Source organism: Dermacentor variabilis, chromosome 1 (assembly GCF_050947875.1).
Source record: "Dermacentor variabilis isolate Ectoservices chromosome 1, ASM5094787v1, whole genome shotgun sequence".
Lineage (NCBI taxonomy): Eukaryota > Metazoa > Arthropoda > Arachnida > Ixodida > Ixodidae > Dermacentor > Dermacentor variabilis.
In genome coordinates this window covers 231,042,803-231,321,566 of record NC_134568.1, presented here as the reverse complement: position 1 = coordinate 231,321,566, position 278,764 = coordinate 231,042,803, and the positions used below count along the sequence as shown (strand labels likewise).

The 278,764-nt window shown below is 45.7% G+C and overlaps 1 protein-coding gene, 1 long non-coding RNA gene and 1 other non-coding gene across 3 annotated transcripts; 1 reads left to right on the top strand and 2 right to left on the bottom strand.

Moving 5' to 3' along the window:
• Positions 1-42,254: 42,254 nt before the first annotated feature.
• On the bottom strand, positions 42,255-237,282 carry LOC142558914 (uncharacterized). The gene is made up of 18 exons (XM_075670811.1): positions 234,709-237,282; positions 209,004-209,052; positions 125,909-126,058; positions 115,971-116,128; positions 115,396-115,514; positions 106,263-106,469; positions 105,896-106,164; positions 101,174-101,388; positions 99,695-99,995; positions 92,291-92,367; positions 88,342-88,393; positions 85,440-85,697; positions 75,941-76,039; positions 65,484-65,615; positions 63,587-63,691; positions 56,736-56,933; positions 55,595-55,698; positions 42,255-42,632 (listed from the first exon to the last, which is right to left on the bottom strand). Exons 1-18 carry the CDS (start codon positions 236,545-236,547, stop codon positions 42,537-42,539), a joined length of 4,428 nt encoding a protein of 1,475 aa, XP_075526926.1. The 5' UTR covers positions 236,548-237,282; the 3' UTR covers positions 42,255-42,536.
• LOC142558930 (uncharacterized) lies at positions 193,355-201,292 on the top strand. The gene is made up of 3 exons (XR_012823097.1): positions 193,355-193,445; positions 193,559-193,696; positions 200,675-201,292. It is a non-coding gene; the product is annotated as an uncharacterized LOC142558930 (long non-coding RNA).
• A 276-nt stretch (positions 237,283-237,558) lies between the features above and the next one.
• On the bottom strand, positions 237,559-237,629 carry TRNAG-CCC (transfer RNA glycine (anticodon CCC)). Its single transcript has one exon. It is a non-coding gene; the product is annotated as a tRNA-Gly (tRNA).
• Between the last annotated feature and the right edge of the window lie 41,135 nt (positions 237,630-278,764).

Below are 278,764 nucleotides of genomic sequence, written 5' to 3'. Positions count from 1 at the left end.
TTTTGCAAAGTAAAGAAGAATTAACAGTCCCGAACCAGGGATAAGAATAATGCTCAGAAATTATCAGAAATAATTATCTTGCGTGAACATTGCAAGAAAATTATTATCTGTCGTTAAAGCAGACTTGAAGTGGTCATTGAAAGCTGTACAGACCGCAGAGTCATCACTCAGAAAGTTTCCATTAAATGAAAACGAAGTGTTTGGGCATGAACTCGGATTGTGTCGTTGTCTTGTAGCATAGCCTTCGGAGTAAGTGATAATATGTAATGTTATAATATCGTTTTACTAGCTGGTAGAAGAACTTTAGCCGACAAATTCGATTTCTATTGATAATTGAAGGTAATCCACTTCGCTTAATGAGTTCAGTAACTGACGTACGAGCGTACGTCAGTAATTATAAATATGTCGCACTACCTTTTTTTTGTATCCTTTCCAGTTTGTTGATGTTTGTGTACGGGTCCCAAATGGGTACTGCATACTCAAATTGATATGATAAATTTAAAGTGCTTTACTTGTAACCACGTCTATGGGCTTTGCACCGTCATGAAAGAGGAGTGGCTTCTTCTGAGTTATGTGCATAAAGACGGTTTCTTTTTTTCAAAATCAATAGTCATCTGCCGCTTCTCACAGCACGATACGATTTCTTGGAGGTTCTCATTTAACCTGACTTGATCCTCAATTGAACTAACTGTGTCATAAATCACGCAGTCGTCCGCATATAGCTTAATATTAACATTAATGTAAGTAATGATGCCATTTATAAAAATCAGAAACAACGGAGGCCCAAGAACAGACCCCTGGGAAATACCAGAATCAACACCAACTCGATTTGAGGAAGAGCTGTTTAGGGAAACATACCGATAGCGGTTCGAAAGGTAAACTCTAATCCATGCTAGCAGTTTGTGATTTGTTGTTACAAAACCTAATTTATGTAGTAGTTTATTGTGAGAGACTTTCTCAAATGCCTTACTAAAACACATGTATAACGTCTGTTTTTTTTTCCTTTGTTCTTCCTGAGACGCTATGAAATCATGCGTAATTCCAATTAATTTTGTGCCAGTTGCGTAACCTCCTCTAAAGCCGTGTTGAGCGTTTGGTAGCACTTTAGGTTGTTCAAGAAAATCAACTATATGTTTATAAATTATGTGCTCGAAAATTTTACAAGAATTAGGTGTTAATGAAATGGAACATTTGATTTGTCACCGGATTTGTGCAATGGTTTAATTCTGGCAATACACAATACTAGAGCTCAGTAAACTTTTCACTCACTCACTCACTCACTCACTCACTCACTCACTCACTCACTCACTCACTCACTCACTCACTCACTCACTCACTCACTCACTCACTCACTCACTCACTCACTCACTCACTCACTCACTCACTCACTCACTCACTCACCATCTTTTAGAGACTTATTAAACAATGCAAACAAGCACGTAGGACACCATTCTGCATACATTTTTAACAAGCATTTGGGGTATCATTCGGGCCGGGAGATTTTTTAACACCTAGCTTTAGCAAAAGGTTCAGAATGCCGTGCTCAGAAATTTCCACATCCGGCATGCGTGGTAAGGACATATTGAACATTAGAAGATTATCTGTCGTAGAAACAGATGATTTGAAGTGGTTATCGAAAGCTGTACAAACCGTAGGGTCATCACTCAGAAAGTGGCCATTAAATGAAAACGAAGTGTTAGGGCATGAACTCGGCTTAATAGACCTCCAGAATTTGTATTTCTTTTATTTTTCAGTCTTCTAAGGTTGCGTTGTAGCTGCAGTGTTTCTCGAGTAATCCAAGCGTTGACATACCTGTAGATTTTTTTAGTCGTTGCCACAAAGCCTACTATACATTCCTGAATAATATTTTTGTATAGATAGCCATAGGTCATGTATACAAGTGCTATCTATAAAATAAGAATCCAGCCAATCAATGACTAATTCATCGTCGGCGCGTTTAAAGTTTGGGAACTGACTATTTTTAATGCGCTGATCATCAGTTAGGAGATGTTCAGAAACATCAGCTAAGGCTTCGTGATCAGATATACCAGGTGTGACGTAACACAAGACGGTTTTTCACAGTACCACTCACGAGAAACAGATCTAAGCTTGAAATGGCGTTCTGAAGTCTGGTGGGTTCAGATACAACCTGTAACAAATCGAAATTAAAAACAACGTGACATTTGATTTGTGACCGGTTTGTGCAATGGTTTCATTCTGACAATTTGGGCTGCTGAGCACGAGGTCGCGGGATCGAATCCCGGCCACGGCGGCCGCATTTCGATGGGGGCGAAATGCGAAAACACCCGTGTGCTTAGATTTAGGTGCACGTTAAAGAACCCCAGGTGGTCAAAATTTCCGGAGTCCTCCACTACGGCGTGCCTCATAATCAGAAAGTGGTTTTGGCACGTAAAACCCCAAATATTATTATTATTATTCTGACAATACACCATGTTTCAGAGACTTACTAAACAACACAAACAAGCACTTCGGACACCATTCTACGAATGACATTTTAATGTCATTCATATCTGAGGACTGCGTGGAGAAAGTGTTCCAATTTATATTCGTCAAATTAAAATCGTCAGCTAAAATTGATATATTGTGACGTGGTAGTGACGGTTGAGGACACAGCAAGAAAACTGTGAATGGCGAAACTAACTTTATTGGGCGAACCTGTGCCCAGAAAAACAGGCTGCACTCAAAGAACGGCGACAACGGCGAACACAGTCGGCGATCGTCGAAAATCTGATCAGCAGTCAAGCGCGTCGGCTTTTACAGATCAGTCGTCGAATGTGCCAGAGTAATCGCTGGGACCCGCGTGCCTTCCACAAAGTTCTACGCCATTCGCGTCGCGCATGCATGCAATCAGATTATACAAGGTTCGGCGACAACAGACAGCGGATAAAAGCATCGATAACATTCTAGAAACTTCCGATACATGTAGAGCGTCCTGCGCTGAGCGATAACATTGCTTAGACGGTAAAAGCGCTCACCCGTAAAAGATAAACGAGTTCACATGTCAATATCGTCGGGCTTTATATGAGAGATCATGTAATTCTCAAGATTTTCGAGGACAGAGGAGTTTTTGCATGCAGTACAAAAAATTCTTTCAATGTCTGAAGTGTCGGGCATTCAACACACCTTAAATAGAATAGCAACCCCGTAAGGTTCCGTAAAGATCGAGACTTCTATCTCGATCTTTACGGAAGCACATGTAATTTTTTGAAACGAATTCGCTTATATATCCTTGCATAGCCAAGACTCTGTGAGCACAGCAATTTCTGGTTCATGAGTAAGAAACAAAGCTTCAAGCTGCACTGCGTTATCTACTACGCTACGGCAATTATTGTTTAAAATAGATAGTTTCTGGATATTTGCTTTGTTTTGGGGGGCCATTTGTTACCTTTAGAAATTCTACATCGCTTGCCCTTGGCCTCGTCCCAACCATACAAAACGCCGCCCACGCTGAGCTTGTCAAATACAAGCTTGACTCTGCAAAAAAATTACGAACTTGAAAACCGTGGTTTTCTCTTGTGTTGCACTTTTATACAGTGTTTTTCTCCACTTTCCCTAACATTGGCAAAAAAATCCTCTGAAACTGAAGACCCCTTAAGCTTGACACACGCCTTCAGTATAGAACTGTCTTCACGAAAGTCACAGAAGGACATTTAGTTGCTTGTTTAGTCTATGGCATCGTTCTATGCCGTTAATTGTTACTCCTAGTTTTTTTTTTTTTTTTTAGCAACAAGTCATCTTTGATGGCACTGGTAAGGCTTTCAAAGGTGCCCTCTCCAATGCCACAAATTTATCCTGCTACGGTTTTCAAGTTCGTCATTTTATTTTTGCAAAGTAAGATTAAGCATGGTTTTTTCAAGCTGAGCCACTTAATTTTATTTCATCGACTTCCTTTTTAGTGACAGTAAGGGGCTAGCTGATGGTCTAAACTTCCAAAACGCTCGTTCAAATTTATTATATCGCTTTCGATTTCTCCTTGCTTAGTTAAAATATTTTTGATTGATACGGTCATGTCTGTCTGTCCTAAAAGTAAATGCGTCAGCATTTCCTGTCAAGAGGCTAACTTTGAAGGCGCAAGTATTTGTCACAAAATTTCGAGCAATCAATGCGCGCGGCAGCAGCAGCAACAACCGGTTATCGCTTCTATAATAACCAGTAGGCAAGTATTTACTGGCCTGTACGATAAAGCAGAAAGGGCTTAGCATCGCACTAGACGCGCCAGATGCGCTGCTGCCATGCACACTGATCGTCGCCTGCGGCACTGGTCTTCTTATAGTGTCAGGCTTGTCCACGTGATCAGCTGTTCCTGAGGAAGGAGCATGCGCCGATGCTAGTATGGGTGGTGAGATGACTTCACGGAAAGTGCATAAAGTCGTGCTGGATGATGATCATGGCGCTGCCGCCGTAAAGTTGTTCGAAGGTCCATTTTGCTGTTGCGAAGCCGGACGGCACTGGCTGCGGGTACAACCACATAGCCACCACCTGTACTATCGTGAGCAATATTAGCGGGAACACTGGAACGCGTGGCAAATAGCCTGGAAACCGAGTTGGAGCGGTACGCGGATGGCGCTGTCGAAAACAGAGGGGAAAGGGGGACGCTTTTCCGCTAACTGTTGGCGGGCTCCCACTGCGCCTGCGTTCGTCGAAAGCGGCAGCTTATGGCATTTAACTGGCCTACGGTAGCCGATAAGACTGTTACATCCACAGTAACTTAGGCACTCATTTTTTTCTTTCATTCAGTCTTTTTTTTTTTAGAGCGCAGCTCAAGGACGCCCGTTCCTGCGTTTAGCGTAAGGTATTTTCGGATCTACCTAATAGGACCTGATGTATATCTTGTGGAGCGCATCGTGTCATGCGTTCCAGACAGACGGACAGATTTCCCAATGAAGCAGCTCTGGAAAGTTTACGCTTCTAGACAGTGCTGCTATTGGCCACGATTCGGTGCACAAAGTTATCAGTAACCGCAATATCAAACATCTTTATCAATGTGCGCTGGCAATGCGAAGTTCCACACTTGGTATAAAGAGACGCATGGTGGGAGTGCCAACGGTTATTAGAACAGCGTCCTCCTTTCCACTTTGTTTCCCACGGCGGCCGCCACGTATCGCCCATAGTAGGGTTCGAGGCTATCTGACACGCGCCCTTGTGCTCCCGCTCATATTGCTCACGATAGTACGTTAAAGCAGATAGGGTTTAATAATAATAATATTTGGGGTTTTACGTGCCAAAACCACTTTCTGATTATGAGGCACGCCGTAGTGGAGGACTCCGGAAATTTCGACCACCTGGGGTTCTTTAACGTGCACCTAAATCTAAGCACACGGGTGTTTTCGCATTTCGCCCCCATCGAAATGCGGCCACCGTGGCCGGGATTCGATCCCGCGACCTCGTGCTCAGCAGCCCAACACCATAGCCACTGAGCAACCACGGCGGGTAGATAGGGTTTAGCATCGTGCTAGATGCGCCAGATGTGCTGCTGCCGTGCACAATCTGTGCGTGCGTGCGTGCTGTAATAGTTGAGGAGGACTTTGAGATGAAACACTTGGGAGGTTTATTTACATTATTTACAGTGAGCGTATATTAACAGTCTTAAAAGTCATTACGGGCCGGCAGCAACTCGGACGCTGCGGCCCGTGGCAAGAAGCTCAAAAGAGATGAATCAAGGAATGCTCTCGGAATGCTCTCCTGCTGCTCCCGGTCTGCGTCTTTTAAGCCCTTCGGTGTCTCGAAGACACGTCGCGTTCGGCCAATGGGCGAACCCGCTCAGATGACGCCATTTTCGGCCAATCGGCGAGCCCGCTCAAGTGTCGTCATTTTCGGCCAATGGTAGGCGCCCGTGCGATGGTGTCACACCCGGCGGAGAGGGTCGCTGCTTGGTCCACAATTGTCCGAGGGCTTACTTCTCCCTGCGGTCTTGCCTTGCTGACTTGCAATGCGCCGTCACAATAGGCGAATGGGGGCGACGCTGCCAGGTTTTCACGGTGCATTACAGCCGTCTTGCTTCGGGACCCACTTTACCTGCAACAGTGCCAGGCTCTCGCTTCACTTTCGGGAAGAGTCAAGCAGTGAATAGCTCCATCTGCGGCACACGAAGTGGGGGCCGCCAACTTCTTTGCACGTGCCGCGCCTCAGGAATGTAGTATCCGTGCTTCTGCGCTCCTTAATTAGCTGTGGCGCGATTCCTTGTGGTCTGGTGAACTCGAAGTAGGCTCAGGAAACGGTCCCGTATCTAACAGCTCGTCCTCGCCCCGGAAGTTCGGAATGGCCGGTGAACTCAATTCTCTGGCCATGAGGAACGCTGAAAGAACCTGCAGAGCACTTGTGTCGAGCCTCGTTTAACGAACTTCGGGATCCTGGGCCCTGGAGAACATAGTCAAACAAACAAAACAACACAGCGCTGCACCACGTGTAAGCGCAGGCTCTTCACCCCTGACTCGCCAGGCTATTACTGAGTCAAAATGAACCCTGATCTTTTATTTCCCCAATTTTGACAAAGCAGTTCCAACCACCTTTCCAAACCGCTATCTCCCCGAATGCCGACAAGACCAGAGTGTCATTGTTGTAGCAAAACAATGGGTCGTTGCCGTTGCAAACAAACAATGAAAACAGCCGAACATAACTTAAGTGGCCTATTTTCGCGAACAGCCTGTTCTCACCCTAGCGCAGTGACGTACTTATCTCACGTACCGTTGCCACTGAACAGTTTGGTCAACTTCACAAGTACGCAAATATAATCGCGCTAGCTTTGTGGTCCCTATTCCGAACACGTGCTTACGTCGCACGCAAACGTTCCAACACGCTTACTCGGGTGTCTTTCTCTAGTCCATACAGGACACGTACCCTAAACGAACAATTAAGCTTGCGTGACTTACGCACTCCGCAGAACCCTTTTAAAAAATGCGTCTCCTAATTACTAGTTCTACGCATGCTCACTAAAGAAGTCAGAATACGGCTGCCCTCAACACACACGAGCAACCCAGTCATAAACCTTCTGCTTCCTTCCGTCCGCACAGGACACGCGCTAATGGACCTAAGAACGCTTCTCAGTGCAAATGATGGACTTACTGGAAACCTACGCGGTTAACCTCAGAAAATAAAAAAACGCATAAAAAGAAGAAGGTTAACTAATACACACGCGCGTTACGATAGGCCTCTCACCGATAACCTTGACCCTCAGGTTACTCACACACATAAAAAAAGAAAGCCTATGTACTCATTAATGAACACCTCGCGAGACTAAACTTCTACCTAAAATGCATCTTTCCAATCTCGGAGCTTCTCAAACGAAAACACAAACAAAGCTCATACCTTACATATTGAAAGAAATTCTTAGTCTCAAATCGCGAAAATTATACGATGCTCAAAAAATAAAACAAAACAGAACGTTTTACTTCTGAGGAAGCTCTCTTGGCCTCCCGTTCTAAATGCTTACGTCTGACTCATACTTTGAGCCGTACCCGAGGTGGTCGCGGTCCGAAAGCTACTCTGGCTACCGAGGAACAACAAAAGGGCTGACTCACTATCAGCTCCTCCAAGACGTTACAGTCTAATGCCAGTTTGCGTCCTGGCGCCCCGCTTTCATCACGAACTCGATTAACTGCGTCGCTACTCCCCACCTGGTCTCGTCTTGCCACCTTGCGCTTCTTTGTACTACACGCTGAGCTTCGAAAAGAACGACGGAACGACGAAGAATTTAACTGCCCCGTGCCCTTTGTCCGCGTCCGTGCAGAACATGCTTCTCGGTCCCCCTTTGACCGGTGGCTCGAACGTGTTTGATGTGTCAACATCGTCACCGACGACCGCATCTTTCTTTTTCTCGCGCCTGGCCTTTTTGCGACTGTCGCAGTCTCTGGCTGCGCTACATTAGTCACCGCATTCCTACCTTTACGGCGCTTCTTTCTGTGGCGCCTTTTCTTTGTGCTTGCTTTCATGCCGTCGTCTCGCGCCTCGTGCTGGCCGTTACACATCTCCTCGGCCCGGATCGGTCTCTTACCCCGCACAGTCTGAGTGATTAACTAGATCACCCCTCTCTTGGCTACCTAGACTGGCGGAGAGCCGCACCGATCCCTGAACAATGCAGTTGTTCTCTCTTGAGCTACGCAGCTCGCAATCCTGAGAACTACTCTCAACTGCATCGTCCAGCTCGCACATCACTTCGGCACGCAGATCTGACTCGACATGGGTGCTCGCGTCTGTCCGGTCAACAGTACCCTGTACCTCGCTAACGACCTCGATATCATGAGATGCGACGCACACGCGCGGTAACTGTGCCAATTTGTTCGCAGCTGGCCTAGCTGTCTCTACAGTCCTCTGTTGGCACAGCACCTCGTCGCTCTCACTCTGGCCTTTAACGGCCTCTGTTGCCACTAAGGCATCGTTAGCAGCTAGCCCTTTCCGTTCGCGTATGAATGGGCCGCTAATCTCACATGCACTACTTTTCTCGTCGGCTTTTTGTGAAAATCTGCCAGATACTTCCTCATTCTTTTGCTCTGTACTGCCTACAGAATTTTCAGACAGGCGTTGTCTTTGTTCCTTTAACTGCTAAAAATATTGTATCTGTTTTTCCAATGCTGCTATCTCTTTCTCGTGCTTTTGCTCACGCTCACGTTCTTGATACTCACGTTCACGTTCATTCTCGCGTTCTTGACGCTTACGCTCACTCTTACGTTCACGACGCGCACGCTCACGTTCACGACGCGCACGCTCCCGTGGTTCTTGTATCACCTCCCAAGCAATCTCAATGCTTTTATCATCATTGCCACTATCTTCAATCGCCTTTATGATAGCTGGCGTTTTCATCTGTTCGTCCGCCTCAACTCCCAAGTCGTCGCACACCAACAACAAGTCTAACCTCGTCAACCTTCTAAGATCCATGGCAGCTGCCCCGACTGGTGGTTAGAACTGTTTTCCTTAATTTGTGCAAATACGCAATGCAACAAATTCCTAATTCCTAGAACTATCAAAATGAACACGCAACATTTGAAGTCTGGCGAATCAAAAGGAAAGAAACCACGCGCTCACTTACGGTTGCAGCACCCTGCCATATGGTTCATTGGACCGCTGTTCCCGGTTCCTCAGGACTCCCTGGGTCGAAGGCTTGCTCTTCTTCGTTACTCCCAGTTCCCCAGGACTACTTTGGACGAAGGCTCTCTCTTCTTCGCTGTTCCAAGTTCCTCGGGACTCCTTTGGACGAAGGCTCCTTTTCGCTCTTCCGGGTTCCTCAGGATTTCTCTCGACGAAGGTTGATCCATAGCGCTGCCACCAGTTGTTGCATTTGGAGGCGATCCCACCGCTGGCAACCAGTTGTAGGAGTTGAGGAGGACTTTGAGATGAAACACTTGGGAGGTTTATTTACATTATTTACAGTGAGCGTATATTAACAGTCCTAAAAGTCATTACGGGCCGGCAGCAACTCGGACGCTGCGGCCCGTGGCAAGAAGCTCAAAAGAGATGAATCAAGGAATGCTCTCGGAATGCTCTCCTGCTGCTCCCGGTCTGCGTCTTTTAAGCCCTTCGGTGTCTCGAAGACACGTCACGTTCGGCCAATGGGCGAACCCGCTCAGATGACGCCATTTTCGGTTAATCGGCGAGCCCGCTCAAGTGTCGTCATTTTCGGCCAATGGTAGGCGCCCGTGCGATGGTGTCACATCCGACGGAGAGGGTCGCTGCTTGGTCCACAATTGTCCGAGGGCTTACTTCTCCCTGCGGTCTTGCCTTGCTGACTTGCAATGCGCCGTCACAATAGGCGGATGGGGGCGACGCTGCCAGGTTTTCACGGTGCATTACAGCCGTCTTGCTTCGGGACCCACTTTACCTGCAACAGTGCCAGGCTCTCGCTTCACTTTCGGGAAGAGTCAAGCAGTGAATAGCTCCATCTGCGGCATACCAAGTGGGGGCCGCCAACTTCTTTGCACGTGCCGCGCCTCAGGAATGTAGTATCCGTGCTTCTGCGCTCCTTAATTAGCTGTGGTGCGATTCGATGTGGTCTGGTGAACTCGAAGTAGGCTCAGGAAACGGTCCCGTATCTAACAGTGTGTGTGTGTGTGTGTGTGTGTGTGTGTGTGTGTGTGTGTGTGTGTGTGTGTGTGTGTGTGTGTGTGTGTGTGTGTGTGTGTGTGTGTGTGTGTGTGTGTGTGTGTGTGTGTGTGTGTGTGTGGGTGTTTAAGCGAGCTAGCTTGCGAGCATTTCGCCGCTTACACCTTCTCTTGGGGATGAATGAGATATAGAGGTTGTTTAAACCCATATTTAAATCTACGAGACAAGAACGAATGACATTGCATTTATAGCATTATTTCTTTCTAAAAGTGAAATCAATATAAAAAAATGAAAACGCAGTTCCCTTCCAGATACACATCGAAGCTGTGTATGTGGGCCCCTTAATGGCGAACTGCATCTCCTCCGCGGGTCGGTCCGGCACTGCACCATCTTCGGGATTTTGTTCTACACGCGGACACGATAGTGGGCAAAGTAGCCCTAAACGGCATCGCTGTAAAAAAGAAGAAAAAAAAAACCCGCCTCAGCCGTCAATATCGCCACCCCAGAACTCATCACGATGGCACCGTCCCCATCGGCACGGCTCCGTGAGCAGCTACCAAGCCAAGTTGCTTCCCTTGGCGGCAGCACACTGTCTTGATGCTAGCGACGCGCTAAATTTGCAGCATCATTGCGTCATGAATCGCTGCTGCGACCAAGCAAGCGGCACATGTTCACTGCTGTACTGACACCAAAACTTTAAACTGCTTGCCTTCGAAAAAACAGCGTGAATAAAAATCGAAAGCGGACTGGCCACAAGGAACATGCTCACGGGGCCATACTATTGATGACAGCATCACAGAAGGCTAGGTGAGGTCAGGTTGACTGACGGGCTAGTTGGTTCATTAGTTAGTTAGTTTGGGTTTAATGGCACAAAGGCAACTAAGGCCATGCTGCGCCAGTGAAAAGACAAGACAAAATAAAACGGAACGTTAGGGCAGGTGAACCTGCATTACATTATAGTTGGTGTAAATAACCAGTTTTTTTTCTAAAAAGTCGAAGAGGTTAGCAAATGGCACTAGGGGGTCATCTGCTAGTAATAGGGCAGGGTGTAATGGAATGTGCAAATTATACAGGCTGTGTAAAAACCTTCGTCTGAGTGTATCGATGTGTGGACATGTTATTAGGATGTTCATGACTGTAAGAGCTTCATTGCATTTTTCGCAAGTTGGCGGGTTTTCTTTTCGGAGAAGGAAATTGTGCGTCAGATCTGTGTGTCCAATTCGAAGTCGACACAAGATCACCTCGTAGAATCGTTGCTGGTGACTGCATGATTTCCACTCGCCAATTACAGGTTTAATTAGATGAAGCTTGTTGCTTGAACAATTGTCCCAATCGCTTTGCCATTTTGACGTCAAGGCCTTCCGAATCGCATTGACACTGTCTTTATATGGAAGTGCTGTATTTTGAATGTTTTTGTACGGTGCCATTGATGCGCATCTATCCGCTGCTTCGTTACCCGATATTCCAACTTGGCTTGGTACCCAGCAAAACCTAATTGATCTGCCATATTTGTTTGACGATAATGCGTTCAAAATATCGCCTAACAAGGGTTCACTTTGGGATTTCGTGTGTAGAGCCTTCAGTACGCTTAATGAATCTGTGTATATGACAGTGTTTTCAAGTTTGTCAGCAATGGTATTTTGAACTACCGTCCATATTGCGTACACTTCGGCTGTGTAGACAGAGGCATGCTGAGGTAATCGAATACATGTTTCCCAATTTTCTGTTATGGCCCCTACACCCACGTGTTTTTCCGTTTTAGAGCCATCAGTATAAAATTCTATGTAGTTTATATACTTGTCTTGAAGAGAGCGGAATTCTTGTATAATGTGTTGATGTGGTGTGTCTCTTTTCTTTAGATGTGTTAGTGTCCAATCACATAACGCTGTGAAATCACACCACGGGGGTAAACGTTCTGGCTTTCTGGCAACCTGGAGGACTTCCCGAGGGATGTCATAATCCCGACAGTATTCCTCGTATCGCAAGATAAGCGGCCTGATCAAGTTTGGTTTATTTGTGTAATGTAAGCGTGAGCTGCACTTTGTGACGATGTTGTAGCATATGTGTTGTGGTGAGGATCGGATTCTCAGTATGTAGGAAAAAGTTATTAGCGCTCTGCGATGCTGTAAAGGAGGTTCATTACATTCAACATGTAAGCTCTGTATAGGTGATGTTTTGTAAGCACCGCATGCCAGTCGTAGTCCTAGGTTATGGGCTGGATCAAGTCGTCGGACGTAAGATAGTCTGGCTGAACCATATGTAATGCTACCGTAGTCTAATATGCTACGCACCAAAGTGCGGTAGATGCGTAGTAGGCATTTACGGTCAGAACCCCATCGTTTCCGGGAGAGGATTTTTAAGATATTAAGTGCATTGTTCGCTTTGATTTTAATACTATTTATGTGCGCGAGAAAGTTCAATTTTTTATCAAGCAGAACACCCAGAAACTTATGTTCTTGTTTTACGGGTAGTGTGGCATCCTGTAGTTTAAGGATGGGATCTGGTTGTAAGCCTCTTTTTTGTGTAAAGACAACACTAATAGTTTTTTCACTTGAGAAGCGAAAGCCGTTTTCAGATGCCCACTGCGTTAGTTTGTTTAACGTAATTTGAATTTGTCGTTCGCAGGTTGCCATGTTCGATGCACGACATGCAATTTGTAGATCATCCACATATAATGAATGCATTACGGAGGATGGAATTGCATTATTGAGCGAGTTCATTTTCACGACAAACAATGTGCTTTATACGCATCCCTGAGGTACTCCGTTTTCTTGAATAAATACATGGGACAGCACCGTTCCTAAACGCACTTGGAATGTTCGATCGGGCATGAAATCAGCTAGACATTTCAGCATTCTGCCGCGGATTCCTAAATCCGCTAAGTCCCTTAAAATTCCAAACCTCCATGTTGTGTCGTACGCCTTTTCTATATCAAAGAAAACTGTGAGACAGTATTGTTTGTGTAGAAAGGCCGCACGTATCTCGTGTTCTAACCGAACTAGATGATCTGTTGTAGAGCAGCCTTTCTTGTACCCACACTGATGATTATCGAGCAGGTTCTCAGTTTCGAGGACGTATGTCAATCTGATGTTTATAATGGATTCATGGGACTTGGCAAGACAGCTTGTGAGTGCTATAGGTCGGTAGCTGGTAGCTGTTGTAGAATGCTTTCCAGCTGTCAAGAAAGTGATTATAATGGCTTTTTTCCACTCATTCGGCATTTTTCCTGTTTCCCAGATTATGTTGAAAAAGCGGAGCAATGTCTTAACTGCTCTTGGAGATAGGTGTGCAAGCATTGTGTAATGTACTCTGTCCGGACCTGGCGCTGTTTTTTTGCCAGTAGTGAGTACTCTGCTGATTTCCGGAAGTGTTATGGGGGCATTATATGTTCTCTCGGAACTTCCTGTTGTTGGAAGCTTTTGTTTTTCTGCTGATTGCTTATATTTTTGAAATTCAGTTGAATAGTTTATTGAGCTTGATATGTTATGGAAATGCTGCCCTAATATGTCTGCTTGTTCTTTTAAATTCGTTTGTGTACCTGGAGGTGAGAGTATGGGGATCGTATAAGAAGCATATGGGGATAAGGATAAGGATATAAGAATCGTATGGGGATCGTATAAGGAGCGTACTCGCTTCTGAACTTACGAAGCTGATCCCACATTCTTTTGGATGTTATTGAGCTATTGATGGAAGATACATACGTTTGCCAAGACTGCCTTTCGGCTTGCCTACGCGTGTACCTGGCTTTCGCCTTTGCTTTTTTGAAATACAGGAGGTTATCTTGTGTTGGGGGGGTATCGCCGAAAGATACCCAACGCTTTGTTTTGTGCTTTTTTAGTTTGAGTACATTCATTCGTCCACCAGGGTTTCAGTTTTTTCCTTAAGAAGCCGGAGGAATGCGGGATCGTCTCTTCTGCTGCAGCAAGTATGGAGGCAATAATCTTTTCATTCATTTCGTCTATCGTTTGATCGTCTGATATGTCATCCAGACTGGCCTTCTCCCTGAAGAGAGGCCAATCTGCTAGATGGAGTTTCCAACGGGGTGGTCTTAATGGCGCTGTAGGGAAAGGAGATGATGTTTTAATATTGCCGGGCATATGATCACTGCCATTGGGATTGTTAATAACACTCCATTTAAAATCGATCAAGAGAGTTGGAGTGCACAGCGCCAGGTCTAGACAGCTCATAGCTCCTGTGCTTGGGGAGCAGTAGGTTGCTGAACCAGCGTTTAAAAGGCACATTTCGTTTGTCAGGATAAAATCTTCAAGTGTTTGTCCCCTGGTGTCAGTTGTTTTGCTACCCCATAATATGTTATGAGCGTTAAAATCACATGTTATTAAAAAAGATTTCGGTAGCTGGTTTAAAATTAACTCCGAATCTCTTACAGTAAAATGCGAATGTGGTGGAATGTACATAGAACAAATGGTAATGGTTTTATGTGCTAAAACCGTGACAGCAACGGCTTCTAAGTGAGTATTAATGGCAACTTCTTTAGCTGCAATGCCGCTCTGTAGAACAATAGCTACACCACCCGAAAGCCGGTTCGCCTGAGTATGGTCGCGCCGTACAACAGTGAAGCCTTTTGAAATGTTTTTGTGCTTTTCGCATAAGTTTGTTTCCTGTAAGCACAAGGCCACAGGAGAGAAGTTACTTAAGATGTCTTTGATGTCACCTAAGTTGTGTAAAAGCCCTCTACAATTTCAATGGATAATAAAAGCCATCTTGAAATTGAAAGGTAAGGAATGGCACTACGGAAACAATAAGAGGTGAGATGTTAGGTGACATGGATTTAAAAAGGCTAATACAAATGAGCGATAACCTTTAGGTTATCGCTTTCTTATTTTGAGTAGTTATTGGGATTTTGTCCCTCTTACCGCGCTCTAGAGAGCGCTTGTCCTTCGGTGTCAATGACACCGGAGTTTTTGTGTCGACCTCCATCGCTCTCTCTGAGGCGCTGGAGGACCGAGAGTTTGGCGCCGAGACACGTGCCTCGGGCCTTGGAGTTCACTTGATCTTAGGGCCCTGCGGGACTGGTGTTTGCAGGGCCTTGGAAGAGGATGGAGCAGCGTCGGCTGCTTCCATCACGGGGGCGGGAGGAGTCACTGCGGCACCACTGCGCGTGGGCTCGGAGGACTCCGGAGGCCTCTGTGACGCTGCCCCCGACTGCGTCACATCGGCGTAACTTCTTCGCGGAAGATAGGATAGCCGCTTTCTGGCTTCAAAAAACGATATTTTTTCTTTCACAGTTAGTGCAATAACTTCCTTTTCCTTTTTCCAGCATGGACAAGACCGCGAGTAGGCTGGATGGTCTCCTTTGCAGTTAATACAATGTGGGGAAGAAGTGCAGTTTTCAGATTGATGATCGTTTGAGCTGCATTTAGCACAGGTTGTTTGGCCTCGGCATGCATGTGAAGCATGTCCAAACCTTTGGCACTTGAAACACCATCTTGGGTTTGGGATATATGGACTTACGTTTACTTTTACATAGCCTGCATCCAGAGAGGTAGGCATTTCGCTTGTTCCAAATGTAAGTATGACATGTTTTGTTGGGATCTCTTGGTCATTTCTGCGGATGACTATTCTTTGTACTTTTGTCACGTTTTGCTCCTGGAAACCCTCAAGGAGTTCCTCATCGCTCAGGCCAATGAAGTCTTCCTCTGATATCACAACCCGGCTTGTGTTCAGTGTTCTATGCGGTGAAATTGTCACTGTGGCGTCGCCAATACTGGTAAGTTCCGATAGCTTTTGCGCTTGATCTTTATCATTTAGCTCTAGGAGTAGGTCCCCGCTAGACATTTTTGAAGCTTTATATGTAGTTCCGATTTTGTCTTTGAGACACTTGGCCCCCAGAAAGGGAGATAGCTTTCTTACTGGTATGTTATTTTCACTGTGGACGACATAGTATTTGGGAAATGACGGGGCGTTGCTCCGAAAGGAGAACTGGAACGGTGCTTCGGTGCGGCATCTTTTCAGACGCCGATCATAGACAGAAGTTTGCGCCGCCATAAGAAAATTTGTTTGTTCGGCAACAGCGCCGACCGCCGACCACGGAGCCCAACGAGGGGACGTGGCAGAGCTTAAAGGTCCAAACACCCAGCATCGGCTCAACCCCCAGGATCCCCCTTTTCCCGGGCACGGCTAAGCCGCGCACGGCTACTCGCGGGAGGGGCCGACCCTCGTGTGCTCGGGTACGTGGTGACACCAAACGCCTGCTGACGCAGACGCCCCTGCGGGGGCTAGTTGGTTCATTATCACAGAAATAACAGCGCTTCAAGTTGTTAGCGCAGTGTGTGTGTGGTTCCTCCTTTGTGTCCTGTCTTGAAGCGCTCTTCTGTGACTTTACAGATGTTATTTTTCTGCGTCAGTTACGCTTTCCAAGAGCGTTTAATTGGAAAGTTTTAGTTCGCATACCTCTTTTATGTTTAATCAAGCATGTTTAATCAAGATATCTTCGCTCGGCTAGATAATCTCGAGGACGGGCTCCAAACTGCTCATTTATTTAGCCACCTAAGATCAATTACTGAAAATTCAATTTCCGTAGCGTTGTTAATGCCGTACACAACTTCTCAACTTATTCCGCAGCCAGAGGCTACCATATTGTGGTGCTGTAGGCAAGTGTGAAAGCTTGGACAGGTTTTCTTGGCGCAAATCAAGTTCTTGAGCTTAAGGACATGTGCCCAACCGTGCACTTCTGCCTTTATAACCGATTCTCCTACACTATACAAGAAGCACCTCAGCGCTACATCACACAAGGTGTGCAAGAATATTTTGCGCGCTCCCAATTAGATTTCTGAGCGTTGGTGGCATCAGGCTCAGTTTACTGGCATCATCAGGAATAAAAACAGTTGCCTGGGGAAAAGCAGTGGATACATTTTCGGTACTTTGTATATGGATCAGCGCGGACATCTACGGTAGAACGAAAAATACTGAAATATTAACATGAGGGTTTTGCTGCATATATTTTGGCTGTCTAATGTTAAGAGCTAAAGAAAAAATACTGTGATTTTGTGACAATTAATGCTGACATACGTGAATACGGGCTCCGACATAGTACCCGTGATCGAACTGGTCCCTGGACTACAGGGCTACATTGAACCACGAAATGCTGGTTTGATAAATACCAGTAATTGGAAAGTATTTAACTCTTGAATTTTTGGTATGTCGGCGCCACTATGCAGCCTTGGGAGCTCTTTTTATCACGAGCACTATGTTTCATCTAATATTCAAAGCAACTGTACACTACTTTCCTTGGGGGGGGGGGGGGGGGTTGAGCTTTCTTAAGCGTCTAACCACTGTTCCAAAGTTATTGGTTAGCTCAGGACGCGCCTGCATGTGTTTCTAATATCCAGTGTTTTGTCACGGATTCAATAGCGAAAGAGCGCTATCTTATCACATTGCGCGCGTGAAGAGAATACTGCCGTACATTCTCCATCACATTTGAGGACCCGAGATTGCGTTGCAATGTACGAGCATTCCAATCTGATGAACCGCCGCCTTGATCCGTAGATCAGATTCAGAGGAAGCACTACTTTGCGCGCAGTCACCATTGTGCCTTCAGTGTTATTTTCTTTTCCAGCGCAAGCTCGCCTTTATAATTTGTTGTATTCGTGACTCACTCTTTTGGAACTGCCTTGTTCTTCACATCACTACAACGTGACAGTATGGACGTGCTGCGTCTGAACTAGGACTTTCGTTGCGTGTGCGTTTACACATTTAACGTAACAATGTATTTTTCATAACTTACTTTTTTAATTTAGGAGGCTGTAAAAGACAGCAACCTTATATTAACAGGAGGTCTTAATAATACAGAATATTTAAATGCTTATTAGTCGTCTTTCACCTCATGGTAAGGAATTTCAATAAAGATATCATTATGATAATTAAAAGCCTATGCGCTTGACAACGTTTCATCAGAGTTCCCCCTTTGCAAGCTGATACCGACTCGATGGTGGTTCGTATCGTGGGCCCTAGACATATGTCCAACCGTCAAGCAAAGGGTTATTCCGAATGTTTCATTGCAGGAAGGCGTTTTCCCTTCTGCCTTTCACTCCCGTTCGCAAACATGCATAAGACGGAAGTGTTGCGTGAAGAGCGTCGTTAGTCCGAACCCACGAGCTACCGTAACTAATCTCGCCTGTATCGCTGTGATTCAAGCTTAAATAACACATGTGTATTTTAAATTGACGCATCACGAATCCGAAAAGAGCTGCCCGCGACCAGCCCAGCTAGGTTTCTTTCATTTCGTACTTCGTCCTAGCGACTAATAGTAGCTAACGGAGCAGAGTGCTTAGTGTGGAAGTGCCAGAGAAGGTGCTCTATATATACTGTCTCGTCACCCACCGAACATTGCACGCCGCGCTGCTGGCCATTTCTAGAAAACTGTATAGCGACCCCCAGTCATTTGCAACACAACATTGTTTCGCGATGGGAGAGTCCAGGTGAGAGACAGGGTGGTTATGGAGATGAAGACACGCTATTTTCTGCAGCACTTTATGAATGAATGAATGAATGTCTTCATTTATTGAGAAAAAGGAGGAGCAAACACCGGTGGATGCACGTCTAAGCACATTGGGAAAGGAGCGGGGGACAAAAAGAGGAAAAGCTGGAGTCCGGGTGGCTGGCGAAGTCGTAGTTTAGGGTCGAGAGAATATAAGCGAAAGTTGGTGAAACCGGTTGAATTGTAGTGTAGATGTCTGGTGTGGCGAGAAAATGATTGGAGTCACCGCCACGCATCCGTCCTTTGCGGTAGTATAAGCACCCGCCGTTCTTGACAATAAACGTTTACTGAAAACCAATCTTGGCAATTAATTATTCATCGGCCATACCTCGCCGCGTATTCATTAGTGGCAGGGTCTGTGGATTACGTCTGCGCTGTCGCGAGAAGTTACGACCATACAGTGACGCTTGCGGTTACGGTTGCCATGCTCGTCACTCTCCCTCTTGCGGGAATACTATAAACATGGGTTTACTACACAAGTTAGAGAACAGACAGTTTGTAACAGCGTTCCTCGCCTTACATACGCTCAACGTAAGCACCATTGCAGCATGTTACGGTGCGCGTCCCTTCAAGACAGAGACGCGAACGCAAACATAAGAACGCGTTAGAAGACAGGGTGCCAAACATATCCAAGCCAACACTATGTAACGGGGATGTTGCGAATATAGAAAGACTGTATTTACAATATATACACAAGCAGAGTCAGTGTACCTAAAAATGTCTGACCAGCAACAACACGCAGCAGCCAGCGTCTCGCGATCTTCTTCCTTCCTCTTCTTTTATCCGTCCGTAACAGGACCCCCGGGTGCTGAAGCGCCGTCTCGGCGCATGGTAGGCGAAGAATTGCGAACAAAGTATGGATTCATCCGCGAAACGTGCACGATGTCATCAGGCGTCGTACTTGAGAATGGATCAAAGCTTCTGGGAGAGGCCGACCCGACGACAAGGTGACCAAAGGAGCACCCAAGCACCTGGGGCGAACTTAACGCGATGGCACCGTTCATAACGCTCTTTTTGTATATGCTGCGAGGCTAATAAACGCGATCGGGCGACTTAACGTGCCATGCGAGCGCGATCGATGATTTCATGAGCGCACTCAGTTGCAATAAGTGGCACAGAAGGGAAGATGGTGTCAAACGGCACTGTGCGGTCGCGACCATACAAGATAAAAGGGTGAATACCGTGCGGTGTGATGTCGGGACTAGTTATACGCGAATGTCACGTAGGCCAGCGTGTCGTCCCAGTCGCGGTGATCGCCGGAGACGTACATAGACAGCATCTCTGTGAGTGTTCGGTTGAGATGTTCCGTAAGGCCATTCGTTTGTGGATGGTAGACGGTGGACATCTTGTGCTCTGTGACACCAGACCGGAGGAGTTCGTCGACAACCCGAGACAAGAACGAGCGGCCGTGATCTGTAAATAACTGTCGCACCGTGGTGGAGAATGACGTATTGGAGGAGAAAATCGGCGACTTCTGTTGTGCAACTAGTAGGCAACGCCTTTGTGATTGCGTAGCGTATCCCCCACCCCTCACCTCCGGGCCGATCGATGTCGACTCCAAACTGAAAGACCTCTCAGACCAATTCGAAAAAAAACTCAAAGGTACTGAGGTTCGGCTCGAAAGCAAATTCAATGCCCTCATATCTGACCTCACCACGAAAGTAGAGGTGCACATGGAACGCTGCATGGAATCTATACTCCAGAAAATGGCCGACCTCCTCGAAGCACGCCTCACACAGCTCCCCCCGCTCTCTACCCGCCTTCTCCCCACAGCACAACTAACCGCCATGGAACCCCACATCCCAATAGACGCGAGACTAACTCCTCTTATCCATCCCTCTACGCTCCAATATGGCGGGGGACGGGGCAACAATAACTCCCTTCACATCATAATCTGGAACTGCCGCGGCTTCCGGGGCAAGCGCGTGCCCTTGCAGCTTCTACTCCCTACACTTTCCCAACGTCCCAAGTCGTTCTTCTCCAAGATACCGCCAATCAGGCCACGCTCCCCACACACTCTGACACCACAAACAGACCAAGGGCGTCCACACTTGTGCATTGCCCTCTAACACACAAGACACATTTCATCACATCAGAGACGCCCCGCGTGATCACCGAATGATCACACGAGGTGATCACCGATCACCTCGTGTCTCGGAAAGTTTTTCGAGCATGTGGTATCAGCGAGGCTTACACAGCACATGACAGACATGACTTGTACCCTCACAGCATGGTGGGATTCTGCCCCCATTTGTCCACACAAGACGCCATGACCTAAATCACCCATGACATCTTCGATCCGCTCATTCCAAGCCACACCAAGGCAGTCCTGGATAAATCCAAAGCCTTTGATCGCGTCGAACATCACGCGATCATCACTGCACTCTCCCCACTGAATGTGGGCGCACGTACGTACACCTACCTTCAGGCATTTCTCACAGCACGCACGGCTGAGCTTCACTTCGGCCCGCTCACCTGCCCCACGTACTCTCTAAAAAGCGTAGGCACCGCGCAAGGCTCCGTCCTCTCACCTTTCTTACCTAATATCACTCTCATCCCCTTAGCACGACAATTGGCAACCGTTCCTCACCTGAAACATACTCTCAATGCTGACGACATTACGCTATGGACTACCCATGGCAGTGATGGCACCATACAGGACACCATCCAAGCAGCCACCGATCTGACCCAAAACTATGCAGTTAGCGTAGAACTTTCCCGTTCCCTTCTGCAGAAAAGTCCGAGCTGCTGTGCATTCGTCCCAAGAACCGCAACTCGCCCTGCTCCCCCATCGTCATCGAGCTGGACGGTAGACCGACACCAGATGTCGAAACCCTCAGGATACTTGGTATGCATATCCAGAGTGATGGGAAGCCCACGACTACACTGCGGAGACTCAAGCAGATAGTAGGGGCGATCTCGCACCTCATCCGCCGGATATCGGGCCACCACAAAGGCATGAGGGAGCGTGAATTATGCCGCCTTGCTCACGCCTTTGTACTCAGCCGTGTACTCTACTCCACCCCTTATCTCAAGCTTCTCGCCGTGAAACTGACGCCATGGACGCTCTCATTCGCCGGGCATACAAAGTCGCCCTCCACCTTCCCATAAATACACCTACCGACCGACTCTTACAATTAGGCCTCCACAACACAATCGGGGAAATTGTAGACGCGCACCGCCAAGCACAATACATTCGTCTCACACAAACCAACACTGGCCGGTACATCCTGCATTTTCTTGGAATCCGGATACCAGCCAACGATCCGACATTACGCCCCATATCAAAACCCTTACATCGCGAAGTGCTCATTAAGCGCTCCCCCGTTACATGCACCCCGACCACCACGATAAGCGCCGCAGAGCTCGAGCTACAGCACTCCACCGTTATTATGGCTCGGAACCGGACGCCGTATGGGTAGACGCAGCCTGCAAGGGTGATGAAGCAGTCGCTGCCGTGGTGGATCACACTCTCTCTCCGATCGGAACGCACACACTCCCCCCAGACACATCTGCCGAAGCTGCAGAGGAAGCCGCCATTGCCCTAGCTATCATCAACATAGAAGCGCGGTATGTTTTATCAGACTCCAAAACTGCAATCCTAAATTTCGCACGAGGCCAAGTCCACGTCCCTGCTTTTTGCATACTCGACTCGCCCGTTGCACCCCCTCCCCGTCATGTGGAGCTGATTTGGGTGCCCGCGCACTGCGGGAATGCTGGAAACGAGGCCGACAACCTCATAGCCCTAGGTTCTTTAAACTGGGCTCTTGCGGCCTCCGATCCGGGATTCACGAAGGAGCGCGCGCACACTTTCAACGAGCTGACGAATGCCTTCAAGGCGGCGCGTCAGCTGTACCCCGCACCGCACAAATCCCAACCCTTTGGCGCCAATTACAAACACACACTCTCCCATCTCTCACCACTTTCTCACTATCACCCACTTTTCCTCACATCAGCCTGTACTCTCTGTCCCGAACCTCGCGCTACTGCTCTCCACCTCCTTTCTCATTGCTCGGCGGATCCTCCCCCCTGGGGCCTAGAGCCCCTGAAGACCCGGGAGGACTGGGGGACCCTGCTGCGCTCTGGAGACCCGGTCGTGCAGACCATGACTACTGATCGGGCTGCCAGCGTTATGTACAGAAGTAACATAAACGCTTGAGTGCAGTGGATCGTGCGGGGGCTCGGGAGTCTGCGTGCCCCTAACTCCCCAGTCTGTACAATAATGTTTTTATGATGATGATGATGGTGTCGGCCCATATTGGCAGCGACATGACCTCGAAATATAACATCTTTATGCCATTTCTTAAATATCACTACTCGTGTAAATGAGCGTTCAAGTGGCTGATGATGAAGCTGTTGCTGCTTTAAAGTTAGGAATGAGCGTTTTTGGTTTAAATCTAAAAAACTATATATATATATATATATATATATATATATATATATATATATATATATATATATATATATATATACAACCGCCTATATATACAACCGCCTGGTTGTATATATATATATATATATACAACCGCCTAAAAGCACTGAAGAAACTAGGAATAGTCAAGAATCATATGTATGCGCTAAGAGACAAAGCCGGCAATATCATTACTAATATGGATAAGATAGTTCAAGTGGCTGAGGAGTTCTATAGAGATTTAAACAGTACCAGTGGCACTCACGACTATAATGGAAGAGGCAATAGTCTAGAGGAATTTGACATCCCACAAGTAACGCCGGAATAAGTAAAGAAAGCTTTGGGAGCTACGCAAAGGGGGAAGGTAGCTGTGGAGGATCAGGTTACAGCAGATTTGCTGAAGGATGGTGGGCAGATTGTTCTAGAAAAACTGGCCACCCTGTATACGCAATGCCTCATGACCTCGAGCGTACCGGAATCTTGGAAGAACGCCAGCATAATATTAATCCATAAGAAAGGGGACGCCAAAGAATTGAAAAATTATAGACCGATCAGCTTGTTCAACTTACCTCAGCAGGCATGCAGGCATTACGGAATCAGGGTGTAGACGAGCCGTATGTAAAAATACTGAAAGCTATCTATAGCGGCTCCACAGCAACCATAGTCCTCCATAAAGAAAGCAACAAAATCCCTATAAAGAAGGGCGTCAGGCAGGGAGATACAATCTCTCCAATGCTATTCACAGCGTGTTTACAGGAGGTATTCAGAGACCTGGATTGGGAATAATTGGGGATGAGAGTTAATGGAGAATACCTTAGTAACTTGTGATTCGCTGATGATATTACCTTGCTTAGTAACTCGGGGGACCAATTGCAATGCATGCTCACTGACCTAAACAGGCAAAATAGAAGGGTGGGTCTAAAAATTAGTCTGTAGAAAACTAAAGTAATGTTTAACAGTCTCGGAAAAGAACAGTAGTTTACGATAGGTAGTGAGGCACTGGAAGTGGTAAGGGAATACATCTACTTAAGGCAGGTAGTGACCGCGGATCCGGATCATGAGACTGAAATAATCAGAAGAATAAAAATGGGCTGGGGTGCGTTTGGCAGCCATTCTCAGATCATGAACAGCAGGTTTCCATTATCTCTCAAGAGAGAAGTGTATAACAACTGTGTCTTACCATTACTCACCTATGAGGCAGAAACCTGGAGGCTTACGAAAAGGGTTCTCCTTAAATTGAGGACGACGCAACGAGCTATGGAAAGAAGAATGATGGGTGTAACGTTAAGGGGGGAGGAGGAAGGGGGATAAGAAGAGGGCAGATTGGTTGAGGGAACAAACGCGCGTTACTGACATGTATAGTTGAAATCAAGAAAACGAAATGGGGGGGGGGGGGGGCATGGGCAGGGCATGTAATGAGGAGGGAACATAACCGATGGTCATACGGGTTACGGACTGGATTCCAAGAGAAGGGAAGCGTAGCAGGTGGCGGCAGAAAGTTAGGTGGGCGGATGAGATTAAGAAGTTTGCAGGGACAACATGGCCACGATTAGCACATGATCGGGGTAGTTGGAGAAGTATGGGCGTATGATCGGGGTACGCCCCTGCAGTGGGCATAACCAGGCGGATGATGATGATTATCCAATTGTTACAAACACCTGTCTACCCTACATATGAGGGATTGCAGCTAAAATAATCTCAATGAACAATGCCCATTCGACATGACTGCGAAATTGTTTGTGTGCATTACATAACATCCGTCAATACTGTTTCTGTGGTGTAGGCTTACTTCATAAAATGAGACTTCAAAATGCTCTCAGACGCTGCATTTGAAAGGTCATCCAATTTTTCCTTTGGATACTATGTGATCCTACCAGTGCCAATATTTGTATAGTGCCATTTTTTCTGTTGTGTACTTGTTATCTGTTTCTATGTGAAACCTGCGAGTGCACCCGAGATTTTTATATTTATATTGTTATATTTTCAGTTATCTGTTATATGATGTCAAACTGCACATGGGAGCCGAGGCCTGCAGCCCCGGCTTCCTCCTTTGCAACAAAAAGGAAAATAAGCTTCACTTCACTAATGATTCGAGAATTAAATATTGATTATATCTCTCTATTCTGTCTCTTCCTGTCTCCTTTTCATGTTCATTATTCACTCATTTGGTGTCATTCGTATGGTATTTCACGCGCAATTACGTCGACCTTGTTCACTTTAGCGCGGACACCTGGTTGACAATTTATTTTTTATTTTATCATTTTATAATTTTTCATTATTGTTATTATTATTTTTTTACCCTTTCTTACCGAGAGGTCACGTGGGCTGATCCCGGAGATTGTGCAGTTTATGATGCAATGTGGTTGATTTTCAAGTACATGGGCGCGAACAACGCCCGCGCCGTTGATTTTACCTACTCTGTGACTCATTCTTGCCTCTTGTGGGCACAATGGAACCTACCTTCCAGACACCATTGGCTCGCGCGAGCCTCGCTTAGTCCAAGCGAACTCGCTCCATTTCCCAGAAGTGTGCGGTACGGCGGCTTTGCCTCAACATGTCTATATCAACGGCGGTGCACGCGTTACAGGGGTATAGTGCAAGGTGGTCAATTTTCGACAACATTGGTGCTAATTACGCCCGCACCGTTAATTTTACCTACTCTGTGACTAATTATTGCTTCTTTTATTGTTGAGCCTTCCATTTTGATAACTTTTGCTACTTTCTATGATGCTGTGTAGGCGCGAAAGCGCTGTTTCTTCTGAAAGTGATTACAAGATACTCAAATAAGCCAAACCCGGGAAAAGTCAGCTAAGATCTTGCCTTCAAAACTGCCTTTGGAAGCCTCTCAGATGCCTTGTCTAGTCTGTCCGTGGACATCTGCGTCAGGTACTCAGAACACAATTTGCCGTTGTTTTAATTTAGTGCACGTGAGCTAAGAGATCGGCAACTCTGCAGCATTTAGTAGCAGCACTGCACTTGCATTTATTTGCGTCAAAGAAAGCGCAGCAACGCATAGTAGTTCCATCTGAGTCCTCACCATGGTTGCACAAAAGCGCATCCATTCCTTTCCCTTCCCCTTTTGTATTTCTAGAAATTATTCCGCCAGTAGCTGTTTTCTGCAAAACAGCTTGGCTTGGCTTTCTGTCTCATTCTAGCAAGGAAAGTGCTCCACAGAAGTTTCTGCTTTCTCTTGGCTCTCACGTTCAATTAAAGCATTTATGCTGTCATCTTCTAAGGTGGCAGGCTGTCTGAGTGCACAAACTCGAACTGACGCACTTCTTGAGCAAGATTTTGAAGATATTGCTTCTGACAAATAATTTCATTTTTCGTTTACGATATTTTATATCCTTCGGTCCGCCGTGTGGATGTGCCCTGCGCCGGACCGGACCGCGGCGGGCCGTGACGTCGCATTACGTGACCGATCGGCCCGCAGCTTTGGTCCGTCGTGTGGATCGGCCTTTAGCAGCGCGATGTTGTCTTACCGCGGACCTTCACACCCAAGGACGTTCCCCAGATGTTATGTATTTACGATGTCGTATGCTCCACTAATATACAGGAATTTCCAAGTGTAATAGTCTATTTTCTGCTCTAGCTATTTCTATGGACTGTGCGATGACAGATATGTTATCTTCTATGCGCCTTCCTATTCTAAAGCCGTTTTGCAGTTCTCCCATTATATCGTTATGTTCTGCCCGTGCTTGAAACTTCAGTTTTGTGGCTCGCATCCTGAACCTGTATACTAATGACTATATCGCTATAGGCTAGTGTGATGTGACGTGCATTCCATCTGCTTTTCCTCGTGGGGTCTCAAACGTGTTCTTGGGACAAACATACGACAACACAGTAGTACAGACGATCACAAGCGCATTTATTGCGCTTTTTATACCCTAATCTAGGCAGCCGAATTACTATCTATAGAACATGCCGATGGGCGTGCGACAAATCGAGGAAGTCCGACTCACCGCGCCCGGATAGCGAGCGAATATGTTCCCCCCACGCTCAACACCAAGGCCTAATCGTTCGCGTGTTCGGTCTCGCGAACGGTGGCGCGTTCGAACGAACGACCGTGTTCGTCCATTCCGGCGTATTGTTCCTACGCATTTCGCAAGGTACCGAGGCACTGGAAGTGGTAAGGGAATAAATCTACTTAGGGCAGGTAGTGACTACGGATCCGAATCATGAGACTGAAATAATCAGAATAAGAATGGGCTGGGGTGCATTTGGCAGGCATTCTCAGATCATGAACAGCAGTTTGCCATTATCCCTCAAGAGAAAAGTGTGTAATAGCTGTGTCTTACCAGTACTCACCTACGGGGCAGAAACCTGGAGGCTTACGAAAAGGGTTCTACTTAAATTGAGGACGACGCAACGAGCTATGGAAAGAAGAATGATGGGTGTAACGTTAAGGGATAAGAAAAGAGCAAATTGGGTGAGGGAACAAACGCGAGTTAATGACACCTTTCCCTGCAGTTACCTTGCAGCCTCCTTAGCAAATGCCCTTATAAACGTTCACCTGCGCCACAGCGTCTGCTGGGCGTCTACGTGGCGTTTGCTTGCTACCGCCATCATACCTGAGTGGGGTAGTGAATTAATTATGCAATGAACAATTAGGCTTTTATAACGTTCCGCGTCGTCAGCGCATCACTAATGCTAATGCTGTGGCGTCATCTGCTAACTAGAAATCAAACCAGTTTTACGTCTCGGTGCCATGTCTGTAGTCCTAGCAGCGTGAAAACAAACAGCCGATCTCAATAATTACAACAAAACATACCTAATGATTTGACCTCATCTTGAGATTGGACTTATCGATGACGGATTTAGCGGCTTGTTTCTTGCTGACAGGGCGGATAGCCAGTAACAAGCACAAATTTGGATCAAAGCAGGTGGTCGACGCTGTATGGGTGCGGTGATGTTGTTTGCCACGGTTAGAGACGAGACGGTCATGTGAGGGATCGCCCGACGTTTGTGCGCAGGCGCGAGTAAGAGCGGGCGCGAGAGAGATAATCTGGGGGCTATTGCCAACACCTCCTAGACAAGAAGGCCGGAGTGCTCGGCGAGTGACGTCACGGAGAAGAGGCCGGCGGCGCGCTTGGGGATACGGGTTGAATGAAGGGATCGCGGCTTGGTTCACTTAGCAGCAGTATGCTTCCATTGACTACTCCACACTTTTAGAGCGCAGCTCTTTGGCGTCCGTTCCTGGGTTTCGCGTCGTCGTCGGCGTTGTCGTCGGCGTTGTCGTCGGCCTCGTAACCAGCTCCGCCCCCCTTTCATCCCCCCAGCGCTAGCAGCGACCGACTGATACCGCTGGATGCCGCTGACGCCGCTAGAGAGTCAAGATAACGTGACTGCATAGAACACCGTCGCCGCCATGCAGAAAGAGTATCAGTCAAAGGCATCAGTCAGTCGCTGCTATCTCTTCCCTCCTCCCTTTATCGTGTTGTCCGCTTGCTGCGCGCGCTTCTGCCCCCATCGTTTGCCGCTGGGTGTACACGCCGCCCCCCTCCGCTTCCGCTTACTACTGGTTGCTCTCGACGGCGGCGATGAGCCTCCGCTTCGGCGGCGCGAACTGCAGGGTCTTCTCGGCGGCGGCGATGAGCTTCTGCTTCAGCCTCGCTTACTGCTGGTTGCTCTCGACGGCGGCAATGAGCCTCCGCTTCGGCGGCGCGAACGGCAGGGTCTTCTCGGCGGCGGCGCTTAGCCTCTGCTTCCCCCACGGCTGTGACAACCTCGCGAGGCACTTGTATAGATCTCGTCTTTGAGAATCAAGCATTGGTGTACCAAGTCGAACATATATCAGTCTATTTCTCCGACCACAAAGCTTCCTTCATGACTGTCAAGAACTGTTAGTGGAGTCTTTGTTAAAGGAATACGTGTGAAAAATAAAAAAAAATTCTGTGATAGCGCATACATGTGTTGCTCGATTTCTTTGCCTCAATCTATCCAAAAGGTGAAACAGCTTATTTGCTGCGCTCAAATTTCGCATTAGGAAGTAACGTAATCGTCGGTAATTTTTTCTTCAGTCGAAACTGCGGAATGAGCAGCAGACACCTTACAAAGCATTTATTTAGAGGCAAAGATACAAAACAGCTTTGTAAAACTTGTACAGGTATTGATGCCAGCAGCTTTTTCTAGCGTAGCGCTTTGTAGTCTTTGTAATGTACTTTTTTGTGAATTATTATTATTATTATTATTATTATTACACCCCATACTTCATACCTATTACTTCAAATAATTTGAATCCATAAAAATTTTTCCCTCTGTATTTTTGTACTTATGGTTCTTATGGCGCGGCAATGATGAATGTAACACACTCGATTAGCTTCACAATTGCGTATGAACAATACTATTGAGACACATGCACTTATTCCAATATAGATTATGCTTAAACGAATAATTTCGCTTTCGACGCCCTAATTACCGTAGTCCACTAACTTACAGCTCAAATAAGTTTAGAAATGCGATATAAAACATTCGTACAGCTACTTACAAGGACACAGCTGCCTTACTGCGCAGAGTTCCAGCTTTTTCTCTTCCTTGCCTTAGCATTGGCATCCAATATTTTGTTATTCATCTTGAAGCAGTAGTTCTTCAATAAAATATTCGTGCTACACCGCAAAAGGTGCCTTAACACAAATTCACATTTGTGTCCATCCTGAGGAATCATCACTTTCTGTAATGGCACTTTCTGTAATTGAGCAATTAACCTTTCCGTATTTTTCAAAAGTAACTACTTAAACAAGTTCTCGACATCTTACCCTGGAGTGCGGTAATACAATGAAGTCTGCACGTGGTAGCGCCATAATCCAGGCACTCTGGGCTTCTTCATCTTGCGGAAACTTGAAGACATGATTTTTCTGCCCCGATTTGTACATGCAATTGCTCCGGCAATTGGGCACGCAGCACTTATTAGGCATGTCTTGGCATGGCACTCCACATTCTGGGGCAATGAAGACTCGCTGTACACACAATCGCAAGCACAGCACAAGTGTTGAGACTACATGCACTGGTCACGTCTAGAAAAAAATGTGCGTTCGGAAGCATGCAACAGCATGGGCCAGCATGCCGGGACTTGTTTAACCTTGAAGCTATTCAAGGAGCGGCAGGGCTCCTGGAACTAATCGAATTGTTGTCGCCGCCGTCGTCCCCTCTGTCTTCTCTGAATAACCGGGGTTAACCATTGTATATCTTCCGCGCTTCATTTTCAACACAGGTTAGCCGCTCGTAGCTTCGTAGCACGCTGCATGGAACTTCTATGTAGGCCTCTTTTGCGTGACGTAGCTCAAGGGGAGAGGGTCAGCCAGAAGGCCTTAAGTTCTCTAGAGGGTGTTGCTTTTGCTCCTTGAATAAACTTTGCCTAGGCACTACGGAGGATGTTTCTTAGCGCATGTTGTATGCATTTGTCCCTAAGCGTGCCGGCATTGCGGAGTATAGGGTCGAGTTTGTTTACGCTCGGACGCTGGCTGCCGGCGGGTTGAAATAGGTGAAGCTGATGCCCCATTTGGCGACCGCTGTGTCGGCCAGACTGCCTCGCACCTGCGGCGCTCGTGCTAAGTCAGTCGTGCCGTATCATAGCTTTCTCGCGCCTTTCGGCGATGTACCTTGAAGATAACATCAGAGCTGTTTCCGTGGGAGCAGTAGGGACCGTAGTATAGAGGCCGGGCCGCATATATTTTAAAATCTAGAAGTCAGAGCGCCTTAGCAACAGCGGTTGAACGCAAGTGGCTGAAAGGCCGGCGGCGACACTCGACGCCCCTGCAACCGCTATGAGAATACGTCGCGCTACCCTAACACCTCTTACGCTAGACTAACCTAATCTAACGTTAACCTAAGCAAACGTGGCCGAGACGAAAAGACCAAAATCCGCACGGCGTAAATAACCGCTGTGAGAATACGCCGCGCCACCCTAACGCCTTTTACGTTAACCTAAGGTAACCTAAACCTAACGTAAACCTAAGCTAACCGAAACCTAACGTAAACCTAAGCTAACCTAACTTAACGTGGGCGAGACGCAAAGCCAATAAACCTCACGGCGTGACAACAGGCAGTGGCGTTCAACCGCGGTTGTTAAGGCGCTGTGTGTTTATTTCACTCAAAGGGGACCACTCAAAAATGCTCCTGAAAAGTCGCGGACAGCAGCATACGAAAAGCCTGCCAAGAGCGAAGATACTGCACCAGGAGAGCAGGCCAGGCCTCTACTACGGCCCCTACCACTTCCCCGGAAAAAAATCTGTGATTTTTTTTTTTTTGAAGATACAGTGCCTAAGGGGCAAGAGAAGTTTAATCCGGCATGAGTGACTCAGCACCAGCGCCGCAGGCGCGAGAAAGTCTGCCCGATGTACCTTCAGACACAGCGATCACTATATGGGGCGTCCGTGCCCACTGCCTCACCACGCGGGCAGCCAGCGTCGGAACGTAAACTCGACCCCACTCCGCAATGCCGGCATGCCTAGGGGACAAACGCATGCAACACGAGCACAGAAACTTCTCCCACGTAGTGCTTAGACAAAGACAGATATTCAAGGAGCGAAAGCCCCTAGATATTCTCTCTCGCACCCACTCGTACTCGCGCCTGCGCACAAACGTCGGGCGATCGCTCAAATGACCGTCTCGTCGGTTATAGTGGCTATTATGGTTACTGGTGGTAACTGCCGTATTAGTTCTTGGTATACGACGTGCATGCGCAAAGGTCCTAACATGTCACGTATCGATCATGTAGCTAGCAAAAAAACCCTAGCGTAGACAATAATCAGCCAGTTACGCCCGGAACTATACTGCTGCCCAAGGATATTGCCTGTGTATGCCTCGCACCTTCGGCAGTGCTGTGACCAGCTTATGAGATGGAGTATACCACAACCGACGCCGGCGCAAAGCCACGCGGCGAAGCCGGACTACAAGAGGCGCGAGATATGCGGGGAAAACAATATCAAGGGACGCGTGAAAGTCGAGCGTCCCGACACGTACCATTTATAAATTAGGTTCATATCCTGCTTTGTCGCCAAATACCTGGTATTTGTTTCTCCTGTGTGATTTTTTCCAGTGTCTTTTCTAGTGCGTCTTTGCTTTTTGCCACCAGTTCACTGATTAGCCTCAGCAGTATTCCATCTAGTCCTGTTGCCGTGCAGCTTGGTATTTTGTCTTCCGCATTTAGAGTGCAGCTCTTAAGCGCCCGTCCCTGCGGCGAGCGTCGGCGGTGTAAACGAGCTACCGAGCACAGCGAAAGATGAAACAGCGAACCCGGAGCGGGATATGAAAGACGCGCGCCGCGAACGGCGGAGGCCAATGAGAGCGGCCCCTACGTGCGCGCGGGAAACTGGTGTCATGCGAACCCGCCCAACCGCTCGATGCGTACTCGCAACTGGTCTCAACTGGACGGCTCATATCATACTATCGTCTGCTCGCGTCAGCTCTCGCTAACGCTTCTTTGGTTTGTTTCCATTCGTCTCGTTAGCGCTTGTTTCGATTTTCATGATTTGCGATTGTTTTGTAATCTGATTGCATGCGCGACGCAAATTGTGTAGTCCTTTCTGGAAGCCACGCGGCACCAGCGATTACACTGGAACCTTTAACGAGTCATGCATAAAAGCCGACGCGAGCTTGACTCGCAGATGGTCGGTGAATAGTTTCTTTCCAGTCGAGGTTGTTCTAAACCAATTTACTTTTTGCATCAGCCTCTTTACTATGCGGATCCTGGTCTGCATTTGGTTACGACTCGCTACTTCAATAAAAACAGTGTGGCGCGTGACTCACGTCTGGTATGTTTGGGCATGGCATATGGTGCTTGCCTGTCGACGTCAACTGCCACATCCTCATGTGTTTAGGCTCGTCCGAGAGAAAAAACTTCTGTCAAGCCACCGACAAGAGGATGCTCTCTCTGCAGTGATGTGATGTGGTGCCTGCAGACGGCAAATGCTACACATTGTAGGTGCGTTTCCTGTGGTGCAAAAGAATGCATATCTCTCCTCGGGGAAGAAAACCTCTCGCCCACCAGAGACGCCTTACCTGCCCGGAAAAAATGGGCGACCCATTGGCCACAGACAAAGTATCCAGTGAAAACACTTCGGCCCTAGGACATCCAAACCATGTCCCAACGACCGTGCACCGTTTCGGAGACAAGACGTTCGCAGGACGTCCAATTTCGAATTTCCTACCACGAACGTTCCAACAGCACCATACCCATGGGCGCCGCCATATTTGCTCATGTGACAGCGCCCGCCATTGAGCGCCTTCTGATCGGCGTTTGCTAGCTTGTTCACAATAGCCATGGCGACGGCAGGCATGGCTCAGACAGCCGCTATTTCGGTCACAACGGTGAACAGTGAGTGAGTAGACATGGCCAAAGCTGCAGAGGCAGTGTAAATATGCTTTTAATTTACCCATTCTGTCTCCCCTGCAATCTTAATAGCTACAGTGGGCAAACTTACCGCCTGAAGGCGACGAATGCATCATCCTGATGCTTGATATTACCCTTCATATTCCAGTCTTCACAGCGCTATATTTGTAGGGCTGTTATTGCCTTGCACCTACCATCGTCGATAACTGTATGTGCAACAACTTCGTTCGGGAACAGGCGTTTGTGCGTGTGCAGAAAATGCCCGTTTGCGACCTGCTCCCACCACGGTGGTTGGTTCCGACCGCGTAATTCTTGTCGCCAACGCTCATAAAATAACTCGGGAGTAGTTCGCTGATTACTCACAGCACAAACTGAAATGTATTCGCGTAGGCGTAGACAAAAATGTTGCAAGTGGCCGAGAGATCACTCGCCTGCTGTTTGATTCTCGATGCTGAAAAAAAAAAAGAATAAAAACCCCGCACTGCCCGTCTATTATTCCACGTTAACTTCGCCTTTGTGGAAAGCGAAGTTGCTCGAGTATGTCAGTCGCGCTTGCGTGGGGAGGACTTAGTGCTGACTTGCATGCTCATCGAAGTTCAAAATTCTGTGATATTTTGTACCAGCGGTGGCGGTAACGATTTGTCGTGCACGCCCTGCGGGAAGGCGGGCATGATAAATGGTCGTAAATACGGGCACTCCTTGTGCAGCTGAGGCGGATGAAGATCGCATATGTAAGGTCTCGTCCCACACATTCAAGTCTCAGTCGCAGTTCTTGACGTTGACGGCGAAGCAAGTCCCCCCCCCCTCCCTTTCTTCTGCTCTTCAGATTTTAAATAAATAGTACTAAGAGATGCCCGCCCTCCCGGCGGTACGTTGCTGGAGCGGCGCGGCTGATGCCTGCTTGCTCTCGATTCAGAATGCGTTCAATGACGATGCGCCTGTGGCGGCCACTGGTGCGCGGCGCGCGTACTGCTCGCTGTAAAAGGTCTATAGCAAACGCTATGCAAGTGCATAAGTTTCTTACGTTATAATGGCAGCGCAGATGGGACGGCGACACAGAGATGGAGATGCGCACCTACAGGACACGCGCCGAACTGCAGAATTGGAAAAGCCGTTTATGCTGCCCTTATAGTGAACATCAACCGACTCTCCCACATTAACGCCCTACTGCAATTAATTTCTTGTTCAATGGGCTCTTTTGTTTGTTGTTGCATCTGGGTCGCAAGCCCCAAGGGTAGCGTTGGCCTGGCGGCCTGGGGCACAACTGAAAGCATCCGAAGGTCCTGGCAAAGCATGAGTCGACTGCTAACAGAACAATTTGTTTATTCTAGCATCGCAAAAGAGCGGCCGGTCAGGTCGACCGAAGTGGAGAGAGGGGAGAGCACGTTACTCGACAGAAGAAATCGGAGCCTCTCTCTTGGTGTCCGGGGGCAGCTGCTTTTATACTCTCGGAGTCGAGGGCAAGAAGGAACGCCTCGTCAGAGGCGCACGTGACGGCGGGGCACGGACACGCTGAGAGACACGTTGAGACGAGTGTAGTGACTCATCCGCCGGGCCGGCGGCGATCAGACCTCCTCGCTTCACACTTGGGGAGCTCCTCTCCCCGGCTGCCGCGCTTTGACAAGCGTGGGCACCAACATGCACACACACACACACACGCACACACGAATACACGTGGCATTGAAACATGCCTGGACGCGCTTGGCGGGGAGGCGTTGCGGCAGCGCTGAACGGGCCAAAATGTCCGCCGCTTTGAATGAAGCCCCGGCGTCCGTTGCATACGCGCCGGCTATACCGCGCGTTGTAGGCGAAACGTAACATTGTCCAAACCTCGACCTTTCCAGTTGTGCAGTTCACCGCTTGTTCTGTGTGCTTCTCTTGTCTGTGCCTCCGTCCCATTTGCCCTGCCATTATAATGAACATAAACCAATTACCGACGATTACGATACTCCCTAATGTGAAATTTGAGCGCAGCTCTGTACGTGTTTTCACCTCGCGTGTCACTGTTTCGTGTTATGATTATATAGGCACACGGTTTATATTAGGAAGAGAACACTGTGACTAGCGTAGCTGGCGCGGACAATTTGTCTCGTGCTGCACATTGCAAACGGAGCGAAGTGTGGCGCGAGTGCCTCGCTAATCGGGAGATCGCGAGAGGCAGCGCGCGGGTGACTCAGGGGCGCGATTCACAGCAGCGGCCACAGACAGCCACCACTCATGCAGCGCTTCGTTTCCATACAGACGACGCGCGCTACTCTGGAGCCATATCGTAGCCATCGTCGCCGCACAGCCCGTCTTGAGCGACACTACGCTTTTCTTCTCACGCTTTCGTTTCACCAACGACGGGAGCGGCCCTTCGTCGCGGGGAAATCGTGCCACCATTGTCAACGGCGACAACACCCAAGGGAGCTTCACATCAAGTTTTACTCGTAGCCGCTCGTCATCGCCCCTTGCAGGAGCAATGAACCCCAATACACACGATGGTACGGACTGGCTTCAGCAGCTGATGCCGCGGGCGAGAGTAGCCCTCCCCACCTCACGCTATCCTGGCCCCCCGTCGGAAACGAAGATGAGATCGCCCACGCGGCTGCGGATGCCGTGGCCGCCGGCAACTCAACGCTCCTCCTCCGCTTTCCGCCTCTTCCTCCACTTTCCTCCTCACATTGTTTCGCGAGAGCTCTCTTCGCTCTCGCGGAGGCGAGAGGTTACTTTTTCACGCCCCCGCTGCGCTCCGCCTTCGCTCTTTCATCTTTCGCTCTGCTCGTTCGCTCGGTTACGCTGACGACGCAGGAATGGGCTCTAAAACAGCTTGCACCGACGAGGCTAGCTGCGCTATCCGCTTGCCAGAGATGGCGAGATGCTATTTTACGCAGGTGCTTTTTCGTGCAACTCCGATTCCCTTCTCAAACTGCTTGCATAGAAGAGTGCATAAAATAACTAATATGCTCCATTTTTCTTTGTTGAAGTGCATGTAGCGGAATATCTCAACTGATAACTAAATAATGAACACATTGGAATTATACTCTGTCAAACTGCAGCACTTACTTTTGCTCAAAGACAAACAAACTGCGCTAACACAGCGTGCAAACAAACGCACAAGCGGCGTGGAATCGGCGGAAAGAGCATGCGGTGAAAAAGCTGCCGATTTAGGAGCTTCCTAGTTACCTCACAAGACATAAGTATGGCAATGCGTTAAAGTTGCCGCTCCCGGCGCACGCAGATTATTTTCGTCTTACACCTGCTTATACCGTAGTGCAAATTCAACTGATTTCTTTTACTAAAACATTTCCGAAAACCGAGCGGCACGGCAGCTCATCACAGACAGCAGGAGCCCCCAGAAAGCGTGGCCGTTTGGAGCGGCGCGTTCACGACGGAGGCTCCCCATGCCGCGCGTGCCAACGCGTATGCACGCAGCGGCAGTAGAAATGGCGCCGGGTAAATTTTTTTTCGTTACGGCTGATTTTCGGTACTTTTAAGTTCGAACATTTTAATACTAGACGTAGTAGTCGCATTGTATACTGCGATGCATAAAATCGTACTCAGATCATTGGTATTCTGAGTGGATATGTATAGCAGTATTAATTGTTCGGACCATTTTTGACAATTCTTATGTGAAACTTCAAAGGAGCACATCAGGGAACATGAATAATTTGCTATTTTTAGTATAGGATAGGGATAACATTAATAAAGTGCCGGCAGACGACGGTTTAACGCGTCGTGACGCTGGCCAAGCGTCGACCCGGGGTTATAATCTATTCCGCACTAGCCCAGTTGGGCCCGTTTGTAGTGGGTCATGAGGCTTGTGCTTTTCGAGCGCACCCCGGGCCTGGTGGACGGCCCATAGTTGTGTGTCCTTGTCTGCAGACTGCAGTGCACCTTGAAGTTCGGGCGGGTAAGTCCTGGAGGTAGCTGCCGTCGGGAACCTGGCACAGTCCCACATGATGTGCCATTGGTCCGCCGGACCCGCTGCACAAACACCGCACAGCCCACTCGGATAGAGCTCTGGGTGAAGCACGTGCAGCATTGCGGGGGCGAGGAGCGACGCGGTCTGTATTTGCCTTAGGATTACGGCCTCCTTCCGACTGAGTGCCGGGTGGGGAGGCGGCATTGTCCGTCGAGCTAAGCGGTAACACTTGGTTACTTCGGCATAACTAGTCAATCTGCCCTTGGTTTCGAACCACCACACGGAACGGTCACTCTCGGGGGCGCGGAAAGTAAGCGCTCGCGCCGCCGAATGGGCCGTCTCGTTGTGGTTCGGTGAGGATGCACACTCGCCGGCGTGCGCCGGGAACCACTTGATACGGACGGTGCTGCCGCGGTCTTGAAGTTGGAGCTTGCCGATGATGGCGGCCGCAGGCGCGCATATTCGCCCCTTGGCAAAGCTGCGCACGGCATTCCTCGAGTCGCTGAGCACGGTGTGACACTCGACCTCGGTGATCGCCAGAGCGATGGCAACCTCCTCAGCGCCTGTGGCGTTCGTGCACCGCACGCTCGCTGCCGTTGTCTTGGTGCCGGTAGCCGCCGCAACGACCACTGCCGCGAAGCCTTCCCGCTTGTATTCCGCGGCGTCCACGTAGCGGGCGTGCGGGTCTTGGGCGTGTTGTTCGGTGAGGGCCTTGGCCCGCGCCTGCCGCCGTTCTTGGTTGTACTCTGGGTGCATGTTCTTCGGGATGGGGTCCACTTAAATGTGGGCCCGCGCCTCATCTGTGATCTCACACGGTTACCGGCTGGGAGCTTGGGGGTTGTAACCCAGGGACGTCAGTATACTGCGGCCCGTCTTGGTGGTAGAGGCGCTCGAATTGCGCGGTGAGCTGCGCCTCGGCTCTTTCTTCTAGGGTGCTATGGACGCCGAGCTGCAAGAGCCGAGCCGTACTCGTGGTCTCCATTAAACCCAGCGCCGTCTTGTAAGCCCGTCTGATCAGAGTGTTGATCTTGGTCCTGTCAGTGACGTGCCAGTTGAGGTAGGCCGCAACGTAGGCGATGTGACTGATCACGAACGACTGGACAAGGCGCACGAGACTGTCTTCACGCATGCCCGCCCGTCGTGTAGAGACTCGGTGTATGAACCGGATGGCGTCCATTGCCTTGGTGGTAAGCTTGTTGATGGTCTCGTCGTTGCGGCCGCTCTTGTTAAGCAGCAGGCCCAGCACCCTGATCTTGGGAACTTCGGGGATGCGTTGCCCCGATGCAGTCACAATCTTGATGTGGTCACACTCCCGAAGGGCAGCGCGCTTCCGTCCCGGTCGAAGCGGTGTGAGGACGGACAGCTCGGATTTGGCGGGCGAGCACGTTAGGCCTGTGCCGTAAAGCTTGGTGCTGCTCGATGGCGGTAACCGCCGCTTGCAGCTGTTGCTCGATGCTGGCGTCGGTGCCGCCGGCCGCCCACAGGGTAATGTCGTCGGCGTAGATCGTATGCCGGACGCCGGTCCCCGCTACTGCCCTCGCTACCCCGATCATGACGAGGTTAAAGAGCAACGGCGAGATGACCGAACCCTGCGGAGTACCCGTACTGCCCAGCTTGTGTTTGGGGAGCTTGAGGTCTCCGGCGTGCAGTTCCACCGTGCGGTTGGTCAATAAGTCTTGGATATAATTGTAGCTCGTTACCCCCTGTTGAGTCCTGATATTTGTGCTAATATGGCTGAGTGTTTGACTTTGTCGAATGCACTTTGTAAATAGAGACCCAGAATTACTTTACTGTCTTGCGTCTTGTTGTCGATGATTTCTTGTTTGAGTTGTAACATGGCATCTTGTGTGCTGAGTCTGCGCCGGAAGCCGATCATCGCGTCAGGATAGAGGCCTTCCTTCTCTAGGTGTTCCTGCCACCGGTTGGCGACCACGTGCTCCAGCACCTTGCCCACGCAGGACGTTAGCGAGCTATATAATATGAGCTATTTCTATCAACTGATAGCAAGCTAACTGGTATGAGGCCCGAAATTTGTCACAATTGAGACTATCTCTCAACAGTTCGCAAGTCAGCCTCAACTGTCCTGACATACTCTCAGTCTGCGCACGACGCCTCAGTGTTGTGTTTCACTGCTTTGAAGAGTTTATTTTGGTTTGGATGAGGGACACTTGCATCTTGGAATCAGCCAACACTTTGTTTTTTGAGCTCGAGCTCCTTCAAAACAGTGGCAGCACGCTTCCTTTACCGTTCATTCCTCAATGCGCAGGTCCCTTCTGCTCTCGTCCTCCTTCCACCGCTCGTTCACCCCACGGACCATTTGAAGCATCTTCTTGGTCAGTTGTACAGTCAACGTCAGATTTTGCGAACTCCCTAAGGGCCGCGAAAACGTCCGAAAAATCGGCCAGTTGGAAAAGAAAAAAAAAAAACGAATGCATGTCTTTTACTGCCCTTAAGGGCTCAAACCGCCACAGGCACATTAGAAAAGCTCTGAAGGCCTGTCGGTACACGTATTAGGCATATCGGTGCTTGTACTGTGACAGGAGATACCGGGTGCACGCGTGTATAATTAAGGAATACATACTGTGTCCCGTGACAATAGCCCCTTCTCACGCTTGTTATGCTTCACCGCAATACTTTGCATGAGCTTCAACAAGCAACATTTCTGTACAGAGGCGAAGCTGACTTTCGGGAACCGGCATTATGCAACGCATTGTGGTTTCCGAGCTTCGAAGCCAATCGCGAGGACCACAAAGGCAGAGGCGGCGAATTCTTTAAATGAAAAACGAAGCAGCTAGGCCTAGTGTTGCCGCAGTGGTGGCTACCATATATAGGTGGCTACTGCTGCCAGCGAATCTGCGTGCGAGAGCACCGGTTCGAGGCGGCGAGGTAATCAAAACAGCAGCGGTGGTGGCTTTGATTAATGCCGTTTCGGACCTGCGGTGACGACAAAAAGTCCGGAAAATCGGACGGCGAAAAGCTCTTGCGTCCCAAATTTCAGACGTTCTGATACATTGACTCTTTGGGGTGTTGGTGCCGCGAAGCCATCCGAATTATCGGGCATCCGGAAAGTCGGTTGTTGTCTGTACACACTGGCAACTCCTCCAGCCGACGACAGGGCGTCAAATACGATTCGTTAAGATTCCGGTCTGTTACTCGAACCAGCATTACCGCGACTTTCGTTCCCTTTTAATAAAATTACAACTAATTTCCCCCAATAGAAGCACAAGTTCCCCGAGTTTTTCCAAACTACTCAATATCTCTGAAAATCCCCGAGTCCTATTTGACATGCTCAGTGGTAGAAAAGACAAAAGGATCCCTTTTTTTCTTTTAGCAGCTGTTGTAGCAGGTATTTTGGCTTTTGTAGCAGGGCATTTTGGATGTGCAAATGACACAAGAACATTACAATGCAAGCTCTACATGATTTGAATAATTTTACAAAGCTATCCAGACAAAAGCTGTGGAAACTTACATTTTGAAATAATTATAAAACAAAGGTTATTAAAACATCATGCAATAAGTCACGAAGTTATGAAATGCACCATGTGGCAAACTGCAATAGCAAAATGATTGGAGGAAGAAGGTGGAATCTGATCCTGTATACAATATTGCAGTTCTACTTACTTCAGAGACTCCTAACTTGCAAGTGCTTCAGAAATATTCTTTTGGCCCTCTTTCAGCTTTGTCTCATGTCAGTATATGGATATCAGAGAAAAATGTTGCCTTCATCCCTCTGCAAATTATAAGTTCAGCAATACTCAGCATCTTTTCTAGCTGATTTGATTTCACTCTGGAGAGTCTCTTCATTTACATTTCTTTCTGCTCAGCATCTTTTCTTACCGATTTGAATTTATCCTGGAGATTCTCTTCAGTTGCCTTTTTTCCAGGTACATCAGGATTACCTAATTTTGTTTCAGTATTGCGCTTCTTACCAATCCCTCCACTTCTACTTGCTGCTGTTGTTGCTTGCAATAGCAACGTTTATAGCTCTGAGCAGTAAAGATTGCCGCTGAAAGCAACAACAGCTTATAGTGGCATTGTAGCACTTACGAGGCCAGGGACAACACACTCTGCTTTGTTGCTCTCATGACTCAAGATCAGAGGAAGATTCATAACCAGAAACGCTGAATCACCACCACACATGCAAAGCAGAAGTGCAAGTTCTGGTTTCAAAAAGACACAGTTTCACCAGAAAGGCAAAGCATCAATTGCGATAGCAAATTAGCAAAGTAAGGATAGCACTTTTATCAGTTGTATGAACTTGTGAACGTTTGCTTGCTAACTAAACAAGTGTGGTGTCAGTGTGCACCGCAAACGTGAACACATCATACTCGATGACCGTGGACACTCTCTGTCGGAATGATGGTATGAGCAAGTGTGGCAGCAGCAGCGAGCTAAGTGATCTTTGTGCTGTCTCTTGCTTCAACGCAAGCTGAGCGCCGAGAACACACAGCACGCACAAAGCTACAAGCCGTAGAGAACTATCCTCTGCCCCCACGCAGATCACTCTCAAGATATGGCCATGCAGCCACGGGCAGCTGCCATACGTAGTTGCAGCTGAAGTACAACGCCGCCCTAACTCCCTCTGCTCCCCCCGGTCCCTTGCAACATTGGGTGCCTCGCGCATGACGGAAGACTGTGCGCTTCCTCCCCGCTCCCCTACCTTTTCGCGGGCTAGATTAAGCCACCGATCATCGGCTCCCCTCGCACGCTTCCACTTGCACATACAGCGTAGGGTGCGCAGCAACGGTGTTATCGCCCTTGGACGACTTTATACGGGACACCATGGTGACGCCGACAGGAGAAATGTGTTTGGAGTATCCATATATTTGCTATCACAATAAAACAATGCTGACAGACACCTAGATCATGGTGGAATTTTTTGGCAAAATGAGGCTTTTGTAGCAGCTTACACAAATGTAGCAGCAATTCCACCTCTGCCCACTACTCCAAAGCCAGGAAAATGAATCATTGGAGTGTTAAATAACAGTTTTTATTACTGTAGCACTAGCAGTTTCAGTACTCCTTTACAAAAGCTAAAGAAAAATGAAGTCGGACCAAGTCGCAGCTGCAATCTTTTATTTCATAAATAACGGCTTAATAAAAAACGCTTTTTTTTTTTCAATGAAGGGAGCAGAGTGAGAGGAGAGTGAAGGAGAAAGAGAGAGAGAGAGAGCGAAAGAGAGAAGAGTTGGGGCTTAAAATGATGCCTGTATATGTTGTGCCATGGGTGGTTGTAAATCATAAATGTATATAACATGGGTAGTCCCCTTCATGGGGTGGAATGAGTCCCCCTGCTGAAATGCAGGGCAAAGGGGTAGGAAGAGAAGGCAGAGGGCGCCTACTATCGGACCAGCCTGAGGCACTTCTTGAGATTGTCGATGGTCACCTGTTGCTGTTGGCGCTCCTCGTCCAAACACTTCTTGCTCTGGTACAGCTCCTGCAGCAAGCATCATTGGCTACGATTAGTGACAGTGATAGCACTTGCACCAGCATGCCACATATCAACCTCTTGCATATCAACCTCTCTATCGTTACATGGAGCTTTTTCTTCTCCAGTATCATGATCTACTGACTCGGACTGCTAAAAAATTGTTGCAGTCACAAAATAATCGGAAACCTTTTATTCAATGACACCAGCCGGCTTCTCCTTTTTGGAAACCTGAGCAGCAACATGAGCGAGTCACTTTGTCTCCATTAATTTTCCTTAGCTGCACCAGTAAGGTTTCTAGAAATGTCAATGTTAAAGTTTCCTGCTGGAATAAGTTCTTCATTACTTCCATATTTTGTAAAAAGCCTGAAAGTTCACATAGGAAGCCTGAAATGTTACTATTGGGAGGCCCGTAAACAGCACAGACCAAAAAATCGGCATTACCCTTCCTTATGGACAACACAATATTCTCAGCTTTGGTAAAGGTAACTCGAATTTCTATGCACTACCAGCCTGTTATGAATACAAGGATGCCATTCCATTTATTTTGCCGTCGGCATAAAGGAACAGCTACGAAGCTCGGAATTGTGACTTTCAACATCAGAAATATTAATATCTGTTAAAATCAGGACATCTTGTTAGGATCGGCCTGCAGCCATTTCAGCCCGCTGCAGGTGCGTTGATCGATCCAGGGTGGTGGCGCCCTTTAGAGAACTGCGGACAACTGGCAGCCATGCGGCAAGGGTCAGCTCAGGGGAGTTCTCGAGGGGAGGTAATTGGCGGAACCTGCGAGACCACCTGGCTACAGGGACGCAGGACAATGGACACTACGACGACTGCGCTGCAAAGGTCGTCTGCCTGCGGAGGGGGCACTGAAACCTGTCGGTGCGTGTGTGTGTTTGTAAAACATCCCGCAGAGAGACGGCCTGTTTACAATAATGTTGAACGTTTTGCCTCACCTAGAGATCTAGGGAACACGAAGTGTTTAAAAACGGCGGTTTGTCGGCTGCTAGGTGTGCTCGTCGTCGTGCTCGTGCTCGTCAACGTACTCGTGAGCTGTGTGCTCGTTTGCTGTATGCTTTGTCTTGCGGGCTCCATTTGGGAGTCACGCTAGACTGTGTAAATGTATCCCATTTTCAAATGTAAATAATGTAAATAAACCCTGTTCGCCTAGTCCTGTCGCCCCAAGTTCCTCCGATCGTCTTACAAGCCCGACTCCAAATCTTACATCGGGTTGACAGCGGTGGGAACGACCTCCAAATCTAATAATCTGCCCTTTTAAGACTACTTGCCAGTGTATTGATCGACCTGTCAGGTGTGAGAAGCATTCGAACGGGCTTCCCCATGTCAACACAATTGCTCTTTTCTCCGAATCGACGCCACCTTGTTCACCACGAGCTCACACAAAAGGACAGAAGAAACTGAATGTCAAACCACGTTCCGCTCTTACGCGAGCTGACACCAAGGAAGGGCAAAAGGGAAAGACAGGCTCCAGGGGAAGACGACGACAGGGCCGCCAGTGGTTATTTAAGGCCGTGCTGGCTCATGTGTTAACAAGAACCGCTCGAGACTCAGATGAGAGTCGCAGCCATGTACCAATGAAGTGAATACAATCTTTTCTATTTCTTTTTTTTTCATCCTCACGATGTCCGGCTTTGTCGTCGTTTCTTGATTCCTGCAGTGAAGACCCACCTCACCCGGTCGAGATTATATCATCTGGTAAGCAGCCATGGGATACTCCACCCTTCGTCCTGGCTTCAGCAGAATGGTGAGCACTTGACTTTCCTTGCCAAGTTTTAGCTCGTGTGTTTTCTAAAACTGCAACTTAATTTCTGTACGTGCACGCTCCTGTTGAAAGCTTCCTCACGTCACAGCAGAGTAAGAAAGTCCTCGTTCGGGATTAACCATAGATTTAAGCAAATGGAAAAAGCCAGAGTTGTTACTATGTTCATGTAGTAATAACAACTTTGGGTTTTTCCTGGGAATTGAGCTGGGAATTGAGCTGGGAACTGAGGTCGGGAAAAGTCAGAGAAAGCCACAGCTTATTGAGGCAACTGAGAAGTACGGGGCTCTTGAAGACGAAATTTCAGAAGCATGAGAAGAGATTGAGAAACGAGCTGAGAAAGCTGAACAAAAAGCTGCAGGAGAAAGGCAAAGAGCTGCAGAGGAAAGGCAAAGAGTCGATCAAAAGGAAGCTGCAGAAAGAAAGGAACGAAAGGAACAGAGAGCTCACGAACTACAGCTAAGAGAACTGGACGTACAGTGGGATCTGGTAATGGAATCGGCAAATCACATCTCAATAAATGAGAGGCTCAGGGGAAGCAGGAGTAAAAATAAGGGATCTCATGCCGTCGTACAAGCTAAACAATGACATGGGATTGTTTCTCGTTACTTTTGAACGAACCTGCAAGCAAAGCGAGTTGGCACTAGAGAGTAGGCCACAACAGATTTACGAGGAACAAGTTCGTGTGTTCCTCCGGGCAAACGACACACCCGTGGCCAAACAGCGGGACATTTTCGTGGCCAGCTGTGGGACCCGCGTCTTCAGGCTCCTGCTCGACCTCCTCAAGCCAGCCACACCGCATGTTAAGACGCTGGGTGAGCTGCTCGCCATACTGCACTCGCATTTCAACCCAGCACCATCCATACTAAGGAGCATTTCCGCTTCAACCAGAGCCGCCGGGAAGGAGAGATCCTCAGGCAGTTCACTGCTGTGCTACGAGGGTTAGCGAGTGCCTGCGCTTTAAGGGACCAGCTGGACTTGCTGCTCCGGGACCGTTTCGTCTGCGGCATCAACAACCCCACCATGCAGACGCGGCTCCTAGAGCTTCCTGACCCCTCGATGGATGACGCCGTTAACGCAGCGCTGGCAATGGAAGCTTCCGCCAAGGATGCCGGCGAGATTGCCCGTGCAACTGGCTCACCGTCGGCGGAAGCGGCGGTCAACAAGTTGGCGACAAAGGGCAGTACCTGCGATCGCTGTGGTGGTGCCCACTCCCACTCACATTGCCAGTTCTCTCAAGCACAATGCTTCATGTGCGGGAAAACTGGGCACCTGGCACAGGTATGCCGAAGGGGGAGGAAGAACAGCAAACAGCAGCAGCAGCCTGGTTCAAACCCAGGTACCGCACAAGCCCACGGCTAGGGTAGCCGTTGCAAGGGTACGTGGCGGGGTCGTGTGGCAGCAGCCTCGAGTTCTTCCGCGGCCAGGCTCCACGTCGTGGCCGACGACCCGCCGATTTTCGACATGTGGCACACAGGCTTTGTTCCGTTGTCTGTGCTGCAGTACATGCTGATCGTCGAAGTCTACGGGCACCCCATTTCTATGGAGCTGGCATAGGGGCCAGCGAGTCAGTAATGGCGAGGAAACTCTTGAAGCGTACCTTCCCTGGCGTGTCCGTCGAGGCTTTGGGCGTGATGCTGCGCAGCTACTCCGGGCAGCTCTCCCAGGTCCAGGGTCAGGCCCAGGTCAGTGTTTGCTTTGGCGAGAGGGAGGCAACCCTTCCCCATTACTTAACCAAGGGGTCGTCGCCGACGCTGCTGGGCCGAAACTGGATTCATGCACTGGGCGTTCGCCTGCCAGAGTACCAGGAAGCCAGCCTGCATGTGGTGAAAGATGTCCCGCAGCCTCCTGACCGAATTCAAGTCCCTGTTCCAGCCAGAGGTGCGCACATTCGCCGGCACGACGGCTGGCATCCATGTACCTGAGGGAGCCCGGCCACGTTTTTTCAAGCCTCGCCCACTGCCGTTCGCCCTGAAGGAAGGGGTTACCCAGGTGCTACAATAGTTACAGTGAGAGGGCATCTTGGTGCCCGTCAAGACGCCTGAATGGGCCGCTCCTATTGTACCAGTCATCAAGCGAGACAGCAGTGTCAGCATCTGCGGGGACTTCAAGGTTACCATCAACCCCGTCACTACCATCGAGAAGTACCCGTTGCCCCAGATTGAAGATCTCTGGTCAGTGTTGTCCGGTAGACAGAAGTTTACCAAGCTTGACCTCAGAGATGCTTACCAGCAGCCGGTGCTCCAGGATGCCTCCCGGAAGTATGTCACAATATCGACAACTTTGGGGCTCTTCCAGTACACGCGCTTACTGTTTGGTGTGGCCTCAGCCCCAGCCACATTTCAGAGGGAGATGGACAGCCTCTTCAGGGGCATGAGGCACGTGGCGGTGTACTTCGACGACATTCTGGTTACTGGCAGCGACAACGGGGACCACCTGCAGAACCCGCACAACGTCCTGGCATGACTTCAGGACGCCGGTCTCAAGCTGGAAAAGTGCATTTTCCTGGCCCCCAGTGTTGAGTACTTGGGACGTGTCATTTCCCAGGCTGGCTTAGCCCCGGCTCCCGGCAAAGTTGATGCTGTGCTCAAGGCGCCTAAGCCCCAGAAGAAGAAGGAGCTTCAGAGCTACCCCGGCCTCATCAACTTGTACAGGAGTTTCCTGCCGAACCTGTCAGAGCATCTACAGCCGCTCCATCTGCTTCGAGATGGTCAACAATGAGTCTGGAAGAAGGAGCAGGACCGGGCCTTCCAGTGCAGCAAAGAGCTAATCACCAAGGCTTCGGTGTTGGTACACTTCGACCATTGCAGCGCTACGACAGGTCTTCGCCGCCCAGGGTTTGCCGGACATCATCGTGTCCGACAATAGTGCTGCTTTCGCCAGCACAGAGTACCTGCCCTGGCTGACGAAGAACGGAATCCGCCGCACCACCCTGCTTAAACGTTGCAGCCAAGCGGGTGGTGCAAACCATCAAGGACAAGCTCAAGAAGAGCCAGACTGGGGATTTCCAGACGCAGATTGCCTGGATACTGTTTCAGTAGCGGACCACGCCCCACAATGTCACTGGCCGTGCCCCCCGTGAGCTCCTGCTGGATCAGATGGTCAAGACACCCTTGGACATCTTGCATCCGACCTCCGATCCACAGTGCTCCTGAAGCAGCTGAAGCAGAAGCTGGCTGCTGACCGAGCGTGCCGTCCCGGGTCTTTGCCGAAGTCGGGAGCTCCAGTTTTCGCCAGGAACTTCCGTCCCGGACCACCCTGGTCCGCCAGACAGGTGGTGTGTCCAGCCAGCGCCTCATCGTTGCTTGCCCCCATGCCAGACGGGGCCATGTGGCACAGACACGCCGATCATGTTAGGCCTCGCCTCGGGACCTGGCCAGCACCCTCGACTGCCACTTCAGAGTTCCAGCCCGCAGGAGGACTAGTGGTAACTCCAGTCACTTCCAGCGGAGCACCGCCCACCTCAGAGGCGACAAGCGTTGCCAGTGGTGCGGCACCTGTGTCGAGCCCGTCACCACTCACAAGGCTGACCACTGCGGACTCTCTGGATGGAGCGAGGCTGTCTCATGCAGTACCCGGCATTGCCACATCCGGCCCGTCAACACCGGTGCCCAGGCGTAGTGCTCAGCCGTGGAGGCCGCCGGACCGGTACTCGCCTGGATAGCAGGCACCATCGACTTGGCTGGGACGGCGGCAGAGCCTTATGCTCTGAACATGGATGTTTGTTTCTTTTATTTAACAAACTGGGGGTAAGGGGGTGTAACAAGCACGTGACGCCCCCTCGGGCATAATCTTCATTGGCCCGCCAGGCTCGGTAGGCAACATTGGTCACCGCACCCAATAAACACCGACGAGCACAGCTGCTCGGCGATCAGTCATCGTTCATCACCACCACGCTGCGGAGCATCTGTCTAACGGAGCGTGCCTTGAGCCCACCCTCGTTCACGAACCCGGGCGGATTGTGACAGTACTGTGACAGGAGATGAGGGTGCACGCGTGTATAATTAAGGAATACATACTGTGTCCCATGACAATTGCCCCTTCCCACGCTTGTTATCCTTCACCACCTAACACTGCTGTATTAAGGCAAAGCTAACTTTCGAAGACTGGCATTGCGCAACGCGCTGTGCTCTCCAAGCTTCGACGCAATCGCGAGGATTACAAAGGCGGAGTTGGTGCCATTGCTGACAGCGGCGAATTCTTTCAATGAAAAACATAGCACCGCACGGCAAGAAGCTTAATAGCGAACGTAGAAGCAGCTAGGCCTAACGTTGCCGCAGTGGTGGCTACGGCTGCCAGTGGATCTGCATGCGAGAGTGCCGGTTCCAGGCAGCAAGATAATCAAAATGGCGGTGGTGGCTTTGATTAATGACATTTCAGACCAGCAGTCAGGGCATATACATCGACTATATGGAGTACATGGTGGTGCTGCAAAGCCGCGCGAATTATCGGGCATGTTCCAAAAATTGGGCGTCTGGAAAGTCGGTCGTTAACTACTCTGGCAATACTTCGTGCCGATGACACGGTGTCAATGACGATTCGTTGCAATTCCTCTGTTACTAGAGTCAGCATTAACACGACTTTCGTTCTCTTTCAATAAAGTTACAGCTAATATTCCCTGATAAAAGCACAAATTCCCCGAGTTTTCCCTGTTGGTAGACACCCTGTTGATACCACATATCCTTGTTTAAGAACTGCACCTAAAAATATGAGTCCATACACATGAAAACCCCGTTAATGCGAAGTCTTCCAGAATGTGAGATATACAGTTAAACCTTGACATAATGAAGTCAGTAAAATTGGCAATTTGCTTTGTTATATTGAAATACTATTGTATTTAAATTTAACGTTTCATGCAAATAAGTAGTCGCCGATGAATTTTTCTTGCACGAAAGGAGCCGCAAAATTCTCCTTAATTATCAGGCAATCAGAAAAAGCAAACTTGAATGAGAAAAAAACGTTACTTTGTTAAATTTCACAGTCAGTGACAAAAGATATCGTTCCATGCCCTGTCGATGATATCTTCACATCAGTGGTATGAAGCGAAGCCAGCCACGCTTTTGCGTCCATTCCGCCCCTACGGCTGACAATGGGACCATACCATCATGAAAAGCATCGGCAGTGGGGAGCGAATGCTTTGTCTACCTTTCGCTTCAACGCGTCTCCGAAACTTCAGATTATGAAACCTCAAGCACTGAACGTACGTGAAGACAGTGCACAATCTCAGCTTGCCCACTCTTTGCACATGTGTCAGACTACAGAGGATGCATGGGCTGCGCATGTGTTCAGCCACCCCGACAGCCATGCCCCCCCCCCCCCCCCCCCCCCCCAGTCACGGCCGCCCCGCTAGAAAAGCAGACGTGTACCAACCTGCCTCTGCTCCCTAATCCCTTTGTCTCGCCCTCCCCTCTCCCACCCTCACACCTGCTTTGCATTTTCGCGAGCGCGTTCCCCTATCCTGCTTTCCCTTGCTCGATGACAGCGCTCATCAAGCTGCCATCCTTCACGGCTAAACTTTGCACACTTTCACTCACCACACCTAAACCACAGCGTACAGGGCACAATAGGATCTTATTGCATTTGTAGTTCATACGGAACATGACGCTGCTCCACTTCAGCAGTCTGTCAGTGTGATTTCAGAGTGCGTTTGCAAGCAGCCTCATGTATTTCAACCTGATATGTCGCGCGCCTGGGCGACAAGGTGTCACAGCTAGGCATGCACCGTGGTAGCGGCGCATGCCTAGCTGTGGTACGTCTGTGGTACCACACCACAGACGTATTTGCTCCTCAAGTCGCTTGCCGCTCCAGATAAGCTGTACTTGAAGTCCCTGGAGAGCTTGTGCAAGCTGCTTTGTAAACACTTGGCCCCTGAACGGTCAGTCATAGGTGAGCGAGCGACGTTTCATCGCCGAGGGCAGAAGGAACACGAAACAATACCGCAGTACATGGCGGAGTTACGGGCAGTGGCGCAAACATGCAAGTTTGGCGCATTTTTTGACGAGTCGCTTCGAGACAGATTTGTGTGCAGTTTGCTCAGAGTCGACATTCAAAGACACTTGTTTTCGGAAGACAAGAATCTAACGTTTCAACAAGCCGTTGACCGTGCAACAGCTCTGGAAGCTGTGCTCGCTAATGCTACAGCTACTCATTCGAAGCCTGAAAGCATCGGGGTGCATCAGTTGCCGACCAGGGGAACAATGAAATGTTTGCACTGTAACTCAACTCACACTGCCAATGCGTGTCCGTACGTCAATGCGACAGAAAGGGCACATTCAGAAAGCCTGCCTAAGGCAGCAAGGAAAATTGCAGCCGAAGCGAAAGCGAACAGTACAGAATGTTCCGGTGTTACAACCGTCAGAACCACCCCTACAAAGTGTTGCAACGAAAGAGGTAGAGATAGGAGACCCCATCATGCTCAGCTTAATCGTTGAGGGTGTTCCCTTGCAGATGAAGCTCGATACGGGAGCCGCCGTTTCGGTAATGTCCCTGGGTCAGTTCCGCTCCCTTTTTCTGGCAGTACCTCTGACGCAAACTAAGTTGACGCTCAGGACTTATACGAGCGAACCTGTGAAGCCATGCGGTGTTTGTTTTCTTAGAGTTGAGCACAATGATCAGTGCCACCGCTTGCCGCTGTACGTGCTTCTTCAGAGCGGGCCAGTGCTGTTCGGGCGCAACTGGCTTCAGCAAGTGCGCGTCGATTGGAGCCAAGTTCACAGCCTGCAACAGCTACGGGGTGAGATATTACTAAGCGCTCAAGGACTTCCCGAGCTACAATCCTTGCTTGACCGCCATAAGGACCTCTTCAGGAACGAGCTAGGCACCATCCGAGGTGAGAAGGCGACCCTTGTTTCCAAAGATAGGAAGACGCCAAAATTTTTTAAAGCTCGAAGCGTTCCGTTTTCTCTAAAGAGTACTGTTGAGCAAGAGTAGACAAGAACAGATGGGAATATTGACACCGGTAACGATTAGCGAGTACGCCACTCCAGTGGTGCCGGTTTTGAAGCAGGACAGGTCAATAAGAGTATGCGGTGATTACAAGCTGACACTGAACCCCATACTAGACGTAGAACATTACCCGTTACCCAAGCACGACGAGCTGTTTGCAGCCCTTGTTGGCAGACAGCAATTTTCTAAAATTGTCTTAACAGGGCGTACCAGCAAACAGAAATGGATCGAGAGTCAAAACAGTACCTTACACTTAACACCCACAAGGGTCTTTACGCCGTGAATCATATGCCCTTTGGAATTGCTTCGACACCTGCAATATTCCAAAAAATAATGGATCTTTTCTTGAAGGGCCTCAACTTCGTGTTTTGCTACACTGACGATATGCTAATTACGGGTCGCTCAAAGGAAGAACACTCGCAGAACCACGACGCAGTTCTCAAAAGACTGTCAGAACGTGGAATTCGCGTCAAGCCATTTAAGTGCGAATTCTTTCGTGATGAGCTGACTTATCTGGGCAAGAATCAGATCAAGGTGTCTACCAAGTTGACATTTCCTAATTCCCTGAATTTTCCAGGTTTTCCCTCAGTGCCTTTGCAAACTTCCCAGAGCGACACAGGACTATGTTTTATGTCAAGACGGGTAACCATGTCGCCCGATGCTGTCACTCTCTAGCAAGCATCTGAAAAAATTAAAAAAAAAAACTACTTAATCCAGTTTGGATACTAAGGAGTAGCGTTTTATTCAAAAAGAGAATAGAAGGGAGGGATTAGTAAAATGCAATGCAAATAAAATGCCATTGAAAAAAATTGCAAATCAAGTCGGACATTCTCAAATACAAATAAAAAGGAGATGCATACAGAAGCAAGTATTTTTGAATATGAGCTATTTCTATCAACTGATAGCAAGCTCAGTGGTATGAGGCCCAAACTTTGTCATAATTGAGATTCTCTCACAACAGCTCGTAAGTCAACCTCGACTGTCCTGACATACTCTCAGCTTGCGTACGATGCCTCAGTGTTGTGCTTCCCTGCTATAAAGAATTTATTTTGGTTTGTATGGGACACCTGCATTTCGGCGTCAGCCAAAACTTTGTTTTTTGAGCTCAAGCTCCTTCAAAGCGGCCACAGCATGCTTCATTTACCGTTCATTCCTCAATGCGTAGGTCCTTTCTGTTCTTGTCCTCCTTCTGCCGTTCGTTTGCCCCACGGACAATTTGAAGCATCTTCTTGGTCTCTAGGGGCCGCGAAAACGTCAGAAAAATCGGCCAGTTGGAAAAAGAATGAATGCGTGTCTTTTACTGCCCTTAAGAGCTCAAACCGCCACAGGCACATTTGAAAAAGCTCTGCAGGTCTGTCGGTACACTTATTAGGCATATTGGTGCTCGTACTGTGACAGGAGATACCGGGTGCACGTGTGTACAATTAAGGAATACACACTGTGTCCCGTGGCGATTGCCCCTTCCCACGCTTGTAATGCTTCACCGCAATACTTTTGCGTATGCCTCACCAATTAACATTTCTGTACAGAGGCGAAGCTGACTTTCGGGAACCGGCGTTATGCAACGCACAGTGCTTTCCGAGCTTCAAAGCCAATTGCGAGGGCCACAAAGGCGGAGTCAATGCCATTGCTTACAGCGGAGAATCCTTTCAATGAAAAACACTGATATTGTTCGTGAAACTTGACGTGATGCTACTTTGCGTACTGTGAGGCATCATATACTGTCAGGCTGGCCGCGTAGTGTCCCGGATGAAATCAAACCGTTCCTTCATAGAAACTAGAACTCTCCATACATCGAGGATACACTATGCTGGGAATGCGCATACTTGTTCCTGAAAAATTCCGCACGGTCATTTTGGACGAGTTGCGCAAAGGTTATCCAGGTGTTGTTCGCACCAAAGAACTAGCAACGAGCGACGTTTGGTGGCCTACAATCGATAGTGACATAGAGCGTTTCACAGCGTCTTGTACCACTTGGCTCTAATCGCAATCTGCCGCCTAAAGCGCCCTTGCATCCTTGGCAACGTTTGCATGTCGATTTTGCTGGCCCGATAAATGGAGTGACGTACCTCGTGGTGGTTGATGCACATTCAAAATGGCCAGAAGTGTTTCCAATGCGGACAAACACCACTGAAGCAACCATTTCATGCCTACATGAACTGTTTTGCAGCTTTGGATTTCCCGAGACTTTAGTGTCTGACAACGGCACTCGGTTCACTTCTGCAGATTTCCAGGAGTACCTGCAGCGAGTAGGAACCAGACACGTGAGAACAGCTCCGTATCATCCCAGCAGCAACGGTCTAGCAGAACGTTTCGTCCAGACGCTGAAGGGTGCACTTTGGAAGTCCAGGTGACCCATATCACCGTCGGAGCTTGCAGACTTCCTCTTTTCATACCACAACACTCTGCAAGCGACTACTGTAGAGGCACCCTCTCTTTTGATGTTGGGGAGGCGCCTCAGGACTAGGCTAGACCTCGTCAGGCCCTCCGTTGAGGACCGGGTCGCCCGCAAACAGTTTCAGGACACCAGTTGCCACAGGCATCATGCAACTATGTTCAGCGAAGGAGACTTCGTGCGTGTCCGCAATTTTCATCGAGGACCAAGGTGGTTCAGTTCTACCGTTCTCGCCCACACCGGTCCAGTGTTGTATCGTGTTAGTGTTGTGACCCACCGGGGTGTGTGTGAGTGGGTTTGTCACCATAACCACATCGTACGTGCTCCGGCCTGTGACGACACGGTGATCACAGCCACCGACTTCCACGATGAAGACCACGTCACAGCTGGCACTAGCGCTAGCAGCCCCACCGAGCCTGTGGAACAGCCGTCGACACATAGGGAAGCCGCCGAACAGTGTCGCCGCAACCCACTACGTCAGCGCAGACCTCCCGACCGTTACGGCACCTAATCCTACTACGGGACATGATATGTTGCGCGCCTAGGCGACAAGGTGTCACAGCTAGGCATGCGCCGTGGTAGCGGCGCAAACGTCATCACTCTGTGGTTGTGCTTAAAAGCGCCGGCATTCAAGCTGGCGCGCACTTTCATTCCTGTAACATAGAACCGGGCAGTTTGCCCGCCGTTGTTAAGTTGATGGCTAAATAAAGCCGTATTGTTTTCACTCCACCGTTGCGCTGTCCTTCCGTCAGACACGACACAACCAATTGACTACATCCATCCACGGCAGTTTACATTTATTGCTTCAGTATTCCATCGCAGTGGCAGTGAAAATTCGTTACATTGAAATGGTGCGTAAACACACTTCGCTATATTGAGGTTCAAAATACATGGTGTTTTATGGACAAGAAGTTATAGTTGATACTTCTTATAAAGAGAATTTTGTTATGCTGAAGTTTTGCTATATCCAGAATTAACTGTAGTTATTTTTTACTTGTATATGGGCCACACTCAAGAAGTTCAAAGCTAAATTGAAGAAGTGTGGCCTAACACAAGAACGTAGGGTATAAAATTTTAATGGTTTTCACTGTTGGCAGCATTGAATGCAATAAAATTTTGCTTTCCAGCAAAACTTTTTTTTTTTGCTACTCCGATTGGTATTTGGATATTTTTGCAATCACTCTTTAAATAGGTCTGCAATTGTATTAAAGTTCCAATACAGCATGCTTAACCCCAATAGCAGCACTGAAGAGCACATGAGCAATCATTGTTACTGTCCAACATTAGGAAAAGGAAGGGCCAACCAATCGTTGACTTCAAAGAAGACAGAATCGATGTACACGGTGGTTCAAATGATTCAATCATTACATGTTGATTATATTTCTCTATTCTGTCTCTCTTTCGTGTTCATTATTCACTCATTTTATATCTTATTCGTATCATATTTCATGCGCAATTTCGTCGACCTTGTGCTCTTTAATCTAGACATTGATTGATCTTTTTATGTTTCGACCAAGAGGCCAGGCGGGCCAATCCTGGAGGTAGTGTCATCTATGGTACAATGTTGTAAATTTCTTACTGCACTGGGGATAGCCTGTACTGTTAATTTTATCTGCTCTACAACTGATTTTTGCTTGTCTCATTGAGGCCTACATTTTGATATATGTTGTGACTGGCAGTGATGCTCTGGAAGCACGAAAGGGCAGTTGTTTTTCTCGAATTCGTTACAAGGTAACCAGTTATGCAAAGCCTGTGGCAGTCAGCAAAGAAGACCCTGTCTTCAAAAAAGAAAAAAATGTGGCAGGCGACTGTGACGAAGCCTCTGCTGGAATTGCTGCAAAGACTTACTGCCATTCGAATGCGCAGCCGCTGGGCTTCCTCTTGAAGCTGCTGCTGCTCAGCACACAACTGCCGCTCTCTTTCAGTAAGTAGCACCCGTTCCATGTGGCGCTCTGCATTAAGGACCAGAGAGAGAATCATTACTATTTGCCGCCAGTGAATTCACATAAGAAATGTTATGAAAAAAAAAAAAAACTAAGTGACCACAGAATAGAGCACACATTATAATGATGATGAGAACACTGTAGAGAAATGAGTTGTTGTCTATTACAATCCATGCTATGCCCTGGAGCTTGTTTGAAGTTCGAAACACAAAAGGAAATGGGAAAAGAATTGAACATAGTGAAAGAAACAAAGCTAATATTTCGTACCGGAAGCTCAGTCAAAACTGGCTGAATCCGTGCCAGCCTGATGTAGCATCACAAACCAGGTGACTTTAGCTGTTAAAGTTCCAACAATTTCGGATAAGGAAGAAATGAACCAGGCAGGAGAGTTAATAAGTCAATGAACTGCAAAGCAGGCAGTCAGATAATTTTCCAGCATGTTTACAAAAACTCGTTGGGAAGGCAAACTGTAATGCTTGCGTTTATATGCAGCACATCTTCATAACATTATTTCCTTTATTCTATTAAGAAAATATGCTAACCTGCAGAAACTTCCACATAAAATATCACACAGAAGTGACAGTGAGTGTCCAACACCTTCATCATTTAAAACAGAAGGACAAATCCCATTTCGGAGCAAGTTCTATGAAATTTACGATTGGTACATAGAGAAAAAATAGTGCTCCTTTGGCATTTGACTTGTGAAGAATGCGAAGCATTCATGCTGCATCCATGCAAGTCCATCACTCAGTGCTCTGTATGTGCTATATTTTAATGCTCGTCATTGCACATGAACATCTTTCTCATCCCTAAAGCTTTTTTTTTTCTTCGCCTTTTTTTGTCCTATCTGCCACACCACTTTTACACCCTCTTTTGCACTCTTCTTGCGGCTGGAGTAGCAGCAATGTGCACAAAAAATGTTTGTGCCAGAAGTACTTGCCTTAAGAAAGTTCAGGATAATGGGCTGTTTTATGAAGGATATATAAATGACATTTGGAAGGAAATTTGCATGTTCTCATATAATGTAATGTAATGGGCAATCTCACCCTGGTTGTAACGTGAGTAAGACTCCATTATGGCTTCAACACCAGGCCACTGAAAGAGGGCTGGCAAGGGCTCAGCAGGGTCCACGCCGCCTTCTTCTCCAGGCTCCATTATCGCAGACTCTTGGACTGGGTTTAGTGCAGCTACTGGAGGTGCCCTTGTGTGGAATATCGAGTAACTCGGCCGATTACGGCGCTTCTCTGTTTCCCCAATAAAGGACAAAGGAGGTTGTTAGAGCATGATGTTTCAGTCTTGCAAGAGGCAACTCAAGACATATCAAAAGTCAGGACAGGTCACAATGAAGGCTTGGCACACGTTACAATGAAAAGAAGTAAAACATGAAAGTGTGTGTGTGTGTGTGTGCGCATGCGCACACATGTGGGTGGGTGTGTAACTAGGCTATTTTTAACAGGTAGTGCCATTCTTATCCTCGTTCAAATGCTCCCTAATGTTGGTGAATTTAAAATGAAATCTAAGCACTTGTCCTGTCTTGCCTTTCGAGCAGTTTCCCTCTAAGTTTACCTTTTAAGTTCTTAATTGTCAACAACAAATGCATGAAATGCTTATAAATCCAAGAAAGCAACCTACTGGTCCATGGCTTCATCTAACTAAGCGACAAACTGGAATAGCATTTCCTATGCCTCGTGTACAGTCCACTAAGGGCTTGCAACAATTTGTTAAGGGTGTAACATTTTGGAAGAATGGCCTTCTAGTTGAGAAAGTTCCTGTAGCTTAGAAGCTTACACACAAAGAAGTTTATCTGCTTATGATCAAGTTAAAGGGGCACTAAAGAAGAGTGTACGAGCTGGATCTGTTCACACTGCTTGTACTGCTTTGACCTGTAAGGATAAACTGAGACTGTCCACACCAAGAAAGCAATTATTGCTTACCTAAAGGTCATTGATTTTGTCACCGATATTGTTTAATTTTGCTTTGACAATTTTTCCAGATATTACAATAGACTCCCACAAAAAAGTAGACTCCAGTAGACTCAGTAGGCTACAGTAGGCTACAGTAGACTCCCATTAAAATGAACTTGAAGGGACTGTGAAAATCTGTTCATCTAATCAAAAGTTCACCTTAGCAGAGGTGACCAACAAAACTAAATATCCACTACAGTCGAACCCACTTATAAAGATATTCTAGTGCCACGAATTACATTGTTATAAACAATAATTGTTATAACCGGGTTGCATGAAAAAAAAAAATCAAAATGGGGGCATGGCGTAGCTGTTCCAAGAAAACTATAATGGCGGAGAGGCCAGTCCTCCCCACCATCTTCCTCCATCCGGCTTCTGATTGTGTTGACGACTCGTTTACCTGCCGTATTTACTTGAGTCTAGGCCGACCGCGATTCTAAGCCGACCCCCTAAAGTCAGAAGCAAAAAAAAATTTAGAAATATTACCTCGAATGTAGGTCGAACAAAAAAAGCAAGGACAGCGTTCACAAAATGCAAACACCATTTATTGAATCTGAATGTGCAGAGCTCATTCAACGTCGTCGTCGCTGCTAGACTTGTCACTGTGTTCCTTGTCACTGTCACCTTCAAACAGTGCACTATCTTCGGTACCGTCAAGCACATTAGATATGCTGAACTTTTTAAAGGCGCGCACGATCGAAGCACCTGGGATGTCGTCCCACGCTGCAGCTACCCAGTCCGCCAGCTGCGATAGCGATGCACGTTTGATGCGGCCCGTTGCCGTTAGCATGTGGTCTTTGTCAGTCAACCAGTCCGTGTAATACAGTGCAGTCCACTTATAACGATATCGAGAAAGACGAAAAATATGATCATTATAACCGATGATGGCCATATCTGGACTGCAGTTATTTAAAAAAATTTTTTTTTTTAAATTTAAAACGCAGAACATACCTTTGCAGCTCCGAACTCGAATTCGCTACTTGCTCTAAAGAATAGACGATTTAGAAAGTAGGCTGTGAAAAACAAACTTTATTTCTAGCGCCAATGACTGTGTCAAGGGTTAGGCACGCCGAAATAGTCCGAAATCTGCACTTGCTTTTACGGCAGCTTCAGCTTCACAACCGCGGTGTGCATGGATTCCAGCTGCTGCGCGAACACTGGCGGCAATCCTTTAGCATGTATAAAATCAATTAAGGAGTCGATCGACAACAGTGCACTTTGCGTGGACATCGAGGTCGGGGTCAAGGAGCCACTATCAATCTCCTTGTCACTGTCGCTGCTGCCGTCGCCAGCGTTGCACAACTTTGCCGTCTGTCGAGACAGCACATCTTCGGCGATCGCCTCGTCGGTGACCTCATTGCAGAACGAGGCAGCACTGTCTGCAGTCAAAAACTCTTCCATCGACGCACCACCTGTGTCACCAGTAGGAACGAGCTCCCAGAGCTCGGTTATGTCAGCGGCTTCCACTGTGTTGGTCTCAGTGGGTTGGGGAAGTTCGTTCTGACAAACAAAGCCCGCCTTTTTGAAGCAATTGTATATGGTTGACTGCTTTACTTCATCCCATGCACCATAAACGAAGCGCACGGCTTTCAAAAGGCTGATCTTCAGGTCAGGGGGCCCGTCTGCATGACCCGACATGCCAGGAGCTGCGCAGTCAATGGCTAAAATTAGCCACTCCACCATGCACCGCCGATACAGGACTTTATAAAGTTGGCGATCACGCCGGTGTCCAACGGCTGCAGGCCTGCCGTAGTATTCGGAGGCAGAAACATCAATTCGACAGACGTTAGCTTCGGGTTAACGCTGTGTGCGCCACAGTTGTCAAGTAGCAACACTACTTTTCTTCTTTGGCCTTCAATTATATTGTCTAACTCGAGCAGCCATTCTTCGAACAGGTCGCGGGTCATCCACGCCTTCTTATTGCTGCGATAGCGAACCGGGATGTGCTGATTCTTAAAGCACGTTGGCTTCTTTGATCGCCCGATCATGAAAGGCTTGAGACGATAGCTCCCGTCCATGCGAACGCACAGAAACACGGTCACCCTAAGTTTCAAGTGCTTCCCGCCAGGGCATCGACCTCCTTTAAGAGCGCGAGTCTTCGACGGCAACATTTGAAAAAACAGAGCAGTTTCGTCGCAATTATATATGTCCTTCTCCGCGTAGCGCTCCAGCACGCCGGGCAGCTTTGTCTGCAGCCACTGTTGCTTTGCCTGAGTGTCCAAAGACGCCGCTTCCTCTATCACGTTTTTGTAAACGATTCAGTGCCGCTCTTTAAAGCACTGAATCCAGCCTCCCCCGGGCTCAAAATTTGGGCGTCCCAAAAGAAAAGCGAAGCTTTTCGCTTTGGTGGCAAGTATTGGCCCACTAATAGGCACATTATGCGCGTGGGTTGTGATGAACCACTGGTAAAGCGCCTCTTTAACATCGGCGTACAAAGGGTCTCTAACCCTTTACCGCTGATCGCCATGGCCGCTGATAGCTCCTGCCTTCACAATCGCGGTGCTCCCCGTTTTCAAGATGGTTGATATCGTCGACTGGGCGAGCTCATACTTCTTCACGAGGGCGCTCACCTTGCAGCCGCGTCGAAAGTCCTGCAAAATATCCATCTTCGTGTCAAGCGACACAGCTTTGCACTTTGCCGGCGGCATCTTCGAAATGGGTTGTACCGTTGGTTGCACGCTGATTCGGTGGCGTCAGCCTGTTACGCTAGAGAGAGAGAGAGTGTGGGACGGGCACCACCGTGCCGCTTTGCTTGTCGCTTTTTTTTTTCTTTCTCTCTCTTTCGGAGCAACTGTGGCTGACGCGCATGAAGCAGCTAGTGCCATCTTGTGGCGCGCTGCGCCTACTCAGGTACTCTGGTGTGCGGGTGGGGCAGGACGCGCTGCATGGTAATGGCGGCAGATACGAACTTACGGAGGTAAACATCGCCTCGTCTCGGCATCGTTCGTTTCAGGGAACTAAGCAACGCAAATGTTACGATTATTTGGCACGGAAAACGTCGGCCAGACGGCAAAATTTTGATCGTTATATCCGATATGCAGTGAATAACCTATCGTTATAAATGTTTTTTTCCCCAATAGACCTAATGCATAAAATGACACACTCATGTCGACCCATCGTTATAACCAATATATCGTTATAAGTGGACTGCACTATATTTCCGTAGATGATCCTTGAAAGTTTTGTTGGTGCAGACATCAAGTGGCTGCAACTGGCCCGTTATGCCGCCCGGTATGACAGCGAGGTCCGTGTTCACTTGGGCGAGCGCAGCCTTCACGTTGTCGGTCAAGTAGCGCTGAAAATCGATCAGCTTTTCTTTGAAATCGCTTGGCAGCTTCTGGGTGATTGAAGTGCGACGTCGGAGGCTGAAGCCGAAGTGTTTCATGAATTTCTGACTGGCTTTGGAATCCTCTGGTGTTAGGCTTCGCTCCCTCGAAAGTTCCCTTCCTTTCACATGGAGCACTTCTCTTGTCACAGGAAGGGCAGCTTCTCTCTGCTTCCGAACAAAGTCGGCCGAAACTGTCTCCACTTCGTTGTGACGGCCTTTCTTTGGTCCACTAAATGCCATCCTCATTGCGGCGCATGCAAAAAGCTGCTGTCGTTCCCTCCAACGACAGACGTTTTTCTCGTCAATGCCGAAATCTCGCCCGGCTTGAAGGTTTGACGATGCCTCTGCGGCTATCACAACTTTTCGCTTGAAAGCGGCAATGTCGTGGCATCTCCTGCTTGGTGCCATCGCGATAACATCACGCCGCACACCGATATGGCCGACATGACACAGGTCAAAATGGCGACCTCACTTGTGTACGGTTGGCTACTGACACGGCTAGTAGCGGCTGCGATACTGACTTTTCGAGATGACGCTAGCTATGCACCATATTTAGCAGTTTCAATGAAAAACTGGTGTGTTTTTTTAAATCCTCGAATCTAAGCTGACCCTAGGGTTTGGAATATGATTATATGAAAAAAAAAAAAACTATCAGCCTAGATTCGAATAAATACGGTGTTTACTTTGCTTCCTGTACGCTCCGATCGTGTGTTATTAATAAACCACGGCTGTCGGTGTTCAAGGATGGCAGTGCCATAACAATTGCATAAAGGGGTCACGGGCGGCAAGTGACATACGAGCTACGTCAAACATAGCTTTCTTTGGTTGCCCCAAAAGGCACCTTTAAAAAATGTGGGAAGGTTGCTGCAGCAGCATCTCAGCTTGAGAAAGCCAGATGTTATCACCACAAGCATCTCGCCACGTACTTCCCACTGGCTTGCTCGAGAAAACCACATGTCCGTCAGCCTTGCTTGTTTTATGTGAACCTTGCTGACATCTATCTCCATTGCATCCAGGTGCTCCACATAGTAAAGCGGAAGGTCCCTCGCAAAAACAAGCCCATGAGGGACTGAATCATCTAATGGACCTCCTGCGGGGACAATGTTGAGGCAGCCTGCCCTACCGCATTAGCGTTGCCGTCGTGGCTGTCACTGTCGCTATCTGTTGCAAGCTCGTTTGCCACGATCACCTCATCGATTAGAAGCATTTTGTTTCCAAATCTACAGCAGTGCGTTTTCTTTTCACCGGTAACATCATGCATTGGCAATTATCAGTGAGCGAGTCAGCCATCTTCTGTTTCGGCAGCGAGTCAAACGATGCTGAGAAACAACGTGGCCAGGAATGACTTCAAAGCAACAAACAAAGACAAGCACAAGCGACTTAATTAATCCGTTAGTAGAATTGCGCAGAATGAGGGCCATAGCATAGAGAAAGACACTAGCCATAGAATAAAGGCCCAACTACGAGGGCCGAGTGAGCAATGTGGGAACAGCACTGGCAGCGTTGTCAGCACAGTTGGCGGGGACCATTCATGTTTTGGAGGGTGGTGCGGCGCAGAGCTATGCGCACAGCTCATTCATGTTTGGAAAGATGGAAGGGCGATAGGAGAGATGTGCACGAGGCTGGCGTGCATCTCTAATGGAGAGAAGTGCGCGGTGGCAGTTGGGGTGGCGGTGGGCGATCGTGCAGAGGCTCGCATTTCACTTTTTCTTTTTGCTTTTCAAGGATTTCGCATTTCATTACCTTTCGGCACGGGCACACAGCAGCCAGACTTCACTGTTATAACCGATAATGTGGCATGGGGACACTGTATTAAGCGGGTTATTTCTCCATATACAACATATAAAGGTTGATGGTGCAGCAACTTTTTATTGTTATAACCGATAATATATTGTTAAAACTGGTATCGTTATAAGTGGTTTTGACTGTATTTCTAGTGAACCCAAATATGAATCAGCAGCTGTATGCCAAGGCGGTCGCCAAAAGCCAGGTGGTTGCCCTAAGTCACTCATCAGCAAAGATATCTTTTATTTTACAGCGAAGCTGTATATATATGGCTAGGATCCTGAGATTCTATAGCGTCTATTGACAAAACTATCATCATCAATCGCTCATACCTCGGAAAGCAAGCAGGCTACAAGCACTCAGCAAAGTGAAGCGAGCAGTGCATACATTCTTTGTAATCATGCCTACAACACACAAAACAGCATATGTATCAATAAAGAACAAGCTCAAAACAAGTATCCAAACTACATATTTTATGATCAGGCACTCGTGATAGCAATGCGAAGCATGTAGCACTCCCCACATGTTTCCTGGTAAAGATTGCTGTTGCGCAAGCTGCTGCGGTGATGCCAGCTTGAGACATAGGGTGTGATGTCCCAAGCCTTTGGTATATAAAATTACCAGCCAAGCAACTTATTTCAATGTAGTTGCAGCACCGTTATGGGTGGCGGCGTGCTGTAAAAATTACCATTAATCTAAAGCCATAAAGCATTGCATACCCCCTCAGCAGTTGTAGTGGAGGTTTTCAACAGTGGAATCCATTTTCACAGGGCCAGGATGACGAGTTCTTTAGAGAATTAAAAAAAAAAAAGCCACTCACTGAGCTGGTGCAGGTGCTCCTGTTCTTGTTGCTGCTGGCTGTGCTGCAGCACCGATTCATGGAACTCATAGGCAAAGTCCCGGCCATACGGCTTGCCCTGGGAGGCTATAGAATGGTGGAGAAAAACAGAGATGACCTTCTTTTCAGCTAGCCCTACTGTATGCTTACATGTCTTGCATCACTTAGCTTAACACCGTTACACTTAGACTAAGTGACAGTGTTCATTTTTGCATCAAACTGCAAGCTTCGGTTGCCGACAAGCTGCTTAAACTTGTAAGGCCCGGATGAAGTGGTGTAAATGACACAGTCATAATAGAAGTCGAAAATGTCCTGTCTTACAATGAAAATATGTGGGAGTCAAAGTTTGACATTGTGGGCCGCACTTTGCACTGCTTGTCCTAAAGTTAATGTTCAAGCATAATGAGCCAACAAAGGTTCTGTGAAGGCATGCATGCCAACTGTGACATCGTGGTCCAATTTTGGTGCTACGGCAGTCATCAGTTATCCAGCAACGGTGCGACATAGCAGATTTGGTATGTGGGTCCACAAGTGATCAACTCGCAACAGGCACGAGTATCTATTCTTCACTAGTCTTGGTGAGCTTACTGGATGGCCTTAAGATTGCATGCAGGCAGACATCTCCAGATACGATCATACTGAACTTTTAAAACTTGATCTAAACTGCCACAGGTATTTGTTCAAGTTGCATGAATGACAAAGTGCGATGTCTTGGTGCACATCAGATTGCATGTTGGGCTTATGTAAACATGCAAGAATCATCAAATTTCAAGTACGTATTACCGCACCAAGGCACAAGACAGAACTCCATCACCTTTTTCTTTACCACTGACAAGTATAATTGTCACCGAAATTTGTACCAATATAACTGATGACAAATATGGTCTTCATAAGGCCATGTTTCTGGAAATCTCCGGGAAATTCAGTCATTTTTTGCGGTATAGAATGGGCTAATAAGCTTCCACGTGCCTAGCACTGCTAAAGGCAATATATAAAATATGTTTCATAAAAATTAATTTTCTCTATTGACTGATAATTTGTCTACACTTTTGCCTAGTTCTCCAGCCTTTAAAGCAATCATATATAAAATGATAATTAATCACTCTATGCAAATACTAAATGAAGCAAACAATGTCAAAATTTGTTTGCATGCTGTAGTCAACTTCTTTAATTTGACTAAATTTTATTTTCACCATGGTTCAAAAGTCTCAAAGAGCACCTAGACCCGTCCTTAAAATTGAATCAATTCTTAAGTGTGGCGAAAGTTGCAGTAATGCAATTCAAATGCACTACATTTAGCAGTGTTATATGATAATTCTTTAGTTTCCAGTGTGAGGAGCATTTGCAGCCATTCACCAGCCGGAAGCAAGCATTAATTTTTCATGTCACCTGAGATGAAGAAATGTCGGCTTTCAACCAAACTTCTGCACAAATATCCGAAACATTTCCAGTTAACTTGTAGCTTGTTTGATTATGCAGCAGTGTAATAGCCATTTTGACCTTTTGGCGATGACCTTGGCGCAGGCAAAAGGTTGATTTGGTACAGCGATATATACGCTTCTTACGATTAGGTGCTGCGTTCACACACTTCTTCGGCATGCGCTTGGCGCAATTTTCCACTCAAATGACGTTTTTGAGTAAGATGAAAGGGAGAAATGCTCTAGACACACTTTGGTACACAAATACTTGTCATTTTTCACAACTGCAGCGTGGCTTAGATGAGTGCTTTCAGGTAAAAAAAACATAATACAATAGCACTCTTAACACCTTAAAAAACACAGGGAGAAGGTTTCTTTCATAGAAGTAGCAAATGTGCTATATTTCTGGATGCACAAGACACAAAAAAGACTGCAAAAACAAGAATGCCAAATCATGTCACCTTGAATAGAAGGCGGCTTGCGGCTCGGTGATCCTTCAGCAGTTGCACAGACACCATTCTGGTGCGACTCCATGCTAGCAGCCAGCTGTCGCTTCAGCGCACGCCGCTGTAGGTACCCCGCTGATGTGATGGCTGGCAAAACACAAGATAAAAATGAGCACTGTGAGTCAAAAATAGACTTCGGTTTAGTGGCGACTGTGCATATTAGTTATAGAGACATGAAGAGAAAAATGATTTCTCGTGTACCAGTAACTTACTCTTCCACAATATCAAAACACCACTCTTGCTGCGAGGTGATGCTTGGAAAGCCAGAAAGAAATGAAAAACACAAAAGAAAGGTGGTGACTTCGCCTTAAAATTCCCTCATCAGCTCACCATGACATCATGGAATTTGACAGCATCTGCTAGGGCCCAGTTAATTCTTTAATGGTAAAGATTGACTACATTGTGTTCTAAAGGAGCCAAAGGCTGAATATGGAAAGTTTCACGAACATTTACTGAGCCAACATGGCAAAATATGAAAAAATACTTAGAAATCCGTGATGTCACACTGACGTACTGGCACTGGGGTTTCAGCGTGAAATTCAAAAATGAAGCTTTGAGCTTCATTTTCCCTTCTAATAATCAACCTATTATTGTGTAATTAATGACAACAGAGTTTTATAGGAATAATTTATCAGTCTAAATTGATTTATTGTTTTGCTTTTGTGTCTCTTTAAGATATCACATTTTTTTTCTCTCAAGCAATCATAGATGTGTTCGAATTGCCATAGACGTAATTATTCTCTTTCAATCTGTCTAAGGGCCTAACTTCATCTTCACCAACCCCTCCACCACCTATCTAGTACATTTATCCCAGCTTCCAGTTGGATACAGGTGATGTTGTGCTCGTTAACGGACGTCGACAACACTTGTCGTCAACTGATGTTCGGCCGTGTTTGAAGCATATACAGTCGCCGACCGTTTATTCGGACCTCACAGGGACTGCGGAAATGTCCGAATAAACAGGTGTCCGAAAAAGCAGATTAAGAAAAAAAAAAAATCCTTCATTTCCATGCACTTATTCAGGCTCAGCCGTAGGCTTGAAGAAATCGTGAATGCACAGTTCTACGCTGTTCCGTTTACACACAATCAGATGAGCCTGAATCTCGGAGAGCGTTGTACGGTCACTATAGGCAGCTGAAAGCACAGTCACTGCTTATACTATGATGAGCAATATGAAAGGGAACACAGGAACGCGTAGAAAACACCCTCAGACCCAGCTATGGGTGATGCGCAGCGGCTGCCGTCGGAAACAAAGTGGAAAGGGGGACGCTGTTTTAACAACTGTTCGCACTCTCGCCGCGCGTCTGCAAAGTGCAGAACTTCGCATCGCGAGCAGACAGTGATAACACTGCTATATATTATATTGCGTGACTGGTAACTTTATTGCGCCGAATCGTTACAAAAGGTAGCACTGTTCCTTACTTCGAGATTAATTTATGGTAAATCTGGTAAATCGGGAAAGAATGGGCTGTAAGGCTGAGTTCAAAATATGTTTATTGGCACTTGCCCAAATAAAATAAGCAAATGAAATAAGGCAACAGCATCATCTCAGCTTATGATCGTCATTTGTTTCGTTCGCTGGTGGCCTAATAACGCGTCATGCCACCGCCGACTTGAACGATGGCCTCCATCTTTGGGGCAGAGACGCGTAGAGAGCCTCGATGAATGCGGTATCACGCTGAAGGCACTTCCACTCATGTTCTGTTGCTTCCCATAGTGGGTCGGAGTTCGCGAATTCTACAGACCTCTTCGAAAGGTTCACTTTCATACGGCCCCAAACATGCTCTATAATGTTCATATCGGCACCCTTCGCATACCACTGAAGTTGCATTTCCCTCACTCTTCCAAAAGGCACACCATGTCTTTCGATGTGTGAACGAGAGACAAGTCCTGCTGGAAGAAATAACACCCATCCGGGTGCGGCCCGTTCAACACATAGGGGATCATCTGGTACTCGAGCAGAGTGCAATACGCAGCACTGGTGAACCACCCATCAATTCTCAGCAGTGGGCCTAGGCCTTCGTGGGAAATCGCCCCCCAGCTGTTCACAGAAACGCGTCCGCTGGCGGCCACCTCCTGGATTTTCTGCGGACTAAAGCGTGTGTTTTTGGTCTGCCACACTCTCTTTCGTTGGTCCAAGCGGCTCCAGAACGTGGACTCGGAGAAAACCACATGCTTCCACTCACTCTCACTTCAGCTGCGGTGTTAAGTAGAGAACCTCAGGTGAGCTGCTTTGTTGGCTGCGGTGAGCAGAAGTTTCTGTGCGGCGATGCGACTTTGCAGTCCTGCTTCTCTAAGCCTTCGTAGTACCATGCTGTCGCTCAAGTTGTCCAGGCCAAGAGCGCCGCGAACGTCCTTTGCACTTTGAAATGGTTTGTTGCCGACGGCAGCCACGATGCAAAGGTCCTGGTCGTTCATTCTTGATCGGGGCCGTCTGCGGTGCCGTGCATCGCTTATACGTCCTTCGTCTCGGTAAGCCTGGATAATCCGGTTGACCGTTTTCAATGGGCGGCCTGTCATGAGATCAATATTGCGCGGCGTATAACCTCTTTTAGACATTTCTATTATATCTTCCCGCTGTTTAAAGGGACACTAAAGGTTACCAGAAAGTCAAGTTAAAGTGATAAAGCAATGCTCTAGAACGTCTAAGGTCAATATATTCGCGAACAGAGCTTTAGTAACCGAGAAATTGAGGTAAATGCATGGCACGATTTGAGACCCCCCAGCAACATTCCGGTACTAGCCCGATGATGAAAGCACTCCTCATCATAATTTATGTCACTAGTACTCAACTACTCGCATTAAAAAGATCATTTCATTAGATTATAAGACGGAAGAAAATGCTACTTGTCTACTTCTATTCGATTCTAAGAAAAAATAACATTTTGACGTTACCCTTGAGTAGTATGGGTGATCGAAAGGTTTCGGTTTCGCTCGACTATGCGCGATCGACTTAGCGCCGCGCGCGCTTTGGAGTTTCAGTTGTTTCTTTATCGCGTCGTGCTGCGGTTGTCCTGCTGGCTCGCGAAACTTGCATTTGGAACAAGCAGCGAGAATGCCACGTCCATGTGATGTCGTGGGATGCGCGAACGGTCCGCGGAACTTGGCCAAGGGCAGTTGCAGCGGCGAACCCAACGTTACCTATTACTCTGTGCCAACGAATGAACCTCTCCGTTCGAAGTAGTTAAGTGCCGTACCTCTGCCACAGCGCGCTGGCAAAGAGCCGAAAAATCACGTAGTGTGCTCGCTGCACTTTCGTCCAGAGGATTACGAGTTCAATGCCGACTTACTGAAGTCGCGTGAAGTGCCTTTCAAAGCAGGCCGTCGTCGTAGTAGTACGCAATGACACCGGCAGCGCGAGCCCTCAACAGCAGGTCACGTTCATCAGTGCTTAAATCGCTGAACTCGAGCACAGCATCGCGAGCTAATGTGTCGTTTTCAGGGTCATCCATTGCAACGAGCGTTGAAGTTGGCGTCATAAAATAAAGAACCAGCTTATCGTCGTGCGCTTTCCCTTCCGCTAGCCACCATAGTTTCGCTTTCGCGCTGCTGTCGGCTCTGTCTTGGCTCTTTCTGGCCGCACGTTTGCGTTCTGTGCAGAAAAGCCGTAGCGCCGTCTGTGGGAGCCGTTTTACTCACCGACGGCGCAACGTCACTATGAGACCATGATGTCAATACTCCTCGATCGGAGGGCAGGTGATTTGAACTGCGCTAGAGGTACACGGACGCTTTAGAACGCATTTTCTCTTAAAATAAGTCTCTTCTTCGCACGAAACAAGCGTTTCGAGGTTTCTGGGATGGTATTTCAACAGTCCACGTTGACTTAATATTAACCTTTAGTGTCCCTTTAAGAGGCACTCGAGGCATCTTGAGGCTACAAAATCATAGTTGACTGCTCTGCGTGGGCCACTGCAGTGTGCTACGTGAATTTTTATGAACGAACTTGGTGGAACAAAGTCGCATGAGAGACAGTTTAGCACTGTTTTTATTTCTTATTTTTTTATTCTATTCGTCTGTCGTCATTGGTTCGAGCGCCGCCGCTGTTCGAGGTGCCACTGAAAACTGGGTGCGTCGATTCAAATAAAGAATTGGTTTGAAATACAGGGCAAGCTTGGTCTAAGAGTACTATCAAGCGGTTGCGCAAAGAAAAAAAAATGAATGAAAGAAAAGAAAATGAATTGGTGTAAGTCGCTGTGACGATTACCATCTTATCGGCTGTTGGACAATACCATATTATTGGCGAAATGACGTAAGCTGCTGCTTTGCAGAAATGCCAGCGTGGTGGGAGGGCCAACAGTTAGTGGAAGAGCGCCCTCCTTTCCCCCTTTGTTTTTCACAACGCCATGCGCGTATTGCTCCAAGTCTGTTTGCCACGCGTTCCTGTGTTCCCTTTCATATTACTCATGATAGTACACGCTCCACATGTGACGGCAGTGTAGCACATGCCGTGTCATCTTCCGACTGGTAGTCATCGTTCGGCAGTGCAGCAGAAACCTGACGAATGATCTCACCGTCGTCGAGTTCTGTGCAAGTCAGTACAGCAGTGTCAGCACCTGTGAAACTGTCAAATGAGATGGTGTCCGGAATCGCAATGCAACCACTGCGGAGGTCTTGGCAGAATATTTTCGGCGTCAATAGGGAGCACATCTGAAGGCGACAAATCCTATGCATTCAGGCAGCCGCTTGCCGGCATTCCCCAGCGCAGTCTGCGCGGGCACAGTCGGCGCAATTAGACACTTGACGCGATGTTTCCGTATGCCGCGTTGGATCACCGCAACCTCGACACAGCACACAAAGCAAATATCACCGCGCCGTCACGCCGACACCAGTCACACAAACGAAAAACATCGCCTCCTGTAGCGTCATGCACGAAGAAAGAAACAATGCAAAGAAACAAATCAGCTGCTGGATTGTCTTGACATGGCTTACTAAGCTGAGACCGGAGCTGCTCTAGCTATGAACCGGGTAGAAACGATGATGATGAGCGGGGATTTGCAGTAGCGCCACTTCGTGGGGCAGCAAGGACGCTCCGTCCAAAAAAAAAATGGCGTTCAGCAAATCGAACCATGCACCGGTCAGAGTCGGTGCATGAGTTGGCTCAAGGAGTGTCCGAAAAATCAGACATCCGAAATCAGAGAGGCTGCAAGGTGTCTGAACTTTCGGCAGTTGTTATACATTATAGTCTATGGGGAGAATGGCGGTGCTGCGAAGCAGACCGAATAATCAAGCATGTCCGAATTTTTGGAGTCCGAAAAATCAGTCGGCGACTGTAATTCGATATATCCGTGTTCGATATATCGAGGTTTGACTGTCTCTACTAAGTTAACATTTCCAAATTCCCTGAGTTTTCCAGGTTTTCGATGCGTGCCTTTGCAATATTCCCTGAGTGACTTGGAACTTTGTTTTATGTCAAGACGGGTTCCCTACATCATGTTGCCCAATGGTATCACCCTCTAGCAAGCATGATAGAAAATGAAAAACAATATAATCCAGTTTTAATAGTAAGGGGTAGTGTTTATGTTATTCAAAAAGAAAACCGAATGGAGGGGTTAGTAAAATGCACAGTGAATAAAATATCTTCAAAAGAAATAGTAAAACCCATTGCAAATCGAGTCGAACATTCTCAAATACGAATAAAAAAGATGCATACAGAATATTTTCGAATATGAGCTATTTCTATCAACTGATAGCAAGCTTAGTGGTATGACAGTAAAACACGCTGTGGGGCTAGTTGGTGCATAGCTTTCAATAGATTAAGCGCCAAAAATGACAGCACACAAGAAGAAATACAGACAGGACAAGGCGCTACTTGCAACTGTTTATTGAAATGACAGGTGGCTGATTATATAGCCACGAGGAGAGGAGAACGAAAAAAGAGGGACACTGAATATGTGTATGCGCACGTGTGAGAACACTGAAGATAAAGGGAATCACGCTTAATCTAAATATAAAACTTATCTAAAAACATGCCTTCATTCGTGTATATATTTAAAGACGGGGTACTGACACAGTTGTCCCCTCTTTTCTTAATCTCGTTGGCCTCCAACAATTCACGCGCAACAGAATCTTTACTTTTATACATGATTGTCGTATCATGAAGCCTCGCTTCACATACCCATTCATCCTCATTTCCGCAGGCCTTGCAATGAAGCGGCAAGTTAGAACCATATCCATTTTTCAATGAAAGCTTATGCTCCCGCAGGCGTTCATTAATACATCGGCCAGTTTGGCCGATATACTCTTTTCCACACTTCAGTGGAATGTGGTATACTACCCCTTCTTCACACTTAACAAAAGGGTTCGTATGTTTAATAGAACACCCTACTTTTTTAGAGTCATCCGGACCAATCAGGCGGCACAAAGTAGCAAGCTTTCGCGGCGCGGAAAAAACCACAGGAATTTTGTATTTCACGGCGACGTGTTTCAGATTATGCGCCACTTTATGAGAATATGGAATCACCACCGCTTTAGCTTTCTTTTCGACTGTTTGACCTTCTTCACTGCTTTTTCTTTTTTTTTTTCAGTTTTTTCAATAACGCCTCCGAAACTGCACTTAAAACCAAGCAAGGAAAGCCAGCCTTCCTCAACTTCAAAATCTGGTCGTCAAAGCTTGCTTGTGCCTTATGACAGCACGATTTTTTCAGCGTGGATTTTTTCATCCTCTCTGCCTCTCAACGGAGAGGCAGAGAGGATGGTGCGTACAATCAAGGACCTGTTTCGCAAGTCAAAGGATCCTCATTTGGCTCTGCTCAGCTATTGGGATACTCCAGGAGTTGATGGCTTTAGTCCAGCCCAGCTGTTGATGGGCCATCAACTCAGAACCAGAGTCCCAAAGCAAGACTCCCAGCTACGTCCCAACTGGCCGCCAACGAAAGACGTCGTCGCCAAGGATATGGCTCACAAGCAGAAGCAGGCCTACAACTACAACAGGCATCATGGAGCTCGAGACTTACCGCCACTCCAAACAGGTCAGCGTGTCTGGGTGCGACCTGATCAAGTGCAGGTTACGGTCCTCAGTCCGGGGCAAAGACCAAGAAGCTACATGGTTGAAATGGAGCGACGTGGCAGCCTACAGCGCAACTGGCGTCACCTAGTGCCTTTTGGGCCTACTGCCTCCTGAGAGGAACCACCACCACTGCAGCAAGTTCGCTGTCAGGAACCTCAGCCTGCCAACATCGTGGAATCAACGGTCCCCCTCAGACACTCTGTGCAACAGTCCCCTGCAGCCAGGGACCGCAGTGACGGTGTGACGCGAGCATGTTACGGCCGGCCTATTGTTCCGCCGTGCCGTTTGAACTTGGGAAACTTTTGACACGCTTGGCTTCCTGAGTCCCTCCCGTCTAACCTTCAATGCTTCAAGGGGGAGATGTAGAGGTCACCACAGTTCAGCCCTATTTGTTAGGCTGCCACAAGAGTGTGGCGGCCCTTGTGACCTGTGTGTGCGTCTACATATGTGCGGGCCCAATAAAGGAGGGTCATTCCCTTTTCGTCTAAGCAAGTGGCGGTAGGTGTCGGTCCGTCCCTGCATGGCCGTGCCCCGCGGCACTAACCACGCGACAGCAGTGAAGCAAAATTTTCACCAGTGATGGCAAGCAAAGAGGTTTCCGCATGCCAAAGTCGGGACGCTTTCCAGAGCTGAAGCCCAAGCTTGTGGCGTATGTCGCTGAAATGCGTGATCGGTCCCTGCCAGTGACGTGCGACATGGTCATGAGACAAGCCTGGATCTTCGCCTTTGAAGGACCTGCTCCGCCGTGAGTACGAGTGGCTGGTGACAGAAGACCGTGAACTAACGCCAACCGGACATTTCAAAAGAGCCTCCCTGACAACTCTGTGTGGTTGGGTGCTTTCGCCGTGGACTTATGTATGTATGCAAATGCGGAAATGACGGCGACATGCTTCGGGACCGTAGCAGAAATGATGATGGCAGCACTAGCGAGGAGGAGTAGTTCAGTGACCATGCCAGCTACTAATAAATTTTCGTTATGGAATGCGCCCGCGTGTATGCTCCTTTCTTTTTCCCCGTCACACGCGATATATGGGGGTCGACTTACAATCGTGTAAATACGGTACTTTAGTATAATGCTTGGCACAGTTAACTGCCTGGTTTTAAAGCAAAAAGTGCAAATTTGCCTGAGCTTATAGGTATGCGAGCTGCTGCCGCAACGGCACAAGCATAAACTTGCGTCGCCGCGTGCAGCCAGCTGCAGAAAGCAGTGTTTCAGGGAGGGCTGCCACCTGTTCTAGGAGCGGGAAACACATATTCAAAATAGCTCAAGGTCATTCGGGTGTCATCAATGGCTTCTTTCACAGTGATTGGCATCCTGCTGAGGCTATTTGCGACACGTGCAGTGCTGGACACAGTTATCTTAGATAACAGAGCACAGTTCATGTCCCTTGAAATGAAGAGTTTTCCGAGTGAAAACCTTATCCGTCAGGTTACATCGGCACCATTCCACCCCACCACGAATGGACAGGCTGACAGAATGGTGCGAACAACCAAAGAAGCCCGTCTTGAATTATCCATGGGAACTGGGAAAAGCCACTAGCTGATTTCATGTTACAGCAGCACATAACCCAGCACACAGTCACAGGTCGTTCGCCGGCCAAACTTTTGAGGCCGTCAGTTGTCAATTATGCTGGACTGGCTGCATCCGGACAGGGCTCCGGACAGGTCATCCTGGCTGACAGCACCTCAGCCCAACCTACAGACATTCCAACCAGAAGATATTGTTTTCACACCCAAGTATAGTCGGGGCCTGCCATGGATAGTAGCAGTTACCGTATTTACATGATTGCAAGTCGACCTTCTTTTTTTTTTAATTTGAAAATCTGAAGTGTGGGGGAGGGGGGGTCGACTTACAATCGAAACCAAAACATGGCGCTGCAAAAAAAGTGAGACCAACGAGATATCGGGGGTGCTGCAACGTAGTTACAATTTTATGTTTGCAATACGGCCCTACGCGTATTTTTTGCTATCCTGCGCGTTTGTTCGCTTTTCGGAAGGGTTTTTCAAAGTGTCTGAGTTTTACAGCACACGCAACACTAATGGGGGGTGTCGATAGTCAATGGAAGTGCTGCTGTTCCATTCGCAGTGGCACCCCCAGAATGGCGGCGCTTGCAGGGTTCGAAGTCGGGACGCTTTTCGGAGCTGTAGGCCAAGCTTGCAGGATACGTCACTGAAATGCGTGATCAGTCCCTGCCAGTGAAGTGCGACATCGTCATGAAACAAGCCTGGATCTTCGCCTTTTAAGGACCTGCTCCGCGTGAGCACAGCGAGTGGCTGGTGGCAGAAGACCACGAACTTACACCAACTGGACCTGTCAAAAGAGCCTCCCTGACGGCTGCGTTTGGTTGGGTGCATTCGGCATGGGCTGCTGTTCCACAAGATGTCGTAGTGCAGTCGTTTACCAAATGTGGAATTTCGCTGGATGACAACGCACTGTGGGACCGTAGCAGCGATGACGATGGCAGCACTAGTGAGGATGATGGCACAAGCCAAGACGAGTAGTCCAGTGACCATGCCAGCTACTGATAAATTTTTGTTATGGAATCCGCCCTCGAGTATGCTCTTCTCTTTTTTTTTTCCCCCCGTCACGCGATATGGGGGGGGGTCGACTTACATTCGAGTCGACTTACAGTCAGTCGTGTTAATACGGTATCTCGAGAGCCATGGGGCCGGTGTCATATGAGGCCGTGTTAGTGGTTGGTCGAGTACTTCGCCGCGATATAGACCAGCTCTGGCGTCAGATTGGCATGGCTACCACGACATCGGAACCAGCGATCGTGGAACGGCAACTAGAGAGTGAGCCTGCCAAGCTCCCCGCAATCACTGAGCAGAGCAGCAGAACTTCCAAAAACGGTGAAGCTGTACAGCAGCAACCTGCAGAAGTTCAACTTCCACACGCCGCGTCTGCATATCAACCTGTGGTAACCGAAGACATCCTGAAACCAGTCACGGTCGATCAGCCGTGCTTGCGTCATTTACAGCGAGTTCGTAATGTTCCGCAGAATTTGAGAGACTATGTTTTAGCAATAGCAGATTGTTAATAACGTTCTGTCTAAGGGGGGGGAAGGGTTGTTGTGTTTGCATGCTACAGCCACTTGCATTCCGTGACTGTAGTTGTATAATGTTGGCAACTTTGCAGGGCTCTGACGATGACGTCAGAACAGTGAATAAAAGAACAGCTGCAGCAGGCGGCTGTGCCTTCTTCAGTTGAATCGAACTATGTGTCAGAGTGTTGTCGCTTCCGCAATACATCAGCATTCAGAAATTGTACTTAGTTTTTCAAAGGCCCCTGGCTTTATTGGAAATTTGGTTATATACAGAAGACACAAGAGGCCCCAAATTAGACGATATGAACCACCTCAAACAAAAAGTATAACTTGCTATTGCAAGTAAATACAATGCATACCTGGCCTATGACTAGTGTTGCCGAGGCAGCTCTCCTTGCAGACTGCACCATTGCGTTGGGATCGCTCCATTACTATAGCACGCCAGATTGTTTCTCGATCTGGAACAAAAGACAAGGCATTTTCTTCAGAGGTTTTTTGAGAACTCTCATGTGAAACTTTAATGTGTACCTCAAAAAGCATGAATGAAAGTAATAATTTGTTATTTTTAATATAAGTAGTGAGATTAAAATAAAGAAATCTGAGACATAGAACCACATGCGCCTTCCTCCTAATTCCCACACTTCTCTAAGTTAGACCACACAAGAAAATTCATATGCAGATTGGGTGGCTTGAATATTAGCCATAGTGATGTTCATGCTATGCAGGAGAGCATTGGCTTCACATATGTGGCAAAGGACCTTTGGTGCAGGGAGCGATTGATTAGAAATGACTAAAAATGCTTAGTAATGACCAGTAATGACTAATAATGACTGAAATGACTTGTAATGACTACTAATGACTACAATATGACCAATATGTCTAATGCAGAATTGTAACGACTACAACTGATTAGAAATGACTAAAAATGCTTAGTAGTGAAGTGAAGTGAAGTTTATTCTTCTTTTCAAGGAAAAGAGGGGACCAGGACAAAAGGCGGTAAGGCTTGATGAGGCCCCGGTACCCATACAGTTGGCAGTAATAATATAAAGACAAAAAGAAATGTGCATAGAAGGCGCGACAAATATGTCAAAACAACGCTACAATGTGCACAGTGAAACTTAATTAGGGAAAAAGACAAACATGTGCAAGGCAATATGCAAGCACTCAAAGTCATACACGTACAAATACAATGCATACATGACTAGTGAATAAAGACACGAAAAAATTCAACCACAGTACTATTCCGCAATAAAGATAGATGGAGAGAAACATATGTATAAACAAACGGTAGATTAAATTTTTTTTACATTTGAATTTCGCCTTCAATCAAACGTCGTTTCATGTTTTTCTTGAACATACTTATAGATAAAAAGAAATCATCAGTAAAGGGAAATTTGTTGAGGGTGTTGGGTACTTGAAAATTTAGCTTTTGTCTACCATAATTCGTGCGCGTTCGCGGAACTCGTAGTTTTACCTCTCGAAGGTTGTAATTTATAGTACTGTCAGTAACAGAGTACAAATGGTTTCAATGAATGTATAGCAACAGCCCTAGATAATACACTTGGTCAGTTACACTTGGACAACAAACAAGGGTTGTGTATGTAATTTTTGTGGTGCGCCGTAATAGCCCTCAATAGCCCTCAAGGTTCTTTTTTGTAGCAGTAGTAGTTTATGGTAATTTGAAGACATAGTCGTACCCCATACAAGATTACAATATGACAGTTTTGAGAAAAACAGTGCGTTATATATTGACACCTTTAAAGGGACACTAAATGTTACTATGAAGTCAAGTTAAAGTAATAAAGCAATGCTCTAGAACGTCTAAGGCGTCAATATAATCGCAAACAGAGCTTTAGTAACCGAGAAATTGAGGTAAATGAATGACACGATTTGAGACCCCCCCAGCAACATTCCGGTACTAGCCCGATGATGAAGGCACTCCTCATCATAATTTATGTCACTAGTACTCAACTACTCGTATTAAGAAGATCATTTCATTAGGTTATAAGACAGAAGAAAATGCTACTTGCCTACTTCTGTTCGATTCTAAGAAAAAAAATTAAATTTTGATGTTACCCTTCAGTAGTATGGGTGGTCGAAAGGTTTCATTTTCACTCGACTATGGCGCGCGCGCTTTGGAGTTTCAGTTGTTTCATTATTGCATCGTGCTGCGCTGGTTTTGCTGGCTCGCGAAACTTGAATTTGGAACAAGCAGCGAGAATGCCACGTCCATGTGATGTCGTGGGATGCGCGAACGGTTCGCGGAACTTGGCCAAGGGCAGTTGCAGCGGCGAATCCAACGTTACTTATCACTGTGTGAAAACGAGTGAACCTCTCCGTTTGAAGTGGTTAAGTGCCATACCTCTGCCACATCACGTTGGCAAAGAGCCGAAAAATCGCATAGTGTGCTCGCTGCCCTTTCGTCCAGAGGATTACGAGTTCAACGCCGACTTACTGAAGTCGTGGGGAGTGCCTTTCAAAGCAATACTTTCCCGTAGTGCTGTTCCGTCGGCCTTGCCTGCATGCTCCGAAGCGCAAGAACAACTGCAGGTCGAAGACGGGGCGGTGAGTGCGGCATTTGGTTTTCACGAAGGAAAAGCTACAAATGTGCGAATATGTACAGCCATGACATACAGTTGCCGTCGTAGTAGTATGCAAGGACACCGGCAGCGCGAGCCCTCAGCAGCAGGTCACGTTCATCAGTGCTTAAATCGCTAAAGTCGAGCCCAGCATCGCTAGCCCATGTGTCGTTGTCAGGGTTGTCTATTGCAATGAGCGTCAAAGTTGGCGTCATAAAATAAAGAACCAGCTTATCGTCGCGCGCTTTCCCTTCCGCTAGCCACCATAGTTCCGCTTTCGCGCTGCTGTGGGCTCCGTCTTGGCTGTATGGATGTACGCAATCAAAGGCCTTGCGAAAATCTAATAGGCCAAGCGTATATTTTTTACAATCAATGCTAACTATTATTTTGTCTTTAACAACTAACAGCGCTTGTTTCGTGGACCTATTTTTTATAAACCCATACTGTGAATCAGCAATGACATTGTATTTATGCAGAAAATCGGCTATCCTAGCATTAATAACGCTTTCAAAAATTTTTGATAGAACAGGTAATACCGAAATAGGTCGGTAATTAGAGAGTTTATTTATGTCACTACCTTTATATATTGGAACCACTCGAGCCAATTTCATTCTCTCATTCTTTAAAGAGTAATGACCTGTAATGACTAATAATGACTAAAATGACTTGTAATGACTACTGATGACTATGATAAGACCAACATGTCTAACAACAGCTTGTAATGACTACAATTGATTACAAATGACTAAAAATGCTTAGTAGTGAGCAGTAATGACTAAAAGAAGATAAAGAAAAAGAGGTGAATGATAAGAAGAGGAAGAGTAGGCTTTCGCCATTCACCTCTTCAGAGGGATCTTAAAGGGAAGCTGAAACACTTTTCGAAAAAAAATGAGTTCTCTGCGGCATTCTACAGTTTTGAGTCCCCTGAACACGAATATCTGGTTCAAAAAGGGCGGAAACGAACGCAAGCGGCTGTTTTTTCAAGAAAATGCGCACTAGCGCCTCAGGGCATCGCGCGAACGCCGCTGTTGCCCGTGATTGGTCGGGGCCGCTGTGACGTCAATTGCGGCAGTCGCCGGTCGGCGCCGCCGCATGCCACCATTTCAGAGCGTAGCACGCCGTTCTGTTTTGGCTTCATAACTGAGTTGTAAGCATTATGGAACGTTCTCGCTGTCTCGGACAGCTTGTGTTTTCGCCGTACATGTTCGAACCAGCAGCCGATACGGAAAACGATGGTGGCAATGGTGGTAACGGCGGCAACGACGATGTTGAGTGTGCCAACAGCGAGAGCTATTTGTGCACCTTCTCGCGCGTTGGAAATCTTACCTGGTGCGTATGTTTTTTTTTTTTTTTTTCATGTAGCTGCACGTTCCAATGACGGGAGAAAAAATGCGCCAAAGTGTCACTGGGAACTTGCTGCTGGAAGAATGCCGAAGCACTAACTTCTCAATAGATTGTAAACACGGGTGCAATTTCGCGATGTCAAGCACTTTGCGGCTGCTTGTCTAAAGTCCCGTGGTTTTTTTAGTGTTGATACACAATCGCGAACATAAGTGCCGCGTTTCAAACCGCGCACATGCAGTGCTGCGAGGTACAGTCACGGAAGTTGCTTATCATGCACATCCAGAGATGACCAGAGGTATTATATGTGCAATATTCATACTATGGTTCGACGACTTTGCGATTGTGGCTCGATCAAGAATCGGTATGCGTGCTCCATGCTAGTGTTGACATAAAGATATTAGGCAGTTTTAGCACCGCCGTGTGGTAAACATGATAACTGCAACCGTACGTCGAATGTCACTAGGCAAGCCTATACTCCATTTCATACCTCAGGTGCAACGCTGTGGAAGCTACACACGAAGTCCGGTCACCAAAATTTATTACTGCGCGCGTTTCTGTCTATGCTTCGCAGCGTGCCAGCGGCGTTTGCTCGCGCGAGCATGCACGTGAACCTGCCGCGACGGGCAGCTTCACGAAAGAACATTTCACGAAAATCGCAAAAGAAAACAAACGTGAGCGGCAGCGGCAGATCTCTCGTAGCGTCATTCCGTAAAGCGCAGGACGGAAAGAGGCATGCCAGTACATGCCAGCACGCCGGTCCGGCAGCTCGGTCGCCGCGAATGACGTCACTCTCGCCGGTTCTCTCCTCTGGCAACCACCTCACCCGACGCTCCGGGAAGCGATGGGGGCATGTCCGCGGAGGTGATTTAGAAAGCGATTTCCGCCCCTTATATTAATAAAACGAAGAAAAAAAATTCGGAACCGTAAATTATTAGGTCTGTTCTTCCCAATGCCAGCAATTCATGGAAATTGAAAACCGTTTCAGCTTCCCTTTAAGAGACCCTGTAATTTTTTACTCATAGTAGCAAGCCCATTGCTCCTTTTTTACTGCATTATTTATGGCCTCGAAGCAATGGTTGTCATTTTGGGGAGCATGCACAAGCCTCCTCATACTTGACTATTGAGTTCAATCAGCTTTTCTGTACAAGCAAGCTGGTCTAGTCATGCGCCACTTTGCTGAGCGCTTTACAGTACTGTACAGTAGTGAACGAGGGCATTTGCACAGGCAGCGTTCAAAAAGTAAGAGATTATACTGCTAGTCAAGCTTCTGCCGAAGGTTGATCTGAAATCAATTGCGTGCTCTTGTGTGAGTGAAAACTCCACATGACGGGAAGGATTGCTTGCAATAAAGCTACACATTCAGTGTCAGAGCGCTGATGGTTAAAAGCAATCCGTGGTGGGAAAAAACAAAGTTGCACTTGAAATTAGTCGAATACAATCATCAAACCAACACGCAGTCTCGAGCATGACTGATGTTTGAGACATCATTAAAACAGAGTAAATGTCACAATGGTACTGAGCACGTGCTGGTGGGCGATTTGGTTATACATGATTACAACGAGGGCGCCAAATAACACAACGAACGAAGGAAGCACAAAAAAATAGCGCCTACGTGGTTGTCTCATGTCGCCTTCCTTCGTCCGTTGTTCTATTTGGCGCCTTCATTGTAGTCGGAATGGTAACCCAACAGAAGCTCCTGAGTCTTCACTGCTGAATGTCCTTTAAAAATAATGTTCCCAATCGACGAAAGTGCAAATTTTGTGTTGTTTGTTTGGGGAAGTGCTAAGCACTGGCAACTAGTTTCAACGATACTTCCTGTCGAAGTTTTATTTTTCCAGACTCCCCAATGTGCCAACTGTCAAATCTGATCAACAGTGAAGGTGAAGTCATTTTAAAAGGTGCATGGCATTGCTCATTAAAGAATGCAAATGGCGCTGTTTAACAATACATTAAGAAACTGTCAATCAAAGTGATTGATTTATTTGGGCCCCGTAAGGAAAGAGAGTCTCAGAGATCTGTGGTCGTTATTGACGAAGTTATTTAGACGAATTCATGCAATATAGAGTTCATTCTATTTTCGAATACAAAATTGGTTTTCCAATATATTATCTGGCTATTTTTCTGTGCTTCCTGTAGGTGGGAAAAGTAGGGTCGCTTGTGCGAGATTTGGGCTTCATACCAGGATTATGGGAGTATGTTTTAAATAAGTAATCGCAAATAGGCTCTAAAATTACTCTCTGTTAGCTTTAAACGAGAAGAAAGGGGGTTAGCAGAGGGACCCGATTTTTATTAGTAATATCATAAGAAGCCAACAAACACTGACACCAAGGACAACATAGGGGAAATTACTTGTGCTTAATAAATGAAATAAAGAAACGATAAATTAATGGCAATTAAAGTGGATGAAAAAACAACTTGCCGCAGGTGGGAACTGAACCCACAACCTTCGCATTTCGCGTGTGATGCTTTACCAATTGAGCTACCGTGGCGCCGTTTCCCCATCCACTTTCTTGGGTATTTATGCCTCCTAGTAGAACCCTGGGAGTGTTAGCCAGCGCCACCACTCACGGACCTTGGTGGCGGACGTGGAACGTCCTTTTTGCCACAGGCATCACGAGAACGTGATCTTCTTTGGGTGAAGGCAACTGGTCAATAAACCCACATATGCTACCTGAAGGCATCAATATAGCCGGATTCGAGACCCTCATTATGTAATAAACGAGAAGAAAGGAGATTTAACTTCAGCTGTCTGTGTTCCAGAAATTCTTTCAATTCTTCTCTGGTCAGTTGGGTTGCTCAATGCAATCAGCCCCCCAGTTGAAAGGATGCCAAACCTTCTTTTGTGGCCTCTGTTCAACCACAGTTTGACTATAGGAGTGGCCAAATCCACAACAGTGCATCAAGTGGATCTTGTTTTGGGGTACAGCAAGCAAATCTTGCTGCTGAGAGATAGCCAAATTTTAGGGTTTGCCCTGAATACAGTGAAACAACAGCTTGTTAGTTGTCAGCCCCTGATTTGCACAAAGCTTAGCCTTTGCCTGAGCACTGGTGAATGAGCTGGTGCCGATTCAGCCAGGGCTAGTGCTCGCTTGTTGTTGCACTAGGAAAGCTCACCGTCTGGGCAAAACTTGTGAATGAGAGTTCATCACAAGAGAGCATGAATGGAAAAATGAAACCGCTGCAGCTACCATGTTTGGATTAGAATCATTTTTCGCAGCCTTCTGGTTGGCAAAACATCTTGATCTTTTTGCATTATCAAAATAGAATGTTGAAACCTAGTCTTGCAATAATAAAAAAAAGTATATTTTTTTTATCCAATTTTTCAACCCGCATCTCCCCTTAAAGGAATGTGGATTCAATAATACTCATTTTGTTCTTACTGTCATGCAGTACAGCTCCTATTGCTATTAGATCCAGTGCGCACATTAATTGAAAGGCCGTGTTCATGTATGCCGGGATGGAGCTATAAAGACCCCTCAGCAAAACGTTCATGAAGGTTTTAAAAGGCTAGAAAAATTTGCAGTTTCTACCTCAGAAATTACAGAACTCTTGTCTTTGTGGCACATGATGTAAATTCAGTAAGGTGTGCAAATATAAAAAACGTTGAATACGTACTAATTGAATATGAATAACTTCAAATATTAAATCAAATATAGTGCCATTACTGGCCCACGTCCCTTTGGAGTAGCTTTTTAAGCTACCAAAAGTGCATTCCAGAGCAGGTTCATGAAAGTAATTGCAAACGGAGCTTTTAGAATAGGCAGGCCATGTGAAAGCAATAAGTAGTCGCTGGTTCACAGCATCAATCTAAATGTTAAAAACCACCACTTCATCATCCCTCACTATGGTCTGCAACAAAACAGTGGTGCCCAAAGATGTGTTAGAAAAGTACATAAATGGTTTAGAAAAGCATGAAAACAGCTGGACAGGCAGCAGGCACATTTTTGAAGTGTTTGAGCGAGATCTTGTTGCTAAATAAATATATCCGTTATCATGAAATACTCTGTAAAACAAAAAGAGATATTGGTTATACAGAAGAGGTTCGTGTAAGAGGCATAGTGTCCCCCCTTCACCTCCCTTAATGAAATTAAATGAAATTGGTCATTATTTTTCTTTCTTTCCTTGTCATATGATCGTCCCAACATCATCAACTCAAGATTACAGAAGTCTTTTAAAGATAAATTATCCATAATTTTGATAGAACTAATTTTAGCTATGCGGATAGTTGCTTGCATAGGTGGTTTATGTGCTTTGGCAGATGCAGTTTTGGCAAAAAAGTAGTCGGCATATAATAAATATTATTTTTTTTCATTTCACAATTTACACTACATGGTCACATTGAAAATTTGAGCGATAATATTAAAAACATTTCTTGGCCAATCCCCCCTATATGTGGGTATGTGCCATATCATGAAGATCATCATCATCAACATGCGGAAATCATCTCAGAGGTAGTTGGCGTTGGCACGATATAAATATACATGCAATCGTGGCCTAATGGTCAGAGCATCTGGCTGCTGAACTGGGGGCCAAAGTTCGATCTCGGCATCAAAGAAGCAATTAATTTTTAAAATTATTTTAGTGTGAGCTATTCGGCACGACAGCAGCAGCAGCCATCAGCCACAGTAAAAAAAGTCCAGGAGAGTTTGCAAAGAAAGCTCCACTTTAATAACTGTTCCGTATTTTTCTACATTTTATTCCGATAGCAATTAAATGGACACTCCAGGCGCATTTCTGCTGTTGCTGTCAGTGTCACCGCAAGGTTCAATATAAAGTACAAGGGCGATAAAATTGTAGCCACACGCCGTATGCTGCTGTATGTGCGAGTGAAAGCATCCGAGGGTGAGCCGGCGATCACGGCTCAATCTTGCGCACACAAGCAAGGAAAGCGAGGACAAAGCGTGCCGTCTTCCATCGCAAGCAAGGATCTTGGGGGAGGGTATGGAGAGGAGGAGGGGGTTCTACTCCGGGCAGCTCGGGCGTGCACGGGCGCCCGAGCCGCTGTATCTTGAAAGCCATCTGCGATGGAAACAGAGTCTGCCGCACACTGTGTTTTCGGGGCTTAGTTCATGCTGATGCGAGATGTAGCGCACAAAGGTGAACTCACTAGCTGCTGCTGCCATGCTTCCTCACTCCAGTGTTGTGACTGGGAGTTTTTGCGGTCATCAAGTGAGATCTGTTCACGTTTGCTTGCGCACGCATGATGCCATGCTTGTTAAATTTGTTAGTATGCCTATGTTTACAAGTTTATATGGTTGATAAAACTACTATCCTTACTTCGTATAGCTAGCTGTCCACTAATTTGCTATGGCAATCAATGTTTCGCCTGTCAGGCAAAACTGCATCTTTTATTTCCTCAAAGCCACACAGTGGACACATTGCAATTCCACCCATGCTTGTAGCCTTCAGTGTGAAAGTTGCCAGCTCAGTACATGCACTAATGGTAAAAGCACACATCTGCCTGCACTTTCCTCCGGCAAATTTGCTCCCTTAATTCTGAACTGCTGTAACCAACAACTTGAGACACAGGGAGATCAGCAGATGTGCTCTAGCTGCTTTAGGCTTCGGAGAAAAGCGGAACGAAAGAAATGCAGAATAATGATGACGAGGAGGGAAGGAGGGGATGCATATGCAAATTGCACAATGGCCATACTAAAGCCATTTGACCAGTCCTGTGGCATGAAAAATTTCCAATAGAGCTCTTATTGTCTGCTTTGCAGCTGTAACATCAAGCCATGGGCCCAAAACAGTATCCCTTGACAGTGGCTGCCAGCTGATGTTGGCTGAGATGTCACACAGTGTCCATTGCTCCGATCTGCATGCTGGGCAACCAGGCAACAGTTACAAAAAAAAAAGTGCACAGCCTTGGTGGCTACAACCAGAGCCATGGCTGTCAATACTAACACCACAGAAAGAAGAGAGATGTGCTCCTTGCCTTCATTGGTCCCAGTGGATGACAGCCCCAACAGAAGGAGGAACTGACGCTTAAGTTGCTGGTCCGGCTCCCGCATATTTTTGCGTGGTGACAGCTGATCAAACAGCCGCTGCTGCTGCTGCTGCAGCTGCTCACTGGATAGTGCTGGTGGCTCCTCTTGATCCACACACTTCAGAAGTGGGGGTGGTGTTGCACACAGTCGCTCCTCTCTCCCATAAAGACGTGTCCAATGCCGAATAAATTGTTCCAGTTCTAGTTCTAAAAAAGAAAGGTGATCGGGAACAACTAAACAACACTGCCATAACAAAGCATGTCAGAAGGATGTAATATATGACAGCAAAATACAAATACGTTTGTCTTCCTTATTTTTCCTAGCTTACATGATAATTTGACTCAAAGAAAGGCATTACCGGTTTCATTTACAAGAAGAAAAAGCTCAAGGCACAAGGGCAATGCTCCCCATATGCCCATCCAACATAGCGAAATCTGCAATGACTATAATGTAAAAGAAAATGAAATGCGTGCCTCATAATTTAAACAAAAATGGTTTCAGACAACACAAAAAGCTCTATCCTTGCACATGATCTCCAGCACTACAAATCAAATCAAATCAAATCAGCTTATTTCGACACAAGAGGAGAAAATACAACAGTCATAGCAGTGATGCTGTGGAGTGAAATCAAAAAGCCACCAAGGCTTCACAAAGGCTTTCACACCATTTCACAGCCTAAACTTCAACCAAAACAATAGAGCATGCAAAAATGGGTGACAGAGCCATGGTGCACAGCACAGACAAAAAAAGCAAGGCGTAAAGCCAGCTTGAAATGTGAAAGTACATGGTTAACAGATGTACAGCAACAATATCCGTAGAGGCAAAAAAGAGAGAGAGATCCTTTCAGGCACTGGAGAACCATGCATTCTGGCAATAGAATTTCATACTTCTACAATATAAATTTTAGCACAAAGAAAGAAATGAAGTACAGTGGAACTTTTATTACTTGTCCCTTTTATGAATACTACAACAGACGTCTTGTGATGAATAAGCAAGAGCAAAGCTGCCATGTTTGGAAAGTTTAGCCTTTCCTTTGACCTCCAACAAAAGTGCATTTAAAGGGACATTAAAAAGAAAAATAATTTGAGCTGCATTAGTGAATTACCATGCCACAATACCCAAAAAGACACTCTTACCCCAAGAAGATGCTTGGTAAGCTAGAAAAGGCACGAAAACAAAAGACGAGTGGCGATGCCGCATTGAAATTCCCGTACCAGCTCGCCATGACGGCGTGAATTTTGACTGTCTGCCTGGGCCTAGTTAAATTATTATCCAAAAAATGGACTACATTGTATTTTACGAGAGGCAAAGGCTGGACTTCGGAACTTTTAAGGAACTGCAACAGCTGAAATGTGAAAAAATACTCTGTAACTTGTGACATCAGACCGACATACCAGCCCCGGTGTTTTGGCGCAAAGTTAAAAAATGAAACTTTGACTTGTCATTTTCTCTTCTAATAACCTATTACCATGAAATCAATAAAGGTAGAGTTCTTTAAGAATACTTTATCAATCTAAACTAATTGAGTGTTTCACTTTGGTGTCCCTTTAAGATACGGAGTGCATGGCACTTAGAATTCAATAATTCACTTCATAAATTACCTCAATTAGTGACAGCTGAGTCTGGCATTACTCGGTGAGATTATGAAGCCATGACACGCATCAAAGTGTCCTTGAACTGCAGACACATCACTTTGTGTCCCCATAACATACGAGCTGTCCCAAGTACTATGCGTGTGCTGGTGCACTTTTAATGTTTTTTTTTTTTTCTGTATACAGTGCTACCTCAATGATGTGAACCTCTCTGGATGGTGCAAAGGTGCCTATCACCCAAATTTCGTATCACCCAAAACATAAAGACAGACAATTTAAGTGAGGAAGTGGCAGAAAAATGGTCAACCTGCTGAAAAAAATCTTTTTTTTCACAATCCTAAGACCTTTCTTTATATTATGACAAAATATTTAGAAGAAATACACAGCATAATTTGAGAAATTTGCACTTTTTCGTGTGTTGTCTTTGAAATTGGAAAGAAAATGAGGCTTCGGGAGGTGCTGTCGCACCGCTGATCACACGAGCGCGCCTTTCTGTTGACGCAGTGCCGCTATCTTGGTATCACCATAAACATGAGAGATTGATGATTGAGATAGTGGCAACGCCATATTTCTTCATGCAGAAATAAGAGCAACGAAAGTCAGAACGAAAAGGGAAAACTAGCTTCCAGATTCGTGACTGCAGTCACGTGGTGCACGGGGAGCACTCCTATTGGCTGAAGCGAATTTGAATCACTGGCGCGGTTCTTTCCCACACATTATGGCAGCAGCAAGCTACGCACTTTGCACGTTCCAAGGCTGACATTTCAAGACCTGCCTAGTTACCTGGAGTTGCTTTTGTTGCTGTGTCTTAGCTACTGCTGCCCGATAGTGATAAGGGTATGATTTGCCCAAGATAAGGAAATCTGTTTACTTTTCTTTGCAGTGGCAAAGCTACTTTGTATTGTGCGATCTGACAGGTGAAAAGGTAGATAAGTTTCAAATTGTCATCGGCAACCAATGACGACGGAAAGCGTGGAATACAGAGATATGGCTACCCATGCAAGCGAACGATGCTGATCTTGCTGATGTGGTAAGACTGTGTCATGTGTGATTGCAGTCTCCTGATAAAGTTGCAAGATGCCTGAAAACGGCTGAAAAGTTGCATGATACTGCCTAAAACAGCTTGGGGGCGAGGGTTGTATTCCTTTAGGATACCAATATATTTACACTGACCCATCAGAAACACTTTTAGGCGAAATTAGTTGAGCAACATAACTTGCAGCTTACAACAATCTTCCATCATTTAATTTAAACTTACCTCTTTTCTTCTGGTGACTTGTGAGCTCGAAATTGCTAAAAAACTGTAACTTCTGAAAATAATAATAATAATAAAGAAATCAGTCGCATTTCTAAACAACAGTAAACCATAAAAAAAATGCAAGGAATGGATTGTATACAAACAGTTCAAGCTACTCCAATATCCATGTAGTACAGACTTGATACACACTAGAATATATGCTAATGCAAAGAAATAATAGTTTCAGCCTGTCTGCATTTATGAAATATCAGGTCAAGAGAGACATAGATATGAGCAGCCAGGTTGGTGGTGCCATCTCGTGGTGTAGAGTGTAACCAGAGAGGACATGGAGGTATTATTTCAATGACCAATTGTAGTCTACTTAGCTTCTGATGTAAAGCATTGCCAGCAACATAACCATTAACAAGCAGCGCTTTTACAGGGCGTCTACCAAGTTGACATTCCCAAATTCCCTGAGTTTTCCAGGTTTTCCTTGAGTGCCTTTTCAATATTCCCTGAGTGACAGAGAACTTTGTTTTATGTCGACACGGGCTCCCTACATCATGTCGCCCAATGGCGTGACTCACTTAGTAAGCATGTTAGAAAATAAAAAAAAACAGCTGAATCCAATTTGAATAGTACGGGGTAGTGTTTATTTTATTCAAAAAGAAAACAGAAGGGAGGGGCTAGTAAAATGCACAGCGATTAAATATCTCCGAAAGAAATAGTAAAACCCATTGCAAATTGAGTCAAACATTCTCAAATACGAATTAAAAAGGGATGCATACAGAACATTTTCGAATATGAGCTATTTCTATGAACTGATAGCAAGCTAATTGGTATGAAGCCTGAACTTTATCACAAGTGAGATTCTCTCGTAACAGCTGGTAAGTCAACCTCAACTGTCCTGACATACTCTCAGTTCGTGCACAACGCCTCAGTGTTGCGTTTCACTGTTTTAAAGAGTTTTTTTGCTTAGATGAGGGACACCTGCATCTCGGTGTCAGCCAACATTGCTTTTACAGTGAAAGCTCCTTCAAAATAGCGGCGGCATGCTTCCTTTCCCGTTCATTTCTCAATGCGTATAGGTCCTTTGTCTTCTTGTTTTCCTTCGGCTGCGCGTTCGCCACACTGACTATTTGAAGCATCCTCTTCGACAGTTGTGCAGTTAGCGTCCGATTTTTCGGACTCCCTAGGGGCCGCGAAAACGTCCGAAAAAATGAATGCATGTCTTTTACAGCCCCTAAAGGCTCAAATCACCACAGGCATGCCCGAAAAAGCTCTGAAAGCCTGCCAGTGTAGTTATTAGGCATATCGGTGCTCGTGCTATGAAAGAATATGGAGGGTGCACGCGTGTATAATTAAGGAATACATACTGTGTCCCGTGACAGTTGCTCCTTCCCACACTTGTTATGCTTCCCAGCATAACATTACTGTAATGAGGTGAAGCTGACTTTCGGGAACTGGCATTATGCACCGTGCCGTGCTTTCCGAACTTCGAAGCCAATTGCGATGACCACAAAGGCGGTGTCGGTGCCATTGCTGACAGGGGCGAATTCTTTCAATGAAAAACACGGTACAGAATGGCAAGAAGCTTAATACCGAACCTCGAAGCAGCCACGCCTAGCACTGCCGTGATGGCGGCTACGGCTGCCAGTGAATCTGCATGCGAGTGTGCCGGTTCGAGGCGGCGAGGTTATCAAAATGGCGGCGGTTGTGGCTTTTATTAATGCCATTTCGGACCTGCGGTGACGGCAAAAAGACCGACAAATCGGATGGCAAAGGGTTCTTGCGTCCGAAAGTTCAGACGTTTTTATACATTGACCCTACGGGGTACGTATGGCGCCGCGAAGCCGTCCGAATTATCTGGCGTCCGGAAAGTCGTTCGTTGACTGTACTCTGGCAACTCCTCCAGCCGACTACGTGGCGTCAAAGACAATTCGTTACGACTGCTCTCTGTTACTCGGGACAGCATTACCGTAACTTTGGGTTCCCTTTCAATAAAATTACAGCTAATTTTCCCTGATGGAAGCACAAATTCCCCGAGTTTTCCCTGAGTTTTTCCAGACTACTGAAAATCCCCGAGAATATCCGGTTTTCTCGGCTGGTAGACACCCCGTTTTATCATTTTCGTTCGACAAGGGCCCTTCATGAAACAAAAAACCTTTTAGACTTGCACACAAAAATGGATACAGAAAAGGCACCCAGGTTCATAAATCAGGGTGTCTAGTAAATCTCATTGAACATATTCCGAGCCTTTTCCAGGTTTTGCATGACTTTTGCAGTGGAAAGGCAATGCCTTTGCGTACATTAAAGGGACACTAAAGGCAAATAGTAAGTCGACGTCGACTGTTGAAATACCATTCCAGGAACCTCGCAACGCTTGTTTCGTGCCAAGAAAAGACTAAGCTTATGAGAAAATTGTATCTGAAGGGTCTGAATACCTTTTTTGAAGTTCAAATTTCCCGCCACCCAACCGCGGGAGTGATGAGGTTGCATACACCATCACCACCCTTTGCTGCAGTCGGCGAGTAAAGCGGCGCTTGACAGACAGTGGCACTGAGCCAAGACAGAGTGCCGCATTTACTGCTGCAGCTTGTTTTTGGTCAAGTGCCTAGACCGTTCGGGTATCCCGCGATATCACATGGAAGTTGAATTCTCTGCTACTTGCAGTTTGTGAGAATTTCGCGAGCCAGCAAAACTAGCGCAGCACTACGCGATCTCGAAACTACTGAAACGCGAAAGCGTGGACAGCGCAGAATCGAGTGAAAATGAAACCTTTTGACCGCCCACGTTATTTTCAACGGTAATTTCAATTATTTCTTTTTTCTAAACATGAAATGAAACTGGACAAGTAGCATTTTATTTCATCTTATGATACGAGAATGTTTTTGCAATGAGTAGTTGAGTACTAGTGACAGAATTTAACTGAGGATTGCTTTCGTCATCGGGCAAGTGCTTAACGTCCCAAGAGAGTCTCTAACCATGTCCCGCATTTACCTCGATTTCTCGATTATTAAGGGCCTGTTCGCGATAATATTGCCGCCTTAGAGATTCTCGAGCACTAATCTATCACTTTAGTTTCACTTAGTATGTCCCTTTAGTGTCCCTTTAAAATTTGTATTCAGTGTAACATATCAGTTCATATTTCCTTTAACAGCAACCACATGTAAAAAAAGGGGGGGGTACGGGGGGGGGGGGTACAATTTGTTTTCGTTTTTTCTGAGTGGTGATGCTTTATTTTGACAAAAAGTGAATTATGCAGATAATATATATTTTTTTAATGCAAATGCCTTTCTGCATTTCATAGTAATCTTTAGGTCATGGGGAAATAAGTGGGAATGTGTTACTTCTATATAAAGTATGAGGGCTGGATCAATAACAAAAAATTTTAGAAAAGTTATGCCAGAGAGTTATCCCCTCATTCAGAAATGTGCCTTAACTTCAAGCCCATATGTGACTTGGACAAAATAATGCCTTGGCCACATTCACTCCAGGCATCATACAGATCAAATCATGCCTGTGCTTCAATTTGAGATTAATTTCTGAGTACGGCGGTAAGTGCAGTGTTCGGTGCATCAGCAACTTACTACACTTCATGCATATTGCAGTATTTTGCTTTAATACTTCACAGCAGTCGGAAGAAACTGCTAAGGATAATTTGCCATGCCTCTTTGCCTCCTTCTCCAACCCAAACAAAGCTACAATGTACCTGACATGGAAGCCTATGATTTCCTTTTATTTTTTAATTTCCGCAATGCATTACTCAGACTTTACAAAAGCATTGATAAAAAAAACTTCAGCACTGCTTCTTGCTCGCAAGACTTCACACATAGAGGAAGCTACTATTTACTAGTTAATATTCTCTTAATACACTCATAAAAGGGATGGCTGTCCTCAATTTCTAAAATGTTTAAAATCAGGTGTGGCGTGCTAAGACCAAATAGAAAAAGATGGAAGTCTCTCTCACTTTAGGGTTGAGATCAAGACACAACGGGGGACCTGACCAAATGACAGGCTTCTGCAGAGTGAGTTCCCAGTCATCATCTGCAAAAACAAGCATGAACTTTTCATCATGGCCTTTCACACAAAACTACAAAGAGATGTTGCACACGTTAACATAAAGTAGCTAAGTTAATAAAGTCACAATAAAGTACCTTCAGAACCTTATACATCACACCTGATAATTTCAACCTCAGCAAGCTAGCTGTTTTCTACTGTTCACATCAAGCACATATAACATTTCTAAATGGTGCTATAGAGCCCACAAAATAACAAGGTTCGTAGGACTTCTTGTGGAAAAAAAAACTTTCAAGGCAGTGACAAAATATTTTCAAGGATTAGAGCCGCCGATCCCTGGCAACTCGAAAACACCGTTTTCACTGCATTGTATGAAAACCGAATGAGCAAACAATTTTTTTTATTGCACATGAAACAAAAATGTGCTCGCTAATTATTTTCCCCATAATTACAGTAGCTTAATATAAACCACCACCAGCCACCACAAACTAGATGGCTTCCTACCACAAAGATGCTAATCATATCAGATTGGCTTGACTCTGCTTGCAAAACCTCGTAGATAAATACACAAATAAAAGCCAGTAAGCTTAACCAAAAGGCAACTTCAAGAACTTTTAAGCAATCCATGAAATGCAAGAGCTTTCAGGGCTATGAACAAGGCCATTTTACATTCAATGGTTTTTCAATGGTTTCAAGGGCCATTACAGAACCCTGGTACAATCAGTAAGCTTACACTACAAAAGAAAAGTACAAGCCGCACAAATAGTATGCTTGTAATTTCAAGTGCCAGCCACCAGATGTGTTCATCCTTTTTATTTTAATTGTGCAGCAGATTCCTTTTCAGGCAATTAAGGGGCCGCAGGAAAATAGTTACAGCAAATACGTTGCAAAACAGTACTTTCATGAATTCAAGTAGCGACAAAGGGTTTAAAGTAAGCGTTCTCCAGTAGTAGGTTGCCAAAGACATGGTCTGCTTAGTTTCTCATTTCTCGTAAAAGGAAAAGAGAGATCAAAAAAAGAAAACCATACTCTGCTCAGAGACTCAAATATAGATACGAACCTTGTTATAACGAAGTCGTATCCGACACGAAAATACCTTCATTATTGTATCAGCCATTGATAAGCGTTGATATTAGCAAAAAATTTCAATAAAGTCTACGCGAAAAAAGTGCAAGCATGATGCCTCCAACAGGCCAGCAAACAGTCTCCTGGAGATTTTTCATGGCTTGCTGTGTGGATACATGGCACGGAAACAACAATAAATTACACCTATGTGCTCTGCATCGTTGCATATTAGCAATAGTTCAATCACATGAGATCGGCATGTTGGTTTGCCAGCTGCTGTCCAACTAAGCCACATGCTCCAAATCAATGTTTTATTACAATTTGCTCTTAGTAGAGTCGCGGACCAACTCTTTCATGCACAGAGGAAACCGTGCATGGACCTGAACTTCGCTACTACTGCTGTCGGTCAAGCCAGTGCATATCTCACTCTCGACTGCTGATGAAGTCTTCTGGCGTGAACATATTAACAGGGAGCTTCCCGTGACAGTTCGTCATCAGCTGCTTCTCCGGTAGTTGGTAAATTTCCTCACAGCCATATTGCCTAGGCCATTGTGCCTAATCAGCACTGCTTGATCAGGAGTCAGCAACCGAAGTTGTGCTTTGCTGTTGAGTCAACATGTGAACTCTGTTCACAACAACCGTGTTTGCAGCACCACACACATGAATCATGTCAGAAAAATCTAGCAGCACACCATGTGGTATCTGAAATTTCAGCTGCCAATACACATTGGTTCTAGAGGTAGGTGGCAGTGCCAAAGGGAAGTCCGAATAATAGCACAGGTACGAAAAACAAGGCTCCTGAAAAATCAATCAGCAACTGTATTCAACATTAGTGCTACCATGGAACCAAAATACAAGAGTGTCTTGCAAAGAAATATTCAGTTTGCTAACCCAGATAATGTATCAGATTACAAGTTTTTGTTACAGCAGCAGAATATGCACTGAATTAAAGCATGACCAACCAAATTTTAAAATTTACTTCGTTATATCTGATTTGTTATATTGAAGTTCAATGACATTTTCTTTGAGTACAGGCACCATATCCAACTCTTCTCATTAGGGACTCGCAATGCCCCTAAATATAAGAAAATGTGGTACAGTCAAACCCACTTATAATGAGCCCAGATATAACAATCTCTCAGTTATAATGACAAAAGGATAGAAAGTTGGGCGAGTTCGTACGATAACATACTCTTGGATTGCAGCATGAAGTGACACACACACAGATTAGAAGAAGTCAGGACGAGCGCTACCTCTCAATGAAATCTTTCTTTACTGAAACTATCAACATATATACTGTAAAAACCCGCGTATAATATGAGGTTTTTCCCTATTGTTAGCATCCCAAATTTTCGCCTCGTACTATATGCGTATCCGAACAAAAATTTCAGTCAGAAATTTGGGCTAGAAGTTTCGGTTTCATTATTGCTGCGTGGCTATGGCTTGACTTCGTTATAGCTGCATGGCTACGGCTTGGCTTCCTTATTTCTGCGTGGCTACAGCTTGGTTTTGTTATGGCTGCGCGATTACAGCATCGTTTCTTTATTGTTCAGTGTGCACCTTGGCAGCACACGTGAAACCGTGCTTCGCAAAGTGCATCTTTTTTAATCCGCATTGAAGGACCAAGATGTCAGACCACGAAAACAGTACTGAGCTTCTTTCAAGAGAAAGGTCATTTTAGCTGCACAGGGTATTGGCAACAGTGCGGCTGGGAGGCAGTTTGGCATCAACGAGGGAAGCATTCGTGGATGGCGTCGCAGGGTGTCTACCAAGTTGACATTTCCAAATTCCCTTAATTTTCCAGGTTTTCCCTGAGTGTCCTTGCGAAATTCCCTGAGTGATGCAGAACATATTCTATGTCAAGACGAGCCGAAATCATATCGCCCGATGCTGTCTCTCTAGTAAGCGTATGAAAAAGATTTTAAAAAATGACTTAATCCAATTTGAATACTAAGGAGTAGTGTTTATGTTATTCAAAAAGAGAATAGAAGGGAGCAGTTAGTAAAATGCACAACATATAAAATGTCTTCGAAAAAAATTGCAAATCGAGTCAGACATTTTCAAATACGAATAAAAAAAGGGGATGCATACAAAAGCAAATATTTTCGAATATGAGCTATTTCTATCAACTGATAGCAAGCTCAGTGGTATGAGGCCGGAACTTTGTCACAATTGAGATTCTCTCTCAACAGCTCGTAAGTCAACCTAAACTGTCCTGACATACTCTCAGCCCTCGCACGACGCCTCAATGTTGAGTTTCACTGCTTTAAAGAGTTTATTTTGGTTTGGATGAGGGACACTTGCATCTCGGAATCAGCCAACACTTTGTTTTTTGAGCTCGAGCTCCTTCAAAACAGTGGCAGCATGCTTCCTTTACCGTTCATTCCTCAATGCGTAGGTCCCTTCTGCTCTCGTCCTTCTTCCACCGCTCGTTCACCTCACGGACCATTTGAAGCATCTTCTTGGTCAGTCGTACAGTCAACGTCTGATTTTTCTAACTTCCTAGGGGCCGCGAATACGTCCGAAAAATCGGCCAGTTGGAAAAAAACGAATGCATGTCTTTTACTGCCCTTAGGGCTCAAACCGCCACAGGCACATTAGAAAAAGCTCTGAAGGCCTGTCAGTACACGTATTAGGCATATCAGTGCTCTTATTGTAACAGGAAATACCGGGTGCACGCATGTATAATTAAGGAATACATACTGTGTCCCGTGGCGATAGTCCCTTCCCACGCTTGTTATGCTTCACTGCAACACTTTGCGTATGCTTCACCAAGTAACATTTCTGTATAGAGGCGACGCTGACTTTCGGGAACTGGCATTATGCAATTCATCATGCTTTCCAAGCTTTTAAGCCAATCGCGAGGACCGCAAAGGCCGAGTCCGTGCCATCGCTGACAGCAGTGAATTCTTTCAATAAAAACACGGCACCCAATGACAAGAAGCTTCATAGCGAACGTCGAAGCAGCTAGGCCTAGTGCTGCTGCAGTGGTGGCTGCAGTGGTGGCTGCAGCTGCCAGCGGAGCGGATCTGCATGTGAGAGAGCGCCGGTTTGAGGCGGTGATGTAATCAAAATGGCATCAGTGGTGGCTTTGATTACCCATTTGGGACCTGCAGTCACGGCAAAACGTCTGGAAAATCGGACGGCGAAGAGTTCTTGCGTCCGAAATTTCAGATGTTCTGATACATTGACTCTATGGGGTACGTGGTAGTGCCGCAAAGCCGTCCAAATTATCGGGAATCCGGGAAGTCAGTCGTTGACTGTGTGCTAGCAACTCCTCCAGCCGACGACAGGACATCAAAGACGATTCATTACGATTCCTGTCTGTTACTCAAGCCAGCACTACCGCGACTTTTGACCCTTTCAATAAAATTACAGCTAATTTTCCTTCATAGAGGCACAAATTCCCTGAGTTTTCCCCGAGTTTTTCCAGACTACTCAAAATCCCTGAGGATTCCCGTTTTTCCCTGTAGGTAGACACCCTGCCTTGACAGAAGGAAGCCCTTTTCACGTGCAGTGGAACGCGAAGGAGCTTTCGCGGCCCAAAGAGTGGGACATTCCCGCAAGTTGAACTCGCCCTGACGGAGTTCGTACGCCAACAGCGAGCTGCGCATATAGCTGTGAGTGTGGAGCTTATGCAGGCAAAAGCTAAGGAGCTTGCAAGAGAAAAAGGGCTATCGAGCTCTGCTTTCAAAGCGAGCAAGCACTGGATTTATCGCTACATGTGCCGTGCTGGACTTTCCTTACGCTGCCGAACTTCGATTTCGCAAAAGCTGCCCGAATCGTTTCAAGAGCTACTTGTGGCTTTCCAGTGCCACATTATTTCGCTGCGCAAGTCCAAGAACTTCCAGCTAGGGCAAATCGGCAATGCTGACCAAACGACAGTTTTTCTGGACATGCCATCGCCCCTCACCGTGCACGAAAAGGGCTCTAAATAATTTTATGTCTGGTCCACTGGCAACGAGAAAACACGAGTTACTGTCATGTTGTCATGCAGGGCAGACAGACGCAAGCTCCCGCCCTGTGTTGCCTTCAAGCACAAGACAGTGCCTAAAGGTGAGGAGCTGCCTTAAAATGTGGTCGTGGGATGCTATGATAAAGGCTGGATGAATGAGACTCTTGTGCTCGACTGGATAAAGTCCGTCTGGTGTAGGCGGCCCGGCGCACTGTTGTCGTTCCCGTCCATCCTCGTCCTGGAAGCATTTCGTTGCCATTTGGCCGACTGGCCAACTCAGTGAAGAGGCTGTTGCGCGAATCTGGCACTGAACTCGTTATCTTGGGTAGGACGACGTCTCAGCTGCAGCCTTTAAATGTTTGCGTGAACAAGCCATTCAAGGACGTGGTCAAGCGGTGTTACGCAGATTGGATGTGCTCAGGTGAGCCTGCAGTGACATCAACCAGGCGGCTGAAGCGGGCTTCACCAGCCACGCTATGCAAGTGGATTGTGGATACATGGGCCAGCATACAAGAGAACCTTGTGCGTCGCGCATTCAAGAAGTGTGGAGTCTCAAATGCGCTCAATGGCACAGAGGATGAGTACCTCTGGAAAGATATGTCGGAGAAGGAACTATCTGAAGAGAGCCCAGCTGAGGAAGACAGTGATTAAAGTGCGGAGTGCAATTTAGATAAATGTTTTTGTCGAGTTTTCCTAAAGCGTATTATACGCGGATAAAACTTTTTTTCCATTTCGCGTCCTAAAAATTTTACCTCGTACTATGTACAGGTTCGTATTATACGAGGGTTTTTACAGTATAAGTAATTGCAAATACCACAGCATACGAACATCACAAGGTCTAAGCACTATAAGATAAACATATCAAGAGCTAGGGAAGGCAAAAAAAACGAGCAACAAAAGGCACTACTTGAGATTAACACATGTGCTGAGAAGACAATGAAATTCGCTTTCTAACAGGGATATTGATGCGTGGCTAACAGAAGTGTCTCCTAATCTTTTAATGTGAAGTGCCTCAATTATTTCCCGTGCGGTTTGGCATTTATGTCTCGAAAGGAGTTTTGTGTTTCGAACAGAGGCTTACAACTGGTATTGAAACAATGCGACGATAGATGTGAAGTATTAGGGTTGTCAAGTGATTGTTTATGTTCTTTTAGTCTCATATTGATACACCTGCCGCTCTGTCCAATCTAAGCTTTCCCGTACTTGTGTGGAATCTGATAAACCTATACCTGTGTTACAAGGCACTAAAGGGGACACATGCCTAACGCCGCAATAATTTTTTCTTCTTCTGCCCCCCTGTTCAGTTTCCTATTTATCATAGGGCACATCATAGACAATTTGCAGGGGGCCGAGAAAACTGTATTGACGTCATATCTACTGGCCACGTTCCATAAACTGTGTGACAACCTATGTACATAGGGTACCACAGCAAACCTTTCTTCCTTTTTCTGTCTTTCTTGTTTCTTAGCAGCACTTTTTACCCATTTCAAAAGCGTTTCACAGGTTAGTGAGAACAAACCTATTATCCTGTTCATTTGTTATATATGTCAAGAGTTGCTATTGTTGCTGTCAATATCATGCAATCTGGTAACACTGCGGCTGCACCATGTCCACCACCACGTAATCTTGCAAAGGGTTGGCGTTTGCTACGCCATTATCAGAAGATTACGGTTCGTCGACGCTTCGCTCTACTGCCAGGTAGAATGCTTCGCTCTCGTGTGCAGACTATAGCCATGTCCCATGGGTAGTAAAATATATCACACGCTCTCAAACAAAACATGGTGGCTGCACTCGCAGTTTCGAAATGACAGGGGATCAGAACCAGGTGCCATTTTGTAAGAGCTATATGATGCCGCATTTCGTTCTTTAGATAAGACGTTTGTAACAGAAATTTGCTACTAGATATGGGAACACACTGGGAACAAAAATTACACTGAAAATGTGCATTTCGGATTAAAGTGCTGTAGAATCGTAACTGCCAGCCAGCTTCAGTGCCACTCATTTCTGGGTGTTTTCACGAGCAAGTCCATATATAACAAACTACTGATGTAATGACCACTTTTCGCAAAACTATCGAATTTGTTATAAATGGGTCCGGCTGTAAAACTAATTACACAACATCGACATCTTAGGAGGCCTATTCTTGGTCAGTCACTTTTGAGATCATTTTTAGTGCGCATCCACTGTATAAGCCAGCAGACGGGGTGTGCATACAGCCCCAATAAAGACCTCAGCTGCTCGACATAAACTGTGCCTTCAGCAACACAACTACTAATAAGTAAGACAAAAATGTTGCATCCTGAAACACAGACCCCCCAAACCTAAAATACAGACCTTCCTCAGAGTCACTTTCAGCTGAGCCTCTTGCCCGTGCTTCCTTCCTGCGCTGCTCAGCCATATCTAGCCGGCTCAGCACCACTGGGTGTTGCTCTACATGCCGGTGCTCCGATGTTGAGACATCAAGCCGAACAGGTGATTGCTGAACTGGAACAGGACTCGATGTGGAAGACGGTGGTGGAGACTGCGCTAGCGGAAGACTTGGCTTCAGAGAGGCTGCTGCTGGCTGCCGTATAGTGGCCGGGGCCATGGCAGATGTGAAAGACGCTGGCAGTGATTGAAAGTTCTCCTTTGTTACCTGTGTGTCACCCAAACAAACCATACCTTTAATAGAGAACACGGTACACAGCATCAGACCAAAACAACTAAAGAATCTTTGGACAAGCATGAATTGAATGCAGTCATTTAATTGACGAATGTAGCTTTATGTAAAAGTAATGACATGTTTTGCGATTCATGCAATAAGTACCTAAAGTACAAGAGCACAAGCATTATTTTTATGTATCGCTATAATAGGCGATTTCAAAAAACATAATTTAAAAAAGATTTAAAATTTTTAGATGGTGTGCAAGATGTCTGTCCATAGGAGGTTTCAATGAGATGCCGAACTGCTACAGTACCAATAATGTAACAGTGTTCATGAGTTCAGCCTTTGAAGGCCTGTCTGTAAAAAATCTCTTCCTCCCTAACTAGCAACACTTCACAAAGACTAATTGTTGCATGACATTTATGAGATATAAAATTAATAAATGGCAAATATAACAGACTAAGTTTATTTATACACACAAAGCCAAAAATAAAAGAACTACTGTATTCGCATGAATGCAACACAACCACGAAGAAAAGAGGGGGTACTTTTTTTAATGACCCGGAAAATAGTAAGAACAATACTGATTTATATAGAAACTACAGCCATGGATAGAATGTGTTAGTACAGTTCAATGTGTGATCCATTATGGAATTGTATGCTTTCGGGGGTGGTACCACATGGGGAAGCACTACAATAATGTATCAGCCATTGCAATATGCTAACAGGTTCCAGTGACATGCTGCCCTGAGAAGTCAGATGTGTGTGACAGCACAGCAGCATTTGCACGTATGACACCTCTCGAATATACAATGCATTTGTGGTCTGGGCCTTCAAACACTTCTGCACTGCCACACCCTATTCCCATTGTTCACTTTTCAGCTCCAATCCAACAAGCATCCTCCCGTGCATGTGCACCAGTATTCTCTCAAGATATGAAAAGGCTGGCTTTCCTGCGTAGCTTAATTATCCAGTGACTGAACTTTTTGCATAGTGAAGGATGGAATAGGAACAGAATCTTCTGTTATACAATGAGCATCGTTTCGAATATAATGCAAGGTACTTTCTTGAGGTGGTACTTTCATAAAATCACCTTACACTGTATTCATGCAAATATTATAATTGTCACACAGTAAACGTGGAAAATGAATGCAAAAATCTACTGATACCTGTAAGTGGTGGAGGGGTGGCACATCATTGGCCAGTGGCCGCCAGGGCTCTGCACTAGCCGGATGGCTGAGATGCTCTGAAAAGGACTGTTGAGAGACAAGGGGTCCTTGGGGTTGGGGAGGAGGCCCTGAATGGCTTGTAGCCAGGTTCAGGGGAGTCAGAAGAGATGGGGGGCTTCGCAACGGTTCATGGCCTCCTCCAGAATGAGATGAGCCTACAAAACGCAAAAAAAGGCATCTACTTAGCCCTTTTGTCATGCCAATACCTACGGTGTTCAGGATGGACACCTTCTCTGCACCAACAAAAATGCAATAGAATGCATAGAAAGCAGAAGCACAAAGTGCAAAGAGCTGGTTCTAGACAACAAAAAATTTTTTCGTTTTCAGCAGGCAATTCTGGTTACTGCTGACACATCAACTAAACGTGTGTTGACACAGTAAAGCCCACTAAACATATAGAGTTGTGCTTTGCTGGCTACTACATCAAATCTGTACTATCTAGGCCTAAACTCCGCAAACTCCCCGCTTCTTAACACTTACGCCTCCCCCCCCCCCCTTCCAGGTTCCCACGAAAAATGTATACATAGCGTTCTATTCGTGTCACTCTCTATTTGTATGACTCAAGAACAAGTAAAATCAGAATTGCACAAAAAATTTCACCAACAATTATGATACTCCCTAATGCAAAATTTGAGCGCAGCTCTATACCGTATCTACTCGCATAATGATCATACTTCTTTGTCAAAAAAATTGCCGCAAATTCAGGGGTGCGATCATTACGCAGGTTAAATTTTCCACGAAAAGAAAAAACATTTTTTCGATCCCGCAGTTGCTGCGGAGCAAGCCAAACACGCTGAATGGGATTTTTTTTTCTTTTCGCGAGTACATTACGCGCACTGAAACAGTTTTTTTCGTATCAGTAATGAATAATATCGTTAATATCGGCAAGTCTGTGGCAATAACATAGCCATGTCCACTTTGAGGGGACAGAAACAGAGATGGATGTGCTTAGCTGCCAGTGACATAGAAACACATGGCGGGTATGCTGCGGAAACTGCGGCACTTGTCTTCACTACTATCCTAATAGAGCATATTTCCGCTAAGGGTGGGTGAATATCTTAGCTATGCTACAACCGTCAACGTATGAATAGGGTGCACTTCTAACGTATCAGTGTAAACGTGGCTACTATCGTTTCCGCTCGCAATTTGTTGCATGCCCACGAGTGCAAACGAGAAGAATCGAAAGGCGCCTTTTTTGTTGTTGTTGACCACAACCATTAGAAAGCCTACAAATAATAAAGCCAAGGCAAGTTTGGTTGTAGCTTTTTTTTTTTCGTGGAAGTGTGAAAAGTTATAAAAGGAATAAAATGGGGCATCTGCTTAAGAATGTTTGGTGCATGCAGACCACTTGGTATGTCTTGAAGAGTAGTTCGCATAGCATTCGACAGCATTCGGCAGATGGTAAGCGCGATCACCATTAGCTAGACTAGACATATAGCTGCGGCAAATTCGGGGTGCGATCATTACATGGGAAAGAGAAAAAAAAATCACATTTTGACAACAAAATTCAGGGGTGTGATTATTACGCAAGTACGATCATTATGCGAGTAAATACAGTATGTGTTTTCATTTTGTGTGTCAATATTTTGTCTATTATAATTATATAGTTACACGGTTTATACTAGGAAGAGAAGGCTGTGAGTAGCGTGCTTTGTTTCCTTACAGACAATGCGCGCTACTCTGGTGCCATATCAAAGCTATCATCGACGCACAGCCCGTTTTGCGTGGCACTACGCTTTTCTTTTCGAGTTTTCATTCCACGAACGACGAGAGCAGCCCTTCGTCACGGGGAAATCGTGCTACCAGTGTCAGCGGCGAAACACCCAAGGGAGCATCAAATCGAGCTGCTTGCCATTGCCCCTTGCAGGAGCAGTGATACACGTCACACATGCTGGTACCGGAGAGTGACCTCAGCAGTGGACACCGCTGACGAGTGTAGCTCTCCCCACCTCACGCAAGCATGACCCCCCCCTTCCCTTGGAAGCGCAGATGAGATCGCCCACGTGGCGGTGGATGCCCTGGCCGCCAGCAACTCAACACATGCACAAGCTGTTCGCCCTCCGCTCCTCCTCCACTTTTTTCCTCGCACAGTCTTCTTTCGTCTACTGCTGCGCTCTGCATTCGCTTTCATCTTTCGCCTGTGGTCGTCTGCTCGGTTATGAGGTATAACGCTGCTAAGGCACAGCAATACTCAACACAGGAATGGGCGCTTAAGAGCTGCACTTGACAAAAGATGAAATTAGTTATTGTTTATTTCTCTTCAATATGTTCATGTAAAGATGTCTGAGTATCTGATATAGGTTTGCAGTGCCAAAGCTGATTGAACACTGAAGAATATCCATAGCATGTAAATTTGTAAATGTAAACCTGCTTGTAAAATTTACACCAATATTCACAAGTCAAATTCGTCCAATGCTTCCTATGCATTCTCTGGCTGTGCTATATGCTTGCTCTCTAATGGAAGCGCCCTAGCTCATAGCAAGGTTACTCGTGATGAATTCTGCCTATGGCAGAGAATGCTTCAGTGGCGAATGTCATTCAGCGTTCGAAATCCTGGCTGAGATGATGCGGCTCCTAAAAAATGGAGTCAAAGCATGTGAAATCCAACATGCTTGTTTGCATGTTTCCCTCCTTTATAATTTTTGTAACAAGATGTCATGCAAGACCCATCTGAAATCGGTGGAGATGGGAAACTACATGGCACACCCTTCCAGTAAAATTAGTAGAGGATGCAATACTGATCTGCATTCCACAGTGTACAAGGAACACAAAACTCATTGAATGTGTAATTTAAGCGCAGCTGTATACATGTTTTCATTTCACGATATATTGGCTGGTGCGGACAATCTGCCTCGTGCGGCATGATGCAAATGGAGTGAAGTGGGGTACAACTGCCTCGCTAAACGAGATATTGCGAGAAGAAGCGTGTGGGTGATGCGTGGGCGCAATTCACAGCAGCCGCCGCAGACAACCTCTGCTCATGCAGTGCTTCGTTTCCATACAGACGACGGGCACTACTCTGGCGCTATCTCGTAGCCATCGTCGCCGCAAAGCCCCTCACAGGGCACTATGCTTTTCTTCTCACGCTTTCGTCCCACCCTCCTCCTCGCACTCTCTTCACTCTCACTGCTTCTTTCATCCCCCGTTGTGCTCTGTGTTCGCTCTTATCTTTTGCTGTGCTAGTTCGCTCTGTTACGAGGTAGGTCGCCGAAATTCACCGCAAGAACAGGTGCCTAAGAGCTGCGCTCCAAAAGTTGAACCGGTATAATGAAGAGATTCTTTTCACTCTATTTCTATTCCGTTTACATCATCCACCACTTTTGATCAGCTAATCACTGTGATACGTAGGCGGAGTGCTGCTCGGACTACTCACGAAGCATGGAAAGGAAAAAATTGGAATAGATGTGGTACATTATCCTGGCTTAGGTTTCTTGGTATAGAGAGACACAGCCCAAAAGCTGCCGGAGTTAGAGCCCAATGAATGCAGATTTAGTGGGTAAACAATAGCATGCCCTGAAGCACAATGATCACATCTTACAGGCCAAGCCCTTCACAAAAACAACTGATTACTCGTGGCTGTTGAGCTAGGCTGATGACGTAGCACTTTGCCGAGCATGACAAGTCATGGAAGCAGAGGTCCAGTGCACAACACATAGAAGGCTCATGAAGAGCCTGCCTATTGTGTGAAAGTATTCATCAATTCAGAACTAATAAGTAAGGAACAGTCCCACAGGGCAGTCACCGAGAGAACAATCAGGGCTCGGTCTGATGTCATAAGCTAACACATGTGAGCCATGCCTGCAAGGCAGAAACATTCTTCAAGCGACAAAGAAGATTGGCTATCATGCATACCACAGAACACTTTATTGGTCAGCACTGCTGTCACATAAACATGGGCAGCCACACAACCTCAGCCTCTTAGAAGACTACTGTATGTATTCAAGCATAAGGCGAGGTTATTTGACAGAATTCTTAGCGTTTGAAGTCACCCCCTACCTTATATGCGAGGCCGATAAATTCAGTTACTATTTCAATATGGCGGCATCAGCACCACATTTCCGGCAATACAGATTTTAGACAGCACTGCATATTGTAGCCACTAATAAGCCCTGGCAGGTGAGACAGTACAATATTTTTGAGCATATAACATGCACGGACAATTAAAAAAATGTAATAGTAAAGCCCCCCCCCAGGGTGCAATTATATACAACTTTCAATTTCATGGTAGCGGAAATTTTGCTTTTTAGTATGGCTTCACAGTAGCGTGGTTCGCACTACCATAAGAAAAGGTGAAATTTGCGCTGCCATGAAGTCACACCTCAAGGCAAAATTTGCATATAGTTCCCATCCATTATTCCGGGGGCTCCCAATAATTCAGTATTTCAGGCAAACCTACAGAGTCCGAATAATCTGTCGGCTACCCTATATCGCCTTATATTAGCATGCATACCTATGTCCTTTTTGTTGGGTCCCCCAACTGCACTCTCGCCTTATAATTGTGACTGCTTAAATCGAATAAATAGGGTATTTAAAAATTTGTGCCATCCCAGGATTCATGTCAACGATGACCATTTCATACAGATTCCACCACACAAACACAAGAGAGCACACAACACTTTAAATACATCAGATGGTGTAAACAGCAGAAGGAAAAACACTAACCAAGAGATGGCGATGAGGACTCGGAAGCTCTCTTAGCCGATGAAAGGAGCAAAAGTCGCGTCTGTTCCTCCTTGGACTCATCCGTTCGTGGAGGTAGAGATGGCGGCGTAGTCTGCTGCCGCTGCTGTGGTTGCTGTTGCTGGGCTGCGGGCTGCTGTGGAGGTGCTTGCTGTTGCATAGGATACCGATAGAAGGGAGGGATGGCCGGGGCTGATACCATAGGTGGTCCAGGCCGCAACAGATTGTACTGATATAGTGGGTCTTCCAACCTGTTCACAGATAGCCAAATGGTACCACAGTTACCATGTCATTGTCACAGCAGAAACTGGTGATGATCTCCTAGTTCTCTGCTTAGGCACTAGCTCACCTGTAAGCTGGATGTGCAAGATGTGGTGGAAGGAATGGTGTTGGGTGGTACGGGTAGGCGCCAGCATCAAAGGGTGACATGGGATGCAGTGTACCCAGGTTGGGATGCCGTAGCTCCTCGGCCGAACCGCGGTACGGCTGGAAGCCCCGGGGGCATTCTTCACCATTTCCTGAAGCACCCTTGTGTCCAGCGCCACTGGCACCACTCCTGAGATTGTGAATAGACAAAATGTGTGTTCCAAATGGCAGCTGTTCTGAAGCTCTTGATGAGCTGATCTAGTCATGTGCGTTTAATTGCTTTGTATGCACTTTGAGAAGGGTTCGTAGAGAACATTTGACTTCAAGGAGAATTCAAGGATTTTAAGGTTGCCAAAGGCCAAAATTCAAGGAGTGGAAAGCAAACTTATTCATACAAGTACACTGAAATATAGTAAATCTCCTTCTTAGCTGCACTGCTGAGTTGGACACATGCTTCAAGCTCTTCAGGTTGCTTTTATAAGTTGACTTTCCCACTGTAATGATGTGAAATGCCTTCTGGCATGATGGTTAGTACTGTCCAACTACAGCCAAATATATTCATCATTTTAATGCTGAATGGCTTATGCTTACTTTCTGCCAAGCATTTCTAGAGCCAAGGGCTCAAAAATGAAGCCATAATGGCTGCAGTGTGAACCACTAGCAAAACAACAAAATAATGGCATGGCTTGGTTGCTTAATCTGGCTTTGTCTAGTTACACGATGGCAATGGTGATTCAAACAGGCCTGTCGCCGGTGACTGGACATGTCACATTGCAATTGTTCAACGACACTATCAATAGAATATATCTAGGATTCTCACCTCCATGTGGAGTTTCTTGCACTGAATGTTCAAAAGTCCCCCCAACCCCAGTTTTCAAGGAATCCAAGGAGCACATTTATTTTCGAGGAGTTCTAAGGGCCCTTGAATCTCTTTTACCCACTTCACAGGTTTTCAAGGACTTCAAGAAGGCATAAAAACCCTATTTGATGTCATACTGCAACTGACTTAAGTTTGCTTTGTATTTAGGTCAAGCTTTCACAAAGGCCAACCACTTGCATAAAAAGTGGTCCGGCAAACTATCAACAAGATGAAAATTTCCAGGTGTGCAACCCTCAGTGTCATCCCTTCATAATTTAATGACCTACTCTTTGACTATAACATGTTCAAGTAATCAATTTAAACAACTACTCTTCCAACTGCAATCGGATCACTTCGTAAGTTCCTCAAGGATCCATACTCTGTCCACTACTATTCTTAATTTAAGTCAATGATATCGCAACTAAGTTACTTCACAAGTACGAGAGCTAATCAGAAAGTCTTTACCTCTATACTTTATTAGCCAAAATAACATACACACAGGTGATTACGAATATACATAGTATTCTATGTACCACCTTGCACTATTTTTCCACATAGTCCCCACACCGGTTCAGATATTTGTCCCATCACAGCACTAAATTTGAGATGCCCTTGTGGTAGAATTCATCTGGCTGACTGTGGAACCACCGTCGGACTTCAGCGCCTTTTGCGAACTCACAACACCACCACCTCACACTTCTCAAAGCGAGACACCTTTCCCCATATGTGGGCTGCATTTCCCTGAGGACTTCAATGGGCGTTCATCCCCTTGCTCCATAGAAAACGAACCATACTTTGTTGCTTGTATGCCAGGGATGTGTGAAGCACAACCGCCATCTTCAATAACTAATAGCAGCGCCGTGCCGCGGAGCTACCGGCAGATAAAGCCGGGCCCGTCCAAGAAAGGTCCATTGCTGGGAATGGATATATTTTCGCAATAACAGCCCTAATTTGGCTAAAAGAAAATAAGGCCAAACACTTTCTGATTCGTCCTCGTACATATCTATTCAGATGACTGTGTCGTGTACAATGAAATAAGCTGGCCTGTCAACATCACTGCAATGCAGTGAACTTTATAAAAACTAACTGAACGGCTTGACACATAGCAAATGAAAATTAACAAAGCCAAGACTAAATACGTAAAATTCTCTTATGTAGCTTGCTCTGCCACTAACCAGTATAAAGTGTGCGGTATTAGAACTGTTCATTCAGCATTTTCAATTAAATACCTGGGTGTTCGGCTTACCTTCAATTTAAAGCTGGAATATTCATATTGAACACACAGGGTGTCTACCAAGTCGACATTTCCGAATTCCCTGATTCTTCCAGGTTTTCCCTGAGTGCCTTTGCAAAATTCCCTGAGTGATGCAGAACTATGTTTTATGTCAAGACAGGCTGAAACCATATCGCCCAAAGCTGTCACTCTCTAGTAAGCATATTAAAAAATAAGAAAGGACGACTTAATCCAATTTGAAAACTAAGGAGTAGTGTTTATGTTACTAAAGAAAAGAAAGAATAGGAGGAAAGGGTTAGTAAAATGCACAGCAAATAAAATGTCTTCGAAAAATATTGAAAATCGTGTCGAGCATTCTCAAATACAAATAAAAAAGAGATGCATACAGAAGCAAATATTTTCGAGTATGAGCTATTTCTATCAACTGATAGCAAGCTCAGTGGTATGAGGCCTGAACTTTGTCAGAATTGAGATTCTCTCTCAACAGCTCGTAAATCAACCTCAACTGTCCTGACATACTGCATCTCAACCTGCGTACGCCGCCTCAGTGTTGTTTCACTGCTTTGAAGAGTTTATTTTTGTTTGGATGAGGGACACCTGCATCTCGACATCAGCCAAAACTTTGTTTTTTGAGCTCAAAACGATGGCAGCACGCTTCCTTTCCCGTTCATTCCCCAAAGCGTAGGTCCTTTCTGTTCTTGTCCTCCTTCCGCCCCTCGTTCGGCCCCACGGACCATTTGAAGCATAATTTTGGTCAGTTGCAAAGTCCACGTCAGATTTTTCGAACTCCCTAGGGGCCGCGAATACGTCCGAAAAATTGGCCAGTTAGAAAAAATAAATGCATGTCATTTACTGCCCTTAAGGGCTCAATCCGCCACAGGCACATTTGAAAGCGCTCTGTAGGCCTGTCGGTACAAGTATTAGGCATATTGGTGCTCGTACTGTGACAGGAAATACCGGGTGCATGAGTACATAAGAAATGCATACTGGGTACCGTGACAATTGCTCCTTCCCACGCTTGTTATGCTTCACCGCAATACTTTTGCGTATGCTTCACAACGTAACATTTCTGTGTTGAGGCGAAGATTACTTTCGCGAACTAGCATTGTGCAACGCACCGTGCTTTCCAAGCTTCTAAGTTACTCGCAAGGACCACAAAAGCGGAGTCCATGCCATTGCGGACAGGAGCGAATTCTTTCAATAAAAAATGCGGCACCCAACGGCAAGAAGCTTCATAGCAAATGTTGAAGCAGCTAGGCCTCGCGTTGCCGCAGTGGTGGCTATGGCTGCCAGCGGATCTGCGTGCGTGAGCGCCGGTTCGAGGCAGCGAGGTAATAAAAATGGCAGCGGTGGTGGCTTTGATTAGTGCAGTTTCGGACCTGTGGTCACAACAAAACGTCAGGAGAATCGGACGGCAAAGAGTTCTTGCGTCCGAAATTTCAGACGTTCTGATACATAGACTCTATGGGGTACGTGGTGGTGTCGCGAACCCATCCAAATTATCAGGAATCCTGAAAGTTGGTCGTTGACTGCACACCGGCAACTCCTCCAGCCGACGACAGGGCGTCAAAGACGATTCATTACGATTTCTGTCTGTTACTAGAACCAGCATTACCGCGACTTTCACCCCTTTCAATAAAATTACAGCTAATTTTCCCTGATAGAGTTGCAAGACTTCATGTCTCAGCAACAAGCTGTGCCAGAAGAGGCGCACAAAAATGAACTCTCTGGACAGCTTTGTTCCTCCTTGCACTTTAAAAGCACCAGTGCAAAAAAAAAATAGATTTTTTTTTCTTTTTTCAACATGAGATAGGCAGCAACGTAACTGTTACGTACTTCGTATATATTGTTGTACATAACTCCATAAATTGCATTTCCCAGTTTTGACTCAATGTCTGCTGTGCCTTATGCTGTTCCATATTCTAGTAAATATTCAATTTAGTGAACTTTCAGTTAAGTGAACTATTTACTTGGGTCCCTTGAATTTAACTGAAGTGCGAGTTCACTGTATAAAAAGCTTGGTTATCTGAAACACCATTTAGACCTTGTAAACGAAGATACCAGACATTGCTCATACAATTCTCTTACCAGGCCCTCTTTAGAATATGCAACCATAATTTGGCACCCATATCAATACGCTAATCTGTCTTATTCACTCAATATAATGCTGCATCATTCATCTCATCTCTATACCTTTGCTATCAATTTATAGGAAATTTATCCAGTTGTTGTTGTACCACATTATTTGTCATAAAACATTCCGTTCGTTTGAGCCCATGTTCTCCTCATTCCTCGCATCCCAACCCATGCAGATCACATTCATAATGCAAATCCAACATTTGCCTGTGCCAACACTTATAAAAATTTGCCTCAAATTTTATCTATTGCCATACAGAACTCATTATGATGGGGTAACATATACAAGAGAGCCGACTCTAGCACTCGCTGATGTGTTTGCTCGGTTCCCTTAACGATGCTGCCATAGAGTTTTATGGCGCTGCAATCATTCAACTATCATGGGAATGATGGGAAGTACAGGCTATGAATTGATATTCTGTTGACTGGCGAACTAGTTTACAGGTATTTTTTGGCAGTTTTGGTTTCGCTCCAAGCGCAATTGCCATAACCCGCAGTGGGACGGTGCGATGCAAAGCTCGGTGCCTTTGTTCTGTTGCTTAAAGTGGCGATAGCGCGCTGGGTCAGTGGCTGGGCCGATATTTGTGTCCAGGTGTGGTGTCGAAGCCCTCACAAGAAAGCGACGGCATCGTAAACATTGAAATAACGTATTTTGACCGTTTTGACCTTGGTTTGTTAAGTGTGTTAGGTTGGCGCTGTAGCATTACGTGCTTTATTACGTGCAAGAAAAGCCTCGCGTTCGCAGCGAGCAGGCGTCATAGTAGACGGCACTTGTAGCATTCCTCTCAGAGGTGCAGCACTTTCTCACAAAGCAAAATTTTTATTTCTATAAATACTTGATGAGTATTTTTATATAAGTACATGCACGGTTGTTATTGCTATTGTAAAAATAAATAAATTATTCTCTGGCGCTAAATGGGGAACGGAATTGCAGAAGAATGCATACCCTGGTGTGCCCTGGTGGCAAACCATGCTTCGATCTCGAAGTCATACAAAGCTTATGTAATGTGTAGTGCATTATATAAGATACTGCAGAAATAAAATTGGATTTTATGCGAAAATGTTTTAGTATAACTTCGTTCGATGCGCCGCAAGTGAACGCCGCTTGTCTAAAGATTGAAGTCAATCTGAAGCCTGTACTTATCATTCCCATGTAGGTTGAGGCAACGCTCAGGAGAGCCCCCATAGACACTAGCGTCACATTCCCCTCTAGGGTATTTATTTAGAAACTCTATGGATGCTGCCATGCTCTCTGCCTCAGGTGCTTGCCCGCCCTCTCCACAACAGGCCTTAACTAGAGCTCCTCCCTTCCTCTTCTCCAGGCTGCTAGCACAATACAGCATGTCATGTGGCATCGAAATTTGATATTAAAATGACAGCCTCTGAAGAAGCTCTTACGCGGCCAAAGGGGGTCACATAGCAGGCAATAAGCAGATGACAAGAATGAAGCTCTGTGTCAGTCTGATTGCAAAAACAAACTGCGCCTTTCTCAGTTGTTTGACAAACATTGCTAACTTAAATTGATTGCTTCAATTTGATAACTTGTCCGGAGTGTGTACCAGTTTGATTGCAAGAACAAACTGCACCTTGCTCGGTTGTTTGACAAATGTTGCTAACTTACATTGATTGCTTCCATTTGATGGCACACTGTATTGTTTTAGTCATGCTTTGACTAGTGCATGTTGGTGCATGTAATAGTAGTTTTAGGCTGTTAAGCTCGTTCAATGATGGATTAGTGAGGTCATTAACAGTTTGGGGGGGGGGGGGGTTCTCCGATTGCAGGTATGACAAAAGAAATGAAAAATTTCCTCTTCATGCACCTATGATTCAAGGGTTGTTGAGTGAGTCAAGCACGAATGTTCCTTTTTATGTTCCTAACAATAATAGCTGCAAAATAGCATGTAGATGAAGGTTTAGTTACCAGTCATAGCACTCTTGTAGTCTCGTTTCTTTGCTCTTTTAACTGCTGTTCCTTGTGACATTAACCCTCCATTCTTTATTCAAACAATCATTGCGCCATGAACATGCGGAAAATCTAACAAAAGACTAGATATCCCCAATGGCTTGTTTGCTACTAATAGCGTGAACAGGCTGTGGGATGGACATAGAGCAACATGTGAATAGCTCGCGCAGATGGAAATGCAACCAGCCTACGGTGTAAAATCATTCAAATTTATTTAGAAGTTGTCGAGCAAGAACATTTATCCAAGATGATCGTAGCAAGTGAAAGTCAACACATGAGCTGCTGCAGCAAGAGCTGAAGCAGATGAGAAAGATTTATGCATACTGATATGCAACAAGCAACATACAGTGCAAGCATCTTTAGTGGAAGCTGAAGCAGACAACAGACAGAGTAGACACAGTAACTGCAGTTGTTGACACAGCAGAGAAAGAAATGTGCCGTATCTAGCAGCATGTGCAGAGTAACGCCGAGTGTTGCCACCTGTACAACAAGTGGTGAAACTGCTCCCTCGCAGCATCAAAAAGAGAGCACTGTTATCAGAGCAGCTGGCTCACCTGTATCCTACGCCTGGGCTTTTTACCTTCAACCATTGTCTCGCTTATGGAATCGTCCTTTCAAGCAGCACTACTAAATTTCTTAAGAGTGTATCAAACTATCAATGTGTCATAACCTACCTCCATTACCTTAAAAGTGTTTTCGTATGCTTAGTGCAGCATACATTTTTGCTTCACTATTCAGTTCTGCCTCATATATATATATTTTGCTGTTTCTTTATTATTATTATTATTATTATTATTATTATTATTATTATTATTATTATTATTATTATTACATTTTTAACCCTGTATTCCGACGTGGACTCGTGGTTACCGTGGTGTGAGCAACGCTACGAGATATTGTATCAAATCCAGCTTTTTTTTTTAAATATCCTACACCATTCCTTTTTCTTCTCTAATATTCCTTTCAATTTTTAGGCCATTTCTATTTATTTTAACTTACCTCTTCCTATTTATTCATATTGTGCACATTGTACTTACACTCATTCTTTTAGGATCCCCTCCTCCTATTAATGCCCTAACGGGCCGCCCTTAGGGTACTCAAAAATATACAAATAAAAAAAATTTTTTAATGATAGGCGACCCTAATCTTTGACTTAGGTGTCTCTTAGTGGCACTCGCACCTCACCATTGTTGTTCTTTAGGTTAACTTTAGGCAAACGCAACGCACAAATCGAACTCTGAGGCAACTGTTTTCCATTAATTAGCCGTTTAAATATCATGCCACCTTTTAGTGTGTGACATCATTACTTCCCCCTTCTAATTCCGGGTTTCCGGGAAATCCGCCAAAGTCGTGCTCCCCACGTGGTGGGTCTCTAAAGTCTACAATTCTGTGCTTTGGTGTGCGGTAATCAGTGATTTATAACTAATTCTACTTATTCCAGACACTTCAGTAACTGAACTTGTAACTAAGCTTGTGCTCTGATATCATATCTATAATGCAATCCATGAATTTTATACTGTACTTATTTTTTCCTTTTTTTCTGATTTATTTTGAATTTCGTCCTCGATCATCTTAGTGATTTCTAATTATTTCTAATTATTCCAGACACTTCAGTAACTCAGTTTGTAACTAAATTTATACTCTAATATAATATCTATAATGAAACCTATAAATTTTGTACTGTACTAATGTTTTTCTTTTTTTTTTCTGATTTATTTTGAATTTCGTCCCGAGTGGTCTCAGGAGGTGAACTGGAAGTGCTGCGCAAGAAACAAGAGTGTCACTCAATGCTCATGGCAGTAAAAATAAATTAATTAATTGATTATATTTTAGTGTTATTTATATCCACTGAAATTTAAGCATGAAATGAAACAGGAAATTGAACTTGCAAAAAATAAATAAATGCCATTTACAGCATTGAGTATTGCTTTCATAACAACAGTACAAAATGGAGTTGACTAATCAGAGGATTCGCTAATTGTCAAATAAATGTAGTCAACTGCTGTTTCACTACGAAAAATAGTAGTTTTATAATTAAATGAAATGAACTATACTATGCAGCTATTTTTACACAGCTCGCTACACTGTCTGTTCTTGTTTGAAATTACTGTCGTCACTGCCGTTATAAGAACAATATGACAAACCGAACAGTTTGCTATCTAGCTGATTAAAGGCAAATGGTTAAGTTTGATACAGAAACAGGAAAGGTTTAATCTTGGTCCTACACATGGCTTCAAATGTGGAACTTCTGCAAATAGGGCAAATGCGAACCAATTGCTTTGAATGTACCAGTTGCAAAAAAGAAAAAAAGTTGTACTGTTTTTTATTCCTGGCTAGAAAATAGAAGTGATATATTTTAAAGAGAAATAAAAGCTAAGCTCTATTTTTTTGGCAACAACAGAACAGCCTGCAAGAGCACTAAAGCATACATATTATTAATTTTACTAAATTTCCTTGGGCACCGAATAATGCAAATACTCCCCACGGATGATATATAGAGGACCCACAATCCACATCTAAGAAGCTAGTCAAATTCCTCAAAAATCCTGTTTCTTTTTTCTGGTGCTGTTATTCAAGTGGACCAAGTTTACTCTTTTATTCAAATGATGATCCAAGATATAGGTTTTTCCAGTCTGAAGAATAGTAAAACCAAAAGCAACCATAAATGAAAATCAGTTTGTGCGTGACACAAAAATCTGACAAGAGCAAGTTTATTTGCCGAGATCTCACTAACACTCGCCTATCGTCAGAACATTTCCAGTGCAGACCTACATTGCATGCACCTGTCAAACACAAGACCTAAATAAATAGCAGGAGCCCACCTAACGGCCCACCTGTACCCATGCAAATCACCAAATGCCAAGATGCAAGGTAGCACGTGGAAAGCCCTTGCCACACCAGAGGAAAGGGAAATGAAAGCTCACGGAGGTCCAGCCAAGTGCTTGCTAGAGAGGTAGTCTAAGGAGGACAGGGAGGAGTCCATCTTGGTCGCATGGTCCAGGCGATGGCTATGCTGTGAGCTGAGGCTGCCCAAGTCCAGTGCCTGGGCAGACGCAGTGTGCAACACTCAGTATAAAAGCCATCATCTCTGAGGAGCCACACCCGAGCAGCACACAGCATGCATGCCTCACATACCCTTTCACCAGCCTTCACAGCTAACATGTGCCCCAAAATTAAGGAAAGGACAACAGGTGGTGAAAGCCTCCTGCATAAAACAAAGGTCTTCCGGAGTTCCTCATGCCAGCTAACAAGGAGAAGTGCCGCCCTGCAATTGTCAAGTTTTTTTTTCTTTTTTTTATTGAAGCTTTTACAGTGCTTTTTAGTTGTTAATTCAGAAGTGCACTGGCACAGCTAGGTACTTGGAAGAGAGGAATAATTTTATGTAACGTCATGCATAAGAGGGCTTGAATATGTAGAGGGTAGGACAAGGAGTGGGGGGTTGGGCAGGAAGCAAAAAGGAGGACTCTGAGCTAAAGGGTTCAAAAAAAACTTGACTCACTTTTCTGGTTTCTATAAGAAGACCAGAAGGAGCACCAGACATGACTGGGGGAGAACCACATGCCAATGGAGATGGCAACCCATAGGAAGAGCTTCGTTTTGGAGTTAGTGCTCTGGGGTTCCCTCCTGGAATGGAGGCCACTGGCCCAGAATCCTTTTCTGTAAGAAATAAAAATGTTGTACACTTCAGTGACATAGAACAACACACAACTACTTTGGCTCAGAATCATTACAATGAAACAATACAGTGCTAGCAATAGCAACGCATCATTTCTGAAAAATCCAGATTCGAAACTTTTGAGGAATGAATGATAATGCACAATTGTGTTTCAAGCACCTTGCGGTGCAGCCATTAAATGTCAGATTACAAACAAGTGGTCTTTCACAGATTTGATACTCACCTTAAAAAGGTACTATAGGATGAGGATATAGAGGCACATAAAGTTGACACACACATTTATAAAGTAAGTATTAAATGTCAACAAGCAAGCCCAAACAAAGTTTCTCTTAGGGTCTTTGCCTAATGCACCATTAACCCACCAATGAGTGAGAAAATTAGGGGTCAGAGGGGCTCAATTATTTTGTTAGTTACAATTATATGAAAAAGATAAACAAAACCAAAGAAAGCATAGGAGAAATTAACTGTCTTGCTTAACTGAAACGTAGGAGTAATAAAGAAAAGGGAAATGAAAGTGAATGAATAGACAATGTGCTGCAGGTCGCAGCTGAACCCACATCTTTAGCCTTACACTTTAGGTGCTTTATCAATTAAGCAACAATGGTGGCTATACTTCCATCAACTTCCTTGGGTATTTGTGTATGAGTACAAGATTAGCTTTGGGAGTGTTAGCCAGTGTCCCTTACAGCCATGGTGGTAGATCTGAAACATCCTATCAACCACAGCTGTCACATAGTACGTGTGCTTAGAAGCAGGCAACTGGCCAATAAAGTTTCAGATGCTACCTAATGGCCTCAAGGGTGCCACAGTGGTTGTGACTCTCGCTATGCAACGAGCAAGAACAATTGCCTTTTTGTTACCTAGTTGCAACCATATGTAAAAAGACACACACAATGAAGCCAGGGAAAGTACAGGGGAAATTATTTATGTTTAGTTGAAATGCAACAATAAGGAAAATGGAAATGAAAGTTTGCAGGACTGAAGGGTATTTCAAAATTTTGCATTTTCTTGCAGCCAGGCATGCAGCCTGCAAATCAAAGATGTATTATGGTTAGGGTTCAGTGTTTTTGGTTTATACTCAAAAAAGATTAGCTGATTTTTTTTATTATTATTTATTTATTGCTTATTTATTTTTATGATTTCATTTTTTGCAAATTTAGTTTTAATTGAAAAAAGTCGGTGAAAGTAAATTTTCCAGAGCGCTGACATGGCAATCAGCACGCAGCTGCGAGGCTACATGCCCTCCAATCCAAGGAACCTGACAAATACAACATCAAGGTTTCCACCCTACTACCCAAGGAACTTCTTCAACTTTGCTTTTTTTTTTTAATCTGCTTTCGTTTTGCACGTGGTTGCAGTGAAAACAAGCAGGGAAGGAAGCAGAGGGGGTGCACAGATGGGTTGCAGAAGCTCTGGCCAGAGTCCTTGCAGTGTTCACACTAACGCCAGTGCAGCGGATGAGCTGGGCAACTTGAGCGATGGCCAAGCGGGCTCGTATAAAGTACCTTGTCATTTTTAAGATTAAATTTCTTGGATCTCTGTAGCAACATAATTTTACAAACAAAGAGTCATTCTATTGGTGCTCGAATATCAAATGCCCCTTCTTAATTCTTGTACAGTCACATCTCCATATAGCATATCGCCCTTGCAAAGGTTAATTCTAAAAAATGTTGGTGTTCTGCGTGTTAAATAGGACTACAGTACAACACATTTCAGCATCAAAAAAGTAAGCAAACAAAATATTTAAGAAAGAATGGCAAGCTCGACACAAGAAATTATTCATAGAAAAGACAGTGAAAGGCCATCTAGAAAAATATAATAATCAAGAAACTAAGTTTCGGGAAAATGAAAAGCAAACATGCTGAACCTTAATTATTTTGTCCACAGGCAAAAATTTACGATTCATTTTTTAATGACAATTTTAGAAACGAAAATGCCACCTGTAGTGCTAAGGCCATTATGGTAACTTTGAGAGTCAGTTTCACTTTTGGAGACGATGCGCCGTGCAACTAGATAACGCAGGCGCCGCGTGGTGCTGCGACGAGTCTGCTCGTCAAGCTCACCATCGAAGTACTAAAAAAACTGCAAGTATTCAAAAAATTTTATGCTCCTATTGCTCTCCGTGGCGACGTGTGCCAGCCCAAGCTTGCATCGCTCACACTTCATTGTGCATAAAATGTCTCGCACTGTCTGCGCTTGCTGGCCCTATGCACAGAAATGTGTGGGGTCAGCAGCTGATGCTTTTCTTCACTGGATTTTAGGCTACACTTGCCAAGCAACCTCCGTTCTGCAAGAAATGTCTGAGAACATATCTGCCCACAAAATGTGCGAAAGGCTTGTAAACGTTGCGAAGCTGCTGCAATCAATAGGGCACGGCCGCTCAATGGAAACCAGGTGCGGCCTGCCGAACGCACCTCTCCACCGGTGATTGCGATAGTTCTTGTTCGTTCCGCCGCACCGATGGTGGCACTGCACATCAGCGAATAAGGGGGGCCCACGGGGACTCAGGAGGCCAGGGTAGGTAGTAATGAAGAAGGTGGAACCTCAGACTAGCATCACCGTCAATAATAGAAAAACTATCGTCATGGAATAGGCTACATAAATATGCACGGCAGCAGAAGAAACAAAAAGTGGTTAGAGATTGAGGAGCAGCAGTTAAATAGACAACACGTGTGCGTGCAGTTACAGAAACGCACCTTAGAGACTCGGAAGATCCACCAGTGATTGAGAACTATGTTTGGGAAGGGTGTAATGGTTCCAGGGCTTACATTTGAAAACGCGGTTGTTTGCTTGGGGTTAGGCAACCCACGCCGGCGTGCGACACGGCGTTGAGATATTGTGCGTCAATTGCGTGAGAGAGGTTGGCATCCGCGATATTTGGCAAAGGAAAACGAAGCAGAAATAAAAACACTACGAAAAAAATGAAGACAGGCAGGTACCGCAGGGTCACTGAAGTGCTCTATTCGTGTGTGTGTTTACACTGATGACTTCATCAATGCGGTGGCTTAACAAGTATACTCGGTTGCTGCTGTGTCATGAAGGAAGCCCAGCTTCAGATACAGAACTGAAAATATGGCGCAACGTTGACATATGGTTTTGTTGATGATGAGCACGGGTTAAAAAATAGGTTTCCGTTTAAGGACTCAATGGCAACCAAATGACATTGGGACGCCTCACACTGGGCGACCACTGGAAGACTACAAATGAAGCTGTGCAAGGGGATGTGGACTAGACAAATTTTGAAGTAAGGGAAGCTCAGAGTAAGATTGATTTTGAAGAAAGACTGTTGAATATGAAAGAAAGTAAATGGGTTGCGAGAGTGTTCAGATATTTATACAGGAAAAACATTGACTCACAGTGGAGGAAAAGAAATAGGAAGCTTACCAGTAAGCATGCGACCAGTGTAGTAAGCAATATGGCACAAAGAACGTAAATTGCAAAGTCAGAGAGGCTGAGGCAATCTCATGGGTGGTGGAAATGGAAAAGAAACCTGCTACGAGTTACCACCTAGGAGGAACAATGAAATCAGGAAAGAAACAATTTGTGATAACTCAAAGGGAAGTTCTTTACTTTTCGAAGCCAGATCAGGATGCTTTAGAGGGTGCACTTATAAAGCGAGGCACACCAATGAAGAAGCATGTGCTTGGTGCATTAAAGTTAGGGAAACGAAGGAACGTGTTTCATTAGAATGTGAAAATATCTGCCCAGCCGTTCTCCTTGAAGCCCTAGGGTTCAGCAATAGCAGGGGTTCCAGACAGTAAACATGTCCACAATAGAGAATACTAAGAGACGATTGGAAGTTTGGTGGCAGAAAAATGGAGAGACCACAAACATGGAGGCGTACAATAACAAAGTTCCCAATAGTGGTTCAGAAAGCTCTTTTTCTGAGAGTAAACTACACCTTTCCACTTGGAGACGTTCGCGGATGAGGCTGGTTATTTCGGTCTCTCCTGTAGATGACCCAACAAATTTCTCCAGCGTAGACCGGCAAGGCAGCCTGAGAAGCTTTCTCGCTTTCACGTGTTCGCACTCTATACAAAACGTTGCCTTTCACAGCCCGAATTCTAAACTGTGTTCTCCTGCCATGTTGGTCTGTCCTTACAAAAATTTTCAACTTGTTCAACAAGAAACTCGGCAGTTTTGTCGCCCTCCACTGCTGCTTTTCTTATCTTCGTTATAGCCTGCACCGCCTGGTCACCTTAATATTGCTGTAGCTTCTCCTGAACATCGTCGCATTTTTTTTTTTGCAGCTTTTGTAGTCGCTCGATGAGTCTGCTAGCTTGCATTTGCAGGCGGTGCGCGTTCCTCTTGGTATTTGCCATAAAGCTTGTTAAACTGAACGTCGGCTGGCATTCTTGCGCTTTCACACTGCTTTGCAAGCTGCATCCTGTGGCCAAGCAGTTTTCCGGACCAGCGACCTTGTCCGCATGCGGCGGCGTTGCGTGGAGCTCGACGTCGCCTTCATTTTTACCAAAGTCCGCATCACAGCGGTGGGACGCTTCGTTTTCTGATCCTGCACATAGCTCCTGCAATGAGTCGCCTACTTTAGTTATGGCAATGCCAGGTGCGACACGTACTACTGGTCGGCGTTTCTTCGAAGCCGCGGGCAGCATGTATACAGGGTATGACGGAAATTGAGTCGGCACGGCTGCCAGCCGCAGCACCTTATGTTTTAATCCTTCCTTGTAGTCGTCCTCCTTGAAGTGAATCGAACAAACGTGGCCCTGCAGTTCAGCACCCACTGGCTACCTTTGTCGTTGCCTTGTCGCGAAATATGCCGTAGCTAGACATCCCGGAGTTGTTCCTTTGCCAGTAGCTCGTGATAAGAAAGGTCGGAGTTCCTCGCAGCATTGGATTTGCATCGCGGCACACAACAGTTCTTCGGCATTGCGTACGCTGTGACGAATCTAATAACTCCACGTTAGAAATGCGTAACAAAACAGCTGGACGATAAAATTAAAAAATACGTGAAACAGTAACCACGCTACTTTACAACGTTTGCTTCCCGGCGCATGGACCGCATGGACGGCCGCTTCTCCCTTGGAAATGTGCGCCTTACGTTCGCTAACGTTCACCGATGTGCAGCGCCCCCACCCAAAGTAGCGGCCGCAACTGAAAACTCCGCTTATCATTCCGTCACCCACTGACGGAGCGTCATGCGGCAGGCCGCACCTTGTTTCCATTGAGCAGCCGTGAATAGGGCTTGCACAGCATTTTGTGAAACAGTGTGCTCTCACATGCTCTTAAAGATCAAAAACACACTTGCAGAAACCTCGCGGCTGTTGCCAGTATATTGATGGGCGGCTTCAATGCCAGGGTAGGCAAGAAGCAGGCTGGAGACAAGAGTGGGAGAATATGGCATAGGCTCTAGGAATAGCAGGGGAGAGTTATTAGTAGAGTTTGCAGAACAGAATAATATGCGGATAATGAATACCTTCTTCAGCAAGCGGGATAGCCGAAAGTGGACGCGGAGGAGCCCAAATGGCGAGACTAGAAATGAAATAGACTTCATACTCTGCGCTAACCCTGGCATCATACAAGATGTGGACATGCTCGGCAAGGTGCGCTGCAGTTACCATAGCATGGTAAGAACTCGAACTAGCCTAGACTTGAGGAGGGAATGGAAGAAACTGGTGCATAAGAAGACGATCAATGAGTTAGCGGTATAAGAGGGAAAATAGAGGAATTCCGGATCAAGCTACAGCACAGGTATTCGGCTTTAACTGAGGAAGAGGACCTTAGCGTTGAAGATATGAACGACAATCTCATGGGCATCATTAAGGAATGTGCAATAGAAGTCAGTGGTAACTCCGTTAGACAGGATGCCAGTAAGCTATCGGAGGAGACGAAAGATCTGATCAAGAAATGCCAATGTATGAAAGCCTCTAACCCTACAGCTAGAATAGAACTGGCAGAACTTTCCAAGTTAATCAAGAAGCATAAGACAGCTGACATAAGGAAATATAATATGGATAGAATTGAACATGCTCTCAGGAGCGGAGGAAGCCTAAAAGCAGTGCAAAAGAAACTAGGAATAGGAGAGAATCAGATGTATGCGTTAAGAGACAAAGCCGGCAATATCATTACTAATATGGATGAGATGGTTCAAGTGGCTGAGGAGTTCTATAGAGATTTATACAGTACCAGTGGCACCCACGACAATAATGGTAGAGAGAATAGTCTAGAGGAATTTGAAATCCCACAAGTAACGCCGGAAGAAGTAAAGAAAGCCTTTGGAACTATGCAAAGGGCGAAGGCAGCTGGGGAGGATCAGGTAACAGGAGATTTGTTGAAGGATGGTGGGCAGATTGTTCTAGAAAAACTGGCCACCCTGTATACGCAATGCCTCATGACTTCAAGCGTACAGGAATCTTCGAAAAACGCTAACATAATCCTAATCCATCAGAAAGGGGACGCCAAAGACTTGAAAAATTATAGACCGATCAGCTTACTGTCCGTTGCCTACAAAGTATTTACTAAGGTAATTGCAAATAGAATCAGGAACACCTTAGACTTCCATCAACCAAAGGACCAGGCAGGATTCCGTAAAGGCTACTCAACAATAGACCATATTCACACTATCAATCAGGTGATAGAGAAATGTGCAGAATAAAATCAACCCTTATATATAGCTTTCATTGATTACAAGAAAGCGTTTGATTCAGTCGAAACCTCAGCAGTCATGGAGGCATTATGGAATCAGGGTGTAGACGAGCCGTATGTAAAAATAATGAAAGATATCTATAGCGGCTCCACAGCCACCGCAGTCCTCCATAAAGAAAGCAACAAAATCCCAATAAAGAAAGGCGTCAGGCAGCGAGATACGATCTCTCCAATGCTATTCACAGCGTGTTTACAGGAGGTATTCAGAGACCTGGTTTGGGAAGAATTGGGGAGAAGAGTTAATGGAGAATACCTTAGTAACTTGCGATTCGCTGATGATATTGCCTTGCTTAGTAACTCAGGGGACCAACTGCAATGCATGCTCACTGACCTGGAGAGGCAAAGCAGAATGGTGGGTCTAAAAATTAATCTGCAGAAAACTAAAGTAATGTTTAACAGTCTCAGAAGAGAACAGCAGTTTACAATAGGTAGCGAGGCACTGGAAGTGGTAAGGGAATACATCTACTTAGGACAGGTAGTGACTGCAGATCCGGATCATGAGACTGAAATAATCAGAAGAATAAGAATGGGCTGGGGTGAGTTTGGCAAGCATTCTCAGATCATGAACAGCAGGTTGCCATTATCCCTCAAGAGAAAAGTGTATAACCAGCTGTGTCTTACCAGTACTCATGTACGGGGCAGAAACTTGGAGGGTTACGAAAAGGGTTCTACTTAAATTGAGGACGATGCAACAAGCTATGGAAAGAAGAATGACAGGTGTAACGTTAAGGAATAAGAAAAGAGCAGATTGGGTGAGGGAACAAACGCGAGTTAATGACATCTTAATTGAAATCAAGAAAAAGAAATGGGGGGCATGGGCGGGACATGTAATGAGGAGGGAAAATAACCGATGGTCATTAAGGGTTACGGACTGGATTCCAAGGGAAGGGAAGTGTAGCAGGGGGCGGCAGAAAGTTAGGTGGGCGGATGAGATTAAGAAGTTTGCAGGGACAACATGGCCACAATTAGTACAGAACAGAGGTAGTTGGAGAAATATGGAAGAGGCATTTGCCCTGCAGTGGGTGTAACCAGGCTGATGATGATGATTATCCAATTGGTACAAACACCTGTCTACCCTATATATGAGGGATTGCAGCTAAATTAATCTTAATGAACAATGCCCATTCGACATGACTGCGAAATTGTTTGTGTGCATTACATAACACCCATCAATACTGTTTCTGTGGTATAGGCTTACTTGATAAAATGAGGCTTCAAAATGCTCTGGGACGCTGCATTTGAAAAGTCATCCAATTTTTCCTTTGGATACTATGTGATTGCAGCCATGCAGCTTTATTTGCTATATTTTACTGGTATGCCTTTTTGTAAACAATAATCATTGATGTATTGGAGAACATTGCTATTTAAGACAAGTTGCATCATGCGATACCTTCAAGTGTGCACAAGCATTTTCACATGGCCCACAAAGCTAATTCTCTTGCGCAGTTGGCCCGATTACCTTGGTATAAATATTCATTGCCATTGAGCTACTTAGAAACTGAGCCAAGTTTTCTTTTCAAGAATAGCAGTAAGCTAACAGTCATGATTTGGCAGCTTACCGCCACATGTGAAACATGTATGCAGCAAGAAATGAGGACTATTGCTATATTTTTCATCAGAAACAACCCCTGCAGCACATTTGGGTGTTTTGAATGACAGTAAATCTGTTCACAACTGATGAAAAATTATGTAGAAATCATCAAATATGAATGTCAAAGTAAACGAATAGCTCTGATTCCGCTGCGCCATCTGCTAAAAACAATGACACCAAAATTTATTGCATATACCCGCAAGACTTTGAAACTGTTGTGCTTGAGGCTTTCATGAGTGTTCAAGCTCTCCAGCCCAGCACGTGTAGACGATGTCACGAAAGCTTTGGTGCATGTTCTAGCATGGTGGCTGGGATCAGTCAATTGGTGCATCGGATGCTCATCACGTAATGGTCACAGGAGGCTACTAATTCGTTAGAATTTTTCTTAATCAGGTGCTGTGATCTGGTAACTGCAATGAAACCAGATGCCAGACAATAATGCAACAATGTAAGCTTTTGGGGAGAAGGCCCACTCAAAGGTGAAGGAACAGTCTGTGGGCTGGCCGTCATCAGAAGGACCTGCGCTGGCTGCAAGCCAGTTGCGAGGCCTCCACGAGTCGAATCCAGCTCGCAGGCTGTAGTTTGGATTCCCCTACTTTAGACATTGAAGACACTGACAGGTTCTTTATTGAATATTGCACTAAGCCTGAACTTCACACAAGCACAATGATTTTTCACTTGGAAAAGAAGGTTGATAGTGGAGGGGTGAATTAATAAAAAATCCCTGCAGAAACCACTGAAGATAATTACCTAAGTGAAAAGCCGAGCCTGCTGTCGATGGCCGTTGACTACACTATTTTCTGTAGGCAGAGAAATGTGACATAAAGACAGAATGGACCAAGCATCTACACCTTTGGACTCCAAAAAGCTCTCCTGCAAGAGCATGTATATCTCAAAGAGCTATTAAGCATTCGGTGACAAATGCAGCTTGTAACACTCCTTTCCCATCACTAGTTTCTCCCTTCTATGATGACAGTGTCTGCCTCTCTTAGAGCAACAGAGGCGCTGGCCTCACCTATCGAGGAACCAAACAGTGAACACTTTGTCCTCTTCCGAACTCCGACGCTCATGCACTGCCCTTTCCCTCTGGCAAAGTAGCCAGCCGCTGGTGCCAAACCAAGCAAAACAGTAGCCGAAAAAAGCTATTCACTATAAAATGGCAAGGGGATGCAGCCCACACCCTGGCACTATTTTTGTCAAGCTGGCTAAGTTCAGCAACCAGTAATTAGCTCTGGATGTAAACATTACAGTGAACCTCAAAACAACAAATGAAACGAGAAGGAAGCAGGATGTTATAAGCCAAAACCTCACACATCTATTTCTACTTAAACTAACACTGAAACTGTAATGGAATGACAATGATGTGAATTTCAATCATTTTAAGCATACTAATCAGTAAATAATTTCTCAAGCCCCTCAAGCAAGACTTATTTTCAAATGTTCTAAAACAATGTGAACAACATGAAGACCGACTCATAAAATAAGAGAATTTGAAAAATTGCCTTACCAAGGACAGGGTCAACTGCTTGTTTTGCCAGCTTGCGTAGTGCAGCAGCAAAACTTGAGGTGCGGGTAGCACTAAGTGCCAAGCTTGTGTGGCTTGGCTTTGTAGCAGCTGGTTGCAGGGGTGGTGGCTTCCCGCCTGGTGGTGGGAAACCTGCCAAGGAAAATATGCAATAAATGTGCAGATAAAACAGTGGACCATTGAAAAAGGATGCAAAAAGCATTTTCACACAGTAAACTAGCACTAATGCATGCACAGGCCTGTCAGCTTCAAATGTAAAAGCAATTCTTTCAGAAAAAATAAACTGACGCTACATACTAATGTAGTCCTGTATAAAAATTTTTAAATCGGTCAGTTGCTGTGTATTTAGTGATATAATCTGCCCCATGTATTGACATCATCACTGTAGTAGTTCTGCTAATCTAGGTGGAAGGTGAGCAATGTGCACATCATTCATGCATAGTCTCCATCACACGCACTGCCTAGTAAAAGACAGTCTTACCCTGGCATTTTCATGGTTAGCATGCTACACTCCCCTTGGGCTGACACCAGTTTGTATTCTTATGCCAGACACTCAAGGAAGCAGCATGTCTATGCAGCATTGATGCAGCAGAATGCATAAGTCCTGGTGTTTAGCTTTAAGAATTAAAAACATTTGTGTGGAGGAAACCTCAGCATATAAACAAAAGAGGGAGAAAGCTGTTTTACACAGTCAATTAAATATACTGTTTCCTAAACACCAGACTGGTCAGCACAAAAGCACAAACAGCACAGTCAAGACTAAGCAGACTGTTTTTTTGTGCCATTCCTGAGTGCAGTTTCACCCAGCAAAGTAGTTGCTTCCATCACATTTCACAAACACTTCTACAACAATCTAGTGCTAGTCCAGCCAGTTTAGGATCTGGAGTAACTTTTAAATCATAAAAACAAATTCTGGAGCAGTTTAGGAGCCACCATACCAGCCTTTTGGAGCAGTTTATGAGGAGCGAAATTGGCCTGCTTGTAAAACTGGGAACTGTACAGCAGTTATGAGCTCGGTGCAGTCATTTGGTACACCTTATTATTACTGCAGAACCATAAATGCTGCTCAACATAAAAGGAAGACACAAGGCAAACAGTCAGCAGCAGCAAGTTAAGCTTGTTTTCCCACGGACTGTATAACACGCACCGTATGTTGCAAATAGACTTTTATTTGGGTAGATAAGAAACTTTTGCAAACAATCGCATAACATTTTATAGACTAGCGAGAACAAGACCATGTGGCCAGACGTAATACCGACAAAAAATTACAACTGCGCTGAAGTAATTTGCCATTCGCCATAACCAAAAAGTTATGGCAAATGTTTTATGTGCATTCCAAATGACACATGCACTTTGACATGCTTTACCAGAATACACAAAATGTGTGCTGCACTTATTAATGATGCTTGAAGCTATGACACGAGAATAAGGTGTTTCTATCATTGGCGTCTGGAACAAGCTGCCACAATATTGTAGGTCACAAAGGTGGCGATGGCGGTTGTGAACAACGTTAGTACCATGCCATACACTCACTTCCATTGCAAGGTGGTTTGATGGTTTTCCAAGTGTACCGTAGCCTCTGCGAACAGCTATGGGTCGATGTGTAACTTTAGCTGCTGACGCCTGACCAACCCGACAAAGCAGCACCTATTAGGCCAAACAGTTTAGGCAATGTGTCCGTGGCGAAAATTTGACATTGGCCAATGTGATAATGGCCGCAAGCTATCGCAGAAAACTTGCTGCAAATATGCACGGATGAGTGGCTAATCGACGATCTGCTCCAAGATCACACGTATAAGCTTTTGATGGCCATTGGAGCGCCATTTGTGTCCGTAGGCAGCCACACTACCACGAGCACATGTAGAAGTTTGTTTGTGAGCATGCTTAAGATTACTAGCTGAGAGAAAGATCCAGGGTTCATACAAAACATTTGACTCAAAATTCAAGGATATTTCAAGGATCTCAAGGATGCTAAAGACCGAAATTCAAAAAGGAGGAAACAAACCTTATTCGTATGCATACACCAAAAAATGGCAAAATCTCCTTTTCAGCTGCAAAAAATTGCAGCTAAGCCGCTGCAGAGTTAGACACACGATTCAAGCTTTTCAGGCCACTTTTTAAAATTGGCCTACGCATTGTAAGAATGTCAATCGCCTACTGGCATGATGGTTAATAGTGTATGGCTTCAACCAAAGATACTTGTCACGTGAAAGCCACATGGGTGAAACTTCTAGCATATTTGGGTAATCGAAATCGGGCTCTCTAAGTAAATTTGGTAGGTATATTCGGATTACTATCTTCTAGCAGGGAACGCCCCAAGCTGGTCTCACCTCGAGACAGGAGCGCGCACAAGATCTGGCAAAGATCGCTCACATGATACGACTGTCTTCCAGCGACAGGCAGCCGTCGCCGCATGTTCCAAGGTGGTGGTGGGTGACAGCACTGCTGCACTCGCGCATTTGTGTAAGTCGCCTCCGTGTCTGGTTTTGACTTTCTTCGCCCTAAAAGTTGGCACCCATTCAGCTGGCATGCTCTCCCTCCCATGTGGATCGAGATAGACTCCAGATCTGTATGCTCAAATTCCGAGAATGAGGCTACCAACCAAATATTGCTATTACTTTCCACTACACATTTCTTGAGCCTAGAGTTCGGAAATGGAGCCATGATGGTGGCAGTGTGAACGAACTAGCAAAACAACAAGATGGTGGCAGGCTTGGTCGCTTGATGTGGCGTTGCCTAGCTACACGACGGCAACAGTGATTTAAACAAGCCTGTCATTGGTGGCTGTGGACATGCCACATTGCTATCGTTTGAGACACTCTTAAAAAAAAATTTAAAAATATCTAGGACTGCTTTTCAACAGGCTTTGCCCACGGCACAGCCCCTATGCAGTTTATTTTGAATGTTCAAAAGTCGCCCCCAAGACCATCAAGTAATTCAAGGAGCACATTTATTTTCAAGGAGTTTTAAGGGCTCTTGAATCTGTTTTTCAAAATTCAACAGTTTTCAAAGACTTCAAGGGGGTGCATGACAACTGAAGTTCCAAAATCTGTACGCAAATGCATGAATCTGTGTGCATGACCACGCATATCAGCTACGATCTGCGTGCCTTATTCCGGTGGCCAATCGGCCCTATCTTCACGTATGTTATGGTATTTTCTATGTATATATACATTGTGATCTCTTTTAATGGAAACAGAATTTTTTTAAATATGATTTAACCGATGTATTGATGCTTTCTTCGCTATTTGTTCTTTCACTATGGTGCACAGTAGTAAGCGTCACTGTCCGTTTATAATTAACAAGGGTTAGTTAATTAACTTTTCAATTGCTGGTCTTATCGCTAACGTTGCAAAGACAGTATTGGAGCAGCACGCCGCAGGCGGCAAACGCAATTTACGAGGTTTAAGAAACGCCATCCGTTGGCGAAACATTCGCTAACGAAAAGTTCGTCTTTTGTCTATCCTATACCGGCCAGGGCGTCCAAACAGCGCTGGGAGCACTGCCCGCATTTATTCTTAACGCCGTCATAACCTAGCGCAGCTCGCAGCGATGACCTGCAAAAGCGTCCAACCCATAATCGGGCGTTGTTACCTCGCGCTTCGGTAGGTCCCCGAGACACGACCTTCGCGAGATAAGACGCGCGCGCCAGGCGCTCAACCCGTTAACATAAAAAAAAGAGGGGGGGAACGAGGCTGGAAAATCACGTGGACAGATCCTCGTGCGCCGAGTTTCGGTATGACAGTGGCAAAAGACTGTGTGTGTGTGTGTGTGTGTGTGTGTGTGTGTGTGTGTGTGTGTGTGTGTGTGTGTGTGTGTGTGTGTGTGTGTGTGTGTGTGTGTGTGTGTGTGTGTGTGTGTGTGTGTGTGTGTGTGTGTGTGTGTGTGTGTGTGTGTGTGTGTGTGTGTGTGCGTGTGTGTGTGTGTTGATCGGCGAATATTTAACCATCGGATGGTGATTTTAAAAGCTCGTCATACCTTTGTCTCCCGTGGCGTCTTCCTCCAATATTCCTATTGCAATATTGGCGTCAGAACCAGTACCAGTAACTGAGTTAATTCACGAATCTTTGTAAATTACGAACGGACATTTACGGCTAGCAGGCCCGCGAAGCGGCCGCCAGGTGCTCCCTGTAGGTCCGTACGTGGGAGACGCCCGCTAAGTGCTAAACGCGTCCTGCAGGACCATAATAAAGTTTTCCAGTCCAGCTTACGGCTACCAACCATTTAGTGTCCGCCATCTGAAAGGAATAGTGAAGAAATCATCATTGCATCGGTTAAATGCTTTATTTTTTTGTTTTCATTAAAAAAGATCACACGATATAGTGCGCTGCTTTAGACGCCGTTTCTTCTTTGTCCGACCCCGACGGACCTCGTACAAACGCAGACCAAGCGTCGCGGAAACGCTGCGTGCAAGGAACCGACCTCGCCCAAGTTTTTCACCAAATATTCGAAAAAGTTAATATCACAGACAATCGAATCGCGAATTGAATTATTTGAATGTTCACTACTGGACTCGTACATTTGACACAACTAGTAAAAATGTTCCACTACCGTGCAAGCAGGCGAAAATAGCAGACTTTGGCGCAGTTGGCGCGAACGGCACTTGAGATAGCGCAGTCGGACCACATTTGAAAATTGAATAATTCAAGTGATTCAGGTATTTGCCTTCCTTCAGAGTTGACAACCTCTTAGGAACACAATTCAAGCTCAAAATGCGTTCAGGTAACTTGAGTGCTGCAGGTTGACTAACCATGTTTAATTGCAACGAAACATATATTCTCTTGGTCAACTACACAGGACAGTTGGGTATATCTTGATACCCTAGGGAAAAAAAAGCAACTTACCTTTCTTAAAGGAGTACTGATAGATATTTTTGAATTTGTAGGAAGTCTACCGTACACGCTTCTCGCATATATATAAATGACGACACATAGACAGATGTCTTAACCTGAAACAAAGTGTGTGTTCTATCATAGAGTTTCTCACTATAACATCTAAAGGGTAATCTGGCGCCACCGTCTATGTGAGTTTCTTAAGAGGGCACCGTGCCGTCATGGGAATGACGGTATATGTGTCTGCGAGGCTTGTGTTGGCTGGTGTTGTAAGAGGCTTCGTCTAAAACGTGGATATGGCTACGCAAATAACGCGTTCTCAAAGTAAAATCTTCATAAAATGTTTCCATTCACGCATATTACATCTTTACTCACCCGCAATGCCCGACCAAGCGAAGAAAAGCAAGAACAGACGACCAACTGTTTCACAGCGAGCGCGAACTTTGTCGTCTGTCCTCCAACTTTAGCGGCCTGCTGATACTTTTTACGTAACATGTAGTCGTACACACAATAACAAGTACTCATAGTTAAACAAAACATGTTTTCGCGTAATAATAAAGCTGAAACAGCTTTTCACGTGCTGTTTTAGCAGAAAATGAATCATTGTGACAGACGGAACGGTATTTGCCAAGCGCGTCTTCAAGGTTTGCTGTCTCTCCGAGAACGATGCCAATCCGAAGTCACAATATACCGGCATTCCCATGCATACCACAGCGCAGCAGCGCCAGATTTCCCTCTAGGTAATGTAGTGAGAAACTCTATGTGTTCTATAGAGTTTCATATTAATATAGCTAGAGGGAAATCTGGCGCTGCGATCGTTCAACCATCATGGGAATGATGGGAAGTACAGGCTTCGGATTGGCATTCTGTTGACTGGCGAACCAGTCTACAAGTATTTTTTGGGAGTTTCGGTTTCGCTCCAAGCGCAATTGCTATAACCTGCAGTGAGACATGGCAACGCAAAGCTCTCTGCCTTTGTTCTGTTGCTCGAAGTGACGACAGCGCGCTGGGCCAGCGGCTGGGACGATGTTTGTGTTGCGGTGTGGTGTCGAAGTCCTGACGAAAAAGCGACGGCATCGTAAACGTTTAAAGAACGTGTTTTGAGCGTTTGGACCTTGGTTTGTAAAGTGTGTTATGTTGGCGCTGTAGCGTTACATGCTTTATGAAACTTCAGAATAGGAAAAAGACGGTACTACTGATACAAGACATATACAGTTGTACCTATAGTGGCTTGACAATCAAATTTTATTGAGGGCTTCATTATGCATTGCTCGTTTATGTGCTCATTGAAATGCGTGTTTTAGGACTTTGAGAACACAAACTTACTTGTGGTAGGAAAGATTGCTGCTTCCTGGCTGTAGTCTAGTGTCGCAAAATGGGTACGCGCAAAGCCACGCTGTAACGCTTCGGAAGCGGTACGCCAATATAAAATATGATGAAGCATACTCGTAGGAGGCCACTAGCGTCCTAGCTAGCACTGCAGCAGATGTGCTTAAAAGTACTTGAAGACGTTCAGCAATCGTGATAGCCGACGCAACCTTTCGAAAGAGCGAGAGAGTTCGCAAGTGCCTGTCGTCTGCGAAAAAAGTCTCGCGTTTGCAGTGAGCAGGCCTCGTAGCGGACGACACTTCTAGCATTCCGCTCAAGAGCGCAACACTTCCTCACAATACAACATTATTATTTCCATAAATACTTGACGAGTATTTTTATATAAGTATATTCACGGTTGTTATTGCTGTTGCAAAAATAAATAAATAATCTCTGGCGTTAAATCGGGAACAGAATCGCACAAGAATGCCAACCCTGGTGTGTTCTGGTGATAAACTATAGTAAACCATGCTTCCATCTCATGATCATACGAAGTTTATGTAGCGTGTTGTACATTACATAACATACTGCAGAAATAAAATTAGATTTTGCGCGATAATATTTGAGTATAGCTTAGTTTACTGCGCCGCACGCAAACGCCACTAGTCTAAAGATCGAAGTCAATCCGAAGCCTGTACTTCCCATCATTCCCATTTAGGTTGAGGCATAGAGTTTCTCACTACATTACCTAGAGGGAAATCTGGCGCTGCTGCGCTGTGGTAAGCATGGGAATGCCGGTATATTGTGGATTCGGATTGGCATCGTTCTCGTAGAGACAGGACACCTTGAAGACGCGCTTGGCAAGTACCGTTCCGTCTGTCACCATGATTCATTTTCTACTAGAACAGCACGTGAAAAGCTGTTTTAGCTTTATTATTACGCGAAAACATGTTTTGTTTAACTATGAGAAGTTGTTATTGTGTGTACGACTACATGTTACGTAAAAAGTATCAGCGGGCCGCTAAAGTTGGAGGACAGACGACAAGGTTCGCGCTCGCTTTGAAACAGTTGGTCGTCTATTCTTGCTTTTCTTCGCTTCGTCATGCGCTGTGGGTGAGTAAAGATGTAATATGCGTGAATGGAAACATTTTATGAAGATTTTACTTTGAGAACGCGTTATTTGCGTAGCCATATCCACGTTTTAGACGGAGCCTCTTACAACACCAGCCAACACGAGCCTCGCAGACACATATACCGTCATTCCCATGACGGCACGGTGCCCCCTTAAGAAACTCCCATAGACGGTGGCGCCAGATTACCCTCTAGGTGTTATAGTGAGAAACTCTATGGGTTGAGGCAACGCTCATGAGAGCCCACGTAGACACTAGCGCCGCATTTCCCTCTAGGGTATTTATTTAGAAACTCTATGGTGTGTTCCAATGCAGTCTACGTAGACAGCTTTGAGGCCAAGTAATGGAACGCGTTTCGAGCCGTCTGGAACCTGGAAGACGCTTCTGCGACATGGGACGCCACCTCGCGGCGATGAGGAAAAAGTTCAGAAAAGCACATATAATTTCTGTGTTTTAAGTATTTGCGCCTGCAAACCAATGAAAAATACGACGCAGCTTATATTAACGGCGTAAGATAGCGTGTTTACGTTTTCTTGTGCGCGGACAACCTTCCTGCAGGCTTTGCAAGCGACCTGCACAGCCGCCACCTTGTTTTTGGTCAGGAAAGTAGCCTACATCGTTTTTTACTTCGATGCTGTCTTCGCGAAGCTGTTTACTTTGATGTCTACGTGAGAAGTAGTGAGAGGATAGTGGGTCCAACGAGGGCTCCGAGCTGAGGCATTTTTTATTGAAAATCCAGATGGCGTAACCGTCGCCTTCTCCTGAACTCCACGACCGCACGCGTCGGAGCCGCCGCCGGCTGCATCGGAGTCCGAGCGTGCCGAACAGAAGCACGGCCGCGCTCGAACGCAGCGTTGCAGTTGTGTTCGAGCATGACCGCAATCAGATGGATCGCGTTTCTAGTTCGCTTTCCTTTTTAAATCTTTGTGTGTGTTTTCACTGTGTCGTGAGAAAACGAAATTCAGAGCTCATATTGCGAAGAAATCAGTGGCGTACCACTATTTTTTGATTGGGGGGGGGGTCAAACCACAAACAAGCTGATCTCTCTCTCTCTCTCTCTCTCTCTCTCTCTCTCTCTATATATATATATATATATATATATATATATATATATATATATATATATATATATATATGTGTGTGTGTGTGTGTGTGTGTGTGTGTGTGTGTTACGACTATTACAATTAGTGAAAGAGCTTGGAAATGCGTCTGTCAGTTACACTTATTTTTAACAGACATAGACCTATTTATCAATCAGACGTGGTGAACCATGGGGGACCGAAAAAATATTTCAATTTCCTTTATTTCTTGCAACTATCTAAAATCTCAAGATGATACATGGACAAAAGGCAATGAGTGCCTCACAGAGGTCCTGGATCCCGCCCAGTACTAGCAGTACAGCGCACATAAAAAATGCGCTTTTGCTACAATTTTAACCATTAAACAAAGAATTGCACTTGATGTTTAAGTCTACATCATAAATGTATCTATAGCTTACGTAAATTGTCAAGGTTATAGGCAATGAATCAACATAAATTACTTGTAATATTCACAAGAAAAAAAGGCAGCAGATGTGTGCGACCTTGTGAGAATTTACAACCCGATTTCCAGCGAAGTTGTCTCTTTCGAACAGTTGCAATAAAAGCAAGTTTCTTTTGACTATATCGCATATATATATATATATATATATATATATATATATATATATATATATATATATATATATATATATATATATATATATATATATGACTTCCGTTTGAAGCTGTGCCCACAAGTACTGCTTTGGAGGCCATCTTGCTGGAAATTTTTAAAAAGTCGGTAATTCATCAGCACACGTTACTTCGCCATAACATTCACTATGGTGTCCTACCTTCATCCCTGTCCATGAAATACATGGAGCATGTATGTCAGGCAGGATCAAAATTTCCAGCTCCACAACCCTGGCCAAAATGAAACGTGGCACTGCAACCGGAGGGGACAAAATTACAGTCACGCTCCTGGCAAACCTGCCGGACTCGACTTACAATTCACTACTGAAGTGCCCCTGCCTCTCGACTGGAAGACAGCACTTGCCACCTTTATTCCTAAACCTGGCAAAGCCGTGACCACGAACAACCTGCGCCCCATCTCTCTCACCTCTTGTGTGGGCGACGGAGACGATGATGCGGGACCGGTTGCCTACTTTCATGGAAGACCACAACACATTTGACAACACAATGTTCGGGTTTCGCCTACACAAATCCGCACAAGATGTCCTCCTCCAATTTAATCGGAAAGTCCTAGACCCCAGTGAATGCCCTCATAACGACAAGGTGGTCCTGGCCTTGGACCTTAAGGGAGCATTCGACAATGTCACTCATGAAATCATCTTAACTCATCTCTCTCAAACCAACTGCGGGCGTAACGCTTTTCAGTACGTCTTACAATTTCTAACAGAGAGACGCGCATACTTGCGCATACAGGACACCGAACACGGCCCGTACACTATAGGTTCTAGAGGTACACCACAGGGCGTTGTCCTCTCCCCCCTATTGTTCAACCTGGCCATGAACAACTTGTCTGTCCAGATGGAGGCTGTCCCCGGGGTGCAATATAAACTCTACGTGGACGACATCACCATCTGGGCCACGCAAGGCTCTGGGAGACATGCAGGCCAACCTGCAGCAAGTGGCGACCATAGTGGACCGATATGATCACGCTTGCGGCCTCCAATGCTCCCCCCAAAAGTACGAATTCGTGCATCTGCGCCCCTCGCGCAAATGCACGTGCAAAATTGCTCTCTCTCTCTCTCTCTCTCTCTCTCTCTAGAGTATGGTCAAATCCCCGAACAACCTGAGATTAGAATCCTCGGACTTTTCGTCAACCAAAACCGCCGCGCGGTCCGACACAACACTAGGGAAGCTACGGCAGGTGGGGGACCAGATGGGCCGCATGGTCCGCCGGCTTTCCAACAAGCGCGGGGGCCTCAGATGCTAAGATGCCTTGCGGCTGGCCAATGCATTTGTAAATAGTCAAATTTTGTATTCGACTCCACACCTCCATCTCCGCAAGCATGAGGAGGACGCCTTTGAGGTCATCCTCCGAAAGATAGTTAAAGGGACACCAAAGGCAAATATTCAGTGAATCTAAAGTGGTAGATTAGCGCTTGAGAATCTCTAAGGCGTCAATATTATCGCGAACAGAGGCCTGATAATCGAGAAACTGAAGTAAACGCAGGACATGATTAGAGACTCCCCCGGGATATTCAAGTACTTGCCCAATGACGAAAACACTCCTGTTATATTTTGTCACTAGTACTCAACCACTCGTTGCAAGAAATAGCATTGTATTGTATTACAAGACGAAATAAAATGCTACTTGTCCAGTTCTATTTCATATTTAGAAAAAAACTAACTGAAATTACCCTTGTCAACGACGCGGGCGGTCGAAAGGATTCGTTTTCGCTCGACTCTGCGCCACCCACGCTTTCGCGTTTCAGTAGTTTCATTATCGCCGAGTGCTGCGCTGGTTTTGCTGGCTCACGAAAACGCACAAACTGCAAGTAGCAGAGAATTAAACTTCCATGTTACGTCGCGGGATGCCCAAACGGCCTACGCCACTTGATCAAAAAGCAGCTGTAGTGGCGAATCCTCCGCTCTGTCTTGGTTCGATGCCGCCGTCTGTCGGGCGCCGTTTTACTAAACGACGGCCGCAAAGGGTGGCGATGGCGTATGCAACGTCACCACTCCCCCGGTCGGGTAGCGAGGGATATGAATTTCGAAAAAGGTATTCGGACCCTTCCGATGCAATTTTATCGTAAACTAAATCCTTTCTTGGCCCGAAACAAGCGTTACGAGGTTTCTGGAATGTTATTTAAATAGTCTACGTGGACTTAGTATTTGCCTTTAGTGTCCCTCTAAGCGGTCTCTTGGATCTCCCGGTCAGCACTCTAACCAGCGCCTTCTGGGCGTGGGGATGGCGAATACTTATCAGGAGCTCAAGGAAGCTCATCTTATCAACCAAATCACACGTCTTTCTCAGACATTGTCGGGTCGCAGCCTCCTTGCTCGACATGCCCGACTACACCTCCAACCTCTCAGACAGATAGAAGAGCGCGTACGAACGCCACAAGAATGGCGCTATGCCCTGCACGTGCGCCCTCTTCCCCAGAAGATGACATGCACATACCACGATGACAGACGCCTGGCTCGGGCGGAGGCCCTGGCACGCCATCACAACTCCAAACCCGGCGTTTTCTACGTGGACGCCTCCGGACCACACCATGGGGGATGGTTTACGGCCGCTGTCGTCCACGAAGGCAAAACAGTTAACGGCCTTAGCTTTCGCGCTAGGGACATAATATATGCGGAAGAAGTCGCCATCGCGTTGGCTGCTTCCGATTCTCGCTCTCAAACTATCATTACCTACTCGTGAGGGGCCTGTCGGAACTACGAACAGGGTCAGATTTCATTCCTGGCCTATTGCATCCTTCAATCTAGCTGCCAAACCGGGGACCCCCAACCCTGATACTTCGTTTGGGCTCCTACTCACATGGGATTAGAGGGAAATGAGACGGCGGACGCTGCCGCCCGCGCGCTTTCTCACCGGGCTCTTTTCTTCTCTGAGCCCGCCGATCAGGACTTTATCACCAACCCCATCTACTAGTTTACAGAAATTACAACCTATTATCAATCTGGCCACAAACTCTACTCCCGCCCGTGTAGAGGCCTCAAAACGGAGGAGGAGCGCCTCCTGATCCGCCTCTTTACCAACACTATGCTGTGCCCGGCGGCTCTCACAACATTTCGATCCGGCCTTTACCGGAGCTTGCCCGCACTGTGCAGAGAAGTCCTCGGACCTCCACCACATGGCGTGGGCTTGCCCATCCAACCCTGTTTTGCTCCCTTACTACCGGGAGGACTGGGAGGCTGCCTTGCTTGGCTGCTCAGACCTACGGGCATGAAAGGCCCTAGTTAAGCGCGCTCAGGTGGCGGCTACCGCCACTGGGGTACCGTACTAGGGTCTCCACCTAGTGTTTGTTAGGGGCGGCCCCTTCAGGGTCGTCCCAAGCATACTTCCTAGTGTATTTTATACGACCACTAAAAGCTTTTCACCACAACCACCACAGCAATACTAAGCAAAAGGATATAATCGCAATGTCTCATCGCATTACCGTTGCCGAAGTCATGTTGAAATAAGTTCATAATGAACTTCGCAAACTGGGCCGTGAGGTCGAATCAGCTGCTTTTACCGGCACTTATGAAAATAAACATGCCTTATCGGCCCGGCCAACTGAACTGTTCTCATCAACCACAGGTACCGGCCGCTGCCCAGTTCTTGTGTTTTTCAAAAAAGGTCACCTCTACGCTTCCTTCTACTTGCTTTTCTCTGCTTGGGTTTCCTGGTGCTCTCAGACGGACTTGCGAGCCAGACGTCTGGCGATACGAAAAAAAAGTACGCATTCTCACTGCACTGCAAGAATGCACTGGAGAATGTACGCCACAACGACCCATTTGCGATCCATCTGGAGTTAATGAACACACACACGTATTCACGCTGTGGCGTGAGGAATCGTATTTTATTGAACAAATTGCGGGTAGCCGCGCATCACTAGCACAGCGCGCCGGCGAGGAGGCAGAATGTCATTTCTGCAACAAAAAGTGTACCTGGAAAAGCCCTAATGGTGTAACAAGAAATGAAATTGATTTCATACTTTCTGCCAATCCCAGCATAGTGCAGGATGTAGAAGTGATAGGTAGGGTAAAGTGCAGTGATCACAGGTTAGTGAGGGCTAGGATTCACCTCAATTTGAACAGATAACGAGTAAAATTGGTCAAGAAAAAACAGGTCAACTTAGAGGCAGTAACGGTAAAAGCGGACAAATTTAGGCTGGTACTTGCAAACAATTATGCAGCCATAGAACAGAGAGATGACAATGATGACATAGAGGTAATGAATGAAACTGTAACGAGGCTGGCTTCAGAGGGAGCAATTGAAGTGGGAGGCAAGGCGCCAAGGCAACCAGTAGGCAAGCTATCCCAAGTAACAAAGGACCTAATAAAGAAACGGCAAAGAATAAAAGTGTCCCACTCAAGAGATAAGATAGAATTTGCGGAACTGTCAAAACTCATCAACGAGGCGAAAATACGTGATATTCGAAAACATAACGTGAAAAATACTGAAGAAGCCATAAAATATTGACGCAGCCTGAAATCAGTGAGAAAGAAACTTAGCATAGGACAAACCAAGATGTATGCACTAAAAGATAAGTAGGGTAACATCAGCAATCTCGAAGATATAGTAAAAGCAGCGGAAGAATACCATACTGACCTGTACAGTACCCAGAGGAGTCAGGATACCTCAATTAGAAACAGTAATGTACAGGATACAGAAACTCCTCCTATAACTAGCGATGAGGTCAGAAGAGCCCTGAAAGACATGAAACGAGGAAGAGCGGCAGGAGAAGTTGGAATAACAGCCGATTTAATCAAAGATGGAGGAGACGTAATGCTTGGAAAACTGGCGCCTCTTTATACGAAGTGTCTATCGACTGCAAGGGTTCCAGAAAACTGGAATAATGCAAACATTATACTAATCCACAAAAAGGGAGAAGTTAAAGAATTGAAAAATTATGGCCCATTAGCTTACTCCCATTATTATATAAAATATTTACCAAAATAATCTCCAACAGAATAAGGGCAACACTGGACTTTAGTCAACCAAGGGAACAGGCTGGCTTCAGGAAGGGATACTCTACAATGGATCACATCCATGCCATCAATCAGGTTATCGAGAAACCCGCATAGTACAATAAGCCTCTATATGGCTTTCATAGATTACGAAAAGGCATTTGATTCAGTAGAGATACCAGCAGTCATAGAGGCATTATGCAATCAAGGAGTACAGAACGCTTACGTAAATACCTTGGAAAATATCTACAGAGGTTCTACAGCTACCTTAATTCTACACAAGAAAAGCAGGAAGATACCTATAAAGAAAGGGGTCAGACAGGGAGACAATCTCTCCAATGCTATTCACTGCGTGCATGGAAGAAGTATTCAAGCTATTAAACTGGGAAGGCTTAGGAGTAAAGATCGACGGCGAACATCTCAGCAACATTCCGTTTGCCGATGACATTGTTCTATTCAGCAACAATGCAGACGAGTTACAACAAATGATTGGAGACCTTAACAGAGAGAGTGTAAGAGTGGGGTTCAAGATTAATATACCGAAGACAAAGATAATAATAAATAGCCGGGCAAAACAACAAGAGTTCAGGATCGCCAGTCGGCCTCTAGAGTCTGTAAAGAAGTACGTATTAATCACACGGAACCCTGATCATGAGAAGGAAATTCACAGAAGAATAAAAATGGGTTCGATCGCATACGGCAGACATTGCCGGCTCCTGACTGGAAGCTTACCCTTATCACTGAAAAGGACGGTGTACAATCAGTACATTTTACCAGTGCTGACATATGGGGCGAAGACTTGGAGACTGACAAGGAAGCTTGAGAATAAGTTAAGGACCCCGCAATAAGCGATGGAACGAAGATTGCTAGGCATAACCTTAAGAGAAAGAAAGAGAGCGGTTTGGAACATAGAGGAAACGGGTATAGACGATATTCTAATTGACATCGAGAGGAAAACTTGGAGCTGGGCAGGTCATGCAATGTGCCGGTTAGATAACCGCCGAACCATTAGAGTGACAGAATGAATACCAAGAGAAGGGAAGCGCAGTGCAGGATGGCAGAAGACTAGGTGGTGCGACGAAATGAGCAAATTTGCTGGTGCTAGTTGGAGTCGGTTGGCGCAGGACAGGGGTAATTGGAGATCGCAGGGAGAGGCCTTCGTCCTGCAGTAGACATAAAATAGGTTGCTGCTGCTGATGATGATGATGACTGCGGCCTGAGGTGCCTTTTTCGCACGGTAAGTGAAGGTTCACGGAACCAAACATTTGCGACAGCCGGCGCACGGTGCAGAACAGTACGCGCGTAGAATTGGCCTACGTGCGACCATGGAACAGCCGTTTGATGTGTTCGCAGGCGTACGTTCTGTGGAACCTTGCTCACTCTTGCAGCGCCTCCCCTAACCTTCACTTCCCTGCGCCTCTCTCGCACACAGATAAGATACGCCTGCAGTAGCGGGGACTCGTTCCTTAATAAGTCAAAGCAGCCGCTTCTTTCCTGTCTTCCTGGATGAAGCGTCGACTGGCCGTCGCAAGGTGCCGAGGGCAGCAAAATGCCCATATTCTGGGTAACACTTTATCAGCGCGTGTATTGTGGTACACTTGTGCAGGCGTGTATGAACCTCGAACGCGCTCTGCTTAAGAGACGTCGTGATGTCGTGAGTAGTGCAAGAAACAAGCAAACGTTGAGCACCATGTGTTTTAATATGCACAAAAGCAAGTTGTCACTGAACACGAAGTTCTAAAACCAGGATTATGCATTCTTGAATAACGTATCTCTACGTGCCGAAAATGCACCAAGCGCTGTCAAAAGCAGGAATCACTGACCTGTAAGGAATTCATAGATTCTGAAACCCATCGGTTTCGGCCTGCGATGGCACGTTAGCATCACTCCGCCGAAGAAGGCAAAATTTCCGAGCAGATATTCCTTCGTCCGTTGCCATTGCCTGGCTCGGTACATTGCGTAGAGCGTTGCGTGCGCGTTCATTTCACGAGCTTTAATTCCTCCTGTCCCATCTGGCCACAGCAACATCCGGGAGGGCAAGGTCCAGATAACACAGTGCAACAAAACACGGAGATTAACGCAAACCTGTCCACACGACGCCTTTGCACGGTACAAAACCTACGGAGCAGCAACACGTGTGAGCGCACAGAACCATAACAAAGCCGCCACTGTGGCCCGAAAGCATGGCGGCTACAGCAAAAGAAAGAAAAGAAAAGAAAAAAAAGAGAACCTACCACGTCACTTCCTCTACACTTTTCTCCTAGCGCCCGGAGGGGATAGGGCCTCTCCTCAGTTTTTTTTTTCCTTCTTTAAGATGGCCGCTATCCGCTAAGCGAGTGTCTTAGCCGTCTACGGTGCCACCTACGGCGAGTATTGGAACACAGCCGAAAGTTGGTTTTGAAATGCTGGACCAGTGCAGCCAACTAGAAATAAGGAATCCTGCTAGTCGAGACCCCAAAAAAATCTAGAACCCGCGATACGAGCAGTTAAATACCGCTAAAGAACCGCTAAAGCAGACAGTTAGAATCACGTTTAAAACATGTTTTATAGCGTCTACGTAAAAGCACAATAGAAAAAGTTACACTGGGCCGAAAAGTCATTTTTATGCGCTGTAATGGTTGGGGTCCGGCATGAAATAGATGGTAGCTGGCCCATGCCGTCATCCAACTTATCCACGTTGAGGACGTTGTTGAAGGGAGAGACTTGTCCTCATCGAGAACGAGGAGTATGGGATTTATTTACAGCATCTACATGAGAACGTTACAGTTCATCAGTACAACATGACTGAAAGAGAATGCGCACTGAGGAGCTGCCAACGGCTCCTTAACTAGACTCTTGTCCTCCCTGGATCCCTAAGTGAGGGAAAACGGCAGCTCACCGCCGACCAATTCGGAGCGCTCCAAGTCATCGTAGCCGACCCGCCTTTGAGGGGGGGGGGGGGGGGGGTTTACACACTCACTTCCGCACAGGTTGCGCTGACCACGTCGAGGTGAATGGGTTCTCGCAGACACGGTGCTGCCCCGAGCAGGCGCCTCTTTATCCCAGAGTCGACCCTGCAGTCAGTGGCCGCCGCGTCTGACCATTGACCGACGACCTTTAAGCTGCGTGAGACGGCACCGCAACGCATCTCCTTCCAGGAATTTCTCTGCTCCAAACAGACCTTGCCGGTGACGGCGTACACACTAACAATACTTGCTCCGCCGACTGCATCTAGCCATCTCGGCACCCTTCCGTTGGGGACGCGGCGCATTGTCCTCCTTACAAAACGAGTCGCCGCCGCAGCCATGGTGGCGCCGATGGGCTGGGGACTGACGTATTGCCGTCCTTTCAAAGCGAGTCCTCGCAGCAGATCTGGTGACGCCTTTTCGTCCGTCGCTTCCCCGAAGATCGCCAGCCCCCGCCGGTCAAACGTAAAAGCGTCCATAGTGGGATAAAATAGGGTGTATGCACGGAAGCTCGGCCACGAAGCGGCGCTGCTTCAGCGCAGGTTGCCACATTTGTGGTTGTTCCTCAGTAGACGACAACGTATTAACGTGTCAGAAAATCCGGCGTCGGACACCGTTTCGGCAAAGCGATTTCTGAATCACACATACCCAGGCCTTCCATGTGACACAAAGAATTGACTGAATTTCTCACGCTAAAATATGTGAAAAAAATCGTAAACTACGACTTACAACCTACAGACATTACAGCTATCGGATTGTAATTTGAATATACGAGAAAAGATAATTCTGTTATGCGAAAACCCAAACAACCCCCCTTTCCTGCGTTTCTACAATTCATTGCCGCCTTTCCGCCATTTGCGCACGCCTGCGCGTAAATATCTCGGAGTACACGAAGCGGCGCGCCCGCTTTCTTGAAACATTTCCAGATGGCGCTCGCCTCCGCCGCGTCGAGGCCCAGGCAAGAGGCCGCATTTCTACCAAAAATGCCCGCCTTGCATAGCGTTCGCCGCGAGCGTTACCCGGTAAACATTACGGTTACATACGCTGCAGTTGCCGGGAAGCGTGAGAAGCAGTCAGGGATCTTAGAACGCTATCGCGTTCCGCTCTTAAAGGCGAAGCTTAAACATCCTCCGAATTTTTCTGTCCGGTGTTGTGCAAATGTATCTTGTTTTAACGCGTGTCGTTCCGCTGCGACAAGAAAACTAGTATTCAATGTTTCACTGAATGTGCTGTGTGAACATGCGATAAGTGAGCTTGGTGTGAATTTCGCCTAAATATGTCAATCGATCTGGAGTATGCGCTTGTAGGTCTGGATGGATTAACAAAGCATGGTGTGGTTCAGGCGTTTCTTATAACAGGGGCGCTGCAACGTAAAGCTATTCCAAACTTTTCCATTCCAATTCTGCAATCAGTCCTCCGCGATTGGTCAAAAACTTTTTGGACCACCCCGCTTCGCCTGTCTGTCACGCGACGTCACGAAAACCGCGATAGCTCCCCATCTGATATGACATGTACACACTGATTATGCATGATTGGACTGAACAAAAGAAAAATACTTATTTCTGATTCGACGCCTTTTCGCCATTAGCCCTCGGCTGTTGGTCAAAAGTTTTACGGCTGCACCCACTTCACCTGCCTGTCACTCGACGTCACAAAACCGCGAAAACTCACCGCGTCAAAGTGACGTGTACGCGTTAAAGAGCCATTAATATGCCGAACAAAACAACTTTATTTCTGAATAGCCGCAGGCTGCCCCGTTCCGAAAGGAATAAAAGATGGCTGCCGCCGATCGCTCAGGCACTGGCTACTCCCACCTGTCGGAGAGAATTGGTTTATTTGCGTACCATAAAACTTTTTGCGTGGCCATGTAACGTTTTCGAGTACTTTTGGCACGTTTACAACTTCGCTCTGCCAACCCTTCTTTGCTCAGGATACGTTTTAGCAGCATTCTTAACCTTCCGTTGCATGCCGCCGCGATTTTCGACCAGCCACCGCAAGCTAAAGGAAAGCGGACCGATAGCAGACGCCGACACCATCCTCTTCATCTGGTAATCGAGTTTCAGTGGAGTGTCTCGGCCCCATCGAATCCTTCTCGACTTAAGCGTGCTCCTCGCCTCTTGTCAGCCAATTAGATAAGACAAGCCGCTCAGCGTAGGCGATGTTATTCGTTTTTCAAGCAAACAAAAGTGACCTCCTATGAATGAGGAGAGCGTTTGATTGGTCTGCTGAGACAATCCTGCGGGTCACCACCCGATGCTTGCGTCGACGTTTACGCAAAATTTGACGTTAGGAGATTGGAATGAAAAGATGTTGGAATAGCTTTACGTAATAGGGCCCCAGGTCATAAAAGGCATTTTTTTGGCTGGTTTTTCTTAAAGACGGATACTTATTTGCACTGCCCCCGCCGCCTTTCTAAGTAGACCTTTTTCAGGCTACGCTATCCACTGGAGGAGGCTCGGGTGCAAGCGTACCAGTGGTCATTCCACGCAGAGGACGGAATTGCGCGCTGCGGTTCATCGCCACCGACCTGCAGCTCCCAGAGGTCGGTCGGAAGCGAAGAATTCATCGGAATGACCTAGATCTCTGCTGTCGACACTGTCCACGAAGTTGCTCTCGCAACTACTGTGTTGGCCGGTAGAAGGGCTGGGTACTTTCCCGTGACCTCCGCTTCAAAGTCAATGCCAAGGAGATATCTGCATGGTGAGATCGAATTCCCAGTGCTATCGCACATCGCCGTTCAGCAATCAGAAGGGCTCAACCTAGGCTGGGTGAGCGCTTCCTTCGTTCGGCTGATAAAACTATACAGTAAGGATGGGAAGATATTGTGGAGATCTCTTATTTGGCTGCCCTTTTTTCTCTAGTTCGGGAGTACCACACTCTGTTCCTCAATTTCACGGCACAGCGCGCACCATCAGCACCACACTCTTCGATTTTACTTAGCGCAGGCAATGCAAGGCCCATATATCGTAATGTTCGATTTGATGTTCCATTGCTTCTATCACGCGACGCGCCGTGGGGCATATCGCAGGGATAGCGGCAGCGAGCGAGTCATGTCCAAGCCGATTACGAAGGGCGAAAAAAAAAAAGGAAATTGATATAGTCGGCTAGTGAAGGTGCCCCTAAGCACCAGTTCACCGTTTTGTCGCGCTCGCTACTTAAGAAGTGCTGGCAGTGCGTTCCTGTCGCGTGCATCGTACGAGCTCCTGATAGCAGACGACACAGCGCTGCGCTCTGCCAACTCATTTACGCTTGCGATACCGCCTGTCGGCTGAGAATGAAAAAGAACGACATTAATAAATTACTTCTACATTGCGTAAACGCCCGGCACCACACGTTTATACTTCAGAACTTGGCGCATAATATTTAATTTATATTTTAAGTTTATTTAGCAAGCAGACACATTTTGGATTTTTTCGATTAGCTCGTCATAATGACGTACACTTCAGAGGTGGCACCCTCTCAACTATTTGTCGCGTCCTCCCCTTTTTCCACCACCGGCTTGGGAGTGGCACATTTAGTGACGTAAGCGGCGAAGTGAACGGTTCGTATTCCGAACCCTTATAAGATTTGACCCCTGAAAACGGTGATGGGTGAGCGCGATAACGATTATACGCCAGCATTAGTGGGAGGCAGACAAGTGCGGCCCTAGCTATGAGAAAGTATTATTTATTTTTTTTATCAAGTTGATGTTCCCGCGATTCATGTTTGCCGAAGTGTTAAAGTATTTCTGCTATAATAGCTACGTGGTTTTCTGTGCAACTGCTTGGTATTTACCCAGTCAAAACGAAACCAATCGAATCGAAAATGAAACAACGCTTTTACACGTGATACGCAGTTCGGCGTGTTGCTGTAGCCATGCGTGCGATTTTGATTTCCGAAATATATAATAAAGCGCAAGTGTCTAATAATACAGCAACAGCAATTTTAAGCAATAACTATTTTGTACGTAATAACAGCCGGCTTACTTACAGTAATCTCATACACTATATCTGAAGTGCCAAGATTTTACCGCCAGGCCTCCCCACTTACTGGTTTTTGATGCTGTTTGCCATTCTAAAATTATAATGCCTACTTAAATTGCGAACAGCGTGCTGGAGTCTATCACTATAAATCATGGTCATTTCATTTCCATCAACGACAAGCAATAGATTCTGGCCAGTTGCCAGGCCCTTTAAATCGAGTTTTTATATGCATGAAGAAGTAGACGAAGCGCAAGGCGCGAGCCAATCACAGGCGTCCCCTCCCTCCGAGGAGTAGGGAAAGGGTGTGATCGCGTCTTCGTTCGCTTCGCGCCCACCCTTTCCCGCCAGTCAGGAGGAGGAGGTTTTAATGAAGAGAAAGGAGGAGAGGTCGGCCTGGAGAGCGTGTCTCTAGACTGCTACTCCTCACTGGGCAAATGGGAAGTGGGAATATAGGGATAGGTAGGTGGCCAGTGATTATGCTATGGTACAATGAGCTACTATATATACACGTTGTCCAATATGCGGATGCTCACTGTAGACAATACACGCAAGCGTAATCTTGCCCACACAAAAAGTTATCGCGAAAAGACATTTCGCACTGTCTGCACGTCTCACATGTTCTAGAGGCGATCGTCTAAACCAGTCTCACGTACAAAGCACAAGAGTGACTTTATGCCACGTTGGGCATAGTCGACTCTTCTCCACGAACCTAAAGTCTTTTCTTCCGGAAAGGGGCGGGAGTCCAAGCCGTCAGTCAGCACTAGACTTAAGTGTTCTTCGTTCGGCCGCATATTGAGGGTACACGCAAAGTACGTGAGCTATTGTATCGGGAGTGTGACAGACGCTACAGTCAGAGTCCCGTGCTTGTCCAATCTTGTGAAGGTATCGGTTAGTATACGCCACACCCAGTTTAGGCCCGGCAGTCAGATCGGGAGGCCGCGTTTGGTTCGTTCTGCCGAAGAGCAGGCTGCGTTGACGGAACGGCAGCGAGACGCGCGTTCGGCCGAAGAACAGGCGGCGCTTCATGAACGCCGCCGGGAACTCGCTCAAGAAAGCGCTCGTCGTCGACGTGCCGACCTAGCCGTGAGGAGCGTGAAGCCGAGGCGTTAGGACATTGAAGAGCCGCGGATCCCGAGCTTCGCTTGCATTCCTCTTCAATGTAGTGGATAGGGGGTCAATTTTTAAAATCAGAATACTGTCATACGAGTGATTACTTCGTTTGAAATATTTTTGGTGTACTAAAACAACTGTTTCTTTTTTATCCTACGATGTATTACTTCGTTATAGGTGACTCTTACCGGCCAGTGATTCTGGCGCAAGAGATAGCTGGCCTGTGCAAGTTGGCTATCATGTCTTGCGGAATGGCATTGCTCACTTGAACGCGGTAGTTTCGTCCTAGTTTTTACAGCGAAGCTGTATATGGCTAGCCGATTCGCCAGCCCGTCTATCGGTCGCCTATACGCCGGAAACTCCTTCGGCGCAATCCCTGCGCATGCTCGAAAAAAAAAAAAAGAAAGGAGAGGCGCGCGATTAGCCAACACCACCTAGCCAGTTTACTCCGATACATGACGTGACGCTAACTGGCCCGAAATTTCCATTGAAAAGACTGGCGTGATGAGAGCGGTAGCGTCAAAATCAGTGTTGCCTACTCGGGGTCATCCCCATTAGATTCTACGGCAGTCGGGCCAGGTAACATGACGTCATGGGTCGGAATGGAAAAACCTTGCGCTATCTCGGTGTTGATTAGCTGCGCAAATAGCGACGTCGTTGCTCTCCGTCGCAGCCGAGCGCGCGCGTAGCAGTTTCTCTCCGGCTACGAAATGGGTAGGCCACGCGTCATTTGTACTCCTGAGGAGCAGGCAGATTTCGATAGGCAATGCCACGAGCAGAACCTGGAACGAGCTCGTCTACGCTGTGCCGATGCAGGTTCGTGCAGCCGAGCGCAAGCAGCAACTGCGTACCGAGGATCCGGCAGCCTACCAAGCGTTCAATTAACGTTCAATTAACCGTCGTGATTAACCCACTGATAAACACCAGGGCCACACGTTTCAGCTTCGCTGGTTAACCATCTGTACGGAGTGCTTGGGCGGTGATTTCTTTAAAATTTTATTACATGATTGTTCAAGGTATGATGTGCGCTTCACTTCAAAATTTGCTTGAGCTAGCGCATGACATTTACTGGCGAAACGTGTGCGTGCAGCCTTTTTCTTATCGTGCAAGTTCGTGCTGCTATATCCCAAGCGCTGTTCTCATCGTGACGATGGATGCGGAGCGCTTCGTGAAGAAACGCCGCGCTATGTTCGTTCACTCTCCGTAACACAGGCTCTGAGTGTCATATAGGCAGCAAAATTAGTACGTCGAATGATTTTTTTTTAAAGGGCCCCTGAAACGTTTCGGACAAATTTTGTAGACGCGTAGGGTACAGCTTAAGTAGAACATTCGCACCACAATTTAAGAAGCGTTACGTATTAATGGAGCTACAAGCGATTAGAAGTTACCCTCCTCCCCAGCCACGCTTTTCCTCCTCAACTCGTTCACCGAGCGAGCGGGGCTAAGCTCCGCCTTCATTGGATCTGCGTCACGATGCGACGTCACATCGTCCACTTCCGGTTGGTTTGGAGCCCGCCCCCGCCCGCGCGAAACCTCTCCGCTAGCCGCTTGGCTGTCGACCCCAAGCGAGAGCTATCGAAGCAGCTTGCGTTGCGAGCATTCTGTCGTAGCGCCGAACGTGTCTGGTATTTCGTTAACCACAGGCAAGCTGGTCATTTCGGCAAATGACTGGAGGCATAAACTCAAGCTGTTGAAGGAACTTTGGCGTAGACGTACGTGAGCGGCCTGATCGGTCTGCACGGTCCAGACACTTGTTGGCGCAGCGCTTAACCAGCCAAACAAAGCGCTAATATTGCTCTAACCAAGTGTAAAACATTTTAAACATTTATAAAAACAACGTGTTGATGAGTACACTCCTGCGAAAAATACGCACCAGCAGCAAAGAAGAATACGCTTCGTTGCTGCTACTGTGTATGGTTGAGCTCTATGCCACCAGGTGGCTGCACCGTGCAGACCATTCACATTTGCCCTTCTGCTCATCTCGGCTCATCCCGTTACGGCACAGCCAAGCGGCCAGACCCTGTCCCCTTGCGCTTATATTTGCCCTAATACGGGACTCGCGAAACGCTATTGCGTTAGTAATCTTCCGGTGTAAAGTGGACGGCCACAAACGCGCAAATCCTGGCGCCGATCGTATAGCGGCAGTCCGATGCGCAGCAGCCAGTTCGCTCGTACGCTGCCTTGCAGAGGGACACGATGTCGCAGCTTGACATATTGCCAGTCGCTACGTTTGCATTCCACAAGGCAACAAAGTCGAATCATAGTGCTCGCGAAAAGACTGAGACCAACTCTAAACGCGGAGCTCTCGTCGTTGTACGTTGTAACACAAGCAGACGACACTTGCTGTGTGCCGGAAGTGCTTAAGTGTACTGAAAAATTGTTCTTGTGCATTCTCTTTATGCTACTTTCTTTTTATAAAAACAAATTAACTAACATTCCAACTATTACGAAGATCATTTGTTTACCATAAACTTGGAAAAATTATCGATCACGTGCCCTGGTCAGCCAATCGGATAGCTCGGCCCACTGACGTCATATGGGTGATTTCGGTCATATGGGTAGGGGCGGCTTAAAATTCCGCCGAGCAGTGCGCTACGATCGGCAGCGATGTGCATCTTTAAAAACCTTATAATAAATTACACGCTTTACGCAGAGCACTTAGATGTGTCAATTAATGATCAGAAGGACCTACTCTAACGACTCAGTACGTTTGCATAAAATCGTCAAAAGCGTTTCAGAGTCCCTTTAATGATAACGTTCTGCAATGTCCTCGTTTCTGATAACTGTTGAATATGAATACATGGTGTCGCACTGAATTGCGAATGATTCTGTGAAAAGGTTTCGCATAAGTAGCTTTTTATTACGACTGAGTGAGTGAAAATCTTTGATACCTTTATAAGGGCTGGCACGCAAGCCTACGTGGGAAAAGAGGTTAATATCCGCCCTGAAAGTCCGCAGCTGTCACAAACTCCCAAAGGGAGCCGATCCAGGCAACTGGAAGCTTAGGCAAGCATTAATCGCTTTCTTTGAATCGTCCAGATTACCGGGCCAATTGCTAGTTTCCCAACCCAAAAAACGACCAGCTGTTTCATCGGATTAACTACATCAGCCTTCAGCTTCAAGACTGCCACCATGGTAGCTACCGACTGCGCATGCGTCATAGAATTGCGCTGTGATCGTGAAGTCGTGGAAGCTCCCACCCATCAGCTATAAAGGGGCTGTAACAAGTGCGAACTTCGTCAGTACGGAACGGTCCAGGTAACTAAAAGCATAGGCAAGCGTTAATCGTTTTCTTCGGATCCAGGGCCAGTTGCTGCTAGTTTCCCTTATCAAAAAACCCTCAGTGCCCTTCCTCTCTGAAGAAGGATAAGCAGTGAAGCTGTGTATGTGGGCCCCTCCTTAATGGTGAAGTGCACCTCCGCCGCGGTCGGCCCGGCAATGAACAATGCTCGGGATCGGCCCACATATGGGGAGTATTTAACGCCTGCTTCACCTCCGCCGCGGGTATGACCGGCATTGCACTATCTTTGGGATCGGCCCGAGTAAGAGGAGTGCTTAACACCTGCTTCACCTCCGCCGCGGGTCGGGTCAGTATTGCACTATCTTCGGGATCGGCCCACGTATTAGGAGTGCTTAACGCCTGCTTCACCCCCCGCCGCGGGTCGGGCCGGTATTGCACTATTTCCGGGATCAGCCCACGTTTGGGGACCTTTTTTGCTTACGACACGAAAATTTCCTTGGACGGTAGAGGTATGCAGCTTCCCTGTAAAAACGACCAGCTGTTTCATCGGATCAACTATATCCGCCTTCATGGCTACCACCATGGTAGCCACCGACTGCGCCTGCGTCATGGAATGACGCTGTGATCGTCAAGTCATGGAAGCCCCCACCCATCAGCCATAAAGGGGCTGTAACAAGTGCTTACTTTGTCAGTACGGAGCGGTCCAGGCAACTGTAAACATCGGCAAGCGTTAACCGTTTTCTTCGTATAGTACAGGTAAACCAACTTGCCTCTTTTCACAATAACCTACCAGAAGCGCCTGGATCGCTCCCTGACTGCTCCTGTAGTGCATTATTTGACTGTTTGAACACTGCGAATAGCCTTATATCATGACAAGCCACCGAGCACAATTAAGGAATTGGCAAAGTTGCTTATTGGTCTATCAGGCAAGGTTGACTCAAATGGCTCTACTGACAGATGAGATCCAAGAAATTAGGCAATCCCTTGATTTCCTGAACTCTCAATTTGAAAGTTTCAAGGCAACGATTTATGATATGAAGAACAAGTGTTGCTAAAAAAATCTGCAGATCCCACGCACTGTGGGAATCGATGTAAGCGATGCATTCCATGCTGGATGCTTTGATTGACGACAATTAGCGGTGATGTTGCGGCTAAAGCTTAATTTCTTTAAAGTTTTGTCGAACACGAGAGTAGCGAGTTGATTTTAAATGTTTCCTTGCGTGCACCATTGCTGTTTGTTTGCGTAGTACACAGAACACACAAGGAGAGGTGTTTGCTTGAGGCGTTGTTGTGCGCCATATTTCATAACCTCTGAGAGGGTTGAGCATAGTCATTGCCTCACATGGCACATCACATTGTGGCAGAAGTATTAAACTTGAATTGGATTATGGGGCTGTACGTGCCAAAACTACTATCGGATTATGAGGCACGCCGTAGTGGCGGACTCCGGATTAAGTTTGACACCCATGATGTTCTTTAACGTGTCCCAAAATCGCAGTGCACGTGCGTTTTCTATTTCGCCCCCGTCGAAATGCGGCTGCCGCGGTTGGGATCTAATCCACGGCCTCTAGCAATGCCATAGCCGCAAAGCTAACGCGGCGGGCACATAAATGTTGATTTGACGGTCGGCCGCTTCCGTAGGGTCGCCTGGACCCTGCGGTGCTCTTTCATTAATGTGGCTCTAGAGTGCCTCGATGTAGCTCGCCGCCGTACAGGGTGGTGACACCTTTTGGCCTGCGCCGCGCCGCGGTTTTGCTCCGCGGTCGCCATATTGGGGAGTTTGCGAAGCTGCTGTGTTTTGAGCCAGGTGCTGGGCGATTGAACTGTGTTCAGTCGCAAAAACCAGCCTGCCAGGGTGTTGTGTACCGCTGTGTGCCGGCTCGACAACGAAAGGCATGCGCTGTTTTCGCTTTCCACGGGATAAGGAACGGAGAAAAGTATGGGAGGCGAAAGTGAGGCGTAAAGACTGGAATGCGGATGATAACTCGAAAATGTGAGGTAAGCCATACCACCTATGCTGCTTCTTATAAGAGTATTGCACCTGTCCGCTTTTAGGTACCATCACCGTGTGGTTAGAATAATGCCGCGAAGCTTGCTTTTGTTTGATCATTCTTAAAGCGGCCGACACGCCACATAAGCTTTTCTGTGACCAGATTTATCTCTATTGATCCGAGCGGCGCGCGACTATGTCGGGTTCCAGAATTTTGTCGTTGTCTTCAGCATGTTACTCGAAGTTTCCTTACCGAGCTCGGCCGAGAGCGGCGAGCATCCTGTTCAGCGATGACAGCCGAGAACGTTTGCTGCTATCGCCAGGGGGGGGGGGGGGGGGGGACACTCCGTATGGCTCCCATTGGCCGTTTTCGAGCAGACGCTCTTTCGACGCTAGCGCCAAGGTCCCCTCCAGTTACGGCCCTAACCAATGGGCGACGCAGAAGCAAAATGGCGACGCACATGATTGTTTACGTTGTCATGGCAACAGCAACAGCAGCCGCGTGGCACCTCCTCTCTCAAACGTTTTTCTTTTTTTTTTGTTTTTATTATGCCGACCCGCTCCACTCCTTTTCGCCCTTTCCCCCATGCCGCGCGCGCCGCTCACTGTTGTTTTTACCCGTAAGCGGTGCGTTTTTTTTTTTTTTTTTTTTTTTTTATAGCGCCCTTGTTACGGCGCGCCAGCTCGCAAGCAATGCGCGCGCTACGCCGCGCATTGGCATTGCTTGCGAGCTGGCGTGTGGTGCGCCGTGGGCTATGCGTTGGCACGCACGCAGTCTTGCCCATACTTATATTATACCAGCATGTGCCGGGACATAAAAAAAATTCCACTTCCAACACAACAGATGTTTAGTCTCGCTTTATTGACTTCGTTTCCGAAAACAGATTTTTCTTATAATGTGGTGTGATACACGCTCAAAAAATGAGCAAATGTGAAAGGTGCATGACATGTACGAGAGTACTAAAGACAAAAGTTCACAGATGGTGAAATAACAAAAGGAAGCGCTAGAAAACGCGAAGGCCGTTTCATGTACACATAAAAAACAAGATTTTTATATAACGTCCTCAAGACCTAAATGTAGACGAGCTCCTGATATGTGCACTAAGATATTGCACAAAATTGGACGACGTGTATGACATAGTCATGACAACTATAAAAAGGGAAAACTCACTGGTAATGGCAAAAACAATGACACGCAAAATACCCGAAAGATAGAATAAAATGCTAACATTGTTTGATTGTGAGCCATACCAAAAGAAAGCTTACTTATAAATCTGCACGAAAGTATATGAAATGCGTGACCTGTTCATTAAAGCTGAACAAACTGAAAAAAACATGGCAGAAAAAAATAACATTGTACTAAAAACTGAAACACACATCACATTATTTTGCACTTGGCCACAACTTGAGTAACGGTGGCAAGGGGAACAGAAGGTAGTCGGCTTTTGCAGCAGCACATAGAAAACATTCGCAGAAAGGCTTATTCCTCAATCAAAGACCAGGTAAAACAAGCCAACACGACTTTTCTTTCTACCCGAATGCAATGCTTAGCAATAAAATTACGTCACTTAAGGCACTAAGTCGTACCTCTTGGGCTCTCCTTTGTATAATAAACACGAACTGCAAAAATCTGCATGTAGGACACTTGCAGTGCTCATGCTTTCCAGAAGAAAAAAAAAGCGTATCATGCCTACACATGAAGGTTGTTCGCGCGGTTTTCCCATCGGGGGTTACTGAGATAGTACACAAACACTAACAGTAATTTTTCAGCTGTTAGTAGGTTTGCAGAACGTGATACACAGAAAAAGCACTGAGGGCGGTATGGAAAGCTGGGCAAGTTACTGAAGTTGCAGAATGAGACTTGGCACAGAAAAACACAAGTCACAGACCAGGGGACAATGAGGAGGAACATCTATTTGTCAGCTTTCTCTACCGGGAAGAGGCAAGTGTAGCACAATCAAGGTGCAACGACGTCCGGAGCCTCATGGAGCACACAAATGGGCAGGGCTGTGTTCGTGTACATGCGCCTTCTGATGTCCTTGGGTCTGAGCGCTCACCTGTTGTCTTTAGGCACCCGTAACAACCTTGCAGGACTTGTTTTTGAGGTATTTGTGCACCACTGCACGATGCACGAGCGGTACGAGTCGTGAAACGGGTGAAACATCGCGGAGCACAAGCACACAGCTACCGAGGACCACAGAACTGACGAAACTAGGCACGTCGGTCAACGCACAGCAGCGCACGCATCTCGATGACAGTAGATAACAAAAATAAAGCGTTACGTAGCGGACTAAGCAGCAGCCGGGCCGGCGGGGACGGCACGGCGGCGCGGGCGCGTAGACAGTCGAAGGTGAGGGAGTTGCGAGGGTGTTACGAGAGAGGGCGTGGGGAGAGGATTTGAGAGGGGGGAAGGGCTTGGCCACCTAGATCGGCGCGCGTGCGCGCGTCGATCTGCGAGGCCATGCAAGGGAAACGGATTTTTGCGTTCGCCCATTACAGAGATGGCGCCAATTTCCTGTGCCATTGAAACCGGGGACTGTCCTCCCCCTGCTATCGCCGCCGCGACTGGCGCATCTTTCTTGAAGTGAAAACGGCGTATGTGAATAAGCATTCATGGTTCCAAAGTATATTATTGCAAGTAAGCCTTCCTGTAATTCTCCAGCTATTCCTTACGCGATCATATGTATGAAATTAGCGTATTGCTTATGCACCTTATAAACTCTCATGCCTGACAGCACCGAAAGGCGTTCCTTTATCAAGCAGTCAATCTAGTCAAGTAATTCATCGGTTTGAGCATCCCAGTTGGCCAACGCGGACCTAGCTGCACAGTAGTCATTTCCTCTGAGATCTATGCAGGCAAGCATACGCTATTTTTCTGTGTGCAAGAAGCGCTTAGGATTGCGAGTAAATGTGCAAGACCTGTATACAGCTGAATTTGCTGGCGCAAGCACATGCTAAACAAGAATATCGGCCGACGCACCATCGCCCACCGTATCTGCGCTCGCCTCAATATGGCGGTCACGAAGGCAGTGTCCATCCACCCTGTGTACGGCGGCGCGCTACATCGAGGCACCCTATGCGGCTCCGCTTCTGCACGCCCTGCGTAGTTTGTCCGTTTGACATATCTGCATGCTGTTTATTTTCCAGAAATAGCAGCAACGTGCTGTACCGTACCTTGAAGTTAAGCATATCCAGTTTCCCCGCAACCGCCATCGTATAGTAGCAGGGTCTGCTTGCATTCTCACGTCACCTCCTCCCCTCTCTCTTGTACGGGAACTGCCTCTTCTCCCTACAATTCTATCTCTGTCCCCTCTGGACTCGCACCTTAGTACAAAGGGTAGCGCTGCAGTTTCTGCAATGCTTGAGGGGAGTCACGGATAATTATAGCTGTCAAGAAGCTAATGTGGCGACGGCCAGGGAGCTCAGGAGGGCATTGTGCACACTCGACGCAGTGGAGTGAAAACGAGTTTCTAGCGTCGCCTTTCCCCTCTGACTCGCTCCTGTCATGTATGCATGACGCGGTGTGTCTGACAGCAGAAGCCACAGCAGCAGCCGTGGGAAAGTCGAAGGAAGAGGCAGAAAAAGCTGAACTAATGAACTAAGTAAGCTCGAAAGCGCCTATTGTGAAATAATTGCACAGAAGCAATATACACGACAGCAAAATTCGGAAACCAAGGGACTTTCCTTAAAACAAAACCCCGTCGAAGTATTGACATCTGTTTGTCAAAAGCATGACATTTCCGTTAGTGAAACAGATTTTGATGTCATTCATCGTGTTCCTAGTAAAGAGAAAGATCGGCCAAATGTTGTAGTTAAGTGCATGTCTCGTTCTATTCGAGAGCACATAATTAAAGTATTCAAGAAAAAAAGTAAGCCCTCAGGATTTTGGATACGATGGCTCAGCGAATGTATACATTAACGAGCATCTCTGTCCTGAAACGAAAACACTATTAGGAAAAGCTATCGCCATGAAAAAGACAAACTGGAAATTTGTCTTGGTTGCAAACGGAAAAATTCTTGCTCGAAAGGCTGAGAATGCAAGAGTTGTCAATATTCGCAATGAAAATGGCCTATCACTTATTTGTTAGTTTTTTTACATTAACATGGCTACCATAGTTCAGTCGGCTAATGATTTCGTGAACAGTTCCTCCTGTTACCCTTTAGTTCATTGTAGTGTTCGCAGCTTGCTCAAAAATATTGACAATCTTTGCTCCCTTCTGTCATTGCATACTTTCCCGTTTGATGTTACTGCTACCTCAGAAACATGGCTACATTCAGACTAATTATACCATATACACGGATATTCATTCTTTTCCACTCCTCGAAGTACGGTAAATAGGGGAGGTGGCGTTGCACTATTTGTGAGGTTTTCTATATCGTGCTCAGTCATAAAGGAGTACTCTTACTCATACGCGAATGAATTTGATATGCTTGTGAATTCTCAATGCTTCACTGCAGCGGTAATTTATCGTGCTAACAAGAACAAATCAATGTTTATGCAACATTTCGAACATTAGTTTATTTAATCAATTGGAATAAATGAATAATAATATGTGGAGACTTTTTAATATTGATGCTATAAAGGAACATGACAGTGAGAATATTTTAATGTGGTTAGATGATATGGATTACACAGACATTAAAACCCCAACACATATGACTTATTGACATTTGCACTGATCGATCATATCTTCTGCAACTTTAACACCAATTCAAGCTGGTGTAATGTTTATGGTTCGGCAGCAACGGATCATTCTGCTGCCGCTTTTTCCATCGATCTACTCATTCTCAGGGCCATTCTCATATTTCTCATCGAGTTAACTATCCAGTATTACGTGAGTGCCTCTGCTCTTTAACTATAGATCGGCTGAAAAATGCAAATCAGCAATTTTACAGTTTCAGCAAAGCGTTGTGTGATGCATTAGCGCAATCGTCAAACACCTTAGAAAAAAGATATTACAGTACTCCTATCTGTCCTTGGATGACGAAAGGACTGCTAAAATTAAAGATAAAGACTTTTGGCACACTAAAGTAAAATCACATAGGGGTAACAAATACTATGAACAAACATTTCGCATGGCTCGAAACATAGTAACAAGCGCTATACGTATTCGTAACAAAGGGTATTACACAAATTTAATAGTTCGCAATTCCGGAAATTCAAAAGGCTACATGACGCATTATCCACTCAGTAGTCAAGCCATCGGTTTGAGAACATACAATGCCAGACATGAAAATCTTAGGAATATCTATGGAATCCTTAGTAACGTCGTTTAACTCATACTTCTGTATGATTGGTCAAGCAATATCTAATAATGTACCTCTTCTTTCGTCTATTACTTACCCGGAAAGGACGACAAAGTCATTTGGTTTTGTGCACATTACAGCGGAGGAGATAGTGGCCGTAGTTAACGGCATGCCATTAAAACATTCTACTGGGCATGATGAAATATCCACAGTGACCTTAAAGCATTGTATTGATATACTGTGCAAGCCATTAGAAAAAATATTCAATCTCTCTTTCTATGCTGCTACCTATCCAGACTTATTAAAGATCGCTAAGGTTATTCATATTTACAAAAATGGGGACCATAATTTGTTAGAAAACTACCGTCCTATATCTGTCTCAAGTTGCTTAAACACCGTCTTACAAAAACTTATCGCCCAACGAATCGCTTCACTTCTTGAACGTGAATCCATTTTGTCTTATTGCCAGCATGGTGTTCGATCTAAAAGATCGACAAATACAGCAGTATTAGCTTTGTGTGACTACACAAATTCTCACTTGCACAACAACAAAAGTGTCCTAGGCATATTCCTAGATGTGCGAAAAGCGTTTCACACTGTGGATCATGACATACTGCTAAATAAGTTAGAATGTTATGGTTTTCGAGGTATAACTCTTGAATTTTTCCGCAGCTATCTCAACAGAAAACAACTAATTGCGATTGCAGACACCGAATCCGACGTTTTTGACATTATTACAGGTGTCCCACAAGGCTCAGTACTGGGGCCAATATCTTTCTCTTTATTTGTGAACGATCTTCCTAATCCCTTAGAAAACTTCCCTGCTGCAATGTATGCAGACGACACTGTTTTACTTTGTACGCTAGACTCCTTGGACAAAACATTCCAAGAGGCTAATAGTGAACTTCGGAGTGTTAACCAGTGGTTCGCGTCAAATAAGGCAACTCTGAATACCAAAAGAAAGCCAAATATATTCTATTTGCTTCTTCGTGGAAAGCACCTCTAAGACAACGTCATTCGCTTTCTGTAAAGCATAATATGCTTGAGCTGGTGACTTCATTTAAATACTTATGTGTCACATTGGATGAGCATCTTCGTTGGAAGCCTCACATTGCACTGATGTGTAAAAAGTTACGCAAAGCTTGTTTTATTCTGTACAAATGCCGATATTACTTCGACACTGCCACTCTGAGAGCAATTTACTTGAGCATATTCCATAGCCATCTATCCTACTGTATTGCATCTTGATATACCACATACATTTCATATGTAGAACCTATTGTGCTTCTTCAGAAAAGGGCCTTGCGATTTATGACTTTTTCGGATTGCAACGCTAAATCAATGCCGCTGTATCAAAGCTTAAATATGCTACCGTTTAATTTTTTTACTGAATTTTAAAACAATATTAAATACTCATAATAGCATAACCACTAACTGCCCTTCAAGTTTATCAAACTTTTTATACTCCAGAAGCGATACACGCAGCGCACTTAAAGGGAAGCTGAAACGGTTTTCAATTTCCATGAATTGCTGGGATTGGGAAGAACAGACCTAATAATTTATGGTTCCGAAATTTTTTCTTCGTTTTGTTAATATAAGGGGCGGAAATCGCTTTCTAAATCACCCCCGCGGACACGCCCCCATCGCTTCCCGGAGCGCCGGGTGAGGTGGTTGCCAGAGGAGAGAACCGGCGAGAGTGACGTCACTGGCGGGGACCGAGCTGCCGGACCGGCGTGCTGGCATGCGCTGGCATGCCTCTTTCCGTCCTGCGCTTTACTCAACGACGCTACCAGATATTTGCCGCCGCCGCCGCCGCTCACGTTTGTTTTGAGATTTTCGTTAACTGTTCTTTCCTTCTGTGCTGCGTGAGTGCCTACAGCCAAGGGCGCCCAACATGCCCTCGTTCTGTGCAGCATTCGGCTGCGCGAACACACGCGGGTGAGACGATGTGGTGTTTCACAGGTTCCCGAAGGACAAGAAGCTTGCAGCGCAGTGCGGTGAGGAGAGATAAGTTCGTGCCGACGAAATCAACTGTGCTGTGCTCGGACCATTTCCGCGATAGCCGGATAGCCTTACGACAAATGCGGAAACGCGTTGTTGCTAGCGTTGCTATACTCCGTTTCATACATCAAGTGCAATGCTGTGGAGGCTTGAGATACTTCTTGCAGTGGCTGCGTTTGCACTTAGAAAAAGTTCGGTGTTTCTTGACCCGATTTTTGAGAAAACTTTTCATATATAAGCTCAGTTCTGAATGAAAAAAAAGAATTTACCCATAGAAACAATCCGTGTACTTATACGGCTGCTAACACGTTCTTTTAAATCAATTTTCTTTTCGGCATTGTTTAATTGCAGTCCGTCGCGGCAGCTTCACGTGCATGCTCGCGCGAGCAAATGCCGCTGGCACGCTGCGAACCATAGACGGAAACGCGCGCACTAATAAATTTTGGTAACCGGACTTCGTGCGTAGCTTCCACAGCGTTGCACCTGAAGTATGAAATGGAGTATAGGCTTGCCTAGTGACATTCGACGTACGGTTGCAGTTATGTTTACCACACGGCGGTGCTAAAACTGCCTAATATCTTTATGTCAACACTACACTCTAAGAAGTATTCCGGGGAAAACGGGAGTAACTGGGCAGTTAGTCCTAAAAAGGGCGCTTTCGTCCCTCAAGGGAGTAACTGCATGGATGTGCGTGCCGTGTGCAAATTTTGGAGAGTAAGTGTTTAGTCCCTGGTCGGAAAGAGAGCAACGGGAGGACGAACGGCAACAGTTACTCCCCATGTACTCCGCTGTTTCCGTCCGCGTCGTGGAGTGATGCGGCAAAAACTGTATTGTCTATAAATCGTGAATAGTTCGAAGTTCGTGCACTGTTTATTGAACGACATACAAAGCAGCACTTTGCCTCTTCGTGAGAAAATTGCGTGAAATATAAAGTTGGAATGTGAAGAGCCATGCCCTTAATGCGCGCACCATGAGTGAGCGATACACATTAAACGCGCAAGTCATTGATAGACTGCTAGATTTTGCTGGTCAATAGTACCTAAGTTCATTCCATTCCAAGGAGATTACGAACTCAACTGAAGCGATGTGTAGCTCAAACGGGACACACTAAGCGACAAAGCAATTGTCCGTCTCTGTCGTCTTATGTGCCCCTTTTGAGCTCGCTACACGTTTACATCGCGTAGTGCCTCAGTTTTAGGCCCCCTAAGAATACTCGGGTAGTTTTCTTTTCGCACTCGCTTATTGTTGCAAGTACACTCAACGTTACACTCTCCCCGCACAGGATACACACAAAATGCCGAATCGCTTGTACATTGCCGCACCTGCGTGCCGATGCTTAACCTGTCTCAATTTCCTACCCCGGTCAACCAATCTGCCGTGGTGCAGTGGTTAGAGTAGCTGACTTGTGAGCCCGAGGACGTGAGTTCGAATCCATACTTTCGGGCACGTTTTTTTTTGCTTTTTTTTCAGCTCAGTGATCTTTTTTATTAGCGTATAAATGCCTAATTTCATTAATTCCACCTTTGCGGAGCATCGGAAATAATGGCCGTTACTCCCTTGAGGAGCATCGGAAAAGAGCAACTGTTAGCCCTCAGAGGAGTAACGGCATGGGGAGTAACAGTTCATCCCCTCGCACTTACCCCCTAAAGGGAGGAATGGTTGTGGCAGATCAGTTGCTCCCCAAAAGGAGTAACCTCAATACCCCATTTCCTCCTTTTCTTCTTAGAGTGTAGCATGGAGCGCGCATACCGATTCTTGATCGAGCCACAATCGCAAAGTCGTCGAACCATATTCTGAATATTGCACATATAATCCCCCTGACCATCTCGGTCTGGATGTGTATGATAAGCAACTTCCATGACTGTACCTCGCAGCACTGCATGTGCGCGCTTTGAAACGCGGCACTTATGTTCGCGATCGTGTATCAACGCTCACAAAACCACGGGACTTTAGACAAGCAGTGGCAAGGTGCTTGACATCGCGGAATTGTACCCGTGTTTACAATCTAATGAGAAGTTAGTGCTTCGGCATTCTTCCAGCAGCAAGTTCCCAGTGACACTTTAGCGCATTTTTTCTCCCGTCATTGGAACGTGCAGCTACACGAAAAAAAAAAAAAAAAGCATACGTAACAGCTAAGATTTCCAACGCGCGAGAAGGTGCACACATCACTCTCGCTTTTGGCACACTCAACATCGTCGTTGCCGCCGTTGCCGCCATCGTTTTCCGTATCGGCTGTCGGTTCGAACATGTACGGCGAAAATACAAGCTGTCCGAGACATACGTTAAAGTGGGGCAAATATAAAGGAAGAAAAAGAAGAAAAAAAAATAATAATAATAGCTGTACGAGACAGCGAGAACGTTCCATAATGCTTACAACTCAGCTATGACGCCAGAACAGAACAGCGTGCTAACGGCGGCGCCGACCGGCGACCGCCGCCATTGACGTCACAGCGGCTCCGACCAATCACGGGCAACAGCGGTGTTCGCGCGATACCCTGAGGCGCTGGTGCGCGTTTTCATGAAAAAACAGCCGCTTGCGCTTGTTTCCGCCCTTTTTAAACGAGTTATTCGTGTTCAGGGGACTCAAAACTGTAGAATGCCGCAGAGAACTCATTTTTTTTCGAAAAGTGTTTCAGCTTCCCTTTAATTGAAAGTTTCTCTGGCCAAAATGCATAATGTATATGGAGGGAGGAAGTTAAACAGCACTGGAGCCATCGTGCTGTAGCACTGAACCATCGGAAGTAAAACAAGCCAATTTTTTTCCAATATCATTAAAGTCCCATTATCACTCACTGCTATTATCTGCATAGAGTTTTCATCTAGTTTGTGTATTTATCTGGTTTATTTTTTTTATTTTTCACTTACAGTGTATAGTTACTACGTTCAAATTCCTTTCTGTAGGTTTCTCGTAGCTATTAGAAGTACTCTGCTTTTTGTTTATAAATGCATATTTATGTATATATGATTTATTTATATTTTGACGTATTGCCGTTGTGGCTGCATAATAATTAGCATGCATCCCAACTAGCCTTGAGCTAGGGATTCAGATGTCCTGTACAATATTTCCTGTGTACTTTTCCTATCTTGAATAAACTTTCCTATTTCCTATAATAGCCTGAACTGTGTGCTGGCCATAGTATTTTCAACACTGACGCATGTTTTGTTTGGTCAATTATGATGGTTGCTTTATTCTAGACAAATAAATGTGAAGTGCCTGTTGATACCTCTGGCGCTGTCATTCATTCTCATTCTATTCTTTCGCCTTCCTAAGGAACGTACAGACGCAACTTCCGTCAATGACAGACCAATCATGTTCACCTAAAAACATAGGCCTCTCCTACAGTTTATTCACACGTTGGTGCGTCAGCTGAGACGAGTCGCAAGCTGAGAGAAGAAAAATTGCCAACGATTACATTACTTTCTAATGCGAAATTTGAGCGCAGCTCTTCAGCTGTTTCGGCTTTTCGATATATTGAGGCAAAGAATTCGAGCAAGATATGTACAGGCGCCCAAATCTTTAACTGGCGTGCGCGAGCGGCGACCTTTCCGTGCGTCAGCGCCGTATGACGGGGCTGACGCACGGAAAAGTCGCCGCTCGCGTACGCCAGTTAAAGATTTGGGCGCCTGTATGTAGTTACATACAAAGTCTTATTCTTCACATATATTCCTTCAAGAAACACTGCACTCCCAGTTCTTGGTTGTCATGAAGGAAGCTTTGTGGTCGGCGAAATAGCTGGACATATGCTCGACTTGCTGCACCAATGCCTCGTTCGGCGTAGCGCACCTCTGGATTTTGGCGGCGACGGCGCTGGGCCTCTGCTCGGGCATCTCGTTTAACAGCGGAGGCAGAAGAAGGACTTCCACTGGTTGCCTCGCTCATGGCTCAGAAAGAACTGGCTGAGAATATTCATATAGGCAGACGGATTATATTCTAAACCGTCTGTGAGCCTCGGACAATTCGTCTCGTGCGGAACATTCCGCACCAGCCGCCGCAAACGGAGCGTAGCTTGGCGCAACTCCTATCGCTTATTGGAAGGTCGCTGGAGGCAGCGCTTAGGAGCATAGGAACTATGCGCGGCGAAGAGATGGCAGCGACTGACTGACACCGCTGACGTTGCTAGCGGGTCAACTGAAGGTGGTTTTGCGTTTCGGCTTGGGAAGCGCGCACCGTAATCCGCCGATACCGAGCCGGCGCTTCGGCAACCGGAGAAAACCGCATGGTCGCCGCCACGGAGCAGGAAGGAGGGGGGGGGGGGGTACTCGCCGTGGCGAACGGCGGCGGATGTGCGTTTCGTCTCGGGCAGCAGCACATCATCCAGAACAGCCGCCACCGAGCAGGCACTGATTGCCGCCGCACAGGGGTAACATTGAAGGAGGAGCTAAGAGAGCAAGGCTCGCGCCGTGCGCGAGAGAGGGCGCCAGGAGCGCGCGAAGCTAGAGCAGCGCGCTGGCCCCGGCTTCGGAGCTGGTTACGGTGAGGCACAACGGCGAGGCGCACCGGCGACGCGAAACGCAGGACCCAAAAGAAACCAAAGAGCTGCGCTCTAAAAATTCACCGGTGATTACGATACTCCCTAATGCTAAATTTGAGCGCAACTGTACACGTGTTTTCATTTCGCGATATATAGACTGGCGCAGACAATCTGTCTCGTGCGGCATGTTGCAAAAGAAGCGAAGTGTCGCGCGACTGCCTCTCTATTCGGCAGATCGCGAGAGGCACCGCGTGGGCGTGATTCACAGCAGCCGCCGCAGACAACCTCCACTCATGCAGCGCTTTGTTTCTATACAGACGACGCGCGTTACTCTGGCGCCATCTCGTAGCAATCATCGCGGCAAAGCCCCTCGTGCGTGGCACTACGCTTTTCTTCTCACGATTTGGCCATACCCTCCTCCGCTTTCCTCCTCTGGTGCTGATGCCGTTCGGTGGAGCTTCGTACGGCTACTGCTGCTGCTTTCCTGGGGCCGCCTTACCTTAGCAGCGCCGCGTAGTCTCCTACCACGAGCTTACACGATACACGCACCAGGAACGTACCGCAGTACTTCCAAAGTAGCGAGTGAACGAGAAACGTGAAGTGGCTCGTAGGGCCACGTTTTATAACTTTTCATGTCATTTTTCTTTTCGCACTTCGTCATCAGCTTCAACTGGGAAGCCTACATGCAAGCGCTGTTTTCGGGTGGTGGCACCACCGAGTAGTCATTTTGGTTTCCAATCTCGCCATTCCTGCTTTTTTTTTTTCCACGCTCTGATGTATCCATGTTGGCACGCCATCTATTAAATTTGTTTTAGTTTTACACCTATGCGCACACGAAACCTGCCTACATCTTTAATATACTAAACACTTTTTTCCTTTTATTTTAACACATCACTTTTTTCTAATTCATTTCGTGCGACACGTATAAAGCCGTTAAGGCATAAGGCACGTATAAGGCAGGTTGGCATGCTCGTGTCTCGCACCAACAATGTGAACTGCATTAAGCATTGTCTTTGCCTTCCAACTGTACGTAATGCACAAAGGGTGTGTTTCGAAGTGTGCTGTAATAAAGAATGCGCTTACTAGACTGTTTAAATGTAGACGTGCCGTGTACGGCGCTCACGCGCGCTTATGTCTCTGGCTGCTAAAGCCAACTTTTATTTTTTTTATTAGTTTTACGTCAGGAAGGGTTGCGGGAAATGTGGTCTGTTAGCTCGTCTTACGCCATTTTGTCTCGAACATCTTATAATTTGTCGGACATTTTACCTCCCAATTTAGCTGGCGACGGCAAGTACCCTTACAAAGGCTGTCATCACCCTAAAACAGCGCTTGCATATAGTTGTTCCCTAGCTCGGACATGACTCGCACGCCGCCCCACTGCCGTTATCGCTGCAAGCTTCCTCTTGGCGCGTCAGGTGATAAAAGCAATGGGAAAATTCAATCGAACTCTGCAATACACGGGTCCTGTATTGCTTGCGCGAAGAGCTCGGTGCTGACGGCGCGAGCTGTACAGTAAAACTGAAAACGAATGTGCGGCACTCCCCGACTAGAGCAAAATGGGCAGCCAAATCAGAGATCCCTACTCTCAACGTCACGACCCTGCAGTTTTATCAGCCGAACAAAGGAAGTGCCGGAGCTGCCTGGGTTACACCTTCCTGGCTGTTCAATGGCGATCTGCCTGCAATGGACGCTGGCGATAGCACCTGGAATTCGATCTCGCCATGAAAATGTCCCCGTGACGTTGGGTTCGGCAGCCAGGGTCACAGGAAAGCTGACCCAGCCCTTCTAGCGGCCAACAGTAACTGCGAGACCAACTTCGTGAACAGTGTCGGCGACAAAGATGTGGTGCTTCGCTTAATCTGCAGGCCGGCGGCGAGGAACCGCGCTTAATTCCTTCCTCTTTGTGGAATGGCCTCTCGCCCGCTTGCAGCCACTTGCACCCCAGTTCATAGCACAACCAGCAAAAGGTCTGCTTTAGAAAGTGGACAGTGACAGTGCAAATAATTTTCCGCCATCTCTGACACCGAAAGACCAACGCCAAGCAGACGACAAGAGCAAGTCATAGGCTCCGAAGGAAGCTGATGATGATTTATAGTCGTCCTCTTTGAAACGGGGCGGGGAAAAACTGTCACCTAGCCTGATGGAGTTAGTCAGGTATGCTATCAATGCTTTTCCCCCCTTTCCAGCATTCTTGTATTCATCTCTTTAATCTTCTCTACCTTGTACCGCTGCCTATGCCTGTAATGGATCCGGTAATGGATCCCTGCTTTTCTTTCCACCAATACTCTAAAGGTACCTTGCTTATCTCAATTGCTGACCGGTTGATACTTCCGTCTATTTTAAATCCAAGCGCTTCTGGATGTTGTACGTTACGTACTGGTCTCGCTGGGTGAAACCCTTCGCATTCGAATAGAATGTGCTGAGTGGTCTCCGGAATTTTGCTGCAGCATACACACACCTTATCTAATTCCAAATACTTGCTCCGGTATGTTTTTGTCCTTAGGCAACCAGCTCAAGCCTTAAACAGCAAGGCACTTCCCTTGGTGTTATCGTACAGATTTTTTCTTTTTTCTCATTCTTGTGAAACTCCATGGTCTTTTTCGTTTCCACCTCTTTGCATCCAATTCACTCTGTTTCTTCCCCTTTCTATTATTCCTTGTTGTCTATCTACACTTTTTATTACCCTGTACTTGGTCGCCCAACTTTCCTGACCGCTTCCTCCATTCTGTCTCCATGCTTTTCAGGTGCAGATACTTGTGCAATTTAGCCACCCATTTACTTTGATCCATATTCCGGAGGCCTTCTTTAAAACTAATTTTGCTCTGCGCTTTTCTGATGTCAAACGAGGCCCAACTCATATCCTCTTGCACTGCCTAATTTGTAGTTTTGTCGTAGGCTCCCAAAGCCAACCGACCATCGGTAAACTTCCAATCCCGACAATATATCCTATTTTAGGTACAGAATGACATTTGCAAACGTCAGCGCTGGCATCATGACTGCTTTCCAGATTCCACGCGCCACCTCATATTTATTGTGGCCTCAGAGTGTCCTGTGTTTTATTATTGTTTCATTCCGCTTCCCTTTTATTTTCAGATTACCTTGGCGGGTGCTTGAGTAAGTCTTCCCTCCGTTTATGTATACTGCTTGACTATGGGTACGACTTGCTGTGGAATCGAAACGACGCAGTCGTTCGTCTCTTCATTAAAGATCATAATTCCGGATTTCTCTGTGCTTCATTGAGGCCTAGATTTGTCGCTAAGTTGCCACACTGTAAACCTCTTGCATTATAGGCTAGTAGCACTATGTCGTCCGCATACCTTCTGAGTAAACCTTCTGTTGCATCATTTGTCCATTACGCGTGCATGATGAATCCTAATTCACCATCTTTCAGCCGTCTTTCTATGCCCCTAATACGGGTGTCACACGGCGCACTTTTGATCGCGATCAAGCCCGATCCGGATCGAATTTCTCAGTCGTGCTTGGCTCCTTTGCGCAAGCTTCGCGCGGGAACCAATCGCAATCGAGAATTACGATCCGGATCGTGCTTCATCGCGATCAAAAATGTTCGTGCGACACCGGTATAACAAAAAGTGAACAAAAATGGAGACAGGGAATCCTTGCTTCAGTCCTTGGTGAATTTCCACCACCTCATTACATTTTCGGCCTTCCTGTACAACTTGTACTCGGTCGTCTCTATATATGTCCGTCGGCATCTCCACGAAATAAGTCATCTATGCCTTCGTGCTCGATAATTTCCCATAACTCCCTGTGTACGTTGTCGTAGGCTGCCTTAATATCTAGAAATGTTATCCATAAAAGTATATTCAGAGCTACTGCAATCTCTATGCACTGAGTTAGAACAAAAATATCATCTAGTCGTCTGTCTGGTCTGAACGCATTCTGTAGGTCCCCCTGTACATAATTTGTTTCTGCCCGTTTTGACTGCTCTAATTTGACGTTTAAAACAATGCATACAGATAAAGCGTACTAAACAAAGCCACAAGAACGTCTGAATCCACAAGTACGAAGATCAGTACGAAATCCATGTTCTTCCCATCATTCCCATGGTGGCTGAACGTTCGCAGCGCCAGAGTTCTCCCTAGTAATTATTCTACGAAACTCTATGGCTTCGGGCAAGCCGATACCTGTGGCGGTGGCAACGCAATCGGTGATATTCGGCAGCTTCTCAGTCAGCCGAATCGACCTGAGTCCATTGCGCCTCACCAGATAGCGATAACGCGGCCCTACAACAAGCGCTCATCTCCACTAGTTGGTCGCGTATGCTGTCGTAAAACAAGCGCGTTGGCGCAAATATATGATGATTCATTGTTTCTCGGGGACACGTATCATGGCTAATGAAGCAGACGACGGAAGCAAGAAGTGTTTTCGACGGACTAATCGTACGCTTTGAGCTAGCTAGCTGCTTTGCTTTTTTTACTATCAACACGTTCGGTTCAGTGCCTCCATTTCAACTTCTAAGGCAAAACATCAAGTTTGCGTCACGTTACGAAAGCAAAACGGGGCCATCATCGCCATTTTGTACGCATCACGCCTAAGTCACGCCTCGAAGAAAATGGCGGAATGTCAAGAATAGAGCCTCAGAGCGACCCAATGTGCCATGATCTGGGGACAGAAAACGTAACTTTCGAGGGAACGATTACTATATAGTACAGCATATAGCATATATATACTGTATATAGTACAGTATATAGTAGGATGCTCGGACTCCGTGCCAGTATTTTTTGATGGGGCTTTAACTTTCAGTTTAAGAAATGGACAGTCAAAAATGTCACGTCAGTACACCTTTAAGAAATGACCTCTTAGCCAGAAGTGGCTTACGCAATTACGATATTATGGTTAACTACCAACGAAAAAGTGATGTGTCCAGAGTTTTCAAGATAACTGGCAAGATTTTAGGTAGGCAGCCTATCACCAAAGTTAATATCGCAGAGACAGCAATCTAATTTGAAGCAAAAATCGCAAATAGGGAGGACTTCGCAGTATTCGTCACAACTGACATTTTTCTTATGCATTTATGTACGTTCAGTTTCCGAAACTTAGCCAGCGTGCTGGCCTGTGAGTCGTCTAAATTTATGCTAAATATTTTGCTATGCAGGTAAGCTTTCACCCTTCTGCTGCAATACAATGTCATGCGATTTCACTTGCACAGTGCAAAAATGTGTCAGTAGCAACTGGTTGCTTGATACTTTATTTCTCTCATCCAGACAATAGAATAGCTGCTCTGAAAATACAGCAAGTGCGCATCAGCAGTCGAAACTGCACAGTCTTACTAATAATCAATATGATTGCTTCAATTTCAGACATAAGCAATGGAATATTGGCAAGAGTGAAATGACGGTACCCTTGACACACCAATTTTGGCACTCATTCGCAGGAATGCAAGCCTAATGAGAAAGCAAGTCATTATTAATCACATGGTAATGCACGGATTCGTCCCTCCAGTTCAGTGAGTCTATAGTGCTGCTTTGGAGCATAACCATCCATATTCTACTGTGCTGTTATTGCTATTACTGGGCCAATGTAACGTGAAACTATTGCAATCTGTTTTTATAAATCCGCAAGTGGCCCTCCGTGATAGGTCAGAATAGTTCGGGTCCAGCCCATGTGGGCGGGTGCCAAGCTAAGATGGGCAGAGTCCCAGCCATTTTGACCTATCACGGAAGGCTAATGACCAATTTGGAATAAAAAGATATTGGAATAGTTTTACGTTATACCGGCCCTGTTGCTGCAGCTGCTGCAGCGTGCAAGACCAAGAAAGAGAAACAAAACTATCAGGATACCGTGCGACATTGGTTCAAATACTGCATAATTAAAACACGGTGCTTTTTTTTCGCTTGAATTACATGTCTTGATCGGCCACAATGTGCAGTGCCGTTCATGGTAACATTGCAGACCGCGACATGTCGTGGCACCAAATATGCACCTGCCCTCACCTCAGTCGGCAAACGCGGGACCTTGTGGGCAAAACGGGCGATGTGTCCTCAAATAACTTGCGTATGCTATGCGGTGGAGGACGAGTCACCTGTGGACCGTGTCAGAGAGACTGTGTCAGCCTGCCAGGTTAGCTCCTAGAAGTTTTCGTAATAGGGAATCCGAGAAAAAGGCACTTTGTTGCAGCCAACACACTTGCACACGATTTGAAGGTTTATATACTTTCCCGTCCAACCATCAAATTAATTACGGATATCTCTGACAAAGTAGGTAAATCACGTGGGACTTGAATTTGTCGTCTTGAAAAGTTTCGCGGTCCGCTGTACCCACAGACCTGCATGCTCTCCGTAAAGGGCCCAACAAGATTCACGCAAGGAGCACAAAGTGCAGGCCCTTCAAAGATAGCTCACCCGCTGAATACCAATACCAAGCCACTGCGCCCTGGTCGAATGTTCATTATCTCTATCTGGCGCGCTTCGAAAGAAGCTCGCGGCCGCATCATGACCGCATTGCGAGCTTGCAGTGGCCCGTACAAAAAAAATGCATCAGCGTGTTGCGTCATGTCGAACCAACGTTGCGTCAGGTTGGAGAAAAATCGATTGAGGAGGGAAAAAAACGAGAGACAAAAGGAAGAGAGGCAAAGTTCAAATAAAGCCAATGCATTCCTCAGCGGCACGGAAGGTTTACTCTGGCTTGAGCGATCACTGTGTGCGTTTTCAGGCACCGGGCAATGGCATCACGGCGAGAGCCTCGCCGAAGAAGAGTTGTTCGTACTAGCCGAACGGATGGCACACGATCGCGGAGTCCGGCTGACTCGGGTAGCAGCCGAGACACAGGTGCGCAGGCGGCTTCACATCCGGCGCCGTCCAGCACCGCGGTTGCGCAAGGCTGGCGGCAGCTGGAGAGGCCGACCTGCGACTGCCGCCGTGGGGACGCGCGCAAAATGGAAGAGGGTTGGCGCAGTTGGCGTATCGGCTTCCGCAGCTCGCGTGCAGGCACAGCATCCCGTGTCCGCCGCAAACCTAAACGAGCGCTGCCAAGCATCGCCCTGTAAGGCGCATGCACTGAAATGAACTCCGGGGTTTCGCTTGCCAAATCCACAATTATGCGCTACGCCGTAGTGGGGGAACTCCGGATTAATATTGACCACCAGAGAGGGCGCACGCACGAGCACTATACTGTAACTGCTTTAACTATCCGCCAAAATTACTCGATTTTTGTTTAATGAGGGGGGAGAGAAGACGGTGGCGTCCTTCCAATAGCATCATGCGGTGTGCTGACAAATATCGGATCACAGCAAAACCCCCCAACCCAGTAAACTTTCAAGAAATAATAAATCCAACCAAAAGTAATCGAATGGCTGTTCGGTGGTATAACTGCACTCGGGGGGCGCCCTGTGTTCGAGAAAAAAGCAGTAGTATAATGGTACGGCGACGCACTGGCAGATAACGCAATTCGGCAAGATCCGACGACAGTGCATATTTTTTTTAAATGTTCCATGATTTTGGTGAAGCAGAGCATTTGGAAAAAAATAAGAGTTTCATGCATGCATGAATGAGGAGGACATTCATAAAATGAATCACCAACTAGCCCGTCAGGACATATTAAGTAAAATATTCCGGTAAATTTTCCCATTGCATAAGTATCGCACTTGTAGAAGCAAAGCCCTTTTAGTTGGCGAAATGAAGCCTATGAACTGGTTTTGTGAATCGGCGATCCACATGGTCAAGCATGCCGATGTAAGGCCTGCGGGTCGCTACGACACTGCACTGGCTGCGCGATTTTTTACCGACGCCTTTCCCGGCGTCCTTCCTTTTGGCGCTTCGTCCGTAGTTGGAGCGGCGCTCCGCCCAAGTGGCCAAGGGGATCGGCCAGCCGCAAACGCTGGATGATAAGAGTGGCATAAAATTCACCAGAAGGAACCACTAAATTATACCGGCCCATGGCCGCGATTCAGTAGCGAAGCCTTCTATTTGATTCTATGCCCACTATTCTATGAGAGAGCCCACTACGTGACGCGCGCGCTTCGCAATCTCTCAAACACCATCACAAACGAACTGAAGACTGAAGCGCCATATTACTAAGACAAGAGCTGTGAGGGTAGCAGCATGGCGGCAGTCGACCAGCACAAGTAGGCGCTCCACGCGAGCGGTACACCGGACCCAGACCCACTTCCCGCAGGTCTTCTCGGGCCGCGGCAAATGCTGCGACTATATAGTGAGCTACACTGCTACACCTCTTTCTTGTACCGGGTGAAAACACCTCTTTCCGTCATCCCCAACTCACTCCCGTCGCAAAAATCCGGCCTCTCAACAGCCCTCCAGGACGGGACGCGCCATAGGAGCTGCAAAGGTGACAAGACCGTGACCACACTCTTAGAAAAATTTACACCCTTTGGGGCGTATCTTGTCCCACAACAATAATCGTCATCTGTCTGGCCCGCGTTTCCTCTCTTTAACGCTGCGAGCCTGGTACTTCCCAGTCACGAACGGCATGCGCGTTATCAGTGTGACGCAGCTTCTCGACAGGAAAGTAGCGAGCGCCGAGCTTTCAAGAAAGGAAACGCAAGCAAGGCAGATGACGATTATCGTTGTGGGACAAATATACACCCCAAAGGGTGCAACCGTTTTAAGAGTGAACAATAATTGTCTTCTGTCTTGCCCGCATTTCCTTTATTTAACACTGCGAGTCCGGCACTTCCAAGTCACGAACGGCTTGCGCATTATCAGCATGACGTAGCATTCTGGACAGGAAAGAAGCGAGCGCCGAGTTTTCAAGAACGGAAACGCAATAACGCCGATGAAGATAATAGTTGTGGGACAAGACAAGCCCCAAAAGGTGCAAACTTCTTAAAGAGTAATCGTAATCTGCTTTGCTTGCCTTCACTCTTCAAACAGTTAACACCCTTTGGGGCGTATCTTGTCCCACAACAATAATCGCCATCTGCCCTGCTTGCGTTTCCTTCATTGAAAATGCTGCGCTGCATCCTTTCTTGTCGAGAATGCTACGTCACGCTGATAGCGCGCGTAACGTTCATGACTGGGAAGTACCGGTATCGCAGCGTTAACGAAAGGAAATGCGGGCAAGACAGATACGACAAGATGCGCCTCAGAGGGTGTTAACTTTTTTAAGGGTGTCTCCTTCCTTGAAAACTTTGTGCTCACTACTTTCCTGACGGGCACGCCATTCGTGACATGGAGGGAAAAAAGGTAGGAGGGAGCCAAACGCAACGCGATTGAAGCCAAACCTGGTGGCCCAACACGCGATCGCACGTCAAAGTGCGCGGTTGGTTTTAGTGTTCCCGATCTGCAGGCAGAGCCACGGCATGGCAGCTGAACAAGCCCGCACCGAACAAAAATGACAACCATTTCACTCTGTGAAGATCGAAAGGCAGCGAAAGCTGACGACAGTCAAAGCTCTCAGACAAAAAGCAAAATGCTTTTGCTGCCATTCCATCTTCACAGAGTGGAATGGTTTTCATTTTTTGCGTTGCGAGTCTGGCGCCGTTGCTCGTTCGGATGTGCCTGGGCTCAAGATTGTCGTTTTCGCTCAGTATCAAGGGAACGTTCTTCGTCGGTGGTCGCTTCGCGCCGGCGCCGTTTACATTATCGTTGCTGTTCCCTCCGACGCTCCTCGTACGCATGTTGTTCTTCGGTTGTACGAACTATGTGTCCGCCCCATAGAAAACGCAGCTGTTTTGAGCGCCGATACCTCTCCTGTTTATATACTGCGATAACCTTGACGTCACGCTATTGTTCACGGAGAGCGTTCTAAACTGTTCGGCATTTTGACATTTGCGCCGCCGCACTGCACCCGTATGAGTTTGTTAAAAATCGCTAAGTCCGTTTCTGTTGCGGGACGCCGAAAAAACTACGGGAGGTTAGTCATATATGCAGCTTTCGCTGTAAAAGCTAATGGCACAGTTACTGGGAACCAAAAGTCTCAGCAAATATCGACTCTTGCTCTGTGATCTCGACGCAAGAGGTCACATGTTGGGCCACCACTGTGGCTTCACAGAGCGTTCGCTTGCCAAGGCTGGCTGCGTGACGTAATGCACCGTCGTACATGTTTCCTTCATCCATGGTTCGTGACCTGGAAGTGCCGGGCGTGCAGCGTTAAATAAAAGGTGCGCAAGACAGTTAAAGATTGTCGTTGTGTGACAAGATCCAAAGGGTGGCACCTTTTTGAAGAGTGTACTGCTATATAAACGCTTGAAAAATAAAGCGAACGGTAGCATGTAGATGCCCGTGCAATGCACCCGCAATTTCGCGAATATGTGGTGGCGGTCCAAGACAGGCGCCACGTCAGCTTGATTGGCTGGAGGAATATCACGCGAGGAGCGTCACAGGAAGGGCCGTCTTGTAAAAGTCAATTTGACTGGGCCGTCATTGCAAAGATTTTCCGCCATAATCTTTAGCACGACGAGCAGCGCGAATTATGCTAACGACCGGCCATATGCAACGGCGGCCGAGAGGCGTGTGTATCGCCGCATTTTTCCCGTCGTTTAAGGCCATGAAAAATTTCGTGCTCAGCATTTGCATCGCTCTCGTGCAGGGTTGGCATTTGTATTTTGAGTCATCATTCTTTAAAAAGACGCGTTTTTTTTAAAATATTGGTTGAACACGACATGTTTTCTGCGACTTTTGCACTTTTCACTATTGCATTCCCTATTGTAATGAATATTAATAACTTTTCACATCATCAGAGGTTATGACAACTTTGTAAAAATAATGTAAAGAATTGTGCGCAAGGTGGCGCCTTTCATCACGCGGTGTGGGAAACGAAAAGTAGGGAAGCGACAAACAACGGAGGCGTACAAAAACAATGTTGACAATAGGGGTTAAGAAACTTCGATTATATATGGGAATTAATCATGACAGGTTTTTTTTCTTTTTTCTTTAACATAGGCAGGACATCAGGCAATAAAATAAGAGCTTGGTGGAGCAACCCACCGCCCCAAAAGGGACGCTCATAACATCCATCCATGTGAGTAAGCAGCGAAGTTAACGGGGGGGGGGGGGGGGGGGGGGCGAAATGGCAGAGCCGGCGCTTGCGTCATGCAAGCGGCCACCTGTGGCGGCAGCACAGCATCGCTGTGGGTGATATTCGACCGCTTCTCAGCCAGACGAGCCGGGCTGAGTCACTTACGCTTCACGCGATAGCGATAACGCGGGCGGGAGCGTGCGATCATCACCACTGGTCGGTCGCGTATGCTGTCTCAAGGTAGAAAACGCGCGTTGGCGACAATGCACGATGACTCATGCTGTTTTTCGGAGACGCGCATCCTGGCTAATGAAACAAGCGACGGCTTGTACGCAGCAGACGATAGAAGCGAGAAAAGTTTTCGACGGAATAATCGTACGCTTTGAGCTAGATATTTTTTTACCGAGGACGACTGTTTCGCTTTATCAAGAGCGCCAGGTTCATTACCTTCATTTCAGTTTCTTAGGCAAAACGTTATTAGATCTTGCCGTTGAGTACGGTAGTTGGCCGACGTTGAGGAGGATTTTGAGAACTGAAGGTTTATTTACATTATTTACAGCAATAACACAAAGTAATAAACAGCCATAAAGTCATCCACGGCCGGACGCTGCGGACGCCGTGGCCCGTGACAACAAGAACGAAAAAAAAAACTCTTCCTGTCTCTCGCTTTTAACCCCTTCGGTCTCTCGTGGTCACGTCATTTTCGGCCAATCGTCGAGCCAGCTCACGTGTCGTCATTTTCCTCCAATGGTAGGCGCCCGTGCAAGTGCCGTCACATTCGGCCAATGGGGACGCTCCAAACCGGGCGGACCCGCGGCGGAGATGAAGCAGGCTTCAAACACTCCACCAACTCGCAAAAAGAAGTTTAATACCTTGGGTCCAAATACAACCCGTATCAGATACTAAGCCTCCATTGTCCGAGGGCTGACTTGCCTCCGGCGTCGCCTCCTCGTCTGGAAGCGCTCAGCTGGAAGAGACGGGTTGTTCTCGAACGAACTTTCAGAGCCACAAAACAGCTTTGCTCGGGACCAAGATCAACTACCTGGAACCGTGCCAGCCTCCCGTTGCACTTTCGGGAAGAGTCGAACAGGAGGGAGGGGCGGGGGTGAGACAATAGCTCGACGTGCGGCGCATGAGGTGGGGGTCGCCAACCTGTCTGACGGGTCCGGTAACGTGGTAGACGCGCTCCAGCGCACCATAATTGGAATGCGACGGCGATTGGACGTGGTGGGTGAACTTGAGTGATGCCAGGTAATGGGTCCGTATCCAACGACGTCAAGATTGCGTCAAGTTACGAAAGCAAATAGGCGCCGTCAGCGTCATTTTGTACGCATCGCGCCTACGTCACGCCTCGAAGAAAATAGCGGAATGTCGAGAAAAGAGCGTACACTCCAAAAAAAAGTTTACACCGATTGGGGTGCATATCTGCCACACAACGATAACCGTCATCTGCCTTGCTTGCGTTTCCTTTCTTGAAAACGCCGCGCTTGCTACTTTCCTACCGGCAATGATATATGTCATGCAGATAACGCGCATGCCGTTCGTTACTGAGGGGTACCGGTTTTGCAGAGTTAAAGAAAGGAAATGCGGACAAGACAGATGAAGTTTATCGTTATGTGGCAAGATACGACTCAAAGGGTGTGAACTTTTCTTAGACACGCTCTCAAACAAATATACATCCTTTGAGGCGTATCTTACGACACAACGATAATCGCCATCTGTCTTGCTTGCGTTGCCTTTCTTGAAAACGCTGCGCTCGCTACTTCCGAGAATGCCATGTCACGCTGATAACGCGCATGCCGTTCGTGACTTGGAAGCACCGGGCTCGCAGCGTTAAAGAAAGGAAATGCGGACAAGAAAGATGACGATTATCGTTGCGTGGCAAAATACGACCCAGAGGGTGTAATTTTGTTTAAGAGTGTAAAATGGCGAATTCGACAATACGTCGGAACTCGACAGCGTCCGGAATAGCGCCCCGGTTTTCATCGCTTAATCTCTGCCCAATTGCTCGAGTCGCCAAATGGTCACTTGTCAAGTAATCTTTTTAAGAGGAAGCTTAATAATATTTGGGGTTTTACGTGCCAAAACCACTTTCTGATTATGAGGCACGCCGTAGTGGAGGACTCCGGAAATTTTGGCCACCTGGGGTTCTTTAACGTGCACCTAATCTAAGCACACGGGTGTTTTCGCATTTCGCCCCCATCGAAATGCGGCCGCCGTGGCCGGGACTCGATCCCGCGAAGAGGAAGCTTTAGCTCGGGCCCAACTCCGATGCGGCCTATTCAAATACATGTAAAACGAAGGGATAACGCCTGGACCGATTTTAATGAAATTTGTTACATTTGAGAGAAAAAGTTAAGTTCTAGTGACTGTCGCAAGCAGAATTTCGATTTAGGGCCTGACTGTCGTTAAAAGAATTTTCAAAAATTCGAAAGTTCGAAAAAAGTAGAAGCGCGAAGTTTACATATTTATTAATAACCCTGCATCAAGAACAGATTTCGCAGTTCTGTAAACGGCATCCATTAGAACATTCAAAGCAGACAAATTCGATATGTCAATTTATATCTTACGTGAATTCGTCACGTTGTGTACAAGGGTTCTGTAAAAGCTCTATTTTCATATTGCTTATTTTTATGGATTAATTTCTAACGTATCAATTCTGTCCGCTTTAGCTGTACTATTAGATGCAACTCGCAGAATTGATATCATTTTGCATTGCTTAGTTACAGAGTTGTAAACTTGATAGTTTCGTTTTCTGAAAATTTGCGATTTTTGCCAATTTTAATAAAAAATTGACGACCTAAATAAAGAAATTCGAAACGAACAGTCACTAGACTAAGTTTTTCTTTTAAGTGCAACAAACCTCGTTACATCTGGTGCAGTGGTTGCCGAGAAAAACGAATTCTCCTTTTACATGTATTTAGATAGGAGCACCCGAGCTAAAGCTTCCTCTTAACAAGAACATATCGTCACTTATTGCATAACGCGGTCGCGTAACAGCTGAAGCGTCGATATACGCAATCGGCGCAGTCATTTTGCAGATCCGCTAGGACTATGATTTGTCTTGGCTTGGCTAGAGGTGCGTGAGATTTTCTCTTCGTGTTACAGATTTACCGGACGGAAACAGAACATACCGAGTCCGGTAATTCGCGCATGCGCAGTCAACGGCAGTTGATAACGGGAGCATGAGGACAACAGTATGTTGAAATACTCCAGGTTTAGCTTGTTCGTGAAGGTATTACTATTTAAGGAATACGGGAGAAAAGTGGCACCATTTTATGGCGTTGAGTTCAGCCGAAGGTTACAAAAGTGTCAGTGCAATGACGGGCTGCCTGTTATTCAGTTGTTGATGTAAAGGCATCGGCAACAGCATGATGAGCGTGTATACTCGCGGACAACTTTCTGTGGCTATGAAGGGAAAGCTACGGGGGCGTGGCCGCTGCACATGTATAACTGCGCGATGTAGTCCGGCAGCGACTGAGAGTGCTCTTGGTTGCTCAGAACAGACGCTCAACCGACGCAGCTTCCACGCGCGACGGTTTCACGTTTGTCCAGACACGGAAGGGAAAAGCCGCAAAATTAGTAAACATTTACACTCAGTGGTGTGCTTTGTCGTATTTAAGTGTTAAATGTTAAGTGTTGTCTTATTTAAATGTGAGGCAGCCGCGTGTCAGCCGATTGACGTGACGTCACCCGGCTGACACGCGGCGCTGCCTCATTCCTCCACCAACGTTGAATAGCACAGCGCTCTTTTCAACTCTACACCTCCGCCGCTAACACACCCTCAGTCGTTGCCTCGCCCACCCGACTTACCCCCTCTGCCCTTTAGAATAACCCTTATAATGATATATATATATATATATATATATATATATATATATATATATATATATATATATATATATATATATATATATATATATATATATTATGCCGAGGAAAGCCTATGTCGCCTTGAGGAAAAACAAGTGCACTAGTCGAAACGTTGGCTCCCGCTTTTACTTTGTTCTCGCTTTGCTCATGATGCTGAATTTGTGAAATTTAGCAGTTATGAAGTCATGCATGCTTAGCGGAAATCCTAAGAGCAGAACCATATTTGACATTTGCGTGTTCAAAATGTGGTACGAAATATATTGGCCTTCCTGTTACAGTTTCACAAGATCGAGCCTCTCTCTAAGAGTTATGAACGATAATGACTGCAACGTCAATGCATATTTTAGCAAATTTTTGGTATGGACAGATATCTCGAAAGTTGTGCTATAGCCTCAAGCTTTCCGCAAGGCAGATTTGACTTCACTACGTCTCGGTTTCAATTTCGCAATCTCGTAAGTGATTAAACGAGAAAAAAAAAAGCTTATTAGTGCATCTTTTTATATTAGCTGCATGGTCATTTCAACTTGTCGAGAAAGTTATGTCCGCATCCTAATATAATCCACCTGAGCAGCGACCTTGTAAAACTCTGATCCAACAACAAAGAAAGAAAAAACACGGGCAGTATCGCTGGCAGCCAAATGGAAATATCACGCGATAACATGCATGCGCACGTGCAAACACTCGTCTAGAATCCGCGCGATCGCTTGAGTGACACGATGTTGACTGCTGTTTTGCAGACAACGTACAGCCAACCACAATATTTTACGGAACACTATATTTGAGAAAAAGCTGAATGCCTGAGCGGTCTCACAACGCAGCCTATAATTCGCAATTACAGCCTCTACTAGCACATGTCAACAACATCGTGATATTTGGTTTTACTGACTACTGTTACAGGCTGCTCGGAAATTGAACGTTTTCCGAGATCCCGTAGTCCGTAAACTTTTGTGGTTGATTCTACAACACGAATACATCTGAATGCTTTTTTTCACGCAATCTCGGAGGCCGTACCTCATACAACCTGAACAGCGCGCTCCCGGATGACGACGCTACCGTATGCTACCGCTACCTCTACCGCTACCTCGTGGCCATTGACCTCCTTGTCCCTGTACTCAGCCGAATATAATTTCTTGCGCGCACCTCTTCGGTAACTGGCTCTGGTGTGACATGCGTATTTTTGTTTGCGTGCGCATGCGCGGTTAAATGGTTAAGGGCACATGTACGCGCTGTCGAAAGAAGAATAAAGCAGTTGTTAGCCCCAATGCTTGTCTCTTTTTTGTGGGTTGTCCTGGGTGTTTGCGCTGAATTTTTTCACCTTAAAAATACTATGTACCAACAAGCCCCAGCCGAAGTTTCATTCACGTAGAGACAGCTGCGTCCGAAGCCCTAACCAAGAAGTGACGACAGCCAAATGAACGCTACCGAAACTAGGGGTGATATAACCTTGATCGCACGGATGGCCTCGAAAACCGCGAGAGAGGAAGAGACAATGGACAGAGGGCAAGTGAGAAAGCAACCATCCAAAGACGAGGCAACAGCGAACAAACAAAAAAAGTGCCTCCTTGTGCGCAACGTGTTGCCACACTTGTGCAGGTGTGTATCACGGGAATTATGATCAAGCTTTATTTACCAGGGATGTATCGTAAACAAAGTAAGCCCGATGAATCTCACATACTTGTCCAGTAAACGAAAAGTGTCCGGTATATACTTACGCGGTATAGAGGAGGTGCGTACTGTTGCTGTCCTGAACGTTATAACGGGTAGTACAATTATCCCCACTTGTACGGAATGCCCTCTCGTGTGACCTTTAATAAGAGGACACGAATCAGCGAGACATCGGTCTGTTATGACAAAAACGCGCGCCATCTTGACGGGCCGGCACGCGAAGGCGCGTTGGCATGCCAAGGCAACCATGAATTACACGACTTCTAGAATGTAAGTGGCTGAAAACGAAGGCGGAAATTACAACAGTGACGGGGAAGCGCGCGTGCCCCTGACGAACGAGACCACGCTTTCAGCTTCACCTCCTATGACGCTCGCATAACCGCGAGTTATCCAAACACCGCACGTTCGGATGTTGCTCAATATGAGGCAGGCGGTAACGTAAGTTACCCAACCGCATGCGGTCGCTACAGCCAGCAATCGAGGCCGCGACCCTGAGCTTAGCCGCAGATGGCGTAGAAACACGAAGCACAGCCCCCCTCCCCCCCCCCCCCCCCCCATGCTGCACTTAGTTGACAAAAAAAAAAAAAGCGTTGAAGCGCACAAGAGACAAAGCTCTATACGGATTATGCCCTGTCAGCAACAAAAGACACTCCAGAAAACTAGAGAGGCATGCTACAAATTTGATCGCCAACCAAACGTATTGGCACGGTGCCTGCAGCACCGACCAAGGCCGAAACGGTCTATAAATAGTCAGCATGGGCCCCAACCGAGTGTAACAGTAGATAAAAATCAATAAGTTCTCGTCGCACACGTGACACGTGTACGTTAAATGAAGCTCTGAAAAAAAAAAGAACGCGACCATAGCGTTGCTTTGCGGCTCAGGTTCGCCTATTTCCGGAAGCCTCCTACGCTCTCTTGCTGCACTTTTTTTTTTTTTTACTGCCTACGAATGTTAAGCAGATCGCTCGTATTACTACTCCTTGAATGCTTATGTGCGCGTATTCTCGCGAACTGCACATTGTTGTTGTTGTTGTTGTTGTTTACAAAATGGTCCGGGGAAGCAGCGAAGTACCACTTCGACCTCCTTTCTCGAGCACTGATGCCAGGACAGAGACAGACGCGGGCACTGCAGTACTGTGAGCAAGGAGGTCGTACAGCACCAGTCTATTCGACTATCATGGCGTGATATGCAATGAGAAGCACCGAACTGCTTAAAGAAAATAACGAAGGGGTTAGCGAGAGAAGGACACGAGCGACCCTTGTCTGTCCTTTCGCTAACCCCTTGTTATTTTCTTTCTGCACTTTGGCGCTTCGCGCTGCAAATCATGTAATGAACTTTGACCAACTCGCCTAAATCGCTATTCTTATCCAATGCTATTCCACTGCCACTGCCCACCAATGCAAAAGTATGAGCGACAGCAGCCAGCGGGGCTAGCGTTGGAAAATTTCAGCTGCCCGCACTGTCCGCGTGCACTGCTATACTAACCGGACCAATGCATTGCAATCGCGTTGGAGCGGCCGGCACGCCATCAATGGTTTCAGGCTTCTGTCGATCACATTCGGCGACACCGCTTTCGGTGCGCGCCGATCGGCGGAAAGCCCGGAAGCAGAGACGTGAGGACCCACGGTAACCTGCGGACACACACAACTTCCCGTCACCGCGACCTTCAAAGACAGATGCGTAGTTTTGTTGAGTGCATTGAGAGTGCAGGCAAACGTCATGATGTCAACGAGTGTCAGACGCTGCAGACATCACGCCGGAAGTGATCGGACAAGACTACGGGCCTCGCTTACTGAAAGGTAGGCGTGCAAACAAGGACACACGCCTGTTGACACGCCTGCCTTTCAGTAGCACGAATCCTCACCAACTTGTTCAACACTCGGTCGTCCTGGCCCCCCGTGACCTAAATGCAGTTAAATGTACACTAAAGATCAACGTTTAACCAATTGACATTGGCAAAGTAGACTTTCAAAACCCCATTTTCATTAATTTTAAAAGAGAGAGAGAGAGAGAGAGAGAAAGAGAGAGATCATCAACTTTATTTACAAACGGCTCTTTAAAGGAGGCAAATTATTGGAAAACAGAATTTTACTTTATTGAATACCGCGCTGACCTAAAGGCGCGTTCACAGTGGCGGGAAAACGCGCAACGCAGAACGTTTTCCGCGCGCCGCTTCCCGCACAAACCGGTTTTTCTCCCGCAGACAGGCTGCTGTGCCGTCCCGCAGAGTGATGGGTCCGGTAGCTATTTTTCCCGCGCCGCTGACGAGAACAGCCAATGGGGGCCGACCGTGAACCGTGACGTCGGTCTCAGTTCAGTGACCCCGTCGGCGGAGGCTGCGCGCGTGCTGCGGGACACTCGGCGGTTGCTTTGCCAGCATGAACATGCGACTTGAGGCGACGGTGCAGAAGCAGCGAACAAGCAAGTATGAGTACGTTTACCGTAGCCAACAGCTCATCGTTCGAACCAGCCATCCTCGTGACAAAAAGGGCGACGGGAGGAGAGCTAGCAGACGATCAAGACGACGACGCGGGAAAAGAGCGCGCTTTCCAGTCTTCTCTGGTGTCACGTGACTATCCCCTTCTCTCTCTGCTCGTTAGGGTCCTCCCTCAACGCCTCCTCTCTCTACATTCCAAGACAACCGCAGTGAGAAAACGCACGCAGTGTGAGCGTCATTCGGAGGAGCTGCGATGCAGCGTTGACGTTGACGCTGTGCCGCTGCGGGAAGTCTCCCGCTAGTGTGAGCGCGCCTTTACGGAGGTAGATCAGACGATAACTATTTCAAACTTCGTATCTCGCATCATCGCGTCCCGTAATGGGCCAATTTTTTCTGGCGTATGTTTTATCACCGAAAGCTTTTTTACAGCGAAGCTGTTTCTCTGACGGACCTATAGACCGTTTCATCGGGCGAGGAGGATAGGGCGCGCGGAGCGCCTTTCCTCCTCTCTGGCTTGGGCGATCCGGTGCGGCGCTGCTTGAAAGTATTGCTGTCGCGTGCTGCGGAACGATTTCGAGATGCTTTAGATTGTACTTTGTGAAATTTACGCCATGTCCGTTCATATATGGTAACTACAGTAGGCGGAAATATCTCTTGGGGGCGCAAAAATGTGACGCGCTTTATCAGCCGCGGTGTACGCACATTATCAGTCGCGGTGTGTATGTGTTGTGAACTATTTTGCTTATATCGGTTTTAATTCAACAAAGAAAACCGGTGTCTCTGTATTAGCAGCATGAAATGGTAAACCTGCTCACTATCTGCTCGCTTGGCGTATAGGGAGTAAAACATGAAGCATAAGAGCGCATGTTCGTGAACGCCGCCCCCCCCCCCTCCCAACCTAAGGCAACTAAGAAACATCTGAGCGGCAGGCGCTATCAAATATTTCTGATGTCAAATATTTCTGATGCACCGGCATCGTTCTCGCGCATTTCAAGACTGGTAGGCTTCGAATTACCATATGTATACGCTAGCCTTCCTGCATGAGGCCGATGCATGGCGCTGCTCAACACAGCGATTACTGCATTCGGTGAACCAGCACGATACATATGTAAGCTGTGCGCTTCGGCATTATCTTTTTGGCCTGCATACAGCCATAATATATGAGAGGGATCGCATAAAAAGAATGCGATGCCTATTTTTGAGGACAAAATTTCCGTAATACGTGTGAGTGCGTCGTAGAGAACGGAACGAACGCAACCGAAAAAAAAATTTGGTTCTCATCCTCTTTCTCGAAAAAGCAAGATAAAACGGGCTAACGCCGCAGTAGGACCTCGCATAGTCACGCCGCACAACGCTTATAAATATATAACCGCTGATGCCGTATGCTTGGACCATGCGGTATATAGAACAAAGATATATGTAATCCAGCACATACGACTGCTTAGGACGCTCGCGCAGTTCGTAAACAGTCCCTTTGCTGGACAATCTTAATTCAGACTGTACGGTATGCTGCTATTACTTGCCAAAACTATTTTATTCAGGGGCGGAAACCTCATCCATCGAACCAAGTATGGTCGCGCAATGTAACCGGCAGCGAACAGTTTGAACGCTTGCCAAAGTATAACAGCACAACTCCTATCGTAGCAGAACGGTACCCACGCTGTTACGATCGTCGCTTACGTTTCATGGCTCCTAAACCGCAGCTTAGAAATAGAGGATAATACTGCAATAAGGTCACATTAGTAATTGGAACATTCAGAAATACACAACTGAGCTCCGAGGCCGATTGTAGGCTCAACTATGCGCTCACACGTCGCGCTGCGTGTTCCGTCCACCTCAACGCCAGCAGAAATTCCGGCCATGACGCCTTAAACCACTTCAGCACGTCTCACAGAACCGTTTACCTCGTAGAAAACGCGCGTTATACAAAACAGGGCGCACGACCGCGAGAACAAACGCCAGAACTTACCGCCGAGCGTATACCTGCCATGCAAAACATCGCTTTCACCCAAGCCAGTATGGCGCTGCTCATAGGCGGCGCCACTGCGTTCACAAAATGGCGGCGCCTACGAAAAAACGGTCTATATGAATGAGTCGTATTCGTGGTCTCGCGGCCGGGGGGGGGGGGGGTATATGGCCTGGCTAACGTCCGTGAAGTGAACAGAAAAGATGGCGGCGCGAGCGCCGAATAGGGGAGAACGAACGATTCTGCGGCGGAGAAGAAAGAAAGGAAACGTGATTTCACCGCGCGCCGCACCAGCGGAGTGGGGGAGCGCACTGGCCCGCGCTGGCCACCGTTGCTGAAGGATGCGTCTGCTATCGTCTGCTGTCGTCGGCCCTCAATACAACGGCGTGGCAGTTGTGGCGGGAAAGCACGGGGATATTCGCCGCGGTCGCCGCCGCGGTGTGTAAGAACCGCATTGTGCATTGCAGAGGTAAACCGCTGCAACTGTTGCAACTCCAACAAAAATGGGAAAAGTGCGAAGACCACACAGTGCGCACGGCTGAAGAACAAGCCGAGTACGAGGAGAGGCGTCGACAGCAGAGACGCGACTATGACCGACGACAACGTGCCCGTGCGGAAGCGGAACCGTTGTCAGATGGGAAGAGGACTTGGCACCTTTGAAGGCGCCGCGTGAATGCGGCCTGTGACTGAGAGCAGATGCGAGAGTCTAATCGTCGAGCGCAAGCTACCGAAGACGATCGCGCACTGGAGGCCGCTCGCAAACGTCAAGCTAGGTAGAATCTGCAGCGTCCAAGAGGCAGAAGCGCGAGTTGCCACCTGCTTTGAGTTTCACCGGGGCGAATTCGAAATTCAAGACAATGTTTCTGGATGCGGAGTTTGGCCATATTTGCTCGGTCTGCGATCGACAGCTTCGCTGGCTAATCCGCCACCATATGAATGGTTCGGCCCGAAATTTTTTTTCTTCTTGCCTTACAGGTATCTCCACCCCAGAGCGAAGCGGGGACACGCGACGTCAAATGTACAGACATCGACACTTGTGTGAAGAACGCTCGGGCGTTCGAGGTAATGCTGCATAATCTGCGAGGTTCCGGTTACGGAATCACTAAGACAAGCGAAGTACTTCGCTTGTCTACTCGGTACAGCGGACGTCTGTACGAGTGAAATGACCAAGAATCGGGTCGCGAATGCAGCCACGGAAACAAAGACAGGACACTGGGCCTTTTTCTTTATCTTTTTTCCAACTACCTCTCTTTCGCACACGTGGTCGCTCGTTCTCATTTTACTCGTTAAACGTGGCACGCGCTCTTGCGCACACACGATTTGGGTGTACAGCAACATCTGCTTTCAGTTCGAGTTAACTTCGTCGCCGGAAGTGAGCGCGCCTTGCCCCAATTTCAGTCTTCCTGAAGTCCCGTGTGCGCAAGCATGCCATTCAGGCGTACTTACGGCCGGAGGTCACCAGCAAAGCTTCAGCCGAACTAATGAAATCAAAACGAGACTTCCTTTTGTTGTGGACTAAAACGTCGAGAGTACCACAGCAACCAAGATGGACCACGCTCGTTTGACTTGGCATAATCACCCTTCGCGGCGGCGCGCAGCTCCCCAGTTCGTATTCAACAGGAAGGATATGTCTACACAACACGCCTAGACAAGTACATCTCAATATCGAGCCGGAACAATGCGTTCACGCGGGTCTTGAAGGTGCCGTGTCTCTAGCAATAGCTTTATAAGGGACAGTAAAGGGGAGAAGAATAAAAAACATTTAGGAGCAGCTCTTCGGAAAATTATACCCTGACATTATACATTTAGGCGTCAAAAGAAAACGAGTTACAAAGAAAGGCCCGTTCAGTAGAGTTGCTGCGGTTAGATAAACTGTGTGTATGTGTATAAGCGGCCGTGGAATGTCCGTGACAAGCAGATAAGTCAATTTCTTCTATGCCTTCTGAATGTCCCTACAGGCAGCAGTTTCAAAACGTTCCAGTGCATTTCGCAGATATTGCTGGTAATAATTTATCGTGCTCCTTTCTTTCTCGCTTTTTTTTTTCGGTTAGAAATGTTTCTATGACAGCAAAACTGTACACAGTTCAAAATACGCAGACTTCTGTTACCTGTTCATATTTGTGGCGTATTTCATACATACTTTTTAAATAAATAAAATATATCACAGACCTCAACCAAGGCGCACCAACGAAAGTTAACATGTGCTATGAAAAATTTGTAAAATCGTAGTTTGAGCCCAGTTCTGCTGTACACACTCTTCCTTCTTTGATTTTCCGTGGGTGTGTTGCAACACATTTCAAGAATAACGTAAGGTTTTTATAATTCATTTCGTAAGCTTAAATATAAATACAATAATAAATTCAATTAAATGTAAACTGCAATTAGATTCAAATGCAATTCCGCTGTACATTCCCAAGGATCAAGCTAATTCGCTGCGCTCTATACAAAAAGTGGCATGCCTACTACTGCCTGCAAAAACTAACATTACACGTTGCTTTAGGCAACACACATAAAAAAGAACGTATGGTGCGAAAAGGGGCGACAATCCAGTAAAAAGTAAAACAAACAGTACAATCATCAGCGGCGCCTTGTCGATACACTGGAAAAAGTGCAAAATCAAGCAGCCATATCTGTAAGTAATAACTGTAATTCGTTTTCCAAGTATTTCTAAAATATAAAGTACATTAGCACGAGAGCCATTAACAATAAGAAGGCAGAAAGTACGGCTTAAATTTTTATGGTATTTATTATAGTAAGAATGTCGTTAATTTACACGAATACCTCTCAGACCCGACGTGCGTCTCGCTTCATCGAGATTAATTAAGATTAAGAAGACTATAACTGTAGAAACTAATACACAAGAAAATAAACTAATATATAAGAATGAAAAACAATAATGAACTCCTCTTCCGCTCCCTATGATAACGTCGACACCAATGGAATTATTCTCCCGAAGTGTCTCTATTATTTAGAATGTATGTTTGCGGTAATTTTTGCATATTCTGTATAATTTCATTATTTTGCGTGTTATTGTTCTTTTTTATTATGTATATTGTACAACAATTTATTGCTATTTGTGTTATGTAGTGATCCATGCCCCCCTCCCCCCTCCCACGCAATGTCTTGTCGCGATGTAGGTAAAGTGTAAATAAAGTTGATCAGCATGTTCCTTACGCAGACGATAGAACAGAACAATATGCTCTAAAAGCGAGGTTCCTGCAAATGCACATTCTCGTGAAAAACAAAATGATACTGTACGCTTTCACCCGAATTTACAACACGTGTATTGAAGATCGTCAAAGAATATGAAAAAAAAATGTTATATATATTATAATGAAGAACGCCTGGACGTAGGCAGCAGACCTTTATTATATATATATATATATATATATATATATATATATATATTACACAACAGCAAGCCTGAAACACTCAAACTACAACCTGCTCTAAAAAAAACTGACTTTCTGGCATTCGAATACGCCGAGACTACAAGTCGCGAAGAAAGCACGCTCAGCTGTCTAAAAAGCAACTAAACCGCAACACGAATGCAGGAAGCTTGACACGTAAAACTTCGCCAAATTTCATAATAAAGCAGTGCCCCAGCCTGATGTTTCAATCCCTGTGAAGAAACCCGCCGTGGTTTCTCAGTGGCTATGGTGTTGGGCTACTGAGCACGAGGTCGCGGGATCGAATCCCGGCCACGGCGGCCGCATTTCGATGGGGGCAGAATGCGAAAACACCCGTGTACTTATATTTAGGTGCACGTTAAAGAACCCCAGTTGGTCGAAATTTCCGGAGCCCTCTAATACGGCGTGCCTCATATACAGAAAGTTGTTTTGGCACGTGAAATCCCATAATTAAAAAAAAAGTGTTTTCCCCACAAACATCAGTGCCTAATGTAAATTTAATTGCACAACGTTTACTGCTATAACATGTCAATTACTCAACACGTGCTGAAGGAATCCGCCACGTGGAGCGAAGTACAGCATGTGTGCGCATCACGCGGAGATCCCAAGACAACGACGGGTGGCAACAAAGCCCGGCAGAAGCTCACCGCGAGAGGCATAGCGCGCGCGCGCGCGGACGCCAGCGCAAGGGTGGGCGTGGGGGGCGTGTCAGAGCCAAGCGACAGGAGCTGAAGCCGCGTGCTGGCCCGCAAGAGGCGCCGCAACCGCCGGCCGCAGGTTCACACGCGCGGCCCACGGAGTGCATGGGGGCCGAGGGGGGAGGGGGGGTAGCTGCAACCGGCGCCGGCAGCGTTGCGCCGAGGCGACCGCAAGGCTGCGCCGCGCAGGCACGAGCCAGCCAGCGACCACGTTACGCAAAAGACACAGCATGCAGTGTGCGCCGGACAAAAACAAAGCCATCGAGAAAGCGAAGGGGGGAAGGCCGGAGAGGACACCGAGCTCCGGCGCCGACGGAAACGAGGTTTGCCCTCCCGCCCTCTTCCCAATATCGATCCCGACCGCTCGCCCTACGACCTGCGTCCGGGTCGCGGCCGCCCATTACTCAAACCGAGCTCACAGCAGGGGGCGACTGCAAAGGAAGTGCCGGCCAGCGCCGCCGGCGTTCAGCGGTTCGGCGCCATGCAATGATGCGCGAAACAAAGCGAGCCCGCTCGGTCCATCGGTGTGCACCGCCGCCGACTCTACAGCCAGCCAGCGTTATACGCCCCGCGAGCTCCGAAAGTACTCGCTCCTTGAAAGTGATCAGACGCATGTGCCTGTACGGGGCACAGATTTGTGTAGGGTACAGAAGGTTCGATAATCACATGCGGGTTTAGCAAAACTTCATAATCGGCAGCTTCACGATGTTTGTCATTAGGTAACCCCCATGTCAGAGGCATGTTACTCCGTGCAGTGGCCGAAGAGAAGCAAGCATTCAAAGAAAGGCACACGGTTCTTACACTGGAGATGCGCTCACGTTGAGTCACTTCTCAAGTTGCAAGATTGCGCGCACACATACGCGATCAAGTCCGTGCGACACTCTCGCTTCATTTTCGAGCGAAGCGCGCAATACAAGTACATGAGACTATATACAGAAATGCAGCGCGTGCGTTAAGGTACGTCACGATGTAATCACGCAAGGTGCGGCGATGCCATAGCACGACTGCGGGGATCTTCGAATGATAGTTGCGCGAAATCACTGAAACAAACCAATCACAATGGGCGACTCCTGTTCCCTCGTGAGCAGTAAGACGGGGGCCAGCGTACAATCATCACAAGAGCGTCGCGACATGTCCACGCCAAGCAGCGGTGAAGGCCACTGTAAACATGGGCGATGGACATGCCTGGCCGTGTTTACAGCGTGCTGCATCGCGCGTCGCGCAGCGATTGCAGCAGCCGCGAGAGAAGCCATGCATCGAAGCGGAGGAGGCGAAGGGTGCGCGCCGTGGCTCACCTTGGAATGCCAGGTAGTCCCCGAATCCCAGCGGGGCCCGCATGTACAGCCCATTGGGGCAGCCGTAAAGGTTGTGCACCGACATTCAACCAAGCGGCGAGCGACCCGCGATCAGCGCCATGGCTCCCCGTGCGCCGTACCACGTCGCCATCGCTTTCCGCATTCACTAAGCAGCACGACGACGCTGTTTAGCAGGAGCGGGGAAAAAAAAATACTGGGGAGACGCAACCGGGGTGGGGAGGGTGGGAGGCAGAGTCAACGCCGACGCACAACACTTTCTGGCTTCGCTGTCGGCGTTGAGAGCACACGGGAGAAGCCGAACTGACGAGTGAAAGGCGGCGCAAGCGTCGCAACTTCCTTTCTCCGGCCGGGGCTAAGTGGGCACCCGAACCATTTGTTTGTGTGTGCGCCTGCAACCGCAGCTCCACCTCCCCTCGATACGCGAGGTTTTCGGAAACAAGCGCGAGTGTACGAAAGGTCCGGCAGATGGCGGTTCCCGCGCGAGTGGAAAGAGAGAAATGGGGAAATCTGCGTAGGTCTCTGCTCGCCACTGCGCTCCCTCGAGTCCCCATTCTCCGTCGCGGTATTCCCCAAATTCTGATTTACGAAAAACGGCTGTACGGCTCCGGATCCATCGAATAAACATCGGCAAAGAGCCGCTGTAATCTCGGAGAAGAAACGTTGATGGACCACTGGAGCCAGGAAAAAAAAAATTTTTTTAATGTTTTCGCAACATAAGGGGGTGCGCTGTAGAAGGAAGGCGCAAGTTACAGAGTGCACCAGTGCATACGAAGCTTTTGTTCTGCGGTGCCAGTAGTTGATTAGCTTCCTGAACGTTAGTACTTGTACTCTTTCATTTTGCACAATACACTTCTGTATATGCGGCACCATAGCTGTAAAAATTACCTCTAGAAGAAAATAATAGAATAGAGAAAAGCAAAAAGTGTCAAATCTTACGTCGTACAGATGCGCTATATTGCTACGCATGCGGCGCACGTATGCGGTCGGTTTCCCGAAAGGTGTCGGATATGTGTATCACACGTCCTCTGCACAGCCACATTACGCGAAGTTCTAGACAGTTGTGTTCGTGCAATGCACGAATCCACTCAAACCTTTCCCAATGGAACAAGGTTTCAAGTCAACGTGACATAACCCAAACACTCTAGCGATACGAAGATTATTCAATTAAGGAGTTCTAGCCATGCCACATTACCGAACGTTAAAACATTCCTCCCGACAAAACGCACGTACAAGGCAGAGGACATGAGTGCACCGATTGCTCCAACGACGACCGCCTCCGATTATATATATATATATATATATATATATATATATATATATATATATATATATATATATATATATATATATATATATATATATATATAGGACGCTACATACAAAATGATAATTCCCGGCAGACTAAGATTGACAGCAGTCACGAAGATCAGAACTTAAGGTAATAATCGTCAACACGTTCACTAGTGAACTAGTTCCCATTAATTTTGTTTATTAAAGTTATAAGTCATACAATTGCATAACTAAAACCAGCCAGTAAGCAAACACAACACACGGTGTAGAAACATGTTTAAAGCAAACTGCAACATTTCACATGACTTTTTAAATTGGTTATATATGAGCATTGTTATACTATCGATGCCATATCGACAAAGCTGCAGTACTGGTAACTGTCTCCTCTTTTTGTTATTATTAACGGTCTTTAAATAGTAAATAGTACTTTAGTAGATAGTACTTTAAATAGTACTTTAAATAGTACTTTAAATAGCACTTTTGCAGACGATGCGGCACCTGGTGATAAGCGGATATGACGCAAATCCCTGAACATGGCGTCCGAGACCTTAAATCCGCTGTAGGCCCCATCAGATCTCGGAAGTGATGCCAAGCTGCGCTGGCTCTCAAAGACTTAGGTTCAGTGTCATTTCATTTCAGGCGAGCAGCAATGGCTTTTTTTTTCTTTCTTTTTGAACGACACTGGCGCTCGGCACCAAACGGTTATGCTTTGCGTACTGGTTGATTCCAACTGTTCCGATCCGAGCACGTTTGCATAAGTGCATAAACGCCTGCATTGCTGTCATTATGGTGACAGTAGTACTCGCCGCTTTCCCCCTGACCTGCTTGGCGAAGCCGTGCTCTGGAATCTGACACGTCGTAGCCTGTGTCTTACCGGAACACTGATTCGGAGGCAAGCCGGGTTACCTTTCGCTTGCTATTTCCAGGACGGCAGAGCCGATTACCATCCACCTGAATACCACCTGGACGCCCCAGACATCACCAGCGCAGCCATTCTCTCAGACGCAAGAGATGGGCGAGTTGGTTAAAATTCATTTCGAATATGGCACACAGCGCGAACAAAACAAGGGCCAAGACTTGGCCCTTGTTCGATGTGTATACCACGTTTGAAATAAATCCTCTCATACTCCAGAGCGGCCCCCCAGAGGATCCAACAGACGGACCGATGCCTATCGCCCAGGCATTGAAAGCTATGCCGCAGACCCCTCCCTGCGGAAAGTGCGACGCCTGCTTCCAGTAGATCCCGTCTCAAGTCGGCCTTTCTGCCGAGGTAAAGGCGGAAACCCTTGCCGAAGCGACCATAACTACGTGCTTTGCTTGGCTTCTCGGCGCCTCTGGGCAGAATTCCGAACGCTTTCTATCCGATCCCCTTCACCATGGCACGATTGAGGTCGAAAAGGCGTAGGTGAAGGTGCCCCAACGCCACCTAGATCACCTCTAGGTGTGCCCTCTAGAAATTCCTCTAGGTGGCGTTGGGTGCCCACCTTGAGTAGGGTGCCTCGATGCCCAGCGCCGTTTTGCATCGAGGCACCCTATTCAAGGTGAACACCCTCAAGGTAGCAGAGCTGCGCCACGGTTTTCCCTGCGCCTCTCGCGATGGTGACGTTTATTGGCATCCCGTTTGAAACGGGGCGGGGACATATAATCACCTAGCCTGCTTGATTTAACCAGGTTTTACTATTTTACAATTTACCGTCTCAGTTTCTATAATTTTCCTTTTTTGACTCCTGCTTGTCCATTTACACTTTACCATGTACTTCCTCTATTCCGTGTCCACGCTTTTGAGTCACAGATATTTGTGCACTTTAGCTGTGCATTTCTTTTCATCCCTAGACCTTAGTCTTTCGTCAAATCTAATCTTGCTCTGCACTTATCAGACTTCAAAAGAAGCCCAACCCATATCACCTTGCACTGCCTCATTTGTGGTTTTGCGGTGAGCTCCCAAAGCCAGTCGGCCCACCACCCTCTTGTTAATCTCTGACTCCTACATTTCTTTTACGAAAGTAAGCGCTGGTGCCATTACACTTTCACAAATTCCTCGCACCACCTCGTACTTATTGTAGCCCCAAAGTGTTCTATGTTTCATTACTGCTGCATTCCGCTTCCATTTCATCGCGGCGCTACTGGTTGAGCGCCATCACACGGTCAAAAATGACGTCAAATGTTCCGCTGCGTCTCGGAGAAGTCAACTTTACGGAGTTTCCTTCAGTGCGATCGAACTAGTGAGAAGCGAGCGTGCGTTTCATTCGTCGGCTACGGTATCGGAAGGTATAGCGGTGGTGTTTTCTTGCGCAGTGAAGACATGCGAACACAGTCATATTGACACAACTTGTGTTGCAGTATTACGGTGTGTAGTGCACACAACGGTACAAACCGTACGGAAAGCGGAAAAGGCTTTTACGCAGTGCCATGCGAGCGGTCAGTTGTGCGCCGGCGATAGCAATGGCTTCTCCGTATAGGCCGCGACCGGCTGGCTCCCAAAGGAGCCAGGCAGTTTTGTCTGCGCATAAGGTAATCGTAAAATGCGCTGTACATAAAACGTGTGCGTGCAGAAATTTGAAATATTTTTTTTATCTATACATCTGCACCTCGGGGTCTGGGCAGAGCAGCTGCCGTGAACGACGGTCAGTGACAACTGACGCTGTCAACGGTCCCAAAAGCGCGCCCGCTGGGCGCAATACTTCTCTAGACGACGATCCTTAATCGGCCGCGGTTGCAGCGGCCAAAAATGCGCGCACGCATCTTCTGGCATAAACTATTATATAGTGTCGGCACTGATCTTGCGCAAGAAACACGATTAAGTTGTCCACGCTGCGTGCGTGAATTTTTTTTAACACTCTTTAAAACATATTCAGTCGCTCCTGGCCCCAGACAGAAACTTAGTATGCATGCGGGATAAAACGTCCTCCCATAGCTACCATGTACTACGCGAAGCACGCTAAGTGCCAACTTCCACCGCGCGTGCGAACAAGTGTCTCGCGTGTGGTCGATCGCGAGTGGCACATCTTAAAAACAACTAAAAAATAAGACAACAGCGTCTACGCTTCTGCTGCCGTCTTATTTAGGCTCCTGCGCGAGCGAGGAGTCGCTTTACAGCATAGATTTGGAACAAAATGGCGGACCTTTGCCCGACTTTGCTCCCTTTGAGAGAATATACAGGGACACTAACCTTGAACCTCGATGGGCGCGCTCTCCGCTTGCGGGAGGCGCGCATCGAGACTCTAACGTTGAGTGGGACAGCTCTTGAAAATCTCTTGTCCCGCGCCTCTGTTTATGTAGCTATCGACTCCGTAATTACGGCACAAATGCCCAGTTCCTCGAGAACAAAACAAAGAGTCCAATCAACTATTGATGTGACCGTTTCAAAACGCGTACTGAGTATAGTGGGGCTTCGGGCGTGACTAACACGTGACTACCACCAGAAGTGTTAGTCACGTGGTATCCCAACCCACTCGCGCGCGCGCCATGCAATCAGCGCGGCGAAGTGTTTGAAGCTCGCACAACACAGCACTTTAGCAAAGCGCTACCGCTCGGCCATTCACGCTACCACTTCCTAGAAATGCACGCACTGCTAGAAAAATCGGAAAATACAGACGAGAAACCAAAAACCACAAAGCTTTTGTTGGAAAATTTTGAAAATTGTTTTATTACTTAACATCTTGACTTTATTTAAAAATTCGCAGACTTTGTTGAGTTGAACTGCTGCAATCAAGCACTCTGCTTATATCTCCAGCTAGAATCATCTGCGCCACGGACAGCCAGAAATACTCATTAAGTTGAAGTTTACTCAAGAAACGGCGACCGAAATTTATGTTGACGTCACACAATGGTTCTATGATGCGGGTGGCGGTGCTGCGCGTATCCGAATAATCGAGAGGGTCCGAAAAATCAAGCTGTGAAAAATCGCCTATTAGCGCGAAAGCATGGGCTAGTTGGCAATCCATTTCTAGGTGGAAATGACGAGGGCAAGGATAACGACGAAGTAAAAGCAAACAAAAAAACGCGACATCTGTATTCTCTTGAAATCAATTTTAGCCTGAACTGTAAGAAAATAAGAGAGAAAATGTGCCTCAGCTATGATAGTTGTAGCCGTGTCACGTGTCCGCATTCGGCATGGGGCAGTCGGTGATCATCTGCCTACGTACCCACTCCGCGACGCTGGACGGAAAGGTTTATCATATGGTCAGGCGCTTATCCCTGTGGTGATGCGGCATGGCAAAATTTTTCTAATGGCTGGTTCCCTGTCTCCACTTGGACGCGCGAGTTATTGATAAACCTAGCACCGACAACTGCAACACGGTCGCAATGCATCGCTCAAGAGGATCGGCGATCAACTGGTCATGTATAGCGTATCTCGTGACTCTTCAGAACACCACTGCGAACAGGAGGCGTGCACTCTCTGTAAAATGTATATGGACGAAAATAACTCTCGCACTCATCATACAGAGGTGAGGAGTTTCTGGAGCACCACAGGAACCGCACCACACAGCCGAACGACATGTATGGTGAAGGTGTTGGGTAGTCTGTATACTTTTGACAAAAGCTGCAAATGTTATCATAGTACCGCGCGGTCGTCGAGCACGACATGAAACACTTGCTCTCACCTTTTTTTGACCAAAGCAGTGTTAAGAACGCTTCAAATATCGTCTTGGCCCGCTGAATATCTAATGTCTTGCGCACAGCGTTCTTTCTTTTTTCTTTCTTTTTTTTTGTCAGGAAACAAATGCGTTTGTTAATGGCAGCGCTTACCAAAAAAAAAAAAAAATTAACGATTTTCGTGACGTACCTCTGACAAAATTGAGCCTGACATGAAATTGAGCCTGTACATCCTACGCAACTTGACATGAATGATGCCGAAATTACCAGGTATATGTCGATCATACCCGCACAAAAGAACAACCATATCTGTCTAATGCAGGCCTAAGAAATTTTAAAGGGTACATCGGACGAATCTTAAGTCGCAGCCCGAAAATAAAGGGGATTTCTATACTTCACACGAGAAGACATGAAAGCTCGTCCGCAGTTACCGCGCCTCGCGGTAATCACGGCGCACTTATTTCGTCTGCTCGCCACAAGAAGGTATTCGGAAGAAAATATTCAATGCAACCACTGCATTCTTCCTCCGTTTCGCGGGAAAGATCGATTTAGAATCAAAGCGCGCTACGGACAAGGGCAGGACGACAAACGAAATTATAGCTAACGCCCATTATACTGTGCTTGTCGCTCTCGGTAGTGACTCCGATGAACGCAAGGTCTTTAGAAGTGAGCCTATATAAGGAAGTACCGTGGCCTTACTACCCATCACGTTGTTCTGCTCAGCGCGAGGTTCCAGCTTCGATTCAAGGCTGCGGCACCCACATACCAATGGGGCGAAAATTCCCACGCACTAAGATGTCAGCGCACGCTGAAGAACTTGTCTAGATCCGGAGTACTCAGAATACGACGTCTCTCAGGTCCCAGACGTAAAGTTGTAAACCCAGCGACTTATTTTTCGCAGGTTTCCGACGCGTGGGCACACGGAGCGAACGCAAAACGCCAACCAAGAGCAGCGACATAACCGACACCGGCGAAGCGCACGGTGGCCACACCGATCTGCATGGGCGGGAATCGCGCACACAATACCAGAGAAGTTTTCAGAATACCGAAGTACCCGAAAAGGACAAATACTGTCGCGGCCTGGCGCACAGCCTGAAAATGGGGGGAGTCGGCGTGCAGGCCTCGGTTGCCGCCGAGATAAGGAGAAACGAAGTGAAACGAATCTCCTCATCGATCCGAGTAAAATGTCCACGCGGCATGATGTCATAGCCCCAAAACAAACCAGTAACTCGAGGAGCTGCCCCAAAGTGGAAGAAATTAGTTATCTATAGATGCCGCCCTTGAACTGCGTATACACACGAACGGCGGGCGCCGGTCCGGCGTATCTTCGTCCCGCCTTGGGCATCGCCAACGACTACACACGGCGGCAACTCCCCTGTCGCCGACGATTGGCCTTGACGCCTATAATATGAAAGACAATGGCCGATGCTTTTTTTAGCATTAGACGTGCGCAGAAACGGAACCAACGCAGACCTCGCGAAGTGTTGTCGAATTTCGCGTGGCGCGACATTACCGATGGAAGTACGACCCGCTCTCTCGCACAACGCCATGATGCCGTCCTGGCTTTCGCTGTTCCAATAACTCTGATTAACGAATTACACGACACCACAGCAGTGCGGAATACAAACGAGGTAGGCGTCGGCATTCAATGCAGGCTTCCAGCGATGCACGCATTACCGCTACCCCCCACCACAGCCCAGGGTGCAAGAAAGGCCGCTCGATAGAGGTGCTTAGCATGCTGCAGCGGTAACCATCGTCCCATGACGAAGCGGCGCGACACGGAGTCAACGTAAGGGCTTCAAAATAACGCGCCGCCAGTGCAGCGGCTCCGCGCTGGGAAGGACCAGAGGCGGGAGAGTGAAGGGGGAGGAGACCATGTGCGGCTGTGAAAGAGAGAACGAACGTAGATCGACAACTACCCGTTGCCGTAATGTTGCAATGGGCTGTCACTACAACAGCTAACTGCGCCAGGTTAACTATAGCAAACGCAGCCGCCGTCAGACTTGCTGGACACTGCACCGCAACGAATTAAAAAAAAAAAAATATTCCTATTAAGAGCCGAGCTTGTTCCAAGACGATGGCGCCGATCGACCGAAAGTTAAGAGGTTCGAGCCGGAGAACAGCCTCTATAAAACAGCGGTAAAGCGAGAAACCCGCCACGGTATAGCATGCATGCGGATATCGGCTTCGTGCAGCACGAGCACTAAGGCCATGGGTTTGATAGCCGACCGCGGGCGGCATTCCGAAGGGAAATGAAACCCACGACGCACCCGGGTACCAAGGTTTATCCCAAGTAGCCCTGCTCCATACGGCTCCCCTCATAACCGTATAGCGTCGCTCAGGAACGTTAAAACCCCGCCGATTATGAATGATATGAAAAGACACGACTATGGATTCCCAAATTTACAACTGTCTTTTTAGGCCAACCGGTTTGTTCGCAGAACGCTGTTTACGCGCGTCTCCACAATAACAAGAAAGTCGAATAAAAATTCCGTAGGAAAGAGACGAGCTGGCGAAATAAAAATAAAGTTGTCCAGATCGCCTATCTGCTCAAAACCACCAATCGCTCTACGCACAGTACACCACGGAGGAGTGCCATCTCGCAGTGGCTTCGAAAAAAGCCAAGACGTTGCTCAACATTGTGGTCCTTCTGTATACGTGGAAAGGCAACGACGCCTCTGCGCCGCAATTATGCGAGAAATCCGCTTGGCGACACGCGCCAGCCAGGGGAAAAGCGTCTCCTGTACCGTTTCAACCGGTTTGTCCCCTGGCGACGAGCCATTCTGTTGACGGGTCGGGAAAAGATTTTACCCCCGGAGGGCATTCGTATAAGCGCCACCCCTAACAAGAGAAAGGACACGCACGGTGCCCGCCACTGTTTTCTCAAATCTAAACATGAGATGGATCAACGCTCAGATATCGAACGCAGCGCGCTGCTTGCGCGCGGTCGCTCCGCATAAGGCGCTGCAGCACACGCTGTCCGAACGGGCAATGTCTGAAATCGAACGCCATCCTGAAGGGACACTAAAGAGAAACGCTAAATCAACTTAGACCGATGAAGTACTCTTTCGGGACTCTATTTTCGTTAATTTCGCGGCGAGTGATCAATTATTAGAACAGAAAATGAGAACCAAACTTCATTTCGAGCTTAAAACCCAACGTACGTCAGTGTGACGTCACAAATTCCGAAGACTTTCTGCCGTCCAGCAGGTCCACGACGCCGCCAGGAAACTCAACCTCCCGGTTCCGTCGTGGGAGACGCCCACTCCATGAGAGCCCAAAGCTCTCGTGGCCTGCAGGACCAGAATAAAGTTGATTTCCTTCCTTCCTTCCTTCCTTTCTTTTTTTGTATTTGGGGCTGCTGTGGCCCAGTAATAATATTTTCTACACTTGCTAAGTTCAGTTTTTGACTACTTTATTATACAACATAGTACATCTGTACCGATAAGAAATTAACTATCCCATTAAAATATATGACTAAATGGCGAACTGGTGCGGGAAGGTGGCGTCGCCATGAGCCCTTAGCATTTGTGTCATTTCAGGGCTTGGTAATTACCAAGCCTCCTCCCACGGCAAGAGTGGCTCCTTTAGTATTGTAGAAGGGCAATTTACTAATGGAACTAAAATACTTTTTTCTTTCTTTTCTCCTTAGTACTCCTTGAAGTCGTCCTCATGAGCTGCGATGCCCCAACTGTTGCAGGCCGGTCGGTACTGCGGCACACCTCTTCATCGCTTGAACCCGGTGCCTCAAGGAACAGCGGGATGAACGTCCTAACACCGCCGCCCCAAGCAAAACGCAGTTTCTGAATGTGCTTTACAGTAGCTGACCATGAAGTAAACAAGACCATTAAACACAATACGTTTATATCAACTCAATGGCCCGCGAAAACCCTGCGGCGGACGCAAGGCCAAATTAAGAGCAGCGCAAATTGTGGTAACAGAACAAATTATTCTTGCTCCAGCAATATGTTTCTTAACCTTTGAAACAAAACAAAAACGTCGATTTTAATCCGCCATGACGAAAAGAAGGAAGAAGGGAGCATGCAGCTGCTGGTAAAGAACGACCTTATTTATTATGAAACGGGAGGACCGAAGGTTGCTGCTGGGGAAAGAGGGAGGTAGGCATCAAATATATCACGCGCGCCAGGCCGCAGCCGAAGTAGTTTAACGTATTAGTTGATTTGGGTGTTCGAATAAAGCTTAACTATCAGGATGTAGAAGCATACTGTGGTCGTGGGATAAGGATCGAAGGTGGAGCAGTGCAGATCTGTCCGTATGGTAAATGCGCGGCTAAGACGCACAAGCACGCCAATTACTTACTCACAGGCAGCAACAGTTGCGAAGCAGCCACTATAAACCAATTATATTCCCATTCTCAGCACGGATCATTAGAGAACCGCTGGACCTTTGCGAAATCCTCCGTTGACACATTTCCAAAACTTCCTGTTAATCATGCCAGGAACGCCATTTATTTTAACAACATGGCGTCGCTTTAAAGGCCCACAGCAACGAAAACTTGCATTTGGCTAAATTATTTAAAAATGATAAGTACAGTATACTATATTGAAGCAATTTTGGCAAAGCTGCAGGACTCGTAATTGTCGAATTTTATTAACAGGCTTGGGATTTCGTACTGTATGTGAATTTTGTAAATATTTCATGCAATCTACTCAACTAAATCTGAAATCTGTAAAAAAAAACGAAAAAAATGCAGTCGTAGGGGTCGCCTAGTGGTTAGCGGATATGACGCAGATCCGAGGACGTGGCCTCGGAGACCCTCAGCGAGTCGCGCGGGCAATGAGGTCATGCATGCCCTGGTGCCACGCCGGTTCTAACCGTACCAGGTTCCGATTAATTTCCGCTACGTGGTTGTAGCGGCGTCTTTTTTTATTTATAAGCTCCGTATCAAAAGCGTCTACTCCTGCGAGCATTTTTGTGACACACACACTCGCATTTTAAACGTAAAGTTATGCACGAAGGCTACTCTATATCTACGCTATCTGAAACTGAACTTCTTATGCGGCCCAAAATATCGTTGCAGAGTTGGCCTTCCTCATCGCGTTTTCTCCTCAGTCGTCAGTACCTGACTTACTGTAGCCTGTAACACAAACGTGTAAATCTGTTTTCCCAGATTACGTGAAAACTTTCTCGCGCGTGATCTATCATACATGGCTCCGCATTTCACGTTAAAAACGGTATGTAAAAATTATGCCAAAGTTTCCAACTAGAGCTTGAACAACCGACCAGGCGTTATTGCTGGGCCTAGAGAGGTACATATTACTGCTGCAATTTTCGGACCAGACAACTCATTTACAAATAGTTGCGCCTGCCTGATCCGCAGTTAAGTCAAATAAGCGATTAGAATTACCGGTGGATAAGCTCTTTTTTTCCAGGAGTCCAAATGACCACTGTGCCTACCAAGCTGCTCAGGACACGAGCTACCAAGCAGCCTCGAAAGGACACGTGCGCATGCGCGAAGCGTGTGGGCAGGTGGCGCTTTACTGGCATAAGGGTTTGAACTTGGTGGCGATTCGGCGCGCCGCAATACGTGCTTAGAGCGCCGCCACGATACCTGCGCGCGTCGCAAACTAAAACAACCTAACAGCACGTTGTACCACGCTAAATTAGACCGACAAAATGCACAAACGGCGTTGCAGCCGGACGACTGTCACCGACAGCGGAAGCTTGGCACGGCAGGGAGGCGACGCCACCTCGAAATCCCCGCGCCACCTCTCCGTGGCGACGTAGACTGTGCGTCCCACTAAAGCCAGTGGATTGTTAAAGGAGTACTGAAATGAAATTTCGAAACATTTAGTTTTCACGTTAAGTGAAAGTCCTAAACCACCGAAACCCCAGGAAAAAATACTGGCGAGCCACGGAGCGCCCTAAATAATTTACTGTAATAGCTTTCTAATAACCAGTCTCAGTATCGTTTCCTTGGAGGTGCACGTGTCGTGACGTCATGACATAGGTGGGTCACAGAGAGCAGAACGTCAGGACGTTTTGGCGCCCGCTCCGGATTGCTCGGTGATCTGTTATGCTGCTACATCGGGCCGCTCAACGAGTAGCAACAGACCATCGAGCAGGCCCAAGTGACACAATACTGCTGTCATGACAGCACGCTTGCTTTTTATTTTTTTCTCAAAAGAATAGCCTACCAAACGGCAGGGGAGGAACTGGCGCTCGCGGCAATTCACAATCGCCTGGAAGACATGCCACATGATATAGCCGTGCTGTAGTCGACTGTGCTATATTCGACGTCTTCAAGACCGAAACCATGTCGTAAAATATCATTGTTAGAGACCATACTTGCGGAAAACCTATGTAGTAAAAAAAGAAGGGGGGGGGGGAGTCTACAATATTGGCAATGCGCTTTACAACCATCAAATTGCACAGTAGTTCGCACTAGTTCGACAACGATTCCGGATTCGCATTTGCCGCCTACAGTGCACATGTCATTGCAGATGAAGTGCAAGCATGTTATCTAAGGAAGAAAAACAAGTGCGAAAATTTTTTCTCATTTTGTGTCGTAGCATCGTATGGCTGGCGAGAAGCGATTCAACACATTGCTATCCTGCTTCTGCCCGCCTACAGAGAAGAAAAAAAAAGATGCTCACTCGAAGCTCATGCTTGCTAGTGACGTACTGTTATCACGATACGTCACCACTAGGTGTCGGGACGCTGAAAATCGCGTTGCAAAAGCAGTGACGTTTCATCGCTCCTATTTTGTAGTCGAGGCAAGATGAGATAAGTACCACCCACAAATTCATATATTCTGACCGCAACACGCGGCATCGAACCAATGTGACGGGACAACAGGTGTCCTTGCGTGCGCGCAATTTTCTCTGCGCTATGCTTTCGGTGTGACTCAAACACGAATAGTAACGTACCATCTTTCCACAAATGATTAAAATATAACAATGTTATAGTGTTCATTTACAGCTCTAAAGGCGCGACAATGTTTGGTGATAAACTCAGCAGAGAGGTCGCACCTATGATCTTCGGTGTTCCAGCGTTGGTTGCATTGCCAATAAGAGTTGTGCGCGAGTAAAGGTTACCGAACGTTGGAAGATTCGCAGTGGACTCATGACAAATAGTTGCGTAAGCATTTTTCTAAAATAGAAAACAAAAGAGACCTCATAATTCAATGACTAGTGCTACAGCAAACGCACGGGTGTCCACAGAACAGGAAAAGCAACCACAGAAGATGGAATTTCATCCCAGCTAGGTAACGGGGGGTGCGTTCTGCTGTTGTACACAGTGCCGTTTGCACGCACTCTGTTCCAGGTAGATTGCACAAGCGAGAGAAAATTCCGCTCATTTTCCGTGGTTTCCGCCTTTCAAAAACTTCTGTGGGTACAATTCCATAATTCTAGGATGGACACGGGTCAGACTTTGCACGGATATTTGCTGATGGGATTGGCAACGTTTTAGCGACCAGACAGTGCTGTATCGTCCGCCTCAGAGCCGAGTGACATGCGCTTGTCTTGCCAAGACACGCAGGCGCAATTCCGCATCAGCCGCACCTGCACAACAATGCGACCACCCTCCCCGTCGCAGCTACTGGGTTTCCTCCGGACGGATAGATTTCCTGTATATGGCCAACTGGTTTTCCACACGGTAAAATGGCATATCTAATAAAACTCTGCAACAACGCTACCGCGACATAAATTCGCAGAACGAAAACGCCTTCGGCTAGCCGATCGCCTGAACATCAGCCAGCAGGGGGATAGAATAACGGGGCAAAAAGTGGACAGAACATCGTACAGAGAAAAAAAAAATTGCAGCGAGTAGAGAAGGAGGGTCATTTACGAGGTTAACGGTATTGACAACGTTACAAGAGCTGCTGAAATGTCCGCGTTCGCCAAATACGCACATGCGCATCACTGCGCAAGTCCTGCACGAATGAGGCAAAATCAGGCGACACCAACTCACCGGCACTGCGTAAGCGATTGTAAGTATGCAATATCCATCATCACCGCCGCGGTACTCGAGGGCGAGTGAGCATGAATTGGCGCATTCGTTCCCGAGTATACCGAGCTGCGCTGACGAGCTGCTATACGGTAGCTGCTGTCACACAACGTCACGCAACGCTCCCTACACCTGCTTGCGTGCGCGCAGGAGGCCGCCGAGCGCACGTGCAGCCGCGCCGGGAGCGAGGCGCAACTATGGCGGCTGGAACCTTCGAGCCGCCACAGCGCAACCAGCCGAGCAGGAGTTAAAATTTACAACCGCCAAGCACAGTCGCCAGGGTAAAACGCTTGCCGCAAACTGGACGGCAAGGCACACATAGGCACGCGCGTGCCGTTGGCACACCACCTCGACGTCGCAACCTGCATCGCCCGCCAGGAAGTGGCGCGTGCGCATCGCGTGCTACACTCCCAATGGTATATTCGCTGCAACGAGACGCGCGCAAAATCGCAGAGCATACACGCACAGTTGTCGCACCGTTACTTGGCACAGACTTCCACATACGAAACTGATTCGAACTGCCTGAAAGTATAAATGTCGAACACTCAACGTGCACGCACCGACTCCTTAATGAAGCATTCAAGACAATCGAATTTAGCGATATCGAATTAAGACATACTACTCGGGCCCGCCATATGTATACGTTCGCCGCGATTACTGGAGCCGCTTCTGCATCTAACCAAGGTCCTTGTGCAGCCTTTTCCCGCCATAGTTTAACGAAGTAAAGCGGGAAGCATACAGAGTGTAGTGATGACATTTTCAACATGCCGTCGGCGCGTCATTTTACGGCGCGCGATTGTCACGCTGTTAGCGCAGCCAAAGTGCGTGCCACGCTTTATATAATCGGTAACTGTAGGAAACAAAATCCGACCGTAATTGCAGCGCGCTCATCTCGAAGCGTATAGTGGATGCACCGCCGCTGGGATCGGCCATGCCAAAAATGCGTCGGACAAAACGGCTCCACTTGAGGCGATCCTGCCCACAGGAAAAATGCGCGTTTTCGGATAGTCTCAGACTCTCAGCCAATGACACGTCGCGAAATATATTTTAGACTTCATTGCAAAGCATTAAAATACAGCTAAAGAAATTCTCTTTACAACGATGACGGTGTAAAGTAACTTTTTCTTTAATTGAAGCGGGCAAAGATGAGCTTGATTTCAAGAAACATTTCCCAAAAGTATACGGACGGCTAGCAAAGGAAGACATGCAGCCACAAAGCAGAAAGCAGCAAGATAATTTTTCAACGTACACTTTGTATACCAATATAGTAGGTAGGAATGTATAGAAATGCAATATATAGATATGTGGTCTTCTACTGAGAAGCTCCTAACTGTACCAAAAAATTATATTTTCCATTACGAAGAGAAGCGTTAGTCGCTGTGATGAGGGAGCTACTTATGAAGCAGAATATATGATACACAAAAAAATAATCACAGCTTCGCCCGAAAAGGGAAGCATCGATTGCGATAGCAAATTAGTGGACAGCTATACGAAGTAAGGATAGTAGTTTTATCGGCCGTATAAACTTGTAAGCATAAGCATGCTTACTAAATTAACAAGCTTGTGTCACGCGCGCACAGGCAAACATGCACATATCTCACTCGATGACCGCGGAAACTCGCAGTCAAAACGCTGGAGTGACAAAGCGCGGCAGCAGCCGCGAGCGCACTGACCTTCCCGCTGCATCTCGCATCCCCCCCCCCCCCCAACGCAAACTAAGCCACGAAAACACAGCGAGCCGGACTGTGTCCCCGTCGCAGACGACTTTCAAGATACAGCGACCAGGGTGGGCGTAATCCAGCAATTGCAAAAACGCGCCCGGGGGCCCCCTAGGAGTAGAATTCCCCCCTCCCCCCTCGGAGCCTGGCGCGCTACGGAAGATGGCACGCTTCCTCCCCACTCTTTTTTCCCTTTTGTGCGCGAGATTGTCGGCTCACCGTCGCACGCTTTCACTCGTACACACAGCACACGGCGAGTAGCGGCGACTTTATCGCCCTAGGGCTCTATACAGAACCTCACGTCGACTCCAACGGCAGAAATGCGCTTGGAGGAATAAAACGGGCATATAGAAAAATGCATGATTTACCTGCCTTATGTATTTTTCATACATTTTCAGTGCAACACATTTTGCGAATTCTGCAAAGCCTGCCATCGAACTATACATTTTAGTTTGTCCTGCCGAAGTCCGCAGCTGTCTTCCTCAGGGCCGGTGCTGCAAAAGAAGCTATGTGCAACTGCTCTGTAATAATGACTGGTAAATGGACCTTTCAGAGAAGCATTGCCACGTAATGAGAATCAGAACCTTAGCGGAACGTTAGCTATTTACAAAATGCAATACTTGACTCAATTTGCAAATAACAAGGTAATAAAGCGTGAGCAGCCTGCCAACAATACTGTGATTCCAAAAAAATATAAGGAACTTTCTGTCAAAAGCCTATTTTAGATCAAGCATGAATTCCATGCTAAATTAATGTATACATTCCCAAAAATACTTCAGTACTGTAGCCATGGGGCAGAGTAATAAGCCAGCTATGCAGTGCAAACGGAAATAAATACTACATTACTGGTTCTTGCCTGGTTCAGTCACCACACCAGTAAAACATTTCGCTTTCAGTATTAGCATGAAAAACATCTTGCATTTCAGTTAACACCTCTGTGCATACCTCTGAAATACAATGACACCATTCATTACATAAGCTGTTCATATTAAAGCCAAGCATCTGTTGAAGCACTTGTGAAGGAGCACAGGCACAATTCTTTTTCTTGCTTTCTTTATTTAATGTATAGCCAGTGATCCATTAATTATGGCGTAAAGCCTCAATTTCTCAAGCGTGCCACAAGTTCACAATGAGCACAAGGTGTAGCACAGCTTTAGATATGTAACAGGTGCTAGGATAAGTCGCAAAAAAAGGTAATATGAGGATGCTTTACATTGCATTCAGTGACACAGTTGCAGCACCACTTTCGTGCGACATTTACACTACCAGCGTTTGCAGCCTCAAGAGGATACAAGCTTGTGGATGTGTTTATGAAATGTAATTACCAATCGAACTTTCACATGGGAGTTAATGCATCGAGATTATCCAATAATAGGGACAAAATAAAAGAGTGCAATGGAGCATAGGCAAAAGGGGAATAAAGACAGGATAGTTCTGCACATAGTACACACATTAAGAAAATAATCGCACAGGCCTATGAAAAAAAACCTGCACCAGACAGTGCTGTCTTAGCTCTTATGTAATATACAGTCAGAAACAGCACCCAATGCAGATCAAAACTAAGATATGAAAACGGATTTCAGATTTTATAAGGAACTCTCTGTCAAAAGCCAATTTTAGCTCAAGCATGAATTCCATGCTAAATAAATGTATACATTCCCAAAAATACTTCAGTACTGTAGCCATGGGGCAGAGTAATAAGCCAGCTATGCAGTGCAAATGGAAATAAATACTACATTACTGGTTCTTGCCTGCCTGAACATAAAGGGTCTGCAATTTCGTTCCTTGTTTACTTATGTCTTGTTAGGGCTGCCGTGGCCATTATGCTTCTGCATTTTGAAACAAGGAAAATGATGGATTAATATGGGTCTCTCTGCTTTCAAGTGCCCATTACCATACCGGTTTTACACACCTAGGTAGCACATTCATATTATATGACAAAAAATTAAGCATGGCGATACATATACTACCTCTTTGTCCATTAATGAAAAGAAGGAGAGCTGAGGGTCTCGGTTTTCTTAAGTCACAACCACATGAAGCAAACAGACAATAGCAACAAGGAAAGCATAGGAGAAATCAACTGCTTGTTTATAAGAAATGTAGATATTGAAAATAAAACAACTGCCTGCAGGTGGGATACAAACCGACGTTCTCAAATTATGCATGCAATGCTCTTGTTTTTCAATATCAAAAGAAAAGTAGATGCGGCCCCCCAAGATGCAAGCTTCCCCATCTTGGCTCAATACTACTGTCACTATTCTTACTTTAATAATGCACTTATGGAAAACTCACCGGTGTCAGACAAGGCTTGTTCCTGGCCTGATGGAGATGATCCTCCACTCTGAAAATAAGACCGCACACATCTTGAATTTGAACACACCGCCAAGGAACAAATGAACCTGCTTTGTCTTCTAGTTCAGCTTACAAATGACTGTGAACAACACAAGTCAGGAAAAAAAGAAAGCTGCCACTGAATTTCAACGCAGTAAAGCTCTACCAACAGCACACAAAAACATTAAAACTCAATGCAGCATCTCTAGCAATGTGGAGAATATTGGTTAATCTGCCAGCTTGTCATGCTTCCTCTTAAGATTAGGTATTACTACTAATTATGACATAACTTTATCTAAAGAAAGGGGGCTCACGCCAAGCTCAGGAAAATTACTGTGTAATAGACCATTCAGAAAACAAAATTCGATGATAATTTAATTGAATTCTGGGGTTTAATGTGCCAAAACGAAGATTTGATTATGAGGTGAGCAGTAGTGGGGGACTCCAGATGGGGTCTTTAATGTGCCCCCAATGCACAGGACATGGGTGTTTCTGCATTTCGCACCCATCTTTTTAATTTTTTTTAACTACGGGGTTTTACTTGCCAAAACCACTTTCTGATTATGAGGCGCGCTGTAGTGGAGGACTCCAGAAATTTTGACCACCTGGGGTTCTTTAACGTGCACCTAAATCTAAGTACACGGGTGTTTTTGCGTTTCACCCCCATTGAAATGTGGCTGCCGTGGCTGGAATTCGATCCCGCAACCTCCTGCTCGGCAGCCCAACACCATAGCCACTGAGCAACCACGGCGGGTCAAGTTCAATGATACTAAACACACTAGGCATGTTGGTTCTGGGCAATGCAAAAACACTAAAATTGCAGCAATATTCCTCAAGTGCCGATTTATGATTGTAAGCTGCTGATAGAATATGTTTCTTTTTTGTTGATTGAGTGTTTGATCCATTGGATTTCATATCCCAAAGCAACAAAGAGGCTACGAGATACATTGTAGAGGAAGGCAATAGATAATTTTGACCTCATGGAGCAATTTAATGTACACCCAAACCACAGCACACATGCATTTTTTTGCATTCTGCCCTATTGGTGCATAGCTGCCGCAGGTAGCAGGAAACAAAGTCACAAACTTGTGCTAGGCAACTAAATGCCATAGCCAAGCCACTAGGCCCCCTGACTTTTTCTCTCTTTGTGTCAACCATGCTTTGCAGTGAACTTGTTGATGATTGCACATTCTTCTTCAATGTGCTGTTAAGGTTTCAGTAACAACAACCTCATCGAGATCTGACGTCAGGAGCCTGCCCTTCTCCCTACCACACGCATCACTGTTGCCTTCAGTTACCACACCAGTAAAACATTTGGTTTTCAGTATTAGCATGAAATGTATCTTGCATTTCAGTTAACACCTCTGTGCACACCTCTGAAATACAGTGACACCATTCATTACATGAGTTGTTCATATTAAAGCCAAGCGTCTGTTGAAGCACTTGTGAAGGAGCACAAGCACAATTTTTTTTCTTGCTTTCTTTATTTAATGGATAGCCATTGACCCATTAATTATGGCATAAGGCCTCAATTTCTCATGTGTGCCACAAGTTCACAATGAGCACTAGGTGCAGCAAAGCTTTATACATGTAACAGGTGCTAGGATAAGTCGTGAAAGCCAAAGGTTGTGGCAATAGCGGTACCGCACATCATTGATGAGAAGTGCAGAATGGAGGATAGAGGTGACTATTTTGGTAGCACGCTGCCAGCTTTCAGCAACAAGGGTGATTGTGTGGCCTTGAACCACTGCACTGGGTGAATGATGTGCACACGAGTGATTTGAGATACCAAACAACCACAACCTCACGTTTCCATAAAGTAACTAGCCTCATGCTTCATGTCCAAACCTGCACTGCCCTTGGCATGCATTTTGATCTGGTCACAGGCTGATGAAATTATTTGTTGCACTCTCTAGGAATTGAGGCTTCATACCACAACTAGTCTACAGCAAGATGCTAAAGAAAAGAAAAGGCAAGACAAGGCTTCATTGTGGGAACTCCTTAACCTCCCCAAGTCAAACGTATATATATTTTTTTTTATACAGAGTTTGGTACCTCAATATTCTGATTTAAGTACAGGACACTTAACACGAAGCCCATGGTAGCATTCTTGCTATGCTGGTGCCAAAACTCACATGTGGATAGCTCAGCAAACCAATTACTAAATAACTACTACACTAAATATTTTACTGCAAGTATCAATTCATCAATCTTTTTTTTTCATGGTATGTATTCTTCATGGCCAGAAATAAAGGTTAAAATAGCAATAAAGCACCCCTGAGACTTTTATCCCAAATAAGAGAAGAGGTACATGGAGGGTACAACTCATGCAATTCTTGGAAAGGGTCCCTCTTATGCAAAATTCTCACAAATGTTTTACCACAGTGTGTTACATGAAACAAGCTGTACATGATTAAAAAGTTACTCATTCCACATAATTGTGCTAAGTACCACCAAATCAAGCACCATGTATGTGATGGGACGAGTTGTCTACTTCTGGTTGCATGAACCACCATAAATAAGCGCAAGTAATTTCCCTTATGTTGTCCTCGGTGTCAGTGTTTGTTGGCTTCTTATGATATGATTAATACAAATCGGGCCCCCTCGGCGAACCCCCTTTCTTCTCGTTCATTACACATGAGGGTCTCCAATCCGGCAACATTGATGCCTTCAGGTAGCATGTGTGGGTTTATTGAACGGTTGCCTTTACCCAAAAAGATCACGTTCCCGTGATGCCTGCGGCAGAAAGGATGTTCCACATCCCCCGCCAAGGTCTGCGAGTGGTGGCGCTGGCTAACACTTCCAGGGTTCTACTAGGAAACATAAATACCCAAGAAAGTATGGGGAAACGGTGCCGCGGTAGCTCAATTGGTAGAGCATCGCACGCGAAATGCGAAGGTTGTGGGATCGTTGCCCACCTGCGGCAAGTTGTTTTTTCATCCACTTTCATTTCCATTAATTTATTGTTTCTTTATTTCATTTATTAAGCGCAAGTAATTTCCCCTATGTTGTCCTTGGTGTCAGTGTTTGTTGGCTTCTTATGATATTATTAATACAAATCGGGACCCTCGGTGAACGCCCTTTCTTCTCGTTCATAAATAAACAATGTCTTACAACATCTATTTCGTTTTGATAGATTCTTTTTAGTCCCTTTAAGTGGTCATGTTCAGTATTCATGCAATCAATAAAATTAATTCCCTGCAGTGCATTCCTTGCAGACACCTGCTGCACAATGAGACATGGCAATGATCCACAAACACCCTTGAAGTGCAGATAAAGTACAGTACTAGAGAGCCATATCATGGCAGCTGCATGCAAGGATTAGGTATTTGCCTCTTTCATGCTAGAAAACAACACTCCACTTAATCTTTTTATTAATGAAAATGAACCGTAGTGACAATCTATACACAAATTTCATGAAACAAAAAAAAGACACTTCTGAAGGCATCCCAAGGGCAAATATTTAGTAAAGCTAGACTGACTATACTATACTTTTGAAATGCCAAATGATTGCTCGTCACAAAAGCAGAGATTCGGTAAACTAGTAAGATGGCATAGGACTCAAACACAAAATTATCATCAAATTCTTTGAACAGTTATGTGTGCTGTCACCAATAGTAGCAGCAGCTGGGGAAAAAAAAGCAGATAGGAGACTAGTGCCTGATGGCACATGTCTCCATCTTTAAGCAGATGCTAATAGCTGTCTTGCGGTGCACTCTTTACCAAACATGTCATTTCGTGACCAAATCGTATGACAGCAAAAAGCAATGCATTTCAGCTTGTGAACATGTGCCACTTATCTGACAATTGTGACAAAGAGCAGCGACAACTGCCATATGCTAGAGCCATGAGTTCTAATCTTATACTGCCAGACTTGTTGGGACAACATGCCACGATCTCACAGGCCATGCAAAACGGTTGCGTTTGCTGTGATTTGCAGTGGCGTTATGAGCATAAATAATAAAAATATAATTGTTAGGTTTTGGATACCAAAATCATGATCTGATTATGAGGCACACCTTAATAGGGCGCTCTAGATTATTTTGGACACATGGTGTTCTTTAACATGCACCTAAGCACATGAGCACTATGGCATACTCCCCCCTCCCCCCGAATGCAGCTACTACCACAGCCGGGATCAGACCTGTCACCTCAAGCTCAGAAGCACAATGCCATAGCCAGTAAGCCACCATGGCAGGTACTGTTATGAACGTAGATTGGTTCTGCTATCATAAGCACATCATGTCATAGCTGAGCAAAGAACCTACATTTATTATCAATTCTTTCTCTGCTATGAGCTGTAGGTTTGCATCATATAAGGATTTGGATGCTTCTCAGTCAATGTAGCTTGGAGATGGCTCATTATATTGTGTTTGAAAGCAAACAACAAGTAAAAAGTCCGAAAACACCACACTGGTGTCACTGACATCCCCTGTGAATCAATGACATCACCGGTGCAGGTTGGGAGACAGGAAGAATTATTTATTCAGTTGGGATTTGCTCACTATTATTTCATCCCTTTCTGCCAAACAAACGCTGAGTGGGCTGTTAAAGATCACTACATCGGTTAAGCATGATTAATTAGTAAGATCTCAATGATACATATGTCTAGGAGCCACGAAAAATATTCGGATCAATCAAAACTAATATAAGCCATACGTTACAACAATCACGGCACCAAAGTAAAGGTCAGGTGTTCTTGTTTATTTATGGTGGTTACTTTCAGTTGAAGATGTCTCTGATGGGTTTTCTGGACCTTTATTTCCTCAATATTGTCAAGTAAACACTTATGAAGTCTGTAAAACTTTGCAATCATTCCTTCAGCTACCTTGCCGGCATTCATTCTGCACTGCACTGAGTGCTTTTGAAGTATGCAGGCCTCCACCAGGATTAGGAACAAGCAAGATATCATATGCCGACTCTGCAACTGTGTACCGCAGATCAAAGGGGTCTAACAGCAGCTCAGAAGTTTGTATATTCTATGAGGCTCCAATACAGTGTCCAAGTAATCTTAAAACCGAACCCATTGTATTTAACGCATTTTGGCTGATAATTGTTCAAGATTATTAGTATTCTCGAAGTCGGATCAACTGTTATCATAATTTGTTTTCAAGCAGACTCTCTCTATAATGAAACAACTTTGTTTTAATTTTAAGTATAGCAATAAAATCAATTCTCAATTCGTGTGGCACAATCACGACAATGAACAGCATGCTCATTAGGGTTCTCTAAATTACCAGCCTCTAAACCCCATCAGCCATTCATTACAAGCAATGATGAACAAGTGCATTTAGTTAGGATGCTTTCGTCGCATGATTCACTACTGAATAAAAAGATATCCTTGTTTTCTTGCGTTTTTTTTTTTCAATATTTAGCACTGGCTTCTACATTAGAACAAACAGTAGTGAGTAATAAAGAGGACAGCAAATGTTACTCAAATATTTCCCCAATAATTAGGCAGATAAAGGATTTGTGATATTTCACAATATAACCAGACCTGCCTAGCAAACCGTCCTGTGCCATTGCACCTATGGAAGTGCAGCTCCATGCCTTTATTTGCAAAATAAAATTAAAGACTCGGCAAAAAAGAAAAGAATACTGACCACATGCCGTACAATTGGTGATACAGCATGTGGTCAGTATTCAGCTGTATTATTCATATCTTTTAACAAACCAAATGGTATCTAAGCGCACTGACAACAAATAAAAACAACACATCAAATGAAAATGCCAGCCTGTGATGTCATGTTCCTTCACACAGATGAAAAACAACATCAGTGTTCACTTTTAGCTGTCAAGTAGGAAGGCACAAGAAAACAACATGGAAAGGCTTGCTTGCACAAAACCAAGACAGCACAGGAAGCATTCTGATTTCTGAAGAAGCTTAGACAACATTTTGTAGCAAAAATTACATTTTTGCTGCTTCCCTTGCTGACCAAGCATAATTTAATAATGAAGTCCAAAGACTAAAAACTAATATAAATTACCTAGCATTCACCATTACTTTGAATCACATATCTTACTACAAAGTAGGTTCACATACCGGAGTTAAGGCAACCATTAATTAAGGCCAATTCCCTTTCTTGCTAACAAGTGCACACTTTTATTGCTCACTAAATATCCATGTAGAAATGGCTAAAAAAGTTTGCAGCAGGGATCATCTTCACCATAGCCCCTTCAGTCACAAATTACAGTCAACTGTCGATAAATGTGTGAAATTTACATAATTTTATGTCAAGGTGCTGGAGAATCCATAGAAAGCAAGTCAAGGTGGGAGAATGACTGTGCATTTTATATAGTGACCCATCATAATTACATAGTAATTAACTATTAACTTATTGTACAGTCAGTCATGCTATGCTTCATTAAAAATATTTATTCACCCGCTCGAATCACATGCACAGGTTAATTAGGATGCAAGCATTACAACAAAGGAAAAAAATATCTCTCGCAATAACTAGTGAAATGCCCCACTTCAAACGTCCCGTCAAACAGTTCAGTGCCTTCACCAAAGCAGTCGTCTGACTGTAATACATTTCATAGAGAAGTGGAATGGTTGCTCTTTAGAAAAGCAGAATGTTCAATTTACTCAAAGCTTAATGTTCATTGTCTTCCTTGCAACCACTGCACAGAAATGGCAAAAATAAGTCATATCCACAAACGTGTATGCCATGACTGAAGGGGGTAAGAATGTGTGTGAGAACCATATCAGTTTTACTTTCATTCTGCAGATCAAGAAGATAAACTGCACTCAGTGTCGGCACATAACATGGTATTCTGTGCCATTATTACCACCACATTACATCTCCCCAACATTGCAACTTAAACACATTTCTCTAATTAAACATCTGAGTGCCAACTTTGATGATGGAAAATTCATAGCATGCGCTCACTGTGAGAATTTGATAATACTAGGTTGGTCCTCAATAATTATTACCATCAGCATTGCAACAAACATGCGATAAATATACCAAAGTAAAAGTAAAAATTTTAACCAGCTGACACAGTTCCCAAATTTAGTGGTCTGAAGGAAGCAAACCAACTTTTGAAGGTTGAGAAAACTTCACCTCATTGCCGCCAGGTAAGTACAAAAGAGAGAGTAATAAAAATGGCTGCTCAAGAAGCGTGTTTATCTAAAGGGCATGGTAATAAAGGCGAAATGAGATGGCAAAGGGCACATAGATTGATAAAGGTGCTTACAAAACCCAAAAAACTTATACAGAATGCAAGGATTCCATATAATCTAGTATAGAAACCACTGAACCTTCTTAAATATTAACCCTGCAAAAATTGGAGCTGCAAGCCAACACGATCTGTATAAACTCTAGCACCCCAAATAAATCTATACTGCCTAAAAAGTGCTTGATCAATTCAGCTGCCTGCAACACTTTTGACAAATATGTGAAGTATAACAAAGAATTTGCCAACATCTTATGCAAAAGCAATGCTTAGACTTTTAAGTGCCAAGAGCCTTCGTTGTCCCAAATATATATAGGAAGAACCGCTATGGATCAGTCTGGACAACAAGCAGTGAGGCTAGATACCTCATCCAAGGTAATCAGTCATTCAACCGTAAAACCCCTTTTTCAAAGCAAAATGCAACGAATAGCCAAAATGAGTGCTGAGTAGCAGAACCAAATGCCACAAAGCATGTGTTCTGTAGTTGGTCCCAAGTATACTTATCCTTCATGATGCTCCTACCAAAACTTTCAGAACTGTTGTTCCATCCTCAACTGCCTGATGCTATACATGCTTAATTAAGGGGTTTCACTATTTTAAATGCTTTCTATTGACTGCGCTTAATGGATTATGGAACAATACATAAAATAAAAAATAAACATGCTTTCTCTAAAATGTTCCTCGTATTCACTATTCTTTTTTCATCTAATCTGTTTTTTCATTATCAAATGTTTCAGTTTTTTGCACATTTATTTATACGAATATTAAAATTTGTTGTCATACATTGTTTCATAGGAATGCTGTTCCGTGTACTAATCCTAATTCACCGTCTCGATCATGTTCAATATTATTGATGCGTCGTCACAAACAGATTTTGTTAAGTATTTTGTTATTCTTAGTGCTCTGTCACTTGTTAGCCCTGTCAAGCTGTCTGGTGCAATTTTCCTGCCAAGAAGGTAAAATGTGTGAGTGTGTGTGTGTGTGTGTGTCTGTGTGTGTAAAATAAAACTCAACTGAATTCAACATTGACTATCAAGTTTACGAAAAAAAATATTTTCACGTGTTCAAAAATTAGCATACTTCAGCAGTGCGGTTTCGAAATACTCCTATATCAATTAAGCAGCATATCAACAGTCACACAAGGCAACAGCAAAATCCCTGCTGAATGTCACCACAATACCAAAGAGCCTATGTTATCTTAGTTTGTGCTCCTGCTAATTAGGTCTTTTTTTAAGACAGTCTTCTCTAGTCACGGGCAACCGAACTGCTTTAAATATGATGCCCCAGAGAAAAATCATCCTTTGTACAGTTACATCCAAGAACAATATGCGCAAGAATATTAAGTGCAATCCACTAAGAATGATATTGTCTCAAAAAAAATCCAATTGTTACAACTAGTTACCACCACCTAGAAATATTTATGCCACTACAGTAAGAGCAACACAGCATTTCCACTGTGTTTGCCTGACACGACATGAAACCACTCACAAGTCATGACATTTCAGCCCTGCTTGAGTGTCTGAACATGTGCACATACACATATTAACACTGAAAGAACTGCATAATGGAAAACTCAGAAATAAATTGCCTTAATATCAGCATTAAAGTAAGAAAATTTTGTTGTCATATCTAATCAACAATGATAATCACTTCACTACTGTCACTTACTTCCACATGGTGTTAATGCAAAAAGTTGATTTGGCTAAAGTAGATGCTCCTTATAAGCTATACATTGTTATGCATGCTATCATTACAAGTGTCTTGGCACTCTGTAGAAACGGCACTTAGGACAATTGCGTAACTACACAACGTGATCAGTTCACATAGTGTGAACACAACTGCTAGAAAGATACAAGGTATAGTATGACATACATCTATAAGAGAACACATGCCATATCAGCAGAAAGGCCTTGCTTAACTATCAGCTAACCAATGGCAAAAAATTTACAACAGCATGCTTAACAGCGCATTACGTCAACAGTGAACTGTTTTGATAGCTAAACAATATGGCACTTGGAAAGTGCCATATTGTTTGGCATACATTGTGTTGCAGATAAGCCACAAGCTCATAAATGATACAGATCCCCTTTTATCCCTTTCAGTCACGAATTACGATCGACTGTCGATAAATGTGTTAAAATTTGCATAACTTTATGCTGAGGTGCTGGATACTCCATAGAAAGCAAGGGGGGATGAGAATGACTCTCTGCATTTTATAGAGACCCATCATAATTACGTAGTAATTAAATATTCATTTATTGTACAGTCAGTCATGCTATGTTTCTTCATCGAAAATATTGAATCAGTCGCTCGAACGACAAGCATAGGTTAATTATTGGGTGCAAGCATTTCAACAACGGGAAAAAAATATCTTTCGCAATTACTGCCTTCGGGAAAGCGGTCATCTGAAGCAAAGCATTTCACTCAGAAGTAAAATGGCTGTACTTGAAGAAAGCAGAATGTTCAATTTACTGAAAACTTAATGCTTCTTGTGTATTCCTTGCAATCGCTGCACAGTAATGACAAAAATAAGTTGCTTCCATGAACGTGTACACCGTGACTGAAGGGGGTTATTACACACGACCAAGAAAAATGAGGCCCTGTAATATTCTCTCTCACATGGTCTTCTGCATCATACCTTTTACCAACAAGACAAGTTTGCCCATGTTGCACAAGTTGGCTGAAAGCTCATACACCGTGGTCAGCTGCCATGTCTGACACTGTCCACTAACCCCAAAAGCAGGTCCCGTAGCAAATTACTCCCCTTATGCCCATTCATAATATTTACGTTAACTGATATATCCTACTTAGATCCTAAGACAGCTAAGGAATAGGGAGTTACAGGCTTTGCACAGCCAAAGTTAAAGGATGCGAACTGCCACGTATACAAGACAACACAAAAGGAATACAAAAGAACGTAAACATGCCATTGGGCTTTGGGTACACAAAGACACATAGGGTGCACTATTTCTAAAACTACCTAATATAACCATTTTTCAAGTCTGTACTTATTATAGACTGCTTGTTATGACCGCGAAAACCCTTTCTTTTTCTTCTTAAATATCATGGTTAGATGCTGAAAGCAGCACCTCTGTGTATAAAAAGAAACTAACTACTTCCTCATTTTTTTTAATGGTAAAAACTGCTTTTCTTTGCCTAAATATATGCATGAAAGTGTAAAATGTTGTGGATTGCAGTGTTGGCAGTGCATTTTGGATTTTCAAAATGCACTTCACAAGTGATTTTTGTCATCTGTGACAGCACGTTGGTCTAGATCAAATTTGTTTCATTTTTCACAACAGTTGACAGCAAGGATGTGATTTCACTACTTCCATGCAGTTCCAGATGCATCTGACTCTATATACAGGATTAATACCTTATGTAATCACTCCAATGTTACTTTTGAAAGAGAATGAAGGTAATGTACATTGTAGGGGTTTTGGTCTTCCAAGGATATACGTCCAGGCCGAACCAAAGGGTATCAAAGGTTGCTGTCATGGAGGGCTCCAGAATAACTGTAATCTCCCAGACCTCCTTAACGTACAGCAAAATTTATGCAAGTGGGAATTTTTCACATTTTCTCAACCTAATATATGCTTCGGCCCAATTAAAATGCAAGGCGAATCAGCAAAATGGAACAAACTAAACTTCTAATTTTACCTCATGTGAAGAACTACTACCAGAAAGGACCTGACAATTTATTCTCGCCAGTAAACCTATGTAAGCTGCATTTTAACCCATGATGATCCGTTAGTCAACAGTTGAATAAGCACAACTTGTAATGACGACTAGGACATGTCTGCAGAACAGCGAGTGAGAACATAAAGAAAAAGAAACATGTAGGTTAAACAGAGCCGTGATGTTGGCGACCCTGCATGAAAAAGAAAGAAAAAAAGTCAACAGAACAAGTAGTTCATGCACACACAGTAGAAGAGAGCAATAAGTAGCCTCTCAGGTTTATTGATTTTAATATGTTTTTGAAGTGCATGTAGTATTCTGCAATCATGAAGAGTGAAGCCACAAATTAACAAAATAATTGTGGCAACAGACAGAGGCACTATGCCTGGGGTGGTATTCTTGAATTATCCTTTCTGGAGATACGTTCAATTTTACAAGATTTCGCATGACTTCCACCAGATGTGCCAGCGTCGACAGGCAACAGCAGTCCTGGCACTTGGATAAGACAGCATGCTTGGCACTGTGCAAAGAATGCTGTCAGTTGTAGACTCTGATGCATCTGGTGCTGGTCACGTGAAATCTTGCGAAAACTAAAATGTATCCTTGAAAGATCATCCCAGAATACGGTCCCTGATGTGCCCTCAATGTAAAAATGGCTAATGAGCGGTCAGCTTAAGTCGGACGCAATTCCCTACAAGTCTCTGCCATTATAAACTTCAGTGTGCTCCTTTCATGGGCAGTGAAACGTCCCACTGACTCTCAGCCTGCCTGAATCCTCACTGCAGACAATCTGTTGTGTGCCTTCAGAAAAGATCAGCCCAGCATGTCTGGTGAGCATATTTATTTCGATCAACAAAATATATTTTACTGCCGGATTGCCAAGAAAAATAAAATAAATCTGTTTTGTGAGAAAAAGGTCTTTTCCCCAAAAAAAAATTCGGAAGCACGCGTCAGTCAGAAGCATTTTTGCAAAGTTTGCCGAATGCACATTTTTGCTATCTCCCAAAGAAAGTGTGGTTACAGCTCTAAACATATTGAGTGATAAATAGCATCGATTCTAAGTAATTAGTACAGAGTATGATAGCTATGATGAGAAAGAAAAACTGTGAAAACAAGATTGAACAGTAATGGTCAAAGCTGACATTTTTTCTCTCCGTATCCAAGGTCGATCCAAATAGGTCGCGAAGCTTCGGCTGAAAAGCGGTTCAGTACAGATTGTCACAGACATCAGCAAGGGGGGTTATGGGAGCAGTGATTGAAGCGCGACTATGTTTGGAGGGAACAAACATTGGGAAAGAAAAAAGCTTTTTTTAATTCAAGCGAGACACAATTAGAATCATTCAACAAAAATATAAGTCCTGGTCAATTTTATCTATTCGTGACGAGTTAAGAAAATACAAGTTTATTCAATTTTATTATTATTAATAAATGCATTTATTTTTGGCACCCACCGTTACAGGGGGCGTTGACGCCACCATCACTCGCAATGCAATGCACATCTTGAAATGGGCAGAAAGGCGCACTTGTAAAGTTCACCTGTTGAAATACGCCCCCTCAGAGTTTGTGCTTTCTTGCTTGTCGAAGTTTGTCTGAATTTGGCGAAACAGGTAGTTTCATCACTTCTTAATCTGTTCAGTCAAAAGTAGTGAGTTACGACCGCCAGATAATCGTGTAGTTGTTTTCGTGCGACTGCGCCGGCCGACGAGCTTGGCGCCCGACGATAGGATCAGCACTCTATACGTAAAGCTTTCATCGGCCTCCAAAGAAAGTATGTTCTGTGCAGGGGTGCGATTTCGACAACCGTACGGCTGGCTTTTCCTGCATCGCTTTCCGCGCTGAAAGCTAGAAACGCCCATCAAGTCGAATGGCGGGGCATTTGAATATATAGCTCCAAAAGCAGGCCAACAAAACAAATTTTGCATCTTCAAAAACAAAATGATGTTACTTCTGCTTTTAACAGACATGGCGTCACATTATTTTTTCTTCCGCCGGAAGTGTTCCCACCACATACAGATGGCGCTAAGCCCCATGAACCGCCGATGGACCGCCATGTTTTGAACGTATGGACTCCTATGGAAGCTTCGCTACCAGGTATATTTACCTTGCCGTATCTGTGAGAAGCATGGTTTTCAAATTTTGTCAACCTGTTGCCTTGAAAGTCATTCAAATTTGATGCATATATATTTGCCCTAAGCAGCACTAAAAATTCAGATAAGTGCTCAAGATTAGACCTATTGCTAAATGAGCGGTATTTTAAATATACTTTTTTAAAAAAGGCCATCCTCGATATTCTTCAAAATTTCCAAAAATAAGTCTCCTGAATTGAACTACGGTAGTCTAGAAAAACATGCTGCATCATTCATTTCGTTTCAGAATTAAAAAGCAAGAAATGTGACTGCATAAATAGTACCACCACTGTGACATACCTGCGTGCGCTCGCGGTTGCAGGTTCCATTATTTTGCGACACGAAAGTGCATCAGAATGGTTTGTAAACCAAGGATTGACAAAAAAGAACATTTTGGGGTGAAAATACTTGCAAAATCTGCGCATGGCCGCAGTGACCAAATGGTGGGGCATTGTCACATGGTTTGGAGCACTTGCTCTTGATATCAGCAATTTAAGAGCATGTACTGCATACAATTCATTAGAGACAGAATGTATACAGGGTAGTAACCTGATCAATGAGGGAGCACACAGTGGAACTTTCAGTGAGCCAACACCACACTGGGGCACACATCGCAAACAACAACTATAAGCAATAGTCTATGTACTGTCGTTCACACAATCTAATTTTTAAGGATAGCACTTTCCAAAAGTTCAGCAGCAGTTGTTCATCTTGTTTCATTTTGTTTGTCTGTCATAGACTGAAGGGCAATTTTTGTATTCAGTTTGTTTCCCTAGACTGTTGCTTAAGATGTGGTTATACATCTGCGTTCAATTTCAGATCTTCTGATATCATGTGCAACAGTTAAATGACAATTTTCAGGCAGTATTAAATTATTATAGTGTCAATATTACAATGGTATTAAACAAGTAGTATATAACACTCACGCAACCCCAGCAAAGCTGCAGGTCTGGTAAATGTCTCATTCCTTATTAGTAGCAGCCTTTAAATAGCAACTAAGCAGATGACGCGTGCGCCTGGTGGTTAGTGGATATGACACAAGTGCCAGAATATTACATCCAATATTTTTGAGCGCACTGCAGGCAGCACACAATCTCAGAGGTCATGCTGAGGAGTCTTGCATTCTCAGCAAGCGTCACTTCCAGTGAAAAGCAACGGTGGCATTTGTTTGTTTTCATGTTTTTTTTTTTAAAGCAATGTCTTCCTTGACGAGTCACCACCACTTTTCCATATGGGATGTGTCTGTTTCTAACTTCTAGCCTGTTTCCTGATCCAATCCTGAGGGTAGTGCAGTCCAAAGTTCGACACTGTTCCTACTTCCCTTAAGCAATAGAGTGCCATGCCAAGTGACTCAGCTAAAATCTAACAATAATCTAATAATCTTCAGCTAGAGGATGAGCCCTACATCATGCCAGAGAAATTTCAGTACATCAAGGAAGCGGCATGGAATGAGACTAGCACTCACTTCTCACCTTTGCATTGCCATGCTAAGCACATAAGAATTGCTGACCGAAGCAAAATTCGAAGGGAGGAAGAACTGTGCAGAATGTGCCAGACACTGCTATGCATGCACTCAAGAAATTTGGAAGACGATTCAACCTCTAGCTGATGTTATTCAAACATTGTTGCTACAGCACGGCTCTCATAATGAATTATACGGTTCATTCTCACTCCCAATTCACCAAGGAAACATTGCCTTTCATCAAGTTCAACTAGGGGCTGAATTAACTTTCAGCTTTCTTTTTTCCCAATTTTGGTGTAAAAAACATTATTTTTGCAGGTGTGTCGTGGCTCATCTACTCGTATTTCAAACATAAAATTTTGCACTGAGGCTGCTCTGTAAATACGCAATTTAAAGGCGGCTTTTTTACTTGGCCCAACGTTTCATTCCAGTTGGTCTTTAATGTGAACTCTGCTCGGAATTTGTGACCATCACATCACTCGTGTACCATCCAACTAAATGCACCAAGCTGAGCAGTGGGTTGCTAAACACAGATCTGCCACATGAAAACCCTTCTAAGTCTATGTCTGCTCTGATCACTGATTAACACCTATTTCTTGAGTTTGAATATGACAGAAGAAGAACAAAAAGTCTGCTCTGGGACTTTTCTGACACAGGGTATACATTTTTTGCAAAAAGCTAACACCATCAAAGAAAGAGACCAATGCGAAGCGGCAGATAGATTCACATGGACAAGTGCCACAAGGAAATCTCTTCAAAGGGCCCTGCAGTACATTTTTCGGGCCACCATACTAGCTCTAGATCTATTCTCAGCATGTCAAAGAACAATGAGCGAGAGGAATTATAACAATTAATGCAAACACAAGTTATTGGTCAGAGAAACCTTGAAATACGAGAAAAATTATCATTTCCCTCAACTTGAATTTTCACGGCTTGAGCTGCCACATTTCACTCTCCTATGACATGACAGTGTGGCGCCAACTGCAGCACTATGGTTGCCATAGTGCCGCGTCGGCGCAGCACTTCGGGCAGCACTATGTTGCCATAGTGCTGCTCTAAGTCGGCGTACTATGGCTGCCAAGCCTGCTCAGCTTGTTGATAGCCTTCACATGACCTCGGCAATCGGGCGGGGTGTGGTCCAATCTTGAAGGCCATGGCATCACCGTTATAGTCAAAACAGCTTCTATGAAGCAGCTGTTGGCGCAGCATGTGCTTGGCATGTTCATGCATCGTTCCCATAACTGCAACATCTTGCTCGTGGCTGTATGGTAATTAGGCGATATTTAAAATTGTTGTAAAACATATTGCAGTAAGTAGTTCTTGCTCAGTACTCACCATATTGTGCAAACATTAATCATACATTAGATTTTTAACCGATGATCATTGTGCCACTCACTGATGTCACGTCTGTCGCATGAAGTGCATGAATCGCTGGCTCGCGATGCTGCTATTGATGCTACCCAACAAGCTTTCTCGGGAGCATTGCAGGGCATCATTAAAGGGCAACTCCAGAGTTTTTTCAATGTCCCGTGACCTTAATAAAATTTTGAATATATGTTCTCTATACTCTGATTATTTTTGCCAAACAACGTGACTGCAAGTAATTTAGTTTTCCTGAAAATAAATTTTGAAGATTGGTTGCGTGTTCCTGCCTCATGGCCACAAACATATGACATTTTACTGGCCACCCTGTGTTTGTGATGTCGGAGACTATAATGCCATCAGAGACTATAATGCCACTTCGCCCAGAAACAGACGTGATAACCGGTGCTTCTCTTACTTAGTCTTGCCGCAGCACACGTGTTGAATTGGGCACGTCAGCTGCTTTGCGTGGCGGCAGCGGGTCAAAAGCAAACGGCAATCCTTCAGCACTCATATCGTCGCTGAAATATTCGCAGAAATTGCCATGGTCTAGTTCAAAAGAGCAGGAAAAGCTCCCAGTGTCATCAGAAGACATCGTCAGCTTCACTTTTTTTAGCGTTAGCACCACGCAAACTGCATGTTTAGCACGGGTTCTGTGTTTTTACATCACACTAGTGCAGGATCTGACGTCATTAACTCATTGTGATGTCACACGAAGCAGCTACCTGTTTCGGTTTCAGTACCTCGTTTACTGGTTATTTAAAGTTAAGTAATAGCTTCTAAGCAAAGTGAACCACACCTCTGGTGGCAGGACTGTGAATGCCATGTGAAAATGACAATATCCTCATATGGTTAAAAAAAAATGCTGGGAGTTGCCCTTTAACCACACCAGGGATCATCACTGGTCCCATCAGAGAGCAAAGCGATCATGTGACTACTGCAGCAACAGAAACACTGGCCACAGTAAGGACATGCCAACATTGGTGCACCTGGATGCAAGACGCTTTCAACATGCTTTTTTCGCTAGTGTGGCTGTACCTTTACACAATGAAAGCCTTAAAGCACCTGAATCAACAATTAAGGGTTTTCATTAGAAATCTGCTTCGGCCACCCTTAGCACAGAGACAGGTAAGGTACATTTCTGTTACCACTCAATCACTTTAGCTATGTTAATTATCATGTTCCATGCAATCAACAATTAAACAAAATCTAACCAAGAACACAGATAGAGAGTGTCAAAAGAACACTAAATGCTCCTTTGTGAATTTTGCTTAAATGTGTATCACAAGGGGGCAGTGCCATGGCATTGGGCTTCAACACCAGGAGAAAAATCAGTAATGTGGCTGTTTGGGCTTGTTGATACAACATATTGGTGAATTACAAGTATAAAACATCTTGTTACTGGTAACAACATCTGTGAGCAACAGTAGTGAGAAATGATCGGGAAACAAGACGTCAGAGGTGGATCTCTAAAGCGAGCTATAGCAAATTGCTTGCAAAAATGAAACATGTCATGCCCACAAAGGACATTCCCACATTTGCTCAATATTGTTTACATTGCTTTAGTAAAAGTACTTGAATTATGGTAAGGCATATCTTTCTTTAAAAAAAAGGACCTTCCTCCCCATTTACCACTAAAAAAAAGAAGAATAGCAGCCAGTATTTACCTTTCCTGTGTTGAAAAAATAAAACAAAAACAAAGTGCGCTACAAAATGAAGCTCAAAATAGTTTGCCTTTGATCCTGCAGTGGTCAGTATAGATGACAGAACGAATTCCATGGCACAAATTAACGTCTTTCAACGCATTGTCACTTTGGGCTTATCGTTCAATATGTAATGAACTGACGAATTAGTGAACTCACAATGTCTACTGATTTCAATATTTTTAGAACGCACAGGTCAGACCAACGTGGCGGCAGCATCATGACTGCCGTAAAAAATAATTTTCAGGCACAACTTTTAGACACCAACATACATTTAGAACTTTTACGGATTATACTGCAATTGTTACCAGGCGCAACTTGTATCGTTGGGGTTTGCTATCGTCCACGAGATGCTTCTACTGAATTTGTCAATAATTTGAATGAGTCACTTAGTTTTGTTCAGCACAAACTTCCAACATTACCAATAATATTAGCCAGGAATTTGAACAATCCAAGAATAGACTGGCGGACATGTACACCTATGGGCAGTACAAGAGGAAACGAGTGCACAGAATTCCTTGATAGAATTTCATTGATTTAGTGCTCACTACCGATCTAGACAATATGCACATTCATGTACTGGAATGTATTAGTGATCACAATGTTTTGCATTGCGGAGCCACGATAAAAGTCAAAAAGCCAGAAAAAATATATATTATACAACTACAAACGTGCGGACTTGGAGGACCTTCTACCCAACTTATGTTCCTCAGATCATTTTTTTTTCCAGCTTCCATAATCAATATACAAAAATTAGCGAATGGTTCATGAAAAACTCTTACAACTAAAACATCAGTACATTCCTAAAATCACAATCGCGTCTTCCAGTCACAGCCCATGGTTCACCTCGCATGCAAACAGGAGCATCAACAAGAAAAAGCGCTTGTATTCAAAAGCAAGGTTCTCAGACTCTGATGGAATAGGGAAAATTATAGAAAGCAAGCAACTTTATGCAATAAAGAAATAGCAACAGCTAAAGACAAATTTTTTAATGGTGATTTACATGCTTTGCTAACGAACAATACTAATAAATTTTGGAAAGTGGTTAACCCTGGGATTTCCTCTGTAAGTTCCATTCATTTAACTAAGAATAGTGAGATTTTGTCTCCATCAGAGGCTGCAGAAGAGTTCAACTTAATCTTTGGTTCCGTTTTCACTGAGGAGGAGCCCATTTCTGTGGATCTAAAATTTGACTCCATTAACGCCACTGTGAATGACATCATGATCGCTCATGAAGGAATCAAATTAGCTATTGAATGTCTCAAAAATAACTTACCACCTGGCCCAGACAGTATATGCCCTAAATTACTTAAAATTATTAAGCTGATCATATCACGCATTTTGGCAGCTATATTCCAACAATCTATTGACACGGGATCTGTTCCTGAAGCATGGAAAATTGCTCGTGTGACTCCGATATTGAAATCAGGTGATGCCTCAATGCCATCAAATTACAGGTCAATTTCACTAACTAGCATACCTTGCAAATTACTATAACACATCATCCCATCCGCAGTAATGAAGTATTTAACCGAGCATAATTATTTTATTTCTAACCAACATGGTTTCCGGCGCGGCCGTTCCTGTGAAACACAATTATTCGAATTAGTTACCGACCACCATCACGCTGTTTATGAGCCCATATTATTTGATGCCATATTTATTGATTTTGCTACAGCATTTGACAAGGTCCCACACAGTCGTATGATAATGAAACTTGACTGCCTTAATATAAACAGAAACATTACTAACTGGATAACTAGTTTTTTATGTAACTGTTATCAGTTCGTTACTGTGAATAATTGTTCGTCTTCATTGATTCAAGTTAAATCCGGTGTACCACAAAGCTCAGTACTTGGACAAATACTCTTCATCTACAATAAAGACATTATTAAGAACTGGACATCTAGTACTCGTTTATTTGCAGATGACAGCATGATTTATAGACAGATTACTAACCGTGATGACAGCACTGCTTTACAAAAAGACCTTGACAGCATTTCCACTCTGGCAAATGAAAATTAACGTTTCTAAAACCGAAGTTATAACTTTTACGACTGCTACTAACGCCCCACGGAATCCCTATGATGTGAATAACACAATGCCTATTGAAAACGTTTCTTCCAATCTAACACGGAATACTCACATTGACGTAATAACTTCTAAAGCATCCAAAACACTCTGATTTATCAGACGTCACTTACATCAAGCTAACCCAAAAGCAAAACTAATGGCATACACCTCCCTGGTTCACTCTAAATTAGAATATACGTCATTCATTTGGAACCCACATCAAATATACTTAATAAACTAGAGTCTGTCCACAATAAAGCTGCCCGATTTATAACAAGGAATTATTTGTCATTCCAGCATAACTAAATCTTCCATCACTAGAGAAAAGACTGGTGGCACTATTACCTCACTTTCATAAGCTTTATCATAATCAACTGTTAATTGCAGCTTCTTACATACAGCCTGCCTATCGCATTTCCCGCGCCTAGATCACCCTTTCAAGGTTGTAATGCAGCATGCACATGCAAACCTTTTAAATAACTCACCACTATTTCATGCCATCCGTAACTCTACCACACAATGTCATGTCTATAATAAACCACAATACATTTGTACATATGCTGAATAGTTCGCTTAGCATAGATCAATACTTGTGCCTGAATCCTTATGTCTACAACCTTGCACTATTTTTTGTATATGCGAGTGTCATTTATTGTCTGTTCCATTAATGTTGCTGTTTATGACTGTTCACCTGTTTCACTGTAACCCCCCTATGTTTACCATAACCCCCCCCCCCCATGCAACGCCCAGGAGGGTCTTTAGGGTCGTCATCATCATCAGCAGCAGCCTATTTTATGTCCACTGCAGAAAGAAGTCCTGTGATGTCCCAGCGGTCTCCAATTATCCTTGTCCTGCGCCAAACGATTCCAACTAGCACCTGCTAATTTCTTAATTTCATCACCCCACCTAGCCTTCTGCCATCCTCGAATGCACTTCCCTTATCTTGCCAACCATCTTGAAACCCTAATGGTCCACTGATTATCTAACCTACACATTACAAGGCCTGCCTAGCTCCATTTTTTTCTACTAGTGTCAATTAGAATATCGTCTATACCCATTTGCTCTCTGATCCAAACCGCTCTCTTTCTGTCTCTTAACGTTATGCCTAGCAATCTTCATTCCATCTCTCTTTGCACAGTCCTTAACGTGTTCTCAAGCTTCTTTGTCAGTCTCCAAGTCTCTGCCCCATATGTCAGCACTGGTAAAATGCATTGATTGTACACCTTTCTTTTTAATGATAATGGTAAGCTTCCAGTCAGGAACTGACAATGTCTGCCGAATGCACTCCTACCCATTTTTATTCTTCTGTAAATTTCCTACTCATGATCAGGGTCCCCTGAGTAATTGACCTAGGTAAACGTACTCCTTCACAGACTCGCGAGGCTGACTGGCATTCCCTTGCCCAGCTATTGATCATCATCTTGGTCTTCAACCCCACTCTTACACTCTCTCTTTTAAGGTCCTCAATCATTTGTTGTAACTCGTCTCCAGTGTTGCTGAACAGAACAATGTCATCTGCAAACCGAAGGTTGCCGAGATATTCGCCGTCAATCCTTATTCCTAAGCTTTCCCAGTTTAGTAGCTTGAATACTTCTTCCACGCACGCAGTGAAGTGAGAGATTGTCTCCATGTCTGACCCCTTTCTTTTCTTGTGGAGAATAAAGATAGCTGTGGGGTTTCTGTAGATATATTCCAAGATATTTACGTAGGTGTCCTGTACTCCTTGATCACGTAATGTTTCTATGACTGCCGGTATTTCTACTGAATCAAATGCTTTTTTGTAATCAATGAAAGCCATATAGAGAGTCTGATTATACTCTGCGGATTTCTCTATTACCTGACTGATTACATGGATGTGATCCATTGTAGAGTACCCCTTCCTGAAACCAGACTGTTCTCTTGGTTGACTGAAATCCAGCGTTGCCCTTATTCTATTGGAGATTATCTTGGTGAGTATTTTATATAATACTGGAGGTATGCTAATAGGCCTATAATTTTTAAATTCTTTAACATCTCCCTTTTTGTGGAAAAGTATAATGTTGGCATTCTTCCAGTTCTCTGGGGCCCTTGAAGTTGATAGACAGTTCATATATAGGGCTGCCAGTTTTCCAGGCATTGTCTCCTCCATCTTTGATTAAATCTACTGTTATTCCATCTTCTCCTGCCGCTTTTCCCCGTTTCATGTCTTGCAAGGCCCTTCTAACTTCATCGCTAGTTACAGAAGGAGTCTCTGCAACCTGTTCATTACTACTTCGAATGGAGGTACCGTGGCTGCTCTGGGTACTCTACAGGTCAGTATAAAATCCTTCCGCTGCTTTTACTATATCTTCGAGATTGCTGAGAATATTACCCTGCTTATCTTTCAGTGCATACACCTTGGTTTGTTCTATGCCAAGTTTTCTCCTCACTGATATCATGCTGCGTCCATTTTTTACTGCTTTCTCAGTCTTTCTCACATTATAATTTAAAATATCACTTATTTTCGCCTTGGTCAGTTTTGACAGTTCCATGAATTCTATATGATCTCTTGAGTTGGACACTTTTATTCTTTGTCGCTTCTTTATTAGGTCCTTTGTTACTTGGGAGAGCTTACCTACTGGTTGCCTTGGTGCGTTACGTCCCACTTAAATTGCTGCTTCTGAAGCCAGCCAAGTTACGGTTTCATTGATTATCTCTACGTCATCTTCATCTCTATTCTAAGGCTGCATATTTGTTTTCAAGTACCAGCCTGAATTGGTCTGTTTTTACTCTTACAGCATCTAGGTTGGCCTGTTTCTTCTTGATCAATTTTACTCATCCTCTCTACAAACTGAGGTGAATTCTAGCCCTCACTAACCTATGATCACTGCCACTTTACCCTACGTATCACTTCTACATCCTGCACTATGCTGGGATCAACAGAAAGTTTTTCTTTTTTTTTTTAAATCTGAAGATGGGAAGCTCGAATTCACCTCCTCCAGTATACATCTCCAGGCTTGGAGTGGCACCTGACAGCGGTAAAAATGCAGAGACCCAGTGGAGTTATACTAATTCAGTTACAACCAAATTAGGAAGACCCACTAAGCTTCAAAAGAGACACTCCCTCACTAGGACAGGAATTGGCCTCCCTGGTGCAGCATTCCGCTATCCCTCTAAAATGACTGTTTCTTTAGGGTATGATAAAAAAAAATCCAAAATACATGTACCAGCACTTTAAATTGGGCAAAGTAGGGTAGACTTAACATTTAATGTGGCATTTGCCCCATGCAGATGGAAAAAAAGGATAATGGGCACCATGAACTATTCAATGGAGAAAAAGAAAACATTTCATTTGTACCCAGCTACCTTCATGCCAGAACAGGTAACTTTTTTTCACATCAGACGTGGCACAATATTTCTGGCTTATAAAGCCAAGCCAGATACACCGCTTCACTGATGGCGCCCATATAAACAGCCTGCAGAAAGACTGCGAAGCCAAGAAACCTACACCAAAGCAACACATTCACTTCTAATAGGGATGCCATCATCCACAGAATCAACGGGTGCTCTGCAGCCTGCTGCTACGTCTTTTTAGATATGTTGGACCACACTCCAATTACCATCATAAACATATTGCACTGTATGCTGCCATCCTTTACTCGCCATACACAACAGTCTTCCATTGCACATCCCTTGAAGAATGTGCAACACATTTTATTAATTTATTTCAGGCGCCAATGCTGTGACTGCCTGTGTTTTTTAGGCCCAAGTGAGCGCAACAAAATTTTCAGAAGGAATGCACTCACACGAATTTTCACCTGCTGCAATATTCTCCCATTTGTTTTCAGATTAATACGTGTTTCTAAGAGTGACAGAGGCCCCAAAAATAAAAAGTTCATGCCCTAAAGCAAATTAACACTGTAATGTGCAATATCTCCATCAAATGCTACAATACCTAGAAGGCCAACTGAACAAGTTACCATAGAGTGTTTCCTCATAACCATGTAATCAATGTCAGTGTGACCGCCCACCCACACAAGTGCAATCCTGTTCGCACATTACAACCAACTTCAGTTACAACCAAATTAGGAAGACCCACTAAGCTTCAAAAGAGACACTCCCTCACTAGGACAGGAATTGGCCTCCCTGGTGCAGCATTCGGCCATTCCCTCTCAAATGATTGTTTCTTTAGGGTATGATAAAAAAAAAATCCAAAATACCTGTACCAGCACTTTAATTTGGGCAAAGTAGGGCAGACTAACATTTAATGTGGCGTTTGCCCTATGCAGATGCCAACCCATTTAACTGGAGGCCCAAAATTTCTGTACCAGCCATCTTCCCAATGCTATGACGCAAGTGGCAATATCAACAGCACATCACTGTGATCGAAATAGCCAGTACTCATTTGAAAATAGGTGTCATCTGACTGATTATGGCTATGACAGATTTCATTGTTCCACCTCTGTAAACGCACCCATCATTATACTGACATCAGACAAAAACAGAAATTAACTACAGCTGCTTGCAATTTCTTGTGCTCCCAGAATTCTACTACTACGAGCTATTTGCACACTGTAACAATACCACTCATGCAAATTATACCTAGAATACAGATTATCTACTCTGTAATAGGCCAGGTTTATAAGCTAGCTGGTAGTCTGAATTAAATGGAAACATGAAGATGATGGACATGTAAATGGTTAAATACTACTGTTTTGTATAAATGCTTCTGCTGCACACAAGGTCATATCAACTTTGTTGTCCAACATGTTCATTAGCAATGCTATCGAACACTTGCTCATATTTGCAGAAAAATAATCAATATGTGCCACTGAAATAATAAACAAGTGTTATTTCAATGGACCATGTCTCTAGAATAAGTAGCCATAATTTCTGGAGAATACAGTGACAAAAAATACCTTCCCACTACAATCAATTTTCTCTTTGGCCAAGTCAGTACCTTCCAGATCGATTTCCCAACATGTAAACACTGATGTAATCATGCGATATGGTGATCACAGTGAAAATGCTGACAGTATAATCCACTGACCTTGCGGATCTATGGAGTCCCAAAAGGCTATGGAAAGGTACAGATAATGTTCCAATATGGTTTTTGTCATATGCAAACTGTCCATATTTCCCTCATCTGGTAACACTTATTCCTGGAACTGCTATATGACACACACCCTGTTAGTGTCAAACACCCATGCTTACTTATCTGGAACTTAGGTATGCTCAATATGGACACCATAAGAATTGTAATAAAATGATGCTGTTCACAGAAATAAATGCACTAACATGGAATAGTATCAGTGCAATCAAGCAACAAAGTGCATGCAAAAAACTAGCAATGCTGTGTGGTGCACTCTTCTATTAACCAAACACTCACCATTAACCACACAGATTGAGACACTTCATTCAATGACACTAAACGCCTAATAATGTACGTGATACATCGGGAATTCAGCGAAACAACATAAGGCATTGAGTTAGCTGTGGTTATACCAATAGAAGTTTTAACAGTTGGTACATCTGTGCCCCTTGCCCGAAAAAGCAACGTAATCTCGTAAAGAGAGTGAGCAAACAGGTAAGTATCTCTGCCACTTAAGCACACTTCTTGCATCTAACTTGTGCTTTTCCTTCCACAACATACAAGCACACATCATGCTGAAATGAGAACTCACCCAAGGTGAAAAACATGTCGGCAGAACCTCAAATTGAACAATGTCCACTGGAATATGTTTTATGAGCATAAAGCATAATCAAAGCAGGCAGACGATTCCATATGGACCTCAGCTGAAAGTATATGCAAGCATTTAGTTTTTTGTTAGCTGAGTATGGAGCACTTTACTATTCATTAATAGCAAATGAAAAAAATATGCTTTTTGCTATGTTTTCACATTTCCCAGAGACGTCCAGTGTTAAAGTACCACTGTGACCAGTAGCTGGCACTTTAACAAGCAGTCCAGAGTAGAAAAAAAAACTTTCTAAAAAATCTGCAATGGCTCTAAGTAGAGTGAAGATCACAGCATTTGCAAAAACCTGTTCCTTCCTGTGATTCGTGCCTCAGACAGGAATCATAGGAACTAGCAGATTTTCAATGTATGAAAAGAATATATACCAACCCTGGTTTCCTCAGGTGGTGGAGGCAGGACAATCCAGTTATACTTTCGCATTTCAACGGGAACTCGCATGCGTTCATAGTCCTTCCACTGGGAGCTTAGGGATTCGAAGCAGGTGAGGCATGAGACTACTCCATCACGTAGAGTTAATGCCCCAGCTGGCCTTGGATGCTCCCTCAGAAATGGGAAATCACGCACGGTGAGTGTCCGCACCCGTCGCCGGTATGTGGTTATACCACAGATGTAGCATACATAGTGATGCGTATTGTATCGACGCACAGCCCTGGCTGCATCCTCGGGATGTGGCGAGCTCTCATAGGCGAGCCACTGCGCCATCAGAGAGTGGAAGCAGAAGGTGCACACACGTGCTGTGCCCGTGCTATCAAGTGAACCTTGGCCTGCGTGCGACTCAAGGAAGGGAAAGAATGGTCCAGGGCCCTCACGGCTTCCCACAGGAAAGGTCTCACTCGTTGGCTCAGTGCAGACAAAGCAAGCCCCTTGCGAGGCTGATGGTGGCGATGTCAAAAGAGCTGTATGATAGCGCCGCTGAGTCAATGGAAGCCCAGCACTTTCAAATGAGTCCCATTGGAGCTGCAGTTCAGCACAGCACTCAGCGCAAAGCAACACACGGCCCTGGTTGTCCATGGGCCGTGCAGCAATAGGCCGGGCCACGTCACGCAGAAATGGGAAGTGTGGACCTGCACCTGGTTTAGTGTCGCAAGCAACGAGGCTTTCCATCGGTCCAATCTTTTCGCAGAGGTAGCAGCCAAGATACTTGGTCTGGGGGGACAGTAGCTGCTTACGCAGAACACTCGCAGGCGACGGTGAAACAGTCGCAGGTGCCGTAGTCCCCTCATGCAGGATCTTGAAGTGCCGCTTTGACTCCGGCACATTGGAGATCTCAAAAACACGCAGCTGGCGCTGTAAAGACTTGTAGCACATGGAGCAAACCACAGCCCGGCCTGCAGATGAGAGTGGCTGAGCACCTGGTGGCGGGGCCACGGTGCGTAAGAAGGGAAATCCAGGCTGCTGATCCGGTCCGGGAATAGCACTGACCACGCGCTGGACACTTACCGGGAACTCGAGACCACACGTAAAGCAAGTAAAAGATCGGGACGGTAGTCGGTAACGTCGCTCAGAGTGGGGCACCGTGTAACGCTGGTAATTGTCCCACTGTTCTAGCAGCATTTGATGACAGGGTTCACAAGCTTGAACACGACCCGACGAGTCCATGGGCTTGGCACCTGGTGGCTGCGGATGTGAGGCCAGAGTGGGAAAGAAGGGGCAGTTGGCGATGGGCTTAGCATAAACATTAGCTAATGGTCCGTTTCGGTTGCAGTTGCCACATATAAAACACGCCTCGTTGCTTGTTGATGCAGTCACTACCCCCGAAGAAGCGGTCCCCCCTGGTGCAGGTAGACTCAGGTCTAATGCAGCAGATGCAGCTGCGGGAGAATGGCGAGAACTGCGTTCAGGACTCTCTTCTTGCGTCTGCATACTCGGTTCCATACCCGCATAGGGTCCGTTGTCAGTGCGCTTCAGCCAGTACATACGCTTGTGTCGAGGTGTGCCATTTTGTTCGTGAGCTTCCCACTGCTGAGTAAGAAATGAGTAGCATACAGGGCACGCAAGAACGACACCTTCGGATGACGGCCGCTCTGCGCCTAAGGGAGGGATGTGTGTTTCGAGAAACGGGAAGTAGGGGCCACGTTCTCGAGGCCGCGAATTGAGCGGATATTCGGCCCCGTGACTGCTGCAGACGTAACAGACCCCCTCAGACGAGCTCTGGCCAGAGGAACCAGGCTCCTCTTTGACGCGGACGCCGAAAGCAGTGACAGACATCGCGAACTGTGCCCGATTGGCGCCCGACCACTAGAGCACTTCACTTTCGTTCAAGACTGAGAAAACACGTTCAAATCAACAGACAGCACAAGGTCAGAGTTGTCGCGTGGGGCCAACGACCGCCGCAAGATGACAAAGAGACTAAGAGAAAATTCTCCAGCGTAGAAGCGACGTAAACACGGTCCGATTTCAAGGGCGCTCAGTAGCTTTCATTGTCAAGAGCCGCACACAGAGAGCCCAACGAACCCCGTGACTATCTTGCCTTGGACATGGCGCGGCAACTTCTCCGTATGTGGCAGCATTGGTCAGCGTCGCCAGTGAAGTCTTAGAAAGTCTGGAAAACATCCCAAGCGTCGGTACACACCCCCAGGGTCCCGTCTGCCGCTGTGAAGTTCGGTTCAACTGCCCGCGCCATGCTCTGCGTACAAAAGTCGGCGGCCATCTTGAACGAGCCGTCCCGGCAAACACTGCGGCCGCGCACGTAAGCCCACAGACCGTGCCTGCAGCAGCGGACGAGACATCTGTCCGTCTGTGGTCCGTCCGTACACCCCTCCTTTCTCCGCTCCTCCCCTCCGCCCTCCGGAAGTTTCAAGTCTTGGCTTTGCTGGTTTTTAGATTTTTCCTTTATGGCATCTCCTGCGCTTCCTCTCGGCAGCCTCTCCTCCCCGTATTCTTGTCTTTACTTCAGCCGTGGCCATTCGTAAATAACGCCGCGATAGGCGCGGAGGAAAACCGGAGTCGCCCGGTTTGTCGAAAGCACAGCCGACCGCTACCCTTTTGAGCTGATATCCAGGCCGCGGTGGAGAATTTGGCGAGGAACGCCGCTCCTACGTTATCGGCGACGTTTGATAGTCCCATACGCGCGCGCACATACAAATGCAGTAACATCGCTCTGTTGCGTTACCGTCAACCTAGTCCTCTGATCTTAACGACAGTGTTTATGAGCTCAATACAAGGCAAAACCTCACAAATATTTATTTGGTTAAAAAAAAAAAAAAAAACACCAAAACGTGCGCCGCCCGGGAATCGAACCCGGGTCGCAAGAATGGGAATCTTGCATGATACCACTACACCAGCGGCGCACATGAAAGGTTCGCGCTTAACTGCGTGTATTTATAGTAATAAAAGTAAAGTTATATTTATTTTTAAATTGTGTTTTTGTTATATTATTTCAGTTTATAATATTTGTCTTAGCATGTTAGCGTTTACTATAACAAAGCTTAAGAATAAATGAAAAGTGAGGCTCACTTACAGCGTCACTTCACCTTTTCGTCAGCCAGCTGCGTCAGGCGCTCTGTGGCTGCGTCTTTTGTAACATCTGTAGCGGATGGTTCTTTATTCTATGATTCTATGGTAGGACAAGCAGGATAAGTTTATTTGGTGTTCATTGGTAGGACCGCAGTTGTTCTCTGGTATTGTTTGGGTTTGGCATCATGCTATCACGGTTTTGTATTTGGACCCCTGTTTTACCTTAGGAGCTCGTGGTGCTTGGGGTTACACACTTTTTGTGACTATTCTCTTTTTCCGATCTGCCTCCGCTGTGTTCAACCGGGTAGAGCTATGAATCAAAGTGATTACCGTAATTACTGAACGACTGAACACGGCCACTGGCTTTTGCTTATATTATCGCGCCAACAGTGATTTATTCCATTAATAGTTTATTTGTTAGCGTCAGAGCGAAAGATTTCATGCGGCAACTTATTCTACCTTGTTGATATGAAAATCTGCATGCGTTTGTTGGTGTCGCGTCAGCACATAGTTTTCTCTCTGCGTAATCTAGTATCTAAGTGCTCGGCAGTCCGTCAATTTGCTTGCGCACACCAGCAAGAGAATGTGCGTACCCGTGTCCAGCAGAGCCGGTTGCACGCTAGTGAGGATGTGTGTGTGTGTGTCCACCTCTACGTGCTGGCCGCCTCAGCGCAGCCCTCCCATAGAAGCCGATTAACGCTTCTCTCAGTAAATGAAAGACAGAAAAACGGAATGCAAGCTTCGTATCATTATGGTAGAGCATGGACCTGGCTGTTGTGCTGTTGTCATTTCGATGAAGTGAAATCGGGATCACTGGAGTGTATGCGTCACGTAAAGGGCGTTATTTTCCTTTCAAGAAAGGTTTGTGCATGCGCAGAGACATCGCCTTTACTTTGCACCGGTACTCGCCCTGTTTTATTTCTAAAAGCGCAATGGAAAGAGTACAGCGCACGCGCGGCTGTAAGTGGTGCAAATGAGGGCGATGTTGCCAGTGCCGCGGCGGGAACTACGCGCGAAGCAGGGCCCGACGTCTTGTGACACCTCCCGAAATAATCTCTGAGGCGATAGATACAGCATATCAAGTTGACCGCTACTAAAGACGAAGACAAGGGAATACAGAACAACGACACGTGCGGTGTTTTGTGTTCACCTGTCTTCGTTATTAGCGGTCAACATGATATGCAGTAAACACCAACTACGCCAAATTCAAGCTCCTATTTTTGTAATTATTCGTATTTGTGAAAATATATATTATGTTTATACTATTATATGACAATTATGTGCCTGATTCACGCGAAGTGAATATTTCAAAATAAGTAGAAACCGGATAAACTAAAATGTGCTGTCTTTGGCGCTTGTTTTGGGAAATTTATTTTGTCAATAAAAAGGAATAAGGCAAGTTGCGTAGGTTGCACGGTTCATCTGAAATTTAGTGCGACTGGACACCGTGAAAAAAGTGAAAGCAGTGACAAACCAGCACGTACAATCGGTAGCCCTGGATATTTTTCTCCGAATCAGATTGCAGTGTCGAGGTAACTCAGGTCAGCAATATGTTCATTAATTGGGGGTGGTGGCGAACATTGCCTCGACGTTCAAAATGAGCCCCGTATTCCGAGTCGGAGTTGCGCCCTAGTATTCAAGGTTATCGAAAATCTCGGCAAAAAACGTGAAGTGAGCGCAGATGTACGCAAACTCTCCTTCAAGTATACATCATCGCGTAGCGCCGTTAGAGCCCTTTTCACAGCGATGCTCTCGTCTGCTGCAAAGATGTTAGTAACAGCTTTGCAGCAGTGTTTGCGGTAATTATCGGCTGCCTCGAGCAAAGTTCCCCAGCGGGTGAAAACATAATAAACAAAACACGGGTTGAAAAAGTTTTTTTTTTTTTTTTTTTTTTTTAGGCTAAAAGAATCCAATATAGGCACCAACGTTGAAATAGGCTCAGCACAATGCGTTGGCGGGCTAGTTGGTGCGAATCCATGAATACGTCGCATGAGTGCGCTCTTGGGATCGGATGTTGGTGGCTCCACACGAGCACATCGAAATTGGATTTCACCGCTCTTTCTGCGCACGCGCGAGGAGCAGTGGTTGCGAGAGAGAAATGTGGGGACTTTAGGTGCTCAAAATTTCTCGTCATTTAGGTACTACGGGGAAGAAAACCGTTTCCTCCGTTTGTCCCTAGCCGAGCTTGCTGAAGAGAATCGACAGGATGCGTGACCGGCAAGGCGAAAAAGCCGCGTCCGAGGTGAGTTTGTTGCTATTTTGTTGCGACGGTAGCATATTAAATTTTGTAGTCGCAAGGGGATACGTTTGGAAGTGAGGTGTCTTCTCGGATGACTTCAGTGGCAAAGCATTACGTCGTGCCGATGCATTGTTCATTAGCGTCGTTGATCAAGGTCAGCATACCACACACTTCAGGGGAATTGCGGGAACGGAAACAGTTTATGAATTAACTGCCGTGCCGATGCATTAGTTCTTAATGTAACTGAGCATACAACACACTTGGAGATTCGTGGGAATGGAAATTTTGTACTCTGTATGTGTATGTGTGTACTTGCGTCGCCATGCAATCTGAGCCGTAGATCGTTGAATAATCCCGGCTGTTACGATGTCTAGCTCATATACGGGGCGCTCTGTGTGGACGAAACAAGGGCTCAGATCGCTACAACCGCATGCGAAATACTCTGAATGCCTGCCAGTACACTTGTTCGGCGTCTCCGTGCTTGTACTGCGGCAGGAGACGTGACGGCAAGTGGGCACGTATATCACAGTGGCCGCTTTCACTCTTGGTATACTTTGCCGCAATACAATGCGCATGCTTCATTGCTGGCTTCGAAGCTGGCTTTAGGCAAACGGTATTATGCAACGCTCGAGCCATGTTGTCCGTCACTGCGGATAGAAAACGCATACACGTTCAACCTATTTGAGCTGCATCATTTTTTCGATGTTTAACCCTCTGTACTAAATGAAGAGCATAACGTACGCCTGTGTGGGTGATTTAAAAGATTGATAAAAAGCCTGGTAACATGTGCAGTCAGTCAAAAAACACTATATATGCAGGCGTCCACGCTCCTGTAAAAAAAATGCAATTCAGTGATGACCCTCTGGAGGTGGATCCGCACCTATATAAGCACAGCCGGCTCATCAATCACAAAGTAGGAGCTGAAGAGAAATTTTTAATGCTCATTACACAGCGATTCATTTGTGGTCAGCCAGTGACAAACTCATTGCACGAAACAGCGAGACTTCATTTAATCCGCAATGCTTATGTGGCGAACAGGAGAGCAATAACATTTCTAGCAGAAAGTGCTTGCTCCTTGGCATCCGATCTCCTTATTCATTTGCTACTTTCTTCAAATTTTTCTTTTTATGTGATGCTCTTGCCTTCACACGCTGTCAGACTTCTCCTTCATGCGTTTCCTTAATACTCCTTCTATCCGCTTCTTGCTCGACATACCGTGCATGCCTTCAGTCATGTCCAATTGATCGATGCAGTCTTGTCCTTTTGTCTCTCTCCTCCAGAACCTGCAACTTTCGACAACCACTCCCCAGCATTATTTTGCTTCTTTTTGTGATAGTGCCTGGCTATCTGTTGCTGATGCCACGCATTCATTTTGCAATGGTTTATTAGACCACATACATAAATTAGCAGCTGTATAAAACGTTGACCCTCCAGCACTTCCACAAAATTCATGCAGAAGTGGAAACACAGATTACACTTCATTCTTCACCACAGCTTACTATGTCTGCATCAAAACTTGATATTACCTACACGTCTGCACTGTCTTTGTGTCTTCCTTTGTAGCTGTAGGTCACTGCATGAGCAGAAAAAAGATTTTGTTGCTTAATGTTCATGTGCTTAAGCAGGCAATGTGGTGTACTTGATTTTCACAATGCTTAACTCAATTGGTGGTATGCCTGCACTATAACATGCACAAACTGAACAGCATATCCAAACAAGAAAATTGCTAGCCTATCGCAGTTGAGTCATTTGAATGAAAGTTGGGACAGTTTTTGTATGGGATGGCTGATGGCATTCAGGCTCATCATGTCATCCTCAAAGTGGGAGCAAAAACGCAGTACGTACATGTATAAAAGATGAGCAGTTTTATTGGATTGTGGTGCTTTACATGCACCTCACTTCAAGCACAATGATGTCTTTGCGTGTCACCTGTGTCGATATGAAGCCACTGCAGCTGGTGAGCAATGTGCTTGCAGATGGCACTGGCTACATTCCTTTGGAAAGGCATCATGTTGCACAATGTAGTGAAGATGAAGGCTTTTAAATTAATGTGTACTTTACTTTTTATTTACCTCTCACCTACTGTTGCCAACACAAATGATGCCTCCTGGTAAGCCGAATGCCTGTGAACATTGCAAGGCAAAGTGTCAGGCAGCCGTTTATAATCTTCAGCATAATACTGTAGAAGGCGGCCTTCTGGTTTGTATACATGAAAGCACCAGGAAAGCAAGCTAGATAGACTAAAGACTAGCTGACTTGACAGCTCTGTACAGCCTGTACTGCTTACAGAAAGAAAGTCACACTGGTCATGGGAGCTATAGCAGCGGCATGCAAATAGAGGTTTGTATTAGCTGTAGTACATATACATAGCCTTTCTTTGAGGAAAAATATGTTTGGTCACTTTTCATTAACTTTAGCTAGTCAGGACATGCATTATCACTTAAACTGCTTAGTTTTCAAATAAAACGAGCATTTTCTACATAGTAACTTTTACTTACATGAAATATGTGGTCGTGTTGACCTGCAGAAGTGTACAGAATACATAAAATCTTGAAGCACTTAAGCAGAATTTATAAACAATGCTAAATTTAGGTGGACTGACAAACTGGACTCTACAACACAGATAATATAGGGCACTTTCAAGACAGTTTCTTGATGGCCTACTACCTAGAAGGTATTTAGAACAAAAACAGTGTCAACTGATTGGAAAAGGAAAGGGGACAGACACAGTGCTCACTTACGACTCAAGGTTTTTGTGTGTGTGTGTGTGCAGTAATATATACAAGGTGGGTTCAAAAAGAAACCGAACTTTTGAAATAGCGTGCCAATCAGCAGAGGGAGCGCGCTGCGGCTACTGAGCACATGTAGCGGCAGGTTTAGACAACAAACTGCCATTCGCCGCGTTTCGCTCTGATTGTTATTTGGCGAGCTACAGCCGCTGAAGTGAGCACATGAACAAGCTGCTCTTCGGATTGGTGCCAAAGTGACAATGAAGGAATTGGAAGAACAGTGTGTGTGTGTGAAGTTCTGCTATAAACTTGGGAAAACTTTCACAGAGACATTTCAGTTGCTTAGCCAAGCATACGGGGAGGACTATATGAGTCGCACGCAGTGCTATGATTGGTTCAAGCGTTTTGAAGAGGGAAGAATGTTTGTCGGTAACGATCCCAAGCCTGGACAACCTTCCACACCCACAGATGATGACAACATCGAGAGAGTTCGAATTATGATTCGTGGAAATCGTTGTTTGACTGTTTGAAAAGTCGCTGATGACGTGGGTATCAGCGTAGGATCATGTCATGAAATTTTGTGTGACAAACTTGGGATGCATCGTGTCAGTGCAAAATTTGTGCCACGTTTGTTGTCTGGTGCACAGAAGCAGACCCGTGTTGAAATAAGCCAGGAAATGCTTGCCGCTGCCAATGACGATGAAAACTTTCTTAAGAACATCATAACAGGCGATGAGACATGGGTTTATGCCTACAATGTTGAAACGAAAGTGCAGTCGTCGCAGTGGGTGGCCAAAGGTTCTGTTCGTCCAAAAAAAGCACGCATGAGTCGGTCAAAAATGAAAGTGATGTTGGTTGTGTTTTTTGACTGCAAAGGCATTGCCCATCAGGAATTTGTGCCACATGGTTAGATGATAAACAAAGAAGTTTGCCAGGGAACCCTAACATGTTTGAGAGATTGTGTGTGCAGTAGGAGGCCTGAATTGTGGGAAAATCAGGCTTGAATGTTGCATCATGACAATGCCCTGGCTCACATGTGGCTCCTTGTCTGCAGCTACTTAGCGAAACACCACACTCCTTTTGTGCCCCACCCACCATATTCTCCGGACCTAGACCCTTTCCAAATCCTAGAGGAGATCCAGGACAATGCGAGAAGAGACCTGCATGCCATTCGAGAAATTGCATTCCAGGAGGCTTTCCAAAAAATGGAAGATGGGAAGAGTGCATTGCCAGTAGGGGGGACTACTTTGAAGGGGACAGCACTGAAGATGTACCATAAGCAGCAAAGCTGTTTTAGCAAAAGTTCGGTTTCTTTTTCAACACACCTCATATGCATGGAAAGGGTGGGGTTCAAGGCAGGTGCAACAACAACACCCAATGTGAGGTCGAATGTAGAGTTTAATGTCCAAACCACAGCAGTAAGCTGGTAACTTTTAAATGGTAAGCAGAACAGTAATGCTACGGGAACTGTCATCCCCTTCATAATTGTAACAACCGTCGGAATATTGAAGTGTCTTTTCAATGTCCCATTAATTTCCACTATTCTCATTCTAAATGGGCAAATGCACCTCCATTCATTTACCATAAGACATATCAAGAGATCAACCCCAATAATGCTAGTTCTTTCTAGGTAGCTGAAGCAAAATAGCATTTCGTTCAGTCAGTATTGATGCAAGTTTTCAAACACTCCTATCATGAAATAGCTCAGTTGTCCATCTTGAGCAAGGCAGTTATTAGCTGGTATAATGTCAGAATTTGTTTATCATTTACTGGTAGACCTGCCGATGATAATGTAAGCAGAATGCTGCTGAGACCAATGAGAAAGTGTGAAAAAGAAAATAATTATAACATTGTTCCAGCCATCATTCCCTAAGGTGTCCACCCTGCCCCATCGTAAGCAATCACTTCACATCCCAGCATGCATATCTTGCGCATTTCTTTATTTCACTTTTCCTCTATTGTGTAGGACTGGCCATATTAGCTTAAAGCACTAGAAATCAATAACAATGACATCAGCATTGCCGCTGAGAAAAGACTGAAGTTAAAGAAAACAGAACAAAATCGTACAAGGAAAGTAACGAACACACACGAGCACCTATTCACAACTGGAAGTTTATTGGTGAAGAAACAGGTACAACACAAATTGATAAGGAAATAAAATGTTCACGGAAAAACTGTACATGTGTAACAGAACCTTGTGGGTGCATAAAGAAAAAAAGACTAAATGTTAACCTCATCACCCAAAGGGTCCCTGAAACTATTTTAGTTGTGTGTTACCTACACGTACACAGTATCTCTCCTCGAATGGTTACTCAAAAAAGCTTCATGTCACCATGCTATATAAAGAGCTGCAAGTGGTTAAAAATTACCCTCCTCTAAAGCCTTTCCTCTCCAATGTCACTTTTATTCTATGTGGCCTTGGCTATGTCCTGCCTCATTGGACACGACATCGTACAATGACAGTAGTGTTGGCTACTTGCAGTTTACTTGAACCTAGTGTGTTCCTGTGTCACTTAGAGATGCAGCTTTTTTTTGTTATTGTGGTGATGAAGGCCTCAAAACGAAGTTTACATAGAGTGCTTATGTTTTGTACAGTGTGCAGTCGCGGTAACTTACTCTCTGCACTCACCTGCAGTACAAGAATATAAGTGCAATAGATACAGTGCAAGTTTCTGCCACCACATGTACCCCTCTGCTGCTTTGCTTTGGTTGCTGTCGTCACTGTGCTATCGTTAAACATTATTGCATTCTTTTTCACTTTTTGCCTGCACATCTACAGCCTGGCACATCTATAGCAAAGCCCTGATTTTTTGGGGAAACTCTAATTCATACCTTCCCTACCACACACATACAAATGTACTATCGACCCAAAAAGTTAACGAATGGAGGGATCTCACAAAAAGCTGAATATCTCCGCAGCCTCAAAACGAAGCCTGGTATTCCCATTTCCAGCCTCTACTAGTATATGCGAACATTGTGATGTACGGTTTTACTGGCTACTTTTAAAGGCTGCTCGGATATTTAGCGTTTTCTGAGATCCCGTGGTCCGTAAACTTTCTTAGTCAATAGTATGTGTGTAGACAACAGTGGCAGACAATCTGCTATCTCAGGCAAGTCTACCATTGGACTCAAGAAACATCTACATGTCTTACATTAGTGTGTTTACTTTTACAGGTACATCAATTACTGTGCCTTCATATCCTACTAAAAATAAGCTTAATGAGGAGGCTTGCTTTGCGTATTATTAATGATGTCATGTGGGAAGCCAATACACTTCATGAAAAAAGATCACTTGTTCGTTCTACTAGAGGTGGCTCAAAACCTGGGAAGTGGTGCCGCTGTGACACCTAGTAATGGTGATGTTTAATACCTAATAATTACACAATTTATGCAGAATACCTAAATTTTATTTCATCATTCATCATTAGTACAGATGGAGGTCCCAGAGTTACAAAAACTGTCAGTGGGACCTATTAGTAGTTAATATAGTAATGAATACATTATGGCAACATAGCAGTGATACACATCAGAATACACGAAGTTAATGAAGCAAGTAATCAAATACAAGGAAGGTGCTTACAAATGCAAGCAAATGAAATAGATGCTGTGTATGAATAAATAAAAATGTAGTAATTGGCACGTTATGGAAACATAGGGATGACACATATCAAAGAACACAGGGTTAATGTACGAGATAATTAGAAACAAAAATATGCTTACAATATGCAAAGTACAAGTGAAATATATATTGTGCGACAAAAAACTTAAAATTTCTAAAAATAAGGAAGGAAAAAATAAAGACAATGGGATATAGAGAATAAAAGCGATACATTAGGCAAATACAGAAGCACTGAAAGTGTTAAAATAAATTTGTATATAATATATGTTCGTAGTAATGAGTCTGTAGCCAGTAGTGTCGATAGTAAATATTTCTTCATATCTCTCTTGAATGTTAATGTTGTGCGGCAGGCTTTAATAGGGGGTGGTTTAATTTAGTGTTTAATCACCATAAAAGAGCAGTAAACATTGACAATTAGTGTTTATTTGAGGAAGGAAAGAATTGTTAGAGGAATGTCTCGTATTGTTAGTGTTGGTAAGAGCAGATATATTAAATGCTGAACCCTTGATGATCACCAGAAGGTACGCTACTGACTGTGCACTTGCACAAAACTCAAAATAATTTCAGAGCCCTGAAAACGAAGCTTTCTTTTCCCTACTCGTCAGGTGTTTCACAATCTGCACTGATGGTGTTCTTCTCGAGTATGGCTTGTGCTGTGCGAATGTTCAAAATGTCAAATGTAAATCAAATAGTTGTTGACCATTTGACTTGTATTCAATTGGAGAACACGCAATTAGAAGTTATCAAATCTTCCTTTCTGTCAATAATTACACACACTAGAATCTTTAGGGAGAAAGTCAGGTGCATGTGGTGACCATTCTCAAAGGGAACTGCAGTTCCTGAGTGGACATATAGAGCAGGTACTTTTTTGCTTTGCTTAGTAATTTCTAGTCACGCAGTAGGGATGCCTTGCCTTTAGGCAGCCAACAGATTTGTTTTCTCAATTGAGGCTGTAAAAATTATCATTTGGACAATGTGAACATGTTCCTGATGTCATCTTGGTGCGGCAGATACTATTACCTTTCAGTCACTCTCATTTACAAACTTATCAGTTGACCAGAAGCCTGGTTGTGACTGGCATTACGTGTGTCGAACAATCTAAAAAACATCTCTTCTAAAGCTTTCCGCGGTTTCTTTTCCACCTCTCGAGTTTCAAAACCCGCCATAATGCCTTTGGCATTGTGTGCTGCTAAACCCAAGGGCGCGGAATCAAATTCCGACTGCAGCAGCTGCATTTCCACGGGGAAGAAATGCAAGAACACCTGTTTACCATGCATTGAGTGCACATTGAAGAATTCCAGGTGGTCAAAATTAATCCAAAGTCCCCCACTATTGTGTGTCTCATAATCATGTCGTGGTTTTTGCACATAAAACCCCAGACTCACCTCTTGTGTCCCCTGTAAGTAGCATTGGTTACACGCATTTAAGGCCATACTGCTCCACTCAAGGCCCATGTGTAGTAGGGGTTTTCATATTCTGATATTTCTGGATAGAATTAAATATGGATATTTGACGAAACTGACCTATTGAATATTGAATAACAAATATGTTCACATTTCAGAGAAGTGTGGAATATTTCTGAAAAAAAAAAAAGAAACTTTACATTGCAAGGGTGGACTTTTAACATTGTTGGTACAACATTTTTTTAGTGCTTCGCGCAGAAACCATACACAAGACAGACGAGAGAAGAGACCACACACAAGTGGTACTTTCAACGATTTATTGGAAGTTGGATCACGGGTTTATACATGCAAGCATTTGCTAGCATTCTTGATAAACCTGGCCAGATTGATGCTATATTCCTGTATTGCAGACAGAAAAGCATTTGAGCTTGTTTGACACTCAAAACTAATTGAGAAGCTCGAAATCACAAATCTTCTGCCATACTTAATTGGCTGAATCTCTGCATACTTAACTAAGCACAAACAATTTGTCAGCATAAGCGATTGCCCTTCCCATGAAGTGCCAGTTACTTCCAGTGTTCCTCAAAGCAGCATGCTTGGCCTCTTGTCATTTTTAATATATATTAATGATATAGAAGTAGTCAGTCACCCCTTTTAAGTAAAGTTTTGTTGATGATTGTTTTTTATTTAATGAAATATGTTTCTGTTAGCCCAAACTTCTGTTATTTCAATCTCAAAATTGGCCTTCGTCAGATAATTCAAACCTCACTGGTCAGATTCGCCCAAATACAGCTGTGTTAAGCGCTGAAGCATATGCAACTTGCTGTGGTGAAGCATACCAAGAATGGAAAAGGGCCACTGTCACAGGACATAGCACGTGTTCCTTGATTATACAGGCATGCAGTCTCCTGTCACAGTAGGAGCACCTAGCCACCTAATAAGCATACTGGCAGCCATTCAGAGCTGTTTCTTACGTTTCAGTGGTGATTTGAGTCCTTTTTTCACCTTCCATGCATGTCTCGTATATGAGACCATTAATGAGGCCTAGTATGTGTTCTTTAAGTAAATGTGCCGTGCACAGAGAAGTGGAAAACAATCATGTGTTTTGGGAAAGCTAGCAAAAAGGAAGGCAGTAAGTTGAAAAAACTGCGATAAGCCTAGGAGATGTTAAAAGCCAACAAAAGAGTGTGAATATATCAAACTCTGAAGGCCTGCCCATACACCTATTAGGCGTCTTGGTGCTCATACTGTGACTGGAGACTGCACATGTGCATGTACGTAAATTAGGGAACACGTGCTGTCTTGCAACAATGGCACCTTTCCCTGCTTGGTATGGTTCTATGCATAACATGGCTGTATTGCAGTCAAGCTAAAATTAAGAAAAATAGTAAACTGGGCGAGTTGGTAGCTGTTGATGGTTGCAGGTGTAGCGCTAAACTGAAACGCGGCCAAAGTTAATTTTAAAGGCAAATACTGTAAAGTGAAGCAATGGCATGTTTCAATGTTCTTTTATGCCTTTTGTTCAATTCAACCAGTCTCAATGGTCCCGTCAGGATCAATTAACGGGCATGCCTCATAATCAGAACTGGTTTTGGCAAGTAAAACCCCAGAGAGGTGATCAAATTAATGGAAGTCGACTGTATATATGGCTCATGAGTAGAGCCACCACTGTCTAAAACCGGTACAACAAGAAAACACCAAGAAACCTAAATGATCCATTGCAAATGCAGTCAACTTTCATGGCATGCGCAAATAATCTAACTTTCTCACGGACAATGATAGTGATAGTTCGCTGATACATTGGTCAGCGGCCGAGAGGATTTGCCCAGTTTCTACTATTAATTTTACACACTTGTGCTTATCCCTGTATATAACAGCGGTGTCATTTAGAAGAGGGCGACATGGACATGTATTGCAATGCAAAGCAAGAAAATCATCACCTGATACACTATTTCTCTCTTAAGTGCTCATTAATGCATCTTCCGGTTTGGCCTATGTAGCATCTACCGCATGACAGTGGAATATGATAGACCACTCCTACAGCGCATCCGACGAACTCATCTTTGCGATTCTACCGCAAACCGGCTTTTTTGTCCTTATTGGGTTAGTGGTTTTACACAAGGTGCTTGGCTTATTTGGAGCTGAAAAAATACCCGCACGTTACCTTGGCTTCCTATCTTTTTCAGGCTATGTGATATCTGGTGTATATACGGAATCACAGCGGTTTTCACCTGGTCACGGCTGCTAGCTCTTGCATTTGCACGGAGGCATCGTCTCGAACGTTCCTGTTTGAGCAGCCTTTCTGCCATTGACACCAACACATGGTTAGGGTAACCAGCCTCCTTAAGACTTGCAACCTGTTGCTGGAAACTGGTTTTCATCAGGATGTTTTTGAAACACATGTTAGTTACAAAGGGTTTAAGATTGGGCTTGTTGATAAATTATGCTTCAAACTCAGGTTAACAGCGCAAAGCCACCAGAAGGGATAGAAGAGAGAACGGAGTGCTGAACTTCCAACTGTTTATTTTCTTTTCAGAAAGCATCGCTATTTATAGTCACACAATAGCCCACCAACCATGCTTAGAACGCCACGACAAAGCCACACAAAATTCAACGTGGTGATAGCCCGAGGTGTCTGATCTCCTCGTCAGTGAGAGCAATAGAGGGGTGCTGACTCAACCATTCTTTAAACGTAGAATTTCTCCCGCTTTGATTATCTCACGTGTAACACGGTCTCCGTGTTTTGCAATGATAAAACATGTTTTGAATTTCGGCCTACATCCACATGCGCAGCAGTGGGCAGAATGCCATCCCTATTAGTTAGTTATGCCCCTATTCACCAAATTCAAATGGGCTGAACGAAATTGGAGAAGGGGTTTCTTAGCTCATGGACTGTAAGCCCAGCAAGTCCTACTATCAGTAGAGATGAACTGAAAGTCAAGAAACTGAAACGTATTGCACTTCAAGAGGTCTCAAACACTCGCAAAAAATCTTAGACATCAGGACATTTTTCTAGAAAACTATTACTAGGGAAATCCAGATACACTAAAAAATTGTTGACAAATCTAAAAGCTCGCTGAAAAACTGTTAGTCCCGTGAGGTGGTCATATATGTGCCTATCTAATTGTGCTAAATATAGGTTGCTAAAGACGGGAGCCAGACACAACCCTATGCAAATGCCTTTCTTCTGCAGATGCAGCCTATTGTTCCACTGTGCAAAGGTTGACGACATGTAAAAACACCATAATTCTAAATACCCTTCTACTGAAACAACCTGCTTCCTGTGAAAGCCTTACGGCACCATATTTGTCAATACAATCCTCGACACATTGAATAATGTCATTGAGCAGGGTAGAATAATATAATTCTCTGACCTTAGCTGAGAAGGCCTTGAAGCCCTTTTTGCCGTGAAACCTAACAAAATCAAGGATTTGTCAGAACCTTTTACAAGAAACTGGTCATCAATCTAACGTTCAGCTTTGAAACCAGGTACAGGGCAGCTTGCTTCTGCCAGGTACTCCTTTCGAAAATTATGACCTGAAAAGGAACATCCTCCTTGTGCACTTACTAAAAATTACATCTCTGAACTTTTCCTTAGTTTATCGAGATTAAACTTTCTGTAAATTTCACTTGGTTTCGCTGCTGCTTTCATAAGTGATACATGCTTGCGCTCATTCAACACTGCAGAAATTGCTTGACTGGCTTTTTCCAAGAAACATTTAAAGGAAAAAACTGCAAAACCACCCTCTTTGTCAGCTGGTATGACACACAATGAATTATTCTTCAGGTAAGACTACACATTTTACAGGTAACTTAGAAGGTTGGGGCTTACATCGTAACAGGGCATCTAAACTTCTGAGTTCATCCTCACACCATCTTCTTGCGGGGCTCTTCTGGACACTACTTATGATGGACAGGGAAGTTCCGGTTTAGTCCAGCTGGTAGCTTGGGCACATTTTGGACCGAGGCCAAGAACTTTGCACACACTGTTGGGAAGGATGAAACCTTCAGAAACGTAGACATCACTTGTTGCTTTCTGTCAATTCTTGTCCACGTGAGCCCGTAGTAGTCTTATTTGAGGTTGCCAAAGGAACTTGGTGGCCTGATCAGCTAAGTGCAGGTGCCTCCACAGAAGATTCCTTGCGACGCACGGCTCATACTGATCAAACATCTGCACGCTGAGGTAATCTCTGTGGAGACATGCCTGCTGAAGTCGTTTAGCACATACAATCTTCAAAATTCTTTTTCCGTGACCGACATTCGAATGGTGCGAAACCAGTAAACAACGATTTTATATCCTGTGGAAGCTGCTTGTTATGAATACAGAACCTTAGGACACACGTGCTGCTAGCAGCTGTGGCAATGAGGGCAACAGTATGCCCAAAATCCCGAGGAACATATTGAAAAAAGCCTGTTGTACTAGAAATGAAATTGACAAGGGTGTCAATATGGGCTTGTTGGTCGGTCATCATGGAATGGTATCTGGGTAGTGCAGCAAAACACGTACACAATAAAAGAAAGCTAGAACTACCTGTGAGCACATATATATGCACAAGTGTATGGTTGAATAAACTCACAGGTGTTTAATTTGTTTTCTTCTGTTGCTACTTTTTCTTGCATTTTGATTGCTACATATATTGGTAATTCCCGCAAAAAGCATCAGCTGGTAGTCACCACTGTATTTTGCTATGCAATTTGTATTTTGTTATGCAATTTTAGCATCTCAGCGCGCGCCTGAAGGCGAAATTGTTGCCTAGGCAAACTATCGCCGAAGTGGAACGTTTCAGAATACGTCCCCAAGTATGTGCACGAATACTTCACTGAAAAACATTTCAGGCGTATCTTTGCTTTATTACTAAAATTTCGCAGCAACACAGCATTTCTTTACTCTAAGTTATTTAGGAATCACTAGGTGTCATTATCTACGTCGTTCATACGTACTTTAGGCAGTAAAAACGGCACACCTACCTGCGAGCTTCTCTGATACCGACGTGTCTGTTATAAGGCGATGATATATATATTATTCTGGACAAATCGGGCGAAGCCAACATGCTAAGCATATAATAATGGGATTTTGTTTTGAAATCGAACTAGAACTGAAGCAAACGCAAACGCAGGTTAAGATTACGGTAGAGATTACGGTTACGGTAGTACCCATGTAGTGGTTTCAATACCACTTTTCATCAGGCCTATAAGAAAGTGGCGGTCAGATGCAGCCGTATACCGATAAAGCATGTAGTTAAATTACAAATATTGCCCTTGCAACGAAGGTCGGCGCAAGCTGGCTGAGAGGGTTTGCTTACCTCCAGAGATGGCGCGTATACAAAGACACACACGTATCGATGCAGGACTTTCTAGAGGCTTCACAAATACTCACAGCATCTATTCAATGAGATTGCGTTATGCATAACGGCACACGAAAGCTTCGAGACTCAGCCATACTCAGCTGCGTTAGTTACGCCAACTTCGAAAAGTAAACAGGAAGCTGCCATGGCACTTTTTTCAGGAAGCAGGTGGCGCTTCATGCATCAGAAACCGAAACAGAAACTAGCAAAGCCAATCTTTTTTTTTTTTTTTTTTTTGTAAGCGTTAATCTTGTTTTCAGTGCTCGGAAGTTATAAGTTATTCTATTGGTTTGTTGCAGGGCGTCCGTGTCATTGAAAGATTCAGTCCCAGTTTAAATGGTTTAAATTCTTCAAACAGCTCGTATTTTTTGCACCGCCAGTACACAGAATCGTTTTATAACGATCTTTATTGATGAATCGATATGTGGCCATTGTTTATAGCGTTTTGAAGAGCACTCGCTTCGTCTTTCCAACAGGACGCATAGGTTCGGCGCTCCGATTTGCATTTAAGGGGAGCTTTTGATAGCCTTACTTTATCCATTTAAGCGCTGTAGATGCGTTGTGACGCCTTTCGGTAGTTTGCGACGACGCAGAGTATAACAGCGGAGTCCCGCTGTTTACCTTTAACGTGTTAAACGAAGCAAAACCTCGGTAGTGCATCGTAATTTTTTTCTAAACATAATGCAGGCACCACTCGCACCGTTAAAGCATGACTGTTAAGAAGCATTTGCAGCAGCTCATTTGTCACTACGTTGGTGCGAGAATATTGCTCATCTGCCGCTTTACCTTTACTGCTCCGTATTTTTGTGTATCCGGATATTTTAATTTTATGCAAACCACCCCTTCCGTGTGAAAAAGAAAAGAATTTAAGGAAAGGAAGATGCAACAGTTGCAAGGAAGGTGCAACAGTTGTGTGAAATAAATAGTGCTTTACCAACATCTGTAGTGACCTGGTGATCGTGCGCCTTGGGCGAATTCATTTTGTGTAAAAATGTGTTCCGGCTACTTAAAAAGTAAGCGTGACGTTATGGCATCAACTGCTATCTCTCATGTTGAATGAATTTTTGACAATACGTCATTGTCATGGTGCCGAGGCAAAACACAACTGAAAGTCACCTTGCAACCAAAACGCTGCCTTTCAACATACGACAGGAACACATAAACAAAACATTACGCTTCAGTATACCTTATTTTTACAGCTATTCTGAGCTATAAAGCTTAGGTAGTTGTGAAAATGAGAGGCAGCTGCGATGGATATAGAAGAGCATAGTATGCTTGCAATACCTAGAAATATTTTAAGGATGAAATTTCAGTACTTGAAAACAGTGCATAAAAGTAGAGCACTGCATGGACACTTTTCCCTGGCCTGACCCGAGCCAGTGCCATGCACTGGTCCACCCTTGTCTAGCTCAGCTAGGTTTGTCCTGTTAGCCCTTCAGCCTCAGTGTAGCATGATCCACCTCTCTGTTGTTATGAAGATGCCAACTGCATACGTATTTGCTAGATACAAATCTTGCTAAGCAGTTTTCCACTTGCATTGCTGCCGACAAGTGGCAAAAAAAATATTTTTTTTTTTAATTTTTGGCAGCAGCGAATAATTTGCCACCTTACATTACTTTAGCTGTGGTCATAGTAATGCAAGCAAAAAAAAAAAATAATTAGAAAATTTATCAGAGCAATGAAATTAATTGACATGGAAGGAAATAAATTATGGATATGCATTCACCAATTATGTTGCACGTTAAGGTGTAGTCCAACCGACTAATGATTTCCATTTAATTTCTTTATTCATTGTTCAAGCAAGTTGAATGAAGTTGTGTAATTCATTGCATAATTACATCAGCATGAATGAATTCTTGATTGAAAGTTTTCTTCAATAAATACTTGAAGGGGGGATGCTGCGAAATTTCTCGTTGGTGAAGGGGATTTGAAAAACAGAAAAGAATGTAATGTCTCACCACAATGTCGATGGGATTGGTGGATGAACAGGCGACCAGAGTGTGGTGGCTCCGGTTTGAAGAGGGAAGGCAGGCGGCGGCAGATGGTGATGGCGTTCTGACCAGGCAGCTGGGCGTAGAACTCGGGCCCATAGCCCGACTGCTCTCGTTCTGCTCATGGGCGCAGAAACTCGCCGGTTTCGAGCAGCCGTTCACGATCGGGTAGAGTGGTGAAGCCCAGGAACGGGTTGGCAGGAGGTCCCAGTTGGGTGAAGTCCTGGTGGCTCGGGTCCGCAACCTGCCGGTCAGTCTTGAACTCCCAGTCCGGTGGCCGACCTTCTCTTGGCGTCGCTTCCTAGAACTCTCCCTTCTGCCAGCGCACCTCGCTTTTCTGCTGCTCTCGTCGATTTTTCGTTTCCTGATTGGCCCCTGGAAGCTCCGTGTTTTCTTCTGATTGGATGCATTTTCATTTTATTATTTTTTTTTCTTGTGCTGCGTGCTCACGTGCCGGACGCTCTTCAACGTTGTCTTCCATCCAGTACGGAATTCGCCTCTGCGCGCACATTCTTTCTCGTCTGCTTATTGTCTCTCTCCATCTGCTGCACCGTGTCACACACTACACACCACACTATGTAGTACAGACATTCATATTATTACGATCTCATCGAGAGATGCTCAAGAGATGAGCCGCCGCGAGGAAGAGATGAAGTGTGTCTGGGCTCATGGCGTGAGCGAGTGTCGGCCTGGCTGTCTGGCTCCAGTGTAAATAGCATGTAAATAGCCTCTTTCATCTGTGTATTTCGTCTGTGTCTGTGCAACATTCTGGTGGAGGTTAGCGATCCCCGTCCTCGTCACGGCACTCCAAAGTGGTCGGTACATCGAGCTTGTCACCGTACCTCCCAGTGACGAGACCGCATCTGCAATGGCTTCAGCTTGTCCGACTGCTCTTATCGTCATGGTTACCCAACATCGTGACCCTGGTCTCTTCTGTGGCCTGGAGGGACAGGACGTTGATGATTGGCTCAAGCTCTATGAATGCGCCAGTGCTAATAACAGGTGAAATCCAACAATTATGCTTGCTAATGTAATCTTTTATCTCGGTGGCACCCCACGCATGCGACTCTGAACGCATGACGAGATAACGAGCTGGGACAGTTTCAAAGTAAAGCTACGAGAACTGTTTAGCGACCCCTTTGGGCGCAAGGTTGCCGCGAGAAAGGCTCTTGCGCCTTGTGACCAGACATCTACAGAGCCATACGTTTGATACATCCTAGACGTCTTGGCTCTTTGCCACAAAGCCCACCATACTATGTCTGAAGCAGATAAGGTGGCTAAAAGGCATCGCCTACGACGCTTTCAATTTTCTTGTTTTCGGCAACGTCTTTCCTATCGGCGCCATGACAAATTAATACCGTCGCCTTGAACAAGCTAAGAGCCGCCGTATCACACACCACATCACGCAGCTACCCAACAGTGCTGCTACGTCGACATGTGAGGGTCGACCACATCAGGCGACCACCTGTGATGACCGAACCCGTATTGTTCGCCGCCAGCTCGAGGCCACCTGTTGGCCAGCCTTCTCTGCAACACCTCCCGACCCGCTAGCAACCACAATTGCCAGGATTCAGGCCGTCGTCAGACAGGAATTTGAGAACATGGGTCTGAACTCCGTGTGTTGCACGTCTCAACCCAGCGTTCCCCCGTTCTCTAGCGGCCCTCCTCGTCCCCGGCACTCCTTTTCTGCCACATATCGCAACCCGTCCAAATGGCGTACCCCTGATGACAAGCCGATCTGCTTCCACTGCTGTCGCATCGACCACGTTGCTTGTCACTGCCGCAACCAATGGCCACCACCTCCTCGGACATACGCCTGCGCTTATTCCTGCACCTTTGGACCTACTGTTCCCTATGCCACCCGCCTAGAACCCACTGCCGCTGATGCCCCACCTCCGAACCTTCGCTACAGCCACTCGCCCTCATCTCAATGCCATTAGTCTCGTACGCCCAAGGCCCGTCGCTTCTCCTCGCCGCCTATTGCCTCCTGGATGCAGCCAAAAAACTAGGCACCACAGCTTCTGGAGGTGAAGCTGTGTTGTCGACCCTGCCCTCAAATTCTCTGCTCATGTTACCTACGAACCAAAACTTTCTTGACGTTGACGGGTATCCTGTGTTACGTTCGACCAGCAGGTGCTGGCGATCTTCGAGGAAGGGACCGACGGAAAGGCACCACCAGGTCTGCTCTGACGACTCGCTTTGAAAGGACGACCAGACATCAGTCCCCAGCCCATCGGCGCTACCATGGCTGTGGCGGCGACTGGTTTTGTAAGGAGGACAATGCGCCTCGTTTCCAACGGAAGGGTGCCGAGATGGCTAGACACAGTGGACGGAGCAAGTATTATTAGTGTGTACACCGTCAAGGTCTGCTTGGAGCAGGGGAGCTCCTGGAAGATATTTTGCGGTGCCGTCTCAGGCAGCTTAGAACCCGTCTCGCGCATCAGTCAATGGACAGATGCGGCGGCCACTGACTGCAGGGTCAACTCTGGAATAAAGAGGCGCCTGCTCGGGTCAAGCACAGTGTCTGCGAAAACCCTCTCACCTTGGTGTGGTCAGTGCAACCTGTGCAGAAGTGAGTGCATAAACCCTCCCCCTCAAAGGCGGGTTGGTTACGATGACTTTGGACGCTCCGAATTAGTCGGCGGTGAACTGCCGTTTTCCCTCACCTAGGGATTTCGGGAGGACAGTGTATTTAAGGAGCCGTTGGCGGCTCCTCAGGGTGCATTCCTTTTTCAGTCATGTTAGACTGATGAACTGTCACATTCTCATGCAGATACTGTAAATAAATCCCAGATTCCTCATTCTTGATGAGAACAAGTCTCTTCCTTCAACAACGTCCTCAGCGTGGATAAGTTCGATGACCGCGTGGGCCAGCTACCATCTATTTCATGCCCGACTCCAACCATTACACCTGTCACTGCACTCATCGATGCAGGAGCACATCTTTCTATTATGAGTGCTGCCTTCCGACGACGACTGAAAAAGCACTTCACCCCAGTGTCTGCACGCGTCGGTTGCGTTGCGGATGGCGGTACTGTGCCTATCATCAGCATATGTACGGCATGTGTGAGCATCGCCGGCCGCCACACTCCTGTCCTCTTCACCGTGATTGCTCATTGCCCCATGACCTAATTCTCGGACTCGATTTTCTCTCTGCGCATTCTGCTCTTATTGACTGCTCTGCCAGTACCCTTTGCCTTGAGTTGCCGATTCTCGTAGAACCTTCTAACGCACCCCAGTGTCGCTTACGCCTCACCTGCTTTATTCGCCTGCCACCGAAGTCAATAGCCTATATTAAACTGTTGTGTTGCCCACCTGTTCCTGATGGCGAGTACCTCGGCACTCCTCTGCCCAACATTCCACCACAGTATGACATCACCGTGCCTCACAGCATTCTGACTGTTACTGCTAACCATACTCGCATGCCTATCTTTAACTTTGGATTGGGAAAGCAAATCCTACTGCAAGGTATTTGCCTTGTCAACGTTGATTGTCTCGGCGACTATCACATAGCAGCTTTATCAACCGATGGTTCTTCTGAGCTTAGCAAGCCCCTTGCACCAGCCTCGGGCACCGATGCCAACATAAAGAAAATGGTTGCGGTGGACCTGTTCTCTGCGCAGGCTGACAACCTTTGCCACGTGTTATCCTCCTACCGAGATATTTTTTTACTTCAAACGATCACCCTTTAGGCCAGACGCTCGCGGTCCAGCATCGGATTTCTACTGGCGATGCTACGCCTATTCACCGATGACCATATCAAGTTTCTGCATCGGAACGCCGAGTAATTCTAAGTGAAGTGAACAAAATGCTAGATAAAAACATCATTAAGCTTTCTTCGAGTCCCTGGGCGTCACCTGTGGTTTTGGTTAAGAAGGACGGCACGTGGCGCTTCTGTGTAGACTACCGTCATCTGAACAAAATTACTAAGAAGGAAGTCTACCTGCTCCCAAATATAGACGATGTCCTTCACTGCCTCCATGGTTCCAGCTATTTCTCTTCTATTGATCTTCGTTCTGGATATTGGCAGATTTCTGTTGGCGATATGGACAGAAAAAATACGCTCAATCAGCTTGGTAAGTTTAAAAAAGTAGGGTACGCTGTTCACTCCATAGAGAAATGTTTTGCGTTCCTGGTTCATTGGCCTTGAAACGAAATTGCCCTCGCTGTGCAGCACTATAACATGGTTGAACTTCAAAAGTTCCTCTCATAAGAATGCAAAGAAGCTCCCCAGAAGGACGGGTGCAGTTGTCTAATGTGGCTATCACTAATATTACCCACAGTCAAGATTCTATGGCACATATGTTTCTTTGATTAACAAGGCCAACGTAAAAGCAAGATGTGTGTTTTTACACCATAGATCAGCAGCACATAACCTCCACCTTAAATGTGATTGTTCACCTAAATCTGCCTGCATTTTGAAAGTTAGTGCAAACATTAAAATTAAATTAAATTGTGGGGTTTTACGTGCCAAAACCACTTTCTGATTATGAGGCATGCCGTAGTGGAGGACTTTGGAAATTTCGACCACCTGGGGTCCTTTAACGTGCACCTAAATCTAAGTACACGGGTGTTTTCGCATTTCGCCCCCATCGAAATGCGGCCGCCGTGGCCGGGATTCGATCCCGCTACCTCGTGCTCAGCAGCTTAACACCATAGCCACTGAGCAACCACGGCGGGTAGTGGAACCTTCTGTGCTGTTGGCACCCAATTTCAAAGTGTTTGCCCAGCCCTGTGCACTGTAACTTGATGGTTCCAAATTGCTGGTTTTTAGGCCCTTGCCCAACTGGTTTGTTGAAATAGATGTTAAAACGAATGACAGCTACAATTTCCTGGACACTTATCAATGAGATTCCGCTGTAATTTCAGCGGTGCTCACAGCAACAACAGATTTGGTGAAGTAAGGGACAGGCAGAGTGTTAAAGAGAACTGTGAAATCCATCAAACGGATATGTTGAGCTAACAATGTGGACTGATTGTATAAAGCGAGCAAGCTGCCGAGAATTGCTAAGCTTGATGTGCAGACCTCATTTCTTAGGCAAATAAACTGTGCAATGTCTTGTTTTATTATTGATGACTGCTCTGCCAGTCTGCCTGAGTTGTCATTTTTTTGTATTTATCATAAAGCAGGCACTTTCATGTTTTTGTAGTTGTGTGACACAGAGTCATTTGTTTCTTACAGCTGTCATCTTCTCAGAAGCAGGTACTCATGCTTGGACACCTGGAGAGCACAAGCTGCAGCATGTATGCCGAAATAAACAGCTATTGCCTATTTCAAATAGAACCTATGTAAGGCAAGGCCCCTTTTTTGCTGTACTGTGCTTGCAAATTGCAAAGCAATGATAAGACACAATGTAGAAAGAAACATTGTCTTTTATTTGGCAGACATTAGAGTGGCATCAAAAAAAAAAAAAAAAAATATTGAGCAGCCCCAAATCAGTCACTACACTAAGCAGCTCCACTACAATTCACATGACCTAGGAATCCCAGCCTTACAACCGAATGATTATTCGTATAAGTGACGATCAAGATCATTCTTCACTTGAATGCCACGGAGCGCTGTTCAGTAACAGCAGTCAGTTTGTGTCCCTGCAAGCAGGAATATTAATTCGTGTTTTGGTTAATGGTGACATAACGAAATTTATAGTTTTCTGGCCCATCAGATGTTTGAATCGCAAATAACTTCGCCAAAGATGTACACCTTGTCAGCGGTACATGCAGGATGATTTGCGTTGGCCAGACTTTTGAGTGGGACTTCGGTATCAATGGAGGTATAATGTGTGTGTGCATGCTTCAGTACAAGGGAGATTGGAGGCAGCATCAAGGCAACCTATAGGCACTGCGTGAAAAATCTTGAAAGCTATGCTATTTGCTAATGCCCTTCTGCCCTCTGCACTTGATAGAATACTTTCCAGGTTTAATTTCAATCAGAAAAGAAATTTAGTATTTTCTGATGCTACCTTGACATGCAAACAAATTTTTGTCATGTAGGAGGAGGGGTTAGGTTAAACTACAACACAATTTATCTATAAGTTTTTCAGCGTGCTATTTCATGTGTGGTACACTTTCTTTAATTTGGCTTGCTGACCTGGCAGCCGCATAGTCTTGGGCCAGGGATGACTGGATGGGAGAAGACAATGAGGTGTACTGTTCATTGTTTAATAGGCGCTTGTGTACTATAGCATGTAAAAATAAAAAAAACGAGTGATATTTTTATGCTTTAAGCATTTTGCAGAGTGAAGTAAAGTTATAACGATTTTTTTTTCTCTAAGAGATGAGAGAAGATGGTGTTGCTTGCTCATGATGTTGCTGGGATACCCTAGTACCTAGCTCATAACTCTTTAGTGAAGTAAAGATCACCAGGTAGAAACCACATCAATTTGTAAGAGTTATGAATCTTCAGCATGAAAGTAAATTAGTGCTTTATTTTATTGGATACGTTCCCCTTTTGGAAAGTTCTGTGAACAAAATGAAAATTTGCAAAAGGAACAAATAAGAATTTGGAACAAGCATGCTATCAACACAACTAATGCAAAAGCAGAATTTAGTCACACTACATACCAATAAGGACAGTGTAGGTGTGAGAACGTTGCTGATACTTTACTTTTCCACCTATGACAAAGGAAAAAGTATACTCCAGTAATTCAAATGAGAACACAATTCTTGTTACACCAGGTGTGGCGAGCCCGGGAGACAGCAAGAGCCGCAGGAGTCCTGGACTAAGGGCGCCTCCCACACAAGCAGAATGACACCTGCTTTTCCTTTCTTTCTTTTAATAAATGTTTTTCCTTCTCCTCCTCTTCCTTATAATGTTCTTTAATACAATGGTTTACCTGACTTGGAGGCAGTTTTATCTTGGGAGCTCCTATCTGAATACATGGGAACAGAGAAATAGTTTTTCTCTGAAGCCAGCAGCAGAATTCGATGAGGTTGGTTACATGTAAAAAAAAAAAGCTGAAATGTAGCGACTGTTTTAGGGGGCAATTTTTTGTGGCAGGAAATTTTGAAAATTGTGAAATTAAAAAGACTTCCGTATGAAGTTTACAACTTGATACAAAAGCTATGAAATTGTAAACTTTGTGCTTATATTTGTAAGCTTACTGACTCTCAGCAATTTTTCCTAAATATTCAAGGTCCTAAATCAAAATTATGCAGCCTAGAATGACTAAAATTTAACTTTTTCTCTCAAATGCAACAAATTTCATTGAAATTATTCCAGTAGTCTCAAAAGCATTTCTGCATTTTACATGTATTTGAATGAAGAGATTAGAGTTGGCACTGAACTAAAGCATCCTCCTCAAGGTAAGCACATCATTTCTGGCCGTAAGGCCAGTTATCAGTCGACGCTCTACACTATAAAAGAGAATTGCCTTTTTTTACACTTTTCCAGCAATTCCAACTTAGTAGCATGCTTAACTGAATGCAGCTAGGAAGAAGGAAATTTGACAATTTTTAGTTTATGTGCAGAATTAATGCATTTGTATGTCACTGAATTTTGGCCTTCATAAGCATTCATATCCTTGAATTTTCTTTCAATGTTGAATCGAACATTTTGTACAATACCTGAAGCAGCCATCAGGCCACCAAGCAACGTAAGGGCAAATAAGAGCTTCATGTGGAAGCACTTAAAAGGTCTGCTCAATTCACCTGCACAACTGTGAACCAGTTAACGAAGGTTCACGAGAAGTTCAGAAATTGTGCAGCTTGTTTCTGCGGTGCAGGCACAGCGCAACACTCGAAACAAATGCCAAGGTGCAGATGCGGTGCAGGCGTTATGTTATGCCCGATTAATGTGCACAGAGTGCGTACATTTGAAAGATTGTGAACTACAAGAATTATCAGCTTGTGGGCCTAACTACAAACCACACTTGTAGACACATCAGACGTGTGTAAGCGGGCTTTTAATGGTGCTTGCACCCATGTGCTGGATTGTCTGCTGCACTGCTGCGTCGCACCTGTACGCCTGCACCAAGTCGGCACCGACAGCGGAGTAGGTGCAGCAAAATCATGAATCAGCCCTGCACCTTTTGAAGCGAACGGAGTGGTTCAGCGGGTGCCATTGCTGCACCACTGGAACGAATGGCAAGGTGCAACACCTCGTGAACTGGTTCAGGCGGTGCAAGCGAATTGAACGCACCTAAAGTAAAGCACATTCAGGGGTGCTATAACATAAAATGATTTCAAACTGTTTTGATTCCAATCTCCTGACATCAAATTTATGTAACCACCGGCGCAAGCATCGGGCAGTGACTTGCAGCGTGGTCTGAACAACCCAACCAAACACTCTCCTCGTTTATAGGTGGTCACCTTTGTTCACTTCCAAAACCAATAACATTGCCTACACTCAGCGGTTTTTCTTATCTAATTGGCTGACAAGAGGCGAGGTGTACGGTCTAGTGGAGAGGGTTTCGATGGGGCCGAGCCAGCACAGTGAAAATAGATAACCGCATGAAGAGGGTGGTGCTGGCTTCTCCGAATGGTCCGCTTCACCTTATTTAGCTTGCGGTGGCTGGTCGAAAATCGCGGCGGCTTGCAACAGAAGGATAAGAATGCCGCTAAAACGAATCCTCAGCAAGGAAGAGTTGGCAGAGCGATGCTGTATACATGCCGCAAGGGCTCGATAACGTTTTACTGCCGTGCAAAAAGGTTTATAATGTGCAAACAAATACATGCTGACCGGCAGATGTGAGTAGCGAGGGCCTGAGCGATCGGCGGGCAGCCATCTTCTATTCCTTTCAGAACGGGGCAGTCTCTGGCTATTCAGAAAAATTTTCAGTTTTGTTCAGCATATTAATGCATTTTTTTTTCACGTACACGTCACTTTGATGCAGTCAGTTTTTGTGGTTTTGTGAGGTCGCGTGACAGACAGGCGAGGTGGGTGTTACCCAAAAACATTGAACCAATAGCAGAGGGCCAATGGTGAAAAGGCGTTGAATCAGGAATAATTATTTTTCTTTTGTGCAGTTTAATCATTCATAATCAGTGTGTACATGTATAGCAGATGGAGAGCCATCACGGTTTTCGTGACGTCGCGTGACAGACGGGTGAAGTTTGGAGTGGCCTGAAAAAGTTTTGACCAATCATGGTGGGCTGATTGCAGAATTGGAATAGAAAAGTTTGGAATCATTTTATGTTATAGCATCCCAGGATTCTACAGGGGGCCATAGAATGTAGGCTTCCATGCAAAGATGGCCAACCTCACAAGGTTCACACGGCTGACGTAATGAAGTCAACCTAAGCTGATCTCAACCTCCCTAAGTGATGCGACATTGGTTGGCTGTTAAAATTTTTTAGCTATGGCAGTGGCAACCTCATGGACAAATTTGAGGTTGACTGAGGTCGAATGCTCGGTGAGGTTATATTTCACAGCAGCTGATGTGCACATTTCCACCTCATGAATAAATATGTGGAAAGTTTTATGATTTTACTGATATGAAGGGGTAAATATTTATGATAATAATACAATAGCCCCAGGCAGGAATCTGGAAGTGGGCCTCACCCCAAGCCACCTGAGGCTTTGTTTTCAATTTGTATAGACAGCTCTCGTCACATATGAACCATAGGTGAACATTTCTTTTGCTTTACTTCAGATGTGTGACACCACCGCAGTTGGATATCTTGCATCGGCCTGTATCCTCTGACCTTACTTTTAAAAGACAGTGAGTCACGTGCCAAACTACTTCCTCGTCTGCTCTGAACTAACAAATGACAGTTGTTGCCTCTCATTCAGTGTTGGCCAAAGACAGCTAGCCAGAATCTTGGTACTGAATAATTAAACTACGCAAGACAAACATTCTTTTTTCTGGTATGTTGCCTGTAGGCAACAATTGTCAATAAAGGGTTAATGAGAAATAAATTAAAAACTGAAATACAGTAGAACCTCATTGATACGATCTTCACAGGAACTGGAAAATAAAGTGTACCATAGGAAAATCATATCATCCAACATATTATCCAACCAAATCGGATTTTCAAGAAAAAAAAAAAAACTTAACATTTCGAAAAACGTATTAAGCAGAATCGTATCGAGGTTCCACTGTATAAAAAAACTACACTGAAATTGGCTGTAGAAAAGTCAGTACTACTAATTACTAACTGCGCTCTGAAGCTTGTCACAATTTTTTCTAGAGTTTAGAAGTCTAGGACCTTGATTTAACGCAAGAAATGAATAGTCAAAAATATCATGCAAGTACCCCTTTAAAGTTCAACATCTTGAGACGTATTTCTGCACATTGAGATGTAATATTTACCAAAGCCATAAGACTCTTAACAAAGCATGTTTCACAGTCTTGCAGGCAAACCAAACATTTACAGTGGTGCACCTTCAGTCAATTCTATGGACCTAATGCTTGCATCTTGCACACCTGCTCAAGCCAGAGGCAGGAAATTAGGAAAACCTCCAAAACACTTCAATTATCTCTTTCTGAAAGAGAGAAGTATGTTTTATCTAGCAATTCTTGACATAGCCAGACTAGTCTAAAGGTAAATTGACAACTATGTTCCTCACGAAGGCCTGATTCACACAGGTGTTATCAGCCCCATCACGGTACATGCGTCTGTCAGGACAGAGCATTTCCTTGCCGATTTCTCTCCAGAAACAAGACGCTATCGACATTTGCTGATGCTCTAAACATCATCAGTATCCTGTGTTAGAGGAGAAAATGGTGTGAAAACCCTCTATTTTCACAGATACAGGTTCCGTAACATTTGGTGCCGAGACATGACAGGATGGGTCAAATGTGTGAACCAGAATTAACTTACAATGGCACTTGAACACAAGATAAGTTAGAGAAACATTGCTGTAAACAGATGGCAACACAGGTGAAAAGTTTTAGATAATGATGCCAAAGGACAGACACCATTGCTTGTAATGCTTCAGTAGAAGCACAAGGTGAGATTTTCAAGATCATAAGCTGGAATCTAAACCATGCAAGGCAAGCAAAGCCCACCTGCCAACTGTGTTCACAGCAGCCTACACATATTGTCAACCCACGTGACGTTTCTGTGGCCAACATACCATGGCGGTTGTGCCAGGATGACTGTGGATGCAGATGGCAACGTGGCCAAAGCATTCTCGCCTTGAGCTAGCATTGCAGATGCAGCCAAGGAGCACCTGCTGCATAAATCAGTCTTGCGTCTGGAAGCGTCCGCAACCTCCATGAAAGTGTTACACAGGAAAAGAGATGCACCAAATATATTTACTGAATATTTACAAAAACTGTAGCAGCTGACAAGATAGTAGTTAGCACGCAAAATCCAAAAGTGTTCCCTTTTTCATCAGCCTTTTAAAATATGCTCTCTAGATCACTAGACTTTATCTAAAGCAGGAACAATAGATCGATCCTCTTCAAAAAAAGACAATACAGCACTGACATGGGTACTCGCATGAACGAGCCCACTTCGTGTGTCGACCACTCGAATCTGTTTTAAACACAGGCCTATTTCCAAAGCTCCAACTGCAGTGCACTTGCTTTTATGAAATATGTAAATTAATTTGGGCTAGTTGATGGGTCTTAAACGAATGCACAAATATAGATGGAAGTGACAATGTGGACAGAACCGTCTTCCAACTGTTTCTATTAGAGCATAACCTCCCTATAGCAAAGCAACATATAGGGAACTGACAGTTACAGTGAAAAAGTGCCAGTCCTGATTACACTCCGTTAGGCATTCACATATTTTTCAATGATATCCCATTCATACACTGCGTGCACAAGAGACTATTTAAATATGACAAGCCTTTGGTGTAACTTAGAATGATCAGGGGTTCCCTGCAGTGCGATTAGGTGACAAGTTTGGTTCAGTACATATTGATTGGTTTCATTGCATGGTATTTATATAATTGTTACTTTTACAAAATATTTCGCCTACTGCCTAATGCGAAATTTGAGTGCAGCTCTATACAGGTTTCCATTTCGCAATATATTGGCTAGCATGGACAATCTATCTCGTGTGGCACTTCGCAAACAAAGCAAGGTGTGGCGCAACTGCGTTGCTAATTGGAAGACCATGAGGGCAGCACATGGGTGATGCGTGGGCGCAATTCACAGCAGCTGCCGCAGACAGACCTCTGCTCATGCAGTGCTTTGTTTCCTTACAGATGATGCGCACTAGTGTGGTATAAAGGCTTCCAAGATTTTCCTTCCTAGGAAACATCTAATGAAGCAATAGCTCCTAAGAAGGCCACTATCCAAGATAATCAAGAAAGGAATAGAGAAAAATGTCACAGAAAATCACATCAAACTAGGTCAGAGCATCAAAAATTGACCAACATTCTAGGCCTTGCCCTTGGAAAAAGTCTTGCAGCAAGGTTAATTGAGCACAAATTATATGCAGGTATTCTATGGAGTGATGTCAAAGCTCAAACACTGAGCTCTGCTCTTCTGCAGGACCTTGGTGATGCACATTTTAAATACCATTCTTCTGGCTACTATGGTTTACAGGAAAATTGGTCATCCTTAAGCGGACAGGACACCACCATAGTACATTTTCAGGCATATTACTTGCGCTAGCAGGCAAAACAATTAAGGTATACTGACAATGAACATCTGCGGCAGGACGCAATAGCAATGACAGTATTTGGCAGGATGTTTAGACAACAGACTAAAAAGAGTGGACTGGAGGTGAAAGCAGTTCTTTTGGTGAAGTATTTAGCTCGGCTTTAAACAGTGCATTGCTTGCATATAGGGTAACATACTTGTCATGTGCAAGTTTGTAACAGTGTACTTATGATGGAAAATTCTGATCAAAACCACACAGTGGCATGGTGAGGCAAGTGGACAACACAGTGGTTTTAAAGCATTGTTTCATGCTGAGTACTAAGCAGCAAGTTCGGTATTCCCACACAGCAGCCAGGTTAATGAGATCAAAAATGAGAATAAAATGTCAAACCAAGTGACAAAGCATGAAGCAAGACCTATATATAAAGTTTCAAAGTTCTTTGACTCGTGTGTGCACCTTGTTGGCAAATGTGTGAACTTTCGACGCAGAAAAAATGTTGTCATAGGAAACAACTTGTCAAAGATAATCACTTGTTTATCAACAAAGCGAGATTTTATCACACAAGAGTTCAAAAATCGCTGCTTAAAAAATTAGAAACACCAGTAATTTTGACCTTCTCTTACATTGAACACCCTGTGATTAAACTGTCTATGGCATCTCTAGCATGTCGTGCGGACCAACACCTAGGCAAGAGACAATGCCAGCAACTGCTGCAGAATAGGCAAAAGCAGAGAAAACAGTAATGGCATGAAACAGGCTGTAGCATTACAAAAAGAAAATGCACAAGTTTGATGACAAATGATAAAAAAAATACAATTCAGAGCCCTTCCACTATGTGAAGATGGAAGACCAGCTGAAGCTGTACTTGTTGACAAGTATATTGAGTTATATATGGTTAATTGCTATATTGATTAAATAAAGAAACATACACACAACTTCGTTATCTTTGATTTTCTATTTACTTTGTCACCATGGTAACCATTGCTTTGTGGTCACTGTGATATACTGCAATTGGTCGCCGATGCTTTCGTGCCCACTCCCGCTTCTGTTTGCAAAGGTGATCCTCACGGGCACGCTGTTCTTCATCGGTCACAGAGCAGCTAGCCGACATTACGGATCTGCAGACAAGGCGGGTCTGGCTATAGCAACTGCCCGTTGCCTTCACGCTGTTGCTCACACCGGTGCTCTTAACATGCACATTGTTGTTCTTCAGTACGAACTAGACGCGTCCTGGCCATAGCAGGACCAAAGTAAAACTGCTGATAACGTCGCTAGAGCGATGTCGACTTCACAAGAAAACGAGGCACAGACATTGGTGGGTACACAATGACGTTTTATTATTCTGCCATGCACTCCGGAGCCACTGATCACTGCTGGCGCACAGCAGGCTACTGTGGATTCAATTTTGTCGACGCAACTTTTTTCTGCACACCCTGTCGATGTATGCACTATTGGTCATGGTCAGAACCTAGCCATATACAGCTTCTCTGTAAAAATAGCAGGGGAAACAGAAGCAGACACGTTCAATGCATCACAAAGGAATGCAGCAGGCAAAAAGATGCGGTTTCTGCAGCACAAGCCATGACCTTGTACAGCTTGTGGCAAAAAAATGCAGCACAAGCAGATAGCTCAATCACTTCGCAGTTGTTCTAGCCTTGTGAACTGGAGCAACTGGCTTTCCTGTCCAGGAAGCATGGGCAACGACACTGCACACATGTTGGTAATATCAAGCTTTGATGCAGACATAGTAACGTGTGGTGAGGAATTAAGTAATCTTTGTTTCCACTTCTGCATGAATTTTGTGGAAGTGCTGGAGGGTCAAGGTTTTATACAGCTATTAATTTATGTATGTGGTCTAATAAACCATTGCAAAGTGAATGTGTGGCATCAGCAACAGATAGCCAGGCACTATCACAAAAAGAAGCAAAATAATGCTAGGTTGTCGAAAGTTGCAGGTTCTGGAGGAGAGATAGAAAAGGACAAGACTGCATCGATCAATTGGAAATGACTGAAGGCATGCACGGTATGTTGAGCAAGAAGCGGACAGAAAGAGTACAAGGAAACGCATGAAGGAGAACAGTCTGACAGTGTGTGAAGGCAGGAGCACCACATTAAAAAAAATTGGAAGAAAGTAGCAAATGAACGGGGGATCAGATGCCAAGGAGCAAGCATTTTCTGCTAGAAATGTTATTGCTGTTGCGCCTTAGCCCTGGTGCTGCAAATGGAAGGTGGAAGAAACAAGTACAGTACAAGTTGAGAAAGCGTTGTGGCAAGAGTGAGTGGCATTAGATCGGTGCCTCATCAAAATGATAGAATTTGCAGTGCTCATCTGCACTCAACAAAGTGTGGTAACCTGTGTTGCTGGAAGTGTGTAAACTATCTCGAGATGAAATGTACAATCAGCCAGCTCTTCCAGATTCAGAAAAGAGTTAAGACCAGAGGAAAATTTCAAAAATTACAAGACGGCAACCTGATTTGATAAATCATATTTTGGATGTTTCCAGTAGAAGCACTTGCACCAACGGAAACTAAGCTGCATTAAAGGTTGGACTTCAGAAAGTGCATCAACACTACACCAACGATAAATGCAATTCCACTACATGGATGACTTGCCTTGTATGAAAACATTGTTTTCACCTTTTGCTCTCCTGTTCGCCACGTAAGCATTGCGGATTAAGACGAAGTCTCACTGTTTGGTGCAATGCATTTGTCACTGGCTGACCACAAATAATCGCTGTCAATGTAGTCTAATGAGCATTAAAAAGTTCTCTTCAGCTCCTACTTTGTGACTAATGAGCCGGCTGTGCTTACATAGGTACGGATCCACCTCCAGAGGGTCACTACTGAATTGCATCTTTTTTTTTCTTTACAGGAGCGTGGAGACCTGCATTAATAGTGTTTTTTCACTGACAGCACATATGTTACCGGGCTTTTTATTAATCTTTTAAATCACCCACACTGGCGTACGTTATCCTCTTCATTTAGTATAGAGGGGTAAACATCGACAAAATGATGCAGCTCAAATAGGTTGAACGTGTATGCGTTTTCTATCCGCAGTGACGGACAAGATGGCTCGAGCGTTGCATAATGCCGTTTGCCTAAAGCCAGCTTCGCTGCAGGGCACCAGTGTCGCGCAATGAAGCATGCGCATTGTATTGCGGCAAAGTATACCAAGAGTGGAAAGCGGCCACTGTGATATACGCGCCCACTTGCCGTCACGTCTCCTGCCGCAGTACAAGCACGGAGACGCCGAACAAGTGTACTGGCAGGCATTCAGAGTATTTCGCATGCGGTTGTAGCGATCTGAGCCCTTGTTTCGTCCACATAGAGCGCCCCTTATATGAGCTAGACATTGTAACAGCCGGGATTATTAACTAGCCAATATCAGTGTTACTGTACAGCTTTCACAAAGGTCTACTGCTATGAAGTTGCATGACGACCATTTTTCTTTAGCATACATTTCTTCCGTATTCATCCGCAGGGCGTAGTCTTTTGCCAGTGTGGCTGTACAGCTCTCACAACGATCTACGGCTCGATCGCATGGAGACGCAAGTACACACATACACATACAGAGTACAAAATTTCCATTCCCACGAATCTCCAAGTGTGTTGTATGCTCAGTTACATTAAGAACTAATGCATCGGCACGGCAGTTAATTCATAAACTGTTTCCGTTCCCGCGATTCCCCTGAAGTGCGTGGTATGCTGACCTTGATCAACGACACTAATGAACAATGCATCGGCACGACGTAATACTTTGCCACTAAAGTCATTCGAGAAGACACCTCACTTCCAAACGTATCCCCTGCGACTACAAAATTTAATATGCTGCCGTCGCAACAAAATAGCAACAAACTCACCTCGGACGCGGCTTTTTGGTCTTGCCGCCCACGCATCCTGTCGATTCTGTGCTGCAAGCTCGGCTAGGGACAAACGGAGCTAACAGCTTTCTTCCCCGTAGTACCTAGGCGAAGAGAAATTTTGAGCACCAAAAGTCCCCACATTTCTCTCTCGCAACTACTGCTCCTCGCGCGTGCGCAGAAAGAGCGGTGAAATCCAATTTCGATGTGCTCGTGTGGCTCCACCGCATGGTGCTCACTGCGCATGTTCCTCTGGTTTGAGCGGTCTATAAAGGAGTGACGCAATAAAATGATGTCAGTTGAGAGTAGCGCCTTGTCCTGTCGTCTTTCTTGTGTCTGTCTTTTTGCGCTTAACAAAGTATTCTTGAAATAGGCATTTGTATGCACATAGACACAATAAAAGCGCCTCTAAAATGTTTCTAGGCCGATAGTTCGTGCTTATGTGTTATAGCGACGTCCACACGATGACAATCGTCGACCTCCAACATGAACAGCCTCTCTGTTCCTCCAAAGTGGCATCGCTTTGCTTCAATCAATCTTAACCCCCTAGATAAACTGCCATTAATTGAAAAAGAAAGCAACGCGTTTATAGGGGGTCCTTGCACATATATAAGGGCGATGTGTCGAGCGGCTGGGAGATCCTATACAGCACAGCAGGCGCGGCATCGCAGCGCCGCCAGTTGCTTCCTAGTGCCGGCCTGCTTGACGAGTTGCCCCTGTGTGCCAAAGACGGTGCCTTTGAACGCGCTACCTCCTATTCCGGGTAGGAAGTCAGCATACCGGAAACGCTTGCGAAGAACCAGCGACAACAAAACCGTCTTAGTGCTTCAGTCTCTTACTATGCGAAATAATTGCTATCGTGACACGGCCCCAGCACTTCGCTGTTTGTGGTGGCGACTCCAATACCGGTATCGCTTGCAGTAATACTGCAACCAGCGGTAATACCATCCATTGGTAACTTCAACCTGGAAGCTCTTCGGAAGGCGACGAACCGGGCTGAGGTAGGCGTCTTGGAAGTATTTTTCTCCGGCAAGACCCACAAACCTGACTGCCCCTTTAGGGCTATTGTTTCTGAGAAGAAGACGTGGCAGATGCAAGTAGGGCACTACCTGAAGCGCCATTTATGCCAGTTACCCCTAGATGACCCTTTCCTTGTGCGGAGCTCTAGAGAAGTCGTGCTGACTTTAGAACAAGGAACTTGGAGCAATGTGTACGCGTTTTCACTGGACGTTGAAGACCTGTATTATGCGATTCCTGATGACGGAGTGCTCAGTGCCATTAGGAACAAAATCGAAGATTTTGGTGAAGTTAGGTTCAGTTGCGCAACCGGAGTGAATAGCGGCCAGTTTTTAGAACTGTTAAGCTTTTATCTTCATTCCACTGTCGTTAGTTTCAAAAACCAACACTATGTACAACGCAAGGGCATTTGCATTGGATCGTCGCTCGCTCCCATTCTTTCAGACATCTTTCTCAGCGCCTTTGACAAGTGTGTAAACATCATTCTGAATCAGTCATGTGCTCCTTCTATAATGAGGTATGTCGATGACTACCTCGTGGTTCTTAACGACGTTCCAGGGTCTAGGTTAGATGACACTGTAGAATCGATAATTAACACATTTAGAAATGCCTCGGAGGCTCTAAACTTCACGTGCGAAAGGCCTTGTAATAACAGCATTCGCTTTCTGGACCTCAATCTCACTCTGATGAACACGCATGTATGTTTCGAATACCAGCCGAGGTTGAACAAGCAGCTAATCTCATACGACACTGCGCACTCCAAGCTAGTAAAACGAGGAGTTGCAATGACTTGTCTAAAAGAAGCGCTAAACAAATCTTGCAGCCACAAAATAGAAATCAGTTTCAATAACCAAGTTTCAAGGCTACGTCTAGCCGGTTTCCCTTCACTATTGATTTCTAGCGTTTGCGACAAGCTTCTTCAAAAGATCAAACAGGCAAGAGAGGGCACTAACACAAAAAAGCCATTTGATAGGAAGATATTACATGTGATTCCTTATTGGCACAGGGTATCCCACAACCTCAAGAAGGTGGCACAAAGGCACAGTATCAATCTTCTGTTCAGTGCACCATGTAAGCTGGCCAAGATATGCCCTATGATGACAAAAGCAAAACGCGAACCATGCTCTAAGAAACATGCAGCGCAGTACACTGCTTGCAAAAGTAATGTCGTATACGAGATACCCCTAAGTTGCCAACAGGTTTATATCGGTCAAACCGGACGGTGTTTTAATGAAAGGGCGCGTGAGCACAATTGGGCCGTAATTAACAATGCGGGGGGCCATCTGGCTGAACACTGTAAACGTCACAATTGCCGTCCGTATCTTCGCGACACCAAGTTTCTGGCATGGTCTAGAGATAGACTAGAACGGGAGATATTGGAAGCTTTTTACAATGCAAAGGCCGAGGGCACGTGCATTAGTTGCCCTTCAGTGACGCTTACCGAAAAGGAGATAGCTTTTCTGAAGAGATAGGGAGGTCGTGATGTCACGATGGGCCGTCCTTGGTTGCATCTATTTAAAGTTCTGTTTCTTCAAAAAACATTTAGTTGGAAGTAGCGCCTTGTCTGTCGTACATGTTGTTCTTTCGTCCTTGTCTTCGTAGCGCTCTCTTTTTTCATTAAGTAATACCATCCCCGTTTGCTAGAAATAATTGTCGCCAACTGAGAGACGGTCTCAGCACTTACGTTCCCAAGGTAGCAAGTCCGCATACCAGAAACGCTTGCGGCCAGTGTTAAAAGAAAAAAAAAAACTTTTTGCTTGGCATTTTCCAGCTCGGAAGGAAGCGGCCGTGATCAAGCACAGAATATAGAAATACCATGGTCGAACTGGGCGCGCGTACTCCATCGAGTATTTGCCTAACTCCCACAAGAACGCGCCGTTGATTGGTCATTACAACACGCGGGACCCGATCTAAACCCGTGCAGGTCAAATTTGAGAGACTCCAAAAATCACCAACTTCTAAATATGATCTACTAAATATTTCTTTTCCCTTTTCGTCATTTTAAGACTACATTAAATTATGGGGTTTTACGTGCCAAAACCACGATCTGATTATGAGGCACGCCGCAGTGGAGGACTCCGGAATAATTTGGACCACTTGGTGTTCTTTAACGTGCACTTAAATCTAAGTGCACGGTTGTTTTCGCATTTCACCCCCATCGAAATGCGGCCGCCGTGGCTGGGATTCGATCCCGCGACACCATATATCCACTGAGCAACCACGGCGGGTCCATACCATGTTACGGAAAGGAATGCGTACAAAACACGGAAACTAGCAAAACGAGAAGAACAATATAGTTTTAGAATTTGGGACCCAATACTCCGGGTCACAAACCCTGCGTCACATTTACCCTGCGGTGAAGCTCGTCTCGCTCAGCCTCATCACATCAAACGGTGTCCACTGCGGAAAAATGGCTGTCAACGCCTAGCTGGCAGCGGCGCGGTCTCTTCGAATTGTATCAGTTGAATGAAAAATAATAATCATTACGCTCTAAGAGGCGGTGATTCTCAGGACCCTTTTAATAAAGTTATTTGTATCCGTATCATTACTATTTTAATAAAGGCGTATCCATGCAGTGATTAAAAGTGCCCCTGTGCTCCCCGTGCGTACATGGGCTGCTTTTCGTGTGTGTGTGTGGGGGGGGGGGGGGGGCAATTTTGAAATAGTGTCAGTTCGTAGTTAGCAGTCCCCAATTTGAATGCGTACAGCAAATTGGGAATAACAAGCATTCCAGTTGGGAGACCACATAGAAAATTGGGCCCCAATTGTCAAATCCAATTGGACTATCCCATTGAAGTGTAACTTTACAATTGGTTTCCAGTTGAACCAATTGAGGTGGTGGTGTTTTTTTTTTTTAACTGGTGTTTCAGAAGCAAAGGACTCCGCCACGGCAGCTTAATGGCATTGCCCTGCATAGCTAGAGGTCGCAGGTTTGATCATGGTAGCGGTGGCCGCATTACGATGGAGGCGGAATGTATACATGCTCGTTTACTGCCCGTTAAGGATCCCCGGCTGGTCAAAATTAATCCGCAGTATCCCACCGTGGCATATGCTTTAGAATCAGATCCTAGTTTCGGCACGTAGAACTCCAGAATTGTAACGCACTTCTCACGCGGAGACATATTATCCGAGGATGTTTTTTCCTGCGACATTTTTTCCCGAACCCCCGTGCTGCAGTTTGCTCGAAAACAAGAAGTGTTTCCTTGTGCGTGCGTGTGTCACTCGGATATGGCATTCCCTTTTCATTTTTCAAGGAATGCAGAGCTGTGTGTAAGGCCGCCAGATTCCAAAATTTTGCGAATTGTCCATTGCAATTTAAATTGTTATTGTTGGGTTCAACGTCTCGAAACTGCGGTGGGCGGCCACAAGGGACACCGTATGGAGAGCTCCGGATGAATTTTGGCGCGTTGAGGTTCTTCAATGTGCGCCTAAATTTAAGTGCACGAGCGTTCTTGCATTTTTCCGCCTCCGAAATGCGGTCGCCGCGGCCGGTGATCGAACTCGCGACCTCGTGCTCAGCAGCAGAACGCCACATCCACTGCGCCACCACGGTGGGTGTCCAGCTGCCATGCCGTCAGTGCTCAAGACATGCATTTATATCATATCAATGCTTCGTCGAATATTAAAATTATCGCAAAATATACATTCCTTGTGGGCAGAAGGTAGCCAGGTTGTATATAGTTCTACATAGAGTGCTTCCATGTTTTGCAGTCGGCTGTTACCACTTCCCTATTGAAAGTATTGTGAAACATCGCACCTGCAATGATATCAAGAGAAGCTAAAATCATCCTATTCGTATACCTACTATATACAGTTTCTTTCCTGAAAGTAAGGAGTTTGAGTATAGACAGCACACTTTATTTGGCAAAAGCTTTCAATACACCTAGTATTCTGCAAAATAAGAACCTTGCGCATCGACACAGCGAGCCGAACGAGTTTCCCACTGTTTGTAGGAGACTTCGAAGTTCTTTTCATGGAATCTCGTTGAGTACCATCGTTGCGGCCCTTTGGACGTCTTCCCTAGTGCCGTATCGGTGTCCTTTCAACGCGCGTTTCATCCTCGGACACAGGAAGAAGTCGCAGAGAGAGAGGTCGAGGCTGTGTGGTGGCTAGGGAGGCGTGGTTATCTCTTGTCCGGTAAAAAAAAAAAAAAACTGATGATTACGATAATCCCTAATGCGAAATTTGAGCGCATTTGTCAACGTGTTTCCATTTCGCGTGCCAATATTTTGTATTATGATTAGGTACACAGTAAGAGAACGCTGTGAGTACCGCGCTGTGCTTCCATACAGACGACGCGCGCTATAGCGCCATATCGTAGCCATCGCCGCCACACAGCCCGTCTTGTGCGGTATTATTTAGACAGTTTTAGCAGAGCGTTTGCTTGCGCTCCGCTCCGCACACGTTTCAAGCGCACCGATGGCTGCATAGAATGCATTGATTTCGCTTATCTAACAAGCGCGTCTCCCAGAGACGTCACTGACGTGCTCTAAGCTTGGCGGTAAAACGATTACGAAAGCAAGTACACGCTCCCTGACGCACCGCTAAATCAGGTTCCTAGCGGAACGTGGTCAGCGTCCCACGTTCCGCTGCCGCTATGTGTGCTGTGAGCACGCGCGTCAGAGTTCCCGGTAGCGTTTTGCTGAGCGGCTGCGTGCCAATTGTAGTGATAGGCCGGTCTGAGCGGAGCGGACGGTAAACGCTCTGCTAAAACTCTCTATCGTGCGCCACTACGCTTCTCGCGCTTTCGTTCCACGAACCGACGAAAGCGCTCCTTCGTGGCGGGGAAATCGTTCAACCACTGTCAGCAGCGGCAACACCCAAGGGAGCGTCACATCAAGCCTTTCTCGTAGCCGCTCGCCATCGCCCGTTGCAGGACCAGTGATCCCTGTCACACACGCTGCTACCGCGGACTGACGACGCCGCGGACGAGCGTAGTCCTACCCTACCTCACGCTACCCTGGTATTCTAGGGATCATGCTAGGGACCTTGCCCTGGTCCTACCGCACTACTTCGGAAGCGGCCGCCAGCAGCACAACGCATGCGCAGGCCGTCTCCCCTCCGCTCCTTCTCCGCTTGCCGCCTCATGCTTTCACTGTAGCGTTCTCCTCCGCTTTCCTCCTCGCGCGCTCTTTACCGCTGCGCTCCGCGTCAACACCACCTAGACAAGTTCTCTACAGGGTGTCGACCGCGTTTGCTTTCATCTCTCGCTGTGCTCGTTCGCTCGGTTACGCCGTCAAGGTATGACCAGGCGCCGAATCTTATAACGGTTCAGAAGGGAACCGGTTCACTAGGCCTTATCTGATTGGTCAACATTTTGCTTGCGTCAAGGGCCGTCAGAAACAGCGGGGCGGCACCGCAAATTACGATCACGTCACGCATCTGTCAATCATTTCCAAAGCAAACCCATCTTCGGCTGATTGCGGAACCGGCGAAGGGGTAGTCCGCTTTGGGTTCCGTGCTGTGGCTTGGCTGTTGGCTAGCGACTCTGGCCGCGCGCGCCGGTCGCGCGACCCCGGAGACACGCGGGAGTCGCGCGCGCGTGCGTTGGTTGTATCGGATGCTATTACTTGCCTTTGTCGTTTGCTCGTTTGCTTGCTTCGAGCGTAGCAGACGACCTTTCGCAGACTGAATGCACGCATAGCAAGGCGGTGCGCTTTAGGCGTTCGCATTGGCTTTCTAGCTCCGAGTAACTTCGTGTACAGCATTGAATTTCTATACGGACGGTTATACAAATTCAGTGACTGCAGCTTCTTTTCCTGTTTTGATCATTATTTTTTTAAGGTATCCGAACGAGCGCTAACACTGTGCCATGACGATTCCGAATGTATCGCACGCGCTACAGTTAGGTACGCAACATTTGTCAAGCGAGTGTCAGAAGATGCTCTTGCGAATGGTTGTAAATAACACATTTACGATCGAATGCCAACATCCTGACATCCAGCAAGCCCTCAGTAGCCTAAATAATCCGCGCCATCCTTACCATGTGAATTCGCGGCGCACATCGGCTATGACGTACAAAGGCCAACATGTAGAGGGCACGAACGATCGCTGCTCTGAAGGTTCGAAAAAGTATTACAAGTTACACAAAGTTGGTTTTTTATTCTATGGCTGCACTGCCGCCAACGTGCGTGCTTGCCAATCTTCTAAGCACGCGGAAAGGCTCAGAGGTGGGTGCTGGTGCTATTATGTTTCTCGTGCCTCAAAGACGACAGAAATACGCGCGGCCGATCATCGAGTCGGGATTCAGCGTATATAGAAAATG

Excerpts from the sequence above, each read along its gene's own strand:
- LOC142558914 (XM_075670811.1), bottom strand. The coding sequence starts at position 236,547 with ATGTCTGTCACTGCTTTCGGCGTCCGCGTCAAAGAGGAGCCTGGTTCC. Across the intron at positions 106,470-115,395 it reads AAGCACTTGGCTGGACCTCC|GAGTGGTGCCAGTGGCGCTG; the intron begins GTGAGCTTTCAT and ends TCACAATCTCAG. Across the intron at positions 92,368-99,694 it reads TGAAAGTGACTCTGAGGAAG|ATGATGACTGGGAACTCACT; the intron begins GTCTGTATTTTA and ends TTGTTTTTGCAG.